This window comes from Bombina bombina, chromosome 6, assembly GCF_027579735.1.
Source record: "Bombina bombina isolate aBomBom1 chromosome 6, aBomBom1.pri, whole genome shotgun sequence".
NCBI lineage: Eukaryota > Metazoa > Chordata > Amphibia > Anura > Bombinatoridae > Bombina > Bombina bombina.
In genome coordinates, this window is record NC_069504.1 from 505312885 (window position 1) to 505601242 (window position 288358).

Consider the following 288358-nt stretch of genomic DNA (forward strand, 5'->3'; position numbering starts at 1 on the left):
TATATAAAATAAAGTTAGCGATTAGCTTATTCTATGGTGAAATAATTAATTGATATATTCAAATTTAATAAACTTTACCTTCACTTTAACTAATAAAGTAGGTTTTTACTATGTTTCCTTATCAATAAGCAAAATATTTTTTAATTGCTCTAAGTACCAGTAAATACAGTAGCTTTGCATAACAAGACCATGCAATAGCACCTAGTCTGAACTTCAAATGAATAGTAGATTTTTTCTGACAGATTTCAAAATTATGTCTATTTCCACTCCTCTATCATGTGACAGCCATTAGCCAATCACAAATGCATATAGGTATATTATGTGAATTCTTGCCCATGCTCAGTAGGAGCTGGTGACTCAATAAGAGTAAACATAAAAAGACTGCACATTGTGTTAATGGAAGTAAATTGGAAAGTTGTTTAAAATTGCATGCTCTATCTGAATCATGAAAGCTTAATTTTAACTTGTGTCCCTTTAAAAAATTAAATGAATGCATGAATAGATAGGTCTATTAACCTAAAATGATGTTTTCTTACATGAGGTAGAAAATTACTGATACAGTACGTGTCTTAAATGCTTTCTTAGAAGTCTTAAAGGGATACTCAAGCGAAAAATAATTCAGAAAGCACATAATTTTAAGAATCTTTCCAATTTACTTCCATTATCAAATGTTGCACAATCTTTTTAACTACACACTTTTGGAGGCACCAGCTCCTACTAGCATGTGCACAAACTCACAGGGAATACATATCTTAGTCTGTGATTGGCTGATGTCTGTCACACGATACATGGGGGCAGAAAATGGGAGAAAAATAAATCAATCTACTGCTTTTGTGAAATACAGAGTGTTATTTGCATTGTCTTTTTATGATACAATTGTTAATTACGCAATTCTACTGTATTTAAAATGATGGTAAATTAAGTGTATACTGTATTCAATAATTATCTAGTATTTATTAGTTTGATATTCGCATAATTTTTTCTTTATTTTAAAGATACCGTTAAGTTGTATACCTGTCAATCATCTTCCTTTACTTCACCCTCACTGTTTCTCCAACCTTACACCGAGTGACGTGGACAGTGGGATGTTCCGCTCTAACATCACAATTAGGGTAGATCGTATCCTTATGACTGACACTTCTACTTGGTCTTGTTTTTATTCTGCACCACCCTTTCGATTTAGTGTGCCGTTTGTGCAAACGTACAGTCACGGATAATCATTTCCATAGATGACGCGACCCAAAGGTTTGTGCATGCGCATTAAGGATGAAAATAAATGCCATTATAAAAAGCCTGTCAACTGACATGCATCGCTATTGGTCAAAATAGAAACGGTCAGGGGAAAATAAAAAAAATAAACAGACAATGAAGCGGGGCCAGAGGACGAACGCAATGGAATAGTATATTAAAAGAACTATATATCGATATTGAAGGTAAGGAGAAAAAACAAAAACGCATTATACTACATTTTTTTTATATTGCCTTTAAGATGTTAAACCACTTTGTTTACCATAACTTTAATGGTCCTTTAATTAATGCAGACTGTGAAATCAATGCTATGCTATAAATGTGAGCTATTCCACAAATGTGTTTATCACTGATCTACAGCCGACATTGAAGAGGTTGTGTTACAAACAATTAATAATTAAGAGTCAAATGGATTAAAATGGTAGTACAGATGAAGGGTCTGTGGCTAAGTGCATAGGACTTATCTGCTTAACACAATCTCTATAGGAGGTGAAAGGAAGAGCAACAGAATAAGCTACGTATATTGTCACATAACAAATGTGGTGAAGTTGCAGAGAATGTAGCAGGTTTGCAGCAAGTAAAAACCAAACTACAAGAAGCCTGAAAATAGGCACCCAGAGAACTCTAGCATAGCAGTGTCAGAGTTGCAAGTTATGTAAACGGTACAACCATACTTTAGCTCTCTCTCGATTATATATAATCTCTCTCCAATAGATTAGATAGCAGACGGTTACTAGTAGGCAGGATGAAAACAGCAACTATGTCAATAGAATGGATTGTGGTGTGTGTGGTTTTTTGTTCCAGCCTAAAATTAACTATGCCAAACATTCAATAAACAATTTGTTGCCCAGATAAACCAGAAGTCTTTGTGGCACTAGGTGTCAAAATTGGACATGATCAAACATTTCCCCATGCTAGACAGATTTAGTTGGGGAGGGGTCTAATGGAAACCCTATATTTATCCCTGTATGACATAGAGAAATAAGTGACCCCTTGCATAAAGTGATGGTAAAGTTTCCAATTTGTATAATAAAATGCTGAATGGAAACGCTATAACTTACTTTTTAATATAGCAATGAAATTCTAATACCCTGTGCTCTGGCCACCACTTCAAAAGTCTTTTTTTTGTGTGTGGGTGTTGGTGGTTGTCCTCCAACGGTGCACGTGTGAGTGGCGTATGGCTAGAGCACCGATTGGAGAACAGTCAAAACCGTCAGCTCATTCACAAAAAAAAAAACCTTTTGAAGTGGCAGCTGGAATACAGGGCATTAGAATTTAATTGCTATATTAAAAACAAAGTTATAATGTATCTATCTTCATCAGTATGGATTAAAGTCCAGTGATAGTAGCAACATTTTAGATGGAATGTAATTAATCAGTTGTAATGAAGATGCGCTGTAACTTAATTTTTAATGTAGCGCTGAAATTCAAATACCCCGCACTCCGGCCACCCAAATCAACAAAGTAATTTTGTTGGTGATAGCCAACGCTTTGAACTGTTTTCAAATCGGTGCTCTAGCTAAAAAAAAAAAAGTGCCATAGGGTAGAGCGCCGATTGCAGTACAGTTCAAACAGTAAAAAAAAAAAAAAAAAAAAAAAAAGGTTTTGAAGTGGGCAACCATATTGCTGGGTATTAGAATGGCACGGTTAGATTAAAAAGTTAAAAGCATCGTCATTACAATTGATGAATTAAACTCTATCTAAAATATTGCTAACATTCCAGATCTTACCAACACTTTAAAGGAGCACTAAATACAGTACAATGAATTACAGTTTAATTTAAACTTTAGTGTCCCTGGTTAAAAAGGAAAAAGCTCTGCTTTCACATACCCAGGTGCTGTGTGGTGAACATCATGGCAACAGTGATTATCTCTTGGACAGCATAAAGGGGTTAAATCTGTTATTGTCATCTTTCAAATAAAAATTCCTGTGTCTATACAGCTGCCAGGTGATTGTCATAATAGTGACAAATATATAACTGGTCCCTGTAGGGGGGCATCTGACCAATATATCGGTACGGTACAACGCTATTTAAGGGATAAGAAAGTAAAAATTAAACTAGCAAGAATCAGTGTCTTGAATTACATGCTCTATTTTCAAATGTGCTTTGTCCTCTTGGTGTCCATTGTTGAAAATGAATACCCACTAGTGGGAGCTAGCTGATGATCGGTGCCTGCATACATTCGTCTTTTGTGATTGGCTAACTAGATCTGTTCAGGTAGCTGCCAGTAGTGCAATGCTGTTCCTTCAGCAAAGGATAATAAAAGAATGGAGCATACTTTTGTGGTAAAAATAAAATAAAAGATGTTTTGTGAAAATCTACATAGAATGATTTTAGTGAAGCCTGGTATCCAAGTTATTTCTTACTACGCTACAGTTTAGGCAAGGGTAAAAGCATTCACAAACTAAACCAAATTAGTAATGTCTAATTGATACGCGTCAGGATCAACCACATTTGTTAATATTTATTTGGACTTTGAGTCCCTTGGGTGAGAAATAATAGGACGTTTTTATCAGCCATCAATTTTATGTGCATTAAGATTACCTCATATGACATTGAGGTTTTATTATGTGAGCATCTGATTGAAAAATAAAGTGCATGTTTTATCATATATACAGTGTTGCACTATTGTTGCTTGGTTCTTTTTTATGTCATGCATCCCCACACGGATCTCAAAGCCGGACTCACTGCTATCAATTGGAGCGAGCCTTCCTGGTGTTCTAGGGAGACTCTCCCTACACTCTCGCGGCACTTACCTCATATTGATTGGGAGTAAGAAGTGTAAGTAGATACCCTATATTGCACAGTCATACTGTTATTTATCTGTATGCATCTATTGTTACTCTATTGCTTTTATGAACTGATGGACTGTACAATAGTTTTTACTATACGATCTTGTTAGTTTGATGTATTATCATTTTTATCTCATTTTCCATTACTATTTGTAACGTCACTGTTTATATAAACACAAGGAGTATCGCATTGATACTTTTTTTATTGGACTAACTATACATTTATAAAGTTGACAAGCTTTTGGAAGTATTCCTTCCTTTTTCAAGTCTGAAGCAATGAGTATTGCTTCAGACTTGAAAGTATAGTTTGTCCAATAAAAAAAAAAAAAGTATCATTGCTCAATGCAATACTCTTGTTATCTAAATCCCTTGACTAACACGGCTACTCCAATCAATGTATATATGGAGATATATATATATATATATATATATATAAATATATGATACATCTAGGATGTTTATGAACGCAGACAACAAATGTAGAAGCATAAAAATAGTGCATTTGAAATATTTAGTTATAATATATAGTTATAATATAACAAAACAAAAAAAAATCTTAAATTTCATGTAGTGGTACTTTTTCACCTTGGTCTGATTAAAACAATCTATGATTTATGCAGGTAAGTCACATAAAAGTTATATATGATTTATTAATGCATAGACTGAAGACAGAAGTGTAAAACGGCTTAACAATGAAAGGGTTTAATAATTTAGTCTACAGCTTTGGCATAAAAATTATATTAATAAAGATCAACAATGAAAAACATCTTAAACATCTTGAAGAATGTACTGTGTAAGTAACTGCTTGATTCTCTTGGAGGCCATCTGTAAAACACTACGTGAGCGCGCACAAGATATGTATAGACAACTTGCCTAACCACAGAAATCTCCGCACATGCACGCACACGTCTCTGGCAGAGTCACATACCTGTCCTGCGGGTCTATCATTCTCCCCGCGCCGTGTCCTTCTGTTTGTTGGCTCCTGGGCCCCGGTTTTTGGTATTCTCCGGTTCTCCTTTCTGTGCGCGGTCCCAGCTCCGGACCTACACCTTTCTATACCAGCTATGTGGATTTTTTGTGCTCTTCTCACTACTCGGACCAAACGCATTCGGCCCACTCACTATCTACCTGTCCGATCGGTGTCTCCCGTTACCACTGTGCGTTATCCCGATCGGCCACTCAGTGAACTAAGGCTTCAGTATGTCAATAAGCTCGCCACGCCTCCTCCGCGCTCCAGAACTTTCCCTTGGTACCGCCCATTGTGCTGACTCGTCAAGGTATCCTGACATGTAATTGGAGGATCTGTTAGCCCCGCCTCGCTCAGCTAACATTGCATTGTTTCTCAAGCTCATCTTTGGTCAGGCGTTTCCGATAACTTGTTTTTGTTGTGCGTTCCAGGGTACTTAGCTCCGCCTACTCTGTAGGGAAATAAACAGTGAGGTGCAGGCCTACTGAGTTACTGTTGAAAAACAAATGTCACGTGATTGTAAATGTAAAAGTTAAAGGGATTAAACCGGAAGTTTAATCAATACAACAAGACGGGGACCCTTTGATGACAAAGTTATTATGCAGTGTTCTCACTTTGTAGCGGCATAGTAGTAATGGAGCAGTGATTTACAGTGTGACTATTTTAACAGTAAATACAGTCTGCTGACTTTTGAGCTTCTCTAATTGAAAACTGTAAAATAAAAGCAAAAATTTAGTGAAGTGATATATTAATTAATGTATTTATATTATGTTTGGTAAATACATGGCTAATGGCTTTAGGATTGCAATTGTGGCGCTATTAAAACTATTTCTCAAATGGCGTGCTGCCAAATTTTGATAGAAAATAAATGTTAAAGCACAGTTTTGCCTATGTAGGCACATTTATGTTGCTGCAAATTGCAAATGCTGAATTAAAGCGCCACCATTTGACTACCAGTAAGACAACAATGATTATGTCATGAAGTAAGCTGGCTATTCAGGCAACTACTAACATGATTGATGGTAAAAACTGCAGCAATTGTTATATTCATTAAAGCAAAATGTATAATTTTACAAAATGTATTTATAATCTGTACCTCCGCCCTATTCATTTTTTTTGCTGTAGTTTAGGGGACATATAGAGGGGTCCCACCTGCTCTATACTTTCATTGTGCATCCTTGACCTGTCAGAAAGTCGAACTGTGCATGCATTTTGAGAAAACGTGATCTGTATATAAAAATAAAACATAGTAAGTATTTCTGCTCTTGAAAATGATATTGTTTGCCATCGCTTTAAAGGGACAGTTTACTCAAAAATGTTCTCACCTTTTATTTGTTTCCAATGATCCACTTTACCTGCTGGAGTGTATTAAATTATTTACAAGTATTTCCATTACCCTTATATTGGCATTTGAAATTGTTTATTTAGCCTGTGGTATCCACACCCATCCTGAAAGTTTTTGGCCTCAAGGCCATGCTGTGTAATCACAGCCAGTTGAAGAAATTACACTTCCAGTGGGTTATAAAAGAGATTAGGTAATACAGTGTTAATTTCCCATTGTTTTCTCCAAGTATTGGTGATTGTATTATGGACAGATATAAGAAAAATAAGCATGTATATGTACACAATGTGATAAAGTAATGAGATCTGATTATATCTACAAGCTCAACCCATTTTATTAGGTTGTGGCTTCAAAACACAAAATCAGCTAATTCATATACACAGATAAGTCTTAAAGTGAAGGTCAATTTTCATCAATGAGTGCCCGTTTTTTAAAAATACTTTTAAAAACAGGGGCACTTTCATTGATGAAAATTAACATTGCACCGGATTTGTAGAAATACTTACCTTTTACTTCTGCAAAGCCGGATCGACGATCCCCCTCCTTCTTCCTGCTGTAGACCACAGCAATGACGAAACTGGCTTCCTCCAATCACAGCCAGGCATCACGAGCTGGACGATCTGGGGTGCAAGTCATGATTGGAGCAAGCCGGTTTTCGTCATTTCTGACGTCAGTACAGAGGAACTGAGGCTGAGATCGGCGATCCGTTTTTTGCAGGAGTAAAAGGTAAGTATTTCTTCAATTCCGGTGCAATGTTAATTTTCATCAATGAAAGTGCCCCTGTTTTTAAAAGTATTTTTAAAAACCGGGCACTCATTGATGAAAATTGACCTTCACTTTAAAAAGCAAATGTCATACATTTTATACTCTGCAGCTGGTAAACAAAGTAATTGGAAACACATTAAGTAAAAAACAATTTTATAGTATACTGTCCCTTTAAGGAACCCAATAGAAATAAGTCTAAGGCGGTGAACAGACAGTATAGCTACAATTTTTTGCTTTATTTGCAATTCAGATTCTCATAAATTGGCTATTCTTCATAACCAATGCTTATTATGTCTTATATGTGGTAAGAGACTTTGGAACACGTAATTTTAAAAGTAATTAATTGCTGTCTAATATGTACAATTTTTATTACATTTGTGAGACCAGAACTTTAGTCAGTGTATTATATTCTATGTAGTTAATATCACTCATACATCTAATAGTTAATTATTTAAATAGTTATAGCTTCAATTAGTGGAGGAGAGCTTCTATGTTTGATAAACCTATTACTATTGTCTAGATCGGTGACGGCCAACTTCCTAACACATGGGGGCCGCAGATCAGTATTTTCAAAGCTTTAAGGACCGGAGATCAATATTTTAGAAGCCTTCAGGGCTGCATTTAAATTCATGGCTACACACAAATAATATATTTCCTAAAAATGTCCAGTAGCATAGGGCCTGATTTACTTAAAGAGACACTGAACCCAAATTTTTTATTTCGTGATTCAGATAGAGCATGCAATTTTAAGCAACTTTCTAATTTAGTCCTATTATCAATTTTTCTTCGTTCTCTTGCTATCTTCATTTGAAAAAGAAGGCACCTAAGCTTTATTTTATTTAGAACTCTGGACAGCACTTTTTTATTCGTGGATGAATTTATCCACCAATCAGCAAGGACAACCCAGGTTGTTCACCAAAAATGGGCCGGCATCTAAACTTACATTCTTGCATTTCAAATAAAGATACCAAGAGAATGAAGAAAATATTTGGGTTCAGTGTCCCTTTAAGGTTGCAGGACACCCTCTGTCTGCTGTTCTCTGCTTCAGAGGATTCTTTTGAGTTGTGGCAACCACCAGAATTCCATAAAGCACACATTTTTCATTTCACTTTTTCCTGGTGCCACAAAACTATGACAAATATTGTTCGTTTTAGTTTCCCCTCATGAGCCGCACAGACTAGTGCAGAGAGCCGCATGTGGCCCCTGGCTCACCAGTCGGCCATTCCTGCTTTAGATAACTGAAGCATCTTTAAATTTTTTTTATCAAGCTCCATTTGCAGTGTTTGACGTGGTACAGTGCAGGTTCGAATAAACAAGCCTGCAGCCACAAATTTAAGAAGTAAAAACTTCTTCTTGTTCTCTTCACCACCTAAGAGTTAGTGGAATAAATCACACTGACATTTGCTTGTTCGGTTGATTGACATGACCATCTCTTGTGTAATTAGTTGAGCGAAAGGGGGGGGGGCAGGATTGCACTAGAGAGCTCTTGTGCAATCTTAACCCCTTAAGGACCAAGGCCATTTTTCAATTTCTTTTTAAGGACCAGGGCTATTTTGACATTTCTGCAGTGTTTGTGTTTAGCTGTAATTTTCCTCTTACTCATTTACTGTACCCACACATATTATATACCGTTTTTCTCGCCACTAAATGGACGTTCTAAAGATACCATTATTTTCATCATATCTTATAATTTATTATTAAAAATATTATAAAATATGAGGGAAAAAATGGAAAAAAAACTCACTTTTTCTAACTTTGACCCCCAAAATCTGTTACACATCTACAACCACCAAAAAACAACCATGCTAAATAGTTTCTAAATTTTGTCCTGAGTTTAGAAATATCCAATGTTAACATGTTCTTTGCTTTTTTTGCAAGTTATAGGGAAATAAATACAAGAAGCACTTTGCTATTTCAAAACCACTTTTTTTTTCAAAATGAGCGCTAGTTACATTGTCATCTGTCAGGAATACCTGAATATCCCTTGACTGGGGGAATATCGCCAGTGGTGAAGTTTCTACTTCCCTATATCGTAAACCGATCACATCTAACTCCTTACTCCATGCTAGGAGTAACCATCCCCGTCATACGGGGTTTGGGGTGGCCAAGGGACAGTTCATGAGAATAAGGCGGAATTGTTCCTTGGAGGAGGATTTTGTGAAAGAAAGTGAAACACTCAAGAGTCTTCTGGCTGAGAGAGGCTATTCACAGAAAACCATTAATAGAGCTCATCTGGAAGTAACTAGAATGGATAGGGGTGAGATATTAAGGGGTAACACCAGACAAAGGAGGAGTTATGACTCAAGTAGACCTACCCTGGTTACTACCTATAGCCCACAATTTAAGGAAATTACTTACATAGTAAGTAAACATCTGCCTATTTTAACAGCGGAGGATAGTTTGAAGGACTATGTGTCCAAGGGCTGTAACTTTGTATCTAAAAGAGCATGCACAATTGGCAACCTGGTGGCACCAAGTGTACCAAGGGAGAAAGATAGGGCCAAAAGTAGTTGGCTCAGTGTGAAGGGGCACTTTAAATGCCATTTCACAAAATGCATAGCTTGCCAACATAGCAGGGTTACATCCACCTTTCAGTCTGCAACAACAAATCGGGTGTTCAATTTGGCTAATTGCACAAATTGTAGAACCTCCTTTGTGGTATATTTGGTAGATTGCACTCAATGCAATGAGCAGTACATAGGATGTACCACTAGGGAGGTTCGCTCCAGAATCAGAGAGCATCTAAATGACATTTCCCATGACAAAGACAGCTCGGGCCTCTCACAACACTTCATCTCTGTACATGGGGGTGATGTAACTACACTCTCATGGCAGGTAATAGAAAGTGTACATAACCCCCCAAGAGGGGGCGATAGGGCAGCACGGTTGATGCTGCATGAAGCTTTTTGGATCTTCAAAATTAAGTCAAGAAGACCAAATGGCTACAATATAGAGGGGGATGTGATACATTTTTGGAGGAAGTAGAAGTTCAGTGATTTTAATTAACCTCCTAACCCTACTTTAACTAGTTTTGTAGAATTTAGTCACTACTAACATGTATGCACTGGTTGAGGGAATGATAACCTAAAATCTAGTAACTTCAAATAGATGAATGTGATAGGACTGACACTAGTGTAGTTAACTGGAAATTGTTGCCATAAAACCAATTAAGGTACTGGATATTAGTGCAATTATATACTTATAAATCATTAAAAATGTTAATGGTGTATACATGTATTATAAAGTGTACATGTTCACATGTTTCATCTTTGAAACTTAAAAGGAGTGTATTTGCAATGTTAATTTCCAAAAAATATAGCAGCTGTTAATTAAACTGGAAGGGGTTAACTTTATCTTTCTGAAGAACCAATAGGGATAGCTGTTCAGGCTTAAGAGGCAGGAAGTAGGGATAGCTGGTCATGTTCATGATTAAGGAATTGACCGAAACATGTAGGACAGACTGGTTCCTGAAAATGTGCTGTCTATTCTTTTGCTTTTAAAACCCTGTTGCTTTTCATGGATACTTTGCATTGTATGGAGATAATGAAGAATTAAAAGTTTATGCTTTTAAGGATCGCAGTGTATCTTTTTCTGTTTTGTTTGTTATCCCTTGACATGTATATATTTTTTTTTAGAAGACATCCCAAAGTATTGATCTATGCCCATTTTGGTATATTTCATGCCACCATTTCACCGCCAAATGCGATCAAATAAAAAAAATTGTTCACTTTTTCACAAACTTTAGGTTTCTCACAGAAATTATTTACAAACAACTTATGCAATTATGGCATAAATGGTTGTAAATGCTTCTCTGGGATCCCCTTTGTTCAGAAATAGCAGACTTATATGGCTTTGGCGTTGCTTTTTGATAATTAGAAGGCTGCTAAATGCCACTGCGCACCACACATGTTTTATGCCCAGCAGTGAAGGGGTTAATTAGGGAGCATGTAGGGAGCTTGTAGAGTTAATTTTAGCTTAAGTGTAGTGTAGTAGACAACCCAAAGTATTGATCTAGGCCCATTTTGGTATATTTAATGCCACAATTTCACCGCCAAATGCGATCAAATTTTAAAAAAACTTACATTTTTTCGCAATTTTAGGTTTCTCACTGAAATTATTTACAAACAGCTTGTGCAATTATGGCACAAATGGTTGTAAATCTGGGATCCCCTTTGCTCAGAAATAGCAGACATATATGACTTTGGTGCTGCTTTCTGGTAATTAGAAGGCCGCTAAATGCTGCTGCGCATCACACGTGTATTATGGCTAGCAGTGAAGGGGTTAATTAGGTAGTTTGTAGGGAGCTTGCAGGGTTAATTTTAGCTTTAGTGTAGAGATCAGCCTCTCACCTGACACATCAGACCCCCTGATCCCTCCCAAACAGCTCCCTTCCCTCCCCCACCCCACAATTGTCCCCGCCATCTTAAGTACTGGCAGAAAGTCTGCCAGTACTAAAATAAAAGGTTTTTAATTTTTTTTATTATTATTTTTTTAAGCATATTTACATATGCTGTGGTGTAGCATCCCCCCCAAACAGCTCTCTAACCCTCCCCATCTGCCTTATTGGGGGCCATCTTGGGTACTCAAAGGAATAGATAGATCTTACAGCGCTTGATATGTATAAAATATAGCGACCTATAGCTCCTATCTAAAGTGAGTCCCCAACTACCCACAGAAATGGAAATCTAATGTGTGAAAGGGCTAGAGAGGAGCGCCAAAAGAGGCAAGGTCTAATACGAGTAGAAGTGGTGGTAAAAGATATGTGTGGTACTGAACTGGAGTCTAATATCGACCCTGTGAGGTTACAGTTATCAGAAACCAAAAATATGGCTGGGATGCTTAAAACACTAATATCAATAATAGTAGTTGAATATCACAACAAGATTTAATACATATTACATAATAAACATGGATCCATGGTACATAAAAACATAAATAAAATAGTTAAAAACAAATGATGAGTAATCTACACGTGTCAGATACAGTGGAACAGACACATAAAATATGTATGTTAGCCTTCCAAGGAAGCAACCCAAAAATAAAAGCTTATGGATGCTGGCAGATAATAACCATAAGAAAGAACAGTAAAATTACATTAATGTGGAACTTAAATAAAGGTGATATAATAGACGTTAATCCAGTTTACATCAGTGATCTGGTGTAGTAACAGTTCTCCTAGTCTGTTAACCCTGGTGTTGGTGTAAACCAAAAGTGGAGCAATAAAACAATCCAAATGTGAAGAATGAAAAAAAAAAATTTTCCACGGACATTATTGATTTTATGAATGGATACAAACAAAAGTATATATTGATTGGATTTTTTTGGTACAACCATGCTAAATAGTTTCTAAATTTTGTCCTGAGTTTAGAAATACCCAATGTTAACTTGTTCTTTTCTTTTTTTGCAAGTTATAGGGAAATAAATACAAGAAGCACTTTGCTATTTCAAAACCACTTTTTTTCAAAATGAGCGCTAGTTACATTGTCATTTGTCAGGAATACCTGAATATCCCTTGACATGTATATATTTTTTTTAGAAGACATCCCAAAGTATTGATCTAGGCCCATTTTGGTATATTTCATGCCACCATGAAGCTTTACTCAAGTACAAATAGTGAGAGCACCAGTGCGAACGCCTAACGCGCGTTTCGCATAAGCTTATGCAAAACGCGTGTTAGGCGTTCGCACTGGTGCTCTCACTATTTGTACTTTAATAGAAACTATAGACATAGCTGATAACTTTAAAACCATAAATAATTTAGTGGTAACTTGTTGGCTCAATTCTTGGGCGGATAGAATTTGATTTAAATGGGAGATGGGGCGGTAATTTGCTGTGGTGCGGTAACTTACAGTAATGGGTAGAATTATGAAACAGGCGATTCATGTATAGTTCTGATTATACTCTAAGCCATCGAGTGATCTATAATTGTTTCGCTTAACCGCACCTCTCCCAGTATACTTGAATATATCTTACCATTAGGTTTAGTTACCAGTATATTATATAGATTTGATATGGACTACTAATAATTTGGTACTAGGAGTTTCACTCCGTTTTGGAGAGTATACAGTGTTTTCTCTTTTTTCATTTTATTTATTTTTTCATATATGTAAAATATTATTTTTCTTTTTTGTAATAACGTGTGAAGAATTTTAGCCTTAATGGTGGCATGGTCCACAACACAAATATTATTTTAAACCAATTGTAAATAAATGTTATGTTTTAATTAATTTTAATCAACACATTGAACAAACTCCACCACACAAAGATTGAGTAATAATCCCCTCAAGTGTGTCCTACAATGCTTCTTATTAATATTATCTATACCTGGCATTAGGCACTACCTGCTCCAATACATAGGTCTAATTGGAGAGAGGCCTTCGGATTATTACCTCCACTTTTCCCACCTCCCCCTTTAGGTGATAAGGGAATTCTACCAGAAATCATAAGGAACCTGGAAGAAAGGGGTATTATCCGACATGTGCACAGCACTTATAACAATCCTATTCTAGGTGTCCTTAAGCCCAATGGACAATGGCATTTGTGTGCTGACTTAAGACAGCTAAACAAACAAGTGTACATGTCTGTCTGGCCTGTACCATATATTGACCAGTGTCTAGCGCAGATGCAGGGATCTAAAATATTCACTGCCATTGATTGTGCACAGGGATATTGGACCATAAAGGTAAATGAGGAGGACCAGTATAATCTTGCATTCTCATTCAAAAACGTCCAGTATGCATTCCAAAGGCTCCCGTTTGGGTACATAAATTCAGGACATGAATTTGCTGTATTCATGTATAAGGCTATGTCTGATGCACTGGTAAGGGGGACCTTATCTTATGTTGATGATGTTTTAATCAAAAGCACAAACTTTGAAAAACACATCGCAGAACTTAAACATGTCCTCAGCCAACTTAAAAGGGCAGGTGTCAAATTATCCCTACAAAAAGCTCAATGGTGCCGCTCTCGTGTAAACTTCTTGGGTAAAATCCTCAGATGAAAAAGGTGGAAGCTACAATAAATTCTAAGAACCCAACTAACTTAAAGGAATTGAGATCATTCCTGGGTATGACAAATTATTCTCGCAAATTTATTGATAATTATGCAGAATTAGCTAAACCACTGCTACTTCTTCTAAAGAAGGATGTGAAATGGCACTGGAGTGAGACTCAAGAGACAGCCATCAAGGAACTGAAGAGAAAACTCACTCAAGCACCTTGCTTAGCGTACCCTGAAGGGGGTAAACCTTTCTACTTAGAAACAGGTTACACAGATATAAGCATGAGTGCTGTTTTGTACCAAAAGCATGATAATTTAAGTAAAGTCATTGCTTATGCGAGTAAAACTTTATCCCCAGTAGAAATAAAATTTAGCGATTGCGAAAAAGCCCTCTTATCTACTGTATGGGCTCTACAAAATTTCTGCAGCTATATACAGGGCGAGAAAATTATTGTAGAAACAGCCCACCAGCCTTTGCTATATCTGCAAAGTGAGATAATAATAGATGGAAATGTATTTAATAGCCGCATAACGACTTGGACTCTTTCCTTACAAGGCTGGCCTTTAGAAATTCGCTACAAGTAAATCAAAAAGAATCCAGTCGCACAGGGGCTTGCTGAGCTCCACGACTGTACTGCTAAGGATCATGGGGAAGAGTTATTAGAAGATGATTTTCTGGAGGAACAATTGCTTTCCCCATATAAAATGAGGACCAGTGTCAAACATTACCTTGGGTATATGTTGATGGATGTTCTTACCATGCCACTATTGATAATGTGCGCAGTTTAGTCGCCGACATTGGTATAACTTGGGCAAGTGATTCCCAAATATTTCCGTAGGTTTCAACATTGGACCAAGATCCAGTCAAGTTGCAAAACTAACTGCTGTTCTAAGAACCATTGAGAGGGCTGTTGAATACGATATTCATGAATTTGTGATCATTACTGACTCAAATTACGTGCGTGACAGTTTTGTTGAATACCTGCCAACTTGGAAGAGAAATGGCATGCAGAAAACTAACAACAAACCAGTCAAACATGGCGAATTGTTGTGCTGCGAGATTGCTAATCTAGTGGTGTCCAATGGGTTAACCATACACTGGAAAAAGACCAAGGGTCATTCCAGGATTATAGGTCCTGATAAGGAAGGCAATGATCTTGCAGATTCATTAGCCAAACAATAAGAGTTTCTTGTGTACTAACTAAGTCCTCAAAATCAGAAATCCTATTCTCAGCCTCTGTGATTCTAGTGGCAAATTGTTTCACCTCAGTAGAGATTGGATGCTAATTCTATATTAATACTAGTAAGTTCTTTTGTAATCAAATCAATTTGGGGGAAAAATTCAGATAACTGAGAGATAAGAGAATGTGTGTCCCTCATAGGAGAAAGCATTTCCGGAATAGATTCTAAGCTTACATCAGTAACTTTCAATTTCTTATCTTTTTTTATTTATTTTTTATTGAGGTTTAAATAACACATACAAATAGAAAAGAAAAACATTATACAGTTCCAAGTGCACAAGAGTCATTAGCATCTCAATATAACATGCTTGAAGTTAAACAAGATCACAGAGTGGGTTTGTATAGCATCCTAATATTTGCACCTTGGGAAAAACCAGTTTTGAATATACACATAATTCCCCTGGGGAAATTATATCGCTGCTCACGGAACAAAGGTAGACAGGGGAATTTGAGGGATTATAAATAAAAGGACCACTTACATGTCCATGTTAACTAATGAGCAAACATAATAACAACAACAATGGAGCCAACAGTATTGACATGTTGGAGGGACCGTATGGACTAAGAGTAGACTATAGGTTTTTGGCAGGTCTTAAAATGAGGGTGGATATGAATAATTAGCTATAAACCTTCAGGTCTAACATAGAGGCCGTTATGTGTGTGTTCAAGGGTACAATATGGTGTGGTATCTCCCCATATCCCAAGTTATACAAACAATTGTAGGGGAAGTGGGATAGCGTAGTGTGATATAATGTAAGAGATGAGCCTTTGCCCACCCATACTTTTGTGGGCGACCTTTAATAAACAACTAAGGTGTGCCGTCTCAGCTACAGACCGCTTCCCACCGTAACTGGGCATATCTGAATGACCATCTAACTGTAAATAAATAAAGCCCTGAAAGCAATGTGTGGTGAACAAATACCTGAACCTGAATAATAGAGCCTCATAAGGAGTGTGGTCATAATTGAGGTGTAGGTATAATCCACTACCAACTCATATATTCATATAGAGTTAAAGTGTTATTAGGTAAACTATGGGTTTGGGCTTTATACTTGTGCTATCATTTAGTTTAGGGAGGAAAGGAGCTACTCCTGAGAGGGTATCAACGCTATAGCACTAGGATTGGAGCAATATCCTTATTATGTCCTTTGTGAGTAATCATTACAAAATTTGGCAATGGATAGGCACGAATCAATTGAGGGAGAGTGGTAATATCAGCTTTGTAGGAACACACTTGGTTGTCAAAGGCAGTGGCAATCATTGTAAGCTATCCATTTAGGCATGAAAGCTACTTTCTACAAGTTCATCACAATAAGATAGTATAATCTATTGCCTCTACAGCTCATGACAGGTTTAATATAAATTAAGTAGCTTATATATATGTTGTCATTCTCTGGTGATTAAGGCTATGGGTATAACAAAACCTTGCATGCAGTTATAGAAATAGAGGAAACGCATGGAAACAATGTAGTAGTAGTGGGTATATGAAAGCAAACTTTGGCAATCATTAAAGTCACATAAGGTCCTCTAAAACACAGAAGCTTATAGTTTTCTTATGGCACATACCCAGAAAAGTGTCACTAAGCTGGTGACTATAAACTAACCCATGTTCTTTGGCCATACATGAGCTGGAGGGAGCTCAACCTAGCGGATGTTGCAAGTGCTAAAGTAAACTGAGGAATTTCAGACCATCAGAAATCCGATCAAGAGTCCTCACATTGAGGTCCAGCAGAAGAAAAAAGAAAAAGAGACAATACCCCAGGCAAAGTCAGTTGTGTAGCGGAGCTGCAGCAAGTGCTAACCCACTCCGGACTTGCGGAATCAAAATAAAGGCAGAGTCCCTCCAGCGGTCAGCAGGTCTTCAGGTCTTCCCAGTGGGTCCAATCCATAGTATAGTCGTTGCAACCGTTTTTCAGATAGTATAGGACCTGGTCAAATGGGAGGGGGGCTTAATTAGAAGCAAGGTGGCATCAGGGGCCGGTTCAGCAGTCTCGGGCTTGAGGTAGGGCCGTTCGGCCAATGATGGAAGATAGTTTAAGTCCCAGCGTTTACACCACATCTCCATGCACTCACAGATAGATGGGGTTGTCGAGGGGCCCGGAAGTTTGCAGCGTCCCTCCTATTCAGTGCGGGGACTGAGCCATGGGTGTTGAGGGAATGCGACCATTCACTTGTATTTGGTAAAACAGAGGGAGCAGCTGCGATCTCAGGGATTACTAGCTGCACGTGTTCTGAGCTTGCTGCATGAAAAGATCGCTCCATGTCAGCAGTGCAGCTGTGGGTCTCTTTCATCGCCGGAGAATTTCCCCCAGAGCTTTTGCTGCTCCTGTGCTCTCCGACAGTTGGTTCGTTGGTCTGGATCTGGGTCGCAGCAGCATTAGGCCCAGTATCTTCATTTGTTATGCTAATTAGGCTGTTGGGGCTAAGCTGCTTAGGAGCATCCCCTATCTCTAGGTATTGACTCTCCCCGCCATCAACTTCCAGAGACACAGTCTTTCTCTCAGCCGTGAGATAGTCACCTCTAGTAGTATCTGTGTCTTTCGGGTCAGGATCCAATGGGTCGGTCTCTTGTAAGCCGGCTGGCCTTACCTTATCAAGTTTGTGCAGAGCAGGGTAAAATATTGCTGCCATTCTTTCCTCTAGTTGCTGAGCATGCTCCTGCAGTATCGCTTGCAAGTGCGAGATAAAGAAGGTAGCCTCCATTTTCAATTAGCGTGTAGGGGACAGCGTAGGTGTGCTTTAACTTTAACCTCTATTTGCTGAAGGTGTACAATCCTCTTAGGAATAGGGACAGTGTTAGCTTCAGGACAAGAACTGCACGCTCAGGGCACAGCGAGTTGTGGGGATGGTGTTGAGGCTTCAGTGACAGTGGAAGGCCTCAGAATGAATAGCCCGGTACTGAGGGCATTTAAGCCACGTCGAAATTCAAAACCCTATATTTCGAATCGGGTCGTCAACAGACAAGCTTCTCCGCTAGTTTGAATAGTAGATATCCAGTTCAGCTTCACAAAGTTAGTGAGTTTTGGAGAGAGCTTAAGGAGCTGAAACTCAGTGCGACCAGTAAGATGGCCGCTGCCCGGAAGTCCCCCGATTTCTTATCTTTTAACTTCTCCGGCATTATGGGTGATTTAGTTTTCACCTGTGTAACAAATTTTTCCATAAAGATTGTGTATAATAAGTTTTACACTTAAAGAGTGTATACAATATGTGGTCATACAAAGAAAAAGAAAAAAATATAGAAAATCTAAAATACAAATTAATCAAATTAGTGATATCAAATAGGTAAAGGCACCTTACATGCCTTAAAAAGTGTTTTTTTTTTATTTATTTTGTTTTTCTTTTTTAAATTGTGTATAAAAAGTTGAGTGTTATACTATGAGCCAGCATATCTGAAGATACATGTGTAGGATTTACTGACAATTTGAAGGACAACCAATTATCAGATTATCATCCAAAGACATTCATAAATGGTATTTTATATATTCTCTTAACAAAAAAGAGGTCTACAATTTCCAGGCTTACTATAAGGAGAAAACAATTTGAAAAATACTTTCACAAAACACAGCGCATATTCAAACACTTTCTGGAAATTCAGATGGGGACTCAAACAAAATATACCAGAGACAGAAAACAATGGGGCTCCCAGATAAGGGAGTCAAGGTTCCAGTAGCAAATATAAACAATGTAACACTTCGTAATAATGATAAGGCAAAGCAGGTAAAATAATTTGCTCAGTGCAGGTAAGAGCATAACCCAAAAGAAGGAAAATGGTCAGGCAGGTAGTCCCTCTTATAATCAGGTCATAACTTTAGGAGTCTTTCTTGTAAAAAACAAACAAACTCCCAATCAGAGACTTGCTTGAAGGTATTTCAGAAATGAGACAATAATACCAAAAGGCAGGGTAGAGAAAGTCACGTGACTATGACAATAGTAAGCATAGGATTTTTTTCAGGAGATTTCTCTCCTTCTGAATATCGAAAAGGAGATTTGGCCAATAAAGTAAAAAAAGTTCAAAGGGAAGAGATGGCACAGCAAACGGTTAAATAAATCTTTTCCTTCCTCTCTCCTCTTAAACCTTGTTCTTTATCTCTTCTCACCTCATCTTTCATTCGTTTTTCTCTTAACCCTTTTTTTTTTTTTTACAACAGAACGAGGGTTCCAGAGGGTAAGTTATAAATAAAGAATACTTGTGGTCTGTAGAAGCAGGCTGGCTTGATTCCAAATGGACAATAGGGTCATGAGTTCTGGAGAGGCAGACCGGATACTGGTAGGCTCAAAATTCTTCCTACTGTCGCACAGCCCAATCACTCCGGTAACATCAGCATAGGCGGCGAGCAGGAACTTTGTTTCTGGGAACGGCCTACTACCGGTCACCTCTCTCCCACCCTTCCAACACCAGGAGCACTCACTACATCTGAGAAGAGTATGGCCGGAAGAGCTGAGTGCCTGCCCGGGAAAAGGTCACAAGTAAGCCTTTTAAAATGGTACAGCTATCCGTTGCAGGGTACCGGATAAATCTGGAATAAAAGCCAGTTCAAATGGTGGCTATTGCCGAAAATCCCAGATCGGCTAAAGCAGGACTTCCTCCGTGTGGGCTGATGAATTGCCCAAAACCCAACCAGGCCCAGTGGATAGCCAGGTCCAAGGGGAAAACAGCGTGGGGAAAGATGGCATGTTCTGAACCGGTAAAGCAGCAGCACGTCTCCCTCTGCAATCCACGTGAGACTCAACTCCGCCCCACAGGAAGTCAGGCAGTATGCTACGAATCTTATCTCAAAATTGTTTTCTTTGGAATTTTAAATCATTCCATCAATTTGAAAAATCAGTATCACCAGAGGCTGTCTACAGTTACTTAAATACATTACAAAAGATGATAGGAAATGTTTAATTATACACAAGTCATGAGCTGATAATGCCACTAGAATTAAAAAAATTAATTCAAGTATCAGTCATCATTAATACTGAATCAGTTATTCACTATGTTTTACTTTAGCACTGACAGCTTATATTTTGCTTTTTTGTGTGTCTGTGAAAACTCCTGCAAAAACCAACAAAAAGCTGGAGACAAGCTTTATATGTCTAATCCCATTCTATGAAACACAGATTTTTGGGAAATATTGTATTCAGATCTATGCAAGTTTAACTAATGCAAACAGCCAGGTTTCTAATTGATTGGAATACTTTTGAAAAGGATGGCAAAAAATATTAATGCTGAATTCTTACAGCATATTTCAACAGATTGCAATAGGCTGCCATGTCTCTTTAAACATACTGAACAAAAAAAAAAAAAAAAAACTTTTTCCCCAGGGTTTTATACAGTGCATTTCTCAATCAGTTTTTTTTTTTACAGAATATTTGTGCATTCCTGGGTTTTACTTGCTGTATCAATATTAAATCTTAGTGATTTTTAGATATGTAGCAAAATGAGACTTTGATGTTGAAAGTTCTATTTTGTGTTAGTGGCTCTAGGAAATTCCTGTATATGTTTACACAGTGTGCACTGTCATGACTTGCTTGGTCTTGAAATAGTAGGGACATTTCCTGTTTGCTAATTTCTATCAGAGTTTTTATGACTGCTGTAATGCCAACTTTTGTCAATAAACTGTATTTTACTTAAAGGGACAGTATACACTCATTTTCATATAACTGCATGTAATAGACACTACTATAAAGAATAAGATGCACAGAACCTGATATAAAATCCAGTATAAAATGTTTAAAAACTCACTTAGAAGCTTTCAGTTTAGCTCTGTTGAAAAGGTAGCTGGAAAGCCCACTGCAAGTGGGAAATAAGACACTCCGCCCTCCCCCTTCTTTTGCATATGAAAAGACCCTTTACACAAACAGGAGCAAGCTGGAGAAGGTAGCTGACGGTATTCACATAAAACTTTGGGGCTTGGTTAGGAGTCTGAAAATCAGAGCAATGTTATTTAAAAATAAGCACAACTATACTTTAAAAAAAACAAAAAAACTTTATGAGCTATATAAATAGATCATCTACAAAACATTTATGCAAAGAAAAAAATATGCGAATAAAGGGACAGTCAAGACCAAAATTGTTATTGTTTAAAAAGATAAATAACACCTTTACTACCCATTCCCCAGCTTTGCACAACCAACAAAAACAATAGTCTAGATAAAATTAAACTTTCATGATTCAAACAGAGCATGCAATTTTTTTTTTTTTACATCTTTTATTTATTATCAGCAGGGATAACATTAGATTTCATAGTAACAAAGAGTTCATAACATAATATTTTTCTAAAAGGATAACATATGATAAGATATTAATTTCATATCAAATACATCAATTCGATAAATCAATAAGAAAGACAAAAAAAAAAAATTTCTAATCTTGAACCGTTGATATGAGTTACTACTTAGTTCAATCTGACTAGATATAAGTCTGCTGGATTTTCCTTTTAAAATAACAAAAATAAACCAGAGAGATAATATTCCTGGAATGGATTAACTTAACTATTTCTTGTGTTAGATTGTTTGCTTTCCTTTTTCTTTTTCTCTTTTTCTCCTTTTACTTTTGAATGTATCAAATTATGTCCAGAGCTGAGGGGGAGAGGGAAGGGAAGGGGGAAACAAAAAAAAAAAAAAAAAAAAAGAGCTGTTTGTTGTTCAGATAAGATAAGTTAAGTTACCATATGTCTAATAACACAATTTCGGTATTCCGAAATGGATAGATTAGAGTATCAATCTCGCTAGGGGGGAATATCCTAATAAATCTTGACCACTTTCGAAAAAAGCTAGTTATCTCTTGCTCCGAATTCAAGTTCGTTGCTAGTTGTTCAACTATACATTGTTTCCTAAGATAGTTTTTAATCTCTGTTATTGATGGTATAATATTGTGCTTCCAGTCCTTAAATAACAAATTTCTAGCTGCTAAAATGATTAGATTTATTATTCTTACTTCTTTTAAAGTTGGACTCTTATCTTTCAAGAAAATTATATCTATGCCTGTAAGCTTTAGAGGAGTTATTTTTAAGACTTTTTCTATCCAAAATTCTATTTTGAGCCAGAGTTGTTGCAGTTTAGGGCAAGACCATAATACATGAATTATGTCGGCCGCTGGTAATCTACATTTGGGGCAGCTATTAAAGTTTGTATTATGCCATTTATAACCTTTATCTGGGGAATAGTATGTTAAGTGTATGAGTTTCACATGGGACTCCCTCCAAGTCTCAGCTATTGTGGTCTCAAAAAGTAAGACTATAGAACGTAAAACCTGCTTCTTATGATCAATATTAATCATAAAGAGGTTTGTCCATTTTTGAGCTATTTGTTTGACGCACTCTTCACCCTTAAACCCTACCATATATGTGTACCATGAAGAGATAGAGGTAAGTCCGGCTTTAATCAGAACTGGCCAATTCCCTAACCTACCCCATGTCCAGTTCCACGGGAACTTATGAATTAATTGCGTTACGTAGTGTCTAACTTGCAGATATGTAAAAAAGTCACGATTATCCAAGCTATATTCTTGTTTTAAGTCTTCAAAGGATTTAATGTTCCCCGTCTCAAAATTAACCACTTGTCGTGCATAGTATATTCCCTGCCTCTTCCATTTCATCAGAATGGGTGAAGAAGTTCCTTCTTGGAATTCTGGATTACCAATAAGGGTTTGATGTTTAGGTATATCTGTGTTAATTCCAACTTTTGCTCCAATCTTTTTCCACGCCTTAATGATTATAAAGATTGTTTTAAACTTCTTTACTTGTTTAGGAATAGAGTTATAAGACAAGTGCAGCAAAGATAGTGGAATTAGAGGGAATATTATGTTTGCCTCAAGATCATTGTCTGTGAAATAATCTGCTTCTGCTATCCAGTCAGAAGCTATACGACCTAGAAAAACAAGATTATAGGAATGCAGATCAGAGAGTGCCAGTCCGGCATATTGTTTAGGGAAGGCTAGTTTTTGAAGTGAAATTCTAGGTTTTTTTGAATACCATATAAAACTTCTAAGAGTAGAATTAAATTTCTTTATATCATATATTTTAATCAGAACAGGAAGGTTCTGCAAGATATAGAGAATCTTAGGAAGGATAGTCATTTTGTAAAGAGCTATTCGCCCTGAGATGGAGAGTGGCAGATGTTGCCAATTCTTCATATAGCTCAGAGCTTGTTTTAATATAGGAGATATATTTAGAGAGTACCAATCTTTAGGATTATCTGATATTATGATTCCTAGATACCTAAAGGAACTTGTAACTAGTTTGTAAGGATGTTTTGTGCAGGAATCTTTCATTTTCCTCAGCCACAATAGTTCAGACTTTGTGTTGTTTATTTTATATCCTGAGCATCGACCGTATAAATCTACTATTTTATTAAATTTGGGAATATTTGACGATGTGTTTGAGATATATAGTAGCAGGTCATCGGCATATAGGGAGACCTTCACCTCTTTTTTATGAATTTTTATTCCCTCAATCTGATGTCTAACTTTCAGTGCAAGTGGTTCAATTGCTAGGTTGAATAATAGAGGTGAAAGAGGACATCCTTGACGGGTTCCTCTTTCCATTCTAATTGTATCTGATACATGCCCATTAATAACTAGACTCGTGGATGAATATAAACATATATTTTCCACCAGTTTATAAAATTTGTTATCAATTCCAAAGCGTTGTACGGCATCTAATAAGAACTCATGATTAACACGATCAAATGCCTTTTCGGCGTCTACCGCTAATATTGCGGCATCAGACTGTTCTTTCAATGTACTCTCTTTGACATTCTTAAAGTAGTCAATAATTAGAAGTAATTGCCTAATTTTTGCTGCTGAACTGCGGTTGCGAATAAAGCCCACTTGGTCTTTATGAATGACATCTGCTATCCCCTCTTGTAATCTTGCTGCTAAAATTGATGTGAATATCTTATAATCTGAGTTTAACAGTGCTATTGGTCTATATGAGTCCCTGTTCACTGGATCTTTCCCAGGTTTAAGTAGAAAGATAGTATTAGATTCTAAAAATGTATTTGGTATTTGGACCTCGCCTGAGAAATATTGGTTAAAGAGTTTAGTTAAGTGGGGAATTAAGGTAGGTGCCATGATTTTATAAAAATCGTTAGGCATTGCGTCCGGACCTGGAGCTTTCTCAAGTTTTAATGATTGGATAGCTTTTGAGACTTCGAGCTCAGAAATGGGCCCATTTAATTTCTGGCTGAACTCAGATTTGAATTTCGTGATCTTTAAGTCTTTCCAGAACACATCCCTAGCCGACTTATCCATAGGTGTAGATGAATAAATTATTTTATAATGTTGGTAAAAAGATTCCAATATGTCTTCTGGGGCATTCAAATGACTATCCTTGATCTGTATTGATTCTATTGTTGGTGATTGTTTAAAGTTTTTTACTAGTTTAGATAGCAGCTTACCTGATTTATTTCCATATTTATATAGGTTCGCTTGATATTTTAGTTCTGATCGAATTGTTGAGGCTGTTAAGAAGGAATCCCGTTCTTTTTTCAATTTGGCATATCTAGTCCAGTTTTCTTCTGATTGAAAATTTAAAAATCTGTTATAAGCATTACTTACTGCTGCTGTTAGTTGCTTTTCCTTTAATCGAGAATTACGCTTGCCCCTCGCCATATAGGCGATGATTTCTCCCCTTAATACCGCTTTCGCTGTCTCCCAGACAACTGAGAAGTTAGATACTGATCCAATATTAAACTGAAAAAATTCTTCTAGTTTATTTTTTAGCCAATTACTGAATTTCGGATCGTTATTTAAATATTTTGGATAGAAAAAACGCGCTCTTCTTGTAGATAGATTATTTACTGGGATATCTAGCATCACAGGGGCGTGATCTGAGATACAAATTTCTGAAATGGTAGCTCTGGCTCCTCTTTGATATAAGCTATCATTTACTAGAATAAGATCAATTCTGGATAATGATTTAAATGCCTTTGAATAACATGTATAATTTTTTAAATCCGGGTTTTGGACCCGCCAGATATCTCTGACGGCTAGATTTTGAAAGATAGTGTTAAAAATTTTTGCTTCCAAGTTATCTTTTTTAGTTTTTTTTTGCGCAGTACCTCTTCTCAGTCTATCGAGGGGACATCGGGGTGCCATATTAAAATCACCTGCAACTATTACATAACCTTCTGCTACTTGAAGTAGTTGAGATTGGAGGGAGTCCCAGAATTCTGGTTTAATTGTGTTGGGGGCATATAAGTTGCATATTGTATATATAGATCCTGCTATTTTCAATTTTAGTATTAAATATCTGCTTTCTAAGTCTACTATTGTGAGTAGTTTGTCATATACTAATTTTTTTCCTAGTAAAATAGCTACCCCGTTTTTTCTATTGGAGGTCGGAGCGCAAATTACTTCTGACACCCATGTCGATTTAAGTTTCATGGATTCCTCTAGATTTAAATGTGTCTCTTGAATTAATGCTATTGATGTATTAATCCTTTGTAGGTGTGATAAAATCATTTTTCGTTTAATAGGGGATGTAATTCCCCCTATGTTCCATGTTGTGAGTCTAAGATTTTTACCCATCTAGTATATATTTATTGGTGTAAGTAGCAGATATGCAACAACAAAAAAATAAAAGAAAAATAAATAAATAAATAAATAAAAAAAATAAAAGAAAAAATAAATAAATAAATAAGGAGAAAAAAGGAAAGAAACAAAGGTCTCCCTCAGCTCTGGAATTACAAAAAGTTTATCTATTATTAATATCATGGTGTAGATATGCAAGAATTTATTAATGGTATGGGAGAAAAAGAAACATAGAAAAAATTTATCTAAGCGATGGTTAAAACCCATGCTCTGCTAATTTTCTCTCTGCCTCGGCTACTGTTTGAAAAAAAAAAGTTTGACCTTCTACAGTTACCTTGAGCCTAGCAGGATAGATAACTGTGGCTTGCCAGCCGACCTTTAGCATTTTTCCACAGACTGGGGAGAGCTCCTTTCTCTTAGAAGATATCTCCATAGAGAAATCTTGAAATAACAATATCTTTGAGCCCTCATAGACCAAGAGCTGCTTTTTTCTGTAATATTGCATAAACAGCAATTTATCCTGATAATTTAAAAATTTTGCGATAATTGGTCTTGGTTTAGAGACATTTGGAGATCTCCCCAATCTGTGAACTCTCTCTATCAGAAAAGGCGTAGGTGGTGGGGGAATATTCAGCAATTGAGGGAGTGTGAGTGTCATGAATTTCATTAAATCTTCTTGCTGTACAGATTCTGGGTATCCTATAATTCTTAAATTATTCCTCCTTGCCCTATTCTCAAGATCATCTATTTTAGCTTGGAGTTTATTTATTAACTTTTGGTTTCCCTCAATTTTTGGGGTCTGAATATTTGTCTTATCCTCAAGATCAGAAATTCTCTGTTCTATTTCTTGTAGTCTACCAGCGAACTGTTTCACTTCTATTGCTAGTGATGCGATGTCCTGCTTTATTTCATTTTTTAGGGAATCAAATTTAGGTGATATGGCCTCTAGGATACTAGAGACTAAAGATTGTGTGTTTTGAGATTCTATGGAGCTTATGCTCTGTGATTGAGCAATAGAGTCGTGTGGTGCTACAGGGCTCTCTATGTTTTTTGTTCTGCGCTCCTTTGATTTTGCTGCCATACCTGGATTAGTCTTGGGAGTGCAAGTGGGGGAAGTGATATATTTGTCCATATACTCAGAAAGAGAGAGAAAAGCAAAAGGGTTCAATCAATGTGTGTGCGTGTGAGAGAAAAAAAAAAAAAAAAAAAGGAGGTGCTGAGAGTGAAAAAAAAAAAGAGGTGCTGAGAGTGAAAAAAAAAAAAAAAAAAAAAAAAAAAAAAAAAGTGCTGGGAGTGAGTGTGGGGATAAAAAAAGAAAAGGGGTGATTAATATGTTCTTATGTGAGTTTGGACCAGAATTGGCAGGGAATGTAAATAGAGACTACTGTGCTAAAGAAAAGAAAGATTCTCATTAAACCATGAGCTATTAATTAACACAGCCAGTTCACTAGCTCCAAAGAAAGAGGCAGAGATCTCATGTAGAAGCCTTTTCTAATTGCTTATACGATTTTGGAATACTAAATTTCAACTTTGTATGCTTAATATAGATCTGTTCTTTAAGAGATATTACAGCCTCTGCAGCAAGATCTTAATTTTTTGAGTAACTATTGTATCAGTATTCTTACAGGTGCTATGGTTTATAATGTGACAGATTTCTGGCCCTTTAGGCTCTCAATTAGTTAAAATACAGACTATTTGTAAATTATATATCACCCCTATAAATCTCACTTCTATAGTTTTTCCTTTAAATATCTAGTAAAGAAATTTAGTGACTACAATAACAGGGATAAGCCATTCAATTATACAATTATTATAAGTTGTAACAAATTCTGGTATTTTTTCTAAAGAGTAATACAAATTCCCTTTTTAGTGAGGTTAACAGGCTCACTGGAAAGAATGGGTTCTCTGTTTGCCAATAAGTAGAAAATATATCATGTTATAAAGATAGAAAAAAAAGGCTGCACAGATACTTAATTTTTAGATATTAAAGTAATACCCAGTTCCTGATTTAAAAAAAACAATCTGAGTTCCTATAGGCCAAAAAGCCTTGCTGCAGTTCTTACTGAGATTAATAAATACAAAGGTAGTTCTTAAGCCAGTTACATATGAATCTAGCTTTTAAGCATACTTTAGTCCGTTATCAAGGCAAAGATATAAAAGAGTTCTTATAGTTTTTGTAGATAATTTTACTTCCTTGCTATGCCTTTTATTCATTAAAGGGGAGGTTATTCTCAAAGTAGCTTGATTTTAACTTCTTAAGCAGGTTTTTTTTTTTTTTTTTCCTTTTTTTTTTTTTTAAGCAGCAAAACTTGTAGGATAGAAAAGTCAATTTCAGTTAAATGCCTTCAATATTTCAACTTTAGCATAAGCCAGAGAGCAGAGTTTTGCCAAGTATGGATCAGGTAAAAAGACACAGATTATTCCCCCTTACCCCAATATGTTCCTTGTGCTTCAAGTTGAAGTTGGGTATGGAGCAAAAAAGAAAGTTTGTTCTGAATCCCAACCTTTCAAACTCTTTGCAATCTTTAGACGCTTACCGGGCTTAGCGGGGTGTCCTTCCAGCTGGTCTCAGCAGGTCCCGGTATGCTGAGTGCCTCCGTCTCCGAATCCCTCCGCGCAGTTCCGGGGGAGGAGAGGAGGAAATAAAACCAGGTTCACTATCCTCAGCGCTGAGCTCAATGATCCATCCGCTCACCACACGCAGCACCGGTGGGTGGGAGCGGGTTTGATTGCCCCCGAGGCAGGTCAGGTGCCGGTAAGTTGCTGTGAGGGTCCGCGCTTCAGTTTAGCAAGGGGGAATAATTCAAGGCAGGCTGCTTCTTGGTGCTGTTATGCTGCGGATTGCTAAGTCTGGTTAGCCCGGCATTTCCTCCATCAAGAAAAAAAGTCAGCGCTTCACTTGTGCTGCTAGCCAGGGTATTATTATTTCATTATGGTAAGTTTACCCAGTAAAATGCTCAAATGGGTTATTAGTCTCTCCAGAGAAAGGTCTTTTATCTTAAGCGTATGATATCAGTTTACGCTGTGGAGGGTAGCTGGTGTGTTGGCTTTAACCAGCTGCAGAATTTCCTTCTAACATGAAGGATCCAAGCGCTACAAACCGCCAAGGTGTAACTGCAGGGGAGTGATGTCTGTACAGGTGCTCAGGTGCACTAATGCACAGGTGCAGCCTATGCACAGTCTCCTCCTCTTCCTCCCAACATGGTCCAGAGCATGCAATTTTAAGCAACTTTCTAATTTACTCCTATTATCAATTTTTTTGAAATATCTTTTTATTGTTGTCCAAAAAAGTAATACACACAATCTTATCATTTACAATTTGTGCGGGTGTAGTCACATATGATACAGTTTACAACATCCATTACAAATTATACGTTGAACCTTACAGTATACACATAATGAGTCACATTAGTATCAGTTGGGTGAGAACATGATATTTTCCTTTCTCATCCGCACTTTGAAATCTAAAGCAAGTAATATTTTTCAAGCCAGTGTGATCACATTTCTCAGACGTACTTTTTTTTTTTTTTTTCCAATACCTTTATCATAATTAAAACTCAAACTAAATCATGTCTAACCTAACTATAAACATAACATAACTAAACCTATTCCAAAGTTGTTGCTGCTGCTTCTGGGGCCTAGCGGTGGGAAAAAAAAAAAAAAAAAAAAAAAAAAAAAAAGGGGGGGGGGGGGTAGCGGGAATGAAAGAGGGATGGAGAAGGGAGGGGGAAGGGAGTAGGAAGAATCATCTTACATAAGTGTTTATTGTGATTTAGAATAAATGTGTCCACTCCCCCCTCAACTCTGCCTCTGTGAAGAGAACTGAGTCTTTAAATGGCGTCAGGATTAGCCTTTGGATCTCTAGTTCAAAGGTAAGTATGAGTCTACGCCATTTACGTAAAAATAGGCCCAGCCTGTTCTGAACATCCATCCTAACATCCATTTGTTCCGTAAATATCTGTGATCTGAGTAGATTCCTAAAGCTCGCAAAAGAAGGGCTTTTCCTTACTGTCCAATTTTTTAAGATACATTTTCTAGCTAACAATATTACTAGACTCAGTACAGCATCTTGTTGTCTGTGGCGTGGATCCCAGTGTAAGAACAGAATAGTTTCTGGGCGGAGTATGAGGTGTATCTGTAAGGACTGGTGAATCCAATATTGTATTTTACCCCAGTATTGTCTGACTGCTGGACATTCCCACATATAATGTAAGAGAGTAGGTGCCTCTATCGCGCATCTCACGCACTTATTAGGGCGTGTGGTCACCCATTTGGCAAGTATTCTCGGAGTGAGATAGGCTTTATGAAGGAAGCGTATCTGGGATTCCCTGAACATGGCGGACAATGTGGCTGATTTAGTTTTTTCGAGACCTTCTCTCATGTCCTCCCACGTAATGTCATCAATTCCCTCTCGAGCCCATCCCACGAGCATTGAGTCCCTTGTGCTCTGCGCTCGTTGTTGTAGAAGAGTCTGATATATTTCAGATAGGGAAAACTTACCCATTTTATACAATGCTTGTGTGATGCGGAAGGGAGAACCCTCCCAAAATTCCGGTGCGTTTCGAAGCAGAGTATTGATATAATGGCGCACTTGTAGGAAGGCAAAGAAGTGTGTTCTTGGTATCCCAAACTCTCTTTGCAAGGCACCAAAATTTTTTACCTCCTTTGTGAGGGGGACTAATAATTGTTGAAGTGATCTCAGTCCCTTCCGTTCCCAGACCAAGAAAGGTTGGGTTTCCGAACCTGCCGGGAAGTCTGGGTTTTTGACGATAGGTAGGTAGCTTGAAACATGGCAGGATTTCTTCAGAAATTTATGAGCCTGGTGCCAGGCCTTTAATGGTTCACTGAACAGCATGTTAAGGCCCAGAGCCTTCACAGATTTCATGTTCGAAACATGAGGTAGGTACGCTAAGGAGATGTCTCCCAGGACTGCCTGCTCCAGGGAGGGCCGACAAAAGTGGTGTGTTCCCACCTGCCAGTCCAACACCAGTCGTATTAAAGCCGCCCAATTATACAGTCTGAAGTCTGGCAAAGCCAGTCCCCCATTGAGAAAACCCATGCTCAGTTTTTCCCTCGAGATTCGTGGCTTTCCTCCCTTCCAGATGAAGCGAGTCGCTGCCGAATTAAGCATTTTGACATCCGATTTGCTTAGGAGCAGGGGGAGCATAAGAAGAGGATAGAGCAGGCGAGGGAGTATCACCATTTTGAGGAGGTTGATCCTACCTGAGAGTGACAGGGGTAGCGATCTCCAGCTGTTCATCTGCGCCTGTAGTTTTGCACACATAGGTGCCAGATTATTGGCGTACAATTTATTGGGGTTAGCGGAGATTTTAATGCCAAGATAGGTGATATCATGTTTAGCCACTGAGAATGGGAAGTCCCCATCAGTGCTGGCTTTCCTGAGAAGCCATAGGATCTCCGATTTATGCATATTAATTTTATAGCCGGATAGCAATCCGAAATCAGTGAGAGTCTCCAGAATACGCGGTATATGTGTGCGCGGATTTTGAACAAACAGGAGCATATCATCCGCGTATAATGCCAGATGTTGAGGGTGTCCTGCCAAATCTATGCCAGGGAAAATCTGTTTTAGCTTAATAGCCAATGGTTCGAGGGCAACATTAAAGAGGAGGGGTGATAAGGGGCAGCCCTGTCGGGTTCCCCTGTGTAAGTAAATGTTCTCTGAGAATATATTATTGACTAGTATATTAGCAAAGGGGGCTCGGTACAAATTTTTAATAAAAGTCAAAAATGGGCCAGAGAAGTGAGCCTTGGCCATGGTGTAAAAGAGGTGGTCCCACTCCACTCGGTCAAAGGCCTTCTCCGCGTCGAGTGACAGCAGGAAGGCCTCCGTGTCACTTTTCCCCTCACCATCTCCCCTCGCGGTCCAAAAGTGCTGGATGACCTGCAGGACCCTGCGAACATTGACCACTGACGATCTCGCGTACATGAATCCCGTTTGGTCCATGTGTATAATGTCAGGCAATATAAATTTTAGTCTTTCTGCCAATAATTTAGTTAATATCTTGTAGTCCGAGTTCAGTAATGAGATCGGACGGTAGGATTCTGGTAATACGGTGTCTTTCCCTGGCTTAGGTATTAGGGTGATATATGCCGCCGAGAATTCTGATACCGGGGCTCTCTCCCCCTCAAAGTAAGTGGCATACAAGTTTGCCAATGTCGTGGAAACCTGTTCCTTCAGGAGCCGATAGAATTCTATCGGTAATCCGTCCGGGCCCGAGGCTTTACCCAGTGACATGGACATTATCGTCCTCTGAATCTCCTCCTCTCCTATGTGGGCATTTAGCTTCTCAAGTTGGGGTTCTGAAATTTGTGGGATGTTGATGTTGTCCCAAAATTTGTCTCTTAGCTCAGAGCCTGGGGAACCCTCACTGGTATATAGAGAGGAGTAGTAAGAGGCAAATGCCTCTGCTATTGATTCAGCATCTTTCACAAGTTTGCCTCTACTTTTCAGGGCTGCAACATGTTTAGAGGATGTGTTCATATTCACTAAGGCAGCCATGAGCTTCCCCGACTTATCCCCAAATCTATAGTATTTACCCCTGCTTCGCAGAAGAGCTTGTGAGGCCTGATTGGCCAGTAGGGCATCATATTCTTTTTTTGTATCAGTGTAATTGTGATAATTGATACGGGAGGGGGTCGCACAGTAGGTGCGATATGTCTCCGCCAAGCGTTCCCTCAGCTTCCCAATTTTTTCTGTGTATTGTTTTTTCCTACGCGCCAGGTAGGCAACGATGTTGCCTGACAAGACCGCCTTAGCTGTCACCCAGAATAATTCCGGTGAATCTATATGCTGAGCATTATTCACCCGGTAGTCGTCCCAACAGTGAATTAGGTAGTTCTGGAATTCTTGGGAGTACAGTAGGTGTTTTGGGAATCTGAGGGTACGTCTGTTGCTGACTGACTGGTTCTTATCTATGAAGAGTGCTATGGGTGCATGATCGGAAACCGCCACTTCCCCAATTTTTGTGTCTATGATACGTGTAATGAGAGAGTTGGATATTAGAAACAGATCAATGCGGGACATAGAGGGAGACGAGCGGGATGCACAGGTATAATCTTTCCCATCCGGGTTCAATTGCCTCCATATGTCTACCACATCCAGGGAACTTCCCAGCTGTGAAAAAATGTCTTTTTCAAATTTTTCTGAGGGTCTGATTGTCTTTCTGGTTTTCCCACTAAGTGTTCCCCTTAACCTATCACAGTGAGAGTTAGGGGTGAGGTTAAAGTCACCTCCCAGTATGATATGTGTACCGATGTAAGGAGAGAGGATCGCCACAATGGCATTCCAGAATCCTCTATCTTTTAAGTTCGGGGCGTAGATGTTGCACAATGTGTAAATTTGTTCTGCAACACATATCTGCACTATTATGTATCTGCCTTCCGGATCTTTAAGTACCTCCCTGACCTCATACTCCAGTCGTTTACCTAGGAGTATTGCAACCCCTCTACTGGCTGAACTATACGAGGCATATTCAACTCTCCCCACCCAGTCTGCCCTTAACTTCTCATGTTCTGAATCCAAGAGGTGGGTCTCTTGAAGGAATGCAATCTCTGCCTTCTTTTTCCTAAGTTGCGTAAGTATTGTTTTTCTTTTTATTGGGGAATGTATGCCCCCAATGTTCCAGGAGTAGAGATTAAATCTTATCTACTAGTTGGATCTTGTGGTGTGTTTTGACAATTGAGGTGAGGGTGTGTATGTAGTGCTCCAAGAGTAAGGGTAAGGAGGGAGGAGGGCAGACGGGGTGGGAGAAGAGTAGAGAAAAAGGAGAGAGAGAAAAAAAAAAAAAAAAAAAAAAAAAAAAAAAAAAAAAAAAAAAAAAAAAATTTCTCACCACAGTAGTTAGACTCCCGGTTCAGTCCTCTACCATAGTGAACCACCGCCAGGTCCCCATTGGCCGCTTGGATTAGAAGTAGCTTTGATGTGGAGAAACAAAGAGGGTGTGTTACCCCAGCATACTGCAGGAGCTGTGTAACGTGCAACTGTGGAGGCATAAGTAAAACATTATTAGCAACTTGAATTAAAGGTAATTCTACAGTGGGGAGACAAAGAGGATCTATTACCTTAACATATGTCATGAGCTGGTTGATACACAAGTGTAGAAACATACAAAAAACAAGAAGAATTTTCAGATAGGATGACATAGATTCCACAGACTTGGCTGTGCCTAAGTATATTGCAACCTGCAATTGGGGCATATAGGTAAAAGTGTTACAGGACAATAAGGCTTCAAATTGACAGTTTACTACATTCCAGTAACCAAGTGAGCATATCAGATCTTTCATCCGCACAGCATACTTTGAGAAATCTAGCGTTTGGGGTACTTCAAAGAGAAGTGGTTTAGGAGAGCCTATATCCCATCTGTGCTCAGACACAAACACTCTACATCTTCCACTCATGTATTCCAAATGCCCCGGAGTGTGGGGGCAACCCATAATAACATATAAACACACAAAACTCAAACTTAACTTTAACTTTAGAACTCTGTGTCTGCGTGTAGACGCAAACCCTTTGTCAATTGTTTCTGTAGCCATCAGGGTAGATTTTTAACTTAAAATCTAATGTTGATCCCTATTTGAGGGGGGTGTCTCTCAGTCAACCATTACTTTCAACCCTCTTCCCCTCTTGGGTGGTTCTGTCTTGGACTGTGTGGAGGAGCCCCCCCGCCCTCTAGAAAGTGTTGGGCCGCTGTCGGGGTATCAAAAAATTTTGGGCCTCTTAGGGTCATGATTTTAAGCCTGGCTGGGTAAAGCAAGAAGGCTTGTCTGCCCTCTCTGTGAAGTTTTGAACAAATTGGTGAGAATTCCCTTCGGCGTTTCATAAGATCCACCGAGAAATCCTGAAATAGGAGCAAGCGTGCATTTTCATACATCACATTGTCCATTTTTCTGTAAGCTCTTAACACTGCTGTCTTGGTCTGGAAGTGGAGAAATTTGATCATGATTGACCGGGGCTGGGGCGAGTCGTCTACATTAACCCTCTCGGGGCCTACTCTATGAGCTCGTTCTACTCCACCTTTAAGATCCTGAATGGGAATCCCTAACAATGAGGGGAGTGTATTTTCAACAAAGTGGATGATATCTGCTTGCTTTACTGATTCAGGTAGACCCAAGAGGCGCACATTATTGCGTCTTGACCTATTTTCTAGGTCATCTATTTTTAACTGCAGGGCCGTGGCCCGTCTTTCTAAGGATTCAATTTTGTTGGAGTTAGACACATTAGAATCCTCCAGGTCAGAGATTCTATTCTCCGCCTCTGCTACACGTGTGGAGAACTGTTTAACATCGTCTGTGAGGGTATCAACCCCTCTTTGCAGGTTGTCAATTTTGGGCATAAACAGTAAAGATATCTGCTTAACAATAGGGTGTGTGTCAAGTGACCCATTCTCTGAGCATGCTTCATTGCTAGTCCCTAGGCCGGATGGGTCGGCTCCAGATTTGTTTCTGCCAGAGCCCGTTTTGCTACGACTTGCCATGGGGGAGTTGGTTAAGAATTTATCCATATACCTCTGAAAATGACAAGACTGTTTACATATGTAGTTGGTATTCTAACAGCAGACTATTAAACCCGTGCTAACCGGTAAATGGAGCAGTGTGTGTGAATAATTTCAAAAGTGACTGTGAGGTCTTGTCAGTAAAGAAAACCATATGTTGGGGTAAACAGGCAGTGCAATGTGGATTGTACAGTTTTTCTCCTTCCAAGAAAGAAGGGTACCAAGACAGGCCTGTCAGCGCAGCGGTTTGCTAATGCCTCTTCAAAAGGGTAGGGGGACACAAAGGGTCTCTTAAGGGTTAGCTTAGGGTGACCGTGTTAGCTACTTGCACAGTCCTGGTGTAAAAATAGAAGAGAGCAAATCCGCTGACCTGAGTGGCGTGCGGGGTACTGACTACATGTCACTCCATACGCCACAGGGAATGACAAGAATAATTGTAAATGCCAATAGTAATCTATCAGCCAACCATTAAACCCCCTACAATCAATATAGAACACAGTAACTGTGGGTTAACTAGTGAAAAATAACAGTTTCCTAACATGGGAAAAAAACATGGGTTAATGCATGTATTTAGCACAACAATGATTATTAGTAAAACAGTTCCTCTTCCCTCTAGTGCAGGTGGGAGGCAGCACCAGTTCATCAGCCCAGCAACCTTTATGCCTCCCCCCAGGGGGGTATAGGTCTAATGTTCACTTATCTATGTGTTGGGGATATCAGCGTCGATTGGTACAGTTTTACTGCTAGATATGCAATGAGAGGGGCAAATTGGCAGGTCTGAGTGATTTACCCAAAGGTTGAAGTGTAACTTGCCCACAGACTCAGACTATGGAAGATCCTGCAGAGTCCAAGGTTCCTGCCCCTAATGGTGTCCCTTGGGGGCTATTGCGTATTTAGCACTGTTACTTTTCTCTTTTTACTTTTTTTTTTTTTCCCCCTTTTTTTCAAGACAAGGATTCTTCTTCCCGCACAAGGGCAGGCCCAATGCCTGCAATTGGCAATGTAGTAAAATGGCAGGGGTTGTATAACTTCGCTACAGAATATGAAAAGGGCCCACTGGCTGGGCTAAGTAATGAACCCAAAAGTTAAGCACTGCCTATAGAAGGCTCTCTAAGAACCAAATTTCCTGGCCTCAGTAGTGACCCAAGAGGTATGTTGTGCAGGCAGCCCTGTCAGACACGTTAGGTAAAGATACTTGTCTCCTTCACATAGAGATGTGTTAAATGTTGTGACAAGAGTTACAATAGGGCCCGTGTCTCCATACCCTCCGATAACTTAGAGGGATGTTAATATGTTCATGCGCCCCAACAAACCAGGGTGTTATTGCTGGTAAAAGTGTCTCTAGCAGTATTTGGGTGTGATACTTTACCCCCTCTGTACTCCGGAGCCTGCACTCGCCATGAGGGTTGGAGGCCTCGCTTTCAAGATGGCGCCTGTTTTCGCGCGAGCCGAGACTCCCTCTGTGTCCTCCACTCCGGTGTATTTAGCCCAAACTGGCCTGCTGATGTCGGGATCAGTGATCGGCAAGTCTGCTTCTCAGTCTGGCAGACGCCGAACCTCCGGGGCAGTGCGGTGAACAGTCCTTGTAGCGGTGTGGCGGCAGAGGCAGGCTGTGATCCACGCGGGAACTCGATGGCGCTTTCCTCCCAGTAAGTGTCTCCTTAGCGAGACCGGTCACCCTCCGGGTTCTGCCAGCTGCCTATGTTATTAAGCGGGTCTTTTTACAGCCTCCTGAGCTGCATGTATGCGGCGCGCCACTTCAGCGTTTCTTGTTGTTAGACCTCCGTGGGGGAGCGATGTACAGCTCCTGTAATAAGTGTGAAGGGAGTCTCTTACACTTCACCTCCACTCCGGACAGCAAACTCTGTCAAGGAATTATTCGTGGCCACAGGGGTTGTGACAGCAAGGTAAAGGGCAGCCTAGAATTGGTTTTAAAGTTGATTTTCTATGCTGTTTTATGCGGAGCTCCCTTCACCTGCTGCTTCTCCCTTGGCCCGCCCACCGGAAGTCCCCTATTATCAATTTTTATTTGTTCTCTTGCTATTTTTATTTGAAAGTAAGCTTAGGAGCCGGCCAATTTTTGGTTCAGCACCTGGGTAGTGCTTGCTGATTGGTAGCTACATTTAGACACCAATCAGAAAGTGCTACCCAGGTGATTAACCAAAAATAGGCCGGCTCCTATGCTTATATTCTTGCTTTTTCAAATAAAGATACCAAGAAAATGAAGAAAAATGTATAATAGGAGTAAATGAGAAAGTTGCTTAAAACTGCATGCTCTATCTGAATCATGAAAGTTTAATTTTGACTAGACTATCCCTTTAAACCTCTAAATTTCTGCCTGTTTCTAAGCCACTACAGACAGCCTCTTATCACATGCTTTTTTATTAGATTTTCACACCAAGAAACTGCTAATCTATGTGGGCCATATACATAACATTGTGCTCTCTCCCGAGAAGTTGTGGCCGACACTGCACTAATTGGCTAAAATCCCAGTCAAAAGACAATAAATAAATAGCCATGTGATTAGGGGCTCAGACACAAGGTAATCATAGAGGTTAAAAGTATATTACAATAACCACGTTGGCTGTGCAAAACTAGGGAATGGGTAATGAACTGATTACCTATCTTTTTAAATAACAATTTTGGCGTTGACTGTCCCTTTTAAAGGGACATTAATCTCAATATGTTGTTCCTCATAAAGGGCATGAATACAAATGGAGCACAACTGATAGCACAGGGTGCGTTATCTTATGTGTGAACTTGTGCAAAGAACAATGCACAATCTAGTATTACAAGTGGATGGTTAAATATTTTAACAAAAGCATCAAAATTAAACCTGCATAATTCAGATAGAGCATGTCATTTTTAAGACACTTTTTAATTCACTTCCTTTTTAAAATGTGCTTCGTTCTCTTGGTATTCCTTGTTGAAAAAGAATATACACACATCCTACACAAGTGGAAGCTAGCTGCAGATTGGTGCATGCACACAGTTGTCTGTTGTGATTGGCTAACTAGATGTGTTCAGATGTTTCTTCAGCAAATAATTACAAGAGAATGAAGCAACTTTAATAATAGAAGTAAATTGGAAAGTTGTTTAAAATTGTATGTTCTATCCGAATCATGAAAGAAAAATGTAGGGTTTCCTGTCCCTTTAAAGGGACATTCTGGCCAAAATTGGAATCCTCATGGATGCATTTCAGTTTTGAATAGAAACAGGTATTAGCAAAATGCTTCTAATAAAAGCTACTGTATATCTGTTTCAAAACTGTATTTAATTATGCACCATGCACCAGCATTTTAAACTCAGCACTTGCTCAGAGAACCTAAGGTGCTTGTACTATTTGGTAATGACTCAATTTTTTAATTGCTGACATGATACAAGCCCCACTGGCCTGTTGAGCAGCTCCAGTATTTCAAATGCTGGTGCACTGAGAATATCTCTCAATTCTTCCCATGCACGTGCAGAGAAAAATGCTAACTCTAAAACAGTGATAATTTTTACTAGACTAATTTTTGCCAATACATGTATATTGCAAATATGTTTCTATTCAAAAAATGAATGCATCTATGGCATTTAAATTTTCACTGGAATGTCCCTTAAAAGGGACGTGAAACTCAACATTTTTCTTTCATGATTCAGATAGAGAATATAATTTTAAACAACATTTCAATTTACTTCTGTTATCTAATTTGCTTAATTCTTTAGATAACCTTTGTTAAAGAAATAGCAATGCACATGGGTGAGCAAATCCACATGAGGCAGCTACTGAACCTATTTAGATATGCCTTTCAACAAAGGATATCATGACAATGAAGCAATTTAGATAACAGACATAAAATTACATGCTCTATGTAAATCACAAGATAAAAAACTGGGCTTCATGTCTCTTTAACACAACCAAAGCGTTTTCAGTGAGCTCTATACTTTTACTGGATAGAGCAGGGAGCACTTTTACCACAGTCATTGCGCTTGTATTCAGGTCAGGTTCTAGAGAATTTAGCTCCCAGAGAGCATTCCAAAATGCAGCTTCCCAATTCTAAAGTGCAATCCCTCTCCTTGTTTGTTACGTTTCTCACTGTAATTTAGTTCAACGCTTTCTAAATTTGTTAAATATCTAGGCAGGACACATGATATTACACAATTTTTTTTATGTTGTCATTTGGAGAAAGAGGCCATTTCAGCTTACATTAACTAGAGCTTTGCAGTGATATGATATATAAAAAATCACAGTACTAAAATTTATTAAGGCAACTGTGTTCCCTCCCCAAATAATGACAGAAGAAAAAAAAGGCCAGTATAGGAAAAAAAAACTTGTCTCGGGTGATACAGGATAAGTTGATACCTTTGGTAATTTATAAATTAAATATTGAAAGACAAATATAAGCATACACAAAATATCTTAACTACAACCCCAAGTCCGAAAAAGTTGGGACAGTATGGAAAATGCAAAAAACAAACAAACAAAAAGAGTAATTTGAAAATTCAATTCACCCGGTACTATATTGAAAATACATTACTGACACATTATTTGATGTTTTACTTTGTGAATGTAATGTATTTTTGAAAATATACACTCATTTTAAACCTTATGACTGCCACACGTTCCAAAAAAGTTTGGACAGGGGCAATTTAGGACTAATAGCGATGTGACATGTTGAAATAAGTAGGTAATGTTAAACAGGTGAGGTAATCATGTAATCATAGTATATAAGGAGCCTCCAAAAAAAGCCTAGGAATTTGGGCATTTTACCTTCTATAGTGCACAATATAATTAAAAGAATCAAGGAATCTTTTCAGATCCCAATGTGTAAAGAGCAAGGCTAAAAACCACTTCTGAATGCATGTGATCTCCGATCCCTCAGACATCACTGTCTCAAAAACCATCATGAGTTGGTAAGTAATGGATATTCTTGGGAATACTTTGGTAAATCTTTGTCAGTCAACACCATTCACCGCTGCATCCACAGATGCAAGTTAAGGCTTTACTATGCAAAACAGAAGTCATATATCCACATTGTCCAGAAGCACCGCCAACTTCTCTGGGCTCGGTCTCATCTGAGATGGACAGTAGCACAGTGGAATCGTGTTTTATGGTCTGACGAGTCAACATTTTAAATAGTTTTTTAAAACAACCGTCGTGTTCTCCGTGTTCTCCGTGCCAAAGAGGATAATCCAAGCAGTTATCAGCATCCGGTTAAAGCCAGCATCTGTCACTGAATGGGGGTGTGTCAGTGCCCATGCCACTGACACACCCCAATACAATGACAGAAGCTGGCTTTAACTTGCTCATCTGTGAGGGCACCATTAATGCAGAAAGACATGTATACATTTTGGAGCAACATATGCTGCCATCCGGACGTTGTCTTTTCCAGGGAGTTCCCTGCATTTTCCAGCAGGACAACTCCAAATCACATTCTGTCCAGATTACAAGCGCATGGTTGCATAAGCAGAGAGTGCGGTGCTAGCATGGCCTGGAGCTTCTAAGTAAGTTTTTAAAAGGTTTTATACTGGATTTGTATATCGTTATCTGTCCATATTCTTTTTTATAGTAGTGTATATTACATGCAGTTATATGAAAATTGGTGTACTGCCCCTTTAATCCTTATTTTCCTCTATTTTCTCTTTTAACTACACAACCTTACAATACTAGGTTAAAGTGGACTTTATATATTCCTACTATATATGAAGGCTTATAATGAATGTTATAGTTTATGGATAGTATGTATATTGTATAGGCATTAAGGGCACTACTTCTTATTTATTTACAGTGTTGTGTTGAATGATTGTTGTTACACCTAAAAAAAAATGTCATATCGAAATGTATTTTTAAGGTCTGCATCCCCATAATACTACAACAATTTTGTTAATTTATGAACATTTTTAATGTAAAGACTGAGGACTAAATACAATGTTAAACTACATTCCAATTTACTTATGTTATATAATTTGCTTCGTTCTCTTGGTATACTTTGTTGAAAGCATATATAGGTAGGCTCAGTAGCAGCAATGTACTACTGGGAGCTACCTGCTGATTGCAGGATGCACATACTTGCTTTTTGTCATTAGCTTACTAGATGTGTTCAGATAGCTTTCAGAAGTGCATTGCTCCTCCTTCAACAAATGATACCAAGAGAATTTAGCAAATTTGATATTTGAAGTAAATAGGAAAGTTGCTTTAAATTATATCCTCTGTCTGAATCATGAACAAACATTTTTGGGTTTCATATCCCTTTAATTTACAGGTATTGTTTTTTTCTGACCCAGAAAGTGTGTTAAACAATGCTTGTAAACAAAGACTGAAAAAAGTTAAATATCATGTTTGATTACCAAAGAGTGAGGCATACAGCAGCAAACACTCTGTGTAGATATTCCACATTACTGGCTTCTGCAGTATACAACCTTTAGGCAACAGAGCACACTCTGCATGATCCACACCAGCTCTCTGCCACACAGAATGTTCGCTATGGTGTTTACCAGTCCTAAATAGGTAACTGCTACATGGGTCAGTAAAGCTTTTAAAAAGAGAGCAGCAGCTTTGGTAGCACTATCTATTGCTTGTGGTATCATGGTTATTGTAGTTACAATGCATGTAAACTAAAATAGCCAAAATGCTGTGTGCAACTCAAAGTGCATTCACTGCTGCAGCTTCCTTCCCATTGAATTTTAAACTTTAAAGTGTGTGGTGGTGGTGGTAGGTGGTAGGTGGTGTGCTTAAGCACTATCCAAAACAGTGCTGTAAAATTTAGCGCTTTTTGAGACCTGAAGCAAACCATTATTACTTGCTAGTTTGCAGAACAAAACACAGGTATGTCAGTATATGGCCGGGTTATAATACAATATATTTAATAATTATTCTTTAAACAAACCCCCAATAAAATGCATATACAAAACAATAACATTAATGTAAATTCCTAAATTCTTTATATTAGTTAAAATTTATAGACATATTGAATTATATTTATAGAAAACCAGATATGAATCAAAACTATACAATGTTTAAACTGTTACAATATTCTTTACAAAGCAAACCAAATTGTAACTATAGAATTAACCGTATTCACAATTGATTTGCATTAAAATACCACAATGAGATACCAAGATATGAGCCACTAACATTCAGATTAATACAACTAAGCTATTTAACCCACAAATTATTTTATACAACTCTTATTAAAATACCAGAAGTTATATATATTCTTACTATAAACAGTCATTTTATATGCCAATTTATCTAAGCTGAAATAAATTCTTAATTATCTATAATTAAGACAAGTTCTAATATATATATATATATATATATATATATATATATTTGCAAAGATAACTTACTTAGCATACAAAAGACAAGCTTAAAACTATATAGGACTGCAAGCTAAAATACAAAATCCCCCTTTAAATCTACTAACTGCAATTAGTTATAGTCACCAAAACCTTTGATTTAAATATTATATATTTATTTATCAATTGCGTATACTTCACCAAAATAACCAAATCGATAATTCAGCTTCTAGAACTTCTGTTTCACCTCATATGAAAAAAAGGGTATTTGCAATGTGGATCAGAAAAAGTAGCTCAATTTGCTAAAAATGACTGTGTCCCAATGCAGCAAGTTATCAGTCCAGAGTTCAGCAAAAAGTCAGCAGCCTCCCCTTTCTCCTCTTGCATTCAGCTTATATTATCTTAATCATCAGTGAAACGATATGATAGGCCCTTCGGAGGCTTGTCTGTGATTCGCCCTTGGATCTGAATATCTCATAGGTTATTTTAGGAAATAAATTTTGGTTGTGATACTGTTCCTAATCCATAGGTGGCAGCAGACACCCAGGAATGCAGATCTTATCATCAATATTGCTAACAATTCAATACATCCTTATAAAGTGATTTATTCAACACACCATGATTCCTAGTACTAATAAATTACATGTTCAAATACACATGGATCACACAGTACCATTTTTTCTGATCATTTTAAGATTAAACGTGAAAATATTCCACTTATAATATATTTAATGCGTTTAAAAATCATATTTTCTATGAAACGATTTAAAAGGATTATAATACCTTCATCATGGATTCACTTACTCTCTCAGCCATCATCTTAATATCTCATACATACCTTGAGATCAGCAAACATATGTCATTTTCATATAATTTTATCTACATTGGATTACTATCCCATACAGATTAATATTTCATATCTGTATATTTTTTGAGTGTATAAAACATAGGATATTATTTGAAATACACTTGTCTAATATGTTACTGTTATACAAATAGACAATCTCATATCCATTATTTTGTACCTATTAATTGATAGTCTGAGGCACATATTAAATATTTGAAAACTATATAGATAATTTGTTATCAAACGTACATAGGTTAAGATATTTTGAAATCTTAATTTTTGGCTTTTATGCTTTCAAGGGACACATGTTTTTAAAACCATGATTTACATTTCTAGTTTGTCTTTAAATGAGGATGTGTATTGTAACTCAGCAGGGACAATTTAGCACTTAGATGAGGACAGCTGGATCCTCTGAACATGTTTGTAGATTCAACCATTCCCACAGACGGAGCGACTGGCTTTTTTTTAGATAAGGAAGAATTCTTTACCCAGGCCTCCTTTGAAATGGGTAATTGGGACCTCCTGGCTTGTGATCTGATCTGTTTTAACTTCACACCTTAGGCAGGAATCCTTTGAAAGCAATTCCCTTGTTCTTGAACTCTGTGTTCCAGAACGAGAGGGGGGTTGTTTTACAGAAAGTTTCGCAAATAAAATGAGTTCTTGGTCTTATAATAAATCTATGTGTAGATAAATATACATACATATATATATTATTTAATAATACTCAGATATCCTGACATAAATCCCCCTTCCAATTTTAAATAGATGGTAGGACACATGTATTTGAATTGGCTTAAAGGGACACTGAACCCAAATTTTTTCTTTTGTGATTCAGATAGAGCATGCAATTTTAAGCAACTTTCTAATTTACTCCTATTAGCAATTTTTCTTTGTTCTCATGCTATCTTTATTTGAAAAAGAAGGCATCTAAGTTTTTTGTTTGTTTCAGTACTCTGGACAGCACTTTTTTATTGGTGGATGAATTTATCCACCAATCAGCAAGGACAACCCAGGTTGTTCACCAAAAATGGGCCGGCATCTAAACGTACATTCTTGCAGTTCAAATAAAGATACAAAGAGAATAAAGAAAATTTGATAATAGGAGTAAATTAGAAAGTTGCTTAAAATGTCATGCTCTATCTGAATCACAAAAGAAAAAATTTGGGTACAGTGTCCCTTTAAAGTCAGTGGTATTTGGTGGGTGTATTGACAGTCTGCATCATAGACAGCCTTCTATGAAGAGAGTCAATTAATTTTTGAGCCCTTATGCTCATTAGCTAGCGTTTTTAAACTACAATATGTCTAATGTATTTGGGGATATGATATTTCATTCTCCCTCTATGACTTGTAGTTGGGATCTAGGATGGCACGCTCACAACTGATTAATTTGGACCCATTTATCCATAAAAGTATCATTTTTAGGGATCCTAATTTTATAGGCAACTGGAGATATTTTGTCAGTAACGACAAATGGACCCTTCCAATATGGAAGAAATTTCTTCTCCTTAACCTGATCTCTTCCAAAGTTGTACAGATAAACGTTATCATTTATTTCATATTCCTTTTTGGACGTTTTGAGATCATAATAGGTTTTAGTGGCAGTTGCAGCTTTCTCTAAGTTCCTTTGAGCAAATGCAAAGGCATATTGCAGGTGCTTTCTTAGGTTCTCCACATATTGATGCGTATTGGCAGCGTTTATCAAGTTCTGGTCTGATGTACGGTACAGTAGATGCTGAGGTAGAACCATTCTTCTACCAGTCATCAGTTCAAAAGGTGACATCTTGGTAGCACTACTTGGAGTTGTTCTTAATGCCATTAGGACTAGAGGTAATTTTACATCCCAGTCTTTACCCGTTTCACTCACAAACTTTTTGAGAATTTTCACCAAATCTAAAAAAACACGTGGTTGATGAGCAAAGCTGTGCATGTTTCAGCACTATTGTTAGGTGCACAGATGCACCCTACCCATTCAGTGAACAGGCATGTCACTGTTAACATGTACCTCTTGATGACCTAGTTACTGGACCAATAAAATCAATTTGGATATCTGACCATGGCATTATCCCCCTATTCTGCAATGGCGCTCTATGTGTTGGTGCAGTGGGTTGGAACTGTGGACAGATTAAACAACTTTGACAGTAGGTTTGAACATCTTTCAACATGTGCGGCCAAAAGGCGTAATCACGCAATATTTCATATGTGAGTTTGGCACCACGATGGCACAAATGTGGGTGCATTATGGGCATGTTGAAGCATGAGACCTCTGAACTTGGTGGGTACCACCCATTGCTGGATTCCAGTTTTGGAGGTTCTAATTAGCAAACCATCCTGTAACTTGAATTGTGACCTGCATTTCATTAAGATTCTAAGATCTTCCTTGCCAATACAATCATCTTTTGAGATGGGGTTGCTTTCAGGATCTTCTATGTGTTTATAGAAGATGTCTACAATGGGGTCTTCTTTTTGACTAGTGATCAGGTCCTCACTAGGAGAATCCTGACTCCATTGTACCAGGTTAGTCTCACTCTGTTGTTTAGCCTGGTTTCTGGTAATGGCTTCTACCTGAATTGCACCCATTAAGTGGTCGATATGAAGGAGTACTGCAGTTATGGCTCCTTGTTTGGCTAATGAATCCGCAAGATCATTGCCGTCCTTATCAGGACCTAGAACCCTGAAATGTTCCTTGGTCTTTTTCCAGTGTATGGTTAAACCATTAGACACCACTAGATTGTTAATTTTGTAGAACAACTTGCCATGCTTGACTGATTTGTTGTTACTTTTCTGCATGCCATTTCTTTTCCAAGTTGGCAGGTATTCAACAAAACTGTCACGCACGTAATTTGAGTCAGTAATTATCACAAATTCATGAATATTTTGTTCAATAGCCATTTCAATGGTTTTTAGAACAGCAGTGAGTTCTGCAACTTGACTGGATCTTGGTCCAATGTTGAAACCTATAGATATATTTGGGAATCCACTTGCCCAAGTTATACCAATGCCAGCGACTAGTCTGTGCTCATTTTCAATAGTGGCATGGTAAGAACAACCATCAACATATACCCAAGGTAATGTTTGACAATGGTCCTCATTGTATATCTTATATGGGGAAAGCAATTGTTCCTCCAGGAAATCATCTTCTAATAATTCTTCCCCAGGATCCTTAGCAGTACAGTCGTGGAGCTCAGCGAGCCCCTGTGCGACTGGATTCTTTTTATTCTGTTTGTAGCGAATTTCTTGTAAGGAAAGAGTCCAAACTGTTATGCGGCTATTAGACAAGTTCCCATCGCTTATTCTCTCACTTTGCAGATATAGCAAAGGCTGGTGTGCCGTTTCTACAATAATTTTCTCGCCCTGTATATAGCAGCGGAAATTTTGTAGAGCCCATACAGTAGATAAGAGGGCTTTTTCGCAATCGCTAAATTTTATTTTTACTGGGGATAGAGCTTTGCTCGCATAAGCAATGACTTTGCTTAAATTATCATGCTTTTGGTATAAGACAGCACTCATACTTATATCTGTGTAACCTGTCTCTAAGAAGAAAGGGTTACCACCTTAAGGGTACGCTAAGCAAGGTGCTTGAGTGAGTTTTCTCTTCAGCTCCTTGATGGCTGTCTCTTGAGTCTCACTCCAGTGCCATTTCACGTCCTTCTTTAGAAGAAGTAGCAGTGGTTTAGCTAATTCTGCATAATTATCAATACATTTGCGAGAATAATTTGTCATACCCAGGAATGATCTCAATTCCTTTAAGTTAGTTGGGTTTTTAGAATTTACTATAGCTTCCACCTTTTTCTTCTGAGGATTTAGCCCTTCAGAAATGACTTCATGTCCCAAGAAGTTTACACGAGAGTAGCACCATTGAGCTTTTTGTAGGAATAATTTGACACCTGCCCTTTTAAGTTGGCTGAGGATGTGTTTAAGTTCTGCAATGTGTTTTTCAAAGTCTGTGCTTTTGATTAAAACATCATCAACATACAATAAGGTCCCCCTTTCCAGTGCATCAGGCATAGCCTTATGCATGAATACAGCAAATTCATGTCCAGAATTTATGTATCCAAATGGGAGTCTCTGGAATGCATACTGGACCTTTTGGAATGAGAATGCCAGCTTATACTGGTCCTCTTCATGTACCTTTATGGTCCAATATCCCTGTTTACAATCAATGGCTGTGAATATTTTAGATCCCTGCATCTGTGCTAGGCACTGGTCAATATATGGCACAGGCCAGCCAGACATGTACACTCGTTTTGTTTAGCTGTCTTAAATCAGCACACAAACGCCATTGTCCATTGGGCTTAAGAACACCTAGAATAGGATTGTTATAAGAGCTGTGCACCTGTCAGATAATACCCCTTTCTTCCAAGTTTCTTATGATTTCTGCGAGAGAATCATATAAGGCTAAAGGAAGTCTGTATTGTTTAACGAAGACAGTTGGTGCATTGGGATCTGTTTGGATTCTTGCAATGTGCAAATCTATAGTCCCACAGTCATAAGAATCCATAACGAAAATATCCTTGTACTCCATCAGGAGTTCTCGTAGCTGTCGGTGTTCATCATCACTGGAACAGCCATTAGCTAAAGATATTTGCTCTTCAACTATTTGCTGAAATCCTGGAAAGATTTCAGGCTGTCCTATCTCATAAGCTTCTTCCAACCTAGAGGTGAGGTCCCCTTGATTATAATTTACATTGCCCCCATGACTCTGGGTATTGGGGTATTCTTGATCTTTGATTGGCTGATCAAATACTAGAGAGGCTTCTTCAATTTTATAGATGCCTTCCTCTGAGCTGAAGGGATAAATAGACTGAATTGTAAATAGTCCCTCTGGCATAGATGCAAAGGGTTGTTCTATTAACCCCTTAATGACAACTGACGTACCAGGTACGTCCTGCAAAAACTAGCAGTTAGTGACAATGGACGTACCTGGTACGTCAGTTGTTTAAGAGAGTGCTGGAAGCGATCGCAATCGCTTCCAGCAGCTCTCAGGGTATTGCAGTCATGCCTCGATATGGAGGCATCCTGCAATACCTTTTAACAAGCCTCCTATGCAGAGAGAGCCACTCTGTGGCCCTCTCTGCACCGGTAACAATGGTGCTGTGTTCCGGAGGGAGTGTAGCAAGGAGGCGGCAGCGTGCGGGCGCGAACGTGCACGTGGGGGCGCGGGCGTGCTCGTGCACGTGGGGGCGCGCGCATATTAGCCACTGACACCAATGGAAAAAAATAAAAAGTTCTAAAAATTTTTTTAAAAACATTAAAATATATATATATATATATATATATATATATATATATATATATAAGGATCTGGGGGGGGGGGGGTTGGGGGTATTGAGGGGGGGGGGGCTGCTACACTACAGAAAAGTTTATAAATACTGTTTTTGGGGGCAAATTGGGTACTGGCAGACAGCTGCCAGTACCCAAGATGGCGGCAATTAAGTAGCAGGGAGGGTTATAGAGCTGTTTGGTGGGGGATCAGGGAGGTTGGGGGCTAAGGCAGGGCTCCATTACAGCTGAATACATTTTTTTTAAAAATAAAATAAAAAAAACTCCTTTTATTTAGTACTGGCAGACTTTCCGCCAGTACTTAAGATGGCGGGGACAATTGTGGGGTGGGGGAGGGAAGAGAGCTGTTTGGGAGGGATCAGGGGGTGGGATGTGTCAGGTGGGAGGCTGATCTCTACACTAAAGCTAAAATTAACCCTGCCAGCGCCCTACAAGCTACCTAATTAACTCCTTCACTGCTGGGCATAATTCACGTGTTGTGTGCAGCAGCATTTAGCGGCCTTCTAATTAACAAAAAGCAACGCCAAAGCCATATATGTCTGCTATTTCTGAACAAAGGGGATCCCAGAGAAGCTTTTACAACCATTTGTGCAATAATTGCACAAACTGTTTGTAAATAATTTCAGTGAGAAACCTAAAATTGTGAAAAATGTAAAGGTTTTTTTTATTTGCTCGCATTTGGCGGTGAAATCGTGGCATGAAATATACCAAAATTGGCCTAGATCAATACTTGGAGTTGTCTACTACACTAAACTAAAGCTAAAATTAACCCTACAAGCTCCCTACATGCTCCCTAATTAACCCCTTCACTGCTGGGCATAAAACACGTGTGGTGCGCAGCGGCATTTAGCGGCCTTCTAATTACCAAAAAGCAACCCCAAAGCCATATAAGTCTGCTATTTCTGAACAAAGGCGATCCCAGAGAAGCATTTACAACCATTTGTGCCATAATTACAGAAGCTGTTTGTAAATAATTTCAGTGGGAAACCTAAAGTTTGTGACAAAATGTGTGAAAAAGTGAACATTTTTTTTAATTTGATCGCATTTGGCGGTGAAACGGTGGCATGAAATATACCAAAATGGGCCTAGATCAATACTTTGGGATGTCTTCTAAAAAAAAATATATACATGTCAAGGGATATTCGGGTATTCCTGACAGATATCAGGGTTCCAATATAACTAGCGCTAATTTTGAAAAAAAAGTGGTTTGGAAATAGCAAAGTACTTATTGCCCTATAACTTACAAAAAAAGCAAAGATCATGTAAACATTGGGTATTTCTAAACTCAGGACAAAATTTAGAAACAATTTAGCATGGGTGTTTTTTAGTGGTTGTAGATGTGTAACAGATTTTGGGGGTCAAAGTTAGAAAAAGTGTGTTTTTTCCATTTTTTCCTCATATTTTATAAAACATTTTATAGTAAATTATAAGATATAATGAAAATAATGGTATATTTAGAAAGTCCATTTAATGGCGAGAAAAACGGTATATAATATGTGTGGGTACAGTAAATGAGTAAGAGGGAAATTACAGCTAAACACAAACACCACAGAAATGTAAAAATAGCCATTGTCATTAAGGGTAAGAAAATTGAAAAATTTTCCGGTCATTAAGGGGTTAATTGTTCTTCAGTTAAGTATCCTTCAGGTATTAGCCCAATTATATTATTTTGGAATCCAAAAGTGTAATAACTTGATTCCAGCGTATATCCTATGGTAGTTCCCTTGGATAAGGTTATATCCTGTGGTGTCATGTTATGCACAATAACATGTATTGGAATAGTTCCAATATTTACCAAAGGAGTATGGGCCATTGTTATACCCAGATTTTGCATTCTATGGGAGATGCAAATTAGTGTTTCAGAAGTTTTTAATTTCTGACCTCTCTTTACCTGTAAGGGTAAAAGGAATTTATCAGCCCCAGCAGGGATTATAACATTGTTAGACACCTGCATATTCACAGCATATGGCATTTGCTGGTTTGATTTCAGGGTTGTGTTTTCATCCTGAAATACTTCAGGGTCCCCCTTTAACCTGCTCCAGAGGTAAGAGTTAATCAAATCTATTTGTATGGCATATCTATGTAAGAGATCATTGCTAATTTATATTTGATTTATTACCTATAGAGATAGATAATAAACATTTAGCTGTGACATTATAGCTTTCAGCCCTGTAATCCAGGCTGTGGACACAGTGGTCTTGGGGGGAAAGATATTTAATCACTTTAGGTTCAGCGATCTGCGCTAATAAGCCTTCGCTTATATAACTAGCTTCCTGTTTTAAGTTCAATTTAGCATACTTGGTTTTCCCAAGGTCATGCACTTGCATGGGGATAAATAGATCATCCTTAACTCTCTTAATTCCTGCGAGGTATTGAGTGTGGCCTCCCACTTTAGGGGACTTAGCACCCCCCTTGTGGAGAGATATGGTTAACACTTCGCCGTCTAAGGAAATATTCGCTATCTTTCCAGGCGAAATTTTAAAATTATTACCATCAGAACCACTTAAAGAAGTCTGATCATCTATTTGTAAGATAGTGATTTCAGGTACAGAGTTATTCCTGAAATGAATCTCCACAGCATCTGGCTTCTCTTCCACCACGTGACAGTTATGTCGGGTGCGAGATATATTGGATCGCTCATAATTAATTGGCCTTTTTGCTTGTGACCAAATTAAATTATTTATGCAATCAATTATGGTGCTTAATTGCTTCAGGAGATCACTACCAATAATTAAACGATCAGTTGGCAGATCCACTATAATGACAGGGTGTCTTATGACCCTGTTCCCCAGTTTAAATTTTAACCATGCAGTACCGCAGACTTTTAGAGAGTCACCCCCAACACCTATTAGTGAACCGTCAAATTCTTTTATTTTAGGTTTGTGGTGTGTTAGCTCATTTAGCTGTGTGTAGTACCTGTGGGATAAAATAGTTGCCTGAGACCCAGTATCAATTAATCCCATTATAGGGTTGGAGACTGAATCCTGGAGCTCAGCTAATACATAATATCTCCCTGCAGTTTCTACCATTTCACACATAAAATTGGCATTATCAAACATCTGTGGGCTTCGCCACGTGTTACCTGAATCTGCCACGTTACCTGATGCAGGAGAATTTTCATGCTCACCAGTCCATCCCTTTGTAATAGGATCGATTGGGTTCCTGTGTACTGAATCTGTGGAAATAAGGTTAAGAGAATGCTGCAAGGGAAGAGAATTTACCAGGCAGTAACCTGAAATACTGGACTGTCTGGTCAAATACCGGACACCTGGCAACCCTAATCACTACCAAAAGGCAGTAGGGAATGAACAAACTAGTGCAGTTCACTCTTAATGTAACACATAGTTTTACTACCTACATTGGATAGATTATGAGTGGAGCGCAAAAAGGGGTTTATCGCGAGGCTTTGCGCTCATCGGGCTTACCGCTAGTATTACGAGTTGAAAGTAAATGCGATCACTTGAATGCAATTGCGATTTACGCTAGAATGATTACCGCAACTTCAGAGCTCTGGTTGACTGTTAAGCAAAACATAAAGTTGCACAAAACACATAAAAAATGCATTGCTAAGTACAGCTACACTCATAATAACATCATCTAATAAAAATTATTAAAACAAATATTGCACAAAAAAGTTATAAAGGCTCAAAATTATGAAGTCTCAAGTGTTAGATAAAAAAGGCAGCCAAAGGGCTTTAACTTAGACATACATACATATACAGTCATTGCCAAAAATATTGGAACCCCTGCATTTCTGTCAGATAATGCACCACTTCGCCCAAAAACTTGTTTCAATTACAAATGTTTAGGCATTCTCATGTTTATTTCTTTTGTTTGTATTGGTATCACACAAAAAAACTGAGGAAAAAAAAGCCAAATCTGATACATTCCACACAAAACCCTAAAAATGGACTGGAATTTTTTTTATTGGCACCCTCAATTTAACATTTGGTAGCACACCCCTTGGAAAAAATAACTGAAATCAATCGCTTCCTCTAACCATCAATGCGTTTCTTACACCTCTCTACTGGAATTTTGGACCACTCTTCTTTCTCCAACTGCTGCTTCTTAACTCCTATTTCTGAAACAGCTGTATTCAGGGCCATTTGGCCCTTAATAAATCAGCCCCATTGCTGGCCAGTTCAGTACTCTCCAGTACTTTGTCTTAAACCATTTCTGAGTGCTTTTTGACGTGTGCTTTGGGTCATTGTCCTGCTAAAAGACCCATGATCTTTGACGGAGACCCAACTTTCTGACACTGGGCTCTACATTGCACCACAAAATTCTTTGGTAGTCTTTAGATTTCATAATACAATGCGCACAGTCAAGACATCCAGTGCCTGAAGCAGCAAAGCAACCCCAAAACATCAGTGAACCTCCATCATGCTTGACTGTAGGGACTGTATTCTTTACTTTAAAAGCCTCATTTCTTTTTCTGAAAACAGTAGAATGATGGGCTTTACCAAAAAGCTGTAATTTTGTTTCGTCTGTTCACAGCACATTCTCCTAAAAGGATTTTGGCTTCCTCAGGTAAGTTTTGGCAAACTCCAATCTGACTTTTTTATGTTTCTGTGTCAGCAGTGGGGTCCTCCTGGGTATCCTACCAGTGTCCCTTTTTATTCAGATGGCGACATATAGTGCGAGTTGACACATTTGTACCCTGTGCCTGAAGGTCAACTTGAATTTGTCTGGAATTTGATTGAGGTTATTTATCCACCATTCAAACAATCCTTTGTTGCAATCTTTGATCAATTTTTCTCTTTCGTCCACAGCCAGGGAGATTAGCTACAGTGCCATGGGCTTCTTCTCAGTGCCATGGGCTTCTTGACAAAGTTGCGCACAGTGGACACAGGAACATTAAGATCTCTGGAGATGGAGTTGTAACCTTGAGATTGTCCATGCTTTTCCACAATTTTTGTTCTCAAATCCTCAGGCAATTCTTTACTGCTCTTTCTCGTCTCCATGCTCAGTGTGGCACACAGAGACACACAACAGAAAGGTTGAGTCAATTTTTTACCATTTTAACTGGGTGCCAGTGTGATTTCTATATTGTCAGCACCTGATAATTGATACAGGTGAGTTTAATTACAAATTACAAACTTGGAATGCAATTATTTCTTACAATTTTGAGAAGGTGCCAATAATTTTGTCTATTCCATTTTTGGAGTTTTGCGTGGAATGTGTCAGATTTTACTTTTTTCTCCACTTTTTTTGTGTCATACCATTATATTGTCTGAGAGGATGGATCCCAAAGACCAGGTTACCTGGCTGCTTTTTTCTCTTAATCGCACCACTATTCATCAAAAACCCACTCATTTGAATGTCCTGATTTGTCTGATTCTCTATCAGGGCAAACTGTGCACAGGTGGATATTACATTTAAATTGTTCCATAAAGAAGGCATGTGGGCTAAACAAAGAACCGACATAAAGTTCCCTTTGTCCAGCACCAGAGTATCAAGTTACTCTCTTACTAACTAGTTACATCGGGTAAAAACAGAGCTGCTAAAGAAGTTACCAAATATAACAGACAAAGAATACTAATAATTGTATCACACTCTACAAATAGATCATACTTATATACTAATTGATAATCATACTTGTACACTAAATGATACTTTTAATTGCCACCAAGATTACACAGAATAATAATGTATAAGCGAACGTGGGCCCACTTATGGATATTAAAGGTTAATCTGAAAGTCCATCAGATACTGAGACTTAAATTACAATAGTCCCATCCCAAATGTTTCCAAGATTAGAGTTCAACATATGGATAACATTATCTGTTTAGTCAGGCATCCAAAACTTAAAGGGTGTTATTCAAATGTTCTTTCCAAAGTAGAAGAAAAAGGCTCATTGCTCACGGGATTAAACAAACAGATAAACAGGGCTATATATTGAGAGAGCACTACAAAAGTTCATCACAGGTAGATGTGTTAATACAGGGAGCGGTTCATGATACCCCAAGGTATTACAGCTGAACACAATGAGGACGCCTACCTCGCCGGGTAAAAGGACATTTTTCCCATAAATTCCATATTCATATCGTAGTTTTTATTTCTGCGCCTACCTTGATTGTAGTTTTCCTTAGCGGCTCACCTATGTGGAATACAGTGCTTGTAGCTTCTGTAGATCCTGTAGTCTATATATCTTGTGAAGTATCCCACTGTGAGCATGCCTATCTTTCCCCAGATACACAGTAAGTGGTTGAGAGATAGGCATGCTCACAGTGGGATACTTCACAAGATATCCAGACTACAAGAAATACAGAGGCTACGAGCACGGCATTCCCCGAAGGGGCACAGAGGTGAGCCGCTGAGGAAAACTACAATCAAGGTAGGCGCAGAAATAAAAACTGTGATATGAATATGGAATGTATGGGAAAAATGTCCTTTTACCCAGTGAGGTAGGCATCCTCATTAAGTTCAGCCGTAATACCTTGGGGTATCATGAACCGCTCCCTGTATTAACACATCTACCTGTGATGAACTTTCGTAGTGCTCTATCAATATATAGCCCTGTTTATCTGTTTGTTTAATCCCGTGAGCGATGAGCCTTTTTCTCCCACTTTGGAAAGAACGTTTGAATAACACCCTATAAGTTTTGGATGCCTGACTAAACAGATAATGTTATCCATATGTTGAACTCTAATCTTGGAAACATTTGGGATGGGACTATTGTAATTTAAGTCTCAGTATCTGATGGACTTTCAGATTAACCTTTAATATCCATAAGTGGCCCCACGTTTGCTTATACATTATTATTCTGTGTAATCTTGGTGGCAATTAAAGTATCATTTAGTGTACAAGTATGATTATCAATTAGTATATAAGTATGATCTATTTGTAGAGTGTGATACAATTATTACAATTATTAGTATAATAGGAGCTCTGTTTTTACCTGATGTAACTAGTTAGTAAGAGAGTAACCTGATACTCTGGTGCCGGACAAAGGGAACTTTATGTGGCTTCTTTGTTTAGCCCACATGCCTTCTTTCTTTATGGAACAATATATATATATATATATATATATATAAATAATACTGTTAATGTAAAATACATATCTATACATATATATATATATATATATATATATATATATATATATATATATAGTAATAGATATACAGGTATAGGTATATATATATATTTAGAAATATGTATTTTCAATAAAAAGTACATTGTTCTGTATGTAAAGAACATTGGAATGTGAAAAGTTAATAATTCATGTCGGGTTTAGTGCACTCGATCAAACGCGATGGGATTAGCACGTGAGTATGGGTGTTTTTTTTACAGTTTCCATGCTCCATTTAAGTCTATGGGAGCAGTTGCAATATTAGAAGTTCAAAAAGCCTCCCTTATTGTGCGAGCAGGAGCGCTAAATAGCGCTCTACTCGTAATCTAGCCCTCTATTGGTCCAACCCAACAAGTGTGTTAATCATCAAAGGCTATCATGGTTCTGCCCTCTACATTCTCCAAACATTGCAGTCGAGCACTTTATTAGTTTACATTTAGTATACATTCATCTTTCCAAAACAACAAAATTAAGTATTTTATGCATATTTTCCTATAAACATCAGTGATTGAATATTAGAAGATGACATTTCACTTGTTTGTCATTTTGAACAAGCTTGCCCCTTAAAGAAGAAATCAATCAGATAAATCATCTAACAATACAATATAGGGAGTGAAGATGAATGTCCTGGGCCGTACCTGCTGTGCAATGCCTTAGAGCAATTACACATCATGTGTTACCTCATATGAAGATGCCTGAGAGTCATACTCTGTATAGGGAAAGGAGTATATATGACTCCACACACACAATAAGTTCTACATTGCATTTACAGAAGCTTTTGCCAATGAATGTATAATTTTAGTAAAACTGCTTGTAATAAACAGGAACAAAGCCCAAATATCAAACTTTTCTGCTCTATACGTGGCCATAAACACAAGTGTCTATCCTGCTACTTATCGTACATATTTTAGATATTGAAGTATTCAGGGTCCCATTGAATCAGAGGATTTGGGATTAAAAAATACAAATGTACAAAATCTCCTTTAGATGGAGACTGATCTTCTTGATAATATTCACACCAGGATTTATTCCATTTATCCCATTATCTTGCCCAAGTTCTATTTATACTACTCAGGAAGGCAGATATTATGTTCCCACACTGCCCTGGGCTCTCGTTCAGACTGTTTGTTGATGCGGATGTTTTCTTTGGGAAGCAGTTATATTTTATTAGGATTCTCGTGGGAAAGTTAACTTAGTTCCTGCATTAAAGGTACAGTCACCTATATTATATATATGGCAGCAGCTATTCTGATCTTGGAAGCATTAGTAACACTTTCTAAATAAGAGATGACATACTAGATAACCCTGACTGTTTACACATAGTGGACAATTTAAGGTTGTACTGTATTATTTTGTCGTATTATTCTTGTTTGTGAGGCATTAAAGGCACATTCTTGTGTAAGTTAAAATGCATGTGTGCAAAGTTATAAACAGAATAATTTATCAATATTAGCAAAAATGTTTCCTGTAAAAGCTGTCTCTATTTCAGGGACTGCTTTTACTATACCCAGGGCATACTGAGCATATGTCTGTATGCCCTGTGCACCTGAGGCAATGATGTAATTTTCAGGTTCACATATGCTCTTTATGCCTGCACAAAGCAAATAGCTACCCCTAAAACAGTGATTATTTTAACAAAAAGTTCAGTTTGTGCTATTTAATCTTAATTTTTTTACTCCTATAATCAATGTTTCTTTGTTCTCTTGCTGTCTTTATTTAAAAAGCAATAATGTAAGCTTAGAAGCCGGCCCATTTTTGGTTCAGCAAGGCTACCCAGGCGCTGAACCAAACATGGGCCTGCTCCTTTGCTTAGATTCCTGCTTTTTCAAATAAAGATAGCAAGAGAACAAATAAAAATTGATAATAGTTGTAAATTATAAAAATGGTTCTATTCAAAAATGAAATGCATTCACCCGTATTTTAATATCAATAATATCTTCTCTTAGATAGCAGCATTACAAATATGTCTAGTCGGTGTGCATGACCCCTTCATATCTCGCAAGCCTTTAAATGTGAGCATTGGCATCGCCAGGGGGGCACTAAACCCTTAGCATAATGACTGCCCTCATCCCTTACTTTCTCACCACCTCTCTGCCCAGACCCACCCCAGCTCCACCTGGCCCACCCACATCATGTCCAGTCATACCCTCCCAGCCTTGTCTGTAAATCACCAGTAGGCTTTCTGGAAGTGCACCCCAGATGTTTTCTGGAGATGCCTTTGGGTGTGAAATATATATACACACACACATATATATATATATATATATATATATATATATATATATATATATATATATATACATACATACATACAAACAGTATACAACAGCAGTGAGTATACCCCTGTGCAATATTACTTCACTTACAATTTTGAATAATTTGACATTTTATCACCTCTCAGTATTGCATTATTTCTAAGTTGACAAGTACACTACTTCCTCTTATGAAAAACAAATACTACTTGCACAATCTAGCTATGAAAAAAAGATAAGCAAGTGCTTCAGACTTGGCTAAGGGGTTATCAATGGAAATTGGAGTGTCTGTGAAAGCCTGTGTGATTTGACTGGTTTATCACCTCAGCTAGGCCGGCCGAGTGTCCTGACCACTATATGGTAATTGGAGATGCCAACCCATACCCCCAAGCCATGAGGATCAGTACTAGTAATCAGCACTAGCAATGACAGTGTCAGGATGACACGCATGCGGGGGAAGTAGCTACACAAGTTTACATGACCAGGAGTGCTGTGATCGGATACTGTAGAGAAATGGATTGTGCTTCACTACGAAGACTGGTGAGATCTAACAAGTTTTCTGTCCCACTAGAAGGGTCCCTTAGGCGAGGGCAAGCCCTCAGTAGGTTGTACCCCGATGTGGGAGATTGGATGTCTACATAACATATGCTTATTCATGGCTGGTTGGTAATGCATGAACTGCTTCCCTGCTATCTAATAGACTAACATTGCTTACTTTGCATGAACTACTTCTCTATAACTAACATATGAGAGTGTCAGGATTCCACACCATGTTTTCTTAAACAGGTGCTTAGTTATTGAGCATTGCTGCCAGAAGCTACGCCAATTCTGTTTCTCTCCAGATTCAGGATCTACCAAGGATTTATTGCATGCTAAAGTTATAGAACTTACACTCTCAGCAAATCTTCTCACCCTTTGGAATACAAGCTCCAAAACAGGCTGCTGCTTATTACAGTGCGAGTGTACAGCATTGTGGAACAACATTGCCAGTTTGTTTGCTTCACTTACTAAAGCTGCAGGTTCATCCGCTCAGCACAAAAGAACAGGCTCTACATTTAGGGTTATTCTTTTCTCACCCTATCATTCCTGTTTGCACTAAAGTGACTTTACTCTCACCCGTTCCGCATTGGAACTTGACCACGCCCACCGGCTTTTGATTGTGCCGCATATCAAGCACAGGACTCAGACCGCTGAAGTCTAACGGCTTCCCCATCTTACAGAGACTGTCTCTATACTAACCGGGCAAACAAGCAGCTCTCCAGACGTGATCCGGTATGGGATCTTGACCACGCCTCCAACAGTTTCTCACTGCTGTTACGTAGCAAGCTGTCAAAAACAGCTCAGAGCACGCTATAGAGGGAGAGCACTAACTTTCCAGTTCACCGCTCCCAGTTACAAATAAGTAGCTTGGCTAAAGCTTACCTCCAATTGATACTACAAATTACTTCCTGGTATTTTATTGTTCCTCATTCAGTCAAATCTTAACAGACACTTATACTAAATACTGTTATCCACCTACTACTTTTCTAAGGAACTGTACATATTTGCTATCCACACATATAAGGAGCTGTCACCCCATATAAAAGATCTCTGCTGACATACTATTATTACATTAAGTAATCCAATACTTCTTAAAGGAGAACTGATATGTATTAGTGACTGTTACATTTAATGGCTACTAAATAACATTCTCTATTAAACCTCACAAAGGTAGTTCTGGGCTATACCTATATTTTAGTTCAGTGACTCACGTGAAACATCCACTCATTTACCTAGTCAAGATCTGCAGCTGTGATCCAATTACTTATCTAACCCTGACATAATAACTAAGCCACAGAATGGATCCAGTAGATCTACCACAAGTTGCATACAATCTTTCGCAAAGAGTGGATCAACTCAGCCAAGGCCTTAGGGAACTTCAGGTGGAGAACGAAACCCTGCACAAGGTAATTAAAGATACTGTGACCCCGAAGACGCACCCTACTGACCATTCACCAAAACCTTCAGTCTCCCCTCCAGATCTTTTCTACGGGGATAGAAGTCAGTACCGTCAGTTCAAGAACGCCTGCCTCCTAATGTTCCACCTGAAACCTAGGACTTATCCTATCGACAACATCAAGGTGCTCACTCTAATATCTTTTCTCAGAGCCGAACCTAGGGTTTTAGCAGACACCCTTTATGAGACACATAACCCAGTGCTAAGCTCTCTCAACTCCTTCCTCTCCGCTATAGATGAATTCTACTCAGATAGTAATCTCCAACTCACTGCAGAAGGGAAAATGAGAAGACTAAAACAATGGAGTAGACCAGTAGAAATATTCATCACTGAATTTAAGCAGTATGCGACTGATTCGCAATGGAACGAAATAGCACTGAAGAATCAGTTCAGACTGGGTCTCTCCGAACCCTTGAAAGACGAACTCGCCAGAGTAGTCCTTCCAGAAACTCTGGAATCGCTCATGAAATTAATCATCCAGATTGACAGAAGACTACGAGAGAGGAAATCCGAATGCCACAACCTAGACTCAGTCTATAAGAAACCGACTCAGATATCCCCACTTGTCTCTCCAACATCAGCGCTGAATGTTGCCGAAGCTATGGACATAGGGTTTATTCGTGGACCCCTTACAGCAGAATAATGTCTCAGACGCAGGAACAAAGGCTTATGTATGTATTGTGGCAAGGCAACTCACACAGTCAGAGACTGCCCTACCCTTGAAAAGAATAAATCTAGTAAGTCCTCTTCTCATATTACCGCTCTCATTTTACACAATAAACCTACTCACTGTACCATCTCTCTCTCCTTACAGTGGGAGTGAAAGCTGCTGACGAAAGAAGCTATCGTTGATACAGGGGCTCAAGGAAATTATATAGACCACTCACTTGTACTCCAAAATAAAATACCTCTGATTAAAAAATGAATTCCTGTGTCTATCCGTGTTGTAGATGGGTCAGAAATTTCTTCAGGTCCAATTACACACCACACAATACCAATACTAGTGACTACCCAAGCTTCCCATCAAGAATTAATTACGTTTGATGTAATCATCTCCCCACTTTTTCCAATAGTCTTGGGGTTGCATTGGCTTCAGTTACATGAACCCTCTGTAGATTGGAAAACCCTGCAATTCAAGTTGGATTCACCATTCTGCAAACAGACTTGCTACCAACACACATCTACTGCCCTATTACAGTTTGGCGATTCACAACAGGAGCCTACTATGTCCTTAATCCCGCATGTTTACTCCAAGTTCTCTGAAGTATTCAGCAAGAAAGAAGCAGAGACATTACCACCTCATGGTTCCTACGATTGTCCCATAGATTTGAAACCAGGGACCTCACCGCCTTGTGGACGTCTTTACCCTCTCAACAAACCTGAACTGGACCATCTAAAAGAGTACCTTGAAGAGAATCTAAGAAAAGGATTTATACATCCCTCAGTTTCTTCAGTTTCAAGAATAAGGACCAATCCCTTCGTCCAATTATAGATTATAGAGAGTTGAATAACATCACCAAGAAGAACAGATACCCGCTACCTCTCATCCCGGAGCTGATCGAAAGGCTTCAATATGCCAAGATATATACCAAATTAGACCTACGCGGAGCCTACAACCTGATCTGCATCAGAGAGGGTGATGAGTGGCTCACGGCCTTTAGAACAAGGTATGGGTTGTACGAATACTTAGTGATGCCCTTTGGATTAACAAATGTTCCTGCAACTTTTCAGTTATCAACAACGTCTTCAGAGATCTTTTAGACACTTGTTTTGTTGTATATCTGGACGATATCCTAATTTATTCATCAACTTTGGAAGAACACATAAAGCATGTAAGTTGGGTTTTGTCCCGTTTACAAGTACATTGCCTTTACGCAAAAGCTGAAAGGTGTCTTTTCCATATTCAGGACATCTCTTTCCTCGGTTATTGCATCAGTCCCAATGGAATACGGATGCAGCAAGACAAGGTTGACGCTGTCATACAGTGGCCTCAACCCACAACTAGGAAACAGCTACAATGCTTCTTAGGATTCAGCAATTAATATAGAAAGTTTATTAAGAATTACTCCACCATTGTTAAACCTCTCACAAAGCTCACTAGTTCTATAGTTCCTTACCGATGGAATGACCAAGCTAACCAAGCCTTCCTCTTCCTCAAGGAAGCATTCACTTCGGCTCCTATTTTATGCTTCCCGGACTCTACACTTCAATTCATTTTGGAAGTTGATTCTTCCGAATACACCTTGGGAGCAGTACTATCACAACAAAAAAGTTTGAATTCACCTCTTCATCCGGTTGCTTTCTATTCAAAAACCTTGTCCCCTCCTGAGTTAAATTATCCCATTGGGGAGAAAGAACTCCTGGCTATTAAAAGGGCTTTCGAGCATTGGAGGTATCTACTAGAGGGCACCGATGACCCAGTTATCATTTATACTGACCACGCAACTTAGAGTACCTGCAAAAGAATAAGTCTCTTTCAAGTAGACAAGTCAGATGGAACCTCTATTTCAGTCAGTTCAACTACCAGATCATCTACAGACCTGGATCACGAAAAAGACCGTCATCATGCTCTGTTCCTACTTTGATAATACCTCCTGAAAGATTCCTTGGTGCTTTGTCCGTTTCAATCACAGACCTACAAACCGCCTTAAAGGCAGACAAGCACATACCTTTCAGCAGCCTCATCTTCAACAAAGACTTATACTACAATGGAACCAAACTCTACATTCCGGAATCACTTGATTTAATTAGAGAATTTCATGTACCGCCTCTGTCAGGACATCCAGGTATCCAAAGGACTATAGAACTGATTAAAAGACACTACTGGTGGCCTAAGATGGTTAACAGTGTAAAACACTACATTAGTTCTTGCATCATATGTACCACTTCAAAGGCAGAGAAAAAAAACCCTTATGGTCTTCTAATGCCATTGCCTATTCCAGACACACCGTGGAACCATTTAGGAATGGACTTTATTGTTGATTTACCTCTCAGTTCTAGGAAAAATACCATCTTGGTCGTAACAGATCTCCTGACTAAGATGGCACACTTCATCCCATTCCATAAACTCCCCACCTCTTCTGAGACGGCTCAACTCTTCCTGGATAATGTGGTAAGAGTCCATGGTCTACCCTCCATCCTAACAACAGATAGGAGTACCCAGTTCACTTCCCGTTTTTGGAAACATCTCACAAAAGTACTACAAATTGACCATCGACTAACAACTTCCTACCTTCCTACCACCCACAAACAAATGGCAATGAGAAAGAATTAACCACTGGTTGGAACAGTATTTGAGATGCTATTGTGCATACCAGCAACATGACTGGATGAAATTCCTGAGTATGGCAGAGTTCTCGTATAATAACACCCTAAACTCATCATCTAATATGACACCATTCTATGCGAACTATGCATACCATCCACGTTTAACATTCAACTACTCAGAAGCTGAGGATATACTCTCAGTAGATGATTTACTGCGTAAACTGACGGAAAACTTCCAACTGTTAAGGAAGAACATACAACAGGCTCAAGCATCACAAAAACGTTTCTATGATCTCAGGAGATGGCCTTCCCCTCAGTACGCCGTTGGTATGGCTTTCCACCAAATATTTACATCTTCAAGTACCTAGCAAAAAGCTTGCCACTCTCTTCATTGGTCCGTTTCCCATCATGCGAATAATAAACGAGAACGCTGTAGTACTCAATCTCCCTTCATCTCTCAAATTTCACCCAACATTCCATGTATCGCTTCTGAAACCCGTCGTTTCTTCAGTCTCACATGGCGTTATACTACCTCCTAAATATACAATTCTGGATGTTGACACTTTTAAAGTTCAGGATATTCTGGATTCCAGATTTTTCAATTTTTGTGCGTTGGAAAGGTTACTCTCCTGAAGATGACATCTGGAAACCTTTCAACAATGTTGAAGCCCCTAGGCTTGTTGCTTGCTTTCATGGACGCTACCCTCATAGGCCCAAAACTCAAGCCGAGGTTCGGCTTGCTTGAGTGGGGGGATCTGTCAGGATTCCACACCATGTTTTCTACTTTACCTTAGTAAACCTGCTCTGCTTCACCACTCCCCTATTTAAGTGCTCAGTGCACCTTAAACAGGTGCTTAGTTATTGAGCATTGCTGCCATAAGCTATGCCAATTCTGTGTCTCTCCAGATTCAGGATCTACCAAGGATTTATTGCATGCTAAAGTTATAGAACTTACACTCTCAGCAAATCCTCTCACCCTTTGGAATACAAGCTCCAAAACAAGCTGCTGCTTATTACAGTGCGAGTGTACAGCATTGTGGAACAACATTGCCAGTTTGTTTGCTTCACTTACTAAAGCTGCAGGATCATCCGCTCAGCACAAAAGAACAGGATCTACATTTAGGGTTATTCTTTTCTCACCCTATCATTCCTGTTTGCACTAAAGTGACTTTACTCTCACCCGTTCCGCATCGGAAGTTGACCACGCCCACCGGCTTTTGATCGTGCCGCATATCAAGCACAGGACTCAGACTGCTGAAGTCTTACGGCTTCCCCATCTTACAGAGACTGTCTCTATACTAACCGGGCAAACAAGCAGCTCTCCAGACGTGAACCGGTATCGGATCTTGACCACGCCTCCAACAGTTTCTCACTGCTGTTATGTAGCAAGCTGTCACAAACAGCTCAGAGCACGCTATAGAGGGAGATCACTAACTTTCCAGTTCACCGGTCCCAGTTACAAATAATTAGCTTGGCTAAAGCTTACCTCCAATTGATACTACAAATTACTTCCTGGTATTTTATTGTTCCTCATTCAGTCAAATCTTAACAGACACTTATACTAAATACTGTTATCCACCTACTACTTTTCTAAGGAACTGTACATATTTGCTATCCACACATATAAGGAGCTGTCACCCCATATAAAAGATCTCTGCTGACATACGATTATTACATTAAGTATTCCAATACTTCTTAAAGGAGAACTGATATGTATTAGTGACTGTTACATTTAATGGCTACTAAATAACATTCTCTATCAAACCTCACAAAGGTCATTCTGGGCTATACCTATATTTTATTTCAGTGACTCACGTGAAACATCCACTCATTTACCTAGTCAAGATCTGCAGCTGTGATCCAATTACTTATCTAACCCTGACAGAGAGATTGCTAGCTGATTAATACTTGCTTCTTGCTTGGAGGTACAGTTTTTGTGCGTGGGAAGAGATTCTTTATTGGAATAGTTGCCCCAGACATTGGACTGTCTATATGAATTTATTATTCCCTGATACCAATAGGGTATCTGGATAGAGGCCTTATACATCACAGTATTATTCCATCCTATAACTTAAAGAACTCCGATAATTATAGGAGTTAGTTCCCAATGGCCATTGGTACATAGGTACTATATTGTATATAGGCACAGTTTTCATTTGTTGTTTTTTATTGCATGTGTATGAATTATTTGTATAATTAAAATATGGATTATTTTGTATATGATCATTAAGCATCTAGCATTTGTAGGAGAGGGGTTTGTTATCTCCAGATCAGCAGCTACCACACACAGCTCTGTAAGTCTTATATATTTTTACTTTATTGATGGATAGTTCTGGCATAGTGCATACTGGTGTATTCTCTGTTTTCTATCTTCTTTTTTTCTATTGAATTAATACATTTATTATGTCCCCTTGCTCCCCTGGATACATTACTCTTTAGTTATCCTGGATTATCCATAATATTTTCACTAGATTGGGTTTTGAGCTGGTGTACCTTCTATTGTTTTCTTCGTATATATATATATATTCCACAGCCCCACAGCATGATGGAACATCCACCAAATTTTACTGTGGGTAGCAAGTGTTTGTCTTGGAACGCTATGTTCTTTTGCCGCCATGCATAATGCCCCTTGTTATGACCAAATAACTAAATCTTTGTTTCATCAGTCCACAGTACCTTCTTCCAAAATGAAGCTGGCTTGTCCAAATGTGTGTTTGCATACCTCAAGCGACTGTTTGTGGCGTGTGTGCAAAAAAGGATTCTTCCGCATCACTCTTCCATACAGCTTCTCCTTTTGCAGAGTGCGCTGAATTGTTGAACGATGCGCAGTGACACCATCTGCAGCAAGATGATGTTGTAGGTCTTTGGAGGTGGTCTGTGGGCTGTTTTTGACCGTTCTCACCATCCTTTGCCTCTCCGATATTTTACTTGTCCTGCCACTTCTGGCCTTAACAAGAACTGTGCCTGTCGTCTTCCATTTCCTCACTATGTTCCTCACAGTGGACACTGACAGCTTAAATCTCTGCGATAGCTTTTTGTAGCCTTCCCCTAAACCATAATGTTGAACAAACTTTGTTTTCAGGTCATTTTATAGTTATTTTGAGGCCCCATGTTGCCACTCTTCAGAGGAGAGTCAAAGAGAACAAAAACTTGCAATAGGCCACCTTAAATACCTTTTCTCATGATTGGATGCACCTGTCTATGAAGTTCAAAGGCTTAATGGGCTAATCAAACCAATTGTGTGTTCCAATTAATCAGTGCTAGGTAGTTACAGGTATTCAAATCAACAAATTGACAAGGGTGCCCAAATTTATTCACCTGTCTAATTTAGTTTTGATGCATATTGCACATTTTCTGTTAATCCAGTAAACCTAATTTCACTAATGAAATATTACTGTGTCCTTCAGTTATTTGATAGATCAAAATGAAATTGCTGATCCAAACACCCAATTATTTATAAATGAAAATCATGGAAATTGTCAGGGGTGCCTAAACTTTTGCATACGACTTTGTATATATATATATATATATATTTATATATATATATATATATATATATATATATATATAGGAATATCTATTTAAAAATATATAGCTCATATTCTGCTATGCTCAGAACATTGGAATGGGAAATATTTACAATAAATACACACCATAAATTATAAATATTGCATAAATATGTTTTTACATGTTTTCATCTACTTAACTGCAAGATACTTCAATGCACTTCTATAAATGTCTATATATGTATACATATGTATGCATGTGTTTATATGTGTATATATGTCTGTAAATACATATATACACATATAAATACATAACTACATATGTACACACATATAAACATTTATATATATACCGGTGTGTATATATTAAGCTCCATACCACACAAAAGCCAAGGGCTGAGTTTATGTGCTCGTGCACGCTTTCCCCCATAGACATCAATGGGGAGAAAGTGTTAGAAAAAAAACTAACACCTGCGATCGCGTAATGGAGATTGTCGTAACGCAATCCCCATTGATGTCTATGGGGAAAAGAAAGTTACGTTTAAACCTAATACTCTAACATAACCCCCTAGTCTAAACACCCCTAGTCTGCCGCCCCCAACATTGCTGACACTGTTAAAAGTTATTAACCCCTAATACGCCTCTCCCCGACATCGCCAACACTAATAAAAATTATTAACCCCTAATCCGTCGCCCCCTCATGACAAATAATAAATAAACCTATTAAACCCTAAGCCACCGGACCCACACATCGCCAACACTATAATAAAGTATTAAACCCTAAACCTTCAGCCCCCCACATCGTAACTACTAAACTAAACTTATTAACCCCTAAACCACTGGCCCCCCACATCGCAAAACACTAAATTCAACTATTAACCTCTAAACCTAAAACCCCCTAACTTTAAATTAAAACTTACAATATAGCTATCTTAAAATAAATAAAAACTAAAAAATGAAGTTCAAACTATAAATTAACCTAACATAACTATTCTAATAAAATAAAAAAACTACCAAATAATCTAAGATTACAAAAAATAATAAACAAAATGATCAAAAATAAAAACAATTACACCTAATCTAATAGCCCTATAAAAATTAAAAAAGCCCCCCAAAATAAAAACACCCCCTAACCTACAATAAACTACCAATAGCACTTAAAAGGGCCTTTTGTAGGGCATTGCCCTAAGTTAAACAGCTCTTTTGCCTAGAGCATTCAGCTCTTTTACTGCCCTTAAAACGGCATTCGGCTCTTTTACAAGCCCAAAGTCCTAATCTTAAAAAAAAAAAAAAAAACACAAAATTAAAAAAAACCCACCTAACACTAACCCCAGATAATCTACTCACGGTTCCTGAAGTCTGGTCATCCATCCTCATCCAGGCGGTAAGAAGTCTTCATCCAGGTGGTGACACCTTCTTCCATCTCTTATCTTCATCCCAGCAGCATGGAGTGGAGCTATCCTGGGCGGTGATGACATCCTGCGGGGAGCATTCTCTTCATATGATCACTGCCGTACACTGAAGTTGAATGCAAGGTACCGGTTTCAAAATAGCGTACCTTGCATTCCTATTGGCTGATTTGATTCTTTAAATTCAATTCAGCCAATAGGATGAGAGCTTCTGAAATCCTATTGGCTGTTCAAAACAGCCAATTGGATGAGAGCTACTGAAATCCTATTGGCTGATTTGAACAGCCAATAGGATTTTAGAAGCTCTCATCCTATTGGCTGAACTACTGCTCTCGGATCGCGGAATGGATTGTGTCGGTATAGGCTGTAACGCAAGCATTTTAGCCAGACCCACAACCTGTAATACGGCTCAAACGTCAAATGCAACTCGTAATATGCGTTCCCGGTCATTCCAGCGCAATGGCCTATTTTTCAGAGGTAATAGCCATACCGCAATACTTGACAGAAAAGTCAAAATTAAACTTTCATGATTTAGATAAAGCATGCAGTTATAAAAAAATTCCAATTTACTTCTTTTATCAAATTTGTTTCTTTCACTTGGTATCCTTTGTTGAAGAGTAAACAAATATAGGCTCATTGGAGTTCAGGAGTGTGCACATGACTAAACCATTCTACAACAATGTTGTCTACAACAATGTTTATAGCATTATTATACATTGTTGCAAATGCTGCCGCCATAGAGTTCTAAAGACACATGCTCACTCCTGAGCACCTGTGTGAGCACTTAGATTTACTCTTCAACAAAGGATACAAAAAGATTTAAGGAAATATGACTATAGATGTAAATTGATTTTTTTAATTACAGGCTTACTATGGCCTAGATTTGGAGTTTGGCGTTAGCCGTGAAAACCAGCGTTAGAGGCTCCTAACGCTGGTTTTTAGGCTACCGCCGGTATTTGGAGTCACTCAAAATAGGGTCTAACGCTCACTTTTCAGCCGCGACTTTTCCATACCGCAGATGCCCTTACGTAAATTGCGTATCCTATCTTTTCAATGGGAACTTTCTAACTCCGGTATTTAGAGTCGTGTCTGAAGTGAGCGTTAGAAATCTAACGACTAAACTCCAGCCGCAGGAAAAAAGTCAGTAGTTAAGAGCTTTCTGGGCTAACGCCGGTTTCTAAAGCTCTTAACTACTGTGCTCTAAAGTACACTAACACCCATAAACTACCTATGTACCCCTAAACCGAGGTCCCCCCACATCGCCGCAACTCGATTAAATTTTTTAACTCCTAATCTGCCGACCGCCACCTACGTTATACTTATGTACCCCTAATCTGCTGCCCCTAACACCGCCGACCCCTGTATTATATTTATTAACCCCTAACCTGCCCCCCACAACGTCGCCTCCACCTACCTACACTTATTAACCCCTAATCTGCCGACCGCAAAGCGCCGCCACCTACGTTATCCTTATGTACCCCTAATCTGCTGCCCCTAACACCGCCGACCCCTATATTATATTTATTAACCCCTAATCTGCCCCCCACAACGTCGCCTCCACCTGCCTACACTTATTAACCCCTAATCTGCCGACCGGAGCTCACTGCTATTCTAATAAATGTATTAACCCCTAAAGCTAAGTCTAACCCTAACACTAACACCCCCCTAAGTTAAATATAATTTACATCTAACTAAATGAATTAACTCTTATTAAATAAATGATTCCTATTTAAAGATAAATACTTACCTGTAAAATAAATCCTAATATAGCTACAATATAACTTATAATTATATTATAGCTATTTTAGGATTTATATTTATTTTACAGGTAACTTTGTATTTATTTTAACCAGGTACAATAGCTATTAAATAGTTAATAACTATTACAATACCCCCCCCCAACATTACAACCCACCACCCACATACCCCTAATCTAACCCAAACCCCCCTTAAATAAACCTAACACTAAGCCCCTGAAGATCTTCCTACCTTATCTTCACCCTGCCAGGTTCACCGATCCGTCCTGAAGAGCTCCTCCGATGTCCTGATCTAAGCCCAAGCGGGGGGCTGAAGAGGTCCATAATCCGGCTGAAGTCTTCATCCAAGCGGGAGCTGAAGAGGTCCATGATCCGGATGAAGTCTTCATCCAAGCGGGAGCTGAAGAGGTCCATGATCCGGATGAAGTCTTCTATCAACGGCATCTTCAATCTTCTTTCTTCCGGATCCATCTTGCAGACCTCCGACACGGAACATCCTCTTCTCCCGACGCCTACTAGCCGAATGACGGTTCCTTTAAGGGACGTCATCCAAGATGGCGTCCCTCGAATTCCGATTGGCTGATAGGATTCTATCAGCCAATCGGAATTAAGGTAGGAATATTCTGATTGGCTGATGGAATCAGCCAATCAGAATCAAGTTCAATCCGATTGGCTGATCCAATCAGCCAATCAGATTGAGCTTGCATTCTATTGGCTGTTCCGATCAGCCAATAGAATGCGAGCTCAATCTGATTGGCTGATTGGATCAGCCAATCGGATTGAACTTGATTCCGATTGGCTGATTCCATCAGCCAATCAGAATATTCCTACCTTAATTCCAATTGGCTGATAGAATCCTATCAGCCAATCGGAATTCGAGGGACGCCATCTTGGATGACGTCCCTTAAAGGAACCGTCATTCGGCTAGTAGGCGTCGGGAGAAGAGGATGTTCCGCGTCGGAGGTCTGCAAGATGGATCCGGAAGAAAGAAGATTGAAGATGCCGTTGATAGAAGACTTCATCCGGATTATGGACCTCTTCAGCTCCCGCTTGGATGAAGACTTCATCCGGATCATGGACCTCTTCAGCTCCCGCTTGGATGAAGACTTCAGCCGGATCATGGACCTCTTCAGCCCCCCGCTTGGGCTTGGATCAGGACATCGGAGGAGCTCTTCAGGACGGATTGGTGAACCTGGCAGGGTGTAGATAAGGTAGGAAGATCTTCAGGGGCTTAGTGTTAGGTTTATTTAAGGGGGGTTTGGGTTTGATTAGGGGTATGTGGGTGGTGGGTTGTAATGTTGGGGGGGGGTATTGTATGTTTTTTTTTACAGGCAAAAGAGCTGAATTCTTTGGGGCATGCCCCGCAAAGGGCCCTGTTCAGGGCTGGTAAGGTAAAAGAGCTTTGAACTTTAGTAATATAGAATAGGGTAGGGCATTTTTTTATTTTGGGGGGCTTTGTTATTTTATTAGGGGGCTTAGAGTAGGTGTAATTAGTTTAAAATTGTTGTAATATTTTTATTATGTTTGTAAATATTTTTTTATTTTTTGTAACTTAGTTCTTTTTTATTTTTTGTACTTTAGCTAGTTTATTTAATTGTATTTATTTGTAGGAATTGTATTTAATTAATTTATTGATAGTGTAGTGTTGGGTTAATTGTAGGTATTTTATTTAATTAATTTATTGATAGTGTAGTGTTAGGTTTAATTGTAACTTAGGTTAGGATTTATTTTACAGGTAATTTTGTAATTATTTTAACTATTTTAGCTATTAAATAGTTCTTAACTATTTAATAGCTATTGTACCTGGTTAAAATAAATACAAAGTTACCTGTAAAATAAATATAAATCCTAAAATAGCTATAATATAATTATAATTTATATTGTAGCTATATTAGGATTTATTTTACAGGTAAGTATTTATCTTTAAATAGGAATAATTTATTTAATAAGAGATAATTAATTTCGTTAGATGTAAATTATATTTAATTTAGGGGGGTGTTAGTGTTAGGGTTAGACTTAGCTTTAGGGGTTAATACATTTATTAGAATAGCGGTAAGCTCCAGTCGGCAGATTAGGGGTTAATAATTGAAGTTAGGTGTTGGCGATGTTAGGGAGGGCAGATTAGGGGTTAATACTATTTATTATAGGGTTAGTGAGTCAGATTAGGGGTTAATAACTTTATTATAGTAGCGCTCAGGTCCGGTCGGCAGATTAGGGGTTAATAAGTGTAGGCAGGTGGAGGCGACGTTGTGGGGGGCAGATTAGGGGTTAATAAATATAATATAGGGGTCGGCGATGTTAGGGCAGCAGATTAGGGGTACATAGGGATAATGTAAGTAGCGGCGGTTTACGGAGCGGCAGATTAGGGGTTAATAATAATATGCAGGGGTCAGCGATAGCGGGGGCGGCAGATTAGGAGTTAATAAGTGTAAGGTTAGGGGTGTTTAGACTCGGGGTACATGTTAGGGTGTTAGGTGCAGACGTAGGAAGTGTTTCCGCATAGCAAATAATGGGGCTGCGTTAGGAGCTGAACGCGGCTTTTTTGCAGGTGTTAGGTTTTTTTTCAGCTCAAACAGCCCCATTGTTTCCTATGGGAGAATCGTGCACGAGCACGTTTTTGAGGCTGGCCGCTTGCGTAAACAACTCTGATATCGAGAGTTGAAGCTGCGTTAAAAATGCTCTACGCTCCTTTTTTGGAGCCTAACGCAGCCTTTATGTGGACTCTCAATACCAGAGTTATTTTTATGGTGCGGCCAGAAAAAAGCCGGCGTTAGTTTTTCGGGTCGTTACCGACAAAACTCCAAATCTAGCCGTATGTGATGTCATGCTTACATTTTTATGCCTACTACATTTTTCAGTGACAAAACCATATTTACCCTGACAGAATTTTCACTTTCCTTTTTCATTATCTTTCATAATTTTATAATTGGTGATAAAATGTAAGCTCTAATGAAACAAATCTGTTTTCAGGAAACTCAGTTCCAATAAACCAAATGAGATCTCTTCTGATCACTTCCATTGTATTGCTTCTTAATAAAAACACAAAAACAACAAACACACAACTATAGATGTGCACACCCCTCTTTCCAAATAAGGAAAACAAGGTCGTGGGAACAGGTTCTGTATTTAACACAATTCTTTACTCCTGTCACCCACCTCCCTCCTTTCTACTATTGCAGAGAAAGAGGAAACAGGAAACCTGTTTAGGAAACTGTATTAAAATCAAGACTTTGCAGCTGGGAATATGCAAAAACACATAAATAAAAATAACAATAAGAATACAAGCTTTGCAACTCTATAGCTTGTAACATATTATTTCCTTGAATAATGATTATACAGAAATATTAGGTCTCTTATCTGACCTGTTTTTGAAACAAAGCTATGTGTAATATATTTATTTAATTGTTAGCACAGTTTTTCGCTCTTCTCCAATACCTTTGGTACATTTTTTTGTGCCTGAATGGTGTGACAAACACAGGGTCATTTTATGACATATTATTAATCATTTTCCATTACACCATTTAAATATTAGGCAGCACACTTATTTTGCCTCCCCAATGGTTAGCTTTACTTTATCTCTGTTAAAACTCCTTTGCCATTTACCAGCCCATTATCCTAGGCCTAGATTTAGAGTTTGGCTTTAGCCGTGAAAACCAGCGTTAGAGGCTCCTAACGCTGGTTTTAGGCTACCTCCGGTATTTGGAGTCACTCAAAAAAGGGTCTAACGCTCACTTTTCAGCCGCGACTTTTCCATACCGCAGATCCCCTTACGTAAATTGCGTATCCTATCTTTTCAATGGGATTTTTCTAACTCCGGTATTTAGAGTCGTGTCTGAAGTGAGCGTTAGAAATCTAACGACAAAACTCCAGCCGCAGGAAAAAAGTCAGTAGTTAAGAGCTTTCTGGGCTAACGCCGGTTTATAAAGCTCTTAACTACTGTACTCTAAAGTACACTAACACCCATAAACTACCTATGTACCCCTAAACCGAGGTCCCCCCACATCGCCGCAACTCGATTAAATTTTTTTAACCCCTAATCTGCCGACCGCCAACTACGTTATCCTTATGTACCCCTAATCTGCTGCCCCTAACACCGCCGACCCCTATATTATATTTATTAACCCCTAATCTGCCCCCCACAACGTCGCCGCCAGCTACCTACACTTATTAACCCCTAATCTGCCGAGCGGACCTGAGCGCTACTATAATAAAGTTATTAACCCCTAATCCGCCTCACTAACCCTATAATAAATAGTATTAACCCCTAATCTGCCCTCCCTAACATCGCTGACACCTAACTTCAATTATTAACCCCTAATCTGCCGACTGGAGCTCACCGCTATTCTAATAAATGTATTAACCCCTAAAGCTAAGTCTAACCCTAACACTAACACCCCCCTAACTTAAATATAATTTACATCTAACGAAATTAATTATCTCTTATTAAATAAATTATTCCTATTTAAAGCTAAATACTTACCTGTAAAATAAATCCTAATATAGCTACAATATAAATTATAATTATATTATAGCTATTTTAGGATTAATATTTATTTTACAGGCAACTTTGTAATTATTTTAACCAGGTACAATAGCTATTAAATAGTTAAGAACTATTTAATAGTTACCTAGTTAAAATAATTACAAAATTACCTGTAAAATAAATCCTAACCTAAGTTACAATTAAACCTAACACTATACTATCATTAAATTAATTAAATAAAATACCTACAATTACCTACAATTAAACCTAACACTACACTATCAATAAATAAATTAAATACAATTCCTACAAATAACTACAATGAAATAAACTAACTAAAGTACAAAAAATAAAAAAGAACTAAGTTACAAAAAATAAAAAAATATTTACAAACATAAGAAAAATATTACAACAATTTTAAACTAATTACACCTACTCTAAGCCCCCTAATAAAATAACAAAGACCCCCAAAATAAAAAATGCCCTACCCTATTCTAAATTACTAAAGTTCAAAGCTCTTTTACCTTACCAGCCCTGAACAGGGCCCTTTGCGGGGCATGCCCCAAGAAGTTCAGCTCTTTTGCCTGTAAAAAAAAACATACAATACCCCCCCCAACATTACAACCCACCACCCACATACCCCTAATCTAACCCAAACCCCCCTTAAATAAACCTAACACTAAGCCCCTGAAGATCATCCTACCTTGTCTTCACCTCACCAGGTATCACCGATCCGTCCTGGCTCCAAAATCTTCATCCAACCCAAGCGGGGGCTAGCGATCCATCATCCGGTGGCTGAAGAGGTCCAGAAGAGGCTCCAAAGTCTTCATCCTATCCGGGAAGAAGAGGCGATCCGGACCGGCAACCATCTTGATCCAAGCGGCATCTTCTATCTTCATCCGATGACGACCGGCTCCATCCTGAAGAACTCCACTGCGGACCCATCTTCTTCCGGCGACGTCCAACTGAAGAATGACGGTTCCTTTAAGGGACGTCATCCAAGATGGCGTCCCTCGAATTCCGATTGGCTGATAGGGTTCTATCAGCCAATCGGAATTAAGGTAGGAATATTCTGATTGGCTGATGGAATCAGCCAATCAGAATCAAGTTCAATCCGATTGGCTGATCCAATCAGCCAATCAGATTGAGCTCGCATTCTATTGGCTGATGGGAACAGCCAATAGAATGCGAGCTCAATCTGATTGGCTGATTGGATTTATTAGAATAGCGGTGAGCTCCAGTCGGCAGATTAGGGGTTAATAATTGAAGTTAGGTGTTGGCGATGTTAGGAAGGGCAGATTAGGGGTTAATACTATTTATTATAGGGTTAGTGAGGCGGATTAGGGGTTAATAACTTTATTATAGTAGCGCTCAGGTCCGCTCTGCAGATTAGGGGTTAATAAGTGTAGGCAGGTGGAGGCGACGTTGTGGGGGGCAGATTAGGGGTTAATAAATATAATATAGGGGTCGGCGATGTTAGGGCAGCAGATTAGGGGTACAAAGGGATAATGTAAGTAGCGGCGGTTTACGGAGCGGCAGATTAGGGGTTAATAATAATATGCAGGGGTCAGCGATAGCGGGGCGGCAGATTAGGGGTTAATAAGTGTAAGGTTAGGGGTGTTTAGACTCGGGGTACATGTTAGGGTGTTAGGTGCAGACGTAGGAAGTGTTTCCGCATAGCAAACAATGGGGCTGCGTTAGGAGCTGAACGCGGCTTTTTTGCAGGTGTTAGGTTTTTTTTCAGCTCAAACAGCCCCATTGTTTTCTATGGGGGAATCGTGCACGAGCACGTTTTTGAGGCTGGCCGCTTGCGTAAGCAACTCTGGTTTCGAGAGTTGAAGCTGCGTTAAATATGCTCTACGCTCCTTTTTTGGAGCCTAACGCAGCCTTTATGTGGACTCTCAATACCAGAGTTATTTTTATGGTGCGGCCAGAAAAAAGCCGGCGTTAGCTTTTCGGGTCATTACCGACAAAACTCCAAATCTAGCCGCTAGTTTGCCCAAATCCCCTTGCAGAGCAAGCACCTGCTGTTCAAATTTAATCACCTTACATAATTTGGTACTGGCGTCAAAGATGGAACGCTGTTCCACAAAACTTCAATGCTGGAAAAAGCAACAGTCAAATACTGTACTGATTTTTAGACCACTAAGAACAATGATGGCCAACTTATTAACACATGGGTGCCGCATAACAATATCTTTTAAGCCTTAAGGGTTGCATATAAGTTAATGGCTATTTTGGCGAAACAAAAACAAGGGCACACATCGCCGACACCTGCATTATATTATTAACCCCTAATCTGCCGCTCCGGACACCGCCGCCACCTACATTATATGTATGAACCCCTAATCTGCTGACCCCAACATCGCCGCCACCTACATTATATTTATTAACCCCTAATCTGCCGCCCCCAATGTCGCCGCCACCTACCTACACTTATTAACCCCTAATATGCTGCCCCATCATCGCCGTCACTATAATAAACATATTAACCCCTAAACCGCCATACTCCTGCCTCGCAAACATTAGTTAAATTTTATTAACCCCTAATCTGCCGCCCCCAACGTCGCCGCCACTATATTAAAGTTATTAACCCCTAAACCTAAGTCTAACCCTAAACCTAACACCCCCTAACTTAAATATAATTTAAATAAATCTAAATAAATATTACTATCATTAACTAAATTATTCCTATTTAAAACTAAATACTTACCTGTAAAATAAACCCTAACGGCTAGATTTAGAGTTCTGCGGCCAAAGGGGTGCGTTAGCTACGCATGCTTTTTTCCCCCCGCACCTTTTAAATACCGCTGATATTTAGAGTTCACAGAATGGCTGCGTTAGGCTCCAAAAAAAGGAGCCTAGAGCATAATTTACCGCCACTGCAACTCTAAATACCAGCGTTGCTTACGGACGCGGCCAGCTTCAAAAACGTGCTCGTGCACGATTCCCCCATAGAAAACAATGAAGCAGTTTGAGCTGAAAAAAACCTAACACCTGCAAAAAAGCAGCGTTCAGCTCCTAACGCAGCCCCATTGTTTTCTATGGGGAAACACTTCCTATGTCTGCACCTAACACCCTAACATGTACCCCGAGTCTAAACAGAGTTAATTTATTTTGTTAGATAAAAATTATATTTAACTTAGGGGGGTGTTAGTGTTAGGGTTAGACTTAGCTTTAGGGGTTAAAAAATTTATTAGAATAGCGGTGAGCTCCGGTCGGCAGATTAGGGGTTAATGTTTGAAGTTAGGTGTCGGCGATGTTAGGGAGGGCAGATTAGGGGTTAATACTATTAATTATAGGGTTATTGAGGCGGGAGTGAGGCGGATTAGGGGTTAATACATTTATTATAGTAGCGGTGCGGTTCGGTCGGCAGATTAGGGGTTAATAATTGTAGGTAGGTGGCGGCGACGTTGGGGGCGGCAGATTAGGGGTTAATAAATATAATATAGGGGTCGGCGGTGTTAGGGGCAGCAGATTAGAGGTTCATAGGGATAACGTAGGTGGCAGCGGTGTGCGGTTGGCAGATTAGGGGTTAAAACATTTGAATAGAGTTGCGGCGATGTGGGGGGACCTAGGTAGTTTATGGGTGTTAGTGTACTTTAGAGCACAGTAGTTAAGAGCTTTATAAACCGGCGTTAGCCCTGAAAGCTCTTAACTACTGACTTTTTTCTGCGGCTGGAGTTTTGTCATTAGATTTCTAACGCTCACTTCAGCCAAGACTCTAAATACCGGCGTTAGAAAGATCCCATTGAAAAGATAGGCTACGCAAATGGCGTAGGGGGATCTGCGGTATGGAAAAGTCGCGGCTGCAAAGTGAGCGTTAGACCCTTTCCTGACTGACTCCAAATACCAGAGGGCGGTAAAACATAATTTATGTAAGAACTTACCTGATAAATTCATTTCTTTCATATTAGCAAGAGTCCATGAGCTAGTGACGTATGGGATATACATTCCTACCAGGAGGGGCAAAGTTTCCCAAACCTTAAAATGCCTATAAATACACCCCTCACCACACCCACAATTCAGTTTAACGAATAGCCAAGAAGTGGGGTGATAAAAAAAGGAGCAAAAGCATCAAAAAAATAAGGAATTGGAATAATTGTGCTTTATACAAAAAATCATAACCACCACAAAAAAAGGGTGGGCCTCATGGACTCTTGCTAATATGAAAGAAATGAATTTATCAGGTAAGTTCTTACATAAATTATGTTTTCTTTCATGTAATTAGCAAGAGTCCATGAGCTAGTGACGTATGGGATAATAAATACCCAAGATGTGGAACTTCCACGCAAGAGTCACTAGAGAGGGAGGGATAAAATAAAGACAGCCAATTCCGCTGAAAAATTAATCCACTACCCAAATCAAAAAAGTTTCAATTTTTATAATGAAAAAAACTGAAAATATAAGCAGAAGAATCAAACTGAAACAGCTGCCTGAAGTACCATTCTACCAAAACTGCTTCTAAAGAAGAGAAAACATCAAAATGGTAGAACATAGTAAAAGTATGCAAAGAAGACCAAGTCATTGCTTTGCAAATCTGATCAACAGAAGCTTCATTCTTTAAAAAGCCCAGGAAGTAGAAACTTACCTAGTAGAATGAGCCGTAATCTTCCGAGGCGGGAATCCACCCGACTCCAAATAAGCATGATGAATCAAAAGTTTAAGCAAGATGCCAAATAAATGGCAGAAGCTTTTTGACCTTCCTAAAACCAGAAAAGATAAAAAATAGACTAGAAGACTATCTGAAATCTGAATAGCTTCAACATAGAAATTAAGAATCTCACCAAAGAAGTCTTAGGAAAACAATAATTCCTCCCTAATGTTTGTTAGAATTTACAACTTTAGGTAAGAATTGAAATGAGGACAGCAAAAACCACCTTTTCCTGATGAAAAAAATCAGAAAAAAGAGATTCACAAGAAAGAACAGATAATTCAAAACTGTTCTAGCTGAAGAGATGTCCAAAAAGAACAATACTTTCCATGAAAGTAATTAATGTCCAGAGCAAGCATATGCTCAAATAGAAGAGCCTGAAAAACCTTCAGAACCCAATTAAGACTCCAAGGAGGAGAAATTGGCTTAATGACAGGTTTGATACGAATCAAAACCTGAACAAAATGATGAATATCAGGAAGTAACACTGCCTTATCCTGATGAAAAATCAGAAAAAGATATTCACAAAAAAGAGCAGATAACTCAAAAATTCTTCTAGCAGAAGAAATAACCAAAAGGAACAATACTTTTCCAAGAAAGTAATTTAATGTTCAGAAAATGCATAGTTTCAAACGGAGGAGCCTGTAAAGCCCTCAGCACCCAATTGAGACTCCAAAGAGGAGAGATTGAATTAATGACAGGCTTGATACGGACCAAAGCCTGTACAAAACAATGAATATCAGGATGATTAGCAATCTTTCTGTGAAAAAAGAACAGAAAGAGTAGAGATTTGTCCTAACAAAGAACTGCAGACAAAACCTTATCCAAACCAACCTGAAAAAATAATAAAATGCTATGAATTTTAAAAGAATAATAAGAAGAAAAGTAGGTCTTCCAGACTCAATAATAAATCTTTCTAGAGACAGATTTACGAGCCTGAAACATAGTATTAATCAATGAGTCAGAGAAACCTCTATGACTAAAAACCAAGTGTTCAATCTCCATCCCTTCAAATTTAATGATTTGAGATCCTGATGGAAAAAATGGGCCTTGAGAAAGAAGGTCTGGTTTAAACGGAAGTGTCCAAGGTTGGCAACTGGCCATCCAAATGAGATCCGCATACCAAAACCTGAGAGGCCATGCTGGAGCCACCAGCATAACAAACAAATACTCCATAATAATTTTGGAAATCACTTTGGAAGAAGAACTAGAGGCGGAAAGAAATAGGCAAAAAGATAATTCCAAAGAAATGTCAATGCATACACTACCTCCGCCTGAGGATCCCCGGACCTGAATAGGCCCCTGGGAAGTTCTTTATTCAGATGAGATGCCAACAGATCTATTTCTAGAAATGCTCACATCTGAAAAATTGAAAAACATATCTGGGTATGAGAGACCATTCACCCGGATGTAAAGCTTGATTAACAGAGATAATCCGCTTCCCAAATATCTATACCTGGGAAAAAAACCACAGAATTTAGATAGGAGCTGGATTTAGCCTAAGCTAATATCTGAGACATTTCTGTCACAGCCTAAGGACTGATAGTCCTACCCTGATAATTGACATACACCATAGTTGTGATATTGTCTGAAAAAACAATAAACGTCTCTTCTTCAAAAAGAAACTAACTGAAAAACTCTGAGAAAGCACAGAGTTCTAAAATATCAAATGGTAATCTCGCCTCCTGAGATTTCCAAACCCCTTGTGCTGACAGAGATCCTCAGACAGCCTCCCAACCAAAAAGACTCACGTCTGTAGAGATCATGGTCCAGGTTGAAAGAAACGAAGAGACCTGTAGAACTAAATGATGGTGATCTTAACCACCAAATCAAGAGAGATAAATATTAGGATTCGAAGATTTAAAATGCGAAATCCTAGAATCCCTACACCATAATTCAGCATAAAAGACTGGAAAGGTTCTTTCTATTGAAAATGAGCAAAGGGAATTGAATCCAATGCTGTGGCCATAAGACCTAAAACTTATATGCATATATAGCAACTGAAGGAAATAAATAGAGACTAAAGGTACCGACAGACGGAACCCAATAAAATTGTCCCTTGTCTGATAGAGACAAAGACAGTGACACAAACTATCTGGAAACCTAAAAAAAGGTGACCCTTGTGTGAGGAATCAAGAGCTTTTGAAAAAAAAGATCCTCTAACTATGTCCTGGAAGAACAAAGTGAATCATATGAGATTCCGCATCCTCAGAAAATAATCTGAATGAATACAGAAAAAATATGCATTTATTGTATCTAATGAAAACAAATAATGCTATCACTGACCAAAAAAAGGCAGAATAGTTTGAATAAAAACTCCAAAACCCAGTTCCTAAAAATGGAACTGGAAGAAATACCCCAGAAGATTCCAGGTCTGAGCAGCGCTTGAACCCCATGGGTGACCAGCCATGCTTCAACAGTACCCAAAATATATAGGACCGAAAAACACTTAAAGAAAGTGTTAGCCTTACTGGAATAAAATCGAAGAAATTTGGACCGAATAGAAACAAATAAATTTCAAAAAAGTCTTAACCTGCCCCTTGCCAGCCAAGCTGGAATACGGCACATACATCGCAATTTAAGGGAGCTGATTTCGAACTGAAAAATTTCCAATTAAAAACATGTTACTTGGGAAAGAATTCAGGAATTAGTTCCTTAAAAAGAACAACCAAACTAGTATAAGCTTAAAGTTTTAGTCTTAGAACTCAATCTTGAAGCCCAGAGTAACAGTTAAGAATTGAATCCAATTATAAAACAAATAATTGATTATCTTAGAACAAAAGAAATATGGATTTTTAGAAATCACAAAATTCTTCTAGCTCAAACAGCTAAAGACATAGATTAAACCTCATTTGCGAAAATATTCAATAAAATGAAGACACAAATGAAATTATTAGCATGATAGTCCAGTTAAAGGACCAGACAATACAGTGGACTTGCATAATCAATAAATGCAAAACAACAAGACAAATGCAACAGCACCTAGTCTAGTAAATTTTGTCCCTCTAACAATGCTAAAATAAATCATAATCTGATACTTGATCTTAAAGTAAACAGAAAAAATTAAGCAATTGCAACATCCAAATAAATCACAGGTCCAAGAAAAGTACCTGAAACTAAATAATTTTCCATAAATAAGATACAACCATCTAAAGGAAAATAAATACTATTTTGCTATAGAAACAATAGCATAATTAGTAGGAGTAGAGATAGCCCCAATAAATTGGAGAACCCTCCAAATTGAATTTAACTGCTGGCAAAGAGTATAGTTTAAAACCTTTGAAGAAGGAATAAAAGAAAATTCTCAGCCTATTCCATTCCCTAGTATAAGGAATTGGAAAAAAACCTCTGAAAACACAGAAGAATAAGCAGAAATAGTGTTAGCTAGTCTTGAAAAAGAACTAGTTACCTTAATATCCAAAATAATCAACACCTTTTCAACAAAGAAAAAATGTACTTTAATAAAAAAGTAGATTTGTTAGTGTCAAAATCTGATGAAGAAAATTCTGAATGAGAGAAAACATCATCAGAGAAGGATAAATCAGTATGTTGTTGGTCATTTGAAACTTCAATAATTAAAAAGTTTGAAAAAGACCTAAAAATTTTATTAGAAGGCACAAAGTCAGACAAAGCCTTTAAAATAGAATCAGAAAAATATTTCTTATAAATCTTCTAAATATTTCTTGTACATAAGATGTAAAAAGAATGGCAATATATAAAGCATAAATACTAATGGATTCTGCATGTAAAAGTTTATCATGATAACTTATTACAAACCATAGCTAAAGATAAACATTCATAACATTTAAAAAAAATGAACTTAGCTTTGGTAGGACTGAACTCAGTCAAGCGTTTTTCCAGAAGTAGCTTCTGATCCAGGGTCAATCTGAGACATCTTGCAATATGTAATAGAAAAAACAACATATAAAGCAAAATCTATCAAATTCCTTAAATGACAGTTTCAGGAATGGGAAAACTTGCCAATGAACAAGCTTCTAGCAACCAGAAGCAAATAAACAATGAGACTTAAATAATGTGGAGACAATAATGACGCCCATATTATTTAGCGCCAAAAAAGACGCCCACATTATTAGGCGCCTAAATGCTTTTGGCGCCAAGAATGATGCCACATCCGGCGACGCCGACATTTTTGGCGCAAAATGTCAAAAAAATTACGCAATCACAAACAACTTCCGGCGACAAGTATGACGCCGGAAATGAGAAAAAAAAATATTTTTTTGCGCCAAAAAAGTCCGCGCCAAGAATGACGCAATAAAATGAAGCATTTTCAGCCCCCGCGAGCCTAACAGCCCACAGGAAAAAAAGTCAATTTTTAAGGTAAGAAAAAAATTAATTATTCATATGCATTATTCCAAATAATGAAACTGACTGTCTGAAATAAGGAATATTGATCATCCTGAATCAAGGCAAATAAATGTTTAAACACATATATTTAGAACTTTATATAAAAGTGCCCAACCATAGCTTAGAGTGTCACAAAAAATAAGACTTACTTACCCCAGGACACTCATCTACATGTAGTAGAAAGCCAAACCAGTACTGAAACGAGAATCAGTAGAGGTAATGGTATATATAAGAGTATATCGTCGATCTGAAAAGGGAGGTAAGAGATGAATCTCTACGACCGATAACAGAGAACCTATGAAATAGATCCCCTAGAAGGAGACCATTGAATTCAAATAGGCAATACTCTCTTCACATCCCTCTGACATTCACTGCACACTGAGAGGAAAACCGGGCTCCAGCCTGCTGCAAAGCGCATATCAACGTAGAATCTAGCACAAACTTACTTCACCACCTCCACGGGAGGCAAAGTTTGTAAAACTGAATTGTGGGTGTGGTGAGGGGTGTATTTATATGCATTTTAAGGTTTGGGAAACTTTGCCCCTCCTGGTAGGAATGTATATCCCATACGTCACTAGCTCATGGACTCTTGCTAATTACATGAAAGAAAAACCAGCGTTAGGAGCCTCTAACGCTGGTTTTGACGGCTACCGCCCAACTCTAAATCTAGCCGTAAGATAGCTACAATATAACTAATAGTTACATTATAGCTATTTTAGGATTTATTTTTACAAGTTTGTATTTTAACTAGGTAGAATAGTTACTAAATAGTTATTAACTATTTAATAACTACCTAGCTAAAATAAATACAAAAGTACCTGTAAAATAAAACCTAACCTAAGTTACACTAACACCTAACACTACACTACAATTAAATAAATTAATTAAATACAATTACCTAAATTAAATTAAATTAGCTAAAGTACAAAAAAATAATATACAGAAAATAATAAACAAATTACAGATATTTAAACTAATTACATCTAATCTAATAGCCCTATTAAAATAAAAAAGCCCCCGCAAAATAAAAAAAAAACCCTAGCCTAAACTAAACTACCAATAGCCCTTAAAAGGGCCTTTTGCGGGGCATTGCCCCAAAGTAATCAGCTCCTTTACCTGTAAAAAAATACAAACCGTCAGCCAATAGGATTGAGCTTGCATTCTATTGGCTGTTCCAATCACCCAATAGAATGCAAGCTCAATCCTATTGGCTGATTGGATCAGCCAATAGGATTGAACTTCAATCCTATTGGCTGATTGCATCAGCTAATAGGATTTCTCTTGTAAGGTGTATCCAGTCCACGGATCATCCATTACTTGTGGGATATTCTCCTTCCCAACAGGAAGTTGCAAGAGGATCACCCACAGCAGAGCTGCTATATAGCTCCTCCCCTAACTGCCATATCCAGTCATTCTCTTGCAAACTCTCAACATAGCTGGAGGTAGTAAGAGGAAACTGGTTTAATATATTTAGTTTTTTCTTCAATCAAAAGTTTATTGTTTTTAAATGGTACCGGAGTTGTACTATTTTATCTCAGGCAGCATTTAGAAGAAGAATCTGCCTGCGTTTTTCTATGATCTTAGCAGAAGTATCTAAGATCCACTGCTGTTCTCACATATGTCTGAGGAGTGAGGTAACTCCAGAGGGAGAATGGCGTGCAGGTTATCCTGCAATAAGGTATGTGCAGTTTAAGTTTTTCTAGGGATGGAATTTGCTAGAAAAAAGCTGCTGATACCGGATTAATGTAAGTTAAGCCTAAATACAGTGATTTAATAGTGACTAGTATCAGGCTTGCTATCAGAGGTATATACTCTGATTAATGTGCAATATAAAACGTTTGCTGGCATGTTTAATCGTTTTTATATATGCTTTGGTGATAAAACTTATTGGGGCCTAGTTTTTTCCACATGGCTGGCTTGATTTTTGCCTAGAAACAGTTTCCTGAGGCTTTTCACTGTTGTAATATGAGTGGGAGGGGCCTATTTTAGAGCTTTTTTGCGCAGTTAAAATTACAGACAGAGACATTCAGCTTCCCTCAGCAGTCCCCTGCATGCTTTAGGACATCTCTGAAGGGCTCAAAAGGCTTCAAAAGTCATATATTGAGGAAGTTGTTGTGACTGTTTAAAAAACGTTATTTTCAATTTGTTAATCCGTTTTTTGTATTAAGGGGTTAATCATCCATTTGCCAAGGGGGTGCAATGCTCTGCTAACTTGTTACATACACTGTAAAAATTTCGTTAGTTTAACTGCCTTTTTTCACTGTTATTTCAAATTTTAGCAAAATTTGTTTCCCTTAAAGGCACAGTAACGTTTTTTTATATTGCTTGTTTAACTTGATGTAAAGTGTTTTCCAAGCTTGCTAGTCTAATTGCTAGTCTGTATAAACATGTCTGACATAGAGGAAACTCCTTGTTCATTATGTTTAAAAGCCATGGTGGAACCCCATATGAGAATGTGTACTAAATGTATTGATTTCACTTTAAACAATAAAGATCAGCTTTTATCTTTAAAAAATTTATCACCAGAGGATTCTGGCGAGGGGGAAGTTATGCCGACTAACTCTCCCCACGTTTCAGACCCTTTGACTCCCGCTCAAAGGACTCACGCTAAAATGGCGCCAAGTACATCAAAGACGCCCATAGCGATTACTTTGCAGGACATGGCGGCAATCATGGATAATACCCTGTCAGCGGTATTAGCTAGACTGCCGGAATTCAGAGGAAAGTGCGATAGCTCTGGGGTTAGACGTAGTACAGAGCGCGCAGATGCCTTAAGGCCCATGTCTGATACTGCGTCACAATATGCAGAAGCTGAGGATGGAGAGCTTCAGTCTGTGGGTGACATTTCTGATTCGGGGAAACCTGATTCAGAGATTTCTACTTTTAAATTTAAGCTTGAGAACCTCTGTGTATTGCTTGGGGAAGTGTTAGCTGCTCTGAATGACTGTGACACAATTGCAGTACCAGAGAAATTGTGTAGACTGGATAAATACTATGCAGTGCCGGTGTGTACTCATGTTTTTCCAATACCTAAAAGGTTTACAGAAATCATTAATAAGGAGTGGGATAGACCCGGTGTGCCGTTTTCCCCCACTCCTATTTTTAGAATTTTTTTTCCAATAGACGCCACTACACGGGACTTATGGCAGACGGTCCCTAAGGTGGAGGGAGCAGTTTCTACTTTAGCAAAGCGTACCACTATCCCTGTCGAGGACAGTTGTGCTTTTTCAGATCCAATGGATAAAAAATTAGAAGGTTACCTTAAGAAAATGTTTATTCAACAAGGTTTTATCCTGCAGCCCCTTGCATGCATTGCGCCTGTCACTGCTGCTGCGGTGTTCTGGTTTGAGTCTCTGGAAGAGGCCTTTCAGACAGCTACTCCATTGACTGAAATACTTGACAAGCTTAGAACACTTAAGCTAGCTAATTCTTTTGTTTCTGACGCCATTGTTCATTTCACTAAACTAACGGCTAAGAATTCTGGATTCGCCATCCAGGCGAATTACTTAATATTACCTTCAAGGGGCAGACCCTATTCGGGCCTGGTTTGAAGGAAATTATTGCTGACATTACTGGAGGTAAGGGTCATTCCCTTCCTCAAGACAGGGCCAAATCAAAGACCAAACAGTCTAATTTTCGTGCCTTTCGAAACTTCAAGACAGGTGCAGCATCAACTTCCTCTGCTACAAGACAAGAGGGAACTTTTGCTCAATCCAAGCCGGGCTGGAAACCTAACCAGTCCTGGAACAAAGGCAAGCAGGCCAGAAAGCCTGCTGCTGCCTCTAAGACAGCATGAAGGAACGTCCCCTATCCGGTAACGGATCTAGTAGGGGGCAGACTTTCTCTCTTCGCCCAGGCGTGGGCAAGAGATGTTCAGGATCCCTGGGCGTTGGAGATCATATCTCAGGGATATCTTCTGGACTTCAAAGCTTCCCCTCCTCAAGGGAGATTTCACCTTTCGAGATTATCTGTAAACCAGATAGCATTCTTACGCTGTGTGCAAGACCTCCTAGTTATGGGAGTGATCTGTCCAGTTCCACAGTCGGAACAGGGACAGGGTTTTTATTCAAATCTGTTTGTGGTTCCCAAAAAAGAGGGAACCTTCAGACCCATTTTGGATCTAAAGATCTTAAACAAATTCCTCAGAGTTCCATCGTTCAAAATGGAAACTATTCGGACCATCCTACCTATGATCCAGGAGGGTCAGTACATGACCACAGTGGATTTGAAGGATGCTTACCTTCACATACCGATTCACAAAGATCATCATCGGTTTCTAAGGTTTGCCTTTCTGGACAGGCATTACCAATTTGTGGCTCTTCCCTTCGGGTTAGCTACAGCTCCAAGAATCTTTACAAAGGTTCTGGGATCGCTTCTGGCGGTCCTAAGACCGCGAGGTATATCAGTGGCCCCTTATCTGGACGACATCCTGATACAGGCGTCAAGCTTTCAGATTGCCAAGTCACATACGGACATAGTTCTGGCATTTCTCAGGTCACATGGGTAGAAGGTGAACGAGGAAAAGAGTTCTCTATCCCCACTCACAAGAGTCTCCTTCCTAGGGACTCTGATAGATTCTGTAAAAATGAAGATTTACCTGACAGAATCCAGGTTATCAAAGCTTCTAAAATCTTGCCGTGTTCTTCATTCTATTCCGCGCCCTTCGGTGGCTCAGTGTATGGAAGTAATCGGCTTGATGGTAGCGGCGATGGACATAGTGCCATTTGCGTGACTACATCTCAGACCGCTGCAACTATGCATGCTCAGTCAGTGGAATGGGGATTACACAGATTTGTCCCCTCTGCTAAATCTGGATCAAGAGACCAGAGATTCTCTTCTCTGGTGGTTATCTCGGGTCCATCTGTCCAAAGGTATGACCTTTCGCAGGCCAGATTGGACAATTGTAACAACAGATGCCAGCCTTCTAGGTTGGGGTGCAGTCTGGAATTCCCTGAAGGCTCAGGGATCGTGGACTCAGGAGGAGAAACTCCTCCCAATAAATATTCTGGAGTTAAGAGCAATATTCAATGCTCTTCTAGCTTGGCCTCAGTTAGCAACCCTGAGGTTCATCAGATTTCAGTCGGACAACATCACGACTGTGGCTTACATCAACCATCAAGGGGGAACCAGGAGTTCCCTAGCGATGTTAGAAGTCTCCAAGATAATTCGCTGGGCAGAGACTCACTCTTGCCACCTATCAGCAATCCATATCCCAGGTGTAGAGAACTGGGAGGCGGATTTTCTAAGTCGTCAGACTTTTCATCCGGGGGAGTGGGAACTCCATCCGGAGGTGTTTGCTCAATTGGTTCATCGTTGGGGCAAAGCAGAACTGGATCTCATGGCGTCTCGCCAGAACGCCAAGCTTCCTTGTTACGGATCCAGGTCCAGGGACCCAGAAGCGGCACTGATAGATGCTCTAGCAGCGCCTTGGTTCTTCAACCTGGCTTATGTGTTTCCACCGTTTCCTCTGCTCCCTCGACTGATTGCCAAAATCAAACAGGAGAGAGCATCTGTGATCTTGATAGCGCCTGCGTGGCCACGCAGGACCTGGTATGCAGACCTAGTGGACATGTCATCCTTTCCACCATGGACCCTGCCTCTGAAACAAGACCTTCTACTACAAGGTCCTTTCAATCATCCGAATCTAATTTCTCTGAGACTGACTGCATGGAGATTGAACACTTGATTTTATCAAAGCGTGGCTTCTCCGAGTCAGTCATTGATACCCTTATACAGGCACGAAAGCCTGTCACCAGGAAAATCTACCATAAGATATGGCGTAAATACCTTTATTGGTGTGAATCCAAGAATTACTCATGGAGTAAGGTTAGGATTCCTAGGATATTGTCCTTTCTCGAAGAGGGTTTGGAAAAGGGATTATCAGCTAGTTCTTTAAAGGGACAGATTTCTGCTCTGTCTATTCTTTTGCACAAGCGTCTGGCAGAAGTTCCAGACGTTCAAGCTTTTGTCAGGCTTTGGTTAGAATTAAGCCTGTGTTTAAACCTGTTGCTCCCCCATGGAGCTTAAACTTGGTTCTTAAAGTTCTTCAAGGAGTTCCGTTTGAACCCCTTCATTCCATTGATATCAAACTTTTATCTTGGAAAGTTCTGTTTTTGATGGCTATTTCCTCGGCTCGGAGAGTCTCTGACTTATCTGCCTTACAATGTGATTCTCCTTATCTGATTTTCCATTCAGATAAAGTAGTTCTGCGTACAAAACCTGGGTTTTTACCTAAGGTAGTTTCTAACAAGAATATCAATCAAGAGATTGTTGTTCCATCATTGTGTCCTAATCCTTCTTCAAAGAAGGAACGCCTTTTACATAATCTAGACGTGGTCCGTGCTTTAAAGTTTTAATTACAAGCTACTAAAGATTTTTGCCAAACATCTACACTGTTTGTTGTTTACTCTGGACAGAGGAGAGGTCAAAAAGCTTCGGCAACCTGTCTTTCTTTTTGGCTTCGGAGCTTAATACGCTTAGCCTATGAGACTGCTGGACAGCAGCCCCCTGAAAGGATTACAGCTCATTCTACTAGAGCTGTGGCTTCCACCTGGGCCTTTAAAAATGAGGCTTCTATTGAACAGATTTGCAAGGCGGCGACTTGGTCTTCGCTTCATACCTTTTCAAAATTTTACAAATTTGATACTTTTGCTTCTTCGGAGGCTATTTTTGGGAGACAGGTTCTACAGGCAGTGGTTCCTTCCATTTAAGCCTGCCTTGTCCCTCCCTTCATCCATGTACTTTAGCTTTGGTATTGGTATCCCACAAGTAATGGATGATCCGTGGACTGGATACACCTTACAAAGAAAACATAATTTATGCTTACCTGATAAATTTATTTCTCTTGTGGTGTATCCAGTCCACGGCCCGCCCTGTCTTTTTAAGGCAGGTCTAAATTTTAATTTAAACTACAGTCACCACTGCACCCTATGGTTTCTCCTTTCTCGGCTTGTTTCGGTCGAATGACTGGATATGGCAGTTAGGGGAGGAGCTATATAGCAGCTCTGCTGTGGGTGATCCTCTTGCAACTTCCTGTTGGGAAGGAGAATATCCCACAAGTAATGGATGATCCGTGGACTGGATACACAACAAGAGAAATAAATTTATCAGGTAAGCATAAATTATGTTTTTTTCTACCTTAATTCCGATTGGCTGATAGAATTCTATCAGCCAATCGGAATCTAAGGGACGCCATCTTGGATGACGTCACTTAAAGGTACCTTCATTCTGTTTTAGTCGTCGGATGAAGAGGATGCTCCGCTTCGGATGTCTTGAAGGTGGACCCGCTCCGCGCCAGATGGATGAAGATAGAAGATGCCGTCAGGATGAAGACTTCTGCCCATCTGGAGGACCACTTCTGCCGGTCTGGAGGACCACTTTGCCTAGCTTGGATGAAGACGTCTCCCGGTCGATCTTCAGGGGGTTAGTGTTAGGTGTTTTTAAGGGTGTATTGGGTGGGTTTTATTTTTAGGTTAGGGACTTTTGGCTGCAATAGAGCTAACTGCCCTTTTAAGGGCAATTCCCATCCAAATGCCCTTTTCAGAGCAATGGGGAGCTTAGGTTGTTTTAGCTAGTATTTTATTTGTGGGGTTGGTTGTGTGGGTGGTGGGTTTTACTGTTGGGGGGGTTGTTTGTATTTTTTTTTACAGGTAAAAGAGATGATTACTTAGTTTAGTTTAGGCTATGGTTTTTTTATTTTGGGGGGCTTTTTTATTTTAATAGGGCTATTAGAGTAGGTGTAATTAGTTTAAATATCTGTAATTTGTTTATTATTTTCTGTAATTTAGTGGGGGGGGGTTGTACTTTAGCTAATTTAAGTAATTGTATTTAATTTAGTTAATTTATATAATTGTAGTGTAGTGTTAGGTGTTAGTGTAACTTAGGTTAGGTTTAATTTTACAGGTACTTTTGTATTTATTTTAGCTAGGTAGTTATTAAATAGTTAATAACTATTTAGTAACTATTCTACCTAGTTAAAATAAATACAAACTTGCCTGTAAAATAAAAATAAATCCTAAACTAGCTACAATGTAACTATTAATTATATTGTAGCTATCTTAGGGTTTATTTTACAGGTATTTAAATAGGAATAATTTAGTTAATGATAGTAATATTTCTTTAGATTTATTTAAATTATATTTAAGTTAGGGGGTGTTAGGGTTAGACTTAGGTTTAGGGGTTAATAACTTTAATATAGTGGCGGCGACGTTGGGGGCGGCAGATTAGGGGTTAATAAATGTAGGTAGATGGCGGCGATGTTAGGGACGGCAGATTAGGGGTTAATAATATTTAACTAATGTTTGCTAGGCAGGAGTGCTGCGGTTTAGAGGTTAATATGTTTATTATAGTTGCGACGACGTTGGGGGCGGCAGATTAGGGGTTTAAAAGTGTAGGTAGGTTGCGGCGACATTGGGGGCGGCAGATTAGGGGTTAATAAATATAATGTAGGTGTCGGCGATGTTGGGGTCAGCAGATTAGGGGTTCATAAATATAATGTAGGTGGCAGCGGTGTCTGGAGCGGCAGATTAGGGGTTACATTTTTTATTTTAGTATTTGCGATGCGGGGGGGGGCCTCGGTTTAGCGTTTAATAGGTAGTTTATGGGTGTTAGTGTACTTTTTAGCACTTTAGTTATGAGTTTTATGCTACGGCGTTATACCATAAAACTCTTAACTACTGACTTTTAAATGCGTTAGGGATCTTGACAGGGTAGGGTGTACCGCTCACTTTTTGGCCTCCCAGGACAGACTCGTAATATCAGCGCTATGGAACTCCCATAGAAAAAAGACTTTACGAAGTTTACATAAGTCATTTTGCGGTAAGGTCAAAGAAGTGTGCAGTGACCCTAAACCTTCAAGACTCGTAATACCAGCGGGCATAAAAAAACAGCGTTAGGACCTCTTAACGCTGCTTTTTTACCCTAACGCACAACTCGTAATCTAGCCGTAGGTTTCTTAATAAAAAAAAATCTTAATATTTGTACTAAAGCTGGGGTATAGTCATAACATTTTTATTTATTTATTGTTATTGTCTTCAAGGAGTCTCAACACCTGTTGGGTTGAACATCTGAACTCTTTGGAGTCTCCTATTAAATTTAAAGTACAGAGTAACCAAAACCAGATTGATTTCTTGGATCTAAGGATTTATAAAGATGGACATTTACTCTCAACCACTTTGTTTAACAAACCTACAGATAGAATCCTATAGGAGTGATCCTATACGCTAACAGCAACCATCCACCTCACACTCGAAAAGCAATTATTAAATCACAGATGACAAGAGTGTTAAGGAACAATACCAATGAGGAAAACAGATTACAACAAACAAGGTTAATGTCCGATAAATTTCTTCAGCGTGAATATAACCCACATTTGGTGAGCGAAGTGGTCCAAACACTCATGAGTGAAATGCAGGATACCATCCTTAACCGTAGTAGAGTACATTCAGGTGGCACAAAGGTGACCTTCACCACTACCTATAATGCTGAGAAACGAGTTTGGGCATAAGCAGTACGCACAAGGTGGGAGAGCCTCAAAACAGACCTCCTTTTACCCTTCAAACACAGTGATCCCCCTGTGATAAGCTATAGAAGGGGCAGACATTTCCATGATTTGCTGATGATGACAGACCCTAGCCACTGTTATAAAAAAGAAAAGTGTTTCAAAACTCACAAGAAGGGTTGCTATCGCTGTTCAGGATGCACTACCTGTAGTGGGATGATTCAATGCAGAAAATTTCGACACCCACACACTAACCAACACTATGAAATCAGGCACTTTATTATGTGAATAACTAATTATATCATCTATCTGTTGTCAGGGTTTTTTCCCTGTTTTGTTTGCCATGTGCTGCTGGCAGCCATTTTACTCACCTCTCTTGCTGACTCTGGTGCCTACTGTGTGATGCTGCTCATTTCCTGCACTTCCTTTTATGGCCAGGCTGGTGTACATCATCCGTGTGAGACAGGATGCAGTCTCAGAATTGTGATGTCATCACTTATTATTTAAAGGGCCTCTGTTCAGTATGCTTTGCCCTTGTGTTGTCTCAGACCTGTTTGTGAGAGCTCCTGTGTATTACCTGGCTGTCTGACATCCCTCCTGGTTCCTGATCCCTGCTGTTCTCTTTGTTCCTGATTCCGGCTCATCTGACTACTCGCTTTGGCTCCTGACTTGGCTCGTCTGACTACCAGCTCTGGTTTTGATTCCTGGCTTGTTATTTGACTTGTGGACTTTTTATTATTTTTTGCTATTAATAAAGGTGTGATTATTTTTGTCACTTCTCGTCTCAGTCTGATTCATGGCACCCTGACATCTATTGAGTTGTTGTTGTTGTGGCCAATTTTTACGTTAGTAAGACAGCAGATAATGCCAGGATCCGGATGGCCAATTATAGATCTGCCATAAGAACAGCTTTGAAGAAAGATATAACTGAACAACCAGTATCTAGACACTTCTTATATGCAGGACATAAGGTCTCTGACACGAGATTCATTTTGATAGATCATGTCCCCCCACTAAGAAGAGGTGGAGATAGGGAAAATGCCCTATTGAGTTTGGAAGCCCGCTGGATACATTGACTGGGCACATTTCACCCCTATGGTTTAAACATGTCTAATGACTGGCACTGCTTCTTATTATTCCCATATGGTAACACTTTCGGGAGAACAACACACTGCTGGTGATACTGATAGTTGGCTGCCCACTCATGGGAAAACCAGGGAGATACTCCTGAGTACTATTGGGATGCCCCCTGGCTGTTACCGGATTATATGGGTTAAGTTGGTGTTACAGAGCATTATGTTTAACTCAGGAATGAGATATTAATTTGGGGTAAGCCTAGAGTGGATACTTAACAATTATGGACACATATTGAACTGAAAATATGTTGATGATTTATGCACTGACACTGGTGATATCTTGATTGCCATTTGTCAGATTGAGACCAGGGATTGTATGTGAGGTCTAAGTCATGGAAACAACCAGGGGCGGAACTACCATTGGTGCAGCAGATGCAGTGGCCTATACATAGGGATATGCAGAATGTGTACAATCCTAATGCAGGGAAGCCTTTTATTACTGCAAGTTGTAGGTCCACCTGTCCATCCTGTTGCACCAGGGCCTTCTGTTGATTAGGTCTGTTGCTGGAAATAACAATAAGGTTTCCTTGCAAAAGGTCTTTGAAATATCTAGGAAACTGCTTTATTACATGTTGCTAAATATTACAAATTGCTACTTTTTACTATTCACTTTGTGACATATGCTATGGCAACATTAAAGGGACACTGAACCCAAATGATTTCTTTTGTGATTCAGATAGAGCATGCAATTTTAAGCAACTTTCTAATTTACTCCTATTATCAAATTTTCTTCATTCTCTTGGTATGTTTATTTGAAAAGCAAGAATGTAAGTTTAGATACCGGCCCATTTTTGGTGAACAACCTAGGTTGTCCTTGCTGATTGGACAGCACCAATAAACAAGTGCTGTCCATGGTCCTGAACCAAAAATGTGCTGGCTCCTTAGCTTAGATGCTTTCTTTTTCAAATAAAGATAGCAAGAGAACAAAGAAAAATTGATAATAGAAGTAAATTAGAGAGTTGCTTAAAATTGCATGCTCTATCTGATTCATGAAAGTAAAAATGTGGGTTCAGTGTCCCTTTAAGTGATTGTAGATGAATCTGAGCTATCAACATTACTATCTGTATACTTAACACTCATTTGGATATAGCATGATTCTAACTCTGAGGCAGATTCTAACTATATGAACACATTATGATAGATACTGTATATACAAATAGAATGTACAAACCATCTATATATAGTAACAATAAAACCGTTAGGATTTAAATAGAACAATCTATGTGACCCACATAGACGCTGAGGCTAACAATAATATGATTGGCTTGATTGTTGTTAATCTTGCATCCTATATTTATCCAGCCCACACTTTGTTATGATATGGTAATTAGCCGCGTGCATATGACATAAGACGCATAGGATCAAGCGCAAGTCCGCTGACTTTGAAGCGCAATCCTCTAACACTGCATCTCCACTGCACAGCTACACGCTCACTACATATCTCTTGTTTATGAAGTGATAAGGGGCTAGAGATACATACAGGGAGTGCAGAATTATTAGGCAAGTTGTATTTTTGAGGATTAATTTTATTATTGAACAACAACCATGTTCTCAATGAACCCAAAAAACTCATTAATATCAAAGCTGAATAGTTTTGGAAGTAGTTTTTAGTTTGTTTTTAGTTATAGCTATTTTAGGGGGATATCTGTGTGTGCAGGTGACTATTGCTGTGCATAATTATTAGGCAACTTAACAAAAAACAAATATATACCCATTTCAATTATTTATTTTTACCAGTGAAACCAATATAACATCTCAACATTCACAAATATACATTTCTGACATTCAAAAACAAAACAAAAACAAATCAGTGACCAATATAGCCACCTTTCTTTGCAAGGACACTCAAAAGCCTGCCATCCATGGATTCTGTCAGTGTTTTGATCTGTTCACCATCAACATTGCGTGCAGCAGCAACCACAGCCTCCCAGACACTGTTCAGAGAGGTGTACTGTTTTCCCTCCTTGTAAATCTCACATTTGATGATGGACCACAAGTTCTCAATGGGGTTCAGATCAGGTGAGCAAGGAGGCCATGTCATTAGATTTTCTTCTTTTATACCCTTTCTTGCCAGCCACGCTGTGGAGTACTTGGACGCATGTGATGGAGCATTGTCCTGCATGAAAATCATGTTTTTCTTGAAGGATGCAGACTTCTTCCTGTACCACTGCTTGAAGAAGGTGTCTTCCAGAAACTGGCAGTAGGACTGGGAGTTGAGCTTGACTCCATCCTCAACCCGAAAAGGCCCCACAAGCTCATCTTTGATGATACCAGCCCAAACCAGTACTCCACCTCTACCTTGCTGGTGTCTGAGTCGGACTGGAGCTCTCTGCCCTTTACCAATCCAGCCACAGGCCCATCAAGACTCACTCTCATTTCATCAGTCCATAAAACCTTAGAAAAATCAGTCTTGAGATATTTCTTGGCCCAGTCTTGACGTTTCAGCTTGTGTGTCTTGTTCAGTGGTGGTCGTCTTTCAGCCTTTCTTACCTTGGCCATGTCTTTGAGTATTGCACACCTTGTGCTTTTGGGCACTCCAGTGATGTTGCAGCTCTGAAATATGGCCAAACTGGTGGCAAGTGGCATCTTGGCAGCTGCACGCTTGACTTTTCTCAGTTCATGGGCAGTTATTTTGCGCCTTGGTTTTTCCACACGCTTCTTGCGACCCTGTTGACTATTTTGAATGAAACGCTTGATTGTTCGATGATCACGCTTCAGAAGCTTTGCAATTTTAAGAGTGCTGCATCCCTCTGCAAGATATCTCACTATTTTTGACTTTTCTGAGCCTGCCAAGTCCTTCTTTTGACCCATTTTGCCAAAGGAAAGGAAGTTGCCTAATAATTATGCACACCTGATATAAGGTGTTGATGTCATTAGACCACACCCCTTCTCATTACAGAGATGCACATCACCTAATATGCTTAATTGGTAGTAGGCTTTCGATCCTATACAGCTTGGAGTAAGACAGCATGCATAAAGAGGATGATGTGGTCAAAATACTCATTTGCCTAATAATTCTGCACACAGTGTATATGCACTGCTCCACTACCGTAAAGGTAAACGATATAGCACTTAGAGTACATCAATTACCACCTGCTTGGTTTGCCATAAAACAAATATTATGATTAATGTGAATGGTTCATTTATGCCATAATATAGATTTTGTAATGGCCCTGTTCACGTGTGATTAGCTTGATGTGATATATGACTGACCACAAGAACTATTGGTATACTTTCACTAGGGGGCCGATTTACCATGCTGCGTATGCAGCAGTTTCCGTGTGAGCCTACAGGCTCACCGGAAACAAAAGTTAAGAAGCAGCAGTCGTAAGACTGCTGCTTCTTAAAGGGACTTGAAGATGAAAGAAACAAGAGAGGCGCCTGCGTACCAGTAGATAACCAAATGATAATTTTCAAAGAGCCCTAATCAGGGTACTCACATTTGCAAAGAGCACTCAGACAGTGCTATTAGAAACAGGCTGGATGTTTGACAGCAACCCAGCTCACTGATTGCAGAAACAAAATGACATCAAATCTGGAGAAGATAAGACACAAATGTGAGTATACTGAATGAGAATCTACACTGATATCTTTTTGGTCTATTACTGGTACACACAGGCACCCTGTTTTGTCTTATCTTCTCCAGATTTGATGTCATTTTGTTTCTGCAATCAGTGAGCTGGGTTGCTGTCAAATATCCAGCCTGTTTCTAATAGCACTGTCTGAGTGCTCTTTGCAAATGTGAGTACCCTGATTAGGGCTCTTTGAAAATTATCATTTGGTTATCTATTGGTACACACAGGCACCTCTCTTGTTTCTTTCATCTTCCAGATTCTTTGACATCCCACATGTGAGGAGAGGGCAGCACTACTGTATCATCACCATCAGATCAAAACAACAATTGTCTTCACCTATCCTTGGTTGAACTACACAGATTTTATTGGACTTTGTTGCTTTTAAATGGGTTTGTCCATATATAGCATTGGAATATTATATGTACAGTGGGGAAAAAAAGTATTTAGTCAGCCACCAATTGTGCAAGTTCTCCCACTTAAGAAGATGAGAGAGGCCTGTAATTTTCATCATAGGTATACCTCAACTATGAGAGACAAAATGTTGAAACAAATCCAGACAATCACATTGTCTGATTTGGAAAGAATTTATTTGAAAATTATGGTGGAAAATAAGTATTTGGTCAATATCAAAAGTTCATCTCAATACTTTGTTATATATCCTTTGTTGGCAATGACAGAGGTCAAACGTTTTCTATAAGTCTTCACAAGGTTGTCACACACTGTTGCTGGTATGTTGGCCCATTCCTGCATGCAGATCTCCTCTAGAGCAGTGATGTTTTGGGGCTGTCGCTAGGCAACACAGACTTTCAACTACCTCAAAAGGTTTTCTATGGGGTTGAGATCTGGAGACTGGCTAGGCCACTCCAGGACCTTGAAATGCTTCTTATGAAGCCACTCCTTCATTGCCTGGGCGGTGTGTTTGGGATCATTGTCATGCTGAAAGACCCAGCCACGTTCCATCTTCAATGCCCTTACTGATAGAAGGAGGTTTGCACTCAAAATCTCAAAATACATGGCCCCATTCATTCTTTTATGTACACGGATCAGTCGTCCTGTTCCCTTTGCAGAGAAACAGCCCCAAAACATGATGTTGCCACCCCCATGCATCACAGTAGGTATGGTGTTCTCTCTCCTCCAAACACGACAAGTTGTGTTTCTACCAAACAGTTCTACTTTGGTTTCATTTGACCATATGACATTCTCCCAATCCACTTCTGGATCATCCAAATGCTCTCTAGCATACTTCACACGGGCCCGGACATGTACTGGCTTAAGCAGGGGGACACGTCTGGCACTGCAGGATCTGAGTCCCTGGCGGCGTAGTGTGTTACTGATGGTAGCCTTTGTTACATTGGTCCCAGCTATCTGCAGGTCATTCACTAGGTCCCCCCGTGTGGTTCTGGGATGTTTGCTCACCGTTCTTGTGATCATTTTGACCCCACGGGTGAGATCTTACGTGGAGCCCCAGATCGAGGGAGATTATCAGTGGTCTTGTATGTCTTCCATTTTCTAATTATTGCTCCCACAGTTGATTTCTTCACACCAAGCTGCTTGCCTATTGCAGATTCAGTCTTCCCAGCCTGGTGCAGGGCTACAATTTTGTTTCTGGTGTCCTTCGACAGCTCTTTGGTCTTCACCATAGTGGAGTTTGGAGTGTGACTGTTTGAGGATGTGGACAGGTGTCTTTTATACTGATAACAAGTTCAAACAGGTGCCATTAATACAGGTAATGAGTGGAGGACAGAGGAGCCTCTTAAAGAAGAAGATACAGGTATGTGAGAGCCAGAAATCTTGCTTGTTTGTAGGTGACCAAATACTTATTTTCCACCATAATTTGCAAATAAATTCTTTCCAAATCAGACAATGTGATTGTCTGGATTTGTTTCCACATTTTGTCTCTCATAGTTGAGGTATACCTATGATGAAAATTACAGGCCTCTCTCATCTTCTTAAGTGGGAGAACTTGCACAATTGGTGGGTGACTAAATACTTTTTTTCCCCACTGTATATGTCTATTGTATCTAGAATTTTGGGTGTTAACAATACTACTACTGGTACTCACATATAACTGTTTTTCTGTGTGTGTATAGTGTGCATGCACATTGGTGTGTGTATGCTTGTGTGTGTGTGTGTGTATATATATATATATATATATGTATATACATATATAATACATTTTTCACATATATGTGTGTGTATATGTGTTGGTAGATGTTTTTGTGTTGATGTGTAGAGCTTACACACGCATTTATCATTGTCATAATACACTTATTATAGCGCCCCCTATTTAGAGCTAGTTTATATTAGTCTCTTCAACAATCTTCTAAAATGGACAGTCTAGTCAAAATCAAACTTTGATGATTCAGATAGGGCATGCAATTTTAAAAAACTTTCCAATTTACTTTTATCATTAAATTTGCTTTGTTCCCTTGGTGGTATTTTTGAAAAGCTAAACCTAGCTAGGCTCAAACTGATTTCTAAACCGTTGAAAACCGCCTCTTAGCTCAAAACATTTTTGAAAGTTTTTCACAGTTAGACAGTACTAGTTCATGTTTGTCATATAGATAACATTGTGCTCACTCCCGTGGAGTTATTTAGGAGTTTGCACTGATTGGCTAAACTGAATGTCTGTCAAAAGCACTGAGAAGGGGGCAGTCTGCAGAGGCTTAGATACAAGGTAATCACAGAGGTAAAACATATATTAATATAACAGTGTTGGTTATGCAAAACTGGGGAATGGGTAATTAAGGGATTGTATATATTTTTAAACCATAACAATTCTGGTGTAGACTGTCCCTTTAACTCATCCGCCACCTCTGAGGTCGTAGATAGCAATCCCGATCAGATACAATCGGGATGATTGACATTTTCTGCTAGTGGACGATTGTCCATAAATGTGCAGGGGGTGGCATTGCACAAGCATTTCACATGAAATGCTTGTGCAATGATACATGCCAACAGCGTATGCTGTCTGCATTTATCTATGTGGGGCGGACATTGATAAATTGGCCCCTAGGTGTTTGTTTTGATACGTTATTATATGTTGCAGTATAAGATGAAAGATCACCAAAATTCCTAATTATATTTGTTTTTAGTTGTCAGTTGCATTACCATGACAACCACTAATTTGGCGCAATTTTTTTAATCATGGGGGCGGGACTTAAGGGTATTTAAGTTTCTGTGTTTGGCACATTGTTTTTGGTTTGAGGAAGAGGTCTGTGAATCCCGAAATGGCACTATGTTATAATAAATTTTGTCCGTATCTATGTAATATTTGGAATAATTTTGATAGAATTCTATCAGCCAATCGGAATTCAAGGGATGCCATCTTGGATGACGTCATTTAAAGGAACCTTTATTCTTCAGTTGGACGTCGATGGAAGAGGATGCTCCACGTCGGATGTCTTGAAGATGGAACCGCTCCACGCCGGATGGATGAAGATAGAAGATGCCGCCTGGATGAAGACTTCTGCCCGTCTGGAGGATCTCTTCTGGCCGGCTTCGATGAAGACTTCTGTCCGTCTGGAGGGCCACTTCGCCCGGCTGGGTGAAGACTTCTCAAGGTAGGGTGATCCTCAAGGGGATAGTGTTAGGTTTTATTAAGGGGGTATTGGGTGGGTTTTAGAGTAGGGTTGGGTGTGTGGGTGGTGGGTTTTAATGTTGGGGGGGGTATTGTACTTTTTTTTTACAGGTAATAGAGCTGATTACTTTGGGGCAATGCCCCGCAAAAGGCCCTTTTAAGGGCTATTTGAAATTTAGTATAGGGTAGGGCTTTTTATTATTTTGGGGGGCTTTTTTATTTTATTAGTGGGATTAGATTAGGTGTAATTAGTTTAAAAAACTTGTAATTATTTTATTATTTTCTGTAATTTAGTGTTTTTTTCCGTACTTTAGATATTTTTTTTCAATTGTATTTAAGTGTATTTAGTTTAGGTAATTAATTTAATTATAGTGTAGTGTTAGGTATAATTGTAACTTAGGTTAGGATTTATTTTACAGGTAAATTTGAATTTATTTTAACTAGGTAGCTATTAAATAGTTAATCACTATTTAATAACTATTGTACCTAGTTAAAATAAATACAAAGTTGCCTGTAAAATAAAAATAAAACCTAAGCTAGCTACAATGTAACTATTAGTTATATTGTAGCTATCTTAGGGTTTATTTTATAGGTAAGTATTTCGTTTTAAATAGGAATAATTTATTTAAGGATAGTTATTTTATTTAGATTTATTTAAATTATATTTAAGTTAGGGGGGTGCTAGGGTTAGACTTAGATTTAAGGGTTAATAACTTTAATATAGTTGTGGCAACCTTGGGGCAGCAGATTAGGGGTTAATAAATATAATGTAAGGTTCAGCGAGGTTGGGGGCAGCAGATTAGGGGTTCATAACTATAATGTAGGTGGTGGCGGTGTCCGGAGCGGCAGATTAGGGGTTAATAATATAATGTAGGTGTCAGTGATGTCGAGGATGGCAGATTAGGGGTTAATAAGTGTAAGATTAGGGGTGTTTTGACTCGGGGTTCATGTTAGGGTGTTAGGTGTATACATAACTTTTATTTCCTCATATGAATCAATGGGGCTGCGTTAGGAGCTTTACGTTGCTTTTTTGCAGGTGTTAGGTTTTTTTTCAGCCGACTCTCCCCCATTGATTCCTATGGGGAAATCGTGCACGAGCACGTTTTAGCAGCTCACCGCTAACGTAAGCAGCGCTGGTATTGAGGTGAGATGTGGAGCTAAATTTTGCTCAACGCTCACTTTTTTGCGGCTAACGCCGGGTTTGTAAAAACCTGTATTACCAGCGTTACTGTAGGTGAGCGGTGAGGGAAAACTGCTCATTAGCACCGCACAGCCTTACCGACAAAACTCGTAATCTAGGCGTGTGATATTAAAAGATAATCTATTTAGATTGTATCTCAATAAGATGAATATCTGAAATGGTTTCATATACCAATATGACCTCCTTAAAAGAGGAATGTAAGATAAAATAACTCCCTGCAGATTCAATCAAAATCTGACCAGCAGTTATACCCTACTTATATGACAAGGGATTTTCGCTTGTGGAAGCAAAAAACAAAGAACATATGCTGGTAATCACTGTGTGGGCTCATAGAGTCATCTGAAATAATCTAGAGACTGGGATGCCAGTCATCAATTAGGTCTAGAGAGAAATGATTCTTTTAAACAGTCAGGTTGTAACCTGCCCAGTGACACATCAACAGTAAACAGACACTAAGGGGCATATTTAACAACGTACGATCGGATATGATACGAAGTAGCGTATCATGTCCGCTGCACATCGATAAATGCCAACAGCATATGCTGTCTGCATTTATCATTGCACCAGCAGTTCTTGTGAAGTGCTGGTGCAATGCCGCCCCCTGCAGATTTGCGGGGGTGGTCAATCAACTCGATCCTATTCGATCTGGTTGATTTCTGTCCGCGGCCTCAGAGCAGGTGGACAAGTTATTGAGCAGCGGTCTTTAGACCGCTGCTTCATAACTTCTGTTTTCAGGCTTGCCGGAAACAATTGGTATTGGGGGATGAATATGCCCCAATACCTTTTTTTTTCCCGTTCAAAATGCCTGTTAAAATGTAAGCAATAAGCGACACTTCATAAATACACCACCAACAACATTTTCTATTTAGGTTCCAGGAAAGTGCAATGAAGAGATAGGAACACTGGACAAATAAAACCAATTATATTTCAGTCTGATCTCATTAACATAATTGGTGACATAGTTGGTGAGATCCTGAAAGTCCACCCTGATCTTCAGAACCATAGAGTGTGCTATTTACTGCTATCTTTTTTGTCATGAGATGCAGGACACAGCATAAAAGGTACATCGCTATTTTATTGGAGAGCATAGAAGTATACAGCTTGTACAACACATCTAACTTAGTAACTGCAACATAGACTATAATGGCTATAAGCCAAGCCTCCATCCAGTGACATCACCTCCCACTCTCATTACATCTTCCCCTTTTTCAAAGGACAAAGCATACATTTTTTTCTTTAGAGTACAACAAATAGCAAGGTATACAAGAAGTATACAAAAATAGTTTTGCTTAGTGTACAACAAATAACAAGTTTAAAGAGAATATATATGAACAACAAGAAATACAATCCTGACTTGAACATTGGGGTAGACTACCCTAGTCTACAGTAACCATGGGATTATTCTGCTCATTCTTTTGGTCACTATAGTGCTAATCCCGGTAGCGGGCTGGAAGTTTCACAACTCTTCCACTTGATGTAATTTTACATGAACTGTCCCCTGATACAGAAAAAGGTGATTGAGAGTCTGCTGGAAGCAAAGAAGTATCCCCGCTGTGGTCTTGCTGAGGGGAATCCTACTGGCTGTGGCTCTGAGGCATCAAGTCCCAAACTCTCAGGTACTGGCTGAAGATGGCATATGTAAAAAAATTCAAACAGCGGTGCTCAGGATACTCAAAAAAATTTTTGAACACTTTATTCACAACATGGATTTAGATAAAAATAAAACACTTGCAAGTATCAGACAAGGGTTTGACGCATTTCAGCTTACGCCGTCATCAGAAGCCTTAATCTTATTATCAGCCAACATCACTTATAAAGGCTTGACTCATTACTGATAGGCTTACAATCAAGTTACATCACTAGACAATTGAGTCTACAAGTTAACCCCTTATAGACTATTTTCCTGGACTTAACCCCTCCACATCTGCAATACATATGCTTTTTTACTAGCTAGAAACTTGAAAATCTATCCCTCAATAGCTATTTTGAACCTTACACTTAGTAATTTACATAGGAGGAGTATAGGGAGGAAAAGTGGGGGATAATCATATACACATTATTTCCATACATTTATCAAGTCTGCCTCAGTGTTAAAACCTAATGGCAAACATGTTTGTAAAGAGAATATCCAAAACGCTTCGCGTTTAGATAGTAGCATATCTAGGTTCCCCCCTCTATCCTTTAAACTCACTTTCTCAATGACTTGCCACTTAAATGATTTTACATTTTCATTGTGTTGAGTTATAAAATGTGCTGCCAGTGCAGAGCAGGGGGTGGAGGTAGAGATATCATTCAGATGCTCTCTAATCCGTACTCTCACCTCCCTAGTGGTCATACCCACATACTACATCCTGCATTCTATGCACTGAGCCATATAAACAACATATCTTGACCTGCAATTGGTGCAGCTGGTGGCTTCATAGACTCTTTGAGACACATATGATTGGAACTGCTTAGAGACTAGAGTATGTCCACATGCTTTGCAATTGACATTGTTACACTTATAGTGTCCATTACACAACAGCCAGCTGCTATGTTTAGGTTTTATGGAATTGACTGCACTGGGAGAGAGATAATTACCTAAAGTATGATTACGTTTAGATACAAAGCAGCACCCTCCTTTTACAATGTCGTGTAGGACATTGTCTCCTTTCAGAATTGCAAAATGCTTTTCCACAATCTTAACAATTTTGCCATACTGACAACTGTATTTAGTTATGAAGGTTGGTTTATCCCTGTCATGTACTCTCTTGCACTTCCTATTATCTGATAGTAATTCTCTCCTATCAAGATCTTCTGTTTGTGCTATTGCTTTGTCTATAACCTCACTCCTGTAGCCCCTATCCAAAAACCGCTGCTTTAGCTTTAAACATTCCGCTCTAAAGACATTAGCCTCTGAACAGTTCCTTTTCAATCTAATGCATTCTCCTTTAATAATTCCAAAGCCTGTGTGCTTAGGGCGTGAGCTTTTAGCATGGAGGATAGTATTAGATTGTAAAGGCTTATGATATAGTTCACTTGTGATTTTTCTTTTTGTGATATCCCCTCTTAGAACCACATCCAAATATGATATCTGTTCCAATCCAACCGTGTAGGTAAACTGTAAACCCACATTGTTGGAGTTCAAATATTTAATGAAACCTTCAACCTCAGAAATGGAACCTTTCTAGATAAAAATGAAATCATCTATATATCGATGATAAAAGTGGATGTGGCTTTTGTAGGGATTACCATCTCCATAAACTTGGGACAGCTCCCACCAACCCATGAAAAGGTTGGCATAGGAGGGGGCAAATTTAGCCCCCATAGCTGTCCCACGCTTCTGGAGATAGTAACCCCCATCAAACAGAAAATAATTGTGATTTAACAAAAATTTGGTCACCCTGATGACACATTCTTTGAAGGGTTCATCATAATTAGTAAATCTATCAAGGAAAAATCTCACTGCTGTAAGACCTTTATCGTGTGGAATACAAGAGTAGAGCCCTACCACATCCACGGTTATCCATATATATCCATCATGCCATTCTTCATCTTCCAATAATCTCAAGAGATGTTTAGTGTCTCTGAGAAAGCTAGGAATGAGTTTAAACAATGGCTTTAAAAATGAATCTATCCAAGATGAGAGATTCTCAAAAGGAGAACCTATTCCTGAGACTATGGGTCTCCCTTGCACTTTTTCCAGGGACTTGTGTACTTTCAGCAAATGATGAAAAATAGGTATTACTGGATTAGATACAAACAGATATTCAAACGTTGAATCATCTATGATGCACTCTTCTCTGGCATCATCCAATATGTCATACACAAGTCCCTGGAATATTTTGGTAGGGTTACTGGAAAGCCTACAATACACTTCTTCATCTGCAAGCTGTCTCTCAGCTTCTTTAACATAATCCTTTTTCCACATGATAACTGTATTACCTCCTTTATCAGCTTTTCTATATACAAGATCATCTTTCTCACGTAATGATTTTAGTGCTTGTCTTTGTACAAAGGAGAGATTATTAGTACCCTTTTCCAACTGAATCTGTGAATACAATGTTTTTAAGTCAGCCTCTACACGATTGTGAAAAGTTTTTAAAACTTCCCCCCTATTTTTTGTAAGATAAAAAATGCATTGTGGTTTAAAACCCACACTACCTTTAACCAAACTAATGTTGCTTTTATATGTTTCCATTTCTAACTGTAGGAGGGACAAATAATCCTTTGCTTCATCAAAGGCTATATCACAATGTGCACCAGTAGTTAAAGGAGACATATCATCCAATCTTTCAAAGGATTTTTCACTTGTGCTTGCAAAATACTTTTTTAATGTGAGCTTTCTAACAAAACAATTCAAATCAATAATAGTTTCAAAGAGATTGAAATTGCAACTAGGAACAAAATTTAAGCCTAGACCCAGAACATCCATTTCTGCTTTATTAAATTCCTTTGTAGTTAAGTTGATTGCAGCTAGATTTTGTATCTGTTTTTTGCTTTGGATGTTCTCAGCCCATACCTTTTGGCTGCTTGGCCGCTTTCCTCTCCTTTTCCTTGTGCAACCCCTATTCCCTGTTTTGCCACTACATGCTGAAAAACCTGATTCTCATCAGTTGTCTTCCTATCTTGAGCGATATTAACATTACCAGTACTACTTGTTTTTTTCTTTACAGTTGATCCTACCTGATTCTGTGAGGTACTAATATCACTACTATGTTGTGTCTCTCTGATTTGCACTGTATCTCCTAAGCTATCTGCCATTCCCTGTCCCTGAGTTACTTCCAGTACTTCCCTTATTACTATAGTCTCACCAGTACTCAGAGGATCTTCATGTGTCTGATCTAGTATGGTAGAAACTTGTTCATCATCAGTTGAAGACAAATCAGTATCAGAAAATGAAAATGATACATGTTTAGCTTTGTCTCTATGTCCCTTTTTCTTGCTGGAACATTTAGATCTAATCCTTCTAGGCTGATTGCTTGGCCATATATACACATTATTACTCTTATAATCTGCAACGTCCCGGTCAAATTTCTTAATCTTGAGAGAGTCAATATCACCCTTGATAGCTGTAACTGTATCCCTGAGCACTTCATCCAACCTCCTGTACTCTTTGTGATCCAAAAATAGGTTTAAATCCTTCTGTAACTCAGTAATCTCAGTTCTTAAACTCTCCAGGTGTGCTTTTTGTGTATAGTTAGCATTAACATCAGCCTTGATGAACATTCTGATAGAATCAAGTTCCAATCCTTAATAAAATCCTGGTCTGTTACAATAAAGGTAGGAAACTTATATACTCTTAATCCTCTTGGAATTATATTTAATGACATATACTTTTCCATCAAATTGACATCCCACCAGGCTTTATATTCTTTAATTAATAAAGCCTCCATTTTCTGAAAAACATCAGTTATAGTAGTCTTTTTGGTTTTGTCAGACAACAATATATCTAAGGATGGTCTTGTCTGTTCTATATCAGTAACTGCCCTTAGGGAAAATGGCACATTATCCATGTTGCTATTTGAGGATACAAACGTATCTCATTTATATTCTGCAAACACTGGTAACAATGTTGGTTTGATTAAACAAATCGTGTTCTGGTTTCCTTTTTTATGAGGTGGTTAAAACCCTTTTCGTGACTCAGGAGTTTAATAAACAAAACGATCTGGTGTAATATAATGTAACAGTCTTGGTGAATTGTGTAGGTAAATTGGGTACAGCAAATATGAGGAATGTAACAGACCTGTTAGTCAAACGAAACCTGTGGCGCTGTCAAACCTTAAAGAACCACTTTCCAGGACCATTGGATTTATCTTCTACTCGTTAATGACACCATCCATATACCACATGAAGAAATGGCTCAGGTAGCCCTTACCAGTATCATCCGCTGCTGTCCTCTAAAGAGCCCGGTCCAGTAATCTCAAAACAGCCTGCACACCGCTTGGGATCTACCCTAGTCTACAGTGACCATGGGATTATTCTGCCCATTCTTTTGGTCACTGCTTTAACTATAGTGCTAATCCCGGTAGCGGGCTGGAAGTTTCACAACTCTTCAACTTGATGTAATTTTACATGAACTGTCCCCTGATACAGAAAAAGGTGATTGAGAGTCTGCTGGAAGCAAAGAAGTATCCCCGCTGTGGTCTTGCTGAGGGGAAGGTTCCCCTTTTAAAACAGGGAATCCTACTGGCTGTGGCTCTGAGGCATCAAGTCCCAAACTCTCAGGTACCGGCAAAAGGCGCATTTTGACATTTTTGCAATGTCGGAACTGATCCCAGGCTACCATACAGCCGTAGCTGCCCTTTCTCTGCACTTTTTAATACCCAAGTGGCCATCATGAATCCTGCTTAACATCTCCTGCTGCATGCTAACAGAAATGACAATGCGGTCCAGGAAAAGCACCAACCCATCCAGCTCCATGAGCTGCGACCTCTCTGACTGGCAAGAACTTAAAGACATCCAGGCTGCCCGGCTCTCGGGCCAACCTTATTTATGTACTTAATAACTTCTTGAAGATCTGTATCTAAACATGTCTCCTTACTTATTTGCTCTAGCTTCTCTGATGAAATGAATTTGGATGCCAGAATTGAATCCACATACACTTTCACATCTGATTCCGTTGAAGATTCTTCAGCAGCAGCCAGCGGGAGCCTGGAAAGTGTATCTACCACTACCAGTTGTTTCCCCGGCACATGCACTGCCTGAACGTTGAACCTGAGCAGCCTTATCAGAAGTCTCTGGCATCTTAGGGGTGTTTTGTCAATTAGAGGGACTAACGGTTAGACTAAATTTCTCTAAACCCACTAGGTAACGCTGGAAGAGCTCCAAGGCCCAAACTGCAGCCAGGCACTCTTTTTCAATTTGGCCATATTTCGACTCAGCAGCCATCAGTGTACGGGAACAGTAGGCGATGGGCTGTAGTTTGTTCTCATTCAGCTGCAAGAGGCCAGCCCCTAGCCCATAACTGCTCGCATCAGCACTAACCACAGTCTTTTTAGAAGCTCTATTACCTGGACAGACGCCAGCAAGGACTTCACCTGTATGAAAGCTTCTTCCTGGGAAGGACCCCAGACCCAAGCAACATCTTTCTTCAACAACTCTGTGATAGGGTGTAGTACTGTGGATAAATCTGAAAGGAACCTGCCCACATAATTAACAAGGCCCAATATTTATCTCAGCTTGTGTATATCACAAGGACTTTTCATCTGTTCAATAGCAAGGATTTTATCAGGGTCCGGCTTGATGCCATCTCCATTGATTATATGCTCAAGGTAACATAGCTCAGATTTTCTAAAATGGCATTTCTCTTTATTTAATTTCAGCCCAGACTCTCTTATGGTCTGCAGCACACAGCTCAATTGCTGATCATGTTCTTCCAATGTAGACCCATACACTAAAATGTCATCCATGACGACTGCTGTGCCCTCGTGGTCCCTTAGGAGGGAACTCATCTCTCTTTGAAAGATTTCAGGAGCAGAGGATATCCCGAAGGGGAATCTGCAGAAGCAAAACCGACCTACCGGTGTAATGAAGGTAGTCAGTTTGCTGCACTGTGGATCTAGAGGTATCTGCAAGAAGTCGCTGGAAGCATTCAGTGTAGAGAAGAACTTTGCCCCAGCCAGTTTTGGAGCTATGTCTTCAAGCGTTGGCAGCACATATCTCTCTCTCTTCACCGCCTCATTCAGCCTTTTCAAGTCTACGCAGATGCGTACCTTCCCGTTTTTCTTCACAAATGGCACAATGGGGGAGCACCAGTCAGTTGCTTCAACAACCTCTTCAAAAACTCTCATATTCTTCATAGGCAGAAGTTCCTTCTGCACTTGAGACATGAGCGGGAACGGAATTCTATGATGAGTGGTAATGCTGTATGGGACTGCATCACTTTTAAGTTATATTCGGACTGGGTTGCAATTCAGCAGGCCCAATTCACCAAACATTTCCTGCGAAATCTCATTCACTCTGGTGACCAGGCCAAAACCACAGGCGGCTTTCCTGCTCTATAGGTTGTTAACACACTGACCTCTAATTACATGTACCCACATGGTGAATTTCCTTTGCTTGTACTCACAGCTGGCAAGAAATTTCCCCACACAATCGAGGTGGCCACCAGGACTATGAACTTTTGTTGTAATTTTTGCCAGCTGAGGCTGTCAAAGCAGTTTTATGAATGTTGCAAGGGACATAACAGTGATGTCTGCTCCCGTGTCAATTTTGAAGGCAACCTTGGCTCCCATTACAGTAAGGGTAACCCGCCAATCTTCATCTGAACCAGACCGTTCAACAACAGACCCTACAAAGGACACTTTTTGACCCCCCTGGTCACTATCCACCTGCATCTCCTTAATATATTCAGTTTTACACGCCACTTAAAAATGGCCCATTCGGTTACACTTTCAACATCTTTTATCTTTAGCGGGGCAAACAACATTCTGATCATGGGTACGGTTACACCGTGTGCAGCGAGCCTGCTGCGCCCATCCACTTCTGGGCCTATCTGTTGCCCTTGGTCTAACGCTCACACTGTGCCTTTCCCCTGCATCTCTCATGAACTTCTGCACTTCATCCACAATACTCTCAGACCTCAGATCAGCACTTAGCTTTTTCACCAGTTCACTCTGACGGGCCATCCTAAAAAAAATAAATAAAAATCTAACGTTAATTCAGCCTCCAACTGTAGCTTCAGTGAGACCTCAGCATCTGCAATTCCTATGACTATTCTGTCTCTGATTTGCTCTTCTTTAGCAACACCAAACTCACATAATTCAGCTAGTTCATACAGGCTGTGCACAAATGACACAGATTCTCCCACACCCTGAGCACATTTGTGAAAACAAGCCCTCTCATGAATTACATTTCTTTTGGGCACTAAGTGAGCACTGAGTTTTTTCATAATTATTTCAAAGTCAAATTCTTCCCCTTCTTGAAAAGTAAAGGTATTGAACACTGGCTCCACATCTTTCCCCATAGAATATAAAAGACTTGTACTTCACCACTCTCCTTGTACAGCTTGGAAGCAATCCTGAAGCACTGAAATCGCTGACGCCAAGCTGCAGGCTGAGAGAAATCAAGGCTCCGGTGGGGTAAACTTTGACATCGTCATTACTCAGGAAACAGAAGTGCAGGCAAGTACTTGTTCCTGATTCTGGCTCGTCTGACTACTCGCTTTGGCTCCTGACTCGGCTCATCTGACTACCAGCTCTGGTTTTGATTCCTGTCTTATTATTTGACTTGTGGACTTTTTTTTTGTTGCTATTAATAAAGGTGTGATTATTTTTGCACTTCTTGTCTCAGTCTGATTCCTGGCACCCTGACATTACGCAAGGGCCAGGAATCCTGATGGTGCTAATAATCCACCTTTACCTGCCATACGGCTAGATTACGAGTTTTTGTTGGTAAGGCTTGCAGCTCTAATGCTCCTTTTTTTCCACTGCTACCTTAAGCCAACGCTGGTATTACAGGTTTTTTTAAACCTGGCGTTAGCCAAAAAAAGGTGAGCATTGAGCAGAATTTAGCTCCACATCTCACCTCAATACCAGCGTTGCTTATGGTAGCAGTAAGCTGGCTAAACGTGCTCATGCACGATTTCCCCATAGGAATCAATGGGGCTGAGCTGGCTGGAAAAAACCTAACACCTGCAAAAAAGCAGCGTCCAGCTTCTAACGCAGCCCCATTGTTTCCTATGGGAAAATAAAAAATATGTCTGCACCTAACACCATAACATGAACCCCGAGTCTAAACACCCCTAATCTTACACTTATTAACCCCTAATCTGCCGCCCCCCGACATCGTCGCCACCTGCATTATATTATTAATCCCTAATCTGCCGCTCCGGACACCGCCGCCACCTACATTATATATATTAACCCCTAATCTGCTGCCCCCAACATCGCCGACACCTACATTATAGTTATTAACCCCTAATCCGCCCCCCCAATGTCGCTGCAACGATATTAAATTAATTAACCCCTAATCTTCCGCTGCCAATGTCGCCGCCACTATAATAAAGTTATTAACCCCTAAACCTGTCTAACCCTAACCCTAACACCCCCTAATTTAAATATAATTTAAATACATCTAAATAAAATAACTATCATTAACTAAATTATTCCTATTTAAAACTAAATACTTACCTGTAAAATAAACCATAAGCTAGCTCCAATATAACTAATAGTTACATTGTAGCTAGCTTATGATTTATTTTTATTTTACTTGCAACTTTGTATTTATTTTAACTAGATACAATAGTTATTAAATAGTTATTAAATCTGATTGGTTGATTTAATCAGCCAATCGGATTGAAGTTCAATCTGATTGGCTGATTGGATCAGCCAATAGAATTGACCTTGCATTCTATTGGCTGATCCAATCAGCCAATCGGATTGAACTCAAGGTAAGGTGATCTTCAATGGGGTAGTGTTAGTTTTTTTTTAAGGGGGTATTGGGTGGGTTTTAGAGTAGGGGTGTGTGGGTGGTGAGTTGTAATGTTGGGGGCGGTATTGTATTTTTTTTTTACAGGTAAAAGAGCTGATTACTTTGGGGCAATGCCCCGCAAAAGGCCCTTTTAAGGGCTATTTGTAATTTAGTATAGGGTAGGGCATTTTATTATTTTAGGGGGCTTTTTTATTTTATTAGGGGGCTTAGATTAGGTGTAATTAGTTTAAACTTATTGTATTTTTTTTATTTTCTGTAATTTAGTGTTTTTTTCTCTCGTAATTTAGTTTATTGAATTTAATTGTAGTTAATTGTAGGTAGTTTCGGTAATTAATTTAATGATAGTGTAGTGTTAGGCGTAATTGTAACTTAGGTTAGGATTTATTTTACAGGTAATTTTGTACTTATTTTAGCTAGGTAGTTATTAAATAGTTAATAACTATTTAATAACTATTGTAGCTAGTTAAAATAAATACAAAGTTGCCTGTGAAATAAATATAAATCCTAAGCTAGCTACAATGTATCTATTAGTTATATTGTAGCTATCTTAGGGTTTATTTTATCGGTAAGTATTTAGTTTTAAATAGGAATAATTTCATTTAATTTAGTTAAATTTATTTATTTTAAATTAAATTATATTTAAGTTAGGGGGGTATTAGACTTAGGTTTAGACTTAGGTTTAGGGGTTAATAAATTTAATATAGTAGCGGCGACATTTGGGGTGGCAGATTAGGGGTTAATAAATGTAAGTAGGTGTCGGCGATGTTAGGGCAGGCAAATTAGGGGTTAATAAAATGTAACTAGTGTTTGCAAGGCGGGAGTGCGGCGGTTTAGGGGTTAATACATTTATTAAAGTGGCGGTGATGTCCGGTCGGCAGATTATGGGTTAATAAGTGTAGTTAGGTTGCAGCGATGTTAGGGGCAGCAGTTTAGGGGTTCATAGATACAATGTAGGTGGCAGGCAAAGTCTGGTCGGCAAATTAGGGGTTAAAAAAATGTATTATAGTGTTTGCGATGTGGGGGGGGCCTCGGTTTAGGGGTTAATAGGTAGTTTATGGGTGTTAGTGTACTTTGTAGCACTTTAGTTAAGAGCTCTATGTTCCGGCGTTAGCCCATAAAACTCTTAACTACTGACTTTTAAATGCGGTAGGAGTCTTGACAGGAGAGCGTCTACCGTTCACTTCTTCCAAGACTCGTAATACCAGCGTTAGGCAAGTCCCATTAAAAAGATAGGATATTCAATTGACATAAGGGGATTTGCGGTAGCCTCGAGTCACAGAAGAAAAGTGAGCGGTAGACCCTTTCCTGGCTGACTCGTAATACCAGCGGGCGTTAAAAAGCAGCGTTGGGACCTCTCAATGCTGCTTTTTAAGGCTAACGACAAACTCGTAATCTAGGCAATAATTTCCAGGATGGATGAACAGGATCACCGCTTGGATCAATTTGCACTAGCCCTTCAAACCCTGCTGACCCGCACTGCACATTTGGACCAAAGTGTCCCGCAAGTTATGGCTGCTCCTGTTTCCGCTGCTGCACCTAGTCCAACCAGGAGCATGTCCGGTTCTGCACCTCTACTTCAGTGTTATGGAGGCAATCCTAATCAGTGCAGAGGGTTTTTGAACCACGTGGGCATTTACTTTGAGATGTTACCTCAGGCGTTTCCCTCTGACAATGCTAAGGTGGGATTTCTCATCTCGTTACTCTCTGACATAGCTCTTGCCTGGGCTAATCCCTTGTGGGAGACTAATAAACCTGTGATTTCAAATTACCCTGAATTTGTGGCCTCCTTTCGAAGGGTATTTGATGTTCCGGCTCGCTTCTCCTCTGCTGCTAAACGACTCATGTCCATTCAGCAAGGTACAAGATCTGTTGCTCAGTATGCCATTGAGTTCCGTATGCTTGCCGCAGAGGTAGGTTGGAACAATGAAGCCCTTGTTGCCGCCTTCTTTCATGGGCTCTCTGATGTGATTAAAGATGAAATTGCTGCCAGAGATTTACCAGAAGATCTCTAGGCATTAGTGTCTTTTTTGATCCTACTTGACATCAGACTAAGTGAGAGGCCCTCTTTGAAGGAGCGCTTTTGGAAGCCTCCTGTTCCGTTGTCTCCTATGTGTTCGTTCCCACCCATGCCTCTCTCTCCTCCCATGCTTCCTGGTCCTGAGTCACCAAGTACTACTGAGCCGATGCAGTTGGGATTCACGCGTCTCTCTGCAGCGGAGAGGGCCTTTAGGAGGAGGGAGGGGCTCTGCCTCTATTGTGGGTTACAGGGCCACCTTTTGAAGTATTGTCCTACACGGCCGGGAAACACTCACACCTAAGGTCCTGTTGGGGGCAGACCTTGGGTGGTTTATCCTTGTCCCCAGAACCGCTAAAGGAGAAAGCTTTGGTCACGGTTGTCCTTTCCTGTGTGGACTCCTCCATAGTCACCCAGGCTCTTATTGACTCCGGTGCTGCGGGCTATTTCATTGACAGTGCTTTTGTATCAAAGCACTCCATTCCTGTTTTGCCTCGGTCCGTTCTGCTTGCTATTGAGGCCATTGATGGCAGACCCCTTCAGCCCGCACTCGTTACTCACGAAACTGCTCCGTTATTCATGGCTGTTGGGGCTCTCCATTTTGATACCCTCCAGTTCCAGGTGATAAACTCTCTGCATTTTCCGGTTGTTCAGGGTTATCCCTGGCTCCAAAAGCATAATCCCAGTCTCGACTGGCGCAGGTCCGAAATTGAGTCGTGGTCTCCGTAATGTATTTCCACTTGTCTTCGGAAACCAGTTAAAGCCTTGTGCACTTCTTTGGTATCTCAATTGCCAGAGGGAGTACCGAGAGTTCCTAGACGTTTTTTGACAAGGTGCGTGGCCGGTACGTTGCCTCACCGGTCTTACAATTGTGCCATAGATCTGCAACCTGGAGCCATTCCTCCTCGGGGCCCGGTTTACACTCTGTCTGTTGTGGAGAATTGTGCTATGGAGGAGTATGTTGCCGATGCTCTGCGACGGGGGATCATCCACAAATCCTGCTCTCCTGCAGGGGCTGGCTACTTCTTTGTGAAGGAAAAGGGTGGCAAGTTAAGACCATGCATCGATTATAGGGGTCTTAATCATCTTACCATTAAGAATGCTACCCTATTCCGCTCATTACAGAACTCTTTGACCTCCTCAAGGGAGCTAAGGTCTTTATTAAACTTGATTTGAGAGAGCATACAATTGTTAGGATCAAGGAGGGCCACAAATGGAAAACAGCATTTAACCACCAGGAGTGGGCATTATGAGTATCTTGTAATGCCCTTTGGCCTATGTAATGCTCCTGCTGTTTTCCAGGAATTTATTAATGATGTCCTACGATATATGTTGCAACAGTGTGTTGTGCTGTACTTGAATGACATCCTCATACACTCACCCACACTTGAGGCTCATCGTTCTGATGTTACACGGGTTCTTCAGAGACTATGTGAGAACGGCCTGTTTTGTAAACTTGAGAAATGTGAGTTCCATCAGACTCAAGTAACCTTCCTAGGTTATGTTATCTCTGTTGCAGGGTTCTCCATGGATCCTGACAAGTTATCTGCAGTTCTGCAGTGGCCTCGCCCAGTTGGTCTTCGGTCTATTCAAAGTTTTTTTGGGGTTCGCCAATTACTATATAAAGTTTATTAAACTTTTTCTTCCTTGGTCAAACCTATCACAGACATGACCCGTAAAGAGAATGATCCACTCCATTGGTCACTTACTGCCATTAAGGCATTTGATAGTCTTAAGACTGCCTTTGCTGCCGCTCCAGTTCTGGCTCATCCTAACCGTGTCCTGCCTTTCGTTCTTGAGGTTGATGTGTCTGAGACTGGAGTAAGTGCCCTTTCGTCTCAACGTCCTATGCCTTCGGTTCCTTGCATCCATGTGGTTTCTTCTCTAAGAAATTGTCTCCAGTGGAGTGCAATTATGAAATTGGCGACAGGGAATTACTGGCCATGATTTTGGCACTCAAGGAATGGAGGCATCTTCTTGAGGGTACTAGCATGCCAGTGCTCATTCTTACTGACCACAAGAATGTAACTTATCTATCTGAAGCTAAACGTTTGTCGCCCCAACAGGCCAGATGGGCGCTATTTTTATCTTGGTTTAATTATGTGGTCTCCTACCTGCCTGGTAGTAAGAATGTTAGGGCTGATGCCCTCTCTCGACAATTTACCCCTCTGTCCAAGGAGTCTGTACCTACTCCAGTTATACCTCCTGACCATATTTTGGCTACCATACGTACTAATTTGACTTCTCCTTTGGGGGAGGAGATTCTAGCTGCACAAACCAATGCACCTCCTGAGAAACCTAGTGGTAAGTGTTTTGTTCCTGAGAATCTTCAAACTAAACTTTTGCACACTTACCACAATCCTAAAGCCGCAGGTCACCAAGGCAAGAACCAAATTATTTGGTCTGTCACTCGACAATTCTTGTGGCCAGGTCTTCGTTCTGATGTTGCTGCGTATGTTGCCTCCTGCTCAGTTTGTGCACAGAATAAGACTCCTCAACATCTTCCTGTGGGTCTTCTTCAACCTATTGCTAATGGTGAGCGTCCTTGGACACATCTTTCCATGGACTTCATTGTCGAGCTCCCTGTTTCCAATGGTGGTTGACCGTTTTCTTCATTCTCTTGGTATGTTTATTTGAAAAGCAAGAATGTAAGTTTAGATACCGGCCCATTTTTGGTGAACAACCTAGGTTGTCCTTGCTGATTGGACAGCACCAATAAACAAGTGCTGTCCATGGTCCTGAACCAAAAAATGTGCTGGCTCCTTAGCTTAGATGCTTTCTTTTTCAAATAAAGATAGCAAGAGAACAAAGAAAAATTGATAATAGAAGTAAATTAGAGAGTTGCTTAAAATTGCATGCTCTATCTGATTCATGAAAGTAAAAATGTGGGTTCAGTGTCCCTTTAAGTGATTGTAGATGAATCTGAGCTATCAACATTACTATCTGTATACTTAACACTCATTTGGATATAGCATGATTCTAACTCTGAGGCAGATTCTAACTATATGAACACATTATGATAGATACTGTATATACAAATAGAATGTACAAACCATCTATATATAGTAACAATAAAACCGTTAGGATTTAAATAGAACAATCTATGTGACCCACATAGACGCTGAGGCTAACAATAATATGATTTGGCTTGATTGTTGTTAATCTTGCATCCTATATTTATCCAGCCCACACTTTGTTATGATATGGTAATTAGCCAGCTGCATATGACATAAGACGCATAGGATCAAGCGCAAGTCCGCTGACTTTGAAGCGCAATCCTCTAACACTGCATCTCCACTGCACAGCTACACGCTCACTACATATCTCTTGTTTATGAAGTGATAAGGGGCTAGAGATACATACAGGGAGTGCAGAATTATTAGGCAAGTTGTATTTTTGAGGATTAATTTTATTATTGAACAACAACCATGTTCTCAATGAACCCAAAAAACTCATTAATATCAAAGCTGAATAGTTTTGGAAGTAGTTTTTAGTTTGTTTTTAGGTTATAGCTATTTTAGGGGGATATCTGTGTGTGCAGGTGACTATTGCTGTGCATAATTATTAGGCAACTTAACAAAAAACAAATATATACCCATTTCAATTATTTATTTTTACCAGTGAAACCATATAACATCTCAACATTCACAAATATACATTTCTGACATTCAAAAACAAAACAAAAACAAATCAGTGACCAATATAGCCACCTTTCTTTTGCAAGGACACTCAAAAGCCTGCCATCCATGGATTCTGTCAGTGTTTTGATCTGTTCACCCATCAACATTGCGTGCAGCAGCAACCACAGCCTCCCAGACACTGTTCAGAGAGGTGTACTGTTTTCCCTCCTTGTAAATCTCACATTTGATGATGGACCACAAGTTCTCAATGGGGTTCAGATCAGGTGAGCAAGGAGGCCATGTCATTAGATTTTCTTCTTTTATACCCTTTCTTGCCAGCCACGCTGTGGAGTACTTGGACGCATGTGATGGAGCATTGTCCTGCATGAAAATCATGTTTTTCTTGAAGGATGCAGACTTCTTCCTGTACCACTGCTTGAAGAAGTCTGTCTTCCAGAAACTGGCAGTAGGACTGGGAGTTGAGCTTGACTCCATCCTCAACCCGAAAAGGCCCCACAAGCTCATCTTTGATGATACCAGCCCAAACAGTACTCCACCTCTACCTTGCTGGTGTCTGAGTCGGACTGGAGCTCTCTGCCCTTTACCAATCCAGCCACAGGCCCATCAAGACTCACTCTCATTTCATCAGTCCATAATAACCTTAGAAAATCAGTCTTGAGATATTTTCTTGGCCCAGTCTCTGACGTTTCAGCTTGTGTGTCTTGTTCAGTGGTGGTCGTCTTTCAGCCTTTTCTTACCTTGGCCATGTCTTTGAGTATTGCACACCTTGTTGCTTTTGGGCACTCCAGTGATGTTGCAGCTCTGAAATATGGCCAAACTGGTGGCAAGTGGCATCTTGGCAGCTGCACGCTTGACTTTTCTCAGTTCATGGGCAGTTATTTTGCGCCTTGGTTTTTCCACACGCTTCTTGCGACCCTGTTGACTATTTTGAATGAAACGCTTGATTGTTCGATGATCACGCTTCAGAAGCTTTGCAATTTTAAGAGTGCTGCATCCCTCTGCAAGATATCTCACTATTTTTGACTTATCTGAGCCTGCCAAGTCCTTCTTTTGACCCATTTTGCCAAAGGAAAGGAAGTTGCCTAATAATTATGCACACCTGATATAAGGTGTTGATGTCATTAGACCACACCCCTTCTCATTACAGAGATGCACATCACCTAATATGCTTAATTGGTAGTAGGCTTTCGATCCTATACAGCTTGGAGTAAGACAGCATGCATAAAGAGGATGATGTGGTCAAAATACTCATTTGCCTAATAAATTCTGCACACAGTGTATATGCACTGCTCCACTACCGTAAAGGTAAACGATATAGCACTTAGAGTACATCAATTACCACCTGCTTGGTTTGCCATAAAACAAATATTATGATTAATGTGAATGGTTCATTTATGCCATAATATAGATTTTGTAATGGCCCTGTTCACGTGTGATTAGCTTGATGTGATATATGACTGACCACAAGAACTATTGGTTATACTTTCACTAGGGGGCCGATTTACCATGCTGCGTATGCAGCAGTTTCCGTGTGAGCCTACAGGCTCACCGGAAACAAAAGTTAAGAAGCAGCAGTCGTAAAATGCTGCTTCTTAAAGGGACTTGAAGATGAAGAAACAAGAGAGGCGCCTGCGTACCAGTAGATAACCAAATGATAATTTTCAAAGAGCCCTAATCAGGGGTACTCACATTTGCAAAGAGCACTCAGACAGTGCTATTAGAAACAGGCTGGATGTTTGACAGCAACCAGCTCACTGATTGCAGAAACAAAATGACATCAAATCTGGAGAAGATAAGACACAAATGTGAGTAATACTGAATGAGAATCTACACTGATATCTTTTTGGTCTATTACTGGTACACACAGGCACCCTGTTTTGTCTTATCTTCTCAGATTTGATGTCATTTTGTTTCTGCAATCAGTGAGCTGGGTTGCTGTCAAATATCCAGCCTGTTTTCTAATAGCACTGTCTGAGTGCTCTTTGCAAATTGTGAGTACCCTGATTAGGGCTCTTTGAAAATTATCATTTGGTTATCTATTGGTACACACAGGCACCTCTCTTGTTTCTTTCATCTTCAGATTCTTTGACATCCACATGTGAGAGAGGGGCAGCACTACTGTATCATCGCCATCAGATCAAAACAACAATTGTCTTCAACTATCCTTGGGTTGAACCTACACAGATTTTATTGGACTTTGTTGCTTTTTAAATGGTTTGTCCATATATAGCATTGGAATATTATATGTACAGTGGGGAAAAAAAGTATTTAGTCAGCCACCAATTGTGCAAGGTCTCCTCCCACTTAAGAAGATGAGAGAGGGCCTGTCATTTTTCATCATAGGTATACCTCAACTATGAGAGACAAAAATGTTGAAATCAAATCCAGAACAATCACATTGTCTGATTTGGAAAGAATTTATTTGAAAATTATGGTGGAAAATAAGTATTTGGTCAATATCAAAAAGTTCATCTCAATACTTTGTTATATATCCTTTGTTGGCAATGACAGAGGTCAAACGTTTCTATAAGTCTTCACAAGGTTGTCACACACTGTTGCTGGTATGTTGGCCCATTCCTGCATGCAGATCTCCTCTAGAGCAGTGATGTTTTGGGGGCTGTCGCTAGGCAACACAGACTTTCAACTACCTCAAAAGGTTTTCTATGGGGTTGAGATCTGGAGACTGGCTAGGCCACTCCAGGACCTTGAAATGCTTCTTATGAAGCCACTCCTTCATTGCCTGGGCGGTGTGTTTGGGATCATTTGTCATGCTGAAGGACCCAGCCACGTTCCATCCTTCAATAGCCCTTACTGATAGAAGGAGGTTTGCACTCAAATCTCAAAATACATGGCCCCATTCATTCTTTTATGTACACGGATCAGTCGTCCTGTTCCTTTGCAGAGAAACAGCCCCAAAACATGATGTTGCCACCCCCATGCATCACAGTAGTATGGTGTTCTCCTCTCCTCCAAACACGACAAGTTGTGGTGTTTCTACCAAACAGTTCTACTTTGGTTTCATTTGACCATATGACATTCTCCCAATCCACTTCTGATCATCCAAATGCTCTCTAGCATACTTCACACGGGCCCGGACCATGTACTGGCTTAAGCAGGGGGACACGTCTGGCACTGCAGGATCTGAGTCCCTGGCGGCGTAGTGTGTTACTGATGGTAGCCTTTGTTACATTGGTCCCAGCTATCTGCAGGTCATTCACTAGGTCCCCCCGTGTGGTTCTGGGATGTTTGCTCACCGTTATTGTGATCATTTTGACCCCCACGGGTGAGATCTTACGTGGAGCCCCAGATCGAGGGAGATTATCAGTGGTCTTGTATGTATTCCATTTTCTAATTATTGCTCCCACAGTTGATTTCTTCACACCAAGCTGCTTGCCTATTGCAGATTCAGTCTTCCCAGCCTGGTGCAGGGCTACAATTTTGTTTCTGGTGTCCTTCGACAGCTCTTTGGTCTTCACCATAGTGGAGTTTGGAGTGTGACTGTTTGAGGTTGTGGACAGGTGTCTTTTTATACTGATAACAAGTTCAAAACAGGTGCCATTAATACAGGTAATGAGTGGAGGACAGAGGAGCCTCTTAAAGAAGAAGATACAGGTATGTGAGAGCCAGAAATCTTGCTTGTTTGTAGGTGACCAAATACTTATTTTCCACCATAATTTGCAAATAAATTCTTTCCAAATCAGACAATGTGATTGTCTGGATTTGTTTCCACATTTTGTCTCTCATAGTTGAGGTATACATATGATGAAAATTACAGGCCTCTCTCATCTTCTTAAGTGGGAGAACTTGCACAATTGGTGGGTGACTAAATACTTTTTTTCCCCACTGTATATGTCTATTGTATCTAGAATTTTGGGTGTTAACAATACTACTACTGGTACTCACATATAACTGTTTTTCTGTGTGTGTATAGTGTGCATGCACATTGGTGTGTGTATGCTTGTGTGTGTGTGTATATATATATATATATATATATATATATATGTATATACATATATAATACATTTTTCACATATATGTGTGTGTATATGTGTTGGTAGATGTTTTTGTGTTGATGTGTAGAGCTTACACACGCATTTATCATTGTCATAATACACTTATTATAGCGCCCCCTATTTAGAGCTAGTTTATATTAGTCTCTTCAACAATCTTCTAAAATGGACAGTCTAGTCAAAATCAAACTTTGATGATTCAGATAGGGCATGCAATTTTAAAAAACTTTCCAATTTACTTTTATCATTAAATTTTCTTTGTTCCCTTGGTGGTATTTTTGAAAAGCTAAACCTAGCTAGGCTCAAACTGATTTCTAAACCGTTGAAAACCGCCTCTTAGCTCAAAACATTTTTGAAAGTTTTTCACAGTTAGACAGTACTAGTTCATGTTTGTCATATAGATAACATTGTGCTCACTCCCGTGGAGTTATTTAAGAGTTTGCACTGATTGGCTAAACTGAATGTCTGTCAAAAGCACTGAGAAGGGGGCAGTCTGCAGAGGCTTAGATACAAGGTAATCACAGAGGTAAAACATATATTAATATAACAGTGTTGGTTATGCAAAACTGGGGAATGGGTAATTAAGGGATTGTATATATTTTTAAACAATAACAATTCTGGTGTAGACTGTCCCTTTAACTCATCCGCCACCTCTGAGGTCGTAGATAGCAATCCCGATCAGATACAATCGGGATGATTGACATTTTCTGCTAGTGGACGATTGTCCATAAATGTGCAGGGGGTGGCATTGCACAAGCATTTCACATGAAATGCTTGTGCAATGATACATGCCAACAGCGTATGCTGTCTGCATTTATCTATGTGGGGCGGACATTGATAAATTGGCCCCTAGGTGTTTGTTTTGATACGTTATTATATGTTGCAGTATAAGATGAAAGATCACCAAAATTCCTAATTATATTTGTTTTTAGTTGTCAGTTGCATTACCATGACAACCACTAATTTGGCGCAATTTTTTTAATCATGGGGGCGGGACTTAAGGGTATTTAAGTTTCTGTGTTTGGCACATTGTTTTTGGTTTGAGGAAGAGGTCTGTGAATCCCGAAATGGCACTATGTTATAATAAATTTTGTCCGTATCTATGTAATATTTGGAATAATTTTGATAGAATTCTATCAGCCAATCGGAATTCAAGGGATGCCATCTTGGATGACGTCATTTAAAGGAACCTTTATTCTTCAGTTGGACGTCGATGGAAGAGGATGCTCCACGTCGGATGTCTTGAAGATGGAACCGCTCCACGCCGGATGGATGAAGATAGAAGATGCCGCCTGGATGAAGACTTCTGCCCGTCTGGAGGATCTCTTCTGGCCGGCTTCGATGAAGACTTCTGTCCGTCTGGAGGGCCACTTCGCCCGGCTGGGTGAAGACTTCTCAAGGTAGGGTGATCCTCAAGGGGATAGTGTTAGGTTTTATTAAGGGGGTATTGGGTGGGTTTTAGAGTAGGGTTGGGTGTGTGGGTGGTGGGTTTTAATGTTGGGGGGGGTATTGTACTTTTTTTTTACAGGTAATAGAGCTGATTACTTTGGGGCAATGCCCCGCAAAAGGCCCTTTTAAGGGCTATTTGAAATTTAGTATAGGGTAGGGCTTTTTATTATTTTGGGGGGCTTTTTTATTTTATTAGCGGGATTAGATTAGGTGTAATTAGTTTAAAAAACTTGTAATTATTTTATTATTTTCTGTAATTTAGTGTTTTTTTCCGTACTTTAGATATTTTTTTTCAATTGTATTTAAGTGTATTTAGTTTAGGTAATTAATTTAATTATAGTGTAGTGTTAGGTATAATTGTAACTTAGGTTAGGATTTATTTTACAGGTAAATTTGAATTTATTTTAACTAGGTAGCTATTAAATAGTTAATCACTATTTAATAACTATTGTACCTAGTTAAAATAAATACAAAGTTGCCTGTAAAATAAAAATAAAACCTAAGCTAGCTACAATGTAACTATTAGTTATATTGTAGCTATCTTAGGGTTTATTTTATAGGTAAGTATTTCGTTTTAAATAGGAATAATTTATTTAAGGATAGTTATTTTATTTAGATTTATTTAAATTATATTTAAGTTAGGGGGTTTTAGGGTTAGACTTAGATTTAAGGGTTAATAACTTTAATATAGTTGTGGCAACCTTGGGGCAGCAGATTAGGGGTTAATAAATATAATGTAAGGTTCAGCGAGGTTGGGGGCAGCAGATTAGGGGTTCATAACTATAATGTAGGTGGTGGCGGTGTCCGGAGCGGCAGATTAGGGGTTAATAATATAATGTAGGTGTCAGTGATGTCGAGGATGGCAGATTAGGGGTTAATAAGTGTAAGATTAGGGGTGTTTTGACTCGGGGTTCATGTTAGGGTGTTAGGTGTATACATAACTTTTATTTCCTCATATGAATCAATGGGGCTGCGTTAGGAGCTTTACGCTGCTTTTTTGCAGGTGTTAGGTTTTTTTTCAGCCGACTCTCCCCCATTGATTCCTATGGGGAAATCGTGCACGAGCACGTTTTAGCAGCTCACCGCTAACGTAAGCAGCGCTGGTATTGAGGTGAGATGTGGAGCTAAATTTTGCTCAACGCTCACTTTTTTGCGGCTAACGCCAGGTTTGTAAAAACCTGTATTACCAGCGTTACTGTAGGTGAGCGGTGAGGGAAAACTGCTCATTAGCACCGCACAGCCTTACCGACAAAACTCGTAATCTAGGCGTGTGATATTAAAAGATAATCTATTTAGATTGTATCTCAATAAGATGAATATCTGAAATGGTTTCATATACCAATATGACCTCCTTAAAAGAGGAATGTAAGATAAAATAACTCCCTGCAGATTCAATCAAAATCTGACCAGCAGTTATACTCTACTTATATGACAAGGGATTTTCGCTTGTGGAAGCAAAAAACAAAGAACATATGCTGGTAATCACTGTGTGGGCTCATAGAGTCATCTGAAATAATCTAGAGACTGGGATGCCAGTCATCAATTAGGTCTAGAGAGAAATGATTCTTTTAAACAGTCAGGTTGTAACCTGCCCAGTGACACATCAACAGTAAACAGACACTAAGGGGCATATTTAACAACGTACGATCGGATATGATACGAAGTAGCGTATCATGTCCGCTGCACATCGATAAATGCCAACAGCATATGCTGTCTGCATTTATCATTGCACCAGCAGTTCTTGTGAAGTGCTGGTGCAATGCCGCCCCCTGCAGATTTGCGGGGGTGGTCAATCAACTCGATCCTATTCGATCTGGTTGATTTCTGTCCGCGGCCTCAGAGCAGGTGGACAAGTTATTGAGCAGCGGTCTTTAGACCGCTGCTTCATAACTTCTGTTTTCAGGCTTGCCGGAAACAATTGGTATTGGGGGATGAATATGCCCCAATACCTTTTTTTTCCCGTTCAAAATGCCTGTTAAAATGTAAGCAATAAGCGACACTTCATAAATACACCACCAACAACATTTTCTATTTAGGTTCCAGGAAAGTGCAATGAAGAGATAGGAACACTGGACAAATAAAACCAATTATATTTCAGTCTGATCTCATTAACATAATTGGTGACATAGTTGGTGAGATCCTGAAAGTCCACCCTGATCTTCAGAACCATAGAGTGTGCTATTTACTGCTATCTTTTTTGTCATGAGATGCAGGACACAGCATAAAAGGTACATCGCTATTTTATTGGAGAGCATAGAAGTATACAGCTTGTACAACACATCTAACTTAGTAACTGCAACATAGACTATAATGGCTATAAGCCAAGCCTCCATCCAGTGACATCACCTCCCACTCTCATTACATCTTCCCCTTTTTCAAAGGACAAAGCATACATTTTTTTCTTTAGAGTACAACAAATAGCAAGGTATACAAGAAGTATACAAAAATAGTTTTGCTTAGTGTACAACAAATAACAAGTTTAAAGAGAATATATATGAACAACAAGAAATACAATCCTGACTTGAACATTGGGGTAGACTACCCTAGTCTACAGTAACCATGGGATTATTCTGCTCATTCTTTTGGTCACTATAGTGCTAATCCCGGTAGCGGGCTGGAAGTTTCACAACTCTTCCACTTGATGTAATTTTACATGAACTGTCCCCTGATACAGAAAAAGGTGATTGAGAGTCTGCTGGAAGCAAAGAAGTATCCCCGCTGTGGTCTTGCTGAGGGGAATCCTACTGGCTGTGGCTCTGAGGCATCAAGTCCCAAACTCTCAGGTACTGGCTGAAGATGGCATATGTAAAAAAATTCAAACAGCGGTGCTCAGGATACTCAAAAAATTTTTTGAACACTTTATTCACAACATGGATTTAGATAAAAATAAAACACTTGCAAGTATCAGACAAGGGTTTGACGCATTTCAGCTTACGCCGTCATCAGAAGCCTTAATCTTATTATCAGCCAACATCACTTATAAAGGCTTGACTCATTACTGATAGGCTTACAATCAAGTTACATCACTAGACAATTGAGTCTACAAGTTAACCCCTTATAGACTATTTTCCTGGACTTAACCCCTCCACATCTGCAATACATATGCTTTTTTACTAGCTAGAAACTTGAAAATCTATCCCTCAATAGCTATTTTGAACCTTACACTTAGTAATTTACATAGGAGGAGTATAGGGAGGAAAAGTGGGGGATAATCATATACACATTATTTCCATACATTTATCAAGTCTGCCTCAGTGTTAAAACCTAATGGCAAACATGTTTGTAAAGAGAATATCCAAAACGCTTCGCGTTTAGATAGTAGCATATCTAGGTTCCCCCCTCTATCCTTTAAACTCACTTTCTCAATGACTTGCCACTTAAATGATTTTACATTTTCATTGTGTTGAGTTATAAAATGTGCTGCCAGTGCAGAGCAGGGGGTGGAGGTAGAGATATCATTCAGATGCTCTCTAATCCGTACTCTCACCTCCCTAGTGGTCATACCCACATACTACATCCTGCATTCTATGCACTGAGCCATATAAACAACATATCTTGACCTGCAATTGGTGCAGCTGGTGGCTTCATAGACTCTTTGAGACACATATGATTGGAACTGCTTAGAGACTAGAGTATGTCCACATGCTTTGCAATTGACATTGTTACACTTATAGTGTCCATTACACAACAGCCAGCTGCTATGTTTAGGTTTTATGGAATTGACTGCACTGGGAGAGAGATAATTACCTAAAGTATGATTACGTTTAGATACAAAGCAGCACCCTCCTTTTACAATGTCGTGTAGGACATTGTCTCCTTTCAGAATTGCAAAATGCTTTTCCACAATCTTAACAATTTTGCCATACTGACAACTGTATTTAGTTATGAAGGTTGGTTTATCCCTGTCATGTACTCTCTTGCACTTCCTATTATCTGATAGTAATTCTCTCCTATCAAGATCTTCTGTTTGTGCTATTGCTTTGTCTATAACCTCACTCCTGTAGCCCCTATCCAAAAACCGCTGCTTTAGCTTTAAACATTCCGCTCTAAAGACATTAGCCTCTGAACAGTTCCTTTTCAATCTAATGCATTCTCCTTTAATAATTCCAAAGCCTGTGTGCTTAGGGCGTGAGCTTTTAGCATGGAGGATAGTATTAGATTGTAAAGGCTTATGATATAGTTCACTTGTGATTTTTCTTTTTGTGATATCCCCTCTTAGAACCACATCCAAATATGATATCTGTTCCAATCCAACCGTGTAGGTAAACTGTAAACCCACATTGTTGGAGTTCAAATATTTAATGAAACCTTCAACCTCAGAAATGGAACCTTTCTAGATAAAAATGAAATCATCTATATATCGATGATAAAAGTGGATGTGGCTTTTGTAGGGATTACCATCTCCATAAACTTGGGACAGCTCCCACCAACCCATGAAAAGGTTGGCATAGGAGGGGGCAAATTTAGCCCCCATAGCTGTCCCACGCTTCTGGAGATAGTAACCCCCATCAAACAGAAAATAATTGTGATTTAACAAAAATTTGGTCACCCTGATGACACATTCTTTGAAGGGTTCATCATAATTAGTAAATCTATCAAGGAAAAATCTCACTGCTGTAAGACCTTTATCGTGTGGAATACAAGAGTAGAGCCCTACCACATCCACGGTTATCCATATATATCCATCATGCCATTCTTCATCTTCCAATAATCTCAAGAGATGTTTAGTGTCTCTGAGAAAGCTAGGAATGAGTTTAAACAATGGCTTTAAAAATGAATCTATCCAAGATGAGAGATTCTCAAAAGGAGAACCTATTCCTGAGACTATGGGTCTCCCTTGCACTTTTTCCAGGGACTTGTGTACTTTCAGCAAATGATGAAAAATAGGTATTACTGGATTAGATACAAACAGATATTCAAACGTTGAATCATCTATGATGCACTCTTCTCTGGCATCATCCAATATGTCATACACAAGTCCCTGGAATATTTTGGTAGGGTTACTGGAAAGCCTACAATACACTTCTTCATCTGCAAGCTGTCTCTCAGCTTCTTTAACATAATCCTTTTTCCACATGATAACTGTATTGCCTCCTTTATCAGCTTTTCTATATACAAGATCATCTTTCTCACGTAATGATTTTAGTGCTTGTCTTTGTACAAAGGAGAGATTATTAGTACCCTTTTCCAACTGAATCTGTGAATACAATGTTTTTAAGTCAGCCTCTACACGATTGTGAAAAGTTTTTAAAACTTCCCCCCTATTTTTTGTAAGATAAAAAATGCATTGTTGTTTAAAACCCACACTACCTTTAACCAAACTAATGTTGCTTTTATATGTTTCCATTTCTAACTGTAGGAGGGACAAATAATCCTTTGCTTCATCAAAGGCTATATCACAATGTGCACCAGTAGTTAAAGGAGACATATCATCCAATCTTTCAAAGGATTTTTCACTTGTGCTTGCAAAATACTTTTTTAATGTGAGCTTTCTAACAAAACAATTCAAATCAATAATAGTTTCAAAGAGATTGAAATTGCAACTAGGAACAAAATTTAAGCCTAGACCCAGAACATCCATTTCTGCTTTATTAAATTCCTTTGTAGTTAAGTTGATTGCAGCTAGATTTTGTATCTGTTTTTTGCTTTGGATGTTCTCAGCCCATACCTTTTGGCTGCTTGGCCGCTTTCCTCTCCTTTTCCTTGTGCAACCCCTATTCCCTGTTTTGCCACTACATGCTGAAAAACCTGATTCTCATCAGTTGTCTTCCTATCTTGAGCGATATTAACAGTACCAGTACTACTTGTTTTTTTCTTTACAGTTGATCCTACCTGATTCTGTGAGGTACTAATATCACTACTATGTTGTGTCTCTCTGATTTGCACTGTATCTCCTAAGCTATCTGCCATTCCCTGTCCCTGAGTTACTTCCAGTACTTCCCTTATTACTATAGTCTCACCAGTACTCAGAGGATCTTCATGTGTCTGATCTAGTATGGTAGAAACTTGTTCATCATCAGTTGAAGACAAATCAGTATCAGAAAATGAAAATGATACATGTTTAGCTTTGTCTCTATGTCCCTTTTTCTTGCTGGAACATTTAGATCTAATCCTTCTAGGCTGATTGCTTGGCCATATATACACATTATTACTCTTATAATCTGCAACGTCCCGGTCAAATTTCTTAATCTTGAGAGAGTCAATATCACCCTTGATAGCTGTAACTGTATCCCTGAGCACTTCATCCAACCTCCTGTACTCTTTGTGATCCAAAAATAGGTTTAAATCCTTCTGTAACTCAGTAATCTCAGTTCTTAAACTCTCCAGGTGTGCTTTTTGTGTATAGTTAGCATTAACATCAGCCTTGATGAACATTCTGATAGAATCAAGTTCCAATCCTTAATAAAATCCTGGTCTGTTACAATAAAGGTAGGAAACTTATATACTCTTAATCCTCTTGGAATTATATTTAATGACATATACTTTTCCATCAAATTGACATCCCACCAGGCTTTATATTCTTTAATTAATAAAGCCTCCATTTTCTGAAAAACATCAGTTATAGTAGTCTTTTTGGTTTTGTCAGACAACAATATATCTAAGGATGGTCTTGTCTGTTCTATATCAGTAACTGCCCTTAGGGAAAATGGCACATTATCCATGTTGCTATTTGAGGATACAAACGTATCTCATTTATATTCTGCAAACACTGGTAACAATGTTGGTTTGATTAAACAAATCGTGTTCTGGTTTCCTTTTTTATGAGGTGGTTAAAACCCTTTTCGTGACTCAGGAGTTTAATAAACAAAACGATCTGGTGTAATATAATGTAACAGTCTTGGTGAATTGTGTAGGTAAATTGGGTACAGCAAATATGAGGAATGTAACAGACCTGTTAGTCAAACGAAACCTGTGGCGCTGTCAAACCTTAAAGAACCACTTTCCAGGACCATTGGATTTATCTTCTACTCGTTAATGACACCATCCATATACCACATGAAGAAATGGCTCAGGTAGCCCTTACCAGTATCATCCGCTGCTGTCCTCTAAAGAGCCCGGTCCAGTAATCTCAAAACAGCCTGCACACCGCTTGGGATCTACCCTAGTCTACAGTGACCATGGGATTATTCTGCCCATTCTTTTGGTCACTGCTTTAACTATAGTGCTAATCCCGGTAGCGGGCTGGAAGTTTCACAACTCTTCAACTTGATGTAATTTTACATGAACTGTCCCCTGATACAGAAAAAGGTGATTGAGAGTCTGCTGGAAGCAAAGAAGTATCCCCGCTGTGGTCTTGCTGAGGGGAAGGTTCCCCTTTTAAAACAGGGAATCCTACTGGCTGTGGCTCTGAGGCATCAAGTCCCAAACTCTCAGGTACTGGCTGAAGATGTCTTCTGTTTTCTGACATGGGCCTGCAGGCAGCTGGGTATAAATCAAGGGCTACCTTCTCTGAGTAGGCCGGCGTTCCCGGCAAAAGGCGCATTTTGACATTTTTGCAATGTCGGAACTGATCCCAGGCTACCATACAGCCGTAGCTGCCCTTTCTCTGCACTTTTTAATACCCAAGTGGCCATCATGAATCCTGCTTAACATCTCCTGCTGCATGCTAACAGAAATGACAATGCGGTCCAGGAAAAGCACCAACCCATCCAGCTCCATGAGCTGCGACCTCTCTGACTGGCAAGAACTTAAAGACATCCAGGCTGCCCGGCTCTCGGGCCAACCTTATTTATGTACTTAATAACTTCTTGAAGATCTGTATCTAAACATGTCTCCTTACTTATTTGCTCTAGCTTCTCTGATGAAATGAATTTGGATGCCAGAATTGAATCCACATACACTTTCACATCTGATTCCGTTGAAGATTCTTCAGCAGCAGCCAGCGGGAGCCTGGAAAGTGTATCTACCACTACCAGTTGTTTCCCCGGCACATGCACTGCCTGAACGTTGAACCTGAGCAGCCTTATCAGAAGTCTCTGGCATCTTAGGGGTGTTTTGTCAATTAGAGGGACTAACGGTTAGACTAAATTTCTCTAAACCCACTAGGTAACGCTGGAAGAGCTCCAAGGCCCAAACTGCAGCCAGGCACTCTTTTTCAATTTGGCCATATTTCGACTCAGCAGCCATCAGTGTACGGGAACAGTAGGCGATGGGCTGTAGTTTGTTCTCATTCAGCTGCAAGAGGCCAGCCCCTAGCCCATAACTGCTCACATCAGCACTAACCACAGTCTTTTTAGAAGCTCTATTACCTGGACAGACGCCAGCAAGGACTTCAAAAGTAACAGAGATCTGAGCACTCAGGGCCAAAAGTAAAATCCAGAAATCTTTATTAAACAAAATATAAAAGCTGCATCGATGTGCAGGTAAGCAGGAATAGCAGTCCTGACGCGTTTCGCGCCCCCTAGTGGCGCTTAGTCATAGGAACTATTGCTAAACATATCTGAAGTGTACTTAAAGGGATCACTGTCCAATCAGCAGCCAGTAACTGCAGAAATCGGACATCACCCTGAAGAGAACACTGACAGCATGTTAGGAAATTTTTAAAATCAACAAATGTAATAAAATTGAAGGTACAAAAGAATCTTTGTATGCATACTAACAGGCTGTTATGAATAGAAACATTAAAGACATATAAATGCATGTCTACAAACTTGCATAGCTGATTAAATATTTAAACTTTGTAAGTGAAAAATGCCTCATTAACAGTAAGCTGAACAGATCCATAGCTAAAAACTAAACCTAGGACGATATATTCAAATATTGTTAGCAAGCATTAGGGCATGATGGCAATGTTAGAGCTATACAAGTATATAATTAATATTCAATCAGCAAGATTTAGATCATATTTGGAAAATGATGGGTGTTATGGAAAAATAAGGGATGTTGTTATACTAATCTATAATATATGATAAATTTATATATATAAAAGTATGCTATTGGCTTAATTAGCAATCGTCGATCTGGAAAGGGAGAGCATCAAAAATAGAAAAAGATGCATATATGCAATTATTAATAGTAATTATTATATAAATTAAAGATAGCATATTTTAGCATTAATCTATAAAGTAAGAAATGTCCCATTCCAGATTGATACCCTTGGGGTGTCTAGTTTCTAATTTTAGAATCCAGAATAACTCCCTTTTTGTAAGGAGTTTATGTCTGTCCCCTCCTCTGGTAGGTCTGTGAACTACTTCAATGATTTGCGCTCCAAAATTGGGAACACCAGTTAAATGCAGACCATTAAAGTGTTTGGCAACTGCTGAGTTTTTATTGAAATTTTCAACATCTTTCAAATGTTCCCTAACTCTATCTCGAAACTCACGAGAGGTTTGGCCTACATATTGGTGTTGGCAAATATTGCAGTTAAGTACATAAACTACCCACTTGGTTCTACAGGTGGCATAGAAGTTGATTGCATAAGTTTTTAGCGTGCTTTTTGAATGGAAGTTATTGCCTGTAATGATCGACTTACAGGCTTTACAGTTGAAATTATGGCATCTGTAATTTCCCCTTCTACCACAGTGAAGCCAGGTAGGGGAGGACAAATTACTGGTCTGTATCATACTCGGTGCCAACTTTGAGCCCAAAGTTTCTGGCTTTCTAGAAACAAATTTAAAATTTGACACTGAGTTTGATATTAAGGGATCATTTTTAAGTACTGGAATGTGTTTCTTTAGGATTTTAACTACTTCATTGTACTGATTAGAAAATGGGGTACTGAATACTATTGCGTTTTCTGAAAAAGATCTATATGATTTTATTTGTTTTGAAGTGCAATCCATTTTTGCATCTTCCTGTGCCTTGTCTAATAGACTTGAGTTGTAACCTCTGGCTAACAATCTCTTTTTTAGTTCATTGGATTGATTAGAATAAATTTCATCGTTGTTAGTGTTTCTCTTAAGTCTTAAAAATTGACTTTTTGGAATTGACCTTAGCAGGTGGGGAGGATGTGCTGATTGAGCATGTAAAATGGTATTACCAGCAGTTGGTTTTCTGTAAGTACTTGATATAATGGTTCCATCCTCCTCCACTCCCTCCAAAGTCAAATCCAAGAAGTTGACTGTATGGGAATTGGTCTCGCCTGTAAATTTTAATTCGTTAGTATTAGTATTCAAATATTCCAAAAAATGAGCAATGGAAATGCCCCCATGGTCCCTGTCCTCAATTATGAAAATCATGTCATCAATAAATCTGTTATAAAACACGGTGTCATGTATGAATGGATTTTGATATGAATAGATGTATTGGAGTTCCCACCAACCCACATATAAATTGGCATACGAGGGGGCGAATTTCGCCCCCATAGCCGTTCCGCATAATTGTAGATAAAACTCTTTATCAAAAATAAAATAATTGTGGGTTAGTAGGAACTCCAAACAATCACAAATGAAGATTTTCTCTTCCTGTTTATAAGCAGTGTCCCTATCCATGAACCATTTTATTGCTCTGACTCCCTGATTATGGGGGATACATGAGTATAAAGACTCAATGTCTATTATCACCCAATTGTAATCTTTCTTCCATTTTATACTTTTTAAATTTTCCAATAAATTACCGGAGTCCCTGAGGTAGCTGTATAAATTCGCTACTAATGGCTGGAGAATACAATCTAGCCACTCAGACATAGGCTCCAAAAGGGAGCCTATGCCTGAGACTATAGGCCTACCAGGAGGAGAAGAGATGTCCTTCACCTGTATGAAAGCTTCTTCCTGGGAAGGACCCCAGACCCAAGCAACATCTTTCTTCAACAACTCTGTGATAGGGTGTAGTACTGTGGATAAATCTGAAAGGAACCTGCCCACATAATTAACAAGGCCCAATATTTATCTCAGCTTGTGTATATCACAAGGACTTTTCATCTGTTCAATAGCAAGGATTTTATCAGGGTCCGGCTTGATGCCATCTCCATTGATTATATGCTCAAGGTAACATAGCTCAGATTTTCTAAAATGGCATTTCTCTTTATTTAATTTCAGCCCAGACTCTCTTATGGTCTGCAGCACACAGCTCAATTGCTGATCATGTTCTTCCAATGTAGACCCATACACTAAAATGTCATCCATGACGACTGCTGTGCCCTCGTGGTCCCTTAGGAGGGAACTCATCTCTCTTTGAAAGATTTCAGGAGCAGAGGATATCCCGAAGGGGAATCTGCAGAAGCAAAACCGACCTACCGGTGTAATGAAGGTAGTCAGTTTGCTGCACTGTGGATCTAGAGGTATCTGCAAGAAGTCGCTGGAAGCATTCAGTGTAGAGAAGAACTTTGCCCCAGCCAGTTTTGGAGCTATGTCTTCAAGCGTTGGCAGCACATATCTCTCTCTCTTCACCGCCTCATTCAGCCTTTTCAAGTCTACGCAGATGCGTACCTTCCCGTTTTTCTTCACAAATGGCACAATGGGGGAGCACCAGTCAGTTGCTTCAACAACCTCTTCAAAAACTCTCATATTCTTCATAGGCAGAAGTTCCTTCTGCACTTGAGACATGAGCGGGAACGGAATTCTATGAGGAGTGGTAATGCTGTATGGGACTGCATCACTTTTAAGTTATATTCGGACTGGGTTGCAATTCAGCAGGCCCAATTCACCAAACATTTCCTGCGAAATCTCATTCACTCTGGTGACCAGGCCAAAACCACAGGCGGCTTTCCTGCTCTATAGGTTGTTAACACACTGACCTCTAATTACATGTACCCACATGGTGAATTTCCTTTGCTTGTACTCACAGCTGGCAAGAAATTTCCCCACACAATCGAGGTGGCCACCAGGACTATGAACTTTTGTTGTAATTTTTGCCAGCTGAGGCTGTCAAAGCAGTTTTATGAATGTTGCAAGGGACATAACAGTGATGTCTGCTCCCGTGTCAATTTTGAAGGCAACCTTGGCTCCCATTACAGTAAGGGTAACCCGCCAATCTTCATCTGAACCAGACCGTTCAACAACAGACCCTACAAAGGACACTTTTTGACCCCCCTGGTCACTATCCACCTGCATCTCCTTAATATATTCAGTTTTACACGCCACTTAAAAATGGCCCATTCGGTTACACTTTCAACATCTTTTATCTTTAGCGGGGCAAACAACATTCTGATCATGGGTACGGTTACACCGTGTGCAGCGAGCCTGCTGCGCCCATCCACTTCTGGGCCTATCTGTTGCCCTTGGTCTAACGCTCACACTGTGCCTTTCCCCTGCATCTCTCATGAACTTCTGCACTTCATCCACAATACTCTCAGACCTCAGATCAGCACTTAGCTTTTTCACCAGTTCACTCTGACGGGCCATCCTAAAAAAAATAAATAAAAATCTAACGTTAATTCAGCCTCCAACTGTAGCTTCAGTGAGACCTCAGCATCTGCAATTCCTATGACTATTCTGTCTCTGATTTGCTCTTCTTTAGCAACACCAAACTCACATAATTCAGCTAGTTCATACAGGCTGTGCACAAATGACACAGATTCTCCCACACCCTGAGCACATTTGTGAAAACAAGCCCTCTCATGAATTACATTTCTTTTGGGCACTAAGTGAGCACTGAGTTTTTTCATAATTATTTCAAAGTCAAATTCTTCCCCTTCTTGAAAAGTAAAGGTATTGAACACTGGCTCCACATCTTTCCCCATAGAATATAAAAGACTTGTACTTCACCACTCTCCTTGTACAGCTTGGAAGCAATCCTGAAGCACTGAAATCGCTGACGCCAAGCTGCAGGCTGAGAGAAATCAAGGCTCCGGTGGGGTAAACTTTGACATCGTCATTACTCAGGAAACAGAAGTGCAGGCAAGTACTTGTTCCTGATTCTGGCTCGTCTGACTACTCGCTTTGGCTCCTGACTCGGCTCATCTGACTACCAGCTCTGGTTTTGATTCCTGTCTTATTATTTGACTTGTGGACTTTTTTTTTGTTGCTATTAATAAAGGTGTGATTATTTTTGCACTTCTTGTCTCAGTCTGATTCCTGGCACCCTGACATTACGCAAGGGCCAGGAATCCTGATGGTGCTAATAATCCACCTTTACCTGCCATACGGCTAGATTACGAGTTTTTGTTGGTAAGGCTTGCAGCTCTAATGCTCCTTTTTTTCCACTGCTACCTTAAGCCAACGCTGGTATTACAGGTTTTTTTAAACCTGGCGTTAGCCAAAAAAAGGTGAGCATTGAGCAGAATTTAGCTCCACATCTCACCTCAATACCAGCGTTGCTTATGGTAGCAGTAAGCTGGCTAAACGTGCTCATGCACGATTTCCCCATAGGAATCAATGGGGCTGAGCTGGCTGGAAAAAACCTAACACCTGCAAAAAAGCAGCGTCCAGCTTCTAACGCAGCCCCATTGTTTCCTATGGGAAAATAAAAAATATGTCTGCACCTAACACCATAACATGAACCCCGAGTCTAAACACCCCTAATCTTACACTTATTAACCCCTAATCTGCCGCCCCCGACATCGTCGCCACCTGCATTATATTATTAATCCCTAATCTGCCGCTCCGGACACCGCCGCCACCTACATTATATATATTAACCCCTAATCTGCTGCCCCCAACATCGCCGACACCTACATTATAGTTATTAACCCCTAATCCGCCCCCCCAATGTCGCTGCAACGATATTAAATTAATTAACCCCTAATCTTCCGCTGCCAATGTCGCCGCCACTATAATAAAGTTATTAACCCCTAAACCTGTCTAACCCTAACCCTAACACCCCCTAATTTAAATATAATTTAAATACATCTAAATAAAATAACTATCATTAACTAAATTATTCCTATTTAAAACTAAATACTTACCTGTAAAATAAACCATAAGCTAGCTCCAATATAACTAATAGTTACATTGTAGCTAGCTTATGATTTATTTTTATTTTACTTGCAACTTTGTATTTATTTTAACTAGATACAATAGTTATTAAATAGTTATTAAATCTGATTGGTTGATTTAATCAGCCAATCGGATTGAAGTTCAATCTGATTGGCTGATTGGATCAGCCAATAGAATTGACCTTGCATTCTATTGGCTGATCCAATCAGCCAATCGGATTGAACTCAAGGTAAGGTGATCTTCAATGGGGTAGTGTTAGTTTTTTTTTAAGGGGGTATTGGGTGGGTTTTAGAGTAGGGGTGTGTGGGTGGTGAGTTGTAATGTTGGGGCGGTATTGTATTTTTTTTTTACAGGTAAAAGAGCTGATTACTTTGGGGCAATGCCCCGCAAAAGGCCCTTTTAAGGGCTATTTGTAATTTAGTATAGGGTAGGGCATTTTATTATTTTAGGGGGCTTTTTTATTTTATTAGGGGGCTTAGATTAGGTGTAATTAGTTTAAACTTATTGTATTTTTTTATTTTCTGTAATTTAGTGTTTTTTTCTCTCGTAATTTAGTTTATTGAATTTAATTGTAGTTAATTGTAGGTAGTTTCGGTAATTAATTTAATGATAGTGTAGTGTTAGGCGTAATTGTAACTTAGGTTAGGATTTATTTTACAGGTAATTTTGTACTTATTTTAGCTAGGTAGTTATTAAATAGTTAATAACTATTTAATAACTATTGTAGCTAGTTAAAATAAATACAAAGTTGCCTGTGAAATAAATATAAATCCTAAGCTAGCTACAATGTATCTATTAGTTATATTGTAGCTATCTTAGGGTTTATTTTATCGGTAAGTATTTAGTTTTAAATAGGAATAATTTCATTTAATTTAGTTAAATTTATTTATTTTAAATTAAATTATATTTAAGTTAGGGGGGTATTAGACTTAGGTTTAGACTTAGGTTTAGGGGTTAATAAATTTAATATAGTAGCGGCGACATTTGGGGTGGCAGATTAGGGTTAATTAAATGTAAGTAGGTGTCGGCGATGTTAGGGCTAGGCAAATTAGGGGTAATAAAATGTAACTAGTGTTTGCAAGGCGGGAGTGCGGCGGTTTAGGGTTAATACATTTATTAAAGTGGCGGTGATGTCCGGCTCGGCAGATTATGGGTTAATAAGTGTAGTTAGGTTGCTGCGGATGTTAGGGGCAGCAGTTTAGGGGTTCATAGATACAATGTAGGTGGCAGGCAAAGTCTGGTCGGCAAATTAGGGGGTTAAAAAAATGTATTATAGTGATTGCGGATGTGGGGGGGGGGGGGCCTCGGTTTAGGGGTTATTAGGTAGTTTATGGGTGTTAGGTTTACTTTGTAGCACTGTTAGTTAAGAGCTCTATGTTCCGGCGTTAGCCCATAAAACTCTTAACTACTGACTTTTAAATGCGGTAGGAGTCCTTGACAGGAGAGCGTCTACCGTTCTCGCTTCTTCCAAGACTCGTAATAACCAGGCGTTTAGGCAAGTCCCATTAAATAGATAGGATATTCAATTGACATAAGGGGATTTGCGGTAGCCCTCGAGGTCACAGAAGAAAAGTGAGCGTAGGACCCTTTCCTGGCTGACGTCGTAATAGCCAGGCGGGCAGGTTAGAAAAGGCAGGCGTTGGGACCTCTCAATGCTGCTTTTAAGGCTAACGAGCAAACTCGTAATCTAGGCAATAATTTCCAGGATGGATGAACAGGATCACCGCTTGGATCAATTTGCTCTAGCCCTTCGAAACCCTGCTACCCGCACTGCACATTTGGACCAAAGTGTCCGCAAGGTTATGGCTGCTTCCTGTTTCCGCTGCTGCACCTAGTCCAACCATGAGCAGTCCGGTTCTGCACCTCTACTTCAGTGTTATGGAGGCAATCCTAATCAGTGCAGAGGGTTTTGAACCACGTGGGCATTTACTTGAGATGTTACCTCAGGCGTTTCCCTCTGACAATGCTAAGGTGGGATTTCTCATCTGTTACTCTCGGACATAGCTCTTGCCTGGCTAATCCCTTGTGGAGACTATAAACCTGTGATTTCAAATTACCCTGAATTTGGTCGCTCCTTTCGAAGGGTATTTGATGTTCCGGCACTCGGCGTCTCCTCTGCGCTAAACGACTCATGTCCATTCAGCAATGGGGGGGGGGGTACGAAGATCTGTTGCGTCAGTATGCCATTGGAGTTCCGTATGCTTGCCGCAGAGGTAGGTTGGAACTAGTGAAGCCCTTGTTGCCGCCTTCTTTCATGGGGGCTCTCTGATGTGATTAAAGATGAAATTGGCTGCCAGAGATTTACCCAGAAGATCTCTAGGCATTAGTGTCTTTTTTGATCCTACTTGACATCAGACTAAGTGAGAGGCCCTCTTTGAAGGAGCGCTTTTGGAAGCCTCCTGTTCCGTTGTCTCCTATGTGTTCGTTCCACCTCATGCCTCCTCTCTCCTCCCATGCGTTCCTGGTCCTGAGTCACCAAGTAGCTACTGAGGCCGATGCAGTTTGGGATTCTCTGCGTCTCTCTGCAGCGAGAGGGCCTTTAGGGAGGAGGGAGGGCTCTGCCTCTATTGTGGGGTTACAGGCCACCTTTTGAAGTATTGGTCCTACACGGCCGGAAACACTCACACCTAAGGTCCTGTTGGGGGCAGACCTTGGGTGGTTTATCCTTGTCCCCAGATCCGCTAAAGGAGAAAGCATTGGTCACGGTTGTCCTTTCCTGTGTGGACTCCTCCAGTCCACAGCGACCAGGCTCTTATTGACTCCGTGCGCGGCTATTTCATTGACAGTGCTTTTGTATCAAAGCACTCCATTCCTGTTTTGCCTCGGTCCGTTCTGGCTTGCTATTGAGGCCATGGATGGCAGACCCCTTCAGGCCCGCACGTTACGTTACTCACGAAACTGCTCCGTTATTCATGGCTGTTGGGGCTCTCCATTTTGATACCCTCCAGTTCCAGGTGATAAACTCTCTGCATTTTCCGGTTGTTCAGGGTTATCCCTGGCTGCCAAAAGCATAATCCCAGTCTCGGACTGGCGCAGGTCCGAATTGAGTCGTGGTCTCCGTAATGTATTTCCACTTGTCTTCGGAAACCAGTTAAAGCCTTGTGCACTTCTTGGTATCTCAATGCCAGAGGAGTACCGAGAGTTTCCTAGACGTTTTTGACAAGGTGCGTGGCCGGTACTTGCCTCACCGGTCTTACTATTGTGCCATAGATGCTGCAACCTGGGACCAGTCCTCCTCGGGGCCCCGGTTTACACTCTGTCTGTTGTGGAGAATTGTCTATGGAGGAGTATGTTGCCGATGCTCTGCGACGGGGGATCATCCACAAATCCTGCTCTCCTGCAGGGGCTGGCTGACTTCTTTGTGAAGGAAAAGGGTGCAAGTTAAGACCATGCATCGATTATAGGGTCTTAATCATCTTACCATTAAGAATGCTTACCCTATTCCGCTCATTACAGAACCTCCTTTGACCTCCTCAAGGGAGCTAAGGTCTTTATTAAACTTGATTTGAGAGGAGCAATACAATTGTAGGATCAAAGGAGGCCACAAATGGAAAAACAGCAGTTAACACCAGGAGTGGCATTATGAGTATCTGTAATGCCCTTTGGCCTATGTAATGCTCCTGCTGTTTTTCCAGGAATTTATTAATGATGTCCTAAGCGATTTATGTTGCAAACAGTGTGTTGTGCTGTACTTGAATGACATCCTCTTACACTCGACCCACACTTGAGGCTCATCGTTCTGAGGTTTACAACGGGTTCTTCAGAGACTATGTGAGAACGCCTGTTTTGTAAACTTGAGAAATGTGAGTTCCATCAGACTCAAGTAACCTTCCTAGGTTATGTTATCTCTGTTGCAGGGTTCTCCATGATCCTGACAATTATCTGGCAGTTCTGCAGTGGCCTCGCCCAGGTTGGTCTCGGTCTAGTTCAAAGTTTTTTGGGGTTCGCCAATTACTTATATAAAGTTTATTAAACTTTTCTTCCTTGGTCAGAGACCTATCACAGACATGACCCGTAAAGAGGAATGATCCACCCATTGGTCACTTAGCTGCCATTAGAGGCATTTTGATAGTCTTAAGACTGTCCTTGGCTGCCGCTCCATTCTGGCGTCATCCTAACCGTGTCCTGCCTTTCGTTCTTGAGGTTGAGTGTGTCTGAGACTGGAGTAAGTGCCCTTTTCGTCTCAACGTCCTATGCCTTCGGTTTCCTTGCATCCATTGGGTTTTCTTCTCTAAGAAATGTGTCTCCAGTGGAGTGCAATTATGAAATTGGGGCGGACAGGGAATTACTGGGCCATGATTTTGGCACTCAAAGGAATGGAGCGCATCTTCTTGAGGTACTAGCATGCCAGTGCTCATTCTTACGACCACAAGAATGTAACTTATCTATCTGGAAGCAAAACGTTTGTCGCCCCAACAGGCCAGATGGTGCGCTATTTTTATCTTGGTTTAATTATGTGGTCTCCTCACTGCCTGGGTAGTAGAGAATGTTAGGGCTGATGCCCTCTCTCGACAATTTACCCCCACTGTCCAAGAGTCTGTTCCTACTCCATTATACCTCCTGACCATATTGTGGCTACCAACGTACTAATTTGACTTCTCCTTTGGGGGGAGGAGATTCTAGCTGCACAAACCAATGCACCTCCTGAGAAACCGAGTGGGTAAGTGTTTTGTTCCTGAGAATCTTCTAACTAAACTTGTGGCACACTTACCACAAGTCCTAAAGCCGCAGGTCACCAAGGCAAGAGAACCAAATTATTTGGTCTGTCACTCGACAGTTTCTTGTGGCCAGGTCTTCTTCTGATGTTGCTGCTATGTTGCCTCCTGCTCATTTTGTGCACAGAATAAACTCCTCAACATCTCCTGTGGGTCTTCTTCAACCTATTGCTAATGTGAGCGTCCTTGGACACATCTTTCCAGGGACTTCATTGTCGAGCTCCCTGTTTCTCAAGTGGTGGGTTGACCGTTTCTTCATTCTCTTGTATGTTTATTTGAAAAGCAAGAATGTAAGTTTAGATACCGGCCCAGTTTTTTGGTGATACAACCTAGGTTGTCCTGCTGATTTGGACTGCACCAAGAAACAAGTGCTGTCCATGGTCCCTGAACCAAAAATGTGCTGGCTCCTTAGCTTAGATGCTTTCTTTTTCAAATAAAGATAGCAGAAGAACAAAGAAAAATTGATAATAGAAGTAAATTAGAGATTGCTTAAAATTGGCATGCTCTAGTCTGATTCATGAAAGTAAAAATGTGGGTTCAGTGTCCCTTTAAGTGATTGTAGAGGAATCTGAGCTATCAACAGTACGATCTGTATACTTAACACTCATTTGGATATAGCATGATTCTAAGCTCTGAGGCAGATTGCTAACTATAGGAACACATTATGATAGATACTGTAGTATACAAATAGAATGTACAAACCATCTATATATAGTAACAATATAACCGTAGGGATTTAAATAGAACAATCTATGTGACCCCACATAGACGCTGAGGCTAACAATAATATGATTGCGTTGATTGTTGTTAATCTTGCATCCTATATTTATCCAGCCCACAACTTTGTTATGATATGTAATTAGCCACTGTGCATATGACATAAGACGCATAGGATCAAGCGCAAGTCCGCTGACGTTGAAGCGCAATCCTCGTAACACTGCATCTTCCACTGCACAGCTACAACGCTCACTACATATCTCTTGTTTATGAAGTGATAAGGGGCTAGAGATACATACAGGGATGCAAGAATTATTTAGGCAAGTTGTATTTTTGAGGATTAATTTTATTATTGAACAACAACCATGTTCTCAATGAACCCAAAAAACTCATTAATATCAAAGCTGAATAGTTTTGGAAGTAGTTTTTAGTTTGTTTTTAGTTATAGCTATTTTAGGGGGATATCTGTGTGTGCAGGTGACTATTGCTGTGCATAATTATTAGGCAACTTAACAAAAAAACAAATATATACCCATTTCAATTATTTATTTTTACCAGTGAAACCAATATTAACATCTCAACATTCACAAATATACATTCTGACATTCAAAAACAAAACAAAAACAAATCAGTGACCAATATAGCCACCTTTCTTTGCAAGGACACTCAAAAGCCTGCCATCCTTGGATTCTGTCAGTGTTTTGGATCTGTTCACCATCAACATTGCGTGCAGCAGCAACCACAGCCTCCCAGACACTGTTCAGAAGAGGTGTACTGTTTTCCCCTCCTTGTAAAAGCTCACATTTGATGATGGACCACAAGTTCTCAATGGGGTTCAGATCAGGTGAGCAAGGAGGCCATGTCATTAGATTTTCTTCTTTTATACCCTTTCTTGCCAGCCACGCTGTGAGTACTTGGACGCATGTGATGGAGCATTGTCCTGCATGAAAATCATGTTTTTCTTGAAGGATGCAGACTTCTTCCGTACCACTGCTTGAAGAAGGTGTCTTCCAGAAACTGGCAGTAGGGACTGGGAGTTGAGCTTGACTCCATCCTCAACCCGAAAAGGCCCCACAAGCTCATCTTTGATGATACCAGCCCAAACCAGTACTCCACCTCTACCTTGCTGGTGTCTGAGTCGGACTGGAGCTCTCTGCCCTTTACCAATCCAGCCACAGGCCCATCAGACTCACTCTCATTTCATCAGTCCATAAAACCTTAGAAAAAATCAGTCTTGAGATATTTCTTGGCCCAGTCTTGACGTTTCAGCTTGTGTGTCTTGTTCAGTGGTGGTCGTCTTTCAGCCTTTCTTACCTTGGCCATGTCTTTGAGTATTGCACACCTTGTCTTTTGGGCACTCCAGTGATGTTGCAGCTCTGAAATATGGCCAAACTGGTGGCAAGTGGCATCTTGGCAGCTGCACGCTTGACTTTTCTCAGTTCATGGGCAGTTATTTTGCGCCTTGGTTTTTCCACACGCTTCTTGCGACCCCTGTTGACTATTTTGAATGAAACGCTTGATTGTTCGATGATCACGCTTCAGAAGCTTTGCAATTTTAAGAGTGCTGCATCCCTCTGCAAGATATCTCACTATTTTTGACTTTTCTGAGCCTGCCAAGTCCTTCTTTTGACCCATTTTGCCAAAGGAAAGGAAGTTGCCTAATAATTATGCAACACCTGATATAAGGTGTTGATGTCATTAGACCACACCCCTTCTCATTACAGAGATGCACATCACCTATTATGCTTAATTGGTAGTAGGCTTTCGATCCTATACAGCTTGGAGTAAGACAGCATGCATAAAGAGGATGATGTGGTCAAAATACTCATTTGCCTAATAATTCTGCACACAGTGTATATGCACTGCTCCACTACCGTAAAGGTAAACGATATAGCACTTAGAGTACATCAATTACCACCTGCTTGGTTTGCCATAAAACAAATATTATGATTAATGGTGAATGGTTCATTTATGCCATAATATAGATTTTGTAATGGCCCTGTTCACGTGTGATTAGCTTGATGTGATATATGACTGACCACAAGAACTATTGGTATACTTTCACTAGGGGCCGATTTACCATGCTGCGTATGCAGCAGTTTCCGGTGAGCCTGTAGGCTCACCGGAAACAAAAGTTAAGAAGCAGCAGTCGTAAAAATGCTGCTTCTTAAAGGGACTTGAAGATGAAAGAAACAAGAGAGGCGCCTGCGTACCAGTAGATAACCAAATGATAATTTTCAAAGAGCCCTAATCAGGGTACTCACATTTGCAAAGAGCACTCAGACAGTGCTATTAGAAACAGGCTGGATGTTTGACAGCAACCCAGCTCACTGATTGCAGAAACAAAATGACATCAAATCTGGAGAAGATAAGACACAAATGTGAGTATACTGAATGAGAATCTACACTGATATCTTTTTGGGGTCTATTACTGGTACACACAGGCACCCTGTTTTGTCTTATCTTCTCCAGATTTGATGTCATTTTGTTTCTGCAATCAGTGAGCTGGTTGCTGTCAAATATCCAGCCTGTTTCTAATAGCACTGTCTGAGTGCTCTTTGCAAATGTGAGTACCCTGATTAGGGCTCTTTGAAAATTATCATTTGGTTATCTATTGGTACACACAGGCGACCTCTCTTGTTTCTTTCATCTTCCAGATCTTTGACATCCCACATGTGAGGAGAGGGCAGCACTACTGTATCATCGCCATCAGATCAAAACAACAATTGTCTTCACCTATCCTTGGTTGAACTACACAGATTTTATTGGACTTTGTTGCTTTTAAATGGGTTTGTCCATATATAGCATTGGAATATTATATGTACAGTGGGGAAAAAAAGTATTTAGGTCAGCCACCAATTGTGCAAGTTCTCCCACTTAAGAAGATGAGAGAGGCCTGTCATTTTCATCATAGGTATACCTCAACTATGAGAGACAAAATGTTGAAACAAATCCAGACAATCACATTGTCTGATTTGGAAAGAATTTATTTGAAAATTATGGTGGAAAATAAGTATTTGGTCAATATCAAAAGTTCATCTCAATACTTTGTTATATATCCTTTGTTGGCAATGACAGAGGTCAAACGTTTTCTATAAGTCTTCACAAGGTTGTCACACACTGTTGCTGGTATGTTGGCCCATTCCTGCATGCAGATCTCCTCTAGAGCAGTGATGTTTTGGGGCTGTCGCTAGGCAACACAGACTTTCAACTACCTCAAAAGGTTTTCTATGGGGTTGAGATCTGGAGACTGGCTAGGCCACTCCAGGGACCTTGAAATGCTTCTTATGAAGCCACTCCTTCATTGCCTGGGCGGTGTGTTTTGGGATCATTGTCATGCTGAAAGACCCAGCCACGTTCCATCTTCAATGCCCTTACTGATAGAAGGAGGTTTGCACTCAAAATCTCAAAATACATGGCCCCATTCATTCTTTTATGTACACGGATCAGTCGTCCTGTTCCCTTTGCAGAGAAAACAGCCCCAAAACATGATGTTGCCAACCCCCATGCATCACAGTAGGTATGGTGTTCTCTCTCCTCCAAACACGACAAGTTGTGTTTCTACCAAACAGTTCTACTTTGGTTTCATTTGACCATATACATTCTCCCAATCCACTTCTGGATCATCCAAATGCTCTCTAGCATACTTCACACGGGCCCGGACATGTACTGGCTTAAGCAGGGGGACACGTCTGGCACTGCAGGATCTGAGTCCCTGGCGGCGTAGTGTGTTACTGATGGTAGCCTTTGTTACATTGGTCCCAGCTATCTGCAGGTCATTCACTAGGTCCCCCCCGTGTGGTTCTGGGATGTTTGCTCACCGTTCTTGTGATCATTTTGACCCCACGGGTGAGATCTTACGTGGAGCCCCAGATCGAGGGAGATTATCAGTGGTCTTGTATGTCCTTCCATTTTCTAATTATTGCTCCCACAGTTGATTTCTTCACACCAAGCTGCTTGCCTATTGCAGATTCAGTCTTCCCAGCCTGGTTGCAGGGCTACAATTTTGTTTCTGTGTCCTTCGACAGCTCTTTGGTCTTCACCATAGTGGAGTTTGGAGTGTGACTGTTTGAGGGTTGTGGACAGGTGTCTTTATACTGATAACAAGTTCAAACAGGTGCCATTAATACAGGTAATGAGTGGAGGACAGAGGAGCCTCTTAAAGAAGAAGATACAGGTATGTGAGAGCCAGAAATCTTGCTTGTTTGTAGGGTGACCCAAATACTTATTTTCCACCATAATTTGCAAATAAATTCTTTCCAAATCAGACAATGTGATTGTCTGGATTTGTTTCCACATTTTGTCTCTCATAGTTGAGGTATACCTATGATGAAAATTACAGGCCTCTCTCATCTTCTTAAGTGGGAGAACTTGCACAATTGGTGGGTGACTAAATACTTTTTTTCCCCACTGTATATGTCTATTGTATCTAGAATTTTGGGTGTTTAACAATACTACTACTGGTACTCACATATAACTGTTTTTCTGTGTGTGTATAGTGTGCATGCACATTGGTGTGTGTATGCTTGTGTGTGTGTGTGTATATATATATATATATATATATATATATATATATAGTGTATATACATATATAATACATTTTTCACATATATGTGTGTGTATATGTGTTGGTAGATGTTTTTGTGTTGATGTGTAGAGCTTACACACGCATTTATCATTGTCATAATACACTTATTATAGCGCCCCCTATTAGAGCTAGTTTATATTAGTCTCTTCAACAATCTTCTAAAATGGACAGTCTAGTCAAAATCAAACTTTGATGATTCAGATAGGGCATGCAATTTTAAAAAACTTTCCAATTTACTTTTATCATTAAATTTTCTTTGTTCCCTTGGTGGTATTTTTTGAAAAGCTAAACCTAGCTAGGCTCAAACTGATTTCTAAACCGTTGAAAACCGCCTCTTAGCTCAAAACATTTTTGAAAGTTTTTCACAGTTAGACAGTACTAGTTCATGTTTGTCATATAGATAACATTGTGCTCACTCCCGTGGAGTTATTTAGGAGTTTGCACTGATTGGCTAAACTGAATGTCTGTCAAAAGCACTGAGAAGGGGGCAGTCTGCAGAGGCTTAGATACAAGGTAATCACAGAGGTAAAACATATATTAATATAACAGTGTTGGTTATGCAAAACTGGGAATGGGTAATTAAGGGATTGTATATATTTTTAAACAATAACAATTCTGGTGTAGACTGTCCCTTTAACTCATCCGCCACCTCTGAGGTCGTAGATAGCAATCCCGATCAGATACAATCGGGATGATTGACATTTTCTGCTAGTGGACGATTGTCCATAAATGTGCAGGGGGTGGCATTGCACAAGCATTTCACAGGGAAATGCTTGTGCAATGATACATGCCAACAGCGTATGCTGTCTGCATTTATCTATGTGGGGCGGACATTGATAAATTGGCCCCTAGGTGTTTGTTTTGATACGTTATTATATGTTGCAGTATAAGATGAAAGATCACCAAAATTCCTAATTATATTTGTTTTTAGTTGTCAGTTGCATTACCATGACAACCACTAATTTGGCGCAATTTTTTTAATCATGGGGGCGGGACTTAAGGGTATTTAAGTTTCTGTGTTTGGCACATTGTTTTTGGTTTGAGGAAGAGGTCTGTGAATCCCGAAATGGCACTATGTTATAATAAATTTTGTCCGTATCTATGTAATATTTGGAATAATTTTGATAGAATTCTATCAGCCAATCGGAATTCAAGGGATGCCATCTTGGATGACGTCATTTAAAGGACCCTTTATTCTTCAGGTTGGACGTCGATGGAAGAGGATGCTCCACGTCGGATGTCTTGAAGATGGAACCGCTCCACGCCGGATGGATGAAGATAGAAGATGCCGCCTGGATGAAGACTTCTGCCCGTCTGGAGGATCTCTTCTGGCCGGCTTTGATGAAGACTTCTGTCCGTCTGGAGGGCCACTTCGCCCGGCTGGGTGAAGACTTCTCAAGGTAGGGTGATCCTCAAGGGGATAGTTTTAGGTTTTATTAAGGGGGTATTGGGTGGGTTTTAGAGTAGGGTTGGGTGTGTGGGTGGTGGGTTTTAATGTTGGGGGGGGGTATTGTACTTTTTTTTTACAGGTAATAGAGCTGATTACTTTGGGGCAATGCCCCGCAAAAGGCCCTTTTAAGGGCTATTTGAAATTTAGTATAGGGTAGGGCTTTTTATTATTTTGGGGGGCTTTTTTTATTTTATTAGCGGGATTAGATTAGGTGTAATTAGTTTAAAAAACTTGTAATTATTTTATTATTTTCTGTAATTTAGTGTTTTTTTTCCGTACTTTAGATATTTTTTTTCAATTGTATTTAAGTGTATTTAGTTTAGGTAATTAATTTAATTATAGTGTAGTGTTAGGTATAATTGTAACTTAGGTTAGGATTTATTTTACAGGTAAATTTGAATTTATTTTAACTAGGTAGCTATTAAATAGTTAATCACTATTTAATAACTATTGTACCTAGTTAAAATAAATACAAAGTTGCCTGTAAAATAAAAATAAAACCTAAGATAGCTACAATGTAACTATTAGTTATATTGTAGCTATCTTAGGGTTTATTTTATAGGTAAGTATTTCGTTTTAAATAGGAATAATTTATTTAAGGATAGTTATTTTATTTAGATTTATTTAAATTATATTTAAGTTAGGGGGGTGTTAGGGTTAGACTTAGATTTAAGGGTTAATAACTTTAATATAGTTGTGGCAACCTTGGGGCAGCAGATTAGGGGTTAATAAATATAATGTAAGGTTCAGCGAGGTTGGGGGCAGCAGATTAGGGGTTCATAACTATAATGTAGGTGGTGGCGGTGTCCGGAGCGGCAGATTAGGGGTTAATAATATAATGTAGGTGTCAGTGATGTCGAGGATGGCAGATTAGGGGTTAATAAGTGTAAGATTAGGGGTGTTTTGACTCGGGGTTCATGTTAGGGTGTTAGGTGTGTACATAACTTTTATTTCCTCATATGAATCAATGGGGCTGCGTTAGGAGCTTTACGCTGCTTTTTTGCAGGTGTTAGGTTTTTTTTCAGCCGACTCTCCCCCATTGATTCCTATGGGGAAATCGTGCACGAGCACGTTTTAGCAGCTCACCGCTAACGTAAGCAGCGCTGGTATTGAGGTGAGATGTGGAGCTAAATTTTGCTCAACGCTCACTTTTTTGCGGCTAACGCCGGGTTTGTAAAAACCTGTATTACCAGCGTTACTGTAGGTGAGCGGTGAGGGAAAACTGCTCATTAGCACCGCACAGCCTTACCGACAAAACTCGTAATCTAGGCGTGTGATATTAAAAGATAATCTATTTAGATTGTATCTCAATAAGATGAATATCTGAAATGGTTTCATATACCAATATGACCTCCTTAAAAGAGGAATGTAAGATAAAATAACTCCCTGCAGATTCAATCAAAATCTGACCAGCAGTTATACCCTACTTATATGACAAGGGATTTTCGCTTGTGGAAGCAAAAAACAAAGAACATATGCTGGTAATCACTGTGTGGGCTCATAGAGTCATCTGAAATAATCTAGAGACTGGGATGCCAGTCATCAATTAGGTCTAGAGAGAAATGATTCTTTTAAACAGTCAGGTTGTAACCTGCCCAGTGACACATCAACAGTAAACAGACACTAAGGGGCATATTTAACAACGTACGATCGGATATGATACGAAGTAGCGTATCATGTCCGCTGCACATCGATAAATGCCAACAGCATATGCTGTCTGCATTTATCATTGCACCAGCAGTTCTTGTGAAGTGCTGGTGCAATGCCGCCCCCTGCAGATTTGCGGGGGTGGTCAATCAACTCGATCCTATTCGATCTGGTTGATTTCTGTCCGCGGCCTCAGAGCAGGTGGACAAGTTATTGAGCAGCGGTCTTTAGACCGCTGCTTCATAACTTCTGTTTTCAGGCTTGCCGGAAACAATTGGTATTGGGGGATGAATATGCCCCAATACCTTTTTTTTCCCGTTCAAAATGCCTGTTAAAATGTAAGCAATAAGCGACACTTCATAAATACACCACCAACAACATTTTCTATTTAGGTTCCAGGAAAGTGCAATGAAGAGATAGGAACACTGGACAAATAAAACCAATTATATTTCAGTCTGATCTCATTAACATAATTGGTGACATAGTTGGTGAGATCCTGAAAGTCCACCCTGATCTTCAGAACCATAGAGTGTGCTATTTACTGCTATCTTTTTTGTCATGAGATGCAGGACACAGCATAAAAGGTACATCGCTATTTTATTGGAGAGCATAGAAGTATACAGCTTGTACAACACATCTAACTTAGTAACTGCAACATAGACTATAATGGCTATAAGCCAAGCCTCCATCCAGTGACATCACCTCCCACTCTCATTACATCTTCCCCTTTTTCAAAGGACAAAGCATACATTTTTTTCTTTAGAGTACAACAAATAGCAAGGTATACAAGAAGTATACAAAAATAGTTTTGCTTAGTGTACAACAAATAACAAGTTTAAAGAGAATATATATGAACAACAAGAAATACAATCCTGACTTGAACATTGGGGTAGACTACCCTAGTCTACAGTAACCATGGGATTATTCTGCTCATTCTTTTGGTCACTATAGTGCTAATCCCGGTAGCGGGCTGGAAGTTTCACAACTCTTCCACTTGATGTAATTTTACATGAACTGTCCCCTGATACAGAAAAAGGTGATTGAGAGTCTGCTGGAAGCAAAGAAGTATCCCCGCTGTGGTCTTGCTGAGGGGAATCCTACTGGCTGTGGCTCTGAGGCATCAAGTCCCAAACTCTCAGGTACTGGCTGAAGATGGCATATGTAAAAAAAATTCAAACAGCGGTGCTCAGGATACTCAAAAAATTTTTTGAACACTTTATTCACAACATGGATTTAGATAAAAATAAAACACTTGCAAGTATCAGACAAGGGTTTGACGCATTTCAGCTTACGCCGTCATCAGAAGCCTTAATCTTATTATCAGCCAACATCACTTATAAAGGCTTGACTCATTACTGATAGGCTTACAATCAAGTTACATCACTAGACAATTGAGTCTACAAGTTAACCCCTTATAGACTATTTTCCTGGACTTAACCCCTCCACATCTGCAATACATATGCTTTTTTACTAGCTAGAAACTTGAAAATCTATCCCTCAATAGCTATTTTGAACCTTACACTTAGTAATTTACATAGGAGGAGTATAGGGAGGAAAAGTGGGGGATAATCATATACACATTATTTCCATACATTTATCAAGTCTGCCTCAGTGTTAAAACCTAATGGCAAACATGTTTGTAAAGAGAATATCCAAAACGCTTCGCGTTTAGATAGTAGCATATCTAGGTTCCCCCCTCTATCCTTTAAACTCACTTTCTCAATGACTTGCCACTTAAATGATTTTACATTTTCATTGTGTTGAGTTATAAAATGTGCTGCCAGTGCAGAGCAGGGGGTGGAGGTAGAGATATCATTCAGATGCTCTCTAATCCGTACTCTCACCTCCCTAGTGGTCATACCCACATACTACATCCTGCATTCTATGCACTGAGCCATATAAACAACATATCTTGACCTGCAATTGGTGCAGCTGGTGGCTTCATAGACTCTTTGAGACACATATGATTGGAACTGCTTAGAGACTAGAGTATGTCCACATGCTTTGCAATTGACATTGTTACACTTATAGTGTCCATTACACAACAGCCAGCTGCTATGTTTAGGTTTTATGGAATTGACTGCACTGGGAGAGAGATAATTACCTAAAGTATGATTACGTTTAGATACAAAGCAGCACCCTCCTTTTACAATGTCGTGTAGGACATTGTCTCCTTTCAGAATTGCAAAATGCTTTTCCACAATCTTAACAATTTTGCCATACTGACAACTGTATTTAGTTATGAAGGTTGGTTTATCCCTGTCATGTACTCTCTTGCACTTCCTATTATCTGATAGTAATTCTCTCCTATCAAGATCTTCTGTTTGTGCTATTGCTTTGTCTATAACCTCACTCCTGTAGCCCCTATCCAAAAACCGCTGCTTTAGCTTTAAACATTCCGCTCTAAAGACATTAGCCTCTGAACAGTTCCTTTTCAATCTAATGCATTCTCCTTTAATAATTCCAAAGCCTGTGTGCTTAGGGCGTGAGCTTTTAGCATGGAGGATAGTATTAGATTGTAAAGGCTTATGATATAGTTCACTTGTGATTTTTCTTTTTGTGATATCCCCTCTTAGAACCACATCCAAATATGATATCTGTTCCAATCCAACCGTGTAGGTAAACTGTAAACCCACATTGTTGGAGTTCAAATATTTAATGAAACCTATCTCAGAAATGGAACCTTTCCAGATAAAAATTAGATCTATATATCGATGATAAAAATGGATGTGGCTTTTGTAGGGGTTACCATCTCCATAAACGTGGAACAGCTACCACCAACCCATGAAAAAGGTTGGCATAGGAGGGGGCAAATTTAGCCCCCATAGCTGTCCCACGCTTCTGGAGATAGTAACCCCCATCAAACAAAAAATAATTATGGTTTAACAAAAATTTAGTCACCTTGATGACACATTCTTTGAAGGGTTCATCATAATTAGTAAATCTATCAAGGAAAAATCTCACTGCTGTAAGACCTTTATCGTGTGGAATACAAGAGTAGAGCCCTACCACATCCACGGTTATCCATATATATCCATCATGCCATTCTTCATCTTCCAATAATCTCAAGAGATGTTTAGTGTCTCTGAGAAAGCTAGGAATGAGTTTAAACAATGGCTTTAAAAATGAATCTATCCAAGATGAGAGATTCTCAAAAGGAGAACCTATTCCTGAGACTATGGGTCTCCCTTGCACTTTTTCCAGGGACTTGTGTACTTTCAGCAAATGATGAAAAATAGGTATTACTGGATTAGATACAAACAGATATTCAAACGTTGAATCATCTATGATGCACTCTTCTCTGGCATCATCCAATATGTCATACACAAGTCCCTGGAATATTTTGGTAGGGTTACTGGAAAGCCTACAATACACTTCTTCATCTGCAAGCTGTCTCTCAGCTTCTTTAACATAATCCTTTTTCCACATGATAACTGTATTGCCTCCTTTATCAGCTTTTCTATATACAAGATCATCTTTCTCACGTAATGATTTTAGTGCTTGTCTTTGTACAAAGGAGAGATTATTAGTACCCTTTTCCAACTGAATCTGTGAATACAATGTTTTTAAGTCAGCCTCTACACGATTGTGAAAAGTTTTTAAAACTTCCCCCCTATTTTTTGTAAGATAAAAAATGCATTGTGGTTTAAAACCCACACTACCTTTAACCAAACTAATGTTGCTTTTATATGTTTCCATTTCTAACTGTAGGAGGGACAAATAATCCTTTGCTTCATCAAAGGCTATATCACAATGTGCACCAGTAGTTAAAGGAGACATATCATCCAATCTTTCAAAGGATTTTTCACTTGTGCTTGCAAAATACTTTTTTAATGTGAGCTTTCTAACAAAACAATTCAAATCAATAATAGTTTCAAAGAGATTGAAATTGCAACTAGGAACAAAATTTAAGCCTAGACCCAGAACATCCATTTCTGCTTTATTAAATTCCTTTGTAGTTAAGTTGATTGCAGCTAGATTTTGTATCTGTTTTTTGCTTTGGATGTTCTCAGCCCATACCTTTTGGCTGCTTGGCCGCTTTCCTCTCCTTTTCCTTGTGCAACCCCTATTCCCTGTTTTGCCACTACATGCTGAAAAACCTGATTCTCATCAGTTGTCTTCCTATCTTGAGCGATATTAACATTACCAGTACTACTTGTTTTTTTCTTTACAGTTGATCCTACCTGATTCTGTGAGGTACTAATATCACTACTATGTTGTGTCTCTCTGATTTGCACTGTATCTCCTAAGCTATCTGCCATTCCCTGTCCCTGAGTTACTTCCAGTACTTCCCTTATTACTATAGTCTCACCAGTACTCAGAGGATCTTCATGTGTCTGATCTAGTATGGTAGAAACTTGTTCATCATCAGTTGAAGACAAATCAGTATCAGAAAATTAAAATGATACATGTTTAGCTTTGTCTCTATGTCCCTTTTTCTTGCTGGAACATTTAGATCTAATCCTTCTAGGCTGATTGCTTGGCCATATATACACATTATTACTCTTATAATCTGCAACGTCCCGGTCAAATTTCTTAATCTTGAGAGAGTCAATATCACCCTTGATAGCTGTAACTGTATCCCTGAGCACTTCATCCAACCTCCTGTACTCTTTGTGATCCAAAAATAGGTTTAAATCCTTCTGTAACTCAGTAATCTCAGTTCTTAAACTCTCCAGGTGTGCTTTTTGTGTATAGTTAGCATTAACATCAGCCTTGATGAACATTCTGATAGAATCAAGTTCCAATCCTTAATAAAATCCTGGTCTGTTACAATAAAGGTAGGAAACTTATATACTCTTAATCCTCTTGGAATTATATTTAATGACATATACTTTTCCATCAAATTGACATCCCACCAGGCTTTATATTCTTTAATTAATAAAGCCTCCATTTTCTGAAAAACATCAGTTATAGTAGTCTTTTTGGTTTTGTCAGACAACAATATATCTAAGGATGGTCTTGTCTGTTCTATATCAGTAACTGCCCTTAGGGAAAATGGCACATTATCCATGTTGCTATTTGAGGATACAAACATATCTCATTTATATTCTGCAAACACTGGTAACAATGTTGGTTTGATTAAACAAATCGTGTTCTGGTTTCCTTTTTTATGAGGTGGTTAAAACCCTTTTCGTGACTCAGGAGTTTAATAAACAAAACGATCTGGTGTAATATAATGTAACAGTCTTGGTGAATTGTGTAGGTAAATTGGGTACAGCAAATATGAGGAATGTAACAGACCTGTTAGTCAAACGAAACCTGTGGCGCTGTCAAACCTTAAAGAACCACTTTCCAGGACCATTGGATTTATCTTCTACTCGTTAATGACACCATCCATATACCACATGAAGAAATGGCTCAGGTAGCCCTTACCAGTATCATCCGCTGCTGTCCTCTAAAGAGCCCGGTCCAGTAATCTCAAAACAGCCTGCACACCGCTTGGGATCTACCCTAGTCTACAGTGACCATGGGATTATTCTGCCCATTCTTTTGGTCACTGCTTTAACTATAGTGCTAATCCCGGTAGCGGGCTGGAAGTTTCACAACTCTTCAACTTGATGTAATTTTACATGAACTGTCCCCTGATACAGAAAAAGGTGATTGAGAGTCTGCTGGAAGCAAAGAAGTATCCCCGCTGTGGTCTTGCTGAGGGGAAGGTTCCCCTTTTAAAACAGGGAATCCTACTGGCTGTGGCTCTGAGGCATCAAGTCCCAAACTCTCAGGTACTGGCTGAAGATGTCTTCTGTTTTCTGACATGGGCCTGCAGGCAGCTGGGTATAAATCAAGGGCTACCTTCTCTGAGTAGGCCGGCGTTCCCGGCAAAAGGCGCATTTTGACATTTTTTGCAATGTCGGAACTGATCCCAGGCTACCATACAGCCGTAGCTGCCCTTTCTCTGCACTTTTTAATACCCAAGTGGCCATCATGAATCCTGCTTAACATCTCCTGCTGCATGCTAACAGAAATGACAATGCGGTCCAGGAAAAGCACCAACCCATCCAGCTCCATGAGCTGCAACCTCTCTGACTGGCAAGAACTTAAAGACATCCAGGCTGCCCGGCTCTCGGGCCAACCTTATTTATGTACTTAATAACTTCTTGAAGATCTGTATCTAAACATGTCTCCTTACTTATTTGCTCTAGCTTCTCTGATGAAATGAATTTGGATGCCAGAATTGAATCCACATACACTTTCACATCTGATTCCGTTGAAGATTCTTCAGCAGCAGCCAGCGGGAGCCTGGAAAGTGTATCTACCACTACCAGTTGTTTTCCCGGCACATGCACTGCCTGAACGTTGAACCTGAGCAGCCTTATCAGAAGTCTCTGGCATCTTAGGGGTGTTTTGTCAATTAGAGGGACTAACGGTTAGACTAAATTTCTCTAAACCCACTAGGTAACGCTGGAAGAGCTCCAAGGCCCAAACTGCAGCCAGGCACTCTTTTTCAATTTGGCCATATTTCGACTCAGCAGCCATCAGTGTACGGGAACAGTAGGCGATGGGCTGTAGTTTGTTCTCATTCAGCTGCAAGAGGCCAGCCCCTAGCCCATAACTGCTCGCATCAGCACTAACCACAGTCTTTTTAGAAGCTCTATTACCTGGACAGACGCCAGCAAGGACTTCACCTGTATGAAAGCTTCTTCCTGGGAAGGACCCCAGACCCAAGCAACATCTTTCTTCAACAACTCTGTGATAGGGTGTAGTACTGTGGATAAATCTGAAAGGAACCTGCCCACATAATTAACAAGGCCCAATATATATCTCAGCTTGTGTATATCACAAGGACTTTTCATCTGTTCAATAGCAAGGATTTTATCAGGGTCCGGCTTGATGCCATCTCCATTGATTATATGCTCAAGGTAACATAGCTCAGATTTTCTAAATGGCATTTCTCTTTATTTAATTTCAGCCCAGACTCTCTTATGGTCTGCAGCACACAGCTCAATTGCTGATCATGTTCTTCCAATGTAGACCCATACACTAAAATGTCATCCATGACGACTGCTGTGCCCTCGTGGTCCCTTAGGAGGGAACTCATCTCTCTTTGAAAGATTTCAGGAGCAGAGGATATCCCGAAGGGGAATCTGCAGAAGCAAAACCGACCTACCGGTGTAATGAAGGTAGTCAGTTTGCTGCACTGTGGATCTAGAGGTATCTGCAAGAAGTCGCTGGAAGCATTCAGTGTAGAGAAGAACTTTGCCCCAGCCAGTTTTGGAGCTATGTCTTCAAGCGTTGGCAGCACATATCTCTCTCTCTTCACCGCCTCATTCAGCCTTTTCAAGTCTACGCAGATGCGTACCTTCCCGTTTTTCTTCACAAATGGCACAATGGGGGAGCACCAGTCAGTTGCTTCAACAACCTCTTCAAAAACTCTCATATTCTTCATAGGCAGAAGTTCCTTCTGCACTTGAGACATGAGCGGGAACGGAATTCTATGAGGAGTGGTAATGCTGTATGGGACTGCATCACTTTTAAGTTATATTCGGACTGGGTTGCAATTCAGCAGGCCCAATTCACCAAACATTTCCTGCGAAATCTCATTCACTCTGGTGACCAGGCCAAAACCACAGGCGGCTTTCCTGCTCTATAGGTTGTTAACACACTGACCTCTAATTACATGTACCCACATGGTGAATTTCCTTTGCTTGTACTCACAGCTGGCAAGAAATTTCCCCACACAATCGAGGTGGCCACCAGGACTATGAACTTTTGTTGTAATTTTTGCCAGCTGAGGCTGTCAAAGCAGTTTTATGAATGTTGCAAGGGACATAACAGTGATGTCTGCTCCCGTGTCAATTTTGAAGGCAACCTTGGCTCCCATTACAGTAAGGGTAACCCGCCAATCTTCATCTGAACCAGACCGTTCAACAACAGACCCTACAAAGGACACTTTTTGACCCCCCTGGTCACTATCCACCTGCATCTCCTTAATATATTCAGTTTTACACGCCACTTAAAAATGGCCCATTCGGTTACACTTTCAACATCTTTTATCTTTAGCGGGGCAAACAACATTCTGATCATGGGTACGGTTACACCGTGTGCAGCGAGCCTGCTGCGCCCATCCACTTCTGGGCCTATCTGTTGCCCTTGGTCTAACGCTCACACTGTGCCTTTCCCCTGCATCTCTCATGAACTTCTGCACTTCATCCACAATACTCTCAGACCTCAGATCAGCACTTAGCTTTTTCACCAGTTCACTCTGACGGGCCATCCTAAAAAAAATAAATAAAAATCTAACGTTAATTCAGCCTCCAACTGTAGCTTCAGTGAGACCTCAGCATCTGCAATTCCTATGACTATTCTGTCTCTGATTTGCTCTTCTTTAGCAACACCAAACTCACATAATTCAGCTAGTTCATACAGGCTGTGCACAAATGACACAGATTCTCCCACACCCTGAGCACATTTGTGAAAACAAGCCCTCTCATGAATTACATTTCTTTTGGGCACTAAGTGAGCACTGAGTTTTTTCATAATTATTTCAAAGTCAAATTCTTCCCCTTCTTGAAAAGTAAAGGTATTGAACACTGGCTCCACATCTTTCCCCATAGAATATAAAAGACTTGTACTTCACCACTCTCCTTGTACAGCTTGGAAGCAATCCTGAAGCACTGAAATCGCTGACGCCAAGCTGCAGGCTGAGAGAAATCAAGGCTCCGGTGGGGTAAACTTTGACATCGTCATTACTCAGGAAACAGAAGTGCAGGCAAGTACTTGTTCCTGATTCTGGCTCGTCTGACTACTCGCTTTGGCTCCTGACTCGGCTCATCTGACTACCAGCTCTGGTTTTGATTCCTGTCTTATTATTTGACTTGTGGACTTTTTTTTTGTTGCTATTAATAAAGGTGTGATTATTTTTGCACTTCTTGTCTCAGTCTGATTCCTGGCACCCTGACATTGGGACCTCTCAATGCTGCTTTTTAAGGCTAACGACAAACTCGTAATCTAGGCAATAATTTCCAGGATGGATGAACAGGATCACCGCTTGGATCAATTTGCACTAGCCCTTCAAACCCTGCTGACCCGCACTGCACATTTGGACCAAAGTGTCCCGCAAGTTATGGCTGCTCCTGTTTCCGCTGCTGCACCTAGTCCAACCAGGAGCATGTCCGGTTCTGCACCTCTACTTCAGTGTTATGGAGGCAATCCTAATCAGTGCAGAGGGTTTTTGAACCACGTGGGCATTTACTTTGAGATGTTACCTCAGGCGTTTCCCTCTGACAATGCTAAGGTGGGATTTCTCATCTCGTTACTCTCTGACATAGCTCTTGCCTGGGCTAATCCCTTGTGGGAGACTAATAAACCTGTGATTTCAAATTACCCTGAATTTGTGGCCTCCTTTCGAAGGGTATTTGATGTTCCGGCTCGCTTCTCCTCTGCTGCTAAACGACTCATGTCCATTCAGCAAGGTACAAGATCTGTTGCTCAGTATGCCATTGAGTTCCGTATGCTTGCCGCAGAGGTAGGTTGGAACAATGAAGCCCTTGTTGCCGCCTTCTTTCATGGGCTCTCTGATGTGATTAAAGATGAAATTGCTGCCAGAGATTTACCAGAAGATCTCTAGGCATTAGTGTCTTTTTTGATCCTACTTGACATCAGACTAAGTGAGAGGCCCTCTTTGAAGGAGCGCTTTTGGAAGCCTCCTGTTCCGTTGTCTCCTATGTGTTCGTTCCCACCCATGCCTCTCTCTCCTCCCATGCTTCCTGGTCCTGAGTCACCAAGTACTACTGAGCCGATGCAGTTGGGATTCACGCGTCTCTCTGCAGCGGAGAGGGCCTTTAGGAGGAGGGAGGGGCTCTGCCTCTATTGTGGGTTACAGGGCCACCTTTTGAAGTATTGTCCTACACGGCCGGGAAACACTCACACCTAAGGTCCTGTTGGGGGCAGACCTTGGGTGGTTTATCCTTGTCCCCAGAACCGCTAAAGGAGAAAGCTTTGGTCACGGTTGTCCTTTCCTGTGTGGACTCCTCCATAGTCACCCAGGCTCTTATTGACTCCGGTGCTGCGGGCTATTTCATTGACAGTGCTTTTGTATCAAAGCACTCCATTCCTGTTTTGCCTCGGTCCGTTCTGCTTGCTATTGAGGCCATTGATGGCAGACCCCTTCAGCCCGCACTCGTTACTCACGAAACTGCTCCGTTATTCATGGCTGTTGGGGCTCTCCATTTTGATACCCTCCAGTTCCAGGTGATAAACTCTCTGCATTTTCCGGTTGTTCAGGGTTATCCCTGGCTCCAAAAGCATAATCCCAGTCTCGACTGGCGCAGGTCCAAAATTGAGTCGTGGTCTCCGTAATGTATTTCCACTTGTCTTCGGAAACCAGTTAAAGCCTTGTGCACTTCTTTGGTATCTCAATTGCCAGAGGAGTACCGAGAGTTCCTAGACATTTTTGACAAGGTGCGTGCCGGTACGTTGCCTCACCGGTCTTACAATTGTGCCATAGATCTGCAACCTGGAGCCATTCCTCCTCGGGGCCCGGTTTACACTCTGTCTGTTGTGGAGAATTGTGCTATGGAGGAGTATGTTGCCGATGCTCTGCGACGGGGGATCATCCACAAATCCTGCTCTCCTGCAGGGGCTGGCTACTTCTTTGTGAAGGAAAAGGGTGGCAAGTTAAGACCATGCATCGATTATAGGGGTCTTAATCATCTTACCATTAAGAATGCTTACCCTATTCCGCTCATTACAGAACTCTTTGACCTCCTCAAGGGAGCTAAGGTCTTTATTAAACTTGATTTGAGAGGAGCAATACAATTGTTAGGATCAAGGAGGGCCACAAATGGAAAACAGCATTTAACACCAGGAGTGGGCATTATGAGTATCTTGTAATGCCCTTTGGCCTATGTAATGCTCCTGCTGTTTTCCAGGAATTTATTAATGATGTCCTACGATATATGTTGCAACAGTGTGTTGTGCTGTACTTGAATGACATCCTCATACACTCACCCACACTTGAGGCTCATCGTTCTGATGTTACACGGGTTCTTCAGAGACTATGTGAGAACGGCCTGTTTTGTAAACTTGAGAAATGTGAGTTCCATCAGACTCAAGTAACCTTCCTAGGTTATGTTATCTCTGTTGCAGGGTTCTCCATGGATCCTGACAAGTTATCTGCAGTTCTGCAGTGGCCTCGCCCAGTTGGTCTTCGGTCTATTCAAAGTTTTTTTGGGGTTCGCCAATTACTATATAAAGTTTATTAAACTTTTCTTCCTTGGTCAAACCTATCACAGACATGACCCGTAAAGAGAATGATCCACTCCATTGGTCACTTACTGCCATTAAGGCATTTGATAGTCTTAAGACTGCCTTTGCTGCCGCTCCAGTTCTGGCTCATCCTAACCGTGTCCTGCCTTTCGTTCTTGAGGTTGATGTGTCTGAGACTGGAGTAAGTGCCCTTTCGTCTCAACGTCCTATGCCTTCGGTTCCTTGCATCCATGTGGTTTCTTCTCTAAGAAATTGTCTCCAGTGGAGTGCAATTATGAAATTGGCGACAGGGAATTACTGGCCATGATTTTGGCACTCAAGGAATGGAGGCATCTTCTTGAGGGTACTAGCATGCCAGTGCTCATTCTTACTGACCACAAGAATGTAACTTATCTATCTGAAGCAAAACGTTTGTCGCCCCAACAGGCCAGATGGGCGCTATTTTTATCTTGGTTTAATTATGTGGTCTCCTACCTGCCTGGTAGTAAGAATGTTAGGGCTGATGCCCTCTCTCGACAATTTACCCCTCTGTCCAAGGAGTCTGTACCTACTCCAGTTATACCTCCTGACCATATTTTGGCTACCATACGTACTAATTTGACTTCTCCTTTGGGGGAGGAGATTCTAGCTGCACAAACCAATGCACCTCCTGAGAAACCTAGTGGTAAGTGTTTTGTTCCTGAGAATCTTCAAACTAAACTTTTGCACACTTACCACAATCCTAAAGCCGCAGGTCACCAAGGCAAGAACCAAATTATTTGGTCTGTCACTCGACAATTCTTGTGGCCAGGTCTTCGTTCTGATGTTGCTGCGTATGTTGCCTCCTGCTCAGTTTGTGCACAGAATAAGACTCCTCAACATCTTCCTGTGGGTCTTCTTCAACCTATTGCTAATGGTGAGCGTCCTTGGACACATCTTTCCATGGACTTCATTGTCGAGCTCCCTGTTTCCAATGGTGGTTGACCGTTTTTCTAAAATGTCACATTGGTCACATTGCATTCCCTTGAAGAAGTTGCCTACCGCTCAGGAGCTTGCTTCAATTTTTGCCCGGAAGGTCTTCCATTTACATGGGTTACCCAAAGAGATATTGTCGGACCGGTGTAGCCAGTTTGTCTCCAGATTTTGGCGTTCCTTTTGTGCTCAAATGGGGATCCAGCTTTCCTTCTCCTCGGCATATCACCCTTAATCCAATGGGGCTGCGGAACGGTCTAATCAAGCTCTGGAACAGTTCCTCCGTTGCTATGTCTCAGATCACCACAATAATTGGTCTGAACTGTTTCTTTGGGCAGAGTTTGCTCGTAATAGTGCTATTAATGCTTCCTCCAAGTTATCCCCGTTCATAGAGAATTTTGGGTTTCAACCATCCTTGTTGCCCGATTCATTCATATATCAAGGTATTCCGGCTTTGGAGGAGCATCTCCGGCAACTCCGTTCCACGTGGGTGCAGATTCAGGATTGCCTTCATCGTTCTATGCAGTGCCAAATGTTCCAGGTTGAGCGTAGGCGTCTGCCGGCACCTTCCAACCAGGTTGGTGAGAGAGTTTGGCTGTCCTCCCTCAACTTGAATCTTCGTGTGCCTTCCAATAAACTGGCTCCCTGTTATGTTGGTCCGTTTTGAATACTCCAACGGGTCAATCCTGTGGCCTACGCTCTTGACCTTCCTCCTGCAATGCGCATCTCCAATGTTTTTCATGTCCCCCTCTTGAAACCATTGGTTTGTAATCGGTTTACCACTGTGTTGCCTCGTTCCTATCCTATCTTTGTTGACAACCATGAGGAGTATGAGGTCAGCAGCATTATTGACTCTCGTATATCCAGGGGCTGTGTTCAGTATTTGGTTCACTGGAGGGGCTATGGTCCGGAGGAGCGTTCATGGGCTCCCTCCTCTGATGTTCATGCTCCCGCCCTCATCCGTGCCTTCCATGCCCGTTTCCCCAATAAGCCTTTTGTCCTCCCGCGGGGGAGGGGTTGTTGAGAAGAGTGTACTGTCAGGGTTTTTTCCCTGTTTTGTTTGCCATGTGCTGCTGGCAGCCATTTTACTCACCTCTCTTGCAAACTCTGGTGCATACTGAGTGATGCTGCTCATTTCCTGCACTTTCTTTTATGGCCAGACTGGTGTACATCATCTGTGTGAGACAGGATGCAGTCTCATTATTTTGATGTCATCACTTATTATTTAAAGGGCCTCTGTTCAGTGTTCTTTGCCCTTGTGTTGTCTCAGACCTGTTTGTGAGAGCTCCTGTGTATTACCTGGCTGTCTGACGCCTGTCCTGGTTCCTGATCCCGGGCTTTTTCCTGACTCTGCTGTTCTCCTTGTTCCTGATGCCGGCTCGTCTGACTACTCGCTTTGGCTCCTGACTTGGCTCGTCTGACTACCAGCTCTGGCTTTGATTCCTGGCTTGTTATTTGACTTGTGGACTTTTTATTATTTTTTGCTATTAATAAAGGTGTGATTATTTTTGCACTTCTTGTCTCAGTCTGATTCCTGGCACCCTGACACTTAGTAACTGCAACATAGACTATAACGGCTATAAGTGACACCCCCATCTGGTGACGTCACCTCCCACTCTCATCACATTTTTGTTTCTGAGTATTTGTGATTTCTGGCATAACAGGCATGTTGCTTCTTGTCTATGAATGTTTCTTCCTAAAACAGATTGATAGATCCAGTTGTTCACAAAAGCCTTAAAAAATGATCAATAGTTTTCAAAGGACCTTAAACCGTTTGGCACAACAATGATAGCACGGTAACTACTTAGCTTCACTAACTACCTGTTAAAGATTTAAATTGAAGGGTTCTGAAGAGAGCAGCAAGCCCATGAGGAAAATCTAAAATGGAATGTTGTAACCATTCTGTTGGCATTGTGTCCACTAGTTTCATATTCCTTTAATAACATAATAAATCTAATTCTGCTTTTTAAATGTAAATATGTTTACTTTTTTCAATCCCTCTCAGGGAAATGCTATAGAATTTGATATTATTATTAATAATTAGTGTTAATAATCATCATCATCACCCGCCAAATCTATTCTGCTCTTTCTTGCCTTTTTGTGCAGTGTATATGACCTCAGCAGGAAAATAAATTGTGCAAATTGCCTGTTATATATTATTCTCAGAGTCTGCAATATTTGTGAAAATTCTCTAGAACACATCTAAATGTACAAAAGCATAGTGGAAATCATTTTGCACTGGCTGTATTTTATTCTGCAGCTTATTTAGGCCCCCTGCTGTTTTCTTTGTGCAACTGTTTTTGCCTTGTGAATTCCTTGAAGTTGAACATTCTATTTAGTTCCATTAAACACTTATAAGTTATTATTAATTATTAGTATTATTATATTAATATAAATAATAATAATTTGTAATTAAGTATAGCCACATGTTCTTTTCTTCCTTATTTATAATGTACTGTCTATAGATAGCATACATATACATAAGACTAACATATTACTTACATCTCTTGCTCTCTATATCTACTTCTGTTATTCATATTACAATTTCCTTTAGAAGATCTGGATACATTTGTTTAAAATCTAGGAACCAACCCAAATGTATGAACCACAAAACTGTTACTTTTCATGGAGTGCATCCATAATGTAGATAAGGTACAAAACTGTGAATATATAACAAGCTTTTAACCTCTTTGATGATGGTAACACACAAAGGGCTTGATTACAAGTGAGATGAGCATTTTTCATTCCTCTGATATTACAAGTGGGGAGAAATTGTGATTGCGCTAGCACAATCGCCTTTTATGCTTCAATCCTTTCCGTGATCTCAGAGCTGTGGTTAACTGGGTTCTGAAACAAAAAAGTGTCATGAAACACTTAAAAAATACATTACAAAGTACAGTTATACTCATATTAACACTGTCTAATAAAAAATATTTAAAAAAAATATTGCACAAAAAAGTTATAAGGGCTCAAAGATTGGAGATCTCAGGCAGGCAAATGGTTTTAACACTGAGACACATACATATGCATTGCTAAAGATGTATTTGTATGTATATATATATATATATATATATATATATATATACTGTACACATATATATATGTTTATATATGTATAGATATATATGAATGAATTTATATGTGTATATATGTATTTACAGTCATATATACACATATAAAAACATTAATATATATGTACACACACATATATATATATATATATATATATATATATATGTACATTATATCCATTTGCCATTAAGCAGATAAAAACATGATAAAACATATTTATGCAATATTCATATTTGATAAAGATTTTACCTATGTATTTACTGTATATATTTCACATTTGTTAATGTGAATCATTGACCTGCGGTGAGGTCAGAGGCAGGTGAGGCACTAGATATGATACGCCGGAGAAACACATATACCTTGGGCCGCAAGTACCCCCAAACAGGGCAGGTTTTAATTATAGCTGAACCAATTTTTGCTGAATAATTTGCGTTATATAATTTGCTTAATTCTCTTTATATCCTTTGTTTAAAAGCATATTTAAATACACTAATTAGATGCTAATTGGTGGCTGCACATAGATGCCTCGTGTGACTGTGATTGGCTCTTTTTTGTGCATTGATATTACTTCAACAAAGGATATCTGAAGAATGAAGCATATTAAATAATAAAAGTAAATTGGAAAGATGTATGAAATCATATTCTCTATCTGAAATTCTGATTCATGAAAGAAAAATGTTGTGTTTAATGTCCCTTTAAAATACAATAATCCTTTTATGTTAATATACAAAGAACTGGCTTATATAACGAATATGAGCGTGCCGTGCTCTGTTGCACACACAAATTGTGTAATTTGTTCCCTATTTCAAAATGTTATTTATCACACACTTTTATAACTGCTTATAATTTGAACTTACAATTATGCAAACTTATGCTCACTACACTACACACACACATCATATAAATAAATAACATGGCTAAGGTCACGTGATGTAAATAAAAAAATGCCTCAAACAAAATAATTAGTAGTGACATGGACATGACAGCACTGTATACATAAGCTGTGCATCAATTTCACATTGGTTGCTGAGCTCACTGGCATGAAAAAAGTGCCTAAAATGGGTGCCACTGCTTATCAATATTTGCTTGCATTATTTAGTCTGACTTTTTCATGGAGCTTCCAGTCACGTGTCACACAGTGTCACTCTCTTCAGTCAGTGTACTCACTGTACTGTCTCTGTCAATAACTAAATAAATCCATTCCATATGCCTGAATTTGAAAAGTGAAAACCATTAGCCATATTGTAATTGTAATGCCATAACAAAACAAAATAATTGAGGAAGGAAATAATATTAATTCACTTATAAGTTAACCAAGAACAGTGAGTCATGGCTGGGTATGATGATGATCTGCTAATTGTCACCCATATTATAATTATGGGTGATAAACGTTAGCAGATCATATACCATGGCATGACTGTTCTTGGTTAACTTATTAGTGGATTAATATTGGTTCATTCATCCTCAATTATTTTGTTTGTTTCAAAATTCAAACATAACTGCCGCAGTCACTGCTGCCATGATGAAACACTAAACACTTAGACCCCCCTGGCCTGGCCTGGCCTGCCCTGCCTTGTCCTAATACTTATTGGCCCCTCTCTAAATAAACTTTAAACTAAAGCAAGGGAAAGGGAGAGCTTGGTAGTGGAAAATAATAAATAAAACAAACCAAGAGTTAATGCAATTTTGTTCTTAATTTTGTGTAACAGTAAGGTAAGATAGGTTGGTAAAATATTACAACAGAAGGCAGCATTAGATAACGTACAACGTGATTCTTGGAGCTGGAGTAAAACTTTCCAAAGTCCAAAAGGCGGCTGTGTTGAGCCAGGCAAATGCAGCTGTACAAGGATCGGTGAGTTTCTTCTCCACAGACAGATGAACGAATAGCTATAGGACGACAAAAGAAGAAAGCACAATACTCAATTCAAGGTAATATTTATTGAAGGCAGTCACAACACGCTAGTAATAAAACACTTACCAGATGGATGAAAATAACAAGCCCCAGAAGAAACTCAGTGTCTTTGTAGCAACCAACCACCAATGCCTGTGTAAACCGGACAGTCTAACCCAGTCAAATTGAAAAATCCCGGCTTATGGTAAAGCTTACGCAGCTGATTGTTAACCTCACTGCTACTCCTTCTCCTATGGATGCTTGAACAGACCAAAAGAAACTCAACGTTTTTCGCTGGTAACACACCGGCTATCTCAAGAGTGATTGTAAGGTAGGTTGGTAAGGTTTTCATGATGAATGACAAAAATTTAACTTTAGATTCAGGGCCAGTATGGCAATAATAGTAGAGTAGTGGATAGTTAGTATAGCTTTTTGTTGTTATTTATATTAATAGTAGTACCTTACCACTAAGTTAACCTAAGGATTAAGGGATCCAAAATTAATCCACATGGCACACTGACAGCCTGACACATCAGATCAGAATAGTAGTACCTTATCTAACGGTTAACCTAAGGATTAAGGGATTCAAACATTTTTAGGTAAGGTACTACTTTTCTGATCTGTTGTGTCAGTGTGCCATGTGTGGATTAATTTTAAATCCCTTAATCATTAGGTTGACCGTTAGGTAAGGTAGTACTACTACTATTCTGATCTGATGTGTCAGTGTGCCATGTTGTGGATTAATTTTGAAATTTGAATCAATTCAAAATTAATTCACATGACACACTGACACATCAGATCAAAATAGTAGCCAAGAGGTAAAACTCCCATACTGTACTTCCATCCATAGTATACTCGCTCTCACTCACTACTACACAGTGTGTCCTTCCTTGCCCAGCAAAATAGCAAACACCACGCTACAGAAGATGTACTAAATTACTAATACATTTGATTTTCATTTTTGACTGACTAAAGGAGTGCTCAGTCAGTGCAGTAACCGTTATCAATAATCAATCCAATGATATCCCTCAGTAACATACAACATTTAAAGTTAGCACCTGGCTGCTTCAAATTTTCAACCATTATTATCATGCTTATTTGACTAGTTAAGTAGTTAAAGGAGATGAGTGCTGAGTGCACAAGTAACCGTTATCCCTGACGGTGACCCTCCTCAGTAACACATACAGCAGCAGTTAGGTTGTTTTTAGCAATAGCAGCGCCTGGCTGCTTCAAATTTTCATGACATGCACACAGTGTGAGTGTTAAAAAAATAACTTTTTGGTCAGTCACTGACCTGATTATGCAGTAGAACTTAGACTGTCGCTGTAGACAACAGGAAGATGAAGACACCACCACTGACTGATGGTCACGACGAAGAAGCCACCAACTTCACGTCTGGTCTGACTGACAATAAGCAATAAATCCCCAATTAGGAGAAAAGAACCCTGCGTGGTCGTTCGCTGTGTGGATACCAAGAGTAAGGATGTATTTTGGTGAATTGAAGTCACTTACCCCCAATCTTCACAGCTTACAGACCCAATGTGCTCACCTAGTAAGAACGTGCCGTCCGAGTGACTTGGTCCCTGGGCGGTAGTTGATCCATGTGCCACGCTCGGAGCCTCCTCGCTCTAACAAGCCATTTACTCGGACACCGCTTGTTCACACTCTCTGGCTTACAGGTATGATGTCATCATCGGGTGCCAGCTTATGGGGGTAAGGATTCCCCGGTTCTCTGTAGTCGGTTCGGCAGACCTCTCTCAACCACCTTGTACGTATCCTGGCAGATATATATATCACAGGTACTGGGATAAAGGCTGCAAACTCCAAGGGTCGGCTCAAACTAGGATACTTGAAGAAAAGTCCGGAGCTGCAGCAAAAGTTAATTCTCTTTATTAACCATAAAACAGGATAGGTAACATAACGACAAAAGACATGCCCTTCAGTGAATGAATATGGTTACGCGTTTCGGCATATTAGCCGTACTCATAGCTCTCATAATCCCTTACAATTGATGAGCTTAATAAAGGGTGTAAAAACATTGGATTGGCTGGAGGGCATTAATCAGTTTAACTCTTACTTAATTGTTAAACCTATTGTTAGTATCTAAACATAATTAACCTGTTACCAAATATTTAACCTGGGAACATCAGGACTTACTTATGCTAGAGGACATTAACTGACATATATAATGCCGGTATAAACTATTGCATTATATTAGAATGTTGCATTATATTAGAATTAGGGGATAGATTGTGTACCCAATGTAAGGCCTAGATTTAGAGTTGGGCGGTAGCCGTCAAAACCAGCGTTAGAGGGTCCTAACGCTGGTTTTTACCGCCCGCTGGTATTTGGAGTCAGTCAGGAAAGGGTCTAACGCTCACTTTGCAGCCGCAACTTTTCCATACCGCAGATCCCCCTACGCCATTTGCGTATCCTATCTTTTCAATGGGATCTTTCTAACGCCGGTATTTAGAGTCTTGGCTGAAGTGAGCGTTAGAAATCTAACGACAAAACTCCAGTTGCAGAAAAAAGTCAGTAGTTAAGAGCTTTCTGGGCTAACGCCGGTTTATAAAGCTCCTAACTACTGTGCTCTAAAGTACACTAACACCCATAAACTACATATATGTACCCCTAAACCGAGGTCCCCCCACATCGCCGCCACTCTATTAAAATGTTTTAACCCCTAATCTGCCGCTCCGTACACCGCCGCCAGCTACATTATCCCTATGTACCCCTAATCTGCTACCCCTAACACCGCCGACCCCTATATTATATTTATTAACCCCTAATCTGCCGCCACCAACATCGCCTCCACCTACCTACAATTATTAATCCCTAATCTGCCGACCGGATCTCACCGCTACTATAATAAATGTATTAACCCCTAAAGCTAAGTCTAACGCTAACCCTAACACCCCCCTAAATTAAATATAATTTAAATCTAACTAAATAAATTAACTCTTATTAAATAAATTATTCTTATTTAAAGCTAAATACTTACCTGTAAAATAAACCCTAATATAGCTAGAATATAAATTATAATTATATTGTAGCTATTTTAGGATTAATATTTATTTTACAGGCAACTTTGTAATTATTTTAACCAGGTACAATAGCTATTAAATAGTTAATAACTATTAAATAGTTACCTAGTTAAAATAATTACAAAATTACCTGTAAAATAAATCCTAACCTATATTATAATTAAACCTAACACTACACTATCAATAAATTAATTAAATACAATACCTACAATTATCTACAATTAAACCTAACACTACACTATCAATAAATTAATTAATTAAATACAATACCTACAATTATCTACAATTAATCCTAACACTACACTATGAATAAATAAATTAAATAAACTACCTACAATTATCTACAATTAAACCTAACACTACAGTATCAATAAATAAATTAAATAAAATACCTACAAATAAATACAATTAAACCTAACACTACACTATCAATAAAAAAATTAAATACAATACCTACAAATAAATACAATGAAATAAACTAACTAAAGTACAAAAAATAAAAAAAGCTGTTACAAAAAATAAAAAAATATTTACAAACATTAGAAAAATATTACAACAATTTTAAACTAATTACACCTACTCTAAGCCCCCTAATAAAATAACAAAGCCCCCCAAAATAAAAAAATGCCCTACCCTATTCTAAATTAAAAAAGTTCAAAGCTCTTTTACCTTACCAGCCCTGAAAAGGGCCCTTTGCGGGGCATGCCCCAAAGAATTCAGCTCTTTTGCCTGTAAAAAAAACACATACAATACCCCCCCCCAACATTACAACCCACCACCCACATACCCCTAATCTAACCCAAACCCCCCTTAAATAAACCTAGCACTAAGCCCCTGAAGATCTTCCTACCTTATCTTCACCTCGCCGGGTATCACACCGATCCGTCCTGGCTCCGATGTATCGGAACAGCCAATAGAATGCGAATAGAATGCGAGCTCAATCTGATTGGCTGATCGGATCAGCCAATCAGATTGAACTTGATTCTGATTGGCTGATTCCATCAGCCAATCAGAATTTTCCTACCTTAATTCCGATTGGCTGATAGAATCCTATCAGCCAATCGGAATTTGACGGACGCCATCTTGGATGATGTCATTTAAAGGAACCATCATTCGGCGAGTAGGCGTCGGTAGAAGAGGTTGGATCCGCGTGGGCTGGAAGATGATGGCTCCAGAAGAAAGAAGATTGAAGATGCCGTTGATAGAAGACTTCAGCCGGATCATGGACCTCTTAAGCTCCCGCTTGGATGAAGACTTCAGCCGGATCATGGACATCTTCAGCCCCCCGCTTGGGCTTGGATCAAGACATCGGAGCCAGGACGGATCGGTGTGATACCCGGCGAGGTGAAGATAAGGTAGGAAGATCTTCAGGGGCTTAGTGTTAGGTTTATTTAAGGGGGGTTTGGGTTAGATTAGGGGTATGTGGGTGGTGGGTTGTAATGTTGGGGGGGTATTGTATGTGTTTTTGTTACAGGCAAAAGAGCTGAATTCTTTGGGGCATGCCCCGCAAAGGGCCCTTTTCAGGGCTGGTAAGGTAAAAAAGCTTTGAACTTTTTAAATTTAGAATAGGGTAGGGCATTTTTTTATTTTGGAGGTCTTTGTTATTTTATTAGGGGGCTTAGAGTAGGTGTAATTAGTTTAAAATTGTTGTAATATTTTTCCAATGTTTGTAAATATTTTTTTATTTTTTGTAACTTAGCTTTTTTTATTTTTTGTACTTTAGTTAGTTTATTTCATTGTATTTATTTGTAGGTATTGTTTTAATTTATTTATTGATAGTGTAGTGTTAGGTTTAATTGTATTTATTTGTAGGTATTTTATTTAATTTATTTATTGATAGTGTAGTGTTAGGTTTTATTGTAACTTAGGTTAGGATTTATTTTACAGGTAATTTTGTAATTATTTCAACTAGGTAGCTATTAAATAGTTATTAACTATTTAATAGCTATTGTACCTGGTTAAAATAAATACAAAGTTGCCTGTAAAATAAATATTAATCCTAAAATAGCTACAATATAATTATAATTTATATTGTAGCTATATTAGGGTTTATTTTACAGGTAAGTATTTAGCTTTAAATAGGAATAATTTATTTAATAAGAGTTAATTTATTTCGTTAGATTTAAATTATATTTAACTTAGGGGGGTGTTAGGTTTAGGGTTAGACTTAGCTTTAGGGGTTAATACATTTATTATAGTAGCGGTGAGCTCCGGTCGGCAGATTAGGGGTTAATTATTGTAGGTAGCTGGCGGCGACGTTATGGGGGGCAGATTAGGGGTTAATAAATATAATATAGGTGTCGGCGGTGTTAGGGGCAGCAGATTAGGGGTACATAACTATAATGTATGTTGCGGCGGTGTACGGAGCAGCAAATTAGGGGTTAATAATAATATGCAGGTGTCAGCGATAGCGGGGCGGCAGATTAGGGGTTAATAAATATAACATAGTGGTCGGCGATGTTAGGGGTACATAGGGATAGAGCTTTTTTGCAGGTGTTAGGTTTTTTTTCAGCTCAAACAGCCCCATTGTTTTCTATGGGGGAATTGTGCACGAGCACGTTTTTGAAGCTGGCCGCGTCCGTAAGCACCGCTGGTATCGAGAGTTGCAGTGGCGGTAAATATGCTGTACGCTCCCTTTTTGGAGCCTAACGCAGCCCTTCTGTGAACTCTAAATACCAGCGGTATTTAAAAGGTGCGGGAGAAAAAAAGCATGCGTAGCTAACGCACCCCTTTGGCCGCAGAACTCTAAATCTAGCCGTTAGTGTGCATTAATAAGCACTTGCTTATTATTTATTTAATTGTGGAGATTAATTTATTTTAATTTTCAAAAAGCTTAAACAAAAACTGTATCATAATTTAAATCCTCTATGATCGTTACTACCAATGTATTGGCATTAAATGAATGACACAATATAGGAGGTAATATTAATAAACCACAATAATATAATATATTAGAAATTCAAGTGTACAATTTCTAAATGTTTGGAAAATTCGCAAACCATACCTAAAGCAATTGTGATCAATTGATAACTTGAACCTAAATAAGGGTAATAAGTATTACACAGTAGCTTCACTACTACCCAGTGTAGTTCACCCCTAATACCAATGGTTAATTAGGTCGTAGGCTAAATTTAATCCTGTAGGATATCTAGTCCTCAATTAAAATATCCAAAACAACTCTCTTTTTGCAAGTGCTGCCTCCCTGCCCCCCCCCCCCCCTTCGTCCAGGATCAACACATTCTATTATAGTCCATTTAAAATGTGAATTGTCTTTATTATGGACTAATTTGAAATGCTGAACGTGTGGGGTGGTCAGGGACCCAGCCCTGATATCAGAGAGGTGTTCTCGGATGCGTACTCTGGTCTCCCTTGTAGTCATCCCTACATACTGTAGGTTACAGGTCTCACAGCCTGCTAAATATACTGAAAATCTACTTCTACAATTCATGCACTTTTTGTGCCTGTAGGTTTTGTTAGTAGCACTACATCTGAAACCTTCACTAACCAGCAAATGTTCACATGCTTTGCATGTGATATTACTGCATCAGAATACTCCTTTAAACCTAAGCCAGGAGCTAGACTTTTCCTTCCGTATACTCTTAAGTTGAGTAGGGGCCAAAAGGTTCCCCCATGGAAACTCCTCTCCTAAAGGAGCATTTGCATCCTTGTTCTACTGTTTCCACCAAAGCATCATCTACCGCCAGCATTTTGAAATGTTTCTTAACTATCTGGCAGATATTATTATACTGTGTGCTGTAATCCGTTACAAAGAAAATTCCTCCACTCTTATCAATCCTAGGTTCTCTTTAATTCAGCAATTTCTCTCTATTAGAAGAAAACACCTCTTTCCTAGCTTTGGTGATTTCATAGGGCCTATATCCTCTCTTTTTGAGGCGATCAGATAATTGATCAGCATGTGTTTCATATTGGTCTGCTTTACTACAATATCTCTTGAGTCTGGTGAATTGACCCTTCACCACTGACCTAAACACCTGTCTTGGATGACTGCTCCTGGCGTGGAGGAGCGTATTGCCCAATATTGGCTTCCTGTAGACTTCAGTTTCAATCCCGACATTGGAAATCCCAGTTAGGGTGAGATCCAAAAAAATTGATCTTTGCTCTGTTGAGTTCAAATGTAAATTCCAGGCCAATGTCGTTATTGTTAAGCCATCCCACAAACGCCTTGGCATCAATTTCAGTGCCCCTCCACACCAGGAACAAGTTATCAATATAGCGTTGGTAAAACTGTATATTTCCCCTGAAGGGGTTCTCATCCCCATAGATGCGGGACAGCTCCCACCACCCCATGAAGAGGTTGGCGAACGAGGGCGCGAATTTGGCGCCCATAGCTGTCCCGCATCTCTGGAGATAAAACACCCCCTCAAAGGTGAAATAATTATGTGTCAGTAGGTACTGTACAATCCTTAACACATATGTGACCAATTCATCAGAAAAGCCAGCATCCCTTCGTAAAAAGAATTCAATGGCCATTAGGTCCTTCTCGTGCTGTATAGAGGTGTACAGTGCCTTGACGTCTATGGTGAGCCACATATTCATTTCTTCCCAATTATAATTCTCCATAAGTTTCAAGACATGTGTTATGTCTTGTAAAAAACTAGTGAGACCCCCTACCAGGGGCTGCAGTATACTGTCCACCCACTGTGAAACCCTTTACAAGAGTGATCCTATACCACTCACGATAGGTCTACCTGTGACCCCCTCCAGGGACTTATGGACCTTGGGTAGGTGATTAAAAATAGGTACCACTGGATTGTCTACCAGGAGGAAGTCACAGGTAGACTCATCCAAAAAAACAAATTCTCTGCCATCATCAAGAATCTGTGCAAGTTCTCTTTTATACTTGCCCGTGGGGTCCCCACTCAAAATGTGATAGTACCGTGTGTCATGTAGCTGCCTCTCTGTCTCAGACACAAATTGTTCCCTAGACATTACTACGACCGAGCCCCCCTTTTCTGCACATCTAATGACCAAATCTTCATTAGTTTGTAATTTCTTCAGAGCTTCTCTCTCTCTGAAACTTAAATTGTGCTGATTCTTAAGGGGGGCTTGGTGCAGCAATGTAAGGTCCCTCTCAATTCTTTCTTGGAAATTCTCAAGTGTGTTGCCCCTAAAATGTATGGGGTAAAACCTAGAGGTTTCCTTGAATTTGGGAGTTCGATTAGTAGTTGTGTGCTCATCTGTTGTACCTTCATGTAATAAAGACTCAAGACTTACAACATCACAACCTTCATTGAAAGTAAGTTCATTTGCGGCATTCTGTCTAATTTGATTACATTGATTGTTCGGGTTTGCTTTCTCATTATCTCTATCATGAAATTTTTTTTGTACTGTCAGACCTCTAATCAATTTATTAACATCTATTAAGGTATTGAACAAATTAAACTTTTGTGATGGTACAAATCCTAAGCCTAGATTCAGTACTCTAATCTCCATGTCAGATAATATGTATTTAGATAGATTAATCACATTATTATCGCTAATTACTGATATTTGCTCCCCTGTCTGCCTCGCCTTGTTGACTGGCGGTTTTGTCTCAATTGGCCTGCCTGTCCTCCTCTTCCTCTCCCCCCTCCCTCCGGTTTCTTGGGAGGGAGGGAAAAAACCTGTTCCAAATCTTGTCTATCACTCTGATCTACCCTTGCGGCTCCTTCAACAATGGTAACATCATCAGGGGTGTATTTAGAGCCCCCTTGATGTTGTTTCTTAAGAATGGAAGGTGCTGGATGCTTTGGGTCTTACCACCGGTTGTTCTGCAACTTATTGTATAGCCAGGTTCTGTGGCTCATTATCCTCTCCCCCTGACACTGAGCTCTCGTCATAAGACTCGGCTTCACTTTCAGAAAACTGAACTTTCTTATCCTTGCTATTCCCAAGATCTCACTCTTGCTGGTCCTGATTATCACTCTCCCTATTACTTTTATTACTGAAGGAGCCTCTGCCCTTTCCTCTTCCTCGTGACCTATTATAGGTTCAACGACCTTCTGATCTATCCCTTCTATTCCAAATAAATATCCTATTGTTATCATAGTCGGATTGATCTTTTAGATATTTATTATGTTTAGTAGTAATAAGCAATAGCTTCGTTTCCGCTAGAGTCTTCTGTAGAATCCCATCATATTTAGGGTATTCTAATGCATTTCTCCTAAGATTTAACTCTATTTGTAAGGTCTCGATCTGTTGATTAATTACATTAAGTGATTTAGTTTTATAGTTGACCAAAAGTAGCATCAAATGTAGTGAGCAATCTGAAAGAATTATATTCCATTAATTTATAAATTCCCGGTCTTCTGTTTGAAAGGTGGGAAATTTATTAACCCTCAACCCCCTTGGTATAATTTTAAGCTCATTATATTTATTGAGGGTCATTATATCCCATCTCAATTTACTTTCCTTGAGGAGTAGAAATTCCATCTCCTCAAACAATTTAGCTAGTGTGAATTTATACCTATCAGTGCAGAATACTTCTTCTAAATCCAGAGTACTATTATCTCTTTCCTGAAAAGTTTTCAGAGTGAAAAATTCACCTCCTTCATTTGTGACTGCCACCTCCATGATTAGCCCCTCTTTTCTGTGTGGTTCTTTAAATATTAATTAGAGTAAGCATAATGTATTACAACCCCTATACTTATATATACCGGATATAATTAGAACACCACGTAGCCAGTGTTATCCTGATGTAGTCAAATATACTCTGCTAATGCTGGTTTCACCAGCTGCTAGTTAAATAAATATAAGTGATCCTAATCCCTATAATTAAGTTATATAAAAGTGTACACAATCTTATACAATATACAATAATGTAACAATAATCCCATTCTTTGGTTGAATCACAGAATTGAAATAGCAATATAAACACATTGAAAATTAGAAATTAAATCCATACACAATATTCAGTGGTCTGACTGACACACTGGCTAGTGCTAGCCTGCCTCTCTGAGTCTCACATTCAGACTCAGTCACGACCGGTCCGGAGGGGAGTTGTGCTGTTGTGGATGGAGATGCAGCACGGCAATAGTCACTAACTCGTCGGCACTAGCTCTGAACTCTCATGTGACCACCTGAGCGTCTCACAGAACAGGCATGCACTGGTGTCACTACGCACCTTGCATTTCCGCCTGGCAGTCAGTCACAGACTCAGACATGCTCCTGTCTGATTGGCCGAGGGGTGGGCAAGGCTCCCGAGGCTTCTAGAGACCAGCCTCCAGTGGGAGCGATATGGGCTGCAAAGAGATGAGCATTAAGCTTATTTACCACTGGGTGGCAGTCTCTAGTGGCCCATACAAAAAATGCATTCATATTGCACAACGGAAGGGGAGCTGAACGGCTAACAGCCTCTACTTTCTTGCGAAATATGAATGTGTAAGTAGTAATTGTGTTTATTACTAAGACTAAGAGATCAGAATTTGAGCATGGTGGCGGGGTACCTTTGATGACAAAAAATATTTGTTTTATAATTTTTTTTTTATATATATATTTCATTATTAAAGAGTGTAATTACACACAGCACCTCACCTGCCTCCTATGAATGCACGTCACTGCTATGTTGTATGCGCGACGGGTGTTTGTTTTTTTTCCAACAATTTTTTTTTCTCCATTGACGTTTATGGGGAATGCGAAAAAGCTATGGAGTTTGCGTGATCTTGGGTGTTATTTTCCCACCTTTTTGCACGCATACGCGAAAACTAGTACATTTTCCATGGTATTTGGGTTAACGCAAGCACAAAATACGTTTTTTTGGAACTTGTAATATGAACGCAACCCCGCAAGCGCAAAAATGAAAAGCTGAGCAGAGTTTTTGCTAACGCAAGAAAAAAAATCTGCGCTACATGTAATTTATCCCTTAAGAGTAGGGATTTACCCCCTTGGTTGCCAGAGACACAAAGAGTAAGGGTTTAACCTATTAGGTGCCAGAACTTAGACAATACTCATTTCCCCTTAGTTTTTTCTGTCACCTTCATGTGGTTTTGCTGTTTCTTACCAATGGTGTTATTACCTATCCATATAATTCCTCCTAGAGCTTCATATAACCACTCAATATAACTCTGTCCAATTAAACCATATCTGCCTAAGCTTCTTTTGGAGCAGCTGAGGGTTACTAATGAACATGGCATTGCTCTGCCTCACGTGTAAACAGGATGATGTTTCCGAGTTAAAGCAATACTCTACAGAGTGCCTTACTTTGAATACACAGTTTATTTGTGTAATGAAGACATCTTTTAGCATCTACATATTTTAATAGTGTCTGATCATGTATGTTTGAATATTTTAAATAATTATGGCATAGATCTCTGTTGCATTGTCTCCTCTTTTATATAGGTTTTTGAAAATGTGTAGTAAGCAGGATATTAAAGTATAATATTAAGTATATACCAAGGTATCATAAGTCTGAAAAAACAGCAAAAATATATATATTGAAAGCTCAGAGATGGTTTTCTGGGACTGTTTACATCTATCACTTGAGGCCCCTTTATATTATTAGTATTATTTGGGTTTTTGTGACAGAATTGCATGCACACAGGAGACCGGAACTATGAACTATTCAAGATCAGGTAAAAGAACTCATAGCATCAGACAAAACAGTCTTCATAATTAGTCAATAACAGAGGAATAATCCATGTTGATTGACCCAATAGGAAAATGGGATTTTTTTTAAAAGGAAAATGCATGTTATTTAACCCACTCTGTACTTAACATAACCCATCAATAAGTCTGCACCAACAGTAGAGATTACCCTCAACCACAAAGCACTCTCTCAAGGCAACAAAAATGGAAACAGGGAGGGCAGCATCAATCTTCAAGAACAGAGACCTCCAAACTGGCAATTTTTCAGCATTGTTAAGACTCGTTGCCCTTTCAAAACTCAGCATCAACAAGCCACACACAGGGCTCTGCATCCTGGACTTATCACTTGACACAAAAAGTAAAAACTCCAGAGAGTGGGCACCCACCACAACGCTCCCCAGCAACCTCAAGAGTGGTCTCCTCCACCATTGCATATTAGGTTGTAAACAGCTGCAGGTATCAATATTGACAGAAAAAAAACGAGATAAGTCCACTCAACTAAGCTGTGAGTCTGTCTAAGTCAACACTACATCTTTGACAACTGAGGCAGGCCCAAAAGCAGCAGTCAGGTTCCTGTGAAATTTGTAATAGTAGGTATCCCTGAGACATTCTCCATGTGAAACTAATTTCCATAGTAACTGCAGAAGAGGAGTTTTAAACAAGCAGTGCTTTACAATGCTGGGATGCAATAAATCCCTAAAGGTCCTCTGTTGTAGAGCAAAATGTTCTGAAATATTTGAGATGCTAATCTTCACAATAAACTTCTCAATACAAGCAGCAATAGCCAATGGTAGATTATCTGCAATTATTATATAGTGATGACACAAAAGATCTAAAATATTTTACAAATATTTTACAAATTAATCCAAGTGGAAGTTCCCACTGACATTGCGGTTTTTAACCCTACATGACAATCATTATTTAAGCTACAAAAGTCATTGCTTCTATAATGAATACTCTCTCCATTCAATGCCACAAATTCCCGTAAAACATTTGTCTTATTCCCCTGCTTTTGCTGTTTTAATTGCCTCTCGTATTAACCCAAAGTGAGAGTGTACTGTATGCCAATTTAGAACACAATATGTGACTATGTGCCTAAGTTGCTCCTTTACATGTCACTTTCCTGCCCATTTGCCTATGTAACTAGCAGACAAAACTGAGGATAAACTTGCCCCGTGTTATTCCCATCCTGGAAGCTTAAGTGAAAGTCAGTGATTCTCAACTACTGAGTCAGGTATGCCACTGCCCTTATTTGAGATTGACTGCAAATTATGATTGAGGGCTAAAAGACCACAAGTTGCTCATTAAATCTTTCCCTAAGCATAAACATGAGTCACCACACTCAAGTAACGTACAATTTGAGTGGCTCAAGCACTGTGGATGATTCTCCCATTGGTAAACCTCCTCCTATATTATATCCTCCCCTAGTGCTAATAAACACCTCTAACACATAACCTCTTAAATTAATCAAAATTAAAAGTCCATAGACTAAAATATACTTAATATAACCTTTCCTGAAGGCTGGGTTTGGTGTCTCCAATCTTCAGCTTCTTCTCCTCTACAGTAACAACTGCTATTCATCTTGATCATAGCTGCTTCCTGATTGTTTAGTCTGGTTAAAGGACCCCAAAATACAGTAGAATTGAATAACTGACAAATGCACAATATAAAAACTGGCAAATGTTAAAGTTAATCTAATTTTCCCTCCCCCTATATCACGTGTCAGCCATCAGCCAATCACAAAATTCATATACATATATACTGTGTGGTCTGTGCCCTTTTGCACATGCTCAGTTTGAGCTGGAGTTGCAGAAAGTGTGAATAAAAAAGGGCACATTTTAATAAGTATTTTGGAAAGTGTTTTTAGATGACATGCTCTATCTGAATCATCAAACTTTAATTTTGTCTTTAGTGCCCTTTTAACCATGCAGGATTGTGGAAAGACAGACTGTCAACATTGACAAAGCATCTTCTTTTTTCCCCCACACCATTTTTTATTGTTTTTTTTTACATATATACAGAAAGAAAAGAAAAACAAATCCATATCTTATTTGGATAACATGGTGTAACAATATTCACATTGTTTATAAATGATCTGCCTAATGTTTGCAAATCCTAAACTGTACACATGTACGCAGACGACACGGTAATCTATGCAAACAATTCCGATCTTCCGCAGCTTATAGCAGTGCTCCAAGACCAGTTCACAGAGGTAGAAAAGTGGATCTCAAAAAACAAACTCTTCCTAAACACTGACAAAACTGTCACAATGATCTTTGGAACAGGACCTAAATTACACAAACTTCAAAATTCCCATCTATGCATCAAAACAAAATCAAATTGCACACTGACCGCAGTCCACTCTTTCCATTACTTGGGTATGTTGTTAGACCCCAATCTATCTTTTGGCCTCCACATAGAAATAATTGCATCTAAACTTTATCCAAAACTAGGTGCCCTGTACAGAAACAAATCTTGCCTCAGCCCTACAGTAAAGAAAAAGATTGTACAGCAAATGCTGATGCCTATCATGGATTATGGGGATGTAGTATATGCACCTGCACCGCAAACTCACCTTAATAAACTTAATACATTGTATAACTCGTTCTGCCACTTTGTGCTACAATGTAACTACAGGACCCACCATTGTGACATGCTAAAAGAACTAAACTGGCTGACGCTGGAATCCAGACGCACCCTCCATCTTTCCTGCCTTGTGTTTAAGAGCTTTTCTGGGAAGCTCCCACCCTACCTGAGCAGAATGCTCTCCCCTGCTATTCCCACCTCCTATAACCTCCAATCCAATAACAGCACATTATTTAGTTTGCCTCAATACAAAAAGAAAGCAGCTCAATCCTCCTTTTACTACAGAGCACCACAATTATGGAACAACCTCCCGCACACTTTCAAACCTTCCCCAAGCCTAAAATCCTTTAAGAGATCCCTCTCTACATATCTCAAAACAGAAGGCACCTGTCATGGTTGATTATATATTTCCTACCGGTTCTATGTTAAATTTTTGCATATATTGTGTATTATTATTGTTTTTGTATTTTATTGTACCCTATTGTATCAATGCAATGATACAATATCCTTCCTGGTAAAATATTTATTAATTTGTTTCCTGATTTGCTTTATCAAACATTAATGAATCAAGTTTTTCTATAATGAATTGTTTTTTTATAACGTTGAGTAGTTCACCAAATTTGAGCTGTTGCATAGTTTTCTAATTTTTAAAGATTAAATATCTGACTGCCAATATAAGCAGATTGATTCTTTTCTTTTCTACAATTATGTCCCATTTATCGACTAAGAATATTATTCTTTTTAAGGTGAATTGAAAATGTTCTACTTTAAAGGTTTTTTTTAAGCCAAAATTCCACCTTCAGCCAAAACTGATTTATTTTTTAGGCATTCCCATAATACATGAACAATGTCTGCTGCCTGAAGACTACACTTACTGCAGTTACTACATTTTCTATTTTTCCATTTATAACCTTTAAATGGCGCCTTTAAATGGCGAATAGTATGGCAAGTACAGAATTTTTTTGGTGCGACTCCCTTCAGGTAGAGGAAAGAGTTGTTTTCTCCACAGTTATGATGGACTTTCTAATATACTTACTATCTATCGTACCAGCCTTAATAACCAATGTCTATTTCTCTGCTATTAAACACAAACCAAAATAATAAGTAAAGAGCGCTCCACAAGGGAGCAGTATAAAACTGGAGAAAAATATATATTAAGTGGTTATCTATATGGATATATAACAATCTCTAGAGGTCAATAAAATCAAGTGCTATTGAACAGAATGGTAATATAACAAAAAAAAATTCACACTTATACAATATGGGCTCTATTCATCATTCCAATTCTCCTATATTTTCTCCTAAACGTTCTCATGAGAAATAATTCCCCTATTTATCATTCAAAAATACTCCTAAAATTGGGCAAGTTTGACTGTAAAATTCTCCTACTCTGTTCTCACTCTCCTTGGAGAACATGTTCTCCAAAAGGAGGGTTAAATGAGACTTTTTTAGTTGTATTTCATATAGTTCTCCTCATAATTCTCCTAGTTACAAATTTATCATTTATATTCTCCTGCAGAGGACTTAAAGCTCTCCTGCAAGTTCCTACCTTAAAGTTCTCCATAGCCAAAGTGGAGAACAGCTTTAGAAATCTATTCTCTACCAGTTGTAGAAGCAGTTAAACAAAAAAGGGCTCTACAAGGTGCACAATAATAATGGTTATTGGAGTGCAATAATAATTTATGATGGAGTAAAAAATATATATATATAATGGAGCACAAAAATAATATATAGTATAACAGAGTACAAAAATGATATCTATTGGGGCATATAAATAAGATATAAAAAAGCGCTAAAATTGAAGCACTAAAACAATGAAAATGTAGATCTATTTTCTTATATTAAAGTTTGCTGAAGAGGGGCGTTAACAAAGCTACTAGGAAGGCTGTATAAAGATTTCTATTGGTTTATATATAAATGACATGGAGAATAGTTGCTTATTTTTAGTGATAAATAAGGAGAAGATACTAATCTGACTGGAGAATTTATCATTAGTTCTCCCCAGCTCTCCACAGCTCTCCCATGGAGAAGAAACTACTTTTTTTATGATAAATATGAGAGCACATGTGCACCTCTCCTAAGGAGAGCTGTGAAGAATTGATAGGAGAACACAAAGGAGAATTCCCCAAATGATTGATAAATGGAGCCCTATATATATAGGTGACTTAATTTCCAGATCTCCTAAGATAGTATATCGTAAGGCCAGAAACATGAAAAACATACTAGCTCCAAGTGAATTCAAAAATACATAAAAGAACATAGACAAAGACCTACAAGGAAACTTATTACAAGGTTTTTTTCCTGCTTTGGATGTAGGTCTTGCAAATTTAGTACTAAACGTAAAATAATCCAATCAAGACAGAATGACTATATACACCAAATTAAAGAAACTATAAGGTGCCAAGACAAGGGCATAGTCTGTTTAATTGAGTGCACATGCCTTAAACAATACATTGGAGAGACAACAAGGACCCTCAGACAACGCATAATGAACACCTATATTGCATTGAAAAGGGCAAATTAGATACTCACTTATGCACCCACTTTCGTGAAGTTCATAAGAATAATTTGGCCGATTTCAAATTTTGTGGAATATCCAAATTAAAAGCAGACTGGAGATGGAGGTAACTTTGAGCAAAAAGTTTTAAGAAAAGAAGCCCAGCTTATTTATAATATGAAAACACGCCATCCTTTTGGGCTTAACTCTGAATTGGATATATCTACCTTTTTGATTAATTGATGAAAAAACTTCCCAGGATTCTTTACAAAAAAGTGTTTCTATTATTATTGCCACATCAATTACATTCACAGGTTATGAGTTTAAATAAGGAAGATTAGAATTTAGATCACTTATGTTAATTATGTTTTAAGATTAAAAATTTGATAAAATCAGGATATCCTCTTGAGATAATCCTCTCAGTTACATTTCTATGTTCATATATAAGACAATTGAGAGGCTATAAAGTCCTATTACAAGGAAAGTAAAACAAGTGAAATATGTAAAATCGATAACCATAAGTTGGTAAAATAAAACAACGGAATTATATAACAAGTAGGTTGCATTTGAGATTAATGTACAAATGTCTTCTTTTTTATGTTAAGAAGCCAATACAACATTATTTTGGCATTATTATTATTTTGTATGATTTGTATATATTTTCTAAGATCTGTTTTTTTTAAAATACGCTAAGCCAATGCAACATTTGAAATAAAAGGAACTGATCATTTCACGAAAAAAGACAAGAGACAAGTCCACCTTTATTCTTATGAAGTTTAAATAATATAATTCCACCTTAAAATGCAATTAAATGGGTGACAAATAAGGATCTACTTTAGGTATTTAAAGAGTGTATGGACAACCAAGAGTATGTTTTGATAAAGCTCACCTTATGAGCGAAACGTGTTAACCTTTATAGAAGCACTATTTCACCTTCTTTTTGGGACTTGAACTATAATATAAGTGAAAGTTCAATATCCACTGCAACAGTTAATTTTCACACATTTGAGAACAAGCGTGTTCTAGGGAATCACAGAGAGGCGGAGACGGGGAAAATTGTACGTCACAGATGGACTCACCACGCCAATACAGCCGGAGTTGGATCTGATGGTTAAAGAAGAGATGCCTAACAGTAAGTCACTGTGGTGTTATACACGTACCGTACAGAAAGACACAACATAGGCGGCTTAACTGTGAATAACGGATTACTTCAAAGTTTTTTCCCCAGGACAGTTGACAAAAATAAGTTAACCAGAAAATAAAAAAGCTTACCGCTACTTACATCAGCCGAAACGCCTAACACACAGAGTGCACACGGGTAAAGCTGCGAGGGTAGCGAGGGGCCTCTGAATTTACTAAATCTTACCTGTGCTTCTAATTACATACTCAGACTATCATACACCTGGTACCTAAGAAAAGATTTTAAGGATATAATATAAGAGAACACAGAACTTTTCAAATTACTTGATAATTTACCGGATAAATCTAAAGGATCCTTTTATTATTTCACCATTATTTTTTAAATTAGTTAGCGTTGCATTGGCTTCCAGGATAGACTAGATTATTGCCTTTTACTGCAGAGGTATATACATAGTGACTAATTTTAATGGTTGTAACATGTTTTTATTTTTATGTCAGTATTTTTTATACAGTCTATATATTCACTAAGTAACATTGCAACTTTTGGGATACTGCATTTTATGAGATATTATAATCTAAGCATCTAAGATACTTTTTTGTTCGCACAATAAACATTTTTATACACTTGTTATAAAAACACTTATCTAGAAGATATAGAGAGCGAACACGTCACTCTGTTAAATCTATCAACCCAGTTGACACATTTGTATCACCACTTAAATATTTTCACTCAGGGGGTTGTGGCAATATTTGGTACAAGCTTACTGGGAGACGTCCCAATTTTAAAAAAGGTATAAAACCTGTTCAGCATTTTAATTATTTGTATAAGTGTGAATAAATTTGTTATATTACCATTCTGTTGATCAATAGCACTTGATTTTATTGACCTCCAGAGATCGTTATATATTAATATAGATAACCACTTAATATATATTTTTTCTCCAGTTTTATACTGCTCCCTTGTGGAGAGCTCATTACTTATTATTTTGGTTTATGTTTACTAGTCTTTATTACTCACTTAGGGAAGGTGAGTTTTAAGTAGGAGCTTGTGTGAAACAAGTTATAGCGCACTTTACTATTTTATTATTGTACTATTTCTCTGCTATGAAATGAAGGTTTCTATCCCCCCCTAGGACAAGTGTGATTTTGTACCAGTGTGAGATGGAGCAAAGCCCCGTCCTGGCAAAAGAGATCCACTGTTCTATGGTTCCAGATTCTAATCAGAATCAGATTGGTTTATTAATGTCTGAGTTGTAGATATGTGTATAAGTCTTTATTCAGAAAACCGAATTCATTCTTTAAGGTCTGGAATGTTTTTATAGTCTGTTTCACTTTGTCTAGGAGCTGGTGCATAAGGCTTAATCCCTTACTCTTCCAGATACTGAATACTCTAGAAAATAGTCCTTCTGGGAATTCTGGATTCCCCTTGATTGTTAAATAATTCAAAACTGTATATTTACATCCTAGTTTCTCACATACTGTACTTTTTGCCATGCACAAATTGGATAGACCAGTGTTTTCAGCCATTTTATACCTTGAGAGAGTTTATCACTTTGTATCACCTAGATTACAAGTTTTGCGTTGCGGCTTGTAATGCTGAAAATATGGCATTTTCAGTGTTAAAACAGCACTGCAGCTATTACAAGTATTGTCGGTATAGGTGTACCGCAGACCCTTTTAGCCTGTAACGCAACGATCAGTCCCGCACATGTAAAAATGATGTTTTTTCATGGAATTCCAATAGCGCCGGTATTCCAAGTTTTGCGGTACGGCTAAAATGTGAGCATTACAGCCTTAAACGACAAGATCCATAATGCCATCTAAAGTCAGTAGTTATTAGTGTTACGCTACAAAGCTGTAACATAAAACTGATAACTAAAGTGTTACAAAGTACACTAAACACCCATAAACTATCTATTAACCCCTAACCCGAGGCCCTCCCACATCGCAAACACTAAAATAAATCTATTAACCCCTAATCTGCTGCTTCCGACATCGCGGCACTACCAAAAAATGTATTAACCCCCATACCACCGCTTCCTGACATTGTTGCCACTATAATAAACTTATTAACCCCTAAACCGCCACCCTCCAGTATCGCAAACACTATTTAAATATTATTATCCCCTAATATGCCGTCTGCCCACACTGCCGCTATAATAAACCTATTAACCGCAAGCCCACCACAACGAAATATACAAAAAAACAATATTAACCCTTAAACCGAAAGCCCCCACAATGAAATAAACTAATTTAAACTAGTAACCCCCAAACCTAACGACCCCCTAACTTTATATTAAAATTACAATTTCCCTAGCTTAAATTAAATTAAAACTTACCTGTTAAATAAAAAATAAAAAATTTAAACTAACAATTAAACTATTATAATTATTAAACTAAAATGAAACTAACTGCCAATTAAATAAAACTAAACTACCAATAAAAAAATCCTAACACTAAAAAAAAAAAAACTAACTAACTAAATTACTAAAAAAACAAAACACTAAATTACGAAAAATTCGAATTAGCCAATAGAATGAGAGCTGCTTAAATCCTGCTTTAAACAGCCAATAGTATTTTAGCAGCCCTAATTCCTATTGGCTGATTCAAAATTTTCAGCCAATAGGAATGCAAGGAACGCCATCTTGAATCGCGTCCCTTGCATTGAAGATTCAGTGTACGGCGCGAACCGTATGAAGAGGATGCTCCGCGACGGATGTCTTCAGGATGGACCCGCTCCACGCCGGCTGGATGAAGATCAAAGAGGCCATCTGGATGAAGACTTCTTGCCGCATGGATGATGACTTAGCCGGCTGGATGAGGGATATAAGAGGCCGTCTGGATGAAGACTTCTTGCCACATGGATGATGACTTCGCCGGCTGGATGAAGATCCTTTAAGCAGGACTTCAACAACTGTAAGTGGATCGTCAGGGAGCTGGTGCATAAGGCTTAATCCCTTACTCTTCCAGATACTGAATACTCTAGAAAATAGTCCTTCTGGGAATTCTGTATTCCCCTTGTTAGGTTTTTTTTTTTAAAGGATTTTTTGGGTGTTTTTTTTTTTTTAGTTTAGGGTCTGGGCAGGAAATGAGCTAAATGCCCTTTTAAGGGCAATGCCCATACAAATGCCCTTTTCAGGGCAATGGGTAGCTTAGGTTTTTTAGATATTTTTTTTATTTTGTGGGTTTGGGGGGGGGGTTGTAATGTTAGTGGGTCCTGTTACTTCAGGAAAAACCACGCTATATAAATAAAACTACATTTTATTTAACGACTTTAAAATAGCGACAGAACCGCTCAATACAAAACTTGGAGAATAAATGCATAGCACAGATAGCTTACACGTTTCGGCAGATTGCTGTAAACATAGACTGCTGTGATTGATTATAGAACAACCTTAAAAAGATACTAAAATTACCTTATTGGTTAATAAACTATACATCATTCCATAATGCAAGGTTTAAAAGGAAAAAATATAGTGGTGCTAAGGATTCCCTAATAGCCTAGTACAATAGGGTCCCTCATTCACTTAAAAACCATCTTAGCCCCTAGTGAGTTCAAAAGCAGAAATATACAAACCATACAGAAAGACCTAATGGGAAACAGAATAAACGGCTTCTTCCCATGCCACTGCTGCAAATCCTGCCATTTTAGCTAAAAAACGAAAGAATTTATATCCAGCAGCACAAAAGAAAAATTCCAAATTAGGGACACCATAAGATGTACAGATAAAGGGATAATCTATCTTATCCAGTGCAGCTGTAACAAACAGTACCTAGGGGAAACGACAAGGACTCTCAAAAAAAGAATAAGAGAGCACTTGTGGCTCATTGAGAAGGGTAATAAAGATACTCACTTATACCAACATTTCAAAGAGGTACATAATAATAGATTGAAAGACTTCACTTTCTGGGGTACAGTTAAAGTGAAACCACATTGGAGGGGGGGCAATTTTGAAAATGAAATACTCAAGAAAGAAGCGGAATTAATCTATAGGTTAAAAACCCTCCACCCAATGGCCTAATTTCGGAATTAGACGTTACCCCCTTCATGTATGACTGATCCTTATATATGTTCCAAACCCTCCCTATAGAAGTTCTCACACCATTTTTTAAAAGGCCTTACATTACCACTACTTGATATTTGTGTTTTCAATATATATGTATATATGTTGTTATGATGATATAAATCTCTCATAACATTGATGATATGGACAATATAGATAATATGGACTGTTAAGGTGAAACTCATGACTATATGAAAATATTCTTCAAGATGAAAAATTCCCCACTAATGGAGATGAGGATTGGGGTATCTACCACCTTAATAATCTGATAAGACACTGCATACCACCTTAAAGGAACTGTGCTGTGTAAAGACTTACGCCCACAATCTAATTAACCTATGGGATCACAGTACACCACTATTTAACATACACAATTACTTCAGCAATTCATTCTTAAAAAAGCCCCAGGTTAGGGGTGAAATGCGTTGATTTGAATTGCACAGTATTCTGAACTTTATTTGTATCCTAGTACCTGAAAGCCACGTATATACAGGCTTAACTAGGCAACATTTCCACCCAATCCTGGACTGCAATATCTACCAAACATACTCTGCAAAATAGATATTTAAACAGGATACCACTAACGTGTCCCCCGCTTTGAGGATTAAGGATATCCAGGATCAACTGCATCTAATTTAGACACATAGGCCTAGATTTGGAGTTCGGCGGTAGAAGGGCTGTTAACGCTCCGCGGGCTTTTTTCTGGCCGCGCCATAAATTTAACTCTGGTATCGAGAGTTCAAACAAATGCTGCGTTAGGCTCCAAAAAAGGAGCGTAGAGCATTTTTACCGCAAATGCAACTCTCGATACCAGAGTTGCTTACGGACGCGGCCAGCCTCAAAAACGTGCTCGTGCACGATATCCCCATAGGAAACAATGGGGCTGTTTGAGCTGAAAAAAAACCTAACACCTGCAAAAAAGCAGCGTTCAGCTCCTAACGCAGCCCCATTGTTTGCTATGGGGAAACACTTCCTACGTCTGCACCTAACACTCTAACATGTACCCCGAGTCTAAACACCCCTAACCTTACACTTATTAACCCCTAATCTGCCGCCCCCGCTATCGCTGACCCCTGCATATTATTTTTAACCCCTAATCTGCCGCTCCGTAAACCGCCGCAACCTACGTTATCCCTATGTACCCCTAATCTGCTGCCCTAACATCGCCGACCCCTATATTATATTTATTAACCCCTAATCTGCCCCCCACAACGTCGCCGACACCTGCCTACACTTATTAACCCCTAATCTGCCAAGCGGACCTGAGCGCTACTATAATAAAGTTATTAACCCCTAATCCGCCTCACTAACCCTATCATAAATAGTATTAACCCCTAATCTGCCCTCCCTAACATCGCCGACACCTAACTTCAATTATTAACCCCTAATCTGACGACCGGAGCTCATCGCTACTATAATAAATGGATTAACCCCTAAAGCTAAGTCTAACCCTAACACTAACACCCCCCTAAGTTAAATATAATTTAAATCTAACGAAATAAATTAACTCTTATTAAATAAATTATTCCTATTTAAAGCTAAATACTTACCTGTAAAATACATCCTAATATAGCTACAATATAAATTATAATTATATTATAGCTATTTTAGGATTTATATTTATTTTACAGGCAACTTGGTAATTATTTTAACCAGGTACAATAGCTATTTAATAGTTACCTAGTTAAAATAATAACAAATTTACCTGTAAAATAAATCCTAACCTAAGATATAATTAAACCTAACACTACCCTATCAATAAATTAATTAAATAAACTACCTACAATTACCTACAATTAACCTAACACTACACTATCAATAAATTAATTAAACACAATTCCTACAAATAAATACAATTAAATAAACTAGCTAAAGTACAAAAAATAAAAAAGAACTAAGTTACAAAAAATAAAAAAATATTTACAAACATAAGAAAAATATTACAACAATTTTAAACTAATTACACCTACTCTAAGCCCCCTAATAAAATAACAAAGCCCCCCAAAATAAAAAATTCCCTACCCTATTCTAAATTAAAAAAGGTAAAAGCTCTTTTACCTTACCAGCCCTGAACAGGGGCCTTTGCGGGGCATGCCCCAAGAATTTCAGCTCTTTTGCCTGTAAAAAAAAACATACAATACCCCCCCCAACATTACAACCCACCACCCACATACCCCTAATCTAACCCAAACCCCCCTTAAATAAACCTAACACTAAGCCCCTGAAGATCTTCCTACCTTGTCTTCACCATCCAGGTTCACCGATCCGTCCTGAAGAGCTCCTCCGATGTCCTGATCCAAGCCCAAGCGGGGGGCTGAAGAGGTCCATGATCCGGTCAAAGTCTTCATCCAAGCGGGGCAGAAGAGGATCTTCCATCCGATTGAAGTCTTCATCCAAGCAGCATCCATCCGGAGCGAAGCGGCAGGATCCTGAAGACCTCCAGCGCGGAACATCCATCCGGCCCGACGACTGAACGACGAATGACTGTTCCTTTAAGGGACGTCATCCAAGATGGCGTCCCTCGAATTCCGATTGGCTGATAGGATTCTATCAGCCAATCGGAATTAAGGTAGGAATTTTCTGATTGGCTGATGGAATCAGCCAATCAGAATCAAGTTCAATCCGATTGGCTGATCCAATCAGCCAATCAGATTGAGCTCGCATTCTATTGGCTGTTCCGATCAGCCAATAGAATGCGAGCTCAATCTGATTGGCTGATTGGATCGGCCAATCGGATTGAACTAGATTCTGATTGGCTGATTCCATCAGCCAATCAGAAAATTCCTACCTTAATTCCGATTGGCTGATAGAATCCTATCAGCCAATCGGAATTCGAGGGACGCCATCTTGGATGACGTCCCTTAAAGGAACAGTCATTCGTCGTTCAGTCGTCGGTCCGGATGGATGTTCCGCGCTGGATGTCTTCAGGATCCTGCCGCTTCGCTCCGGATGGAAGAAGATCGAAGATGCCGCTTGGAGAAGATGTTTGCCGGTCCGGATGTCCTCTTCTTGCCGGATAGGAGGAAGACTTTGGAGCCTCTTCTGGACCGGATTATGGATCGCCAACCCCCGCTTGGGTTGGATGAAGATCTTGGAGCCAGGACGGATCGGTGATACCTGGATGGTGAAGACAAGGTAGGAAGATCTTCAGGGGCTTAGTGTTAGGTTTATTTAAGGGGGGTTTGGGTTAGATTAGGGGTATGTGGGTGGTGGGTTGTAATGTTGGGGGGGGGTATTGTATGTTTTTTTTTACAGGCAAAAGAGCTGAAATTCTTGGGGCATGCCCCGCAAAGGGCCCTGTTCAGGGCTGGTAAGGTAAAAGAGCTTGTAACTTTTTTAATTTAGAATAGGGTAGGGAATTTTTTATTTTGGGGGGCTTTGTTATTTTATTAGGGGGCTTAGAGTAGGTGTAATTAGTTTAAAATTGTTGTAATATTTTTCTTATGTTTGTAAATATTTTTTTATTTTCTGTAACTTAGTTCTTTTTTATTTTTTGTACTTTAGCTAGTTTATTTAATTGTATTTATTTGTAGGAATTGTGTTTAATTAATTTATTGATAGTGTAGTGTTAGGTTAATTGTAGGTAATTGTAGGTAGTTTATTTAATTATTTTATTGATAGGGTAGTGTTAGGTTTAATTATAACTTAGGTTAGGATTTATTTTACAGGTAAATTTGTTATTATTTTAACTAGGTAACTATTAAATAGTTCTTAACTATTTAATAGCTATTGTACCTGGTTAAAATAAATACAAAGTTACCTGTAAAATAAATATTAATCCTAAAATAGCTATAATATAATTATAATTTATATTGTAGCTATATTAGGATTTATTTTACAGGTAAGTATTTAGCTTTAAATAGGAATAATTTATTTAATAAGAGATAATTAATTTCGTTAGATGTAAATTATATTTAACTTAGGGGGGTGTTAGTGTTAGGGTTAGACTTAGCTTTAGGGGTTAATCCATTTATTAGAATAGCGGTGAGCTCCGATCGGAAGATTAGGGGTTAATAATTGAAGTTAGGTGTCGGCGATGTTAGGGAGGGCAGATTAGGGGTTAATACTATTTATGATAGGGTTAGTGAGGCGGATTAGGGGTTAATACATTTATTATAGTAGCGCTCAGGTCCGCTCGGCAGATTAGGGGTTAATAAGTGTAGGCAGGTGTCGGCGACGTTGTGGGGGGCAGGTTAGGGGTTAATAAATATAATATAGGGGTCGGCGGTGTTAGGGGTAGCAGATTAGGGGTACATAGGGATAACGTAGGTGGCGGTGGTTTACGGAGCGGCAGATTAGGGGTTTAAAAAAATATGCAGGTGTCAGCGATAGCGGGGACGGCAGATTAGGGGTTAATAAGTGTAGGCAGGTGTCGGCGACGTTTTGGGGGGCAGGTTAGGGGTTAATAAATATAATATAGGGGTCGGCGGTGTTAGGGGCAGCAGATTAGGGGTACATAGGGATAATGTAAGTAGCGGTGGTTTACGGAGCGGCAGATTTGGGGTTAATAATAATATGCAGGGGTCAGCGATAGCGGGGGCGGCAGAATAGGGGTTAATAAGTGTAAGGCTAGGGGTGTTTAGACTCGGGGTACATGTTAGAGTGTTAGGTGCAGACGTAGGAAGTGTTTCCCCATAGGAAACAATGGGGCTGCGTTAGGAGCTGAACGCTGCTTTTTTGCAGGTGTTAGGTTTTTTTTCAGCTCAAACAGCCCCATTGTTTCCTATGGGGGAATCGTGCACGAGCACGTTTTTGAGGCCGGCCGCGTCCGTAAGCAACTCTGGTATCGAGAGTTGTATTTGCGGTAAAAATGCTCTACGCTCCTTTTTTGGAGCCTAACGCAGCATTTGTTTGAACTCTCGATACCAGAGTTAATTTTATGGTGCGGCCAGAAAAAAGCCCGCGGAGCGTTAACAGCCCTTTTACCGCCGAACTCCAAATCTACCCACACACAGTGATTGATAACTATACAACACTATACAATAAGTCTGACACGCTGAGCTGTGCACCACACACAGTGATTGATAACTATACAACACTATACAATAAGTCTGACACACTGTGCTGTGCACCACACACAGGGATTGATTACTATACAACACTATACAATAAGTCTGACACTCTGAGCTGTGCACCACACACAGGGATTGATTACTATACAACAAGTCTGACAGGCTGAGCTGGGCACCACACACAGTGATTTATAACTATACAACACTATACAATAAGTCTGACACGCTGAGCTGTGCACATACAAAGTATTTGATAACTATACAACACTATACAATAAGTCTGACATGCTGAGCTGTGCACCACACACAGTGATTGATAACCATACAACACTATAAAATAAGTCTGACACTCTGAGCTGTGCACCACACACAGGGATTGATAACTATACAACACTATACAATAAGTCTGACACTCTGAGCTGTGCACCACACACAGGGATTGATTACTATACAACACTATACAATAAGTCTGACAGGCTGAGCTGGGCACCACAAACAGTGATTTATAACTATACAACACTATACAATAAGTCTGACACGCTGAGCTGTGCACCACACACAGTGATTGATAACTATACAACACTATACAACAAGTCTGACACGCTGAGCTGGGCCCCACACACAGTGATTTATAACTATACAACACTATACAATAACTCTGACAGGCTGAGCTGTGCACCACACACAGGGATTGATAACTATACAACACTATACAATAAGTCTGACAGGCTGAGCTGGGCACCACACACAGTGATTTATAACTATACAACACTATACAATAAGTCTGACATGCTGAGCTGTGCACCACACACAGTGATTGATTACTATACAACACTATACAATAAGTCTGACACGCTGAGCTGGGCCCCACACACAGTGATTGATAACTATACAACACTATAAAATAAGTCTGACACACTGAGCTGTGCACCACACACAGGGATTGATTACTATCCAACACTATACAATAAGTCTGACAGGCTGAGCTGTGCACCACACAAAGTGATTGATAACTATACAACACTATAAAATAAGTCTGACACACTGAGCTGTGCACCACACACAGTGATTGATAACTATACAACACTATACAATAAGTCTGACACGCTGAGCTGGGCCCCACACACAGTGATTGATAACTATACAACACTATACAATAAGTCTGACACGCTGAGCTGTGCACCACACACAGTGATTGATAACTATACAACACTATACAATAAGTCTGACACACTGAGCTGTGCACCACACACAGGGATTGATTACTATACAACACTATACAATAAGTCTGACACTCTGAGCTGTGCACCACACACAGGGATTGATTACTATACAACACTATACAATAAGTCTGACAGGCTGAGCTGAGCACCACACACAGTGATTTATAACTATACAACACTATACAATAAGTCTGACACGCTGAGCTGTGCACATACAAAGTATTTGATAACTATACAACACTATACAATAAGTCTGACATGCTGAGCTGTGCACCACACACAGTGATTGATAACCATACAACACTATACAATAAGTCTGACACACTGAGCTGTGCACCACACACAGGGATTGATTACTATACAACACTATACAATAAGTCTGACACTCTGAGCTGTGCACCACACACAGGGACTGATTTCTATACAACACTATACAATAAGTCTGACAGGCTGAGCTGGGCACCACAAACAGTGATTTATAACTATACAGCACTATACAATAAGTCTGACACGCTGAGCTGTGCACCACACACAGTGATTGATAACTATACAACACTATACAACAAGTCTGACACGCTGAGCTGGGCCCCACACACAGTGATTTATAACTATACAACACTATACAATAACTCTGACAGGCTGAGCTGTGCACCACACACAGTGATTGATTACTATACAACACTATACAATAAGTCTGACACGCTGAGCTGGGCCCCACACACAGTGATTGATAACTATACAACACTATAAAATAAGTCTGACACACTGAGCTGTGCACCACACACAGGGATTGATTACTATCCAACACTATACAATAAGTCTGACAGGCTGAGCTGTGCACCACACACAGTGATTGATAACTATACAACACTATAAAATAAGTCTGACACACTGAGCTGTGCACCACACACAGTGAGTGATTACTATACAACACTATACAATAAGTCTGACACGCTGACCTGGGCACCACACACAGTGATTTATAACTATACAACACTATACAATAAGTCTGACATGCTGAGCTGTGCACCACACACAGTGATTGATAACTATACAACACTCTACAATAAGTCTGACAGGCTGAGCTGTGCACCACACACAGTGATTGATAACTATACAACACTATACAATAAGTCTGACAGGCTGAGCTGGGCACCCCACACAGTGATTGATAACTATACAACACTATAAAATAAGTCTGACACGCTGAGCTGGGCACCACACACAGTGATTGATAACTATACAACACTATACAATAAGCCTGACACACTGAGCTGTGCACCACACACAGTGATTGATAACTATACAACACTATAAAATAAGTATGACACGCTGAGCTGTGCACCACACACAGGGATTGATAACTATAGTTACATCACTAAACAATAACTCTGACACGCTGAGCTGTGCACCACACACAGTGATTGATAACTATACAACACTATAAAAGAAGTCTGACACGCTGAGCTGGGCACCACACACAGTGATTGATAACTATACAAAACTATACAATAAGTCTGACACGCTGAGATGTGCACCACACACAGTGATTGATAACTATACAAAACTACACAATAAGCCTGACACGATGAGCTGTGCACCACACACAGTGATTGATAACTATACAAAACTATGCAATAAGCCTGACACGCTGAGATGTGCACCACACACAGTGATTGATAACTATACAAAACTATACAATAAGCCTGACACACTGAGCTGTGCACCACACACAGGGATTGATAACTATACAACACTATACAATAAGTCTGACACACTGAGCTGTGCACCACACACAGTGATTGATAACTATACAAAACTATACAATAAGTCTGACACGCTGAGATGTGCACCACACACAGTGATTGATAACTATGCAAAACTACACAATAAGCCTGACACGCTGAGCTGTGCACCACACACAGTGATTGATAACTATACAAAACTATGCAATAAGCCTGACACGCTGAGCTGTGCACCACACACAGTGATTGATAACTATACAAAACTATACAATAAGCCTGACACACTGAGCTGTGCACCACACACAGGGATTGATAACTATACAACACTATACAATAAGTCTGACACACTGAGCTGTGCACCACACACAGTGATTGATAACTATACAACACTATACAATAAGTCGGACACGCTGAGCTGTGCACCACACACAGTAATTGATAACTATACAACACTATACAATAAGTCTGACACGCTGAGCTGGGCCTCACACACAGTGATTTATAACTATACAACACTATACAATAAGTCTGACAGGCTGAGCTGTGCACCACACACAGTGATTGATAACTATACAACACTATAAAATAAGTCTGACACGCTGAGCTGTGCACCACACACAGTGATTTATAACTATACAACACTATACAATAAGTCTGACACGCTGAGCTGTGCACCACACACAGTGATTGATTACTATACAACACTATACAATAAGTCTGACACACTGAGCTGGGCACCACACACAGTGATTGATAACTATACAACACTATACAATAAGTCTGACACACTGAGCTGGGCCCCACACACAGTGATTGATAACTATACAACACTATACAATAAGTCTGACACGCTGAGCTGTGCACCACACACAGTGATTGATAACTATACAACACTTTACAATAAGTCTGACACACTGAGCTGTGTACCACACACAGGGATTGATTACTATACAATACTATAAAATAAGTCTGACACACTGAGCTGTGCACCACACACAGGGATTGATTACTATACAATACTATAAAATAAGTCTGACACTCTGAGCTGGGCCCCACACACAGTGATTTATTACTATGCAACACTATAAAATAAGTCAGACACGCTAAGCTGTGCACATACACAGTGATTGATAACTATACAACACTATACAATAAGTCTGACACACTGAGCTGTGCACCACACACAGGGATTGATTACTATACATTACTATAAAATAAGTCTGACACTCTGAACTGTGCACATGCACATGAGGGGGAGGGGTGGATCAGCCAGAATGGCTATGTAAGTCATTTTGCTTATTTATGAAAATAGAAAGTTTATAAAAACTGCAAATACAAACCTTCTTTTCTCTTTATGTAAATTTCCTGACAGTGACTGATTTTTCTCTATAACGCTTGCTGATCTTTGTAAATTGTATGTATAATTCAAATATGTGTTTTCAACACTTTAAATAGAATTAAAGAGACAAAAAGAGTATTTTTTTCTCTAACTCCTCTGTTTTCTGTATCATCATTTCCTATAACTCCTCCTCCTGCTCCAAACCACTTTCTCTAAAACTTCTATTTTACTGCAGCATTGAAGAAGCTTTTAATATGTTGTACTAATTTAATATATTATTCACTGTTCTGTCTCACATGCAGACCACGCACTGCATGATTATGACCACTAGAGGGCACATATAGACAGGTTATAGATTAGATTATACAGTATATTCCTTGTAGTTCAGCAACATAATGCATAGTAATGTCATAAACAGGCAAACAAATACGGCTAGATTACGAGTTGTGCGTTAAGGTAAAAAAGCAGCGTTAAGAGGTCCTAACGCTGCTTTTTTACGGCCGATGGTATTACGAGTCTTGAAGGTTTAGGGTCACCGCACACTTCTTTGGCCTTACCACAAAATGACTTACGTAAACTTCGTAAAGTCTTTTTTCTATCGGACTTCCATAGCGCCGGTATTACGAGTCTGTCCTGGGAGGCCAAAAAGTGAGCGGTACACCCTACCCTGTCAAGAGTCGTAACGCATTTAAAAGTCAGTAGTTAAGAGTTTTATGGTACAACGCCGTAACATAAAACTCATAACTAAAGTACTAAAAAGTACACTAACATCCATAAACTACCTATTAACCCCTAAACCGAGGCCCTCCCGCATCGCAAACACTAAAACAAAATTTTTAACCCCTAATCTGCCGCTCCGGACACTGCCGCCACCTACATTATATTTATGAACCCCTAATTTGCTGCCCCAACATCGCCGACACCTACATTATATTTATTAACCCCTAATCTACCGCCCCCAATGTCGCCGCAACCTACCTACAGTTATTAACCCCTAATCTGCCGCCCCCAACGTCGCCGACACTATAATAAACATATTAACCCCTAAACCTCTGTACTCCAGCCTCGCAAACATTAGTTAAATATTATTAACCCCTAATCTGCCGTCCCTAACATCGCCGCCACCTACCTACATTTGTTAACCCCTAATCTGCCGCCACCAACGTCGCCGTCACTATACTAAATGTATTAACCCCTAAGCCTAAGTCTAACCCTAACACCCCCTAACTAAATAAATCTAAATAAAATTACTATAATTACCTAAATTATTCCTATTTAAAACTAAATACTTACCTATAAAATAAACCCTAAGATAGCTACAATATAGCTAATAGTTACATTGTAGCTAGCTTAGGGTTTATTTTAATTTTACAGGCAAGTTTATATTTATTTTAACTAGGTACAATGTTATTAAATAGTTATTAACTATTTAATAACTACCTAGCTAAAATAAATACAAAAGTACCTGTAAAATAAAACCTAACCTAAGTTACGATAACACCTAACACTACACTATAATTAAATACATTTACTAAATTAAATACAATTAAATAAATTAAATTAAATTAGCTAAAGTACAAAAAAACCTCCACTAAATTACAGAAAATAATAAACAAATTACACACCTAATCTAATAGCCCTATAAAATAAAAAGCCCCCCCAAAATAAAAAAAAAACCCTAGCCTAAACTAAACTACCAATAGCCCTTAAAAGGGCCTTTTGTGGGGCATTGCCTCAAAGTAATCAGCTCTTTTACCTGTAAAAAAAATACAAACATCCCCCCCAACAGTAAAACCCACCACCCACACAAACAACCCTCCAAATAAAATACTATCTAAAAAAAACTAAGCTCCCCATTGCCCTGAAAATGGCATTTGGATGGACATTGCCCTTAAAAGGGCAGTTAGCTCTTTTGCAGGCCCAAACCCTAACCTAAAAATAAAACCCACCCAATACACCCTTAAAAAAACCTAACACTAACCCCCTGAAGATCGACTTACAGTTCTGAAGATCCGACATCCATCCTCAGGGAAGCGGCAGAAGTCTTCATCCAACCGGGCCGAAGTCCTCAACGAAGCCGGGAGATGTCTTCATCCAAGCCGGGCGAAGTGGTCCTTCAGACGGGCAGAAGTCTTCATCCATCCGAAAACTTGATTTAATTGTTTTTAATTTAGTTAATTTATTTAATTATAGTGTAGGTGTTATTGTAACTTAGGTTAGGTTTTATTTTACAGGTACTTTTGTATTTATTTTAGCTAGGTAGTTATTAAATAGTTAATAACTATTTAGTAACTATTCTACCTAGTTAAAATAAATACAAACTTGCCTGTAAAATAAAAATAAACCCTAAGCTAGCTACAATGTAACTATTAGTTATATTGTAGCTATCTTAGGGTTTATTTTACAGGTAAGTATTTAGTTTTAAATAGGAATAATTTAGTTAATTATAGTAATTTTATTTAGACTTATTTAAATTATATTTAAGTTAGGGGGTGTTAGGTTTAGACTTAGGTTTAGGGGTTAATACATTTAATATAGTGGCGGTGACGTTGGGGGCGGCAGATTAGGGGTAATAAATGTAGGTAGGTGGCTGCGATGTTAGGGACGGCAGATTAGGGGTTAATAATATTTAACTAATGTTTGCGAGGCGGGAGTGCGGCTGTTTAGGGGTTAATATGTTTATTATAGAGGCGGCGACGTTGGGGGCGGCAGATTAGGGGTTAATAAGTGTAGGTAGGTTGCGGCGACATTGGGGGCAGTAGATTAGGGGTTAATAAATATAATGTAGGTGGCAGCGATGTTGGGGGCAGCAGATTAGGGGTTCATAAGTATAATGTAGGTGGCGGCAGTGTCCGGAGCGGCAGATTAGGGGTTAATAAATATAATGCAGGTGTCAGCGATGTCGGGGGCAGCAGATTAGGGGTTAATAAGTGTAAGATTGGGGTGTTTAGACTCGGGGTTCATGTTAGGGTGTTAGGTATAGACATAAATTACGCTGCTTTTTTGCAGGTGTTAGACTTTTTCTCAGCCGGCTCTCCCCGTTGATTCCTACGACCAGCTCACCGCTGACTTAAGCAGCGCTGGTATTGGAGTGCGTTAAGGAGCAACATTTTGCTCAACGCTCACTTCTCGTCTTTTAACGACGGGTTTGTAAAAACCTGTAATACCAGTGCTGTAGGAAAGTGAGCGGTGAGACAAAACTACTCGTTAGCACCGCATAGCCTCTAACGAAAAACTTGAAATCTAGCCGTTAGTTATTCAAAATTCTTTCAAAGGTGGTATTTTAGATTGTGCTATAATGAAAACAGATATCCCTGTGATATAGATAGATAGATGATAAATAGATACAGATAGATGATACACACACAACACAAACAAAGTCTGGCACTCTCTTGCAAGCATACAGCTAGATTAGATTAGTGTTATTTAAAGCATTTGTCCAAATGATGATAGCCCAGGACTATTTCAAGGTCACTTCCGACCTGGGTCCCTAGCCTACAGCCACACAATGCATGCCTTCAACCAAAGAAACTGAGATACAAATGAGGGTGACACAGGCCTTTTGTAATTTTCCTAGAAAAATACAAAACATGGAAATAGATTTCACTCTCACACCAGACTGGGTACACATTCCATGTTACTGCAAAACTCACAGCCCTGGGTACTCACCAGCACTCACAGACAGCTGCACAGCACTCAGTGACTCAGTCAGTTAATCTCAGGTCTGTCTATCTATCTATGTATCTATCTAGCTATCTATTTATCTATAAATCAAATAGTGTTCCCTCATATACATTTTTTTTAATATCCCTTTCATATTGGATCTTGAAACCTCAAATTAGATCTTTAAGTGTTAGTATAAAACACATCTGTTGCAATGGTGTATAAAAAAAATTTCACTTTTTTTCCTTCCTAAGATAGGGAGAGTCCCCGGCTTCATTCTTTACTGTTGGGAAATACAACACCTGGCCACCAGGAGGAGGCAAATACACCCCAGCCAAAGGCTTAAATAGCCCTCCAACTTCCTTATTACACCAGTCATTCTTTGCCTTTCATCACGTTAGGAGGTGGTAGAGAAGTGTCAGAAGATTTGAAGAGTCCTGAAAAAGGGTATCTGCCCTTCGAGATAGGGCTGGAGTTTTAAGTAGTCATGTCAACCTCTCAGTGAGAGTATTGATGAAAGTTAGAGTCTGGAGATGCAAACAACCATCTAGACTACTGCTAACAGCTCCTAAGCAATCAGTATTGACGAGTTTACTGCCTGCTTTCTCTCACTCAAGTCCATGTCAGGAGCGCTGCTATAAGACTGTTACACTTGAGAGGCTGTGTTCTGTTCCACAGCATGGATCCTGGCGGTAAGATCTTTCAATTTTTACACATAAAATGCTATAACAAGGTCACAGTGTGGCTCCTTTATACCTTGATAGGATCCATGGTTAATATCATCTGAAGGGGGTTTATTGAACAGTTGGGTTAAATTAATCAGTGTATTAATTATTTACATGCTGCTTTGTGTGATTTTAAGTTTCACTTTCGTTTTTGAAAGTACTGCACAGCTCCTATTACTTGCTGTACTTGTAATAACAGGTCTATGTTCATTTCCTCCATTCTGGCTGAGACTTGAACCTGAGGAGAGTGTTTCCTCTGTTAACTGTCTGGGTCTAGGAGGTGGTGAGTGCCCCAGCCATTGGGAGTATAAAGGTGCAGTTTTCTATAATAAAAAATGTTTTTATTTGTGTCCTTCTGTGGGTATAACCTGAGCTATGGAGGACTCTGACATGTTACTAAATCATACCTGTTTATATTGTGAGGAGGCCGTGGTTAAGGAATAATGCCGTGGACTCTCCTCATACAGAAGGAAATTAAATTATCAGGAAAGCATAATTTATGTTTTTTGTCCTTCTGTGGGTATAACCTGAGCTATGGAGGACTCTGACATGTTAGAAGGTACTCCTTCTGTACTAAATCATGCCTGTTTATATTGTGAGGAGGCCATGGTTTTCCCGCCCACTCAATTATGTTCCACATGCCTTAACACCATTATAAAGTCTAAGAAGTGAGACAAGCCTGCTAAGGCTCTTAGTCCCTCTGAGCCATCTACCTCTCAGGACTCGGCATCCCATGAGATGGTTACTACCCTTGCTACATTATCCAACCCACATGCAGTTCCCCATAGCACATCTAATTCTCCATCCGGAGAGGGCCTTCTTCCTGCGGACTTTGCTGCGCAGTTACAAACTGCGATGTCTGCGGCCCTCAGTGCATTACCTCGCTCTAACAAATGCAAGAGAAAGGTTAAACATAGCTCTCCTGACCCAGAGTCATCTAAATATTTATTGGATTTAGCTATTATGTCCCAGTTATCCGATGATGAGTTAACCTCTGTAGCTTCAGAGGGTGAACTTTCAAGGTTGGATTCCTTAGCGTCTAAGCCTCCTGCTGCGGATGAACCATCCTTTAGATTTAAAATTGAGCACTTGCGTTTTTTTATTAAAGAAGGTTCTGTCTACATTAAAGGTTCCAGAGGTCGCGTTGCCTGAAGAACCTATGATACCTAAATTAGACAGAGTTTACAAAGACAGGAAAGTTCCTTTGACTTTTTCTTTGCTGGATAAGATGGCGAACATTATTAAGAACGAATGGAAAAGAATTGGTTCTTTTTTTTCCCTCTCGTCTACTTTTAAAAGGTTTGTCCCGGACTCTCAACTGGATTTATGGTGCTCTATTCCTAAGGTGGATGGTGCTATCTTTACGCTTGCTAAACGTACTACTATACTACTATACCTCTTGAGGATAGTTCTTCAGCCAGAGAACCAATGGATAAGAAAATGGAAACCTTTCTGAGAAAGATGTTTCAACATACAGGATTTTTGTTTAACTGGCAGCTGCAGTGGCCGAGGTTGCCGGAGTGGCTACCTACTGGTGCGACTCTGAACTCACTTTGTCGGAACTCATTGAGCTGGAGTCTCCCCTCGAGGATATTCAAGACGGAATTAAAGCTCTAAGAATTGCTAATTCTTTTATCTGTGATGCGAACATGCAAATTAGTCACCTAAATGCAATGGCCTCTGTCTTTGTGGTCTTAGCCCGCCAGGCGATCTGGTTGAAGTCTTGGTATGCGGATATGACTTCTAAGTCCAGACTTCTTTCTCTTCCCTTCAAGGGAAAGATTTTATTTGGTCCAGACCTGGACTCCATTATTTCTACGGTTACCGGAGGCAAGTGTGCCTTCCTACCGCAAGATAAGAAGAACAAGTCTAAGGGACGACAATCTTCTAATTTTCGTTCCTTTCATTCTGACAAATCCCAACAACAAAAATCCTCCTCCAAGCCTGAGCAACCCAAGAGTGCTTGGAAGTGGGCTCAGTCCTGGAATAAATCCAAGCAGAATAAGAAGCCAGACGAAAACAAATCGGCATGAAGGGGCGACTCCCGATCCGGAATCGGATGGTGTAGAGGTCAGACTGTCTCTTTTTTCAGATGCCTGGTTCAAGGACTTACAGGATCCGTGGGTCCTGGAGGTGGTATCTCAGGGATACAAGATAGGCTTCAAATCTCATCCATCAAGGGGCAGATTCTTTCTCTCAAATCTGTCTACTAGACCAGAAAAGAGGGATGCCTTTCTAGGGTGCGTACAGGATCTATCCTCCTTAGGAGTTGTTGTCCCGGTGCCTATCGAAGAAAGAGGTTTGGGGTTTTATTCAAACCTTTTTGTGGTCCCAAAAAAGGAGGGAACTTTCCGCCCAATTCTGGACCTCGAGTGCTTGAACAAATTTCAGGTCCAAACTTCCTTTAATTCAGGAAGTCCAGTTTATGACCACTATAGATCTGAAGGACACTTACCTTCATGTTCCAATCCACAGGGAACACTTTCAGTTCCTGAGGTTTGCATTCCTGGACCAGCACTTCCAGTTCATTGCCCTTCCATTTGGCCTAGCTACTGCTCCAAGAATCTTTACAAAGGTTCTGGGGACTCTTCTAGCCGTTGCCAGAACTCAGGGTATTGTAGTAGCCCCATACTTGGACGATATTCTGGTGCAAGCACCATCCTTTTCGTCTTGTGAAAGAATTCTCAGAGTCCCTTCGCAGTCTTCTTCGATCACATGGATGGAAGATAAACTTGGAAAAGAGCTCTTATCCCAAGTACCAGGGTGGAATTCCTGGGTACTATAATAGACTCCATATCCATGAGGATATTTCTAACAGACCAGAGACGTTGCAAGCTAACTTCGGCATGTCTTGCCTCCGGAACTCCTTGAGTCCCTCTGTGGCTCAGTGTATGGAGGTGATTCGTCTCATGGTGTCCTGCATGGACATCATTCCTTTTGCCAGGTTCCGTCTCAGACCTTTACAACTGTGCATGCTGAGGCAGTGGAACGGCGATCATTCAGATCTGTCTCAACCGATTGTATTAGACAGCCGGTCGAGAGAATCACTCTCTTGGTAGCTCTTTCCAGATCATCTGTCCCAAGGGACATGCTTCTTAAGACCATCCTGGGAGATTGTGACTAGGATGGGGAGCTGTTTGAGGTGCCAGGAAGGCACAGGGTTGTGGACTCAGGAGGAGTCCTCCCTCCTGATCAATATTTTGGAACTATGTGCAATCTTCAAGGCCTTGAAGGCTTGGCCACTTCTAGGTTTGTCCCAGTTTATCAGATTCCAATCAGACAATATAACCTTGGTGGCTTACATCAACCATCAGGGGAGAATGAGAAGTTTATTGGCGATGAAGGAAGTATCTCAGATTCTGGAGTGGGTGATCCACATTCTGGGTGTGGACAACTGGGAGGCGGATTTTCTCAGCAGGCAATACTTCCATCCAGGGGAATGGTCTCTCCATCCCAAGGTCTTTGCAGAGATATGCAGCAAGTGGGGGATGCCGAAGATAGATCTCATGGCGTTCCATCTCAATACCAAGCTACCCAGGTATGGGTCGAGGTTGAGGGATCCCCAAGCAGATCTAATAGATGCACTAGCAGTGCACTAGCAGTGCGCTGGAGGTTCAAACAAATATATCTTTTTCCTCCATTACTGCTTCCTCGAGTGGTGGCCCGCATTTAGCAGGAGCGGGTATCAGTAATCCTGATTGCTCCATCGTGGACATGGTTTGCGGATCTAGTGGGGATGTCCTCATCTCCCTTGTGGAAGTTACATTGTCGCAGAGACCTGCTGATACAAAGTCCATTTGTTCATCAAAATCTAGATTCTCTGAGGCTGTGTCAGGGTGCCAGGAATCTTTCTGAGACGAGAAGTGCAAAAATAATCATACCTTTATTAATAGCAAAGAAATAATAAAAAGTCCACAAGTCAAATAACAAGCCGGGAGTCAAAGCCAGAGCTGGTAGTCAGACGAGCCGAGTCAGATGCCAAAGCGAGTAGTCAGACGAGCCGAGTCAGGAACCAGGAGGGACGTCAGACAGCCAGGTAATACACAGGAACAGGAACTCACAAACAGGTCTGAGACAGCGCAAGGGCAAAGCATACTGAACAGAGGCCCTTTAAATATTAAGTGAAGACATCACAATTCTAAGACTGCAACCTGTCTCACAACAGTCTCACCATAAGAGGGCATGCAGAAAATGAGCAGCATCACACACACCAGATTCAGCAAGAAAAGGTAAGCAAAATGGCTGCCAGCAGCACATGACAAACAAAGCAGGGAAAAACCCTGACAGTACCCTCCCCTCAACGACCCCTCCCCCGCGGGAGGACAAATGGCTTATTGGGGAAATGGGCATGGAAGACATGGAGGAGGGCGGGAGCATGAACATCAGAGGAGGGAACCCATGAACGCTCCTCAGGACCATAGCCCCTCCAGTGAACCAAATACTGTAAGCGGCCTCTGGACATACGAGAGTCAATAATGTTGCTGACCTCATATTCTTCATAGTTGTCAAGAGATATAGGATGGGGACGAGGCAACACAGTGGTAAACCGATTACAAACCAATGGTTTCAAGAGGGAGACATAAAAAACATTGGAGATGTGTATTGCAGGAGGAAGGTCAAGAGCGTAAGCCACAGGATTGACCCGTCGGAGTATTCGAAAAGGACCAACATAATGAGGAGCCAGTTTATTGGAAGGCACACAAAGGTTCAAGTTTCGAGAGGACAGCCATACCCTCTCACTAACCTGGTAGGAAGGTATGGACAGACACCTACGATCAGCCTGGAACATTTGCCGCTGCATAGAATGATGAAGGCAATCCTGAATCTGCACCCACGTTGAACGGAGTTGCCGGAGATGCTCCTCCAAAGCCGGAATACCCTGAGACCTGAATGAATCGGGCAACAAGGAAGGTTGAAAGCCATAATTCGCCATGAACGGGCATAACTGGGAGGAAGCATTAATAGCTAGGCTGACCATATTTCCTTGAGACAAAAACGGGACATTGAGATGTCAAAAACGGGATGGGGTAAATTTTTGTTTCCAAAATTTAAATTATCCTCTATGTTGTCAAGGCAAATTCCCCCATAATAACTGATTTTAAAGGGTAAAAGTGTAGCCTCTGAACAGGCGTTTAGTTTGAAGATCTGGATTAGTAGTTGTAGATTTTTATTTAGCCGAGTTGCCCAAAATCGTTGTTACATGGTGGAAGAACTGAGAAAAATGTGGAAATAGTTACTTAATAATGATAACCATTATTTATAACGTCTGTACAACCAGCACTGCAGCATAATAATATAATAATAATAATAAGCATAATTAATGACAATTAAATTGATTGACAGGCACAGACACTGGTTTTACCTTGGCCGTGCACAATTCTTGCAGAACTTAGACAGTTGATCTACTTGATCACTATGTTTGTATGTTCACACTGTGACACAAGAAGATGGCAAGAATGATCTCTCTGGTGATGGTCAGCCGCTAATTCGGATGATGGTAGAGGTAGATGATCATCACATCAGATGATGACAAATCTAGTCCAACTCCTGTCCTTAATAGGCACTAGCTAGTAGTTCTAACTTCCCTCTCGTGACCAGTCTCTCTCCTTAGCTCAGTCTGACAGCTCACGACCGAGTACTGACCTGCTGTCACTTGCTTTCCTAATTTTGAGTGTGGGCAGCATAGAAGCGTTGCTGTGGATCATGTGGACACGGCCACCCAACCCTGCAGTTAAAAACAAAAACTTCCCTCCCCGCCCCGGGAAGTTTAAAAGCTTTTAATAAGTGATGTGTGTGCTAAACAATTACACCTGCGCTGGCCGCACAGTCTGATAACCCTCAAAACGGGACAAAATGAATATTTTTAAAGAAACAACGGGACTGGGGAAGAAACATAAAATAACGGTACTGTCCCTTTCAAAACGGGACGTATGGTCAGCCTATTAATAGCACTATTACGAGTGAACTCTGCCCAAGGTAACAGTTCAGACCAATTATTGTGGTGATCTGAGACATAGCAACGGAGGAGCTTTGTTAGACCGTTCTGCAGCCCCATTGGATTGAGGGTGATATGCCGAGGAGAAGGAAAGCTGGATCCCCATTTGAGCACAAAAGGAATGCCAAAATCTGGAGACAAACTGGCTACCCCGGTTCTTCCAGCTTCTTCAAGGGAATGCAATGTGACATTTTAGAAAAACGGTCAACCACCATTAGGATAGCAATATTGCCAATGGAAACAGGGAGCTCGACAATGAAGTCTATGGAAAGGTGTGTCCAAGGACATTCACCATTAGCAATAGATTGAAGAAGACCCACAGGAAGATGTTGAGGAGTCTTATTTTGTGCACAAACTGAGCAGGAGGCAACATACGCAGCAACATCAGAACGAAGACCTGGCCAACAGAATTGTCGAGTTACAGACCAAATCATTTGGTTCTTGCCCAGGTGACCTGCGGCTTTAGGATAGTGGTAAGTGTGCAAAAGTTTAGTTTGAAGATTCTTAGGAACAAAGCAATTACCACTAGGTTTCTCAGGAGATGCATCGGTTTGTGCAGCCAGGATCTCCTCCCCCAAGGGAGAAGTCAAATTAGTACGTATGGCAGCCAAAATATGATCAGGAGGTATAACTGGGGTAGGTAGAGACTCCTTCTTGGACAGAGGCAAAAATTGTTGAGAGAGGGCATCAGCCCTAACATTCTTACTACCAGGCAGGTAGGAGACCACATAATTAAACCGAGACAAAAATAGCACCCATCTGGCCTGTCGGGGTGACAAACATTTTGCTTCGGATAGATAAGTTAAATTCTTGTGGTCAGTAAGAATGAGCACTGGTATGCAAGTACCCTCGAGAAGATGCCTCCATTCCTTGAGTGCCAAAATTATGGCCAGTAATTCCCTGTCGCCAATTTCATAATTGCACTCCGCTGGAGACAATTTCTTAGAGAAGAAACCGCACAGATGCAAGGGACCGTCAGGCGTAGGACATTGAGACAAGAGGGCACCTACTCCAGTCTCAGACACATCAACCTCAAGAACGAAAGGCAGGACAGGGTTAGGATGATCCAGTTCTGGAGCAGAAGCAAAGGCAGCCTTAAGACTGTCAAAGGCCTTAAAGGCAGTAGGTGACCAATGGAGTGGATCATTCTCTTTACGGGTCATGTCTGTGATAGGTTTGACCAAGGAAGAAAAGTTTTTAATAAACTTTCTATAGTAATTGGCGAAGCCCAAAAAACGTTGAATAGAGTGAAGACCAACTGGGCGAGGCCACTGCAGAACTGCAGACAACTTGACAGGATCCATGAAGAACCCTGCAACGGAGATCACATAACCTAGGAAGGTTACTTGAGTCTGATGGAATTCACATTTCTTGAGTTTATAAAACAGGCCATTCTCACGTAGTCTCTGAAGTACCCGTGTGACATCAGAACTATGAGCGTATGAGGATGTTGTCTAAGTACACCACGACACACTGTTGCAACATATCTCGTAGCAGATCATTAATAAATTCCTGAAAAACAGCAGGAGCATTAAATATGCCAAAGGGCATTACAAGATATTCATAATGCCCGCTCCTGGTGTTAAATGCTGTTTTCCATTCGTGACGCTCCTCTCAAATCAAGTTTAGAAAAGACCATAGCTTCCTTGAGGCGGTCAAAGAGTTCCGTAATGAGCAGAATATGGTAAGCATTCTTAATGGTAAGACGATTAAGACCCCTATAATCGATGCATGGTCTTAACTCACCACCCTTTTTCTTCACAAAGAAGAAGCCAGCCCCTGCAGGAGAGCAGGATTTGCGGATGATCCCCCGCAACAGAGCATCAGCAACATACTCCTCCATAGCACAATTCTGCGCAACAGACAGAGGGTAAACCCGGCACCGAGGAGGAATGGCTCTGGGTTGCAGGTCTATGGCACAATCGTAAGACCGGTGAGGAGGCAACGTACCGGCACAAACCTTTTCAAAAACGTCTAGAAACTCTAGGTACTCCTCTGGCAATTGAGATACCGAAAAAGTGCACAAGACTTTGACTGGTTTCTGAAGACAAGTGGAAATACATTGCGGAGACCATGACAAAATTTCGAACCTGCGCCAGTGGAGATTGTGCTTTTGCAGCCAGAAATAACCCAGAACAACCGGAAAATGTGGAGAGTTAATCACCTGGTACTGGAGGGTTTCAAAATGGAGAGCCCCAACAGCCATGGATAATGGAGCAGTTTCATGAGTAACGAGTGCGGGCTGAAGGGGCCTGCCATCAATGGCCTTAATAGCAAGTGGAACGGACCGAGTCAATACAGGAATGGAGTGCTTTGATACAAAAGCACTGTCAATGAAATAGCCCGCAGCACTGGAGTCAACAAGAGCCTGGGTGACTATGGAGGAGTCCACCCTGGAAAGGACAAACATGACCAAAGGTTTCTCCTTTAGTGGTCGGGGGAAGAGGATAAACCACCCAAGGTCTGCCCCCGACAGGACCTTAGGTGCGAGCGTTTCCCGGCCGTGTAGGACAAGACTTTAAAAGGTGGCTCTGTAACCCACAATAGAGGCAGAGCCCCTCCCTCCTCCCAACTGCATCGGCTCAACAGTACCTGGTGACTCGGGTCCAGGAGGCATGGGAGGAGAGGGAGGCATGGGTGGGAACAAACATGTAGGAGACAACGGAACAGGAGGCTTCCGCAAGAGCTCCTTGAAAGAGGGCCTCTCTCTGAGTCTGATGTCAATTAGGATAAAAAAAGACACCAATGGGGGGCGGAGCTTGGCCGTTCAAGACAATGGCCGCATAGAGGAATAGCTCCCAGGCCCACGCTTACCAAATCCAACAGCCACAAGAGACCTAACACTGCACTGATACCCCACACCCTGGGAGAAGGTCTTATACAGCCGGTGATCAATATCGGGAGGCACGCACGCATCAAAAAGCCACCGCAACCGCACATTTGACAAAGTGCGCCACAGCCCAGAGACACTAGATGCCGGAACAGGCCCAAGCGGACCCAGAGTAACAGCCACCGCCGGAGAGGGATCGCAGCACAATCACAGAGGCAGGGCAGTGCACAAGTGACCGGACCTGTCGCAGATCATAGGAGAGCGGTCAAAAATGCAAAGGGACAAAAAAGAGGCTCACAGTGAGTAATATACCCAGGTGCTGGACACCACAATAAAGCTCCGGTATAAATATATCAAATAAAAGGGGGGAGCAGGCACTATTGGGCTTAACATCAGTAAAAGTAAATAACCTACAGTCAAAGGCAAGCTCAAATCAGTAGCCCCCCAAAAAATAAGCCTCACAATTAAGCACAGGACTGAACCATATAAAGTTACTGCAGTGGCATTACCAGGCACAGTACATCACATCAGTACTGAACAGCCTGCACCACATAAAGACTTTTACCAGTGCTAGGGACATTACACGCAGGACACTTAACCCCTCCTAAATAACCAGTTGCTGAACTGCAATATAGCATCTATCACTCACAGAGGAACTACGCCAAGAGCACACCCTTCCCACAGAAGTATATAGATATGTCTGGGATAAGAGCTAATAAGCCTGACGGCAACTTACACCCCAGAACCATGCAGCAATTTATGAAGCCAATAGACACAAACCTAGCTCAGGCGCAACAAATCCCTGACAATAACTTCTCCGCAGACATTACACAAAATCCCAGGCACACAACAACTCCTGCAACACCTGACGCCACACAACTTACAAAAGATCTAAAGTCATTATGTACTAAAGATGACCTAAAAGAAATGCTTTCAGAAGTGAAAGGGTGGTATGGTGATTTGAAGAGGGATCTGACCAGGGTGACACAAAGGGTCACTAACTTAGAAGAGAACCACAACACCACCTGCAATGATATACATCACATGTCCCGCTTGGTGTATGACCAGGAAGAAACCATCTACAACTTGCTTGAAAAAGTAGAAGATTTGGACAATAGGGGAAGGAGAAACAACCTCAGGGTACGCGGGATCCCGGAATCTATACAACAAGGCGCCCTGGAAGGGTGTCTCCAAGCTCTATTTCGCACAGTAAAAGAAGATGAAAACACACCAGAGGTGATCATAGAAAGAGCGCATAGGGTGCTGAGAGCCAAACCACCACCCAAAGCCCCACCTAGGGACATGATTCTAAAGCTACTGCACTTCAAAGACAAGGAAGAAATCCTAAAACACTCAAGACAAAAGCAAGACATCATGCACGCTGGAAACCGCATACAGATCTTCACGGACCTGAGCCCTACAACGCTTCAAAAGAGGAGAGACCGTAGCCATATAACCACAGCACTCCGGGAGAAGAAAATACCTTACCGCGCGGGATTCCCAGTCAGCATTATAGCAACTAATGGCAACAGCACTGCAGTCTACAAAAATCAAGAAGACCTGCCTCACTTCTGTGAGGCCTTACAGATAAAAATCCAGGCGGGAACCCAAGCTACTGATGGCCCCACACCGCACTACCCTCCTAGGGGTAAAACAAGATCCTCGGTGTCGGTCTCGGCTGTTCGGGACAACATCAAACACATAGCCGCATCCACTGCAGCCGAGGACCCGGAGAACGCACGCCACACCCTGGACACTCTACCAGCACAGCTTCCAGAAGATTCTAGCCAGTGAGTCAGGGTTACAGGTCATATAATATATTGCTAATGTTGGATTTGGTGGCGGGGATACTACCCTGCAAATTTATTTAATTATTGTTATTGCTTCATTGTTTTTTCTTGCAACCAGTACATTGTATGTAATTGAGCTTATCTCCACTTGTACAGTATATTAATCTGCATTTATAGATTGCTATAGTTCTTGTTAGCAGCTGATATTTCCTACCTGTGTACACATACATCAAAACCAGGATACTAGCTATCAAACCTTCTCATAAGAACAATAAAAACACCAGGCACTGCAGAAGACACATTAGATCCAACGCACCCGCATTAATAGACTAGAAGAATATCGCTAACACACGACTCACACACACATCAAAGAGACCCTTCCAACATAGGAAACAAGCAACCACACCCCCTTAAATTGATCACAATAAATGCAAAAGGGCTTAATAGCCCTCAGAAGAGATCCATTGCATTCACTCAACTATCTAGGGATGGAGGGGACATCATATACATACAGGAAACGCATCTTAAAAAAGGGAGAGAACCTAAATGCATCAGCTATAAATACAGAACCTGCTACCTAGCGTCAGGCAACTCAAAAAGAGGTGGAGTAGGAATTTTTATTAAAAACTCAATTCCTTTTCAACCCACCCAAGTGATAAGAGACCCTAATGGTTTGTATATACTTGTAGTGGGAGTTCCATATAATTCATATGTCACCCTAGCCAACGTATACCTACCAAACCAAGGACAACACATAGTATTCAAGAAACTAACTCAATTATTACTGGAACACACAAGAGGAATACTATATCTAGCAGGGGACTTCAATCTCCCACTAGACCCTACCAAGGACACATCAATAGGAAAGACTAGCACACCGCTAAGGGTAATCAAAGCCATAAACACACGACTCCAACTATTAAAACTACATGATGTGTGGAGATCAGTACATCCCCTAAAACGAGACTATACCTTTTACTCACACCCCCACCACTTATACACAAGGATAGACTACCTCATATCAGATCAGATAGGGCTGTCCTTTATAAATAACGCCAGCATACTACCAATCACATGGTCAGACCATGCACCGGTCCAATGCTTAATAACCTGGCCTGACATGCCTACGTGCCCCTACACTTGGAGACTTGACGACCGAATTTTAGACAACCCCCAGACCAAACTAGAAGTCGACACAACCTTAAGACACTACTTTGCAGATAATCCACTAGACGCCTTACCTACCTCCACCACATGGGAAGCCCACAAGTGCGTAGCACGGGGGAATTCATCAAACTCAAGGCAAGAGACACTAAACACAACAGACAGTTTGTAAACTCCACTCAATCACATATCAGATATTGGGAATCGGAATTAAAAAGAAATACCACCTCCATTACCACCTTAGCCTCATTAGCCAAAGTTAAGACAGATTTACATAACCACTTGGTTAAAGAATACCAGTGAAAGGCATCAATCTTACAACAAAAATACTTTTATCTAAATTATAAGATAGGATCCTCGCTGGCCAAAGCATTAAAGCGAAAACAGCTTAGCACACACATATACTCCATGAAAGATGCATCGGGACAGGTGCAGAAAGATAGCGCAAAAATAGCCGAGACATTTCAACAGTATTATGATAAATTATACAATATCCAAAACACTAGCACGCAGGCTGACATAGACAAATACTTGGAAGGTGTACAACTGAACGCGCTCTCCCTAGAGGAAAAAGAGACACTGGACAGACCAATAACAACTGAAGAGGTCAAGTTAGCCATTAAAACCATGCCAAATGGCAAAAGCCCAGGCCCAGACTGGGAGTTACATATTACAAAATGTTCATTAACCACTTATTATTGCCATTAAAAACCCTATTTAACTCCCTACTACGAGATGGAGGGTTCCCGGATCAGATGCTAGAAGCGAATATAACTGTCCTTCCGCCCAATCTCCCTACTAAATGTAGACATAAAAATATACACCAAGATATTGGCCAACAGAATTAATAAGTTCCTCCCCGCCTTGGTCCACCCGGATCAAGTGGGGTTCGTACTAGGCAGGGAAGCGCGAGATAACACGCTAAAGGTGTTACAGCTAGTAACTTATGCCCAGCAACAGCATACACCCTTGATTTTAGTCTCGACAGACGCCGAAAAGGCGTTTGACAGAGTACACCGGCCTTTCCTAAAAGCAGTCCTCACCAAAATGAAATTTAGCACAACCCTTATAGACCAAATATTTGCATTATACAAAAATCCTACTGCAAGGGTAAAAGTTAATGGTTTGTTATCCAACAGATTTCATATTAGGAACGGCACCAGGCAAGGTACATTTGGGGAGGGATCAGGCCAAGAGTGGCTAAGAAAACACTGTACCTACCAAGGGACAGGGGAGGCCTCGGGGTCCCAAACATCCAAACCTATAAACAGGCAATCACACTACACAGACTGCTGGACTGGTGCTTTAATGACCCCAACAAAAAGTGGGTTCAACTGGACTGTGACATAATGGAAACAAAAATGCAGGCCTAGGAGCCTGGATCGCGGAAAAAGACAGACATCTAGCGATGACAGTATACCCCCTATTGGTTGACTTCTACACGACTTGGGACAAAATAACCCATACTAATTCTAGCATATCTACAACATACTCCCCTTTAGCACCCATATACCAAAACCCTGCGGTACCATGGAACCGCCCGGAGAAGAGAACAACATACCAGACACCTATTGGAGAATGTACTTTAATGGCACTGACTAATAGGGGCAAACTCAAACCTCACCTAGATATAACAGAGGAGCAGCCCAATCTGCTCATGAGCTGGTACTCACACACCCAACTAAATCACTACCTCATGACATACAAACATAAACAATGCCTCACGAGGCAACTCACCACATTTGAGAGCCTATGTGTGAAAAGCGCACCAACATCCCACGCAATCTCTTTAATATACAAAATCCTTCTCACAAACGACACACAAGCTCTACCTACATATACAACAGCTTGGGAGAAAGAGCTACGCACAGAAATAGAACCCGAGGAATGGCAAGCAGCCTTTCAAATAACCAAAACCGCCTCCATATCAACTAGAGTACAGGAATCCAGTTATAAATTTATGTCACGATGGTACCTCACCCCCAGTAGACTGCAGCGTATATATAAACAAGCCTCAGGCAAGTGCTGGAGGGAATGCGGGGAACCAGGCACACCAACACATATCTGGTGGGACTGCGCTAGACTAGACAATTTTTGGGTAGGAGTTCTCCACCACATGGAGCTAGTCTTGGGAACCCCCATACAAAACAGCCCAAAAACACTGTTGTACTTATCACTACCAAAAATTGCTAACAAGGCGGGGAGAGCATTGATGCTGGTCATGTTAAATGGGGCCAAGCTGCTGATACCAAAACATTGGAAATCACGAGTAGTCCCGACAGTGGACAAATGGCACACTCAAGTAGATTCATTGCTACACTTAGAAAGGTATCATCACATGACTCAGTGAACCACAGACACACACGAAATGATGCTAGCACAGTGGATGCAACACAGACAACAAACAGCATAGGGTAGGGAACACAATGTCAACATACCTTGATCCTACTCCGGGAAATCTAAGCAAATCTGAGTTAATACACACAGGTTCTAGGGGAATTTTTTTCTTTTCCTTTCCCTTAAGCAGAGGCTGGGTATTCACATGTAACCCTCTAGTGAGGATATTCAATATATGTGTTAATATGTGCCACATTATGCCATAGATGTCACGCACCTAAATGAGAAGGGCATTACTCATTAAATGGCGCTGAGAAAGGACTTTGTATTCACAGACTTTCTCAAATATGAACTGCAAAGTATAGCTAACCCAAGCATTGTAAAGTCGCAAGGAAGAGGATACAGACTTGCTTACTATTTGAGAATGTGAAATGGATATATTTATAGAATGTAAAATTGGAAAAATTGAAAAGGTTTGTAACATTTGTTTGCACTTTAATAAAGACTTATTTAAAAAAAAAAAAAAAGACACCAATGCCTCGAGATCCTCTGGCAGCAACTTCGTCTTTAATCGCATCAGAGAGCCCATGAAAGAAGGCGGCAACAAGGGCTTCATTGTTCCAACCTACCTTTGCGGCAAGCGTACGAAACTCAATGGCATACTGAGCAACAGATCTCGTACCTTGCTGAATGGACATGAGTCGTTTAGCAGCAGAGGAGGAGCGAGCCGGAACATCAAATACCCCTCGAAAGGCCACAAATTCTGGGTAATTTGAAATCACAGGTTTATTAGTCTCCCACAAGGGATTAGCCCAGGCAAGAGCTGTGTCAGAGAGTAACGAGATGAGAAATCCCATCTTAGCTCTGTCAGAGGGAAACTCCTGAGGTAACATCTCAAAGTAAATGCCAACCTGGTTCAAAAACCCTCTGCACTGAATAGGATCGGCTCCATATCGCTGAGGTAGAGGTGCAAAACCGGACACTAGGTGCAGCAGCGGAAACAGGAGCAGCCATAACTTGTGGGACACTCTGGTCCAAGGGGCCTAGTTATCAAGCCGTCAACCTCAAATACGCTGGAATTCCACAGCGTATTTGTGGCGAGGCGGATTCGCCTTAGTTATCAAAGGCTAGAGACCGGCAAAAGTAGAATTTTGTGACGTAAACTTCGATCCGCCGGACTCAGTCCGACACAGATCGATTCTTACGTCACTCCAGATGTTCTGCACACAAGTTCGGCACAATCTGACTACTTTTGCTAGTTTTCAAAAAACTAGCAGGTACGCTCTGCACTTTTACGGCCCAGCGTACCTGGTTTTCAAACCTCCACCCTGGAGGCGGCGGATCCCATAGGAATCAATGGGAGTCTGACCATAGCGAAAGTACAAGTTCACTGCTGCCAGACATCCCATTGATTCCTATGGGAGATGTCTACACCTAACACCCTAACATGTACCCAGAGTCTAAACACCCCTAATCTGTCCCCCCTACACCACCGCAACTAAATAAAGTTATTACCCCCTAAACCGCCGCTCCCGGAGCCCACCGCAAGCTACTCTATACATATTAACCCCTAAACCGCCGCTCCCGGAGCCCACCGCAAGCTACTCTATACATATTAACCCCTAAACCGCCGCTCCCGGAGCCCACCGCAACTATAATAAATGTATTAACCTCTAAACCGCCGCTCCCGGAGCCCACCACCACCTACATGATACCTAGTAACCCCTATCCTGCCCCCCCTATATCGCCGCCCTCTATAATAAAGTTATTAACCCCTATCCTGCTGATCCCACACCTCAATAAATAGTTTAACCCCTAAACCGCCGCTCCCGGACCCTGCCGCAACCTATATTAAATTTATTAACCCCTAATCTGCCCCCCCTACACCGTCGCCACCTATAATACATTTATTAACCCCTATCCTGCCACCCACTACACCGCCGCCACTGTAATAAATTTATTAACCCCTAAACCTAAGTCTAACACTAACCCTAACACCCCCCTAACTTAAATATTAATTAAATAAATCTAAATAATATTTCTCTTATTAACTAAGTTAATCCTATTTAAAACTAAATACTTACCTGTAAAATAAACCCTAATATAGCTACAATATAAATAATAATTATATTGTAGCTATCTTAGGATTTATTTTTATTTTACAGGCAACTTTCAATTTATTTTAACTAGGTACAATAGCTATTAAATAGTTATTAACTATTTAATAGCTTACCTAGCTAAAATAAAGAGAAATGTACCTGTAAACTAAAAACTAACCTAAGTTACAATTACACCTAACACTACACTATACTTAAATAAATTATTCCTATTTAAAACTAAATACTTACCTGTAAAATAAACCCTAAGATAGCTACAATGTAATTAATAATTACATTGTAGCTATCTTAGGATTTATATTTATTTTACAGGTAACTTTGTATTTATTTTAGCTAGTTAGAATAGTTATTAAATAGTTATTAACTATTTAATAACTACCTAGCTAAAAGAAATACAAAATTACCTGTAAAATAGACTTCCGGTGGGGGCGGAGCTGTTAGACACGCTGTTGCTGCACAGCTCGGGTGCTCTGGAGAATAGGAGCAAGAAAATCTCCCCCAGCATCTACTTGCCTGCGTGACCCAGAATCACTGGGGTCCGGTGCAGGCTAATAGGCGGCGTCTACGCCTGTGCAGAGGAAGCCCTGGTACTGGCGGTAAAGCCCGGCGGTGGATACCGCAATCACCTCAGAGGAGCCTTGCAGAGTGGAGAAGAGGGGCGTCAAAGCCGGGTAAGCTGGATCTTTGCCCGTGAAGCGGTCGGACTCACTGTTTGGAATAGCCGCTGGTAGGAGGGGGCAGTTTGTCCAGTGAGAGATCGGCGGGCAGCGCTCCCTCCTCGCGGTGAAGAGTGTCTCACCTGGTTGATTGAAGGGTGAGGAGACACCGACTTACCCCTTTGCGGTTCTTCACAGGCGGACTGCCAAAAGTTTAATAGTAGCTGGTAAGACATACCGAGCCTATGGGCATATACTCCCCCTACACTGCCGCATCTTATGCTTTGGGGGTTGAGATCTGCATTTAAGCTGAGGCACTGACTTTGTTTTTGTCAAAGGGGTTTTGACCTGAAGTGAGCCAGTGACAAGAAACCCTCATTGATTACCTATATTGCACTTGCTACCTTAGGCTTATTCCTACCTGAGTCGCTGGGTAATATCTGGGGGAAGTGCTTTACAACAATGAATATGGGGTATTCTGGTATCTGATACTACAGCATGATGGAGCTGGTTATACCTATCACTGCCCTTATTAATGCATGAAAGTGAATCCTGAGATATAAGGAGAATCAGCATTCTACTTGACTTTTGCTTTGGTTATGGTAACTTTATTTTACTTGATTTCGTCTGAGTCATTTGGAGGCCTTTTTGTGCAGCGTACCTGTTGCAGGACTCTGGTATCCTCTGACTCTCTGTTCCCCACTTTACTTGTTCTATGGATTGTATGTTTATTTGCAGACCAAGAGTAAGAAGAAGAAAGAGGAGATAGGAGGGGAGAGGCTGGAGAGGAGAAGGAGAGGAGGAGAAAAAAGATTTAATGTTTATCAAAGGACTGCTTAATGTTGGCTAATGTAAATGGATGTTTGCTTGTTTTTTTTCAGTATAGATTTTCCTAGGGGTCTTTACTTCTCTCCTTGTCTAGATCAGTGTCTAGCTTGAGAGATAATATATTACTCTGTCAAAAATATATTGGTAAAAATTTCTTTAGAGAAAGGGGCTTACTCTATATTAATATTTATCTGCATACTATAATTATTCAATTACACAGGTGCTCGCTTCCCATAACCATAATTGTTAAAGCCAACAGGCCCTAATATCACTGTTAACCTATTTTCTACACATAGCTTAAAAAGCCACAAAAAAAAAAAAAAAAAAAAAAAAAAAACACCTTCACAGCTGAAATTGTACTAATAGTTTTTTCTTTTTTCCTTTATTTTTGCTCTCACTCAAAGAGACACTAGTCCTCTTTGGATTTGAATACACAGAAATTACACAGAGTTTAATTTTTTTCCTTGGTTTTATTGCACGTGTTATTTCTTTTCCTTTTTTTCTTTTTCTCTCGCTGCATTTGCAGCTCTGCACATATTGTTTGTAATCACAGGGTATATGGAAAGATTTGTTATACATACGAAACAGAGTTCCCCCATAATGCCGCCAAAAAGTAAGGACAGAAAGGTTAGGAGTGCAGACACCTCATTGGACCCCTCTGTGGAGGGGGGTATGGCCCATTTAGACACAGGTAATTTAGTATTGCAACTAACCAACATATTCACTCCTCAGTTTGATATTATCAAGAAAGAGCTTAGCAGTATATCTACAGACATTGTTTCATTGTCAAATGAGGTTAAGCAATTTGCCTCAAGAATAGGGGAGGCAGAAAATAGGATCTCTGACTTGGAGGACCAGGTTAATATTCAAGATAAACTTATGCAAGACCATGAAGCTAAAATTTCAAGTTTACAATTCCGTCTGGAGGATTTGGAGGATCGCTCCAGGCGGAATAACATTAGAATTATCGGACTCCCCGAATCCCCCGAGTATGAGGATCTTATTAAAGTTACTTCCTTATTACTCCCTAAGGCATTAGGTTTCCCTGAACAACAACTCCCTCTTGCAGTCGAAAGAGCCCATAGAGTTGGATATAGTAGAACAAGTACGTCTATGGGTAATAGAAGTAGAATGTCTATTTTCAAACTTCTTAGATATCAGGATAAGGTAGACTTATTAAAAGCATATAGAAAGATAGGGGAATTTGTATTTGAAGGAAACAAGTTGTTGATGTTTCAAGATTTCTCAATAGAAACGTCCACCAAAAGGAAACAAATGATCCCGTTATGCACCAAGATTATTGATAAAGAGTTTAAAGCTTGGGTGGTATACCCTGCAAAGATTGTAATGGAAGAGAATGGTGTTAGGCGAGTTTTTAATAATCCCCAAGAGGCCCATGAGTTTATCAGTACCCTATAGCATCTTAGGAGAATTAATTCTTACCAGAATGAAAATTTGTTTTGAACAAGATCGATGTGTTATTTGATTTGTTATATTGTTTTAGTTATATCTTGGTTGGATACACTGTTTATTAATGTTTTTAAAAGGGGAAAAAAAAATTTTTTGGAACTGAATGTTTTTTATTCTAAGTTTAAATACCTCTTAGGTTCAGTATGTCGGTACAGGATGGCAGATTTTTTTCTTTTTTTTTTACCTATGTTGTGTTTTTTTTTTTTGTTTGTTTGTTTTTTTTCCCTCTTCTCTCCCCTCCTCCCGCCCTTGGTTATACGCCCAGCCCAAAAGCTATGGAATATTGTCTTATGTTGAGGAGTGATGGCATCCAAGATTAATATACTTTCTTGGAACGTGGGGGGCATCACGTCTCCTAGAAAACGTAAGTTAATTATCAAATATCTTGCTAAATTTAATCCTGATCTTGTGATGCTACAAGAAACACACCTCAATATGGTTGAAGCTGCCAAATTGAAGTGTAAATGGGTAGGTGAATGCGTTGCAGCGTCAGGTGTTAAAAGAAAATCAGGAGTAGCAATATTGTTACATAAAAATTTAGTTTATAATATTGTAAAAACGGAGGCTGATCCAGAGGGAAGATTTTTGATTCTACATATCCAGATTAATAATTGTAACTTTGTTATATGTAATCTATATGGCCCCAATTCTTTTTCACCGGTTTTTTGGGACAATATTAGAAGCAAACTATTTTTATTCTCAGCAGCTAATTTAATTTTAGGGGGAGATTTCAATATGACATTGTGCCCTATATTGGATAGATTATCGGCAAAAAATTTACGTGAAAACGCCAAATTGGCAAAATATTTTAAACTTTTCTGTCACGAATTAAGATTAATTGATATATGGAGATTTAAAAATCCAGAACAACGTAGTTTCACCTGTGAGTCTAAATCCCATATGACATTTTCTAGAATTGATCTATTTTTAATTTCTAAGTCACTTGCTCTTTGCAGATCTGAAGCCAATATCTATGATATTGTTATTTCTGACCATGCAGTAATCTCTTTCACATTGATGGCTATCTCCCCCCCTAAGATTCCTAATACATCTTTTTTTTTTCCGCGGTATTTGGCTGACAGCCCTAGGTTTGGCAATTGGTTAAAACAAAGGTGGAAGGATTATGTTACGTTCAATGTGGGGCAATTTAGTAAACCAGAGGTTTTTTGGGAAGCAGCAAAAGCCGTTTTGAGGGGGGAAATTAAACTTTATTTAGCTACGTGGAGGAAGAAAACTTTGGAGCAGGAATTACAATTAGCTGCTCAAGTCAGAAATGCGCTCGGGAAATTCTATAATGACAAGACAAAGGATAATTGGGATAGATACTGTAAATTAAAAAGGGAAAGAGACATCTATTTAAAACAAAGGTCCCAAGAAGAAGAATTAAAAATAAATTACCAATTTAGAGGTCATTATGGGAACTCCGCCAAATTTTTGGCTAGTGTAGTGAAAGTTAGGAAAAGCAAGAATCTAATCTCGGCTATTAAATTTAATAATGTGAGGTATTCTAATACAGAGGATATTAGCCAAGCTTTCTTTAAGGTATTTGAAAAGCTGTACTCAGAATCAGAGGTAAATTCGGATAATGCATCAAATTTTTGGACCGGTGTGAAACTCCCGGGTGTTACGGAAGAGAATCTGTTAGATCTTAATAGACCTATTTCAGAGGAGGAAGTTTTGGAGACTATACAATTAGCTAATATTAATAAATCTCCCGGACCAGACGCGATTCCGGTAGAGTTTTACAAAATTTTGAAGGAAGAAATCAAACTATCGCTAGTTAACTTGTTTAATTATTATTTTTCCTCCGGTAAGTCAATGTCTAATTATTTTTCTGCTGCACGCATATCTCTGATTCTAAAGAAAGGTAAGGATCGGGAGGATCCTGGGTCGTATAGACCTATATCTGTACTTAATGCGGATTACAAATTGCTGACGGCTATTGTTTCGACAAGACTGGCTAAATTATTAGATGGGATCATACACCCAGATCAAACTGGATTTATGAAGGACAGGAACTCCCTTAAGAATATCCGTAAAGTTACTACATTTCTTGACTATGCCTGGAACTTAGATCCTAAAAATGAAGAATTTAAGAAGATCAGGGAAGCAGCTATTCTGACAGTAGACGCCGAGAAAGCCTTTGATGCAGTGAATTGGAATTACTTGTTTACGGCTTTAGGGCATTTTGGATTTAAGAATCAGTTTCTTGAATTTGTTAAAAATTTATATAAAAATCCGATTTCCTTTCTCTGCATCAACGGTCACTCTTCTCCGTATATATCACTCAAAAGAGGAACTAGGCAAGGGTGCCCCCTGTCCCCCTTGCTTTTTAACTTGGCGTTGGAACCATTTGCTATTCTATTACGGGAGAGGTTGCCAGGAATCCCACTGGGTCCCACTAGACTAAAAACGCTTTTGTATGCCGATGATCTGTAAATATTTCTGGATAAGGCTCAACATTATATTCCTATAGTGTTACAATTATTTAAGGCTTTCTCCTCCTTTTCAGGATATAAAATCAATTTTGATAAGAGCGAACTCCTATGGATACATAAGAACGGTCTCAATTGGGGAGATCATCCTTTTAAAGTAGTTGAGTCCTTTCGGTATTTAGGTATTATCCTTCATAGAAATCCAGCAAATTGGTACAAATTAAATTTCCTACCAGTCTTGTCAAAAATTAAAAATGATCTAGAAAACTGGTCCTCTTTACCAATTTCATTATCTGCAAGAGTCAATTTGATTAAAACTATTATTTTCCCTAGAGTTTTATATCTTCTTCAGAATCTGCCGTTACTAATGACTAATAAAGATATTAGTGATGTACAGTCCTGGCAATCTAAATTTATATGGGGCAATAAAAAGCCTAGGATTAGTCTGAACAGGTTAATGCAGAAACGTTCTCAGGCAGGGCTTGCATTGCCAGATTTTAGGTTATATAATTGGTCCTGTCTAGTTAAATTGGCCTTTGATTGGATTACAGGGATAGATAAATTTGTTTCGGTAGGTTTGGAAACATTTTTGATTTCTCCCTTCTCTCTAAAAGCCATTCTCCACTGTCCGGTAAAAAAATTGTCTTCGAATCTCAATAAATTGATCTCTTTCAAAAACGTTATTATAGCCTGGCATAAAATTTGCCGAGTATTAAAAATTTCTCCATTATTTTCTGAATTTCTCCCGATAATAGGTAATCCCGAATTTATTTTGGGTTTAAACCAGAGAGTGTTTCAGATTGTGGGCGGAGGCAGGACTGATATATGTTTACTAGTTATTTGATTCTAATCAGTTACTTTCCTCAGAACTATTATTCCATAAGTTTAATTTACCCCATTCAAATTTGTTTGCGTATTTCCAGCTACGTCATTATATATTTTCGCAAAAGTGGAATACAGAGGTGTTTGTGGATTGGATGGATATTAAGAATATAATTCGTCAATTTTCCTTGGGTCGCTCCTCAATATCTTTGATTTATGATATTCTCCTGGCTAAACAGGGGGAACTCAATATGGATAAATTATATAATTACTGGAAGAGATACTTCCCACAATTGGAGGAGAATAGGATAGAGCGCAGCTTCCTAGAGTCAGTAAAATTACAAATCTCTATATCATGGAGAGAAACACATTTAAAACTAGTTAATAATTACTATCTTTCTCCCGATAAAATGGCTAGATTCTTTCCCACCCAAAAGTATGCTTGTTCACGGTGTTCTTTGGATAGGGCTGATATTTTTCATATATTCTGGTCTTGTCCTAAGATTCAACAATATTGGCAAAAGATAAGATATTGGTATAGTAAACACTATAAAGATATGATTCCGTTTGCTGCTGAGGAGATATTTTTTTTAACTAATGCTGATTTACGCCCTAAACGTGTGATAAAAATATTAAATACTATTATTTTAACTGCAAGACAGTTAATTGTCAAGGGCTGGAAAGACCATATAGCCCCCAGGGTCTCAGAGTTCCTTAAAGAAATTCAGTTTCAAATCTTATTTGAATCTTTTCACACTAAATCTCTGACGGACAGTAGAATCGGAGTTTTTCTTATGGATTGGCTTCCGCTAATTATATCTTATCCGCTTCAGGTTCAAAGGCGTATTTTACAGCCTTTTTTAAATACGATAGCTTTTTTAGAATTGGTTATATTAGGACTGTTTCCCCCATTATGGGTATCTGGTCACCGGGAGATTACTACATGAGATAGGATTTAAGGAATACTTTGGAGAGAAAGGGAGGGGGAGAGAAGGGGAATGGGAAGGGGAGAAGGACAGCGAAAGAAAATAAGATTAGGGGAAATAGCAAAGGAAAGGAACGAGAAAAGAGAAGGAAAGAAGTAAGGGAAGGAAGAAGGGAGTTAAGATAGAGACAAGACAATAAATATTAAGGCAGATGGTTACGTGTAATAATGCTGGGAGGCGGAGGGGGGGGGGATAAGAAAAGAAAAATATATTTTCTTTTTATTGTTTTTTTTTTTTTTTTTCTCTTTCTTTCTTCTTCATTTTTGGTTGTTTGTTTACTATATATAAAAACTCCAGTGATGTTATGAATGTCAGGTGCTAGTACTTATTTTGTCTGATCTATTGTACTGTGAATTTTTTTTTTTTTTTTTTCTTCTCAATGTACTAATTCATGTATGAATGCCCGCTGGGGCTATTTGAAATGTATCCTGATATATGTTTATTTTTTTTTCTGCTGGAATCATTAAAAATAATAATAAAAAAAAAAAAAAAATTACCTGTAAAATAAATCCTAACCTAAGTTACAATTAAACCTAACACTACACTATCATTACATTAATTAAATAAATTAACTACAAATAACTACAATTAAATACAATTAAACAAACTAACTAAAGTACAAAAAATAAAAAAAGGTAAGTTACAAAAAATAAAAAAAATAAGTTACAAACATTTTAAAAATATTACAACAATTTTAAGCTACTTACACCTAATCTAAGCCCCCTAATAAAATAACAAAGCCCCCCAAAATAAAAAAATGCCCTACCCTATTCTAAATTAAAAAAGTTCAAAGCTCTTTTACCTCTTTTACCTTACCAGCCCTTAAAAACATAATTTATGTAAGAACTTACCTGATAAATTCATTTCTTTCATATTAGCAAGAGTCCATGAGCTAGTGACGTATGGGATATACATTCCTACCAGGAGGGGCAAAGTTTCCCAAACCTCAAAATGCCTATAAATACACCCCTCACCACACCCACAATTCAGTTTAACGAATAGCCAAGAAGTGGGGTGATAAAAAAGTGCGAAAGCATATAAAATAAGGAATTGGAATAATTGTGCTTTATACAAAATCATAACCACCACAAAAAAAGGGCGGGCCTCATGGACTCTTGCTAATATGAAAGAAATGGATTTATCAGGTAAGTTCTTACATAAATTATGTTTTCTTTCATGTAATTAGCAAGAGTCCATGAGCTAGTGACGTATGGGATAATGATTACCCAAGCTTCATTCCTAAACGCCCAGGAAGTAGAAACTGACCTAGTAGAATGAGCTGTAATTCTCTGAGGCGGAGTTTTACCCGACTCAACATAGGCAAGATGAATTAAAGATTTCAACCAAGATGCCAAAGAAATGGCAGAAGCTTTCTGGCCTTTTCTAGAACCGGAAAAGATAACAAATAGACTAGAAGTCTTTCTGAAAGATTTAGTAGCTTCAACATAATATTTCAAAGCTCTAACAACATCCAAAGAATGCAACGATTTTTCCTTAGAATTCTTAGGATTAGGACATAATGAAGGAACCACAATTTCTCTACTAATGTTGTTGGAATTCACAACTTTAGGTAAAAATTCAAAAGAAGTTCGCAACACCGCCTTATCCTGATGAAAAATCAGAAAAGGAGACTCACAAGAAAGAGCAGATAATTCAGAAACTCTTCTGGCAGAAGAGATGGCCAAAAGGAACAAAACTTTCCAAGAAAGTAATTTAATGTCCAATGAATGCATAGGTTCAAACGGAGGAGCTTGAAGAGCCCCCAGAACCAAATTCAAACTCCAAGGAGGAGAAATTGACTTAATGACAGGTTTTATACGAACCAAAGCTTGTACAAAACAATGAATATCAGGAAGAATAGCAATATTTCTGTGAAAAAGAACAGAAAGAGCAGAGATTTGTCCTTTCAAGGAACTTGCGGACAAACCTTTATCTAAACCATCCTGAAGAAACTGTAAAATTCTCGGAATTCTAAAAGAATGCCAAGAAAAATGATGAGAAATACACCAAGAAATATAAGTCTTCCAGACTCTATAATATATCTCTCTAGATACAGATTTACGAGCCTGTAACATAGTATTAATCACAGCGTCAGAGAAACCTCTTTGACGAAGAATCAAGCGTTCAATCTCCATAACTTTAAATTTAAGGATTTCAGATCCTGATGGAAAAAAGGACCTTGTGACAGAAGGTCTGGTCTTAACGGAAGAGTCCACGGTTGGCAAGAGGCCATCCGGACAAGATCCGCATACCAAAACCTGTGAGGCCATGCCGGAGCTACCAGCAGAACAAACGAGCATTCCTTCAGAATCTTGGAGATTACTCTTGGAAGAAGAACTAGAGGCGGAAAGATATAGGCAGGATGATACTTCTAAGGAAGTGATAATGCATCCACTGCCTCCGCCTGAGGATCCCGGGATCTGGACAGATACCTGGGAAGTTTCTTGTTTAGATGGGACGCCATCAAATCTATTTCTGGAAGTTCCCACATTTGAACGATCTGAAGAAATACCTCTGGGTGAAGAGACCATTCGCCCGGATGCAACGTTTGGCGACTGAGATAATCCGCTTCCCAATTGTCTACACCCGGGATATGAACCGCAGAGATTAGACAGGAGCTGGATTCTGCCCAAACCAAAATTCGAGATACTTCTTTCATAGCCAGAGGACTGTGAGTTCCTCCTTGATGATTGATGTATGCCACAGTTGTGACATTGTCTGTCTGAAAACAAATGAACGATTCTCTCTTCAGAAGAGGCCAAAACTGAAGAGCTCTGAAAATTGCACGGAGTTCCAAAATATTGATCGGTAATCTCACCTCCTGAGATTCCCAAACTCCTTGTGCCGTCAGAGATCCCCACACAGCTCCCCAACCTGTGAGACTTGCATCTGTTGAAATTACAGTCCAGGTCGGAAGCACAAAAGAAGCCCCCTGAATTAAACGATGGTGATCTGTCCACCACGTTAGAGAGTGTCGAACAATCGGTTTTAAAGATATTAATTGAGATATCTTTGTGTAATCCTTGCACCATTGATTCAGCATACAAAGCTGAAGAGGTCGCATGTGAAAACGAGCAAAGGGGATCGCGTCCGATGCAGCAGTCATAAGACCTAGAATTTCCATGCATAAGGCTACCGAAGGGAATGATTGTGACTGAAGGTTTCGACAAGCTGCCATCAGTTTTAGACGCCTCTTGTCTGTTAAAGACAGAGTCATGGACACTGAATCTATTTGGAAACCCAGAAAGGTTACCCTTGTCTGAGGAATCAATGAACTTTTTGGTAAATTGATCCTCCAACCATGATCTTGAAGAAACAACACAAGTCGATTCGTATGAAATTCTGCTAAATGAAAAGACTGAGCAAGTACCAAGATATCGTCCAAATAAGGAAATACCACAATACCCTGTTCTCTGATTACAGACAGAAGGGCACCGAGAACCTTTGTAAAAATTCTTGGAGCTGTAGCAAGGCCAAACGGCAGAGCCACAAACTGGTAATGCTTGTCCAGAAAAGAGAATCTCAGGAACCGATAATGATCCGGATGAATCGGAATATGCAGATATGCATCCTGTAAATCTATTGTGGACATATAATTCCCTTGCTGAACAAAAGGCAAGATAGTCCTTACAGTTACCATCTTGAACGTTGGTATCCTTACATAACGATTCAATATTTTTAGATCCAGAACTGGTCTGAAGGAATTCTCCTTCTTTGGTACAATGAAGAGATTTGAATAAAACCCCATCCCCTGTTCCTGAACTGGAACTGGCATAATTACTCCAGTCAACTCTAGATCTGAAACACAATTCAGAAATGCTTGAGCTTTTACTGGATTTACTGGGACACGGGAAAGAAAAAATCTCTTTGCAGGAGGTCTCATCTTGAAACCAATTCTGTACCCTTCTGAAACAATGTTCTGAATCCAAAGATTGTGAACAGAATTGATCCAAATTTCTTTGAAAAAACGTAACCTGCCCCCTACCAGCTGAGCTGGAATGAGGGCCGCACCTTCATGTGGACTTAGAAGCAGGCTTTGCCTTTCTGGCTGGCTTGGATTTATTCCAGATTGGAGATGGTTTCCAAACTGAAACTGCTCCTGAGGATGAAGGATCAGATTTTTGTTCTTTGTTGAAACGAAAGGAACGAAAACGATTATTAGCTCTGTTTTTACCCTTAGATTTTTTATCCTGTGGTAAAAAAGTTCCTTTCCCACCAGTAACAGTTGAAATAATAGAATCCAACCAAATAGAACCAAATAATTTGTTACCCTGGAAAGAAATGGAAAGTAGAGTTGATTTAGAAGCCATATCAGCATTCCAAGTCTTAAGCCATAAAGCTCTTCTAGCTAAAATAGCTAGAGACATAAACCTGACATCAACTCTGATAATATCAAAGATGGCGTCACAGATAAAATTATTAGCATGCTGAAGAAGAAGAATAATATCATGAGAATCATGATGTGTTACTTGTTGCGCTAAGGTTTCCAACCAAAAAGTTGAAGCTGCAGCAACATCAGCCAAAGATATAGCAGGTCTAAGAAGATTACCTGAACACAGATAAGCTTTTCTTAGAAAGGGTTCAATTTTCCTATCTAAAGGATCCTTAAACGAAGTACCATCTGACGTAGGAATAGTAGTACGTTTAGCAAGGGTAGAAATAGCCCCATCAACTTTAGGGATTTTGTCCCAAAATTCTAATCTGTCAGACGGCACAGGATATAATTGCTTAAAACGTTTAGAAGGAGTAAATGAATTACCCAATTTATCCCATTCTTTGGAAATTACTGCAGAAATAGCATTAGGAACAGGAAAAACTTCTGGAATAACCACAGGAGATTTAAATACCTTATCCAAACGTTTAGAATTAGTATCAAGAGGACCAGAATCCTCTATTTCTAAAGCAATTAGAACTTCTTTAAGTAAAGAACGAATAAATTCCATTTTAAATAAATATGAAGATTTATCAGCATCAACCTCTGAGACAGAATCCTCTGAACCAGAAGAGTCATCAGAATCAGAATGATGATGTTCATTTAAAAATTCATCTGTAGGGAGAGAAGTTTTAAAAGATTTTTTACGTTTACTAGAAGGAGAAATAACAGACATAGCCTTCTTTATGGATTCAGAAACAAAATCTCTTATGTTATCAGGAACATTCTGCACCTTAGATGTTGAAGGAACTGCAACAGGCAATGGTACTTTACTAAAGGAAATATTATCTGCATTAACAAGTTTGTCATGACAATCAATACCAACAACAGCTGGAGGAATAGCTACCAAAAGTTTACAGCAGATACACTTAGCTTTGGTAGATCCAGCACTAGACAGCGATTTTCCTGCAGTATCTTCTGACTCAGATGCAACGTGAGACATCTTGCAATATGTAAGAGAAAAAACAACAGCATATAAAGCAAAATTGATCAAATTCCTTAAATGACAGTTTCAGGAATGGGAAAAAATGCCAAAGAACAAGCTTCTAGCAACCAGAAGCAATGAAAAATGAAACTTAAATAATGTGGAGACAAAAGCGACGCCCATATTTTTTAGCGCCAAATAAGACGCCCACATTATTTGGCGCCTAAATGCTTTTTTGGCGCCAAAAATGACGCCACATCCGGAACGCCGACATTTTTGGCACAAAATAACGTAAAAAAATGACGCAACTTCCGGCGACACGTATGATGCCGGAAACGGAAAAGAATTTTTGCGCCAAAAAAGTCCGCGCCAAGAATGACGCAATAAAATGAAGCATTTTCAGCCCCCGCGAGCCTAACAGCCCACAGGGAAAATAGTCAAATTTTTGAAGGTAAGAAAAAATGATTAAATCAAATGCATTATCCCAAATATGAAACTGACTGTCTGAGAAATAAGGAAAGTTGAACATTCTGAGTCAAGGCAAATAAATGTTTGAATACATATATTTAGAACTTTATAAACAAAGTGCCCAACCATAGCTTAGAGTGTCACAGAAAATAAGATTTACTTACCCCAGGACACTCATCTACATGTTTGTAGAAAGCCAAACCAGTACTGAAACGAGAATCAGCAGAGGTAATGGTATATATAAGAGTATATCGTCGATCTGAAAAGGGAGGTAAGAGATGAATCTCTACGACCGATAACAGAGAACCTATGAAATAGACCCCGTACAAGGAGATCACTGCATTCAAATAGGCAATACTCTCCTCACATCCCTCTGACATTCACTGCACGCTGAGAGGAAAACCGGGCTCCAACTTGCTGCGGAGCACATATCAACGTAGAATCTAGCACAAACTTACTTCACCACCTCCATCGGAGGCAAAGCTTGTAAAACTGAATTGTGGGTGTGGTGAGGGGTGTATTTATAGGCATTTTGAGGTTTGGGAAACTTTGCCCCTCCTGGTAGGAATGTATATCCCATACGTCACTAGCTCATGGACTCTTGCTAATTACATGAAAGAAAGGACCTTTTGTGGGGCATGCCCCAAAGAATTCAGCTCTTTTGCCTGTAAAAGAAAAATACAACACCCCCCAACATTAAAACCCACCACCCACATACCCCTAATCTAACCCAACCCCCCCTTAAAATAACACTAATCCCCTGAACATCATCCTACCTTGAGTCGTCTTCACTCAGCCGAGCAGCGATGGAACCCAAGAGGACAACCGGAGCGGCAGAAGTGATCATCCAAGGGGCGCTGAAGAAATCTTCCATCCGGGCGATGTCATCTTCCAAGAGGCGCTGAAGAAGTCTTCTATCCGGGCGATGTCATCTTCCAAGCCGGGTCTTCAATCTTCATCCCGCCGACGCGGAACATCCTTCTTTACCGATGGACTACCGACGAATGAAGGCTCCTTTAAGGGACGTCATCCAAGATGGCGTCCCTTCAATTCCGATTGGCTGATAGGATTCTATCAGCCAATCAGAATTAAGGTATGAAAAATCTGATTGGCTGATTGAATCAGCCAATCAGATTCAAGTTCAATCCGTCGGTAAAGAAGGATGTTCCGCGTCGGCGGGATGAAGATTGAAGACCCGGCTTGGAAGATGACATCGCCCGGATTAGGTTATTTTAAGGGGGGGTTGGGTTAGATTAGGGGTATGTGGGTGGTGGGTTTTAATGTTGGGGGGGTTGTATTTTTCTTTTACAGGCAAAAGAGCTGAATTCTTTGGGGCATGCCCCACAAAAGGACCTTTTAAGGGCTGGTAAGGTAAAAGAGCTTTGAACTTTTTTAATTTAGAATAGGGTAGGGCATTTTTTTATTTTGGGGGGCTTTGTTATTTTATTAGGGGGCTTAGATTAGGTGTAAGTAGCTTAAAATTGTTGTAATATTTTTAAAATGTTTGTAACTTATTTTTTTTATTTTTTGTAACTTAGCTTTTTTTATTTTTTGTACTTTAATTAGTTTATGTAATTGTATTTAATTGTAGTTATTTGTAGTTAATTTATTTAATTAATGTAATGATAGTGTAGTGTTAGGTTTAATTGTAACTTAGGTTAGGATTTATTTTACAGGTAATTTTGTATTTCTTTTAGCTAGGTAGTTATTAAATAGTTAATAACTATTTAATAACTATTCTAACTAGCTAAAATAAATACCAAGTTACCTGTAAAATAAATATAAATCCTAAAATAGCTACAATGTAATTATTAATTATATTGTAGCTATCTTAGGGTTTAATTTTACAGGTAAGTATTTAGTTTTAAATAGGAATAATTTATTTAAGTATAGTGTAGTGTTAGGTGTAATTGTAACTTAGGTTAGTTTTTAGTTTACAGGTACATTTCTCTTTATTTTAGCTAGGTAAGCTATTAAATAGTTAATAACTATTTAATAGCTATTGTACCTAGTTAAAATAAATTGAAAGTTACCTGTAAAATAAAAATAAATCCTAAGATATCTACAATATAATTATTATTTATATTGTAGCTATATTAGGGTTTATTTTACAGGTAAGTATTTAGTTTTAAATAGGATTAACTTAGTTAATAATAGAAATATTATTTAGATTTATTTAATTAATATTTAAGTTAGGGGGGTGTTAGGGTTAGTGTTAGACTTAGGTTTAGGGGTTAATAATTTTATTACAGTGGCGGCGGTGTAGTGGGGGGCAGGATAGGGGTTAATAAATTTATTATAGGTGGCGACGGTGTAGGGGGGGCAGAATAGGGGTTAATAAATTTATTATAGGTGGCGACGGTGTAGGGGGGGCAGGATAGGGGTTAATAAATTTAATATAGGTTGCGGCGGGTTCAGGGAGCGGCGGTTTAGGGGTTAAACTATTTATTTATTTGCGGCGAGGTGCGGGATCAGCAGGATAGGGGTTAATAACTTTATTATAGAGGGCGACGGTATAGGGGGAGCAGGATAGGGGTTACTAGGTATAATGTAGGTGGCAGCGGTGTCCGGGAGAGGTGATTTAGGGGTTAATACATTTATCAGAGTTGCGGCAGGGTCTAGGAGCGGCGGTTTAGGGGTTAATACATTTATCAGAGTTGTGGCAGGGTCTAGGAGCGGCGGTTTAGGGGTTAATAACTTTATTTAGTTGCGGGGGGCTCCGGGGGCGCCGGTATAGGGGGTAGAACAGTGTAGATAGTGTGGGTGCTTAGTGACAGGCTAGCAATAAAGCTGGGAAAAACCCGAAGAGCAGCGAGATCGGATGAGTGATAACTCTCACAGTCCGCTGCTCATCGCCCCGTACTTGGTGCGCGGCTTTTTGACAGCTTTATTTGATAACTTAGGCGAAATTTTTCAGGTCCACGGCGGCGATGTGAGGCGAGCTTAGGCGGGCGTATTGGGCCGGCGAAGGCAGGAAAGTTGACACGTTGATAACTACCCCCCCAAATGTGCAGTGCGAGTCAGCAGGGTTTGCTGGGCTAGTGCAAATTGATCCAAGCGGTGATCCTGTTTATCCATCCTGGAATTGATGGTAGGTAAAGGTGGATTATTAGCACCATCAGAATTCATGGCCCTTGCATAATGTCAGGGTGCCAGGAATCAGACTAAGACAAGAAGTTCAAAAATAATCACACCTTTATTAATAACAAAGAAATAATAAAAATTCCACAAGTCAAATAACAAGCCAGGAGTCAAAGCCAGAGCTGGTAGTCAGACGAGCCGAGTCAGGAGCCAAAGCGAGTAGTCAGACAAGCCGAGTCAGGAACCAGGAGGGACATCAGACAGCCAGGTAATACACAAGAACAGGAACTCACAAACAGGTCTGAGACAATGCAAGGGAAAAGCATACTGAACAGAGGCCCCTTAAATAATAAGTGATGACATCACAATTCTGAGACTGCAAACTGTCTCACACGGATGATGTACAACAGTCTGGTCATAAGAGGGCGTGCAGGAAATTAGCAGCATTACACACTCTGCACCAGATTCAGCAAGAAAAGGTAAGCAAAATGGCTGCCAGCAGCACATGGCATACAAAGCAGGGAAAAAAAACCGGACAGGCTGACTGCATGGAGATTGAATGCTTAGTCTTAGCCAAGAGAGGTTTCTCTGATAGTGTCATTGATACTCTTATTCAAGCTCGTAAACCAGTTACTCAGCGTATGTACCACAAGGCGTAAAGGACCTACTTATTCTGGTGTGAAGAGTGTGGTTTTTCCTGGCACAGAGATAAGGTTGCCAGGATCTTATCTTTTCTCCAGGGCTGGAGAAGGGCCTTTCTGTTAGTTCCCTGAGGGGACAGATTTCAGCCCTGTCGGTTTTATTGCACAAGAGACTGGCTGAGCTTCCAGACATGCAGTCCTTTGTTAAGGCTCTGATAAGGATCAGACCTGTGTTTATATCTGGGACTCCTCCTTGGAGCTTAGATCGGGTTTTGCAACAGGTTCCGTTTGAGCCTCTGCATTCCAGTGACATTAAAATGTTATCTTGGAAGGTTCTCTTCTTATTGGCTATTGCCTCTGTGTGCAGAGTTTCTGAGATCTCTGCTTTGCAATTTGAGCCCCCTTATCTGATTTTTCATGCAGATAAGGCAGTTTTATGTACTAAATTAGGTTTTCTTCCTAAGGTTGTGTCAGATCGCAACATCAATCAGGAGATTGTAGTCCCTTCCTTGTGTCCTAATCCTTCTTCATCAAAGGAAAAGTTACTTCACAATGTGGATGTGGTTCATGCCTTGAAGTTCTATCTTAAGGCTACTAAGGAGTTTAGACAATCTTCCTCTTCGGGGAAGCGTAAGTGGCAGAATCCGCTTAGCTTACGAGACAGCGGGACATCGTCCTCCTGAGAGGATAACGGCTCATTCCACTAGGGCAGTGGCTTTCTCTAGGGCCTTTAAGACCGAAGCCTCTATAGATCAGATTTGTAAGGTGGCTACCTGGTCCTCCTTACATACTTTTTCAAAATTTTACAAGTTTGATGTTTTTGCTTTGGCTGAAGCAGCTTTCAGGGGAAAAGTTTTGCAGGTTGTGGTGCCTTCAGAATAGGGTCCGCCTCTTCCTTTTTGTTCCCTCACGTTATTCATTCAGTGTCCTCTGGAGCTTGGGTATAGTTTTCCCAACAGTAAGGAATGAAGCCGTGGACTCTCCCTATCTTAGGAAGGAAAACATAATTTATGCTTACCAGATAAATTCCTTTCCTTCCAGATAGGTTGAGTCCACGGCCCGCGCCCATTTTTTTTTGTCTATGGGCGGTCCCCTGTTATTTATTTTATTCTTCTGGCACCATTTATACCCTAATGTTTCTCCTACTTTTCCAGAATGGCTGGGCTAATGAGGAAATGGGAGGGATAGTTAAGCCTTTGACTGGGGTGTCTTTGCCTCCTCCTGGTGGCCAGGTGTTGTATTTCCCAACAGTAAGGAATGAAGCCGTGGACTCTCCCTATCTGGAAGGAAAGGAATTTATCTGGTAAGTATAAATTATGTTTTTAAAAATGTCATCCAGAAAACTGTTTTTTTTTAATTATTTTTTTTATTGAGAACTTGAGTAACAGAGGGGGGAGGGGAAGAAAACAATGACATATACAGTGATTACAAAATTGACAGGATCACATCTATTGTAATAATCACAATTGCTAATATTGTCAGTGTTCTTCATTTCTGCCAGTAGTTGAAAAGCCAGTATTAAACAAATGTAATCTTTGGGTTATACTGTTACTTTGGGTATCAAGTTATTATCAAGCACAAACAATAATAGTAATGTAGTCAGTTAAATAAATGCATCCCGTGTACTGAGCTTTGTCAAGTGATGTGTGTGTTGGCGCAGTGTCTCAGCCAGATAAGCAGAGAATAGGAGGTGTGACTATTTTTGATTTGTTAGCTTTTTTCTCCCATTTTCTTTTGTGTTCCAATTATATACCACTCCCAGTTCATTATCTTTACAATCTCTCTCAATTTCTTTATATTTTTTATCAGAATTTATCCAGTGTTTCATTCAGTTGTTTTTGGAAAATTGGCTTACCCTTTAAATTGTTCCAAGGACTGCTATAATCTAGGCATTAGAATTAGAGCACACTCGATTAGTGGTCGGAAGGGGAGGAGCTACACAGCAGCGGTGTTTGGCATTGCTCTGAGAGGGAGAGAGTGAGAGAGATCACCCCGGAGAGGAAAAACCACCCCAAAAGCTACCTTAGACACCTAGTGTGCCTGGAATACTCCGCAACCCAGCGGGAGGCTTGCCAGAGCCATCACTGATGGCAGGAAAATCCAGACCGCAACTGGACGTTGCCTAAGACCCACAGTCCGGGTCGATTGTAGGAACACACTCAGGGATTGACTGAGTGCTATTCAAAGGCTAATCAGTTGGAGACCGGCAACACACCAGTTGTGAAGCGACAGAAAGCCTTAAGCAGAGCAGATTGTCCAGGGGAAGACCGCAGAAGACAATCGGTGTGGTGAGTGGGGATTGCACAGAGAGCTTTAAGCTATTGTCACTCAGGCCCACATACTGGGAAGGCAGGAAACCTCTGCTCCAAAGGGGGTAAAAAAAAGACAAAACGCCATATGTGTCATACAGACAGGGTACCTGTGGGCTAAAAGCCAAGATCCCCAGCCACGACCCAGACACAGACGGTCTAAGGACAGACAACACTGACATGACAACTATATATTAATGCTTCACTGTTGGGGTTAAATAGTGACACAATGTTGAATGGCTGAGCATAGTCAGAGGCTACAGACCATCAGGAAAATATTTGGGTCGGTTCATACTGTCTTGGCAAACAAGTAACCGGTTGGTGATATGTATGCTTACAGGTCTTGCTGAACCAAGTGTTAGCCACTCCAGTTGAGGCATACCCACCCATTTTCTGGAAACAAGCAACTGCAAATAATACTATTGGGGCATTTCCACCCTATGTTCTAGTGGCTGACTTCATTGCTTACTTCCCCTGATAGTAAAAATTGTCCCATTGACTCTGAGGTGTCTGTTGATGAGGGCTCAGTGTGCTTGGAAAGATGTGTGTGGTCGCTCTTAACATCTGAAGTTCAACAGACTGTGATGTTTGTGTACATTTGCCTGCCTCCTCCAAGCTGAAAATTGTGCTGGAGTTTAGTGACATCCTTATGCTCTTAGAGAAGCTAAACAGCATCCTGGCAATTTAATGTGTTGAAGTTGTATATCATTGAAATACAGTACTAGTACTGTGGCACACATGCATATTTTTTGTGGCTTCTGAGTACGATTGGTTAGACTCTGTACCCTGTCTCTATTGCTGAAGCTAAGCACATGCAGGGACTATTTTAGGGTGGACATTTGACTTATTAATAATGACTGCTACACAGAGTTTCATAGTGTTATGTTAACCTGCTTTTGCGGGCTAAAAACCCTTCTTGCAATATTGTTCCTTGCCTCTGATGTACACAAGGCGACCTAGAGAGTTTTGGTTAAGAGGTACAGGCTTATTGGTCAAAAGAAACCAGAGTCCACCCAGATGGTGTCTTAATTTAATTAGTAGCAAATTTAATTTAATTAGTAGCAAATTTGCCCTAGGTTAAGTGTTAATTTATATGATGTTTGAAACAATCTGAGGTGTGAAAGGGCAGGTTTACCTCTCTAAATTTTAAAGGTGGAACGTTTTATGTTAAAAGATATGTATAAGTAAAAGGCAGGGATAAGACGGTATAAATGAATATTATTGTGTCTGAAAAAGATATGTTTTTTTTTGTTAACTGGTCCTGACTTCTTAAGAACCTCACATAAGCGAACACTAGCTGTGTATTCAATAGCAGAGGCACTGAAGGTGTCCCTGTGTTTGCCAACAGTAACCATTCAGGTACGAGTTACATGATCTTGCTCCACCACTACATATTTTTGAAGGGCGTTATCTAGAAGGTACTTATTCTCTAAGCACTTTTTTTTTTTTTTTTTTTTTTTTTTTTTACACCTGCACAATAGCTAGAAAGCGCGAGCCTCCAACACTCCTCTAATAGAGGTGACACGATTGAAAGAGCACAAAGGTCCGAGTTGACCCAGAATCACTTTTTTTCTTTTTCTTGCACATGTCACATATGGAGAGATATATCACTACTAATAGAGACAAATCACCGGCAATGCCGTCTAAAGCTTAAGAAAAAGAAAAACTCGAGCAGGTATGGATAATGTAAATGAATTGGTTATGGATCCAACAAACACAAGCATACACTCTATAGATTTGAGCGAGCTGGTTAGACAAATCTCAGATTTAATGCTACCACAATTTGACCAGGTCAAAAAAGAGATAGCAACGTTATCACAGGAAGTTAAACAATTCTCTAAAAGATTGATAGAAGCAGAAAACAGAATTTCAGATTTGGAGGACACTAATGCTAGGGAAGAGCTAATAATCAAAGAACAGGCTAAGCAACTAATAGGCATTCAGAGTAAACTGGAAGATTTAGAAGGCGAAACAATCTAAGAATTATTGGTGTACCAGAATCAATAGAATTCCAGGATTTAGTGAAGTTTACCTCAATTCAGCTACCCCAACTTTTGGGTTTACAAGTCCAACAAAAGGTTATACTAGTTGAGAGGGCCCACAGAATAGGCAATATTAGGAAACATTCTGATGGTAATATTAAAAATAGACCGATTATAGTCAAATATCTTAATTACCAGGACAAGATAAATATAATGAGACAATATAAACAAAAAATGCCAGTCACTATGGGAGATAAAAATATACTACTTTTTCAAGATTTTTCTGCCAAAACTACACAAAAAAGGAGAAATGGTCCCATTATGTACAGATTTAATCAACAGCGGATTGAATGCTGCAATAATTTACCCAGCCAAAATTAAGATTTTTAATGAGCGGGGAAGCATACTCTTAAACAATCCTTACAAAGCTAAAGAATACTTGAAAAATATACAAACTGAAAACAGTCACGGGCAGAGCCAGCCTAAAATATGGTAGACTCTCACAGAATGAAAGTGTCAGAGGTTTCTTCTTGCAGCCCTTTTTTGATGTTTAACATGATAGAAAATAAAGGTCCTACAAATGGCATTGGCCAATGTAATTCCCTTCTGGGAATAATTTTGTTTGGGGTAGGTTTCCCCCCCCCCCCTTCTTCCCTCTCTCTCTACTATTGAAGAAGGGGATATAGTAAAAGATAGCACTTTTAACAACATTGTAGAATACAAGAAAAGGTTGTAATTACTTCTTGGAATGTTGGGGGGATTTCCTCCCCTATTAAAAGAAAAAATATCATAAAACAATTAAAAAAACATAGCCCTGATATTGCTATGTTACAGGAAACACATCTTAAAGACCAGGAAATAAGTAAACTACAAATAGGATGGTTGGGAGAAGTTATAGCGACCTCATGTTTAAATAGAATGAAAGGAGTAGCAATTCTTATGAACAAAGATTTAAAATAAAACATTTTATTGAGAGACTTAGACTGCGAAGAGAGATACATAATTTCACAGATCAAAATAGAGGGAACATTTTTGACTTTGTGTGACGTATATGGACCAAACGGGCTAGACAAAGTCTTTTGGGAAGAACTTCAGGCTAAATTACTGAACTATGGTTCCAAAAATATTATATTGGCAGGTGATTTAAATATGGTGACGGACCCAACCCTTGATAGATTAAAACCGTCCTTAAATAAAAATTGTAAACTAGAAGCTAAATTAAAAAATTAAATTAAAAAAAAATTTAAAATATTAAGATTCAAAGATATTTGGAGAATCCAAAATCCAGATTCAAGGATGTTTTCCTGTGAATCTCAGAGACATAAAACAATGTCAAGAATTGATGCATTTCTAGTATCAGAAAATGTATTAGGCATAGAACTGTCAACTGATATTAAAGAAATTATTATATCTGACCATGCAATTTTATCCCTCAAACTGCAAATGAAATCCATGAGCCGGGAATTTCTCTAAACTCTATTTTCCCACCTACCTAGCTGCAAATGTTCAGTTTAAAGAATGGCTGAGACAGAGATGGAATGCTTTTTGTTTCTTTAATCATGATCACAAAAAAATAAGAGTGAAGTATTCTGGGAAACATTCAAATCAGTAATAAGAGGAGAAATAAAATCATATCTAGTCAGCAAAAAACGGGAAAGTCAGGCAAAAGGATCTGCAATCATCTAGCCATCTGTGTAATTGCTACAATACATATATTAGTGACCCATCAAAAATTCTGTGGGATAGATACATCAGGGCTAAGAGGGAAAGAGAGATTTTCTTAAATAAAAAAACGAGACGAGGGGAATTGAGAATAAGAGCCTTTTACTATAGACATAGCGGCAAAGCGGGGAAATTCTTGGCCAATTTAGTAAAACTAAAAAAAAACAAACAATGTATTGAGGCAATCAAAGTAGGAAGCAAAAGATACTCAAATATCAACGAGATATGTAAACATATACTAGAGTATTATCAAAAAGTTTAAACAGAACCATATGTCACAAATATAAAGCACAATGTTGGGACAAAATTGGGCTACCTAAAATAGAGGACAGCCTTGAATTCATAAATAGCCCTATAACACAGGAAGAGATAAGACAAACATTTAAAAAGACAGCAGCCAACAAGGCTCCCGGACCTGATCAGATCCAGATAGAGCTCTACAAAATGTTAGGAGAAGAAATAACGCAAACTCTAGAATCATTATTTAATACAATATATATCCAAGGCAATATGCAATCTAAATATTTCACCGCATCTACAATTTCATTAATCCTGAAAAATGATAAAGACCCAGAAGAACTAAGTGCATATAGACCTTTTTCATTGTTAAATAACGATTACAGAATTTTCACTAGTATCATAGCACAAAGGCTAAAGATAGTGATTGGTCCGTTAATACAGGGAGTGCAGAATTATTAGGCAAATGAGTATTTTGACCACATCATCCTCTTTATGCATGTTGTCTTACTCCAAGCTGTATAGGCTCGAAAGCCTACTACCAATTAAGCATATTAGGTGATGTGCATCTCTGTAATGAGAAGGGGTGTGGTCTAATGACATCAACACCCTATATCAGGTGTGCATAATTATTAGGCAACTTCCTTTCCTTTGGCAAAATGGGTCAAAAGAAGGACTTGACAGGCTCAGAAAAGTCAAAAATAGTGAGATATCTTGTAGAGGGATGCAGCACTCTTAAAATTGCAAAGCTTCTGAAGCGTGATCATCGAACAATCAAGCGTTTCATTCAAAATAGTCAACAGGGTCGCAAGAAGCGTGTGGAAAAACCAAGGCGCAAAATAACTGCCCATGAACTGAGAAAAGTCAAGCGTGCAGCTGCCAAGATGCCACTTGCCACCAGTTTGGCCATATTTCAGAGCTGCAACATCACTGGAGTGCCCAAAAGCACAAGGTGTGCAATACTCAGAGACATGGCCAAGGTAAGAAAGGCTGAAAGATGACCACCACTGAACAAGACACACAAGCTGAAACGTCAAGACTGGGTCAAGAAATATCTCAAGACTGATTTTTCTAAGGTTTTATGGACTGATGAAATGAGAGTGAGTCTTGATGGGCCAGATGGATGGGCCAATGGCTGGATTGGTAAAGGGCAGAGAGCTCCAGTCCAACTCAGACGCCAGCAAGGTGGAGGTGGAGTACTGGTTTGGGCTGGTATCATCAAAGATGAGCTTGTGGGGCCTTTTCGGGTTGAGGATGGAGTCAAGCTCAACTCCCAGTCCTACTGCCAGTTTCTGGAAGACACCTTCTTCAAGCAGTGGTACAGGAAGAAGTCTGCATCCTTCAAGAAAAACATGATTTTCATGCAGGACAATGCTCCATCACACGCGTCTAAGTACTCCACAGCGTGGCTGGCAAGAAAGGGTATAAAAGAAGAAAATCTAATGACATGGCCTCCTTGTTCACCTGATCTGAACCCCATTGAGAACCTGTGGTCCATCATCAAATGTGAGATTTACAAGGAGGGAAAACAGTACACCTCTCTGAACAGTGTCTGGGAGGCTGTGGTTGCTGCTGCACGCAATGTTGATGGTGAACAGATCAAAACACTGACAGAATCCATGGATGGCAGGCTTTTGAGTGTCCTTGCAAAGAAAGGTGGCTATATTGGTCACTGATTTGTTTTTGTTTTGTTTTTGAATGTCAGAAATGTATATTTGTGAATGTTGAGATGTTATATTGGTTTCACTGGTAAAAATAAATAATTGAAATGGGTATATATTTGTTTTTTGTTAAGTTGCCTAATAATTATGCACAGAAATAGTCACCTGCACACACAGATATCCCCCTAAAATAGCTAAAACTAAAAACAAACTAAAAACTACTTCCAAAAATATTCAGCTTTGATATTAATGAGTTTTTTGGGTTCATTGAGAACATGGTTGTTGTTCAATAATAAAATTAATCCTCAAAAATACAACTTGCCTAATAATTCTGCACTCCCTGTACATAAAGACCAGGTTGGTTTTATGCCAGGTAGAAATTAAACGGTTAACTTAAGGAAATTACAACTAACTATTGATTACTATTGGTACCAATTGAATAGGAAAATATCTCCACCCAATACAGATATTGCTTTTATAGCTATCATGGCAGAAAAAAACGTTTGATATGGTTACTTGGGATAATCTCTTTACGGTTATTCAAAATTTCAGGATTTCTGGCCATTTTCTTAGCTTTGTTCAAACTATTTACAAAAATCTATTGGCCAATATTTCAGTGAACGGAGATATCACCCCCAATTTTTTTCAGCAGAAATGTACAAGACACGGCTGTCCCTTATCCTCTTATCTTTTTAATCTGGCTATTGAACCTCTCGCCATCTATCTAAGAAGAGAAATTGAGGGCATCTGGCTAGGGAAAAGAAATATCAAGTTGCTATTATATGCGGATAATGTATTAGTCTTTTTGAGGAACACAAGGAAAAACATCCCCTTAGTAATTCAAATTTTAGAAAAGTTCAGTTCCTTCTCCAGCTACAAAGTAAATATAACCAAATCAGAAATTTTCTGGTTGTATAAAAACAGAAATAGCTACAAAAATTGCCTGTTTAAAGAAACAAAAGATGAATTAAAATATTTTGGTATTAAACTCTCTAAAGATCCTAAAGATTGGTATGGGTTAAATTATTCCCACATCTTTGCAAAAATATTTAACGACTTAGCAAACTGGTCCAAATTTCCATTATCATTGTCAGGCAAGGTAAACTTGATTAAAATGGTGACGTTTCCTAAATTGTTATATTAAATACAAAATCTATCGTTATTTATTAAACAAAGAGATCTGGCATTATTTAAACAAAAATGTGTGAGGTTTTTGTGGGGTAAAAGACGAAGGGCTTTAGCTCTTGAAAAAATGTCTTATTTTAAAAATTAGGGAGGATTGTCCTTCCCGGACGTCGAATTATATAATTTAGCAGGCATGGGAGAATTTGCAATGGACTCGTTAACAGAAACAGAATACTATTCAATTAAGGGGTTAGAAGAACAATTAGTCAGCCCTTTTCCTTAAAGGCCTTGTTACACTGTAAAGGAAATCTACCAGTGGGAGCTAAAACTATGATAACTTTTAAAACTGTGATACAGGCAAAAATGGTTAAAATAACACAAGCCAACCCCGATTGGTCTAAATATCTTACAATAGTGGGAAATCCCAATTTTGAACCTGCATTAAGTTCAAAAGTGTTTCAAAATTGGAAAAGGAAAGGTCTCATATATTTTGAGTTTAACATCCCTGACAAAGAATTTTTCGCATACCTACAAGTACCAGGGGCAAAACTACAGGGGGTGCAGAGGTCGAAATTGTGACTGCTTCAATTGCCTGCACTGCTATCATGTGAGTGTGACACAATGCTTCACTAGTGTCTCTGACTACAGGGGTTAGTGTTTCTGTTTTACCCATTGGTGTTTATGTGTGTGCGTGCGTATGTGTGTATGTGACTGTGTGTGTATTTATGCATGTATGTGTGTGTGTGTATGTTTGTGGAACCAGCAAATTACAGACCTTGTTACTACAGCATGGGGGGGGGCGGGGGGTAAACAGTGTCAGTCTATACAGTACCACTATATACAGTACCGAGGGGCTGGACCATGTCACAGACTACTGTGGTCACTTTATAAAGTACTGGGGTCGATAGGGTCAGGCCAGCCATCCAGTGGCGTAGCGTGGGTTGTCAGCGCCCAGGGCAAGGAAAGTATTGCGCCCCCCCCCTAACCCATTAGCACTGACGGAGTCTCTTCCACCAGTACAGTAGGGAATGTGATTGGCAAATTTGCTTTGAATCTAGGAGCCTGCAGCTCTCCAGAGCTGGGCAAATATATACAATATTACATTTTAAGATTTATTCTAGTTTTACACATGGGGGAAAGCCCCCCCTTAACCCCCATCTGGTGGTGACGCCCTGATCTGTGAAACTTCATGGTACAAATACTGCAGACCACAGGGTGCACCCACCCCCACATTGCAGCACCCCATATTGTATATGTAGTGCAATAGGTTTTTGGTAAGTCGTTAAAAAGAGGAAAAGGGGACACACAGGTTGGCAGCTGTTACATATAAGGTTGTCCCTGCTGGGCAGACTGTCTTTTGGGTGCCAATGACATATAAAAGTGGGGTATATATTCTACCTTAATAAATATAACAATTGTAAGTAATCAATATAAAAGGGGCATGGGACAGACAACCCAGCATTACATACATATATGGGGGGAGGGTGTATGGTATTTAGGGGGTGCTGTTAAATTTATTTACCAACACAAATTATAGTTATTATTTTTTTACTTTAAATGCAGTAAGGGTGGGTTTAATGTATATAAAAAAGGCAATGAGCACCCACACCCTAAAAATCGGTAAAAGTCCACACCTCAGGAGTCCAGCAAGAAATAGATTCAAGATGGTGAATTCATAGGACTCCTATGATAGGAGACAAACAGTGAAATGCCTGGTGAGCAGCATAATCCTGGTGCCAGACAGCACACAAATCCCTAAATCTACTTCTGGCCTGGGAAGATCATGGAGAGGAAATATCAAATACAGGAAACAAGGTCTCATTTTCGTCACAAATATACTTTTTTTTGTGCAAGGAGAAGATGGCGTAAGTTGTAAACCAGTCAAACATGAAAGTATGGTCTCTGATCACCCAACCATCCCACATTCCCACTAACTAGGTAACTGGGGTTAACAGAAAGGCAGAGCCCAGCCATGCTGCCACCAGTGCCACGGGTAGGTGGATTTGAAAGAGATTTATTGCAATTTTTAAGGATTCCTCCCCCTCCCTCTGCTTAGAGATCCTTAAAAAGTGCCCCGGGCAATGCATGGCATTCTAGCTCGCTCTGGGTCCTTTGTTGGAAGGGAACTTACTTGTTCGGTAATAATATAACCATAATTAAGCTGCATTTTGCGCGTTGCTAGTATCAGGCAAAAGCAGAGCTATAAGTAAGTCTGGTCCTGATACTTTACCTTAGTCGCGGTGCGTTTGACAGTCTGACTCTGCTGCTCTTCTTCTTCTTCCCTCCTGACCTGCGCGCTAGGAATGGGATGGACAAAGTGACGTAGCAGGTAATGGTCCGGATAACACTTCAGTTCACACTTCACAGTTACTTCAAATTCCTCAGTCTCTCGAGACATCAAAATCTGCAACCCGACGGAATGTGCGACCGTGACGCGACATCACCACATTCCTGACGGGTCGCAGAACAGAGTTGGGCACCTTTCAGATTTTTTAGCCTCCCTTCTTCCCTTTGCTAAGTTGAGGCTGGAAGCGCCCCTCAGAATTATGCGCCCGGGGCAACCGCCCCTGTGCCCCCCCCACGCTACGCCACTGCAGCCATCTCACCGGCAGATTACAGACTGACTCACTATATACAGTACTGGTGGGTTAAACAGTGTCACTATATACAGTAATGGGGGGTCAGACCATCTCACAGACTGTGGGCACAGGGTACCTCCTTTTGTAGACATGTAATCTGATTCACAATTTTTTTCTGTGTTAAATGTTATAAAAAAAAAAAAAAAAAAAAAAAGATATGTATCAAATACACTTGGGGGGTGGGCCCTTCTTAGATTCTTGCTCCTGGGCCCTGTGGTTTCTAGTTACGCCTCTGACAAGTACACCATTCTTTAAATTAAATGACGAAAGGTTTTTCTGAGGAAAGCTCATGAGTAATATTAGGACTAATATTAAATATATACAAGTTAGGGAATCACTCCATCTCTGTCTAAAACTTTTCAAGGTCTAAAAAACATGGAAAGCTTAGCGAACAAATGGCATCAATCTATAGACATAATTCAAAGAAGTTTTAATTTAATGGAGAAGGCAACATTATCAACTTCCTGGAGGGAATCCCATACCAAATAATTCAATAGAATATGTATTATTCCTGCACTTAAAATAAAATGGGATAAGTTATCTGATAATAAGTGTTGCAAATGTAGCTTCCCAGCACCTGATATATATAATTATTTTTGGAGATGCCCAAAAATTAAAAAATTCTGGCATATGATTTTTTTTTTTTGGTTGAACAAAATAAACAAGAAAGAGATAAAATCATTGGATGAACACATTTTGTTTTCTATATGGAGAAACTATAAGTCAGATAAATAATACATTTGTGAACATGGTAATTTTACTAGGTCAATCATTAATCTTAAAACATTGGAAGTCTAAAAAGAGTCCCAACTTGGGAGAATGCACCAATAAAATTAAAGGTCAGTTTATAGTAGAACAATATGATACTTCAGTAAATTTGGAAACTAAAATTAAATGTTTTTTCAGCAAATGGAGAAAATTGATACAAATTCTCCTAATCTCTCCATTTAAGGGGTCAGAATTTCTGTCTTATGTGATAGAAAGAAATGAATATCCCAATATAATGTTAACTAGATAAATATACTACTCAAGTAAGCGAGAAGGGAAAGGGGCGATCCAATATTTCAGGAGAAGAAGGTAAGTATTTGTAAAATCCGGTACAATGTAAACTTTCATGAAGGAAAGTGCCCCTGTTTTTAATAGTTTTTTTTTAAAAACGGGCACTGATTCATGAAAGTTGACATTCACTTTAATGATAGATACAAATACAAAATGTACTAAAAAGGAAGTTATAAACTTTATTACAAGTTACAGCAAATACTTTGGAGAAATATGTAGCGTTATTCAAAAAAGGCTACCAATTCTAGAAAGAGATAAGGACTTACAAGGAGTTCAATGTAATTTTATCTCATAGAGATCTACATCTATGTCTACACAGACTAAGAAAATGTACAACATGTGAAAACAAATTAATTGTCTTTCAACATCTGTTGTTTATCTGTTGTTTATTTAAAGTGAAAGTAAACAGGCTATTGGCTATTCAAATTTTAAAAATATATGAAAAATAAACCTTACTTTAATTCATCATTTTGTTGATATCGTTATGTAAATGCTTTTATTTCCCTCCACTCGCTTAAAATTTATTTTCCCTTTGCGGTGACGAATCAATAAATATCGAACAGTTTGGTTCCCCCAGTGGCGTCTAAATCTGTTCAATATATACGCCCCTGGTTTGAAATGCGCATGCGGCTATCTCCGAACTTCGTCTGTCTCTAGAAGCTTGTTCATGCTAGCCACATGCGCATTGTAACCAAAGGGAATCGCCGAGTTTCGTCACTGCATTCACTTTCATACGGAGCAAGTGATCGGACAAATTTCGCTAACTACCACTATTTGCTAAACTAAGTATATATTCTGAATGCCACAATCTATTAATTTACAATCTTGTTAATATTAAAATTGTCATATTGCGCATGATCAAAAATTAATTTGTTGAGAATGAGCATGCTTTATGACGTATACAGCGGGTGGGACCAGTGGTCAGAGTAAGAAAGATAAATCAGGAAGAAAGCGAGGGGGCAGAGAAACATAGGGAAAAGTAAGATCGTAATTTGGTCGATATTTCCTAAATCGTTAAAAATATAAAAAAAATAAGTTAGTGACTACACTAGTTTATGCTCGATTAAACAATAGCTGTATTCTTGTATACTAAAATTTACTTTCACTTTAATTATTTGTAATATTTGTAATTTTCAATATGTAGGACTCACTTCTAGAATGCTAAAATATAGGATTATGTAGCACTTACTACAGTATCTTTGGATGCTGAAATTCCTTAGAGCCCTGTGGCTACACATTTTGCTAGACATGAAATTAACAATAATGCCTTTAGATTTTAAGGAATTGAATACGTGACAGTTTGTCCACAAGGGGGTAATAGGTCATTGGCCCTCAGTAGGAGGGAAGAATATTGGATCGATATCACAAGAAAACAAAAGCGCATCCTCAACTCAAGTCAAGAGTAGTAAAATTTATAACCAAAACATTATGCGCTACAATATACACTTACAGAATAAAAATTATTTAAAACATTTAAAAAGTCTAACGTGTCAGGCTTCCCCCTGTTGTATTAGTCATTCTGGCAATCCTACTGCAGAAATACAACAATGAAAGGGAGGTAGTATCTCCTATTGAACATAGCTGTAATAGAGTCACTCAAAGTTTGTCGATGAACACTTATATTTACAGTAAATGTTTGTCAGTATGGCTAATTATACTAACCAATTGGGGTAAGAATGATCTATAATAACTCCACCTTACAGCATGGCTAATTATACTAATTAATCAGGGTACAGCACATTCATAATCATTCCATCCCACATCACGTGATCCATTAGGCAATACCATGGGGATGCTTTTATTGGCTATCAAGCAGTTGCAGGTGAAGCTTATGGGGTATAAATATAGTCAAATCAACACATAAACTCAGATCACGGCCTTCCCCTGAGAAAGTTTGTAATAAGATGGATGAAACGCGTATGGTTAAAAGACAGCTACAAACCTTAAAGGGATACTAAACCCAATTTTGTTTCTTTCATGATACAGATAGAGCATGCAATTTTAAGCAACTTGCCAATATACTCTTAATGTAAGCTTAGGAGCCGGCCAATTTTTGGTTCAGTACACTGGGTAGCACTTGCTGATTGGAGGCTACTTATAGCCACCAATCAGCAAGCGCTACCCAGGTGCTGAACCAAAAATGGGCCGGCTCCTAAGCTTACATTCGTGCTTTTCAAAAAAAGATACCTCGAAAACGAATAAAAATAGATAAAGTAAATTAGAAAGTTGCTTAAAAGTGCATGCTCTATCTGAATCATAAAAGAAAAAATATTGGGTTTAATATCCCTTTAAAAGACTCACGCTGTAACAAGACGCACCATAACCGCTTGGATGGAATCTAACTTAAGGAAGCAGAAAGCACAAAAGGGAAAAGTGGATGAGAAATATCCCATTGTTTCTGCAGTACGGTCACCAGAAGGACTAATAAAACAGGTGGAAGCCTGACACGTGAGACATTTTACTACTCTTGAGTCGAGGATGCGCTTATGTTTTCTTGTATTTGAGAATTCTACCAGAAGACTTGACTACGGGTTTTGCAACAAATAAGCAGCACATATTGATAACTCTGGAAAATGAATCAAGCTACTTTGAATGCTATTGAACACTTTTTGATAAATTGATTGTTTTGAAATAAAGGAGTTGTTGAGAAAACCGAGTGACTGAACACACACATATATATATATATATATATATATATATATATATATATATATATATATATTTTATTGAATATACAATTGACTATATAGTATTATTGATATTTTTGAAAGTATTGTTTTAATATTATTAATTTATATATTAAATAGGCTTCGATTGCTAATAACAATATAAGGTGATACTTCCTGAACAGAGGAGATTTTTGGTATATAATGTTATTAGTATCAGCATTATTATAATACAGTATGTGTTATGTATATATATATATATATATATATATATATATATACATATATATATATATATATATATACATATATATATATATATATATATTTCTCAGATATAGTATATCTACTAGGACATTTTTTGCACTGAAAAAAGTGTATTAACAGTTTTGTTTATATTGGATCTATACCTTAATAACAGGTTCACCATTGGGAATTAATGAAATTAGTGATCTTAAAGGGACAGTCAAGTCCAAAATAGAACTTTTAAACAACCTTCCAATTTACTTTGTCACCAATTTTGCTTTGTTCTATTGGTATTCTTAGTTGAAAGCTAAACCTAGCAAGGCTCATATGATAATTTCTAAGCCCTTGAAGTCCGCCTCTTATCACATGCTTTTTTATTTGCTTTTCACAACAGGGGAGAGCTAGTTCATGTAAACCATATAGATAACATTGTGATCACGCCCGTGGGTTGTGGATGACACTGCATTAATTGACTAAAATGAAAGTCAATAGATAATAAATAAAATGTCATGTGATCAGGGGGCTGGCAGAAGATGCTTAGATACAAGTTAATCACAGAGGTAAAAGGTGTATTAATATAACAGTGTTGGTTATGGAAAACTGGGGGAATGGGTAATAAAGGGATTATCTATCTTTTTAAACAACAAAAATTCTGATGTTGACTGTCCCTTTAAGTTATTTATAGACAAAACTTAATAATTGACAGAGTAAAGCATAGGAAATGGTGTTGGGGTAGAGGGAGGAAGACGCTTCTCTCATTTGAAGTGCTATATGAGTAATTTTGTATTTGTCTTTTATACTATCAATATTGCCACTGAAATAGAGAGAGGGTTTTTATCTTGTAAGTGATACATACTTAATAAGTATTCAAGATAAATACCAGATTATTAGTATCACGGATACTTAGATTTTATTGTCTTCCCTCCTTCTGCTCTATATAAAGATATTCATCAACATCATATACACTGTGTGGCCACTTTATTAGGTACATCCCTGCTGTGCATACAAATGGTTCATTCATGCACCCCGGGCATTTGAACTGCAGGTCTGGAGTGCTTGTCCATACTGCTTAATTTATATACAGGTATATATATATATATATATATATATATATATATATATATATATATACAGGGAGTGCAGAATTATTAGGCAAGTTGTATTTTTGAGGATTAATTTTATTATTGAACAACAACCATGTTCTCAATGAACCCAAAAAACTCATTAATATCAAAGCTGAATAGTTTTGGAAGTAGTTTTTAGTTATAGCTATTTTAGGGGGATATCTGTGTGTGCAGGTGACTATTGCTGTGCATAATTATTAGGCAACTTAACAAAAAACAAATATATACCCATTTCAATTATTTATTTTTACCAGTGAAACCAATATAACATCTCAACATTCACAAATATACATTTCTGACATTCAAAAACAAAACAAAAACAAATCAGTGACCAATATAGCCACCTTTCTTTGCAAGGACACTCAAAAGCCTGCCATCCATGGATTCTGTCAGTGTTTTGATCTGTTCACCATCAACATTGCGTGCAGCAGCAACCACAGCCTCCCAGACACTGTTCAGAGAGGTGTACTGTTTTCCCTCCTTGTAAATCTCACATTTGATGATGGACCACAGGTTCTCAATGGGGTTCAGATCAGGTGAACAAGGAGGCCATGTCATTAGATTTTCTTCTTTTATACCCTTTCTTGCCAGCCACGCTGTGGAGTAGTTGGACGCGTGTGATGGAGCATTGTCCTGCATGAAAATCATGTTTTTCTTGAAGGATGCAGACTTCTTCCTGTACCACTGCTTGAAGAAGGTGTCTTCCAGAAACTGGCAGTAGGACTGGGAGTTGAGCTTGACTCCATCCTCAACCCGAAAAGGCCCCACAAGCTCATCTTTGATGATACCAGCCCAAACCAATACTCCACCTCCACCTTGCTGGCGTCTGAGTTGGACTGGAGCTCTCTGCCCTTTACCAATCCAGCCACGGGCCCATCCATCTGGCCCATCAAGACTCACTCTCATTTCATCAGTCCATAAAACCTTAGAAAAATCAGTCTTGAGATATTTCTTGGCCCAGTCTTGAGGTTTCAGCTTGTGTGTCTTGTTCAGTGGTGGTCGTCTTTCAGCCTTTCTTACCTTGGCCATGTCTCTGAGTATTGCACACCTTGTGCTTTTGGGCACTCCAGTGATGTTGCAGCTCTGAAATATGGCCAAACTGGTCGCAAGTGGCATCTTGGCAGCTGCACGCTTGACTTTTCTCAGTTCATGGGCAGTTATTTTGCGCCTTGGTTTTTCCACACGCTTCTTGCGACCCTGTTGACTATTTTGAATGAAACGCTTGATTGTTCGATGATCACGCTTCAGAAGCTTTGCAATTTTAAGAGTGCTGCATCCCTCTGCAAGATATCTCACTATTTTTGACTTTTCTGAGCCTGTCAAGTCCTTCTTTTGACCCATTTTGCCAAAGGAAAGGAAGTTGTCTAATAATTATGCACACCTGATATAGGGTGTTGATGTCATTAGACCACACCCCTTCTCATTACAGAGATGCACATCACCTAATATGCTTAATTGGTAGTAGGCTTTCGAGCCTATACAGCTTGGAGTAAGACAACATGCATAAAGAGGATGATGTGGTCAAAATACTCATTTGCCTAATAATTCTGCACTCCCTGTATATATATATATATATATATATATATATATACACACACACACACACACACACACACACACACACATACTGTACATAACTAGTATAACCATAGCTAAGTTTACATTGTGTATATATTTACACATTTTTAAGAAATTTTTTTTGGCATTAACTGAATGACAGAACTGAGAGAATACTTCCGATTGATAGATGAAGGGTGAGTGCCAACTCTTGTGATTCAGATAGAGCATGCAATTTTAGCCAACTTTCTAATTTACTCCTATTATCACATTTTCTTCATTCTCTTGGTATCTTTATTTGAAAAGCAAGAATGTAAGTTAGATAGATCTATTCTCAAATCTCTGCACATAGTAAGGATCTGGGTTCTTTATGGAACTACATACTGTATCACGTCTTTAGATTATCACGTGTGTGCTTCACGTCACAACCCAGGAAGCAACAGACGGAGCTGAAGAGACACCTGTGCCCGCGGTCCAGTATGGTAAGGGACCGGCTGCAAAACGGTCTTGTATCCAGCATTAAAGGTAGGCACGTGGCGGTGTACAGCCCGTTCCAGTTTTAACGGTCTTGAAGAGACTAAGTACTACGTTAAGTGGGTTTATAAGCGATCCTTGAAACAGCAAGTTTCTTATGGGTGACTCCGTAGAGATACATGAGAGACTGATTATTGACCCTGTTCACTGTCCCTCATACAAGGGGTCCGGTATTTAAAGTGTCACATGTAGAATCTTTATTTGCACATATTCATTGCCATAAGACTGTACTCTGAGCCACATTGGCGGACTATATACTGGAACAACCAACTCTGAGTCCACTTTGTTTCATTTATATTTGAGTATTTTTACCCATAGTTGTATAAGTGATTTTATACTTTGTGCCATTTAAGTAAGTATTTTTGGAACAATTATTAGTATTGTTCTTAGCATTTTCTATTCAGCAATGTGAGTATTCTTAGAATTGTTCTTAGCATTATTTATTCAGTAATGTGCTTATATCAATAAATATATTAATACATTTATTTTGTATTATAATTAGCCATAAGATTGTTTTATGTTTTTTTTAATATATTTTATTATTATATTATCTATTGCCTACCCCTTCAACCCTGTTAGCTGTTAGCGCACATTTACTTCCCTTTTACTATCTTAAATGGACATTAAACCCCCCAAAAATATTTCATGATTCAGATAGAGAATACACTTTTTAAAAAGTTTACAATTTACTTTAATTTTTTCATTCCCCTCATGTTATTCTTTGTTGAAGAGATACCTAGGTAGGTAGCGTGCACATGCCTGAAACACTACACAACAGGAAATAGTGCTGCCATCTAGTGCCCCTGCTAATGTATAACATTGTTGCAAAACTGCTGCTATATAGTGCTGCAGACACGTGCACACTCTTGAGCTTATATTTCTGCTTTTCCACAAAGGATAACAAGAAAACTAAGAAAATTTGATAATAGAAGTAAATTAGAAAGTTGTTTAAAATGTTATGTTCTATCTAAATCATGAAAGAAAAAAATATTGGGTTTTATGTCCCTTTAACCCCTTAGTGACCAGACCACTTTTCAATTTGTTGACCATCTGGGACCAAGGCTATTTTTGCATTTCTGCGATGTTTGTATTTAACTGTAATTTTCCTCTTACTCATTTACTGTACCCACACATATTATATACTGTTTTTCTCGCCATTAAATGGACTTTCTAAAGATACCATTTTTTTCATCATATCTTATAATTTACTATAAAAAAAAATATAAAATATGAGGAAAAAATGAAAAAAAATGCACTTTTTCTAACTTTGAGCCCCAAAATCTCTTACACATCTACAACCACCATAAAATACCAATGCTAAACAGTTTCTAAATTTTGTCCTGAGTTTATAAATACCCAATGTTTACATGTTCTTTGCTTTTTTTGCAAGTTATAGGGCAATAAGTACAAGTAGCACTTTGCTATTTCAAAACCATGTTTTTTCAAAATTGGCGATAGTTACATTGTAACACCAATATCTGTCATGAATCCCTGAATAACCCTTCAAATGTATATATTTTTTAAAAGAAGACAACCTAAGGTATTAAACTTGGGGTATTTTGACTTTTTTCATGCAACCATTTTACCACCAATCTATGCCAAAGTTTGGGGGGGAAAAAAAAATAATTTGATTTTTTGACAAAATAGCAATTTAAGAATACATTTACTGATAATATTAAGGGTTACTGCCAAATAACACCCTCATATGTCTTCAGCAGCATCTCCTGGGTACAGTGATACCACCCATGTATAGGTGTGTCGGGTTCTCGGGGGGCTAAAAGCTCTTATTTTTAGGGAGCGCATTCCAGTTTTTCAACTTGGAATTTTCACATCGGTCATCATGCACCCATGTCCTATTTGGGACATTTCTGAAGCTGGTCAATGGAATTTACCCCCATCAAACCATATATTTTTGAAAAGTAGACACCCTAGGGTATTTCAAATGCTTGTATTTTAACACTTTCCATGCACTAATTCAACCACCAGTCTTTGTCAAACTTTTGGGTAGTCATTATTTTGTGTTATTTTTCACACACATTGTACTTTAGGCATGGATTCTCAGTTCCTGTTATGTGTTACTGCCAAAAAAAACCTCAATATGTGTTCAACAACATCTCCTGAGTACAGTGATACCACCCATGTATAGGTGTGTCGGGTTCTCTGGGGGCTAAAAGGCCTTAATTTTAGGAAGCGCATTCCAGTTTTTCAACTTGGAATTTTCACATCGGTCATCATGCACCCATGTCCTATTTGGGACATTTCTGAAGCTGGCCAATGGAATTTACCCCCATCAAACCATATATTTTTGAAAAGTAGACACCCTAGGGTATTTCAAATGCTGGTATTTTAACACTTTCCATGCACTAATTCAACCACCAGTCTTTGTCAAACTTTTGGGTAGTCATTTTTTTTGTGTTATTTTTCACACACATTGTATTTTAGGCATGGATTCTCAGTTCCTGTTATGTGTTACTGCCAAAAAGCACCTCAATATGTGTTCAACAACATCTCCTGAGTACAGCGATACCACCTATGTATAGGTGTGTTGGGTTCTCTGGGGGCTAGAAGGCCTTATTTTTAGGAAGCGCATTCCAGTTTTTCAACTTGGAATTTTCACATCGGTCATCATGCACCCATGTCCTATTTGGGACATTTCTGAAGCTGGTCAATGGAATTTACCCCCATCAAACCATATATTTTTGAAAAGTAGACACCCTAGGGTATTTCAAATGCTTGTATTTTAACACTTTCCATGCACTAATTCAACCACCAGTCTTTGTCAAACTTTTGGGTAGTCATTATTTTGTGTTATTTTTCACACACATTGTACTTTAGGCATGGATTCTCAGTTCCTGTTATGTGTTACTACCAAAAAAAACCTCAATATGTGTTCAACAACATCTCCTGAGTACAGTGATACCACCCATGTATAGGTGTGTCGGGTTCTCTGGGGGCTAAAAGGCCTTAATTTTAGGAAGCGCATTCCAGTTTTTCAACTTGGAATTTTCACATCGGTCATCATGCACCCATGTCCTATTTGGGACATTTCTGAAGCTGGTCAATGGAATTTACCCCCATCAAACCATATATTTTTGAAAAGTAGACACCCTAGGGTATTTCAAATGCTTGTATTTTAACACTTTCCATGCACTAATTCAACCACCAGTCTTTGTCAAACTTTTGGGTAGTCATTATTTTGTGTTATTTTTCACACACATTGTACTTTAGGCATGGATTCTCAGTTCCTGTTATGTGTTACTACCAAAAAAACCCTCAATATGTGTTCAACAACATCTCCTGAGTACAGTGATACCACCCATGTATAGGTGTGTCGGGTTCTCTGGGGGCTAAAAGGCCTTAATTTTAGGAAGCGCATTCCAGTTTTTCAACTTGGAATTTTCACATCGTTCATCATGCACCCATGTCCTATTTGGGACATTTCTGAAGCTGGTCAATGGAATTTACCCCCATCAAACCATATATTTTTGAAAAGTAGACACCCTAGGGTATTTCAAATGCTTGTATTTTAACACTTTCCATGCACTAATTCAACCACCAGTCTTTGTCAAACTTTTGGGTAGTCATTATTTTGTGTTATTTTTCACACACATTGTACTTTAGGCATGGATTCTCAGTTCCTGTTATGTGTTACTGCCAAAAAAAACCTCAATATGTGTTCAACAACATCTCCTGAGTACAGTGATACCACCCATGTATAGGTGTGTCGGGTTCTCTGGGGGCTAAAAGGCCTTAATTTTAGGAAGCGCATTCCAGTTTTTCAACTTGGAATTTTCACATCGGTCATCATGCACCCATGTCCTATTTGGGACATTTCTGAAGCTGGTCAATGGAATTTACCCCCATCAAACCATATATTTTTGAAAAGTAGACACCCTAGGGTATTTCAAATGCTTGTATTTTAACACTTTCCATGCACTAATTCAACCACCAGTCTTTGTCAAACTTTTGGGTAGTCATTATTTTGTGTTATTTTTCACACACATTGTACTTTAGGCATGGATTCTCAGTTCCTGTTATGTGTTACTACCAAAAAAACCCTCAATATGTGTTCAACAACATCTCCTGAGTACAGTGATACCACCCATGTATAGGTGTGTCGGGTTCTCTGGGGGCTAAAAGGCCTTAATTTTAGGAAGCGCATTCCAGTTTTTCAACTTGGAATTTTCACATCGGTCATCATGCACCCATGTCCTATTTGGGACATTTCTGAAGCTGGTCAATGGAATTTACCCCCATCAAACCATATATTTTTGAAAAGTAGACACCCTAGGGTATTTCAAATGCTTGTATTTTAACACTTTCCATGCACTAATTCAACCACCAGTCTTTGTCAAACTTTTGGGTAGTCATTATTTTGTGTTATTTTTCACACACATTGTACTTTAGGCATGGATTCTCAGTTCCTGTTATGTGTTACTGCCAAAAAAAACCTCAATATGTATTCAACAACATCTCCTGAGTACAGTGATACCACCCATGTATAGGTGTGTCGGGTTCTCTGGGGGCTAAAAGGCCTTAATTTTAGGAAGCGCATTCCAGTTTTTCAACTTGGAATTTTCACATCGGTCATCATGCACCCATGTCCTATTTGGGACATTTCTGAAGCTGGTCAATGGAATTTACCCCCATCAAACCATATATTTTTGAAAAGTAGACACCCTAGGGTATTTCAAATGCTTGTATTTTAACACTTTCCATGCACTAATTCAACCACCAGTCTTTGTCAAACTTTTGGGTAGTCATTATTTTGTGTTATTTTTCACACACATTGTACTTTAGGCATGGATTCTCAGTTCCTGTTATGTGTTACTGCCAAAAAAAAACTCAATATGTATTCAACAACATCTCCTGAGTACAGTGATACCACCCATGTATAGGTGTGTCGGGTTCTCTGGGGGCTAAAAGGCCTTAATTTTAGGAAGCGCATTCCAGTTTTTCAACTTGGAATTTTCACATCGGTCATCATGCACCCATGTCCTATTTGGGACATTTCTGAAGCTGGTCAATGGAATTTACCCCCATCAAACCATATATTTTTGAAAAGTAGACACCCTAGGGTATTTCAAATGCTTGTATTTTAACACTTTCCATGCACTAATTCAACCACCAGTCTTTGTCAAACTTTTGGGTAGTCATTATTTTGTGTTATTTTTCACACACATTGTACTTTAGGCATGGATTCTCAGTTCCTGTTATGTGTTACTGCCAAAAAAAACCTCAATATGTGTTCAACAACATCTCCTGAGTACAGTGATACCACCCATGTATAGGTGTGTCGGGTTCTCTGGGGGCTAAAAGGCCTTAATTTTAGGAAGCGCATTCCAGTTTTTCAACTTGGAATTTTCACATCGGTCATCATGCACCCATGTCCTATTTGGGACATTTCTGAAGCTGGTCAATGGAATTTACCCCCATCAAACCATATATTTTTGAAAAGTAGACACCCTAGGGTATTTCAAATGCTTGTATTTTAACACTTTCCATGCACTAATTCAACCACCAGTCTTTGTCAAACTTTTGGGTAGTCATTATTTTGTGTTATTTTTCACACACATTGTATTTTAGGCATGGATTCTCAGTTCCTGTTATGTGTTACTGCCAAAAAAAACCTCAATATGTGTTCAACAACATCTCCTGAGTACAGTGATACCACCCATGTATAGGTGTGTCGGGTTCTCTGGGGGCTAAAAGGCCTTAATTTTAGGAAGCGCATTCCAGTTTTTCAACTTGGAATTTTCACATCGGTCATCATGCACCCATGTCCTATTTGGGACATTTCTGAAGCTGGTCAATGGAATTTACCCCCATCAAACCATATATTTTTGAGAAGTAGACCCCCTAGGGTATTTGAAATGCTGGTATTTTCACACTTTCCATGAACTTATTTAACCACCAGTCTTTGTCAAACTTTTGGGTAGTCATTTTTTTGTGTTATTTTTCACACACATTGTACTTTAGGCATGGATTCTCAGTCCCTGTTATGTGTTTACTGCCAAAAAACACCTCAATATGTGTTCAACAACATCTCCTGAGTACAGTGATACCACCCATGTATAGGTGTGTTGGGTTCTCTGGGGGCTAGAAGGCCTTATTTTTAGGAAGCGCATTCCATTTTTTACACTTCCCATTTTCACATCCCATGCACCCATGTTCTATTTAAGACATTTCTGAAGCCGGCCAATGTAATTTACCCCCATAAAACCATATATTTTTGAAAAGTAGACATCCTAGGGTATTTCAAATGCAGGTGTTTTAACACTTTCCATACACTAATTCAACCACTAGTCTTTGTCAAACTATTGGGCATTCATTTCTTTGTGTTATTTTTCACATACATTGTACTTTAGACATGGATTCACAGCTCCTGTTATGTGTTACTACCAAAGAAGACACCAATATGTGGTCACCAACATCTCCTGAGTTCAGTGATACCACCTATGCATAGGTTTGGTGGCTTGTTTGGGCGGTGCAATGCCAAATGTCTGACATGTGTTTGTGATTTTTTTTCACATTTAACATATTTTCTTTGCCTATCGTCTTTTTTTGGGGGTCTTTTAACATACCCCAATTTATTTGTTTTCCATAAATGTGATTATATTTAAAAAGTTGACCCCCCAAGGTATTATACATGGAGTGGTTTGATGACTTTGATGCACCCGTTTTAGCCCAAAAAATTGGAGAAAGTATATGGTGGTAATTTTTCAATTTTCATTGTTACAGACACATTGCTTTTTTACTATGATTTAGGAGAGACTGTTGTAAGTTATTGCAAAAGAATACTTTAGGTTGTTTTCTGCAAGGCACCCTGAGTACACCTATGCCCCCCATGCATAGGTTTGCCAGGATTTTGGGAAGGTTATGTTACATGATTTTAGTTATTAAAAATGAGAGTATTTCTTCTGATAGGCCTATCTTTAGTTTGGGGCCTATCACATACCCCACTTTTATTTATTGCATTCAAAGTGTATATTTTTTAAATGTTGACACCCCAAGGTATTGTATATGGTGTGCTTTGATGCCTTTGAAGCAACCGTTTTAGCCCAAAAAATTGGAGAAAGTATATGGTGGTAATTTTTCAATTTTCATTTTTACAGACACATTGCTTTTTGACTATGATTTAGGAGAGATTGTTGTAAGTTATTGCAAAAGAATACTTCAGGTTGTTTTCTGCAAGGCACCCTGAGTACACCTATGCCCCCCATGCATAGGTTTGCCAGGATTTTGGGAAGGTTATGTTACAATTTTATGACTTGTGATTTTAGTTATTAAAAATGAGAGTATTTCTTCTGATAGGCCTATCTTTAGTTTGGGGCCTATCACATACCCCACTTTTATTTATTACATTCAAAGTGTATATTTTTTAAATGTTGACACCCCAAGGTATTGTATATGGTGTGCTTTGATGCCTTTGAAGCAACCGTTTTAGCCCAAAAAATTGGAGAAAGTATATGGTGGTAATTTTTCAATTTTCATTGTTACAGACACATTGCTTTTTTACTATGATTTAGGAGAGACTGTTGTAAGTTATTGCAAAAGAATACTTCAGGTTGTTTTCTGCAAGGCACCCTGAGTACACCTATGCCCCCCATGCATAGGTTTGCCAGGATTTTGGGAAGGTTATGTTACATGATTTTAGTTATTAAAAATGAGAGTATTTCTTCTGATAGGCCTATCTTTAGTTTGGGGCCTATCACATACCCCACTTTTATTTATTGCATTCAAAGTGTATATTTTTTAAATGTTGACACCCCAAGGTATTGTATATGGTGTGCTTTGATGCCTTTGAAGCAACCGTTTTAGCCCAAAAAATTGGAGAAAGTATATGGTGGTAATTTTTCAATTTTCATTTTTACAGACACATTGCTTTTTGACTATGATTTAGGAGAGATTGTTGTAAGTTATTGCAAAATAATACTTCAGGTTGTTTTCTGCAAGGCACCCTGAGTACACCTATGCCCCCCATGCATAGGTTTGCCAGGATTTTGGGAAGGTTATGTTACAATTTTATGACTTGTGATTTTAGTTATTAAAAATGAGAGTATTTCTTCTGATAGGCCTATCTTTAGTTTGGGGCCTATCACATACCCCACTTTTATTTATTACATTCAAAGTGTATATTTTTTAAATGTTGACACCCCAAGGTATTGTATATGGTGTGCTTTGATGCCTTTGAAGCAACCGTTTTAGCCCAAAAAATTGGAGAAAGTATATGGTGGTAATTTTTCAATTTTCATTGTTACAGACACATTGCTTTTTTACTATGATTTAGGAGAGACTGTTGTAAGTTATTGCAAAAGAATACTTCAGGTTGTTTTCTGCAAGGCACCCTGAGTACACCTATGCCCCCCATGCATAGGTTTGCCAGGATTTTGGGAAGGTTATGTTACATGATTTTAGTTATTAAAAATGAGAGTATTTCTTCTGATAGGCCTATCTTTAGTTTGGGGCCTATCACATACCCCACTTTTATTTATTGCATTCAAAGTGTATATTTTTTAAATGTTGACACCCCAAGGTATTGTATATGGTGTGCTTTGATGCCTTTGAAGCAACCGTTTTAGCCCAAAAAATTGGAGAAAGTATATGGTGGTAATTTTTCAATTTTCATTTTTACAGACACATTGCTTTTTGACTATGATTTAGGAGAGATTGTTGTAAGTTATTGCAAAATAATACTTCAGGTTGTTTTCTGCAAGGCACCCTGAGTACACCTATGCCCCCCATGCATAGGTTTGCCAGGATTTTGGGAAGGTTATGTTACAATTTTATGACTTGTGATTTTAGTTATTAAAAATGAGAGTATTTCTTCTGATAGGCCTATCTTTAGTTTGGGGCCTATCGCATACCCCACTTTTATTTATTGCATTCAAAGTGTATATTTTTTAAATGTTGACACCCCAAGGTATTGTATATGGTGTGCTTTGATGCCTTTGAAGCAACCGTTTTAGCCCAAAAAATTGGAGAAAGTATATGGTGGTAATTTTTCAATTTTCATTTTTACAGACACATTGCTTTTTGACTATGATTTAGGAGAGATTGTTGTAAGTTATTGCAAAATAATACTTCAGGTTGTTTTCTGCAAGGCACCCTGAGTACACTTATGCCCCCCATGCATAGGTTTGCCAGGATTTTGGGAAGGTTATGTTACAATTTTATGACTTGTGATTTTAGTTATTAAAAATGAGAGTATTTCTTCTGATAGGCCTATATTTAGTTTGGGGCCTATCGCATACCCCACTTTTATTTATTGCATTCAAAGTGTATATTTTTTAAATGTTGACACCCCAAGGTATTGTATATGGTGTGCTTTGATGCCTTTGAAGCAACCGTTTTAGCCCAAAAAATTGGAGAAAGTGTATGGTGGTAATTTTTCAATTTTCATTTTTACAGACACATTGCTTTTTGACTATAATTTAGGAGAGACTGTTGTAAGTTATTACAAAAACATACTTCAGGTTGTTTTCTGCAAGGCACCCTGAGAACACCTATGTCCCCCATGCATAGGTTTGACAGGGGTTTTGGTTAAAAAAAAAACAGGCCCAATTTTAGAAAAAAATAGAGTAGTGAAATGTAAAAATCTGGCACAGTAAAAGTAAAAAAAACAAAAAAACATCTAACTATAAACATAACCAAAAAAAATATATATATATATGTAACAGCAAATGTATTTATTTTTTTTAAAAATTGACCATTGTATGGTACCGCTTGAAGCAGTCCCCAATGCAGAGTGCAGGCTGTCCAGGGCAATCAGGACAGTAATATATGGTGTCCCTTCTCTTCCCCCTCTTGGTACAGACTCTGCATTTTTTTTGTGGTTTCTGCTTTGTGGCATTAGGGGGGATTTTAAAAATAAAATGGGTAGCCCCAACTCTGCTCTCTCCCATCACCGCCCGGGGAGCAGGTGCATCATGGTACAAAATCCCCGTAATAATCTGGAGCTGAAACTGTAAAAAAGTCTTTTTAACTCTGGGGTTTGCTTTTTTGAACAACAAAAAAGCGTTGTGGGTTGCAATCTGCATTAGGTAAATTGCAACCTTTTTGTACCAGGCCCTTGTCTTCCGCATAATTAGATAGGGCTGCAGCAGCTGATCAGCCAGATCAACCCCCACCCATATGCCGGTTATAAGACTTGATGCACACTGGCTTCCTTATGATCTCAGCTCTGCCACGTACAGAAACCGCCACCGTCCTCTCTGTGTGGATGGTGGTAAGAAGGTATACATCCTTCTTGTCTCTGTACTTCAGTGCCAACAGCTCCTCTTGGCGCAGAGCTGAGGTCTCCCCCCTTCGTAGCCGGGTGCGTACAAGCTGTCCTGGGAAACCTGCGCGGTTCTTTTTAATTGTACCGCAAGCTACTGTATCAAAGCAATACAGTAGCTTGAACAAAAGGACACTTGTATAAAAATTGTCTAAGTACAAGTGATACCCTTTGTTCATTAGGGGTAATATCAGGTCCCAGACAATCTTGCCAGTGGTTCCCATATGTTCTGGGCAACCTGGAGGGTCAAGGTGGCTATCCTTTCCCTCATACACCCGGAAGTCCTGAGTATACCCAGTCTCGCTGTCACAGAGCTTATACACCTTTACCCCATATCTGGAGCGTTTGGAAGGAATATACTGCTTGAATCCCAGCCTTCCCTTATACTTCATTAGGGATTCATCAACGCATATATTCCTTCCAGGTGTATAAGCCTCTGCAAACCTGGCAGAAAAGTGGGTTATCAGGGGGCGGATTTTATACAGCCTGTCAAATTGGGGATGCTCCCTAGGGGGGCACAGGCTGTTGTCGCTGAAGTGCATGAAATGCAGAATCATTTCATACCTCTTCCTCGACATAGTCTGGGAGAAAATGGGGGTAGAGCAGATGGGGCTAGTACTCCAGTAGGAGCGAATGGAGAGTTTCTTTATGATGCCCATCAGCATAGTCAATGCCCAGAATTTTTTGAATTCTGGCACATTGATGGGGGCCCATTGCTGCTTTGCCAAATATGTTCCAGGCTTTGCAGCACGGAACTGATGGGCATATAAATTAGTTTGGGCGACAATGTTCCCCAATATATCATCGCCCAGAAACACTTCCAGAAACTGCTGGGGGCTAAAACCTGCCACATCTATATTTATGCCAGCATTTGCTGTGAAGGGTGGGATATCTGGCCTCTGGAGATGAGGCGTTACCCACTTTTCAGCAGCAATGGCAGCAACACGCCTCCTTCTGGCAGGGGGGCTAGCAGGGGGGCTGGCAGGGGGGCTAGCAGCCACAGATACATCACTATCAGTTGAGACTGCATCTAGTGATGTATCTGAGCACATGGCAGGGTCAAAATTGGGGTCTGAGTCAGAAATAGAGGCATCTGACTCTGACGCAAGGATGGCATACGCCTCCTCAGCACTATATCTTTTCTGTGACATTTTTGTATCACAGAAAACAATTACTAAAAAAAATTAAATTAACTAAATTAATTAACTAAATTAACTAGCAAAAAAGTACAGCTATGCTACTGCCAGTGATTTATAGCGATCACTGGCAAGCTAGAGGTTAATGGCTCTGAAAATTAAATTAAATTAACTAAATTAATTAACTAAATTAACTAGCAAAAAAGTGCACCTTTGCTACTGCCAGTGATATATAGCGATCACTGGCAAGCTAGGGGTTAATGGCTCTGAAAATTAAATTAAATTAACTAAATGTTTCTGAAAAGAGCCTTTGGGTTTTTAAAAAATTACAACAACAAAATTAACCCCTAAAAAAATGCACAGACAGCAAAATGCAGCAAAAAAAAAGTGCACCTTTGCTACTGCCAGTGATATATAGCGATCACTGGCAAGCTAGGGGTTAATGGCTCTGAAAATTAAATTAAATTAACTAAATGTTTCTGAAAAGAGCCTTTGGGTTTTTAAAAAATTACAACAACAAAATTAACCCCTAAAAAAATGCACAGACAGCAAAATGCAGCAAAAAAAAAAGTGCACCTTTGCTACTGCCAGTGATATATAGCGATCACTGGCAAGCTAAGGGTTAATGGCTCTGAAAATTAAATTAAATTAACTAAATGTTTCTGAAAAGAGCCTTTGGGTTTTTAAAAAATTACAACAACAAAATTAACCCCTAAAAAAATGCACAGACAGCAAAATGCAGCAAAAAAAAAAGTGCACCTTTGCTACTGCCAGTGATATATAGCGATCACTGGCAAGCTAGGGGTTAATGGCTCTGAAAATTAAATTAAATTAACTAAATGTTTCTGAAAAGAGCCTTTGGGTTTTTTAAAAATTACAACAACAAAATTAACCCCTAAAAAAACGCACAGACAGCAAAATGCAGCAAAAAAAAGTGCACCTATGTTACTGCCAGTGATATATAGTGATCACTGGCAAGCTAGGGGTTAATGGCTCTGAAAAGAGCCTTTGGTTCTATATTTTTTAACAAATAAAAGAAATAAATCTCTCTCTCTGCTAAATACAGGTCTCTCTCTCTCTCTCCAACAAAATGGCAAGTGAGGAGAGGGAGGGAGATCCACACTGATCATAGTCAATATTTACAAATATTGACATGATCAGACAAATGGGGTATTTTATTATTATTTTTTTTTTTAGGGTGGGAGGCTCAGATTGGGTGACCCTAGCTTGCCCCTATGATGATGCAGGCTAGGGACACCCCCAGAGGCCCCATGATGCACTGGGCATCGCCATCTTGGATGCCTAGTGAAGGGGGAGGGGGGGGGGCTATTTAGGGCTTTTTTTTTTTTTATTCGTTTTTTTTTTTTTATTATTTTTATTTTAATTTATAACTAACTAAGTGCCTCGACCCACCGAGGCACTTAGCAAACAAGCAGAGCATCGGAAGCGTGTCCGATCGCTTCCGATGCTCTGAAACACTGCCGGGCTCCACGTGGAGCGAAACCGGAAGTGATCACTCGTGGGGGAGTGATCAATCCGGTCCCGGCACTCGGGAACAGTATTGCAGGATGCCTAGACCTCAAGGCAAGCCTGCAATACTGTTAGAGCAGCTGGAAGCGATTTCGATCGCTTCCAGTGCTCTGTTAAACCGACGACGTATGCCATACGTCCTCGGTCGTTAAGTGCTTTTTTTTTTGAGGACGTATGGCATACGTCGTCGGTCGTTAAGGGGTTAAGGAGAGGGTATGTCTGAAGTCGGTGTAGTGTAATATAGTCTCTCAAAGGGAGTTCGCGTCTCACCAACAAATGCTTGTACCTATTCAAATCTATAAAGTGTCTCAACTAGAAATATCTTAACCACGTAAATAAAGTAATGCCTAATCTCTCTATAGTCTTTATCTTAAGTTCAGAATGTTCTATAGGCATATATACTGGAACAGACTAAGGTTGAGCATGTATTCTGAAGGCTATGTATTGCTTAGTAAAGGGGTTGGGGGATTGGCAGGTGGGTATGGCCTGATGATTTCTAAGAAGGTAGAGCCAAACATGTATTGTTTCTTGTATTATGGGGTATTTGAATATATAACCAATGCTACACGTAACAACAACAAAAAAACTCCCATCTGTGTTATCAAGCTGAATCCTCCTCTTATCGGTATGAGTACATCATTCTATAGTACGTTGCATAAATGCTGCTAGTCTATAACTCCCAATCCACACAAATTGGTTCAGAGGTAAAGTGTTTGATTCTGTACTCTAGGGTACTTATTTGCCCAAACGTATTTAGGATATTGTGCAACTTACTGAGAAAGACTGAATTCACCGGTATATGGAGCGCTTGGAATGACTACAGCCACTAAGGCAATACAGTAATTTTTTTTTATTATTATTTTTATTAAGGTTAATAAACAAATACAGACATACTAAGATTACATACATTTACAGAAGCATTTTTGCAACAATAACTTTCCCAATGCAGATTCGACAAGTAATCCATGGATGAGTAGCAATTAAAGAAACAATATTTACCTCTTCCTATCCAATTTGGCAGCATAGCTTATTGTACTCTTACAACTCAGTGCCAAGGAAATAATCTCTTGCATAATAAATATAACGTCCATCTAGACTGCAAAATATAACAATAATGTCTAACACATATCTCTGCGCCCATCTAACAGTAACCTTAGGTAGTGATCTCCCTTGGGAAAAGTTACATTTAACCTATCATGGCCATTAAAGAGCAATTTAAAGGGGAATCTATATTGTATGAAAATATATATTTACTATAAACATATACATCTATCAAAAACAAGTGGGCAAAATGAGTATATAAGGGTTATGTGCTACAAATTTAAATAGGACTTTCAGCTAATCCTAAAAATTAGGCTAGAACTAAATATAAACTACATATATAAATAGAGCTGCAGATAGCATGCGATTACAGAAACACATTTACATGAACATCTGTCTTGTTTCAGTTTTGATCATGCAAGTCAAGCAGTTAAAGTGAAGGTAAAGTGAGAGCGGTCTTTTTCAAGTATTGTACTTTTACACATATGACATACAGAATCGCTAAGTTATTTTTAAAAAAAATATTACTTATAATTATAATATTAGGCTTTGATTTTTCCCTACCATTCCGTTCAAAACTCCTCCTACGAGCCATTTCCTGATTTTTCATATTGTGAAGTATAGAGCAGTCCCACCCGCTGTATACGTGTCTCCAATGCTCGTGCACGGCGAGTATACGATTTGCGCATGCGCATTAACACGGTTACGTCAACAATGCGCATGCGGTAATCCCGTCCTGTTGCAGTTTCTAAGAATAATAATGGTTACTACCCTCTCTGAAATACAAGTTTGTAACGCATGCGCGAAACGAGGCCGCGCTCGCCTTGCCAGTGTGAGCGAGAACAACAAACGCATGCGCATAGCATACAAGACAATGCTGACGTCAAATGACGGCCGCCTAACGGCCTGAAAGTCAATTGGCTGGTGAAAAAACGTGACCAGCATGTTTAAATAAAAAAAAAAAAAAAAGGTTGATTTCTGATATAGCGAGATGGAAATTAAAAACGGAGACAACACAGGATCAATGTAAATATATAAATTTTCATGAATGAAAGTGACATTTTTTTTTCCTTATATGTATAGGATTTAATTCAAAACTATCGAACTTTACCTTCACTTTAATTACACTTACAGTAAGATTATGTATTTCTACTTAGTTATTTTTTTTAAGCTAATGCCCTCTCAAATGCTTATATAAAATGATAAGTGAACCTGCTATTCAATGGGTATCATCAGGCAGGGAAAATAATGAGATTCTTGCATCCCATTACTAAAGAGAACCTCTCTTTCACATCAAATATCACAACACTTCAAACACTCAGATATATTGATAGCGTCTGTCTCACATATCAATTTCTTATGTAACTATAACCTTAGGCTTTAATCTCCCTGCACTCAAGGAAGTCACTTTTGGACCTCTATAACTAACAGGAAACAACAGTGGGGAGAAATTTTATTATGAGGAAGTAGGCACTATAATCCCGTTCAGTTATCACAAATAATAGGGCAATAATAAATTATAAGGGATATGTATTACAAAGTTGAATTGAATAGGGTTACATCTTTCAATAAATGAAGAAAACAAGTAGCTCCAACCTGTTCCTCAATACAATGTGGGAGCCTTGGGGCATTCAAAACATTAATAAAATGTTCCTTCTTTGATAATATACAGCATAGTTATGAAACATTACGGAAAATCACTGACACTCCCACCAAGACTCTGCATAGAACTTATATCATGACATAAACTTTCTAATAATCAAAAAAAAAAAAAGAAAAAAAACAGTAACCGATGTCATACTATAAATTTAACTATAAGTCCCACAACTATTTAGAAAGTTTTCTTAAAAGGCCAGATGCGAGACCAAAACCGACCAAGATAGTCTCCGTTGTTAAACATATATTGTCCTACCCCACATCAAAGTGCCAGAAGACGTGTCTCAGGGAGATTTCAGCGGTGAAAAAACTCGGTGAGGTACCCCTGACGGCCGCTTCATCTTCACAGGAACAGAGCACCCGCCATAGATTCCAAGGCTCTCGTTTTAACTGCTGGTATGAGCGTCCAGCGCTCTCCACCGTATATAGCATCCAGATAAGTAGGTACGGTGCCGTGGTCAAGTAGCTAGGGCCCCTCGCTCCCGACCACAACACATCAGGCAGGGTGAGTGGACATTCAGGAAGGCCGCTCAGTATAGGTAGTAAGTTGCCAGGCAGGTGAGCCACTTAAGCTATATCTCGCATCTTCGGCACAGTCACACACCACGAGGTCAGGCTGTCTCCCAGCATTTCACTACAGTCAGGCTCCCACTGTTGCTGCTCCAAAAATAATACTGCATCTGTAGATAATTGCTGACAGTCTAGAAGCTGGAGCTTATCCGGTTCAGTACTCTGACCCAAATGTTCAAACTGTCGAATCAGTTCCACTTTAAAGTCCTGAAAGAGTTTGTAGCACTTGTTGAATATCGTCCATCTTGAACAGTGTTGGAGACCACGAAAAGTAGCCCTAATCGGTCATAAATCAGGAACAAGGGCTTAAAACAGCATTAGTATCTGTGTACTTTTTAACCCAGTGACCTGGGGGGGGATGTATGCGGCAGCCCCAGTCGCGCTTTTTTCTACCACAGAATGTGTAAGCCTTCTTGTTAAAAGTTCTAGGCGACTTACTTGGATAACATAGGTCAGGATGTCATTTATCAGCTCCTGAACTTTAAGCAAAGTATGTAGATGATCTCAGCTTCGAGATATGACAATTTCAGTAGAATAGCTTTTCCTATTTGAAGCTGAAAACAAATTTAATAAAATATAAGCAGGAGCTTCACAGAGACACGTCCTGCCGCTCCAAGTGTAGGCTCCGCCCCCAGGCAATATAGTAATTTTTATTGAATGAATTCTTCCCAACTAGGTTAAATGAATAATGGACCAGTCATTTAATAGGAGTTGTATTAATATGTACAGTGATTCAGAATTTGCTTGGAAAAATGTAGATTGATGTGGGGATAAATTAATTCCTAAATATATTTCAATATTATAAGGTTGAATTTAAATAGGAACCTATGAGTAATTATTTTTGTTTCTTAGACAGATTAAACGGAAGGTGCTCCAATTTGTTTAGATTAACTAAAAAGTTTGATAATTGTCAGCAGCCAATGAAGCTAGTGGAAATGTCAAGGTCAAAAGCAAGTCATCAGCATAGAGAGCAATTTTATAAGAGTAATTAGCAACACGTATTCCTTGGATATTTGTATTAGATTGTACTCTTGAGGCCAAAATCTCTATAGCTAATACATATAAGATTGACAACGATGGACACCCTTGACAATTGCCATTAGTTATCTTAAAGGGATAGTAAACAAAAATAATTGTATTGTTTAAAAAATAAATAGATAATCCCTTTATTTACCATTCCCCAGCTTTGCATAACCAACACTGTTATAGAAATACATTTGTTACCTCTGTAATTACCTTATATCTAAGCTTATGCAGACTACCTCCTTATCTCAGATCTTTTGACAGACTTGCATTTCAGGGAATTTGTGCTCACGCACATGGAGTTAAGAGTCAGCACTATGTTATTTATATGAAACATATGAACGCCCTCAAGGTGTGAAAAACTGCCAAATGCATTCAGATAAGAGGCAGCCTTCAAAGAGCCTACCTAGGTTTAGCTTTCAACTAAGAATACCAAGAAAACAAAGAAAATTTGATGATTAAAGTAAATTAGAACAATGTTGAAAATTGTATGGCCTATCAATCATTAAGATTTAATTTGGACTTTACTATCCCTTTAAATGATTCTGATAATGATCCATTTATGATAATCTTTGCAGTAGGGCGAAAGAGAGAACAAAAAACACCCATCATATGCTCTTTCAGCACTCGTAGATATATATATATATAAAAAAAAAAAAATGTATGCTTACCTGATGAATTTCTTTCTTGACATGGTGAATCCGCGGGTCAATTACTGTTGGGAATATCACTCCTGGCCAGCAGGAGGTGGCAAAGAGCACCACAGCAAAGCTGTTAAGTATCACTTCCCTACCCACAATCCCCGAGTCATTCGACCAAAGGGAAAGGAGAGAAAGGAAGCAACACAAGATTCTCGCTCCACTATCTTAACATGCATAACCGCAGACTCTCATACAGGATCCAACAAAGGGATGATGTCCAATGAAGCAAACATCAGACCATTTCCTCCATAAATTGAGCCACTGAAGGGCAAAACAGAGTGCTGAAAGAGGCAAGAGGAAGAAAACTTCTATTTCCTGACCTCTGAAAAAATATTTTCGGCGATAGGGAAAACTAATCTGGTCCCTAAGAAACTACCCCTGTAGCTGGGAAAAGGGAACTCATTTGTAGACACATTCATTCTGAGATCTTGTTGTCTCGCTTCATTCCTCGAATGGGAGTTTGCTTGTTCAAAAGATGAAGAACCAAAAACTGAAAGTTTGACAGAAAAGCCAACCTCTGGAACTTGGAATGTGCATCCTCCAGGACTATGGTCACAATGAACTGCCCCGCCTAGATCAAAAGGCAGAATGGAACCACTGGTTTCCATTTGCAGAACAATACCTTGAGACAATGAGTTGAGACACTTCAGGTCTACTAAAGGATGATAAATTCCCCCCTTTTAGGGAACCTTTTAACAGGAATGATAAATCCTAGGCCCCGTTCTCTTACAGGGACTGGAAACATCACTCACAGGGAAGAGAAGTCCCAAACATACTACCAAGAATGCCTTATCTCGCTCTCAGATAAAATTGAGAGATGGAACCTGCCTCATACAGGGAAGGAATGACTACAATGTAGAAACCCTGAAGTACTATGTCCACAGACTATCTGGGATATCTCGAATCTATTTTTGCAGACTAACAGAAAGAATCAATCCTATATAGAGGACAGATTCCTCTATATCCAAATTGTACGGATGCACCAGAAAACCTGGACTTATGGGAAAAATCTACTGCTAGCACAGCGAAGCCAGATCTAGCTCCTGGCTGAAATTGCTTGGAAGCATAGAGATAAAGAATTGGCTAGCTTAAGAGCCTTAATTCTGTATTGGAACCAAGAATTTCCAAGATAGAAATTTGAACCTATGCATTCCATAGATATTAAACGGAACCCCTTGAAGAACTCTAATGACTAAGTTTAGGCTCCAAGGCTGAGCAGCAGGCTTAAATACAGGCTTAATTCTGACCAAAGCCTGACTAAAAGTTTGAACGTCTGGGACATCTGCCAGACGTTTGTGTAGTAGAATAGACAAAGCAGATATTTGTCCTTTTAGAGAACTAGCTGAAAATCCCTTCTCCAAACCCTCTTGGAGAAAAGACAATATTCTAGGAATCCTAATCTTACTCCACGAGTAACCTTTGGATTCACACCAAAAAAGATATTTGTGCCAAATCTTATGATAGATCTTCCTGGTGACAGGCTTTCTAGCCTGAATCAGGGTATCAATGACCGACTCAGAGAACCCACGCTTTGATAGAACTAGGCATTCAATCTCCAAGCAGTCAGACGCAGAGATACTAGATTTGGATGTGAGAACGGACCTTGGATTAGAAGGTCCCGCCTCATTGGCAGGGTCCACGGTGGAACTGAGGACATGCCCACTAGGTCTGCATACCAAGTCCTGCGTGGCCACGCAGGTGCTATCAGAATCACCGAAGCTCTCTCCTGCTTGATTCTGGCAACCAGACGTGGAAGGAGAGGAAGCGGTGGAAATAAGTAGGCCAGATTGAAGGACCAAGGTACTGCTAGAGCATCTATCAGTACCGCCTTGGGATCCTGGGACCTGGACCTGTAACGAGAACGTTTGGCATTTTGACGCTGCGCCATCAGATCCAATTCTGGTGTGCCCCATAGCTGAATCAGCTGAGCAAATACCTCTGGATGGAGTTCCCACTCCCCCGGATGAAAAGTCTGATGACTTAGAAAATCCGCCTCCCAGTTCTCTACTCCTGGAATGTGGATTGCTGAGAGATGGCAAGTGATCCTCTGCCCATCGGATTATTTTTGTTACCTCCATCATCGCTAGAGAACTCCTTATTCCTCGACGATTGATATAAGCTACAGTCGTGATGTTGTCCGACTGAAACCCGATGAATTTGGCTGCAGCAAGCTGAGGCCACACCCCGGCACACAAGAGGGAGAACTCTTATGTTCACCTTCCACCCGTGAGATCTCAGAAAAGCCAACACAATGTCCGTGTGAGACTTGGCAAGTTGGAAAGTTGACGCTTGAATTAAGATGTCATCTAGATAAGGCGCCACTGCTATGCCCCGAGGTCGTAGAACCGCCAGAAGGGACCCTAGCACCTTTGTGAAAATTCTTGGAGCCGTGGCTAACCCAAAGGGAAGAGCCACAAACTATTAATGCCTGTTTAGAAAGGCAAATCTGAGAAATTGATGATGATCTCTGAATAGGGATGTGTAGATACGCATCCTTTAAGTCATATATTTGACCTTCCTGGTAGTCAGCCTTTGGTAGTCATATATTGACCTTCCTGGATCAGAGGCAGAATAGTCCGAATGGTTTCCATCTTGAATGATGGAACCCTGAGGAACTTGTTTAGAATTTTGAGATCCAAGATTGATCTGAAAGTTCCCTCTTTTTTGGGAACCACAAACAGGTTTGAGTAGAACCCTAGTCCCTGTTCCTCTTTTGGGACTGGGCGGATCACTTACATGGTAAGCAGATCTTCTACACAGCGTAAGAACGCCTCTCTCTTTGTCTGGTTTAGAGACAACCGAGAAATATGAAATCTCCCCCGTGGAAGGGAGTCTTTGAATTCCAGAAGATATCCCTGGGACACAATTTCTAAAGCCCAGGGATCGTAAACATCTCTTGCCCATTGCCTGACTGAAGAGAGAGAGTCTGCCCCCTACTAGATCCGGTCCCGGATCAGGGGCTACCCCTTCATGCTGTCTTAGAAGCAGCTGCAGGCTTCTTGGTTTGTTTACCCTTGTTCCAAGCCTGGTTAGGTCTCCAGACTGACTTGGATTGGGCAAAATTCCCCTCATGCTTTGCAGCAGAGGAAGGCCAAACGGAGCCACTCTTGAAGTTCCGAAAGCAACAAAAATTATTTTGTTTGATCTTCATCTTATTTGATCTATCCTGAGGAAGAGCATGACCTTTCCCTCCAGTGATATCTGAAATGATCTCTTTCAGTTCAGGCCAGAATAGGGTCTTTCCTTTGAAAGGGATGTTCAAAAGTTTAGATTTTGATGACACATCAGCAGACTAGGACTTAAGCCATAACGCCCTGAGTGCTAAAATGGCAAAACCTGAATTCTTTGCCGCTAATTTAGCCACTTGAAAAGCGGCATCTGTAATAAAAGAATTAGCCAACTTAAGTGCCTTAATTCTGTCCATAATCTCCTCTAATGGAGTCTCCATCTGAAGAGCCTCTTCTAGAGCCTCAAACCAGAAAGCAGATGCAGTAGTTACAGGAACAAGGCACGCAATAAATTGGAGAAAAACCCTGATGAACAAAAATTTTCTTCAGGAGGCCCTCTAATTTTTTATCCATAGGATCTTTGAAAGCACAACTGTCTTTGATAGGTATAGTTGTATGCTTAGACAGTAGAAATAGCTCCCTCCACCTTAGGGACTGTCTGCCACAAGTCCCGCATGGTGTCAGATATGGGAAACATTTTCTTAAAAACCAGGAGGAGGAGAGAACGGTATACCTGGTCTATCCCACTCCTTAGTAACAATATTCGCAATCCTCTTAGGGACTGGAAAAACATCAGTGTAAACAGGAACCTCTAAGTATTTATCAATTTTACACAATTTCTCTGGAACCACTATAGGGTCACAATCATCCCGAGTCGCTAATACCTCCCTGAGCAATAAGCGGAGGTGTTCAAGCTTAAATTTAAAGGTCGTCATATCAGAATCTGTCTGAGGAAGCGTCTTTCCTGAATCAGAAATTTCTCCCTCAGATAACAAATCCCTCACCCCTACTTCAGAGCATTGTGAGGGCATATCAAATACGGCTACTAAAGCATCAGACGGCTCAGCATATTTTCTAAACCCAGAGCTGTCCTGCTTTCCTTGTAAACCAGGCAGTTTAGATAAAACCTCTGTGAGGGTTGTATTCATAACTGTGGCCATGTCTTGTAAAGTAAAAGAATTTGACGCACTAGAGGTACTTGGCGTCACTTGTGCAGGCATTACTGGTTGTGACACTTGGGGAGAGCTAGATGGCGAACCCTCATTTACTTCTGACTGAGAATCATCTATTGCTCTATTTTTAAGTGCTAATATGTGTTCTTTATAGTTTAGAGACATATCAGTACAATTGGGACACATTCTAAGAGGGGGTTCCACAATGGCTTCCAAACATATTAAACAAGGATTTTCCTTGGTGTCAGACATGTTAAACAGGCTAGTAATGCAACAAGCAAGCTTGGAAAACACTGTAATCAAAAGTAAAAAACACTTAGAAATAAAACGGTACTGTGCCTTTAAGAGAAAAAAAAGCTGCACCAGTTCTGCAAAACAGTGTAAAAAAAAGCAGTAAACTTAACGAAATTTTTATAGTAGCATTATAAAGGCTTAGTAACTTTGCACAGCTATGCAAATAAACAATTAACCCTTTAATGGCAAAAATGGATTGAAAAACTTTAAACCCAGTAAAAAAAGACTTTCAGCACCATGCCACAGCTTTGCTGTGGCTCCTACCCTGCCCTTCAGAACGATTTGGGGGGGGGGGGGGGGGGGGGACTTCTTTAACAACCTCCAAACACAGCAGAAATGACAGGAGAAGCAGTGATATGTCTCAGAGGAAAGGAAACTGCGCAACTGAGACGTGAAAATAGGCCCCTCCCACCTCACTCGATGTTTTGAGGCCTAACAGACAAACACTAGAGTGTCTCTAAATTAACCATGCGAGTTACAAAACTCAAAACCAAGCCACAATGACCCCTTTAGTCCCTTCAAAAAACATTATAAATGTATCAAAAAACAAAACGTTTTTCCTAACAGTGTCACCAGTAACTAATGAGCCCTTCAAGCAAGCTGAAATTCCTATTAAAGTATCTGAATACAGCTTACCCTTCCCTCATGGGGATATTGCCAGCCTTTTCTAGATTTAACACAGTCTGTCTAGAAAAATATAGACTGAACATACCTCATATGCAGATAAGCCTGCAAACTGTTCTCCCAACTGAAGTTTTCCAATACTCTTCAGGCCTTGTGAGAACAGCAGTGGATCTTAGTTACAAAGTGCTAAGATCATCATCCTCCTTGCAGAAATCTTCATCCCTTTTCTGCCAGAGAGTAAATAGTACACACCGATACCATTTAAAATAATAGATTTTTACTTCTCAAGCAAAAGTTTAACATCTTAGTCACCACATAGCTCTTTGCCCTTCCTAGCAGTTAAGCAGGCAGAGAGAATGACTGGGGGGTGGAGCTATATAGACAGCTCTGCTGTGGGTGCTCTCTCGGCCACTTCCTGTAGGGAAGGAGAATATCCCACAAGGATGAATCCGTTGACTCGATACATCTTACAAGAGAAATAAATTAACCCCTTTCATGAAGAGATAATTCTTAGCCTCCTGTCACATGCCTAAAACTGCCTGCATACAAATCCTCTACTAAGGATTCTGTAGTCCTACTAAATACAGAGAGCCCATCTTACTATAATGACTCTGCAGTACCAGCCTCCTAGCCCCAGAAGACAAAAGGCACTTACCTGCATTCTAGCCATCCAGCAGTCAGACGAGGATACCGCTCCTCACAGAGACCTGTGTAAAAACTTACTCAGGCTTTCTATACCAGGGCAGCAACATGTTAGGAAAACTCAGCAAAGCACACTTTACAAGTTCCTAACTGCTTTAAAGCCACCACAGCCCTGCTGGAGACTAACATGGAGTACAGCTATACCCAAATTGTGAAGGACGTTTAGAGCAATCTTGCCCTGTCTTTAGAATTCTTTCAATATTTTTATTTTAATCAGGACACCCAATTACTTCACCTCCTCCTTGCACTAGAGGCAAAGAGAATGATTGGGGGATTAAGGGTAGGGAAGTGATACTTCTTTGCCTCTTCCTGCTGGCCAGGAGTGATATTCCCAGCAGATATTGGTGATGATCCGTGGACTCACTGTGTCATTAGAAAGAAAAATGGATAGCAAGTTGTCAGATTTGAAATATTCTATCAATTGTAGCACTTTTGTGCTATCTTGCCTCCATGTGTGGAATGAAACCCATCTGGTCTGGGGGAGGCTCTTATCGACTGTGGGCTAGAATCTTGCCGTATATCTATACATCTACTTTCAACAAGGTTACGGGTATAACGTTACCAGAGATATTCGGTGCTTTCCAGGCTTGGGTACTACTGAAATATTGACCAAGCATAGAGGGAGGAAAGTGAGTGCCTTAGTTTTTGAAAATTGAGGTATAAGGTGGAAAATTAAAGGGAGTCTACTCTAGAATTTTGATAGTTTAAAAAAAAGGATTTAGTCCCTTATCACCCATTTCCCAGCTTTGCATAACCAACATGGTTATATTAATATGCTTTTTACATATAATTACCTTGTATCTTAGCCTCTGCAGGACACCCCCTTATTACATTTCTTTTGACACTCTCATTTTAGCCAATTAGTACCGACTCAATTCAATAGGAATAACGCAAAGTTTTCTATATGGCACACATTAACTAGCACCGTCAGAGAAACTGTCAAAATGCACTATAAGCCTCCAAGGGCTTAGAAATTAGCCTATGACCATATCTAGGTTTAGCTTTTAACAAATGCCAAGAGAACAAGGCAACTTTGATAAAAGCAAATTTATTTAAAAGTTCAATTTTGACTAGATTGTCCCTTTAAGTGTTGAAATTTCTTAAATGGACACTGAACCCAAATTTTCTCTTGTGATTCAAACAGGAATAAATTAGAGTGAAGAAAAATTAATAGAAAGTTGCTTAAAATTGAACACTCATCTTTATTTGAAAAGCAAGAATATAAGTTTAGATGTCGGCCCATTTTTGTTGAAAAACCTGGGTTGTTCTTGCAGATTGTGGATATACACCCACCAATAAACAAGTGCTGTCTGGGGTTCTGACCAAAACAATGGCTGGCTCCTTAGCTAGATGCCTTTTTCAAATAAAGACAGCAAGAGAAAGAAAAGTAAATTAGAAAGTTACTTAAAATTAACTAAATATAATTTGGGTTCAGTGTTCCATTAATATTTGGCACCAAGACCATCTGAGCCCAGGCATTTTATAATAAATATTCAAAATGGGGCAGAGGAATGATCTCTATTTAGAGAAAAAAAAAATTCCCAGGAAGCAAATTTTAAAAAACCCCCCAAACAAACAATTTATGTAAGAACTTACCTGATAAAATTCATTTTTCATATTGGCAAGCGTCCATGAGCTAGTGACGTATGGGATATACATTCCTACCAGGAGGGGCAAAGTTTCCCAAACCTCAAAATGCCTATAAATACACCCCCACCACACCCACAATTCAGTGTAATGAATAGCCAAGAAGTGGGGTGATATGAAAGGAGCGAAAGCATCAACAAGGAATTGGAATAATTGTGCTTTATACAAAAAAAATAACTACCACAAAAAAGTGTGGGTCTCATGGACTCTTGCCAAAAAGAAATGAATTTCAGGTAAGTTCTTACATAAATTATGTTTTCTTTCATGTAATTGGCAAGAGTCCATGAGCTAGTGACGTATGGGATAGCAAATACCCAAGATGTGGAACTCCACGCAAGAGTCACTAGAGAGGGAGGGATAAAAATAAAGACAGCCAATTCCGCAGAAAAAAACAATCCACAACCCAAATCAAAAGTTTTAATCTTTATAAATGAAAAAAACTGAAATTCTAAGCAGAAGAATCAGATTGAAACAGCTGCCTGAAGTACTTTTCTACCAAAAACTGCTTCTGAAGAAGAAAAAACATCAAAATGGTAGAATTTAATAAAAGTATGCAAAGAAGACCAAGTTGCTGCTTTGCAAATCTGATCAACAGAATCTTCATTCTAAAAAGCTCAGGAAGTAGAAACTGACCTAGTAGAATGAGCCGTAATCCTTTGAGGCTGGGATTTACCCGACTCCGCATAAGCATGATGAATCAAAAGCTTTAACCAAGACGCCAAAGAAATGGCAGAAGCCTTCTGACCTTTCCTAAAACCAGAAAAGATAACAAATGGACTAGAAGTCTTACTGAAATCTTAGTAGCTTCAACATAATATTTCAAAACTGACCACATCCAAAGAATGTAAGGATATTTCCAAAGAAATCTTAGGATTTAGGACACAAGGAAGGAACAATAATTCCTCTATTAATGTTAGAATTCACAACTTGAGGTAAAAATTTAAATAAAGACAGCAAAAACCACCTTATCCTGATGAAAAATCAGAAAAGGAGACTCACAAGAAAGAGCAGATAATTCAGAAACTCTTCTGGCAGAAGAGATGGCCAAAAGGAACAATACTTTCCATGAAAGTAATTTAATGTCCAAAGAATGCATAGGTTCAAACGGAAGAGCCTGTTAAGCCCTCAAGCCAATTTCTCCTCCTTGGAGTCTTAATTTGGTTCTAATGACAGGCTTGATACGAACCAAAGCCTGAACAAAACAATGAATATCAGAAAGAGTAGCATTTTTTTCTGTGAAACAGCACAGAAAGAGCAGAGGTTTGTCTTTTCAAGGAACTTACAGACAAAACCTTAAACAATAAAATCCTAGGAATTCTAAAAGAATGCCAAGAGAAATTATGAGAAGAGCATCATAAGATGTAAGTCTTCCAAACTCTATAAATCTTTCTAGACAGTGATAAATACTATGTTGCAGGTTTGTAAATCTGAGTCAGAGAAACCTCTATGACTAAGTGTTTTAATTTCCATACCATCAAATTTAATAATTTGATTGCCTGACGGGAAAAAACGAATCTTAAGGTCTGGCCTAAATGGAAGTGACCAAGGTTGGCAACTGGACATCCAAACAAGAACCATATACCAAAACCTGAGCGGCCATGTTGGAGCCACCAGCAGCACAAACGATTGCTCCATGATGATTTTGAAAAATCACTCTTAAAAATATAGGCAGATTGATAACTCCAAGGAAGTGTCAATGCATACACTGCTTCCGCCTGAGGATACCCGGACCTGAATAGGTACCTGGGAAGTTTTCTTGTTTAGATGAGATGCCATCAGAACTATTACTGGAAACCCTCACATCTGAACAATTTGAAAAAAACACATCTGGGTAAAGAGACCATTCTCCTGGATGTAAAGCTTGATTGACAGACATAATCCGCTTCCCAATTGTCTAAACCTGGGATATGGACCGCAGAAATTAGACAGGAGCTGGATTTAGCCCAAGCAAGTATCCAAGATACTTCTTTCACAGCCTAAGGACAGAGTCCCACCCTGATGATTGACATACGCCACAGTTGTGACATTGTCTGTCTGAAAAACAATAACGTCTCTCTTCAAAAAGAAGCCAAAACTGACTGAGAATGCACTGAGTTCCGAAATATTGAATGGTAATCTCGCCTCCTGAGATTTCCAAACCCCTTGTGCTGACAGATCCCCAGACAGCCTCCCAACCTAAAAGACTCGCATCTAGTGATCAAAGTCCAGGTTGGATGAATTGAAGAGACCTGTAGAACTATATGATGGTGATCTAACCACCAAGTCGAAGATAATTGAACATTGGAATTCAAAGATATTAAAAATTATATCCTAGAATCCCTGCACCATTAATTCAGCATAAAAAACTGGAAAGGTTTCATATGAAAATGAGCAAAGGGAATCGAATCCAATGCTGCAGCCATGAGACCTAAAACTTCCATGCATATAGCTACTGAAGGAAATAGAGACTGAAGGTTCCGACAAACTGAACCCAATATAATTGTCTCCTGTCTGTTAGAGACAAAGACACAATCTGGAAACCTAAAAAAGTTGACCCTTGTCTGAGCAACAAAAGTTGAATCGTATGAGATTCTGGAGAGCGAAAAGACTGAGCCAGTACCACAAGATCATCCAAATAAGGAAACACTGAGAACCTTGAAAAGATTCTCAGAGCTGTAGACCAGAAGGAAAAGCAACAAATTGGTAATGCTTGTAAAAAAAAAAAAAAAAAAAGAATCTCGGAAAATGAAAATAATCTGAATGAAAACAGAAGATATGAATCTATTGTATCTATTGTAAACAAATAATGCCCTTACTGACCAAAAAGGCAGAAAAGACCATATAAACACCATTCTGAAAGAAGGAACTCAAATGACAAATTAAAAAGATTTTCTATCTTTGGGACAATGAATAGTTTTGAACAAAACCCCAGATAACTCCAGGTCTGAGCAGCGCCTTGAGACCCCAACGGGTAACCAGCCGTGCCTCACATCTACCCAACACATACAGGTCTTAAACATACTTCAGAAAAGTGTGAGCCTTTACTGGAATATGCTAGAGAGAAAAAAAAACTTCACAGGCGGTTTTACTCTGAATCCTATTCAGTACCCCAATCTAAGAAGTTTGGACCGAATTGAACCAAACAAATTTAAAAAAGTCAACCTGCCTCTTAGCCAAGCTGGAATAAAAAAACCACACCTACATGCAAATTTGGGGGGCTGACTGATCTTTTAAATAGCTTAAATTCATTCCATGTTGAAGAAAACTTCCAATTATAAACATGTTAATAAGGAACGGAATCCTAATTCTTCCAAGTAAGAACAGAGTAATATAAGCTTAAGATTTACTCTTAGAACTCAATCTTGAAGCAACAAAAAACTCCCTTCAGAGTAACGGTTTGAAAAAATTGAATCCAATTGTGAAGCAAATAATTGATTACCTTGGAAAAAGAGAAATATGGATTTTAGAAATCAAATTAGCATTCCAAGATTAAGTCACAAAGTTCTTCTAGCTAAAAACAGATTTAACCTCAATTATGAAAATATAAAAAAAAAATGACACAAATGAAATTAGCATGTTTATCAACTTAATGCTAAAACAAATCATAATCCGATACTTGTTGCACTAAAGTATCCAACCAGAAAGTTGAAGCATTTGCAACATCAGCCAAATAAATTGCAGGCCTAAGAAAAGGACCTGAAATAAAATATTTTTTCCTTAAATAAGATACGTTTCCCATCTGAAGGAAAAAAATAAATAAATACTATTTTCTATAGGAATAGTAGTATGTTTAGCAAGAGTAGAGATAGCCCCATTAACTTTGGGGATCTTTCCTCAACTTTTAAACTGCCGGCAAAGGATACAATTTAAAAACCTTAAAGGAATAAAAGAAGTCCCAGGCCTATTCCATTCCCTAGTATCATGAACTGGGAAAAAACCTCTGAAGAAACCACAGGAGGTTAATGAGCAGAATTTAAATGTTAGCTAGTCTTAAATCAAAAGAACTAGACTCCTCAATATCCAATATAATCAACACCTTTTCAACCACGAATGTGCTCTATTTAAAAATAAAAAAGTAGATTTGTTAGTGTCAAATATCTGATGAAGTATATTCTAAATGAGAAAAAAAAAAAAAAAAAAAAAAAAATCAGAGAAGGACAATTTAGTATGTTGTCGGTCATTTGAAAATTAATCAACTAAATGAGAAGTTAATAAAAAGACCTATAAATTTTATTAGAAGGCGGGATGTCAGACAAAGCCTTTAGGATAGAATCAGAAAAACATTCTCATAGATTCCTAGGTATATCTTGTACATTAGATGTAAAAAGAATAGCAATAGATAATGCAAAAATACTAATGGACTCTGTAATAAGTTATCATGATAAACTTTTACATGCAAACCATAGCTAAAGAAAATTCATAACATTAAAATAAATGAGCTTAGCTTTGGTAGGACTGATATCAGTCATCAGGAATCCAACAGTATTTTCCGATACAGGAACAGTTTTTGGAATATCTTGCAATATGTAATAGAAAAACATATAAAGCAAAATTATCAAATTCCTTAAATGACAGTTTCAGGAATGTGAAAAAATGCAAAACAGAACAAGCCTCTAGAAACCAGAAGCAACTAAAAAGTGAGACTTAATGTAAAAAAAACTGGCGCCAACTAGGACGCCCACATTTTTTGGCGCCAAAAATGTCTAACACACACAAGAGAGTCAAAAAAATGGTGCAACTACAACGCCGGAAATGACGTCATTGTCAGACAAACAAATCTCGCGCCAAAAAAGTCTCGCACCAAAAATGACGCAATAAATTCTAGATTTTTTGCACCCGCGAGCCTAACAGCCCACAGTTTAAAGGAAAAATGTCAATTGAAAATTTAGGTAAGAAAAATCTCATTCATATGCATTTTCCCAAAAAATGAAACTGACAGTCTGAAAGGAAAATAAACTGATTGACCTGAATCATGGCAAATATAAGTATAAAACATACATTTAGAACTTTACATATAAAGTGCCAAACCATAGCCGAGAGTGTCATAAATAAAATAAGACTTACTTACCCAAAGACACTCATCTACATAAAGTAGATAGCCAAACCAGTACTGAAACGAGAATCAGTAGAGGTAATGGTATATAAGAGTATATTGTCGATTTGAAAAGGGAGGGAGAAGAAATCTCTACGACCGATAACAGAACCTATGAAATAGATCCCCTAGAGGAAAGCCATGGTATTCAAATAGGCAATACTCTCTTCACATCCCTCTGACATTCACTGCACTCTGAGAGGAAAACCAGGCTTCAGCCTGCTGCGAAGCGCATAACGTAGAAATCTAGCACAAACTTACTTCACTACCTCCATGGGAGGCAAAGTTTGTAAAACTGAATTGTGGGTGTGGTGAGGGGTGTATTTATAGGCATTTTGAGGTTTGGGAAACTTTGCCCCTCCTGGTAGGAATGTAAATCCCATACGTCACTAGCTCATGGACTCTTGCCAATTACATGAAAGAAAAAAAAAAATGAATAGGATAACAAAAGCCAAGATGGTGAGTAAATTGCAGAAAAATTACATTTTGGGAAACCCCCCCATTTTGTGCCATTATATAGGCCATCCCAATTAAGTAAGAAATTCACACAATTTAGCCACCCCCCAAAAAAAAACCAAACCTTGCACTGCATCTTAGCTGTAACTATTTAAATATAACCGACATCCAATGAAGAGGCAGCCCAATTTGGTTGCAGAAAACGAGGCGTTTTGAGTAAATGCACATCTGAGGCTCTCAACTAGGGAGATTAAAGGGACAGTTTACCCAATATTGCTTTTAATTTGTTTCCAGTGATCAATTTTACTTGCGCGACTATTGTACTGAGACAAATAAGAAAGGGAAGCATTTGAGAGATAATCACTGCAAGCTTTGCCTATTTTGGTGGGCTGTGGTTTCAAAGAGCAAATCCAGTTATTTAATTTGCAAGAAGTATAAATCACTCATTTTATACAGTGCAGCTGGTATAACAAGTAATTGGGAACACATTAAGCAAAAAAACAATTTACAGGGAACTGTCCCTTTAGAAAAAAAAAATTAAAAAAAAAATCTAGGGATGATTAACTGCAGTTAATGTAATTCCTGTCTCAATGAATATATAGGTGCTCATACCCAGGCCATTCACAGGTTCTTGCCAGTGGAGTCTTGAATAACCAGAAGGATAAATCAAACTATGAGGCCTATTTAACAAAGGTCTTGCGGACCTGATCCAACAGTGCGGATCAGGTCCGCAAGAAAATCGTTGAATGCGTATAGCAATACGCTCTTCGTATTCAGCACTGCACCAGCAGCTCTTGAGAGCTGCTGGTGCAACACCACCCCCTGCAGATTTGCAGCCAATGGGCTGCCAGCAGGGGGTGTCAACCTGATCGGGTTTAATTGTGGCGCTTCCTGTCCGCTTGCTCAGAGCAGGCGGACAGGGTTATGGAGCAGCGGTCTTTAGACCACTGCTTCATAACTGCCGTTTCTGGCGAGTCTGAAGACTCACCAGAAACACGGGCCCTCAAGCTCCAACCGGAGCTTGATAAATGGGCCTCTATATATCCAGGCTACCGTTTTCACACTTGACCTTGCACAAATGCTTGTTTGAGGTTAATGGCCAGAGTCTCTGGTATCTTCAAGTGTCAGGTGACAACCCAAAGCTGCAAATTTTGCTAGTGGCATGGGAGGTGTACCCATTCCAGTTTTTATGCTTTTAGAAAAATATGCATTCTGTAGGACCAATATGGTAGTCATTTAATGTCAGATTAAAAGCTACACGCACATACCTTGTTACAATAATGTAACCCCACCAATTAAGTTTGGTGCACAGAGACTTCAGTCTTGTAGCAACACCCTTATCTAAATCCAAAAGGACAAATAGCCCATTGTAGGATTAGTAATCAAGGAATCTCTGTAGGTGCACATTTCTGTGGTTAAATTGGGCACCTTTAAGCAGCTACCATAGACTCCATGTTCAGCCATTCCCTTCTCATTTTACAAGGGTGGTTTGCAATTATTTTCCATTCTTGTTGATATCACCAATAGTTAAACATAGCCCTGCTACAGACCTTTGTAATATAATTCCTGAATTGTTTAACGCTAACCTCTACACAGAAATACAACTCAAAAACCTATTTAATTCAGTATAATCATGAATTGCTGTAAATAGTTTGTGAACTACTTTAAATCAAGCTCAGAATCATAGATGGGGGGGGGGGTCTATTTATTAAAGTCTGGTGGACATGATACGCTACAGTGTATCATGTCTGACAGACATCGCTGAATGCGGACAGCATACGCTGTCTGTATTCAGTATTGCACAATCAGTTCTAGTTAACTGCTTGTGCAATACCACCCCCTGCAGATTCACAG